At 37.8% G+C, this 243,793-nt stretch overlaps 6 protein-coding genes across 7 annotated transcripts; 2 read left to right on the forward strand and 4 right to left on the reverse strand.

The window, feature by feature from the left end:
* Positions 1–36,486: 36,486 nt before the first annotated feature.
* Positions 36,487–49,373, reverse strand: LOC140146865 (glycine cleavage system H protein-like). Its single transcript, XM_072168754.1, has 5 exons — positions 49,071–49,373; positions 45,633–45,712; positions 42,524–42,587; positions 38,905–39,036; positions 36,487–36,896 (listed from the first exon to the last, which is right to left on the reverse strand). Exons 1-5 carry the CDS (start codon positions 49,270–49,272, stop codon positions 36,802–36,804), a joined length of 573 nt encoding a protein of 190 aa, XP_072024855.1. The 5' UTR covers positions 49,273–49,373; the 3' UTR covers positions 36,487–36,801.
* Positions 49,374–53,811: 4,438 nt separating this feature from the next.
* Positions 53,812–76,925, forward strand: LOC140146866 (TBC1 domain family member 20-like). The gene is made up of 10 exons (XM_072168755.1): positions 53,812–53,854; positions 61,087–61,312; positions 62,029–62,214; positions 63,191–63,268; positions 63,699–63,793; positions 65,570–65,661; positions 67,775–67,876; positions 71,301–71,442; positions 71,791–71,975; positions 73,103–76,925. The coding sequence occupies exons 2-10, from the start codon at positions 61,186–61,188 to the stop codon at positions 73,320–73,322; spliced, it is 1,227 nt and encodes a 408-aa protein (XP_072024856.1). The 5' UTR covers positions 53,812–53,854; positions 61,087–61,185; the 3' UTR covers positions 73,323–76,925.
* Positions 76,926–85,114: 8,189 nt separating this feature from the next.
* LOC140146874 (uncharacterized) lies at positions 85,115–110,811 on the reverse strand. Its single transcript, XM_072168765.1, has 11 exons — positions 110,611–110,811; positions 106,348–106,463; positions 104,505–104,649; positions 102,339–102,511; positions 101,065–101,166; positions 98,370–98,488; positions 97,296–97,607; positions 96,823–96,959; positions 96,312–96,370; positions 89,231–89,715; positions 85,115–87,081 (listed from the first exon to the last, which is right to left on the reverse strand). Exons 2-11 carry the CDS (start codon positions 106,461–106,463, stop codon positions 86,738–86,740), a joined length of 1,992 nt encoding a protein of 663 aa, XP_072024866.1. The 5' UTR covers positions 110,611–110,811; the 3' UTR covers positions 85,115–86,737.
* Positions 110,812–128,347: 17,536 nt separating this feature from the next.
* LOC140146871 (2-oxoglutarate and iron-dependent oxygenase domain-containing protein 2-like) lies at positions 128,348–172,894 on the reverse strand. 2 transcript variants are annotated; one of them, XM_072168760.1, is made up of 8 exons: positions 172,703–172,894; positions 162,395–162,582; positions 157,924–157,980; positions 156,500–156,610; positions 144,724–144,823; positions 137,246–137,370; positions 135,529–135,786; positions 128,348–132,764 (listed from the first exon to the last, which is right to left on the reverse strand). In XM_072168760.1, the coding sequence occupies exons 2-8, from the start codon at positions 162,533–162,535 to the stop codon at positions 132,507–132,509; spliced, it is 1,050 nt and encodes a 349-aa protein (XP_072024861.1). In that variant the 5' UTR covers positions 162,536–162,582; positions 172,703–172,894; the 3' UTR covers positions 128,348–132,506. The 2 variants fall into 2 exon arrangements, with proteins under 2 accessions (XP_072024861.1, XP_072024863.1); XM_072168762.1 differs by lacking the exon at positions 157,924–157,980.
* A 1-nt stretch (position 172,895) lies between these two features.
* Positions 172,896–209,744, forward strand: LOC140146869 (transcriptional adapter 2-alpha-like). The gene is made up of 16 exons (XM_072168758.1): positions 172,896–172,983; positions 182,648–182,766; positions 183,629–183,688; positions 184,718–184,809; positions 187,392–187,489; positions 190,716–190,766; positions 191,477–191,565; positions 197,801–197,873; positions 198,866–198,929; positions 199,735–199,778; positions 200,208–200,318; positions 201,887–201,958; positions 204,446–204,581; positions 205,721–205,770; positions 207,193–207,266; positions 209,250–209,744. The coding sequence occupies exons 1-16, from the start codon at positions 172,980–172,982 to the stop codon at positions 209,442–209,444; spliced, it is 1,332 nt and encodes a 443-aa protein (XP_072024859.1). The 5' UTR covers positions 172,896–172,979; the 3' UTR covers positions 209,445–209,744.
* Positions 209,745–218,437: 8,693 nt separating this feature from the next.
* On the reverse strand, positions 218,438–240,314 carry LOC140146867 (uncharacterized). The gene is given in 7 exon segments (XM_072168756.1): positions 218,438–223,761; positions 223,763–224,291; positions 225,935–226,151; positions 232,223–232,340; positions 233,311–233,352; positions 234,998–235,460; positions 239,171–240,314. Coding segments are annotated over 7 exon segments (3,063 nt in total). The 5' UTR covers positions 239,247–240,314; the 3' UTR covers positions 218,438–222,143.
* Positions 240,315–243,793: the final 3,479 nt, after the last annotated feature.

The following is a 243,793-nucleotide window of genomic DNA, read 5'->3' on the forward strand; positions in this document are numbered from 1 at the left end:
AATATTAACCTCATTAAAGTCTTTGAACTTGAATCGTAGCCCAGGCTACGATGGCCTTCCAGCTGAATTTTATGTTGTCTTTTTTAATGATATTTGTGATATGCTCCTGGACTGTTTCCATTTTTCTTTTGAAAAAGGTTTTATGTCTTCAACACAGCGTACTGGTATAATTACTCTGTTGCCTAAAAAAGATAAAGATCCTCATTTTGTTAAAAATCACCGTCCCATTTCACTTCTTAACACCGATTATAAAATAATTGCCAAGGTTATGGCTAGCCGCCTCAAGCTCTTTTTGCATGAAATTATCAATGATGATCAAACTGGATTTATGAAAGGGAGGAATATTGGATGTAACATCAGGACAATAATTGACCTTATTGATTATTGTGATGAAAATGATATTCCGGGTTCCATAGTCTTGCTGGATATTGAAAAAGCTTTTGACTCTGTTGAGCATGATTATTTGTTTGAGGTCTTGAAAGCATTTAATTTGGGTCCTAAATTCATTCAGTGGATTAAAACATTTTATTGTAATAGACGCAGCTTCATTAGTAATAATGGGTTCCTTTCAGAAGAAATTTGTATGGAACGTGGTATATTTCAAGGTTGTCCGATTTCTCCGCTTCTGTTTCTTTGTGCCATTGAGGTGCTTGCATTATCTATTAGAAACAATGAGAATATTTGTGGTATTAAGGTTGGCGAAGTGGAGAAAAAGGTAAGCCTTTTGGCTGATGACACAACTTGCTTTTTAAATGGTGACTTAGGTTCTTTTAGAAATTTATTTCATGTTCTCAAGGATTTTGCCTCATTGTCAGGATGTAAGATAAATATGTCAAAATCTGAAGCTATTCACATTGGTAGTTCTAAAGGTAGCGACTTTAAGCCTTATTGCAATGAAGGGCTTGTTTGGAAGGATAATACATTTAGCACCCTAGGTATTAATTTCTCTTTAAATGTGAAAGCCATGTATGAGCTGAATTTCATACCAAAATTAACCCATATTCAGCAAACTTTAAATTGTTGGCGCTCAAGAAGTTTATCTTTAATTGGCAAAATTACTGTGATAAAGAGTCTTCTTTTGCCACAACTTATTTATTTATTTTCTGTTTTATGTATCCCTATCCCTAAGCTGTTTTTCAAAAAATTGAATACTTTATTCTTTAAATTTATTTGGAATGGTGGCAATGACAGGGTTAAACGTAAATTTCTACTTAATAATTATAGTGATGGAGGATTGCGAATGGTTGATATTGAGGCATTTTCGCAAGCACAAAAGTTGGTTTGGGCAAAACACTTACTGGACCCTGAATATAACAGTTTTTGGAAACATTTGGAGTTGAAGATTCTTGGTTCATTTCAAAGGGATACCTTAATTTTATGGAAGGCTGATGCTCCAAATTGTGTTCTTACATTATTAAAAAACACCCAATTAGCTGAATCGCTTAGGGTATGGTATGTGTATAGAGATAAGATGAAAGATAATCTTGATTATCAAAACTGCCATCTCCAAGATTCCGTTTGGTGGAACAAAAATATTCGTCTCAAAACCAAGAAATTCTTTTTTACCAAGATTGGTTTGACTGAGGTATTTGTGTGGTCGATGACCTTTACAGAGGGTTTAACATTGTCAAAACCTTTGAGGATCTTGTTCTTGAGTTTGATATTTCCATTAAAGATCGAAGGAAATATAATTCACTCATGAATGGTCTCCCTGTTGATTGGTTTTACAATCCGAAGAAGGTGCAGGAAAGCATTTTTGATCAGGTTGTTGCAAGTTTGTTTGATAATGGTAAAATCACTCAATATTCTTACATGATCTTGTTCTGGATTGGTGCATAACTCATGATAATAACTTTTCTTGTAGTGTTGAAACCCAACTAAAGGCTTTTTACTTCAAAATCTTTCATAGGGCAGTCTGCACTAACAAATTTCTTCACAAGATTGGTAGACTTGATTCCCCACTTTGCTATTTTTGTGATAAATTTGATGAGACTCTTATCCACTTATTTTGTGAGTGTGATAAAATTATTCCTTTATGGGATAATTTGTGGGACTTAATTGAAAGCAAAACTGGTGAGAATTTGCAGTTTTCCAATTTTCAGAAGATGTTTGGTTTGGACATTGAAGATTCTGATCATAAAAATACTATTAATTTTCTTATCCTTTGTATGAAATTTTATATTTATAGATGTAAGTGTCAGAAAGTTGCTCCTAATTTTCAAGCCTATAAGAAGTTGGTTAAGATTAAATTTGATACAGAGAAAAAAATTGCTGAAAACAGAGGCAAATTGTCCAAACACTTTAAGAAATTTTCTTTTGATCCGAGTTCTTAAGAGGAATTTAATCTCCTGCTTTTCTTTGCATAAGTATTCAAATGTTTTTATTTTTTTATTTTGTGTTGTTTTTTTGCATCAGCCATAGATATTTCTACAGAATCTTTGTCTATTTTTTGAAAGGGAACAGTTACCATTCTTGTTTGTCTCTCTGTTTTGTTCTGTTTTGGTGTGAATGTGGTGTGGTGTGGGGATTGTGGGAGGGTTCTTGTCTGGGGATGGGTCTGTTGTTGTTTTTTGTTAAAAAACCCTGGGTATGTAGATTTGATCGAGTGTTTGTTCAACCATATGATTATGATGCCTTGAATTTGATTCTCTCTTGAATGTGATGTCTCATTTATATTTCAATTGACACTCACCGCTTATGACAGTGCTGGGATGGTCTTCGTTTTGTGCTTTTGTCAGGCCTGGTTCAGCTTCTGCTTTTTTACTATTCTTTTTCTTATGTCCTGGCCTCAGCTTGTGTGGTGTATACATCACAGCACTTGTGAGTGGTGGGTGTCAATAATTACAAGTGTAACTGCATATCAAACTTTAATTTGGGCTTAAAGGAATAATTGCATATTTGTTTATAATATTGTATGGCTGACATGAAGAAGGGGGCTGGTGGTTTTCTGTAACTTTTCTCCACCCACCAGTCCCAAGTACAGGGAATAAAAATGGAAAAACAAAAAAAAACGTTCACGCGGTACGTATGCATTGAACCATAAAATTCTCCTAAAATCCAAGTTTGCCGCCCCTTCCTCAACAGCCCGAAAAGGTTGACCCAATTTTTTTTTCGGTTTTTTGAAAAGTGAAGAGCAAAAAAAAAAAAAAGGGTTTATTTGCCGCCCCTTCTTTTTGCCGCCCTATTTCTTTTTGTCGCCCTTCTTCTTCCGCCCAAGATATGTATCCGTTTTTCACTCTGTCCACGGAGGAGGTTTGGCTACTTCAAAGATTGAAAAGTACATTATACCATGCATGAATATAAAACATTCCTTGATGATAACTTTATAAAATACAGAGGCTACAATATTATAATTAATACAGGTTAAATGGACTCTGCCTTTGAAGATAGACTATTTTGATCGGGTTGGTACAATCTGAGGATTGTTGAATTGTTTACATTGAATTCAGCTGCTATCGAAGTCTTTGGCAAGTTATTATGCTGCATTTTCACATCAATATTGGGTTATTCCAGTTGAAATCCATACACCACCTGCAGAAGACAGGATCTTAATCTTCCACACAGGGGGTATGAATTTCAAATGGGGTGACCCATTAAGGTTCGTCTGCTCCAAAATGGGCTATTCCAGTTGAAATCCATACACCCCAATTGGAGGACATTACCTAAATCTTCCATAGAGAGTGTGATTTTCAAATGGAGTTATACCTGAATGGGTGACTCCATTGTAAATCTACACTCCCCCCCCCATGTGTGGGAGATTAAGGTCATGTCTTCCATGTAGGTGTATGCATATCAACTGGAAGACCCCCATTACGTTAATGCATTTTTGCATGCTGATTCCAAATATGGCCATGCAAATACACCAATGTTTTGATTGGAATATGTCATCTGCATTTATTTACTCAAACGGACCAAAAATGCTGTACTACGCAGGTCAGCAGCCAATCACGTCGCGCCTTTACCCTGACGTCAGACACAAACTTTTTAATTTCTGTTTTCAATTATAATAGGTCTTTGTAGGCTTTGTGAAGCATCATGTTATACAGACAGAGTTTATTTGCACCCTGTATGTCCTACATAATTAGAATCAGTAGTCAATAGCAGCATCTCTTTTATAGCTCGGATTTAAAACCTCGTTCGTTGAAATCAGTCAAGAAATAAAGACACAGTGATCCAAAATACCAAGGAAGATGCAAATTCAAATTTTGAAAAAAAAAAAAAAATTTTGCAGATTGCTCTATTGGATGCCCGATTGACTTGCACACGAAACAACTATCTCGGGCCTCTACATTGTAAAGAACATTAAAATGAGCATTTTGATTTTGTTCCTTCCTGGGGTTTTCGATCACTTTAATTCTCAACCACTTTCAACAAATGAGGTCTTATATCAGATCTAAAAGATACATGTATTGGCTGCTGGTTTTGCCATATTTGCCTTTGTTTAGGATTATAACCCGAAATTGTTGACCCAATTTTTTTCGGTGGTTTGATAAAGTGAAGAGCAAAAAAAAAAAAAGGATTAGATTATAGGCGCTAGCGCCCTGAAAGCAACACATTTTGATGTGTAGGACTTTTTTTGATACTTTTTCAAAAAAATGTTCGGCCTTTTTTCTTTAGTAATTCTTTTTGCCGCCCTTCTTCTTCAGCCGCCCTTTCGATTTGGGCAACCCCTGCTTTTACCCCGGGGGGCTGCCGACTCAAAGCCCCTTCAAAATACGCGCATGGGCCGTACCGTAATTCTTTTGCTGTCTACATTATCGTATCAATATTACACCGTGACCTGTGAACTACAAATGGAAAGTTACATATCAAGCTAACCTGTTATATTTGTTGCATTATGCAAACAGAAAAGACCTGAAGAATTCTCCTCTAAATACGTTTTAAATTGGATGCATTTAATGGGGATTAAATGCCTGAATTGGATTTCTTTGGCTGACTATTTGGACGATGGTAAATGAACTGGACATTCCTTCTCCTAGCCTAGACTTGGTCAACTCGGCATAATTACATTTCAAAACGTAATCTTCCTTTAGGAATGGACTTTTCCAGATGAAATCCATACACCCACTATTAAAGGAGGACATGACTTTAATCCCTCATACAGGGGGTGTAAATTTTAACGCCACTGTGTGAAAAATAACTGGCCAATATTTAAAGTATTCTCTGAAATTCTAGAAAATATAGTTTTGTAACATGTCCTAAATTTTTAGCTAATTTAGGTGTTTGGAAATATTCGCACTTTTGTGTTTTATGAAGGATATGTAAACGACAGATAACACCAAAAAATATGAAGAAATTATTTCCAAACCGTGTTAAGTCTGCAAACCATTATGCTTCTCATTTTCAAGAACGTTGGTTAACAATAAGCACACTATTGTCTCATTTCGTAAACAAAAGCGCATACAATATTGTTACCTTGCATTCGCTTTATAATCGGTCACCCAACTGAAACTATAATACCAGCGCATTGCTCATTGCACAGGTAAAACAGAAACACGTGTCGTGTAGATTTAACCAGAGAAGATCTGATTTAATCAGTTGAGCTGTTTTCAATGATTGTTATCTTGGTTTAATAGCTTTTAATGGGGTTTAAATCCTGCAAAGGTCGTGGTGAATTCTACTGTAGACATGACTGCATCATGTACAGCATATTTTTTTTCTAAATTTCGTACAAAAGCGCCACAAACTTATTATGTATCACCCTGTACCTGCTGCAGTCTCACCCTGATTAGACAATGCGTCGACAAAAACAGGCGGTATATGTCACGCGACACGTGACGTACGAGGATGGCGAAAATACGACGACGTCAATAATGGCGACGTCAAAATGGCGATATCGCATCGGCCACCACCTGGACAAAAAGTAATATTCACTTTCGAGCCCCCTCGTGGTATTTTGCCCAAACTACAACGTAATTTGAATTTAAATGGTTTATTTTCACATGTTATTACCTGTTATCCAGGTAGATTTCGCGAATTGAGGATGAATACGGTGTCCACCCATGGGATACATATATAGGTCGACGATTGTTTCTGGTGAAATAAATCGTTCAAAATGGTTGTATTGTGTTAGTAAAGTAGGTATATGTGACCCGTTCCGACAAAACCAGGAACAAGTCGCATTTTTGCATTTCATGATTTGAATATAAATGTAAGCACGGGACAATAAGCTTGAAAATGATACCAAAATTATATACATAGCATTAATACTTTTCAAGATATGGATAATATTGTAAATGGTACCTTGATTTTTTTGTAAAATTGCTAGTCTGAGTAATGTGCTAATTAGTTTCCTGCTTTAAACGCGATTGAATAGGGATTATCATAGTTCAACTGTCAATTATTGATTAAATAAACCTCTTTTTAATAAGAACTTTCAAGGATTTGAAAGTCCATTCAGTCCCAAGGTCAAATATCATGAAATAAAGAATTCCAAAATTTGATTTTTTGAATGGGAATGTCATATATAAAGGCCTATAACTCAAAAATATGCATGGTGACTTGTTCCGAGTATTGTTGCAGCTGGTAACATATGGGCTACGCATCCTGCACAGGAGGAACAGCTTAAGGGTAGACGAGGTATTCGCTACTTGCACGGTTCCGCCATTATGCACTATGTGCGGGGAGAGCCTCGAACTGGCAGCATACATGAATGGGAATTGAACTAGTCATAACGTTCTGTGTAAGGTTACATAATTCTTCCTTTCATGTATGCTGCCAGTTCGAGGCTCTCCCGCACATAGTGCATAATGGCGGAACCGTGCAAGTAGCGAATTGTTGGTCGAAGCAACCTAAAAATCGATTGGCATTATCTAGATCAATATATTATTGAAAATTAACACCTTGATGTTTTGCAAAAGTTCATTCTACAAATCGTATACTTTGCAAACTTGCTTAATTTATTGTTGTTAATAAGTTATGTACGTTTTACAAAAGTGTTGTTGTTTCAGCCCTCTTTACAACGTAAACTCTTTACAACGTAAAACTCTGCTTTTCAAGCACGTAGTAACCTAGATGTTTAATAGTTTAGTTTTATAATTTACTTATTCTCTTTTATATTTTCTATATGTGTATCTTTTGTATAACTTGACTGTACCTATTTGTTTGGTGATGTCAATAAAATAACTTGAACTTGAACTTGTAACTCAAGAACCGCAGCACCTATAAAAGTATATCTGTGATATTTTAATTCTTCTACACGCTCGCTATCAAGGGCGTAAATCGGTGGGGACAGGGGACACGTCCCCTCACTTTTCAAAGTGGGGGGGGGACACAATATCAAATGTCCCCCCCACATTTTGGTCCCCACCCCCCAAAAAAAAGGGAAAGGAGAGAAGAGAAAGGGAGAAAAGGAGAAAAAGAGAAGAGAAAGGGAGAAAAAGAGAAGAGAAAAGGGAGAAAAAGAGAAGAAAAAATGTTAAATTGCACGTAATTGAGTAGGCCCATCACTGCCCATACCTAAAAATCCGCACAGCCGGGTCGATCGTAAGTATAATATATTATAGGCCTGTGATTATTTTGGGCAAATTGCTTGAAGGCGGGTCCTCGGCCCAAAAGCCTGTACTGCGGGCCCGTCGATATGCAGGGCCCGTCACATTTTATCACCATGCAAAGTCAGTTTTAAGACGGACTCAATGCTGACTTCAACATCAATCCATGCATGCTTTAGTAATAATTCCGAATCTCAAATCTTAAGTAAAATTTTGCAAATTGAGTTTGGTCCCTTTTTTGTTTGTTTTTATGATAACAGTGTAAAAATTATGCACAAAATGACTTCAATTGGACCTTCATTTTGCAAAATCCCCCCTCAGACACACCCCTGCATATAAATAAACAAGTGGTCGCTTTCGCTTCTGTTTTAGTCCAGAGATGTCACAGGCTGACCCAAAAAAATCCTGAACTTGCGAAGCTTAGCGAGCGCAGCGAGCGAAGCTCTCGCGCAACACGGCCGGGGGGTCCGGGGGCCCGCTTAAGGGCCCCCGGTGGGGTCCAGGGGCGAAGCCCCGGTAGGGGTCCGAAGCCAGATGGTTTCTGCACATTTAGCACCACAGTAAAGGCCATTTCAGAGGGTAAAAAGAACAGTTGAAAGCTCCTGGCTTGTTCTACACTTTTAATAAAAAGTGCTTCCTTCTTCCAGAAAACATCTGTTAAGCATTTAGCTCTTGGTCCAGGGCCACTCCAAAAGCAAAAAATAAATTAAAAATAAAAAAATTAAAAAAATATTTTTTTTTTTTTTTTTTTTTTTTTTTTTTTTTTTTTTTTTTTTTGAAAATCCGGAATTTTTTTTTAATCCCCAAAATCCGGAAATCCGGATAAATCCGGAAATGTGACATCTCTGTAAATTAGTGAAGACTTGGCCACAAGTTAGGCCGTCATTTCACAGTTTTTCAGCTGTTTCAAGCTAAAATTTTACACAATAATAGTGCCAAAATGGTCCACCAAATGGCTTCAATTAGGTCTTCATTTCGCAAAAGTTTCTTACTTCTGACGGGGAAGTTCCCCCCTCAGACACCCCCCTGCGTATACATAAACAAGTTGTCGCTTTCGTTTCTGTTTTAGTGAAGACTTGTCCACGAATCGCTTATTAGGCCGTCATTTCACAATTTTTCAGCTGTTTCAAGCTAATATTTTACACAATAATAGTGCCAAAATGGTCCACCAAATGGCTTCAATTAGGTCTTCATTTTGCAAAAGTTTTATTACTTGTGAGGGGGCACATCCCCCTCAGACACCCCCCTACGTCGCGGGGCGCGACGTGCGGCGCTGTCGCGCCGAAGTATCAATGACTAATAATTTTCATTGTGTCCCCCCCACTTTCAAAAATGGATTTACGCCCCTGCTCGCTATGAATTGAGCAATGCAGTTTTTGCCAAAGCTCACTACCATTCGTAAGATGCTGTGAACTACCAAATCACAACAGTTTAAAATAATTAATAACCTTAATACGATACCAGTCCAAAGTGTTACAATTAAATAAGACAAAAAAACCACAAATCCCGATCGGCACTTAACCCAGCTTGTGCCGGCATAGGATTTGAACCCGCGTTCGTTCTTTATTTCTTATTAATTATATTCAGTTAGACATTAGACCCAGTTTTAACCTACGTTTATCGGTAGCCTAATGGATAGAGCGTCACGGAAGGTCGTGGGTTCGATTCCCATGCCGGCTTTTTTTTTTTTTCAAATTGGGTTATGTGCATGCCGGTCTGGATTTGTGTTAATTTGTTGTCCTGTGGAATGGGTGAAATCTACACCCCTCTAAGGTCATGGTTTTTCATATTGTGTGCATGGATAGTCCATTCCTGTTTCTCCTTGAATTTCTACCCCGAAGATATATTCATATCCAGTTAATTGAAAGGTAAAATATCCCTAGGGGTCATCAAGTCTGTGAAATGCATTATGTAAAAGCACAGAATAACAAAAAATAACCATTTTGAAGAAAATCAGACACACAAAATACGGTTATTGGTTGCAATCATTTACGGGTGGGTAGAAGGCTTTTTTTAATTGTTCAGAAATGGATTTACATTGATGTATAACTCGGTGATTTCAACCTGATTGGAATGTGGCTGTATTCGTTCAACTACATTTAAACGTAAAGATGATATAGGGTCAAAATATGGTCGAAATGTTATTGACGATATGAGGTTGAATAAAAATTCCTTTAAAAAGGAACAGGGCGAACAAATGAGGAAGTGTCAAGATAAAGGTGTAGTTATTTTATTGTTTGAACTGTTTCTATAATTCGCATCGATCATAATGAGTATGTTTTTACGTACCTCAAATGACAAGGACTACGGTACTTAGCCTATGATCTTGCAATGAGACTGTACTCAGTGTATGGACAGTGTAGCCTATTTGTCTAATCATTTTGGCTATTTAATTCTGACCATTGTGATTAAAGCTGGCTTTCAGATTGGTGAGCTATTGTGTACCAAGTGATAAGACCGGGCACGTATAATAAAAAATACACTGGATAATTCATGACAGCCTATTTACTGGGAAAAGGTGGGCCAAATAAATATTAGTTGATTCTTGAACACAATTTAAGCAGGAACCTTGAGGCAAAATTTGAATACATATTATCCTGTAACGTTTATTTAGCCTAACAGTCAATGAACGTTCATTGTTAACATAATAAGTGTAGCTTCTCCTATGTTTATGAAATAAAGTGTTTACAAACAAATAACATCTGTTATACATATATACATCTACTTGCTAATACACTGAAAGTCTAATAGAAATGAAGGATAAGGAACAATTACAGAACATGTATTGTTTATTAATGTAGCTATGGGTATACAATGTTTACAAAATAAGAGCGTTAATGTTTTGTACATGAAGTTAACGTCTTTGCTACATAGCTAGTTGTTAATACATCGAAAATGTGACTAGAGATTTACAATTTGATGACATTCAAAATAATTTAGCATTGAAGAATTTCAACAAATTACAGAACTTTCATTTGTTGACATACTAGCAATATTGTTAACAATGTTGAAAATCATGTTCATAAGCGTAACATCCTCTATACATCTATTTATTAACGTTCATAAACGTATAACAATTTGTTACATCTATGTCTTAATGGGGTTGGTACAATTGGTGACCCTACTTCTCATATACCCGACTTTTCATACCCCACTTGACCCGACTTTTTGTGTTACATTAAATCTGTTTAAATATTTCAATGAATACTAAATAAAGTGTAAATGTAGTCTATACCGATTTGACATGGCTAAATCAGTATGATTTGTGAAAAATCATATTTTCAAAAATATTGTTTATAAACCTCGCTCTTCCTCGTTCGCTGCCATAATCTCCAAACCAGTCGTTTTTTAAAAGCTCTCGCATTAAGATGGATAAAATAATGAATATTATGGCTACACTCTTAAAAAGATCTAATTATTTTTGAATAGAAACTTTTGACATGAGGAGCTATTCGGGTGGGGATATAACAGATTTCCCTGCAAAATGAACATATATCTCTTCAAAATGAATCGGATATTCAAAATGACAAGAAAAGAATCAAATTTGATTTTAAAAATGAATAGGTTCTTGTCAATTATTAAAGTTTAAGCTAACATAATTTGCACTTGAATGAAAACATTCATTAGTTCATGCTGTTGAATGCCAATAGTGAGTCTCCCCCATATTTCTACTTTTCATGTTGCTCCGGTTATTCGTTAACGAAAGTATTTATACCTAAAAATAATTTCATGCTGACATCTACAAAATTTATTTATTAGTTGAACAAGTTCACACTCTGCATAAAATTCTTTTATTTTGAACATGTTGAATGCCAATAATGTACCTCCCCATGCATTGTATTTCTACTTTTTATGTCACTCTGGTTATTAAAACTAGTACTTTATTTTCCGTCTTTTAAGTTAGAGATGTGGCGATCATACTATTAACTCAAAATCAAAATGAAAATAAAATCTTCTGAAAGTAATAAAATATCTATATTATAAAGAGTATACTATTAATGAAAAATTTAGGCCTAAAACGAATTAGACATATAACAAATCAAACTCAAATAATTTATTTTCAAATTACATACCTTAAAATCTTCTGAAAGACAAACGGTTTTGTCTCAGCCATTTATTAATTTCTAGAATATGCCGCAAATACCACCTTAAGATCTATGCATGACGACATCTAACTTTTTTTTTATTGTCATTACAGGCAGTAGGCCTATTTAATTATTTTACTGCTAGCAACATTTGGCATTTATTGAACATTGACTTCAACGTATACAACTGTATACCACCATACCAGGTTCAACCAAGTTAGCAGATAAAGGGCAACCAGTTATTGACTTTTCTCCTGGTAATTGGTCAATAAGCAAACACTCATGGTCTGAGCAAATAAGTCCGGCGATTTGTATTGCACAGGGCTCAGTGCTAAAGTAAATATATTTTCTCTTTATCGCCTGCCTAAGTTTCCCCATTTAAGGGATGGGGTATGAACGTTTGGACAGTATTTATTGTGGGACATTAGAGCACATCAGACATGTTGAATTGCATTCTGAATACGAATCCTTTTGATATAAAATAATTTTGATTTTTTGAAATTCGCAAATGATGATTTTTACTTAAAGTGTATGTAGGTGGGATGAAAAAGCCGACGATCAATTGAAAATTTTGACCTTTCGTATTGAAGATATCGATCTTTTCCCAAAACACACAAAAATTAGGTCATTTTGGGGAAAAAATCCATATTTTCAATATGAAAGGTCAACATTTTTCAATTGATCGGCTTTTCCTCCCAGCTACATACACTTTAAGAATATGTCATTAGATTTATAAAATTTACTTCGAGGACTGTTATATATCAAAAATATGAAAAATATCAAATTTTAATAATTTGTCATAAAATTTGTAGGCCTATTACATCGTGATTTTCAAAAAATGAAAATTATTTGATATCAGAAAGACATTCTTCGTATTAGGAATGCAATTCCATATATCTGATGTGCTCTCATGTCCCACAAAAAAAATACTATCGAAACGCCCATTCCAGATCCCTTAAGTACTCTCTTTAATTTACTCAAGGTTGTGTTTGTATAAATGATTCAGTTATATAAACACAGCCTCGTGAAAACGTCATGTTGACATTAATTAATTGACTGTGTGGTATCATTAACTGATTCTATACGCTATAGCAGTACAACAAGCGCATACAGGCAAGTATTTTGCCAGTATCAATAAAACTATAATGAGGCTATTAATGTAGCCCAACTGTACGTACAATCTGGCAATACCGCTAAATCTTAAAGAAATGAAAAATATCTGTTGCAATTTTCGGATTTGCATAAAAGTAATTCTAGTTCATCCAAGTTGTAAAACAATTATTTCTTTTAATACAAACACATTCCTTGGTAAGACAACTTTATAGCACTGTTTGAATATCAACATGAAGTAGTAATGACAAATTTAAATGTACACTATCGCCTCTGTAGTTTCCTGATCACATAGACAGCACGATTATTTTATTTTTATTCTGCAACGCTGTGAGGAAATAAGTATGCCAAAACCCATCGCAATAAAGGACGAAAATGCGGAAGCACATCGACGTCACTACTATAGAGGTGACTTCAACACAAATTAACCTTTGACCTAGCCATTGGCTATTGGCCACCAGAAATGGGTTTTGGGATGCGTCACGTAAGGGGTGGTGCAATAATTTATGTGTACCCCCGGGGTGGTGAATTCTCAAAATGGTCTGCCAAAAATCGCTTGCCCCACTCTGGCCGTGCCAAAAAACCTTTGCCCCCCCCTTTGATGTGCCAAAAAATCGTTGCCCCCCCCCTTACACAGCAAGATTTTTTGGAACCTGAATTTTAAACCTTAAATTGTCTTATCATATTTAACGCGAGCGCAGCAGGAAATTTTGCATATTTTCCTACACCTTTTTAGGGTGTAATATAGAAACGGTGCCCAAAATATCTGTGCCAAAAATCGCTTGCCCACCTCCTTTCGACCTGCCAAAATCGCTTGACCCCCCTTTGACCTGCCAAAAATGCCCCCCCTTTTGGCCTGACAAAAATCTTTGCTTCCCCTATAATTCACCACCCCGGGGTACACATAATTATTGCACCAACCCTAAAAGGTCACTGAACAAGTTATAACCTGTTTGTGTTTATAGTTGTTTGTTAGTATAATTCTTTTGTTTTAAGAATTTTTTAGAAATTAATGTTATCAAAACATTTTTAAACCCTTTATATAACCTGAAATTTCAACTTTGCAAGTGTAAAAAAATTAAAATTGTTTAAAAGTGAAGGATAAGTCATTCAAATTGTCATTTGGTATTTTTGAAATGACAAATTTGGCAAAAAACAATGAAAACAGCAGTACTGACGAAGTTGAAGCCCCATTCAAATACATGTAGCTAATTTAGATACTGTCAGTATTTAAATTACAGATTCGTGTAAAATGTCTTATTTTGTCTTAAATACGTCACGGCCACGGCTTTCAGCTTGACCACTCGCAGGCTATGTTATCATAATACATCTATGACGATGACAAAGGTACCGAAATACTTGCCATTCCAAAATGGAACATAATTCCTGGCAAGAGAACTTTTCACTACAGATCATGTTATGCTTGGAATGAACTCCCTCAAGACATCCGCAGAAACTTTTCTTCCATGACCCTTAATACTTTTAAAACCTGTATTTCAGATTTGTGATTAGATTTTTTCAATTTCCACAAATTCAACTTTTGTCTTTTCTTTATATCTGATTTCCAAACATGTACATTGTTATAATATTATCAGTATTTAATCATGTAACCATTGGTGTTACCAGACCTAATGTAAAAATGAACCTGATGTACAATGTAACTAATGTATCATGTAACTTTTGATTCCATGCATTGCTTTTAATTTAATTTATATTAACCTCTGTTATGAAATGGTACAATGTATATGTATATTGTGAATTGTCACTCAGGGCCCCCTTGGAGATCAGTACTAGTAACTGGTTAAAGAAAGATTAAATAAATAAATAAATAAATCTGAGTTTTGATGATTTTTACGACCATCCGGATGAGCAAATCACTGAACCAATAACGAAGGATTCAGTTCATATAGCTGATCCGAGTATCTGTGTTAATAATTATGTATGCGCATCGTGCTATATTTGTTCATATTATTGTTTGGCTGTAAAGGTGAATAAGATTATGTTATTCTAGTTGAAATAATTATACGGTTGTAGATGTAGGGTTGATGTCAGATGAGTCACACATTTATATTCAGGTAACCCCAGTTCGAAATTCACACTCCCTGTGTGGGAGATTAAGGTCATGTATCCCATAGGGGGTGTATGGATTTCAACTGGAATACATCATACAAATGATACATAATAAACATCTCAAAAAAAGTACCTAACCCACCTTAAATAATGACCATTATTCAAAAACGGGATATTGTATTACAAATCCGTAAAATGCGTTGGAAGCAGAATTTATTTCTGCGCATCTTGACACCTCATTTGATACGATTGCCCAGAAAACAATAAAACACCGGTCAATTAATGTAGTGAAGTCCAGATTTGAAAGTTGCACTTACAAAAACACTCCAATAACATTACCATGAGTACGCAGATTTCCTTCCATTATACTGAACACAAATCAATAGAATTTACTGCAACTTTCAAATCTTGGGTTACATTGATTTAAATATACGCTGTGACGTCATTATTTAGAGAATTGCTACAAATGAGGTGTCAAAATGCGCAGAAATAAATTCTGCTTCCAACGCATTTTACAGATTTGTAATACAAGCGCCCGTTTTTGAATAATGGCCATTATTTCAGGGGGTTAGTTACCATGGTTACTTTCTTGAGATGTTTAGAATCGAGCCGTCAGATTTGTTGATACTTATCCGACAATAAAAACTTAAAAACAACGATGGAACAGATTCGTGGAATAACATGTGTTCCTTACGAATAAATTCAAATTACACGTTTTAATGGATCAATTTATTCTGTAAACGTTGTATCTGAGTTAAATATGAACATATAAATGTACATGAAGATAAAAAGATTGCATAATATTATGATTGCAGGTCACGATATTGAATAACGAAAGTATCAATCTTCTGCCTGCTAGGCTTCAACATAAAAAGTTTTTGAGATATTTTTTTTTTCAAAATATCTAGACCTCTCTGAAGAACCACTGAACCAATGCTAGGCTTGTTTGTACTCATTTTAATGCATTTTGCATGCTGGTTCCAAATATGGTCATGAAAATTTACAATTCTCAAATTTTTGAATTAAAAAAAAAGTAAAACTTGTCGTCTGCAGTCGACACCTGCATGGAGAGCAATAAACAACTGATAGAAATCATGTTTTGAACGGTTGTAGTTTAATTTATGCAAATTAAAACATCAACATTTGCTATCTGTGTATAGAATCACTGCTGGTTTTAGAAAATTATTTTATTGTTAAAAACATGGAATACACTGCGTCTGCTCTTCCAACCAAACACCCCCCCCCCAAACACACACACAGACAATCAATACCAATAGAGGTTATCCGTGTTCTATAAGCTGCATATCCTATCAACGACTGCTATACCTTGTTTACAACTTTCAAAAGAAGTACCTGCATGTGCAACCATGACTGTTTCAAAATAGCCCGCCAAGAGTCATGCAGGTAACTCCGAGGTCATGAATTGATTTGTTTTGAATAAGGAATACTACGGGAATCGGCGCCTTTTGTTAGAAGTCACACATGAGTAAAGTGGATAACCTCTATTTATTCTACTGTCTGTCCAATTAACTTAGAGACCCGGATTTTATGATTTAATTCGAAAAGTTTTCACTTTGGCAAAAAGTCATGAAAGAAAAGTTGCTAAACACTGTCAGACCTAACAGACATTTTTAGTAAAGCGATGAAAAAATATTTTCCTTGTCTACTTTTATTCAATTTTGACCGATTTACAGCAAAATATCTGGGTCCAGGCGAATATTCCTAATGACTTGAAACTTTTGATAGGATAATCTATTTACAGTAAGGGGTGTTTGAACATTGCAATCATGCATATTGATGAGTGATACCACCCTTCTTTCTTTGTTCCTTATCATCGATGCAATATAATAATAGATGATTACTAATTCACAATAGAGGTTATCCGTGTTCTATAAGTTGCATATCCTATCAGCGACTGCTATACCTTGTTTAGGACTTTCAAAAGAAGTACCAGTGCATGTGCAACCATGACTGCTTCAAAATAGCCCGCCAAAGTCTGAAAGCCATGCAGGTAACTCCGCGGTCGTGCATTGAATTGGTTTGAATGAGGAATACTAGGCCTACGGGAATCAGCGCCTTTTGTTAGAAGTCACGCATGAGTAAAGTGGATACCCTCTATAACTCAAAAGATGTCACAGTTGGTGCATTATAACAAATTATAGGGCAGGTTACTATGCGTCTTGAGTGTATTGTGGATTATACTCCTCACCAATAACATCAGAACATTTATAGGGCATTATAGAATTGGGCCAAGCCACAAGCATGCACAGAAGAAGATTCAATTACCGCGCCGAATTGTTGTAATTGGCTGACTAGCTGGGGTCACTGAGTTAATACACTAAGGATAAATATGCCAATAAGAAACACTGTTAGCATTTTATGAACTGAATTATATTGAACAATTGTTTTTGGTGAGGAATATAATTAATTATGCAAAATCACCATACCTACAAGTCCGTATAATGAGACCTTCCAAAATAATGGTACCCAACTTCTACCGGATTATTTTCAAAGTATTGAGAAAAACCTTCCAATTTCAATAGAATTTCTCTTACTCAATGCTTTGGAAACACAAAAATCCTGTTAGGTCTCAGCAAATGTTAACACTTTTCTTTCATGACTTTCTTTGAAAGTGGACATTTTTTCAAATAACTAAGAAAAACCGGGTTTCTAAGTTTTGTTTCCAAAAGTTATCAATGCAAAACACACCATTTACAACATATGGCAATGGTTATTTACTGGGTCAATACATCGATGCCTATAATAATCACTGTAATCACTGCATAATGACGGACAGCATTCAACTGCAAACATTCCGCGTCCGCATCTCTTTAGTATTAATCTGACTGGAGCGAGAGGGCGGCATTACCTATTGTTAGCCGAGCTAAGTCGTTTTCTCTTGGTCGCTACTCGCGCTCGGCGAGTCGCATACGGCATGTTAGATAGGTCGGTTTATAGTCAGCTGTTATGCGGAGAAGATCAGATGGTATTAACGATTTCTTAAGGTGTGAAAACAATGTTTCCATTTTGTTGTTTTTCCATCATGTGATGATATTTCAAGAATATTCGAATTGTTGCATAATTGTAGAAACAACAATGAATTTACCTCATTTTCCCTACAACTTTAAGATGCCTGGGTCAGTGCCATATTAATCTATTCAATGCGTCGCATCATCATGGAGGATGTCTTGACGGATTCATATGATTTCCATAATTATAATCATTATTTCCTATATAGTCATGTACTCCAGGTAGATATCTACCATTTAGGTTAACAATAATTATAATTATCGCGATTTAAGTAATACCACCAGGCACCTTGTTAAAGTAGAGCCATACTACCATCAGCCAGTAATCAACATCTTTATCGATGGTTGAGAAGGCTTTATTGTTATGATAAAAACTAGTTTAAGCGTCCCCAGCCGTCCCAGTGTATGACCTAACTGTAAGTCTGTGATAAGATGATGAGCTTCCAATTTTAAAAGACTGATATTTTGCATAATTGAGTGGCCCAGTATAAAAACGGCCCATGGCACATTTTTGAAAAATAGAGGGCGCTGTTGAAAAATGTCAAAGGTCACCAAAAAGGTCATCCCTACAAACATCACACATCATGAATGTAACTCGGGAATGTTGTCAATTTAATCTTAGCATCAAATTTCTTATGTATTTTATTGAACATTCGTAAATTTACAGTTAAGTGCCAATTTCCCCAATGACGAAAAATGTGCTATATGGGCCGTTTTTATACTGGGCCACTCAATTATGCTGTGTCACCCCCGGGGTGTCACCATTAACAGCTCCAAGTAGCACCTGTAACTCCCAGGATCCTGAGTTAGTCAGTTGATGCATGAGTTCAAGGCTCATCCAGAATCACCAACCAGACTCCAAAACCCATTCACGTACTCGTCCCATCCACGATAGAAGTCGACGGATCCATCCAACCGATGCTGGAATACAGTCCAGCCTCCATCAGCTGTGTCCATATCGCAATACACATCACGTGACAAGCCATCAGGAAGAGTGATTGTGTAGATGTCAGACGGGTAATAGTTGGGTGATCTAGAGCAATTCCGTGACCGTGGAGAGCGAAGGTTCGTTTTTCAGTGGATTTGTCTTCTATGAACGTTAATTAAAAATTGAGCGGGGTGCCCTCGCGAAAGTGTGGGCGAATCCGTGGGAGCCCAAAATCCAAAATGGCCGCCATCGGCCATTTTAAAAATTATTTTTTCAATGGTTTGGCCTACAATGCTGTTCAGTATATGTTTTCTGAGTTTTTTTGGGTCGAGGAATTCATATATGATGTCTATTTTATGATATTACCAATTTTTGACCTTCAAATCCAAGATGGCCGCCGATTTTCAGCTCAGAAAGGTCAAATTTTCACATTTGTCGTAGAGCCTTCATAATAGGCTCTAATTAAAGTCTCCTCATGCCGAGTTGAATAATTGACTCTAAAAACTACCAGTAATAATGATTTGACCTATTTTTGACCTTCAAATCCAAGATGGCCGCCGATTTTCAGCTCAGCGTCGAAAGGTCAAATTTTCACATTAAGTGTCGTAGAGCCTTCATAATAGGCTCTAATTGAAGCTCTCAACATGCCGAGTTGGGCGATGGACACTAAAAACTACAAGTAATATTGATTTGACCTATTTTGACCTTCAAATCCAAGACAAGATTTTCAGCTGAGAAAGGTAAAAATTTCATATTCGTCGTTTAGCCTTCATAATATACTCTAATTAGAGCTCTGAGTAGTAGAGTCTTCATAATAACCTCTAATGAATACCGTACCTCATTCTGGCATACACATACATTATATTCACATTATTCTTTGAATGAGTTTAGTCGTTATTGGTTTCAGATCTACGTGTGTTTTGCTCTGCACCCTATCAACAAAGAATGAATGCAGCATCAAAGACATATATATATATTTAGAAAGAAATACTATTCTATGAGACTAGTGCATAGATCACCTACAACACTGCTTGCTTGTTACCTACAGCAAAATCATCCCCTATCAATATCTACTGAAATGTAGCAATCCGTGTAGGGCCTAAGTCCTATCATACTATTGTCCAAGGTAAATATGGTAAATGGGAGAGTTTAAAAACGAAAAACTGGTCAGGACTTGACAAATATGGTGATTTTTACAACACCTCCTCATGGAAATATGGGTCTAGAATTCATTACATGCATCACATGTTACATTACATCTCAATCTCATCTTCAGACAGGATTGAAAAGGCTCAGTATTCAAGTAAACCACCAAGTTCTGAAAGTGACGATGAGACAGAGGGACCATTGGCACCCAAGCGCCCGCGTTCATCTGTGCGTGGACCTCTTCACGAAAAAAACTAAATGTGTATGGTGCATGCGTGGTGTGGATCTGAAGCACCCGGATAGACCACGGAGTTAGCTGTTCATAATCAACACACACTCAGCATGGCGCTCCTTTAAGCGCCACACAGTCCTCGTAAAACATGGGGAGCTGAGGGATCGTCTCCCACAGATTGTTGAGTCCATGTCAGCACTGCCGGATCCTTTCGCAAATTGATATTGAGTGTATCACCATGCCTTTTGGTTGAACCATGTCAACCACACACAAATCGATGTGTTTTCAGAATGTTAAGTCTCGCAGAGGTAAAGAATTTGGTCTTTCGACACAATGGATTCGATCATCTTCACTAAGCACAAGATCCGTTCACTGCAGCCGCAGCCCCTCTTTATAGCAGACTACAAACGCATGACTATGCTATGCATAGTGACTATGACTATGACTATGCAGTGGGTGCTGTAAAATCTCAAGGACCTGCTCAATTCGCATTAATGAGTATCAAGAGACAATTGGCTTCAAAGAGCGAAATGAGAAGATAACAAGGGTGAGTGGGTCTATGATATTGGGGGAAGAGGAGATGACACTGAGGCTGCCATTTCATCACTTGGTATCAGTAATGAACAGATCCTCCAGAAGAACCTGGCACAGCGGCTGTCCAAGAAGATCAAAGACACATCTACTGCCGCCTGCCCACCTCATATCGATCATCTTGAAGAACACAAAGAGTTCTGTGAGTTGATTAGTTAACGGTTAAAGCTGCCGACTTGGCTAAAACAGCCTCAGAGAAAACTGCCGATCTCAACCATTCCATACTCAGTCTGGCATCCATGATCACAGCACTGGACAGATCACCACCACTGTTATCAACCTGGGCATCAATGTTCCTTGTATAACGAGGAGTCAAGATCTGGTGGAACTCTACACAAGAGTCGTGTCTGCATCAGCTATGCTGATTTTAAGATCACTGGACTCTAATGGTCGTTGAAGCATAGGCAACCTGCCAGCAGGAGATTGCAGACAGCAAGCCAGCCATTGTTATCGTTAACACTGACGACTTCAAGATCGATACTATAACAGGCAATGCAACAGGAATAACTTTAATTGTGTGTGATTGACGTGCTGCAACCAACAGGCTTGTTGGTACATGATATCATTTGCGAAAGGACCTGACAGTGCTGACGTGGACTCAACAATCTGTGTGAGACGATCCCTCAGACTCCTCAGCTCCCCATGTTTTACCAGGACTGTCTGGCGCTTAAAGGAGCGTCATGCTGAGTGTGTGTTGATTATGGACCGCTAACCCTGTGGTCTATTCGGGTGCTTCAGATCCACACCCTACATGCACCATACACGTTTAGTTTGAAGATGCGATTGAGATATAATGTAACATGTGATGCATGTAATGACTTCTAGACCCATATTTCCATGAAGAAGTGTTGTAAAAATCACCATATTTTGTAGGTAACAAGCAGGGAGTGTTATAGGTGATCTATGCACTAGTCTCATAGAATAGTGTTTCTTTCTAAATATAAAATTATATAAATGTCTGCTGCATTCATTCTTTGTTGATAGGGTGCAGAGCAAAACACACGTAGACCTGAAACCAATAACGACTAAACTCATTCAAATAATATGAATATAATGTATATGTAGGTGTGCGGGGGTGTATGTGTATGCCAGAATGGGGTACGGTATTCATTAGAGGCTATTATGAAGACTCTACTACTCAGAGCTCTAATTAAAGTATTATGAAGGCTGTACGACGAATTTGAAATTTTTACCTTTCTCATCAGTTAAAAATCGGCGGCCATCTTGGATTTGAAGGTCAAAAATAGGTCAAATCATTATTACTTGTAGTTTTTAGTGTCCATCACCCAACTCGGCATGTTGAGAGCTTGAATTAGAGCCTATTATGAAGGCTCTACGACAAATGTGAAAATTTGACCTTTCTGAGCTGAAAATCGGCGGCCATCTTGGATTTGAAGGTCAATAATAGGTCAAATCATTATTACTGGTAGTTTTAGAGTCAATCACTCAACTCGGCATGAGGAGAACTTTAATTAGAGCCTATTATGAACGCTCTACGACAAATGTGAAAATTTGACCTTTCTGAGCTGAAAATCGGCGGCCATCTTGGATTTGAAGGTCAAAAATTGGTAATATCATAAAATAGACATCAGATATGAATTCCTCGACCCAATAAACCTCAGAAAACATATACTGAACAGCATTGTAGGCCAAACCATTGAATAAATAATTTTTAAAATGGCCGATGGCGGCCATTTTGGAGTTTGGGCTCCCACGGATTCCGCCCACACTTTCGCGAGGGGCACCTCCTCTAAATTTTTTAATTAACCTTCATAGAAGACAAATCCACTGAAAAACGAACCTTCGCTCTCCACGGTCACGGAATTGCTCTAGATCACCCAACTATAATCCCCGCGTGAAACATGATCGAAACAATCGCGGATTGAGAAAGTAGTGGTCATCTTAGCTGGTTCAGTGGTCACTTGGGCTCTTTCTGTGGTCATCTCAGCTACGAGAGTGGTCACGTCAGCTGCGACAGTAGTCAAGTCAGCTCCTGTACGCCTGTACCTGTAAATGTACGCTGTGACGTCAATATTTAGTCAATTGCTGCAAATGAGGTGTCAAAATGTGCAGAAATAAATTCTGCTTCCCACGCATTTTACAGATTTGTAATACAATCACCCGTTTTTGAATAATGGTCATTATTTAAGGGGGGTTAGTTACTTTTTTATGTTTATTTAACCCGAACTTCTTTTAGAAAATGAAACACCTATTGAAATTCTTCCCCATATGGTCAACTTGATCATCCCATTTGAGGTGAGTCTGCACCCAAATACCCAACACTGTGGCAGAAGGTACAAAGGAGAGATAGAGGTGTAGGACCAATTTTAGGTCCGGATGAGGAGGAGAATAATTCTTGAAGCAGATTTACACGGATTGGCACTTGACGGGATTAAGTTTGAGTTGATTATCAACCGATAACTTTAGGAAGGGATCAAGATCTGTCTTCAAATTGCTAGTCACACTACAATTGAATAGAGGAACGGTTTTCAGCGAAGGTAAGGTCGTCAACATAATTCCAATAGTGTGACCTGCAATCGCTACCTGCATTCATTGATAACTGCCTGAAAGGTTATTGGGCCAAGTTTTGTTCCCTGTGGAACACCATCACAATAAGGTAGGTAAGCAAAGTTTGATTGTAACACTACATATCCATGGAACAATAGTCTCCCGGATACCCAAGGCGATTAGCTTTTGAATTACAACCGTATGACCAACTAATTCAAAAGCCTTGGAAAAATCAGTGAGGACTTCTGTTCCAACATTATTTGCCTTATCAGAACCCTGGATCAAGAATGTGTAAAACTGGATAGATAATGTGCCGTCGAAACCTCGTCATATAAACTTCACTAATACCAGTATCAGCAGTAGATAGCTACTTCATCAATACCAATATCAACAGGAGTAGAGGTCATTCCAATATAAATATGCCCTTTGCCTTATCAGAACCCTGGATCAAGAATGTGTGAAACTGGATAGATAATGTGCCGTTGAAACCCCACCATATCACTTCACCAATACCAGTATCAGCAGTAGATAGCTACTTCATCAATACTGATATCAGCAGTAGCTAGCTACTTCACCAATACCAGTATCAGCAGTAGATAGCTACTTCATCAATACCGATATCAGCAGTAGATAGCTACTTCATCAATACCAATATCAGCAGTAGATAGCTACTTCATCAATACCAATATCAACAGTAGATAGCTACTTAATCGCCAATATCAGCAGTAGATAGCTACTTCACCAATACTAGTATCAGCAGTAGATAGCTACTTCATCAATACTGATATCAGCAGTAGATAGCTACTTCATTGATACTGATATCAGCAGTAGATAGCTACTTCATCAATACTGATATCAGCAGTAGATAGCTACTTCATTAAAACTGATATCAGCAGTAGATAGCTACTTCATCAATACTGATATCAGCAGTAGATAGCTACTTCATCAATACTGATATCAGCAGTAGATAGGTACTTCATTAATACCAATATCAACAGTAGATAGCTACTTCATCAATACCAATATCAACAGTAGATAGCTACTTCATCAATACCAATATCAAAAGTAGATAACTACTTCATCAATACTGATATCAGCAGTAGATCGCTACTTCATCAATAACAATATCAACAGTAGATAGCTACTTCATCAATACCAATATCAACAGTAGATAGCTACTTCATCAATACTGATATCAGCAGTAGATAGCTACTACGTCAATATAGCGTTATCAGCAGTAGATAGCTACTTCATAAATACTGATATCAGCAGTAGATAGCTACTTCATCAATACTGGTATCGGCAGTAGATAGCTACTTCTTCAATACCGATATCAGCAGTAGATACCTACTTCATCAATACTGATATCAACAGTAGATGGCTACTTCATTAATAACAATATCAACAGTAGATAGCTACTTAATCGCCAATATCAGCAGTAGATAGCTACTTCATCAATACTGATATCAGCAGTAGATAGCTACTTCATCAATACTGATATCAGCAGTAGATGGCTACTTCAATAATACTGATATCAGCAGTAGATAGCTACTTCATCAATACTGATATCAGCAGTAGATAGCTACTTCATCAATACTAATATCAGCAGTAGATAGGTACTTCATTAATACCAATATCAACAGTAGATAGCTACTTCATCAATACCAATATCAACAGTAGATAGCTACTTCATCAATACCAATATCAAAAGTAGATAACTACTTCATCAATACTGATATCAGCAGTAGATCGCTACTTCATCAATAACAATATCAACAGTAGATAGCTACTTCATCAATACCAATATCAACAGTAGATAGCTACTTCATCAATACTGATATCAGCAGTAGATAGCTACTTCGTCAATATAGCGTTATCAGCAGTAGATAGCTACTTCATAAATACTGATATCAGCAGTAGATAGCTACTTCATCAATACTGGTATCAACAGTAGATAGCTACTTCATCAATACCGATATCAGCAGTAGATACCTACTTCATCAATACTGATATCAACAGTAGATGGCTACTTCATTAATAACAATATCAACAGTAGATAGCTACTTAATCGCCAATATCAGCAGTAGATAGCTACTTCATCAATACTGATATCAGCAGTAGATGGCTACTTCAATAATACTGATATCAGCAGTAGATAGCTACTTCATCAATACTGGTATCAGCAGTAGATAGCTACTTCATCAATACCGATATCAGCAGTAGATAGCTAGTTAATCAATACTGATATCAGTAGTAGATAGGTATTTCATCAATACTGATATCAGCAGTAGATAATTACTTCATCAATACTCATATCAGCAGTAGATAGCTACTTCATCAATACTGATATCAGCAATAGATCGCTACTTCATCAATATTGATATCAGTAGTAGATAGCTACTTCATCAATACTGATATCAGCAGTAGACAACTACCTCAAAAATACCAATATCCGCAGTAGATAGCAACTTCATCAATACTGATATTAATAGCAGTGGATAGCTACCTTATCAATTCTGATATCAGCAGTACATAGTTACTTCATCAATACTGATATCAACAGTAGATAGGTACTTTATCAATATGGATATCAGCAGTACATAGCTACTTCATCAATATAGCGTTATCAGCAGTAGATAGGTACTTCATCAATACTGGTATCAGCAGTAGATAGGTACTTCATCAATACCAATAGCAGTAGATAGCTACTTCATCAATACTAATATCAGCAGTAGATAGCTACTTCATATAGCATATTACGGTATATTTCATGTACTTCATATAGCTTCATAATATAGCTATACTTCATCAATACTGATATCAGCAGCAGATCGCTACCACATCAATACTGATATCAGCAGTAGATAGCTACCACATGAATACTCATATCATCATTATTGTTCCTTCAGCTGGTGTCATAGATATCGAGAGTAGAAATAAGTACTTTCCATTCTTAATACAATCCAAATAAGAAACATATAATATTTTTAATTGGCCTAATAGCCAATATTTAATAGCAAACACAGCACAAAATCATCTCACAAAATTCTACTGAACTGGGCTAATCCAGCTGAAATCCATACACCCCCTGTGGAAGACATGACCTTAATCTCCTACACAGGGGTGTAGATTTCTAATATTAGATTAAATCATTCAGGTAGCCCCATTAGAAATTCACACTCCCCTGTGTGAAAGATTAAGGTCGTGTCTTCCATAAGGGGTGTATGGATTTCAACTGGAATAGCCCATTTCTTAACTAAGTGTATTTGATACTTATTAGTTGGTACGATTTACAATTTCTGGTCATTGATTATCTTATTTCTTTACAGATTTATAAAATAGAATAGATATAATTTTATTACATTTCTGGTCAAAATATTCCTCCTTCCCTACTCAGTGCAGTGTGCATACAGTTGCAGGATAATCTAATTAACCCATGGATGAATGAGATAACAGACCGCGTACAAGCAGTCAAAGTCTCAGCATCACCCGATAATGAGGGCCAATTGTTCCATGAAATGCGACAGAAAAAACTGCTACGCAACTAACACATATTCTTACGGTCTTTCGCGTAAACACGAAGACACGCAAAGCTCTACTGCTTATATACGAAAGCACGCAACACTGGCGTGATTGTTAGACATGGCTTGATCGAACAATCGGCACTCATGAATATGCGAGAACTCACAGCATACGATGCACATGGACTTTGACTGGTTGTACGCCGTCTGTTATTCTTTCGTCCATGATTAACCACTCAACTTTGGTGTAGACTAATTCCAATCAGCCGTCTACACTTCGCATGTACTGTGTATGCTTCGTAGTGACGACTGATTATCTTACAGCCAATATCATGACGGACTTCTGAAAACTATTCAATGCGACTTCAGTTGTGCGCCAGAAGCGACTGACTAGCGGCGCCAGCGTATCAGCGTCGCTGTACCAGCGCCGCTGTGACAAGATCGCGCTCTGAACTTCTAAAAACAACAAACTCGGTCAAAAGGTCAATTTGGACACAACTGCGCATGCTCTATGCCACAGGGATCCTTTTGCAAAATCCGTCACTTTTTTTCCACATAGTTTTCTCAGTCGTCAATCCAGACGGTTGACGACTGAGGGCAGCAGTCTAACTTTGGTGAATGATACAAAAAACGCCCACATATCACATGATCACAGGATGGAAAATAACAAGAAATCACTCCTCATTGTTAATTCATTGGTATACCTATAGGCTATTCTAAATGATATCCATACTCCCCCTGTAGAAGATTTAGCTTAAGTCTCCCACAGGGGGAGTATGGGTTTCAAATAGAATAAATAATTGGTAACTTCCATTTGAAATACTCACTCCAGTTGTGGAAGATATAGATAAAGCCACATGCAGGGGGAGTATGGGTTTCAAATTAATAACCTTAGCCAATTCCATTTGAAAAACATACTCCCTCTGTGGAAGTCTATTTTTAAATCTTCCACAGGGGTGTGGCATATTCAAGTGAAATAGCCCATTTACTGTCTCATCATTTTATGTCAACTTTTCACACAAATCATTAACGGTCCAGATATATAGTTCCACGTCTTACAGCATATTCCCCGTTGCGACAATGTTTTTACTAGAATAGTCCATTTTGTTATTTCTATGAAATTCTTTTGATCATCCATGCCCCTATCAACCCTGTCTCTTACAGCCATAATGCACTATATTTTAAATTAATTTTTTTTTCAAACCCGATGGATTTGTTTTTGGCATATTGGCAATGTTATACATGTCCCAACATAAAACTAATTGGATTCAGCCAATTTCATTGTGCTTGTAGGATAACAGTAATGTTGAATTATTGTAGTCTTATTAAAAACATTCAGTTCCCCATAGAACACTTAAACAACATCAGCAACCCAAAAACCAAGTGATTTTTTTCTTTTCATTTTCCCTCATTATTTTGGCTTAAAATGACCAGAAAACCTTCCCGACACTTACAAAGATTATTTCATAATTTTTAGCAAAGAATAACAAAATTAGAATTTGACAGATATTGTAAGCCTTTATTTACACATGAGATTGTCACTACAAGAGTATTAATAATAGGGCTCAACTGATTATCGGATCGTATATCGTATTGGCCCGATATTTGCAATATCGGTATCCGATCAGATATCGATAAGGAAAAAAAATTAAAAACAAATTTCAATTTTTCAACAAAAAAATTCAAAGTTTTCGCAACTTTAGAGAACAGCTGGACCTACTAGGAGAAGTACTAGGATCATTCACAGGTAATTTAAAAAAACAATTACGAAAAAATTGCATTTACAATATGTGATAGATGAAAAGGAAAACATTAGTTTGTGTTTTGCATATAAGGATAACAAACAGTAATTTTTTTGTAACTTTTTTCCATGTTTTTTTTTCAAATTAACTGTGAATGATACTAATGATCCTAGCACTTCAGAATAGGTCCAGTGGTTCTCCAAAGTTGCCGAAAAATTTGAAAAAATAAAAAAAATAAAATTGATATCGGATCAGTAGACAAATGCCATATCGGTTGCACCCTAATCAATAACAACTTCATAAGCTTCACTTACTGTGTTGTTACATTTAATTCTCGGACACGACATGCATCTGAAAGCACAGAGTGCATCCCACAAGCGTATGTTGCAAACTATGCATGACTTAAATAATATTAAACCAATCACACCATGCAATGTTGTTACAATTGCTGAGGATGCCCTCAATATTTTTCAAAATCTGCTTTTTACATTATTGCAGTGTATACTTTATTAAACTAACATACCAATGCAAAAGTTTTGTCAAAATCCAACATTTTGAATAAAGCGCAGAAATCATCGTTAAATTATTATGATGGAAGTATTAGTATAATGCATACGCAATGCTCATAACACAGTACGTACGTGGCGTGTGGGATGGTCATAGACACATGAAAGGACTGTGCCATAGCATGACCGATGGAGTGATATGTACTGGCGACATGGGTGCTGGTAGTGAATTCCAATTTTCTTAATTACCTTAGTTCTTTGGCTCAAAATTAAAAGGGGACATATCTGACAGTAAAAGCTACCATTTTATGGCAAAGAAATACTTATCTATATTTTTATGGAAATGTCACAATATAGCTTTAAAACAGCCAGTCAAAGTACGCAGTCACTACGCACACGCAACAACGCACATACACATTTGTCCGAGAATTAAAAATAACAATAGTAAATCAAATTGTTGCATTTGATGCATAAATCAATCCCGCCAGTCTTTGGTAACACCACCTCAGATTTCCTTTTTATTTAAAACAAATAAAAAAAAAAGAACAAAAGAATGCTTTGCATATTGGTATAATTAGGATAGGATATAAAAAAAAACCTGTTTTGTGGGCAAGACGGACCCAGGCTTTTCGTTTTGGGAGAATTGGTTCTTTTCTTACATTTTGCTAAAATCATGTTAACTTAAGTTTATTGATTTTCACTGGAATTGTTTTGAAAAAAATGCAAAACATTTCCCAATATATTTGCAAAAAATCATTTAATTGTTTTCAGATTATTTTTTCAAGCTTTTGGTGAAATTTAAGGGTCATTTTAGTCTCCAGAAAAGAAAAAAAATTCTGACCGACCGAACCTACTGGAAAAGTCTGTCTGCCCATAAAACAAGGTTTTTTTGGTCGCGTAAGCGTAAACTTTATGGCCCGATATGTACAAATCAAATTAGACCAGGTCTAAATTTACATCTGGTCTAAACAATGAGGTACAATTAAGAGTACCAACTTACCATGCTCGCATGTTACCCATGGAATGAAAATAGTGTACCAAATAATCTGGAGGTGCTCTAATTTGCACTCCATGAATGACACAAACATCGTGAAGTTGATACTCTATGCTATACCTTTTTTCATAATGGTTTTATTTTTCTAAATGTAGCTTTTCGTTATTTCATGTACTTTCAAGTTAAACTATTTATTCATGTGCAGGATGAGTGGGCACTTCTGTGTTTGGGATTTTGTCCATTCACTCATCCTGAATTATTTGCTTTTGTCATGTATAAGAAGTGTATGTGAATGTAGGCTACTATTATTTTGTTACTTTTGTATTTTGCAAGTTATTATTATTATTATTATTATTGTTATTACTGTTTAGATCTAGCTTGCTTTGTACATATGGGCCTATGTGGGAATGGAGAAGGTTATACTACATATACAGGTACAGACTGTATAAAAATGATTGGTACCCATCAGTTTCAAGTGATTATAGACAAGACTACAACATCAAAATATAACATAATGCAACTTACTTTTAGATGAATGTTATTACCGTATTCATTCCATTAACCACCCAGGGCGCTTAACAAAGCCATTTTGGGTTGGCGCTTATTTTTAACATTGTTTACATAATTGAACACATAAAAAATGGCCCTAAATATTCAACTATCATCATCAGTGTGCCATGTTTCAGGCCATGATCCAGATTTGCATGGGCAGTTTAAAGTTATTGGGTGGGTGCTTATGGGGGCATGAGCGGTTTATGGAATGAATATGATACGTTCATAAAAATATCAATCCTGGGCATTCCAAGAGGAATCTAATGTTGCATTGAAGGAGCAGGCTTGTCAATAAACACTGATGACTACTTATCATATGATACATCCTGTATAAGGATCAAAAACATTCTTTTCGCAATTTTCAAGTGCCGGCAACTGAATATTATATCTTTTTTTTTTATTCTCAACTGCTCTTTAAAAGTAAAAATTTTTGCGCAATTAATTATTCAGGCTTTGCCCATTTTGAACTGTTCTCCTTTTTTTAAATTCACAATTCTAAAAGGAATATATTTGGCATTGTTATTTTCGCAGTAGCATCTTGTAATGCAAAATGAGCAAAAATAAAAGATGCACGAAAGTTTTGACTTTTACAGTTTTGAGTTGTGACATTTTTTTCAATTTTTAATTTTTTTTGGCTATGTGCAGATCAATAATTTCAATGCTGGTTAAACCGTACATTATGGACCACAATGGCCTCATCCTATAATGGCATTGTTGATTAACCTCAATTAAACTCAAATTGTCAAAGGTCATTCAATGACTGTGCAAATGTATTGGGGTTAAAGAACTGTGCCCTGATAGATGAGCATGTTGTGACTCCTAGTGAAATTAATTTTGAGACAGGTTATACTAGTCTGTCTATTCACATTAAAAGAAGATATATTACCCTTCCCACAATCCTTTGCAACATGATATATCGCATCATTCCCTCAAATGACACTCCCATTACTTTGTACAGGTTCCCTTTGTTTTCATTTTGAGAATAGGCTGGTTAAACATGGGATGATAATCAAGAAATAAACGCATTTTGCAGGATCTGGACGCACTGTATATTGCGATACATTTCGTCACTATATTGTCCCATATTGCACTGGATAGCAAATCAGTCACAGGAAATTAAAATGTGAGAAATGCATTATGGGATAGCAAATCAGTCAGCGGAAATTAAAATGGGAGAAATGCATTATGGGATAGCAAATCAGTCACAGGAAATTAAAATGGGAGAAATGCATTATGGGATAGCAAATCAGTCACAGGAAATTAAAATGGGAGAAATGCATTATGGGATAGCAAATCAGTCACAGGAAATTAAAATGGGAGAAATGCATTATGGGATAGCAAATCAGTCACAGGAAATTAAAATGGGAGAAATGCATTATGGGATAGCAAATCAGTCACAGGAAATTAAAATGGGAGAAATGCATTATGGGATAGCAAATCAGTCACAGGAAATTAAAATGGGAGAAATGCATTATGGGATAGCAAATCAGTCACAGGAAATTAAAATGGGAGAAATGCATTATGGGATAGCAAATCAGTCACAGGAAATTAAAATGGGAGAAATGCATTATGGGATAGCAAATCAGTCACAGGAAATTAAAATGGGAGAAATGCATTATGGGATAGCAAATCAGTCACAGGAAATTAAAATGGGAGAAATGCATTATGGGATAGCAAATCAGTCACAGGAAATTAAAATGGGAGAAATGCATTATGGGAAGGGTAAGATATCTTCACTGACAAATTACACATTTATTATTTATTTGTACTATTATAAAAAGATAATTTATACATAATATGATCACAGCGGGGATTTATAATGTACCAACATGGCCTGTGGCCTGTGTCACCTATTAGATATTCCATTTGAAATAAATACTCCCTATGGAAGACACGACCCCTCGGAGGGAGTGGGGCAAGACCCCTCGGGAGGGAGGGGGGCACTTGAGAGTTTCACAGTGTACACATTGCGTGACCAGAGATTTTAAAAACATACTACAAACTGGATTTGCCCTTTTGAACAAAAAATAGGAATTTAGTGCAGTTTTGCAACAAATTGTACCCCCTAAACAGGATTGGACCTGAAATATATTCCTACAGGATTTCATCTGAAAGGTACCACCCTTACAGGTTTTTGATAAAATAAACTCTTGTTTTTGTTTATAATTTTATAATATTTATGTTTGGGCGATGTTTATGATGCAAATTTTGTGAAATAGCCATACTTCACCCCTAAACACACAACTAGAAGTTTCAAAACAAAACAGGTTTTTTTTATCCCCCTAAACGGGATTTGTGCGATTCACACTCATTCACTGAAAAGGACCCTGAATTCCGTGTTTTTCTAGTCATGCATGTGTACACTGTGAAACTTAAGTGGCACCTGGGACATAACCAATATCTTCCACACAAAAACTATGAATTTCAAATGGGTACTTGAATGGGTGACTCCAGGCAGCTAAATGTCATGTCTTCCATAGGGTGTGTTTGGATTTCAAATTGGGCAGTGGAGTAGTACACTGGTATCCTGCAACCTTGGTGCCTTTCTCTCTCATCCAAATGTATTAGAAATACACCCAAATGTTTAAGGAACACACCCAAATGTTTATGAAATACATCCAAATGTATAAGTAATACACCAAAATGTATGAAGAATACACCCAATGTATTAGGAATACACCCAAATTTAAATTCTCACATATTTGTTTTATGTTTCTGTGTACATGATTGTTAGGAAACATTACAAAAGGCTCCAGGGAATTTAATATCATGATATCACTGTTACAAGTTGCCTGTTGAGAAATTGGGACTCCTTGATCATTACCGTTCAATATTTACGCTAGTATTTTGAGGAGGGAATACAATTTTTTTGGTATAGAGGGGTGGAACGCGGAATCTGAATTTTTTATATGAACTATGATGGGGAATGTTAAGTTTCAAATGGAGAAAATTGGGAAAACAAGGGGCGAAATGCAAAATTTTGTTTGTTTATATATTTTCTCCGAAAGTATTCCCCTCTGGCATAAATATTGAGCGTCCTTTATCAGAAGTGAGATTATATGATAATATTACAAATAGTGCTAGTTTTAGAGTTGAGTTAAAAGCCATTGTTTGACAAGGTGAATTTCACTACACTCCCCTTATCACATTTGCCTGAATATATATATATTTACATTTATCCCAACTTTGGACGACTAAATCTGACCATAAACAATGAGGTAGAACCAAAGAGTACGGACTAATGGTGCACCTGCGGATTATCATACACCCAAATGTGCTAGGAATACACCCAAATGTATTAGGAATGCACCCAAATGTGCTAGGAATACACCCAAATGTATTAGGAATGCACCCAAATGTATTAGGAGTACACCCAAATGTGCTAGGAATACACCCAAATGTGCTAGGAATACACCTAAATGTTTTAGGAATAACCCAAATGTATTAGGAATACATCCCAATGTATTAGGAATACACCCAAATGTATTAGGAATACACCCAAATGTATTAGGAATACACCTAAATGTATCAGTAATACATCCAAATGTATCAGGAATACACCCAAATGTATTAGGAATACACCCAAATGTATTAGGAATACACCTAAATGTATTAAAAAATACACCCTAATGTATTAGGAATACACCCAAATGTTTTAGGAATACATTAAAATGTATTAGGAATACACTCAAATGTATTAGGAATACACCCAATTTCCTGTAATACGGTTTACCATAGCATGATACACAGGGCGATGTTGAGTCTGTACTCCTTGGTCCTTGCCATCATACCAATCTACCATTGAATGCAGTGACAGAAAACCAGAGAAGAAATTACACCCTTCCCATAATGCAATAGGATGAATCGGTGACTCCATTTGAAATTCACACTCCCTGTGCGGAAGATTAAAGTTATGTCTTCCATAGGGGGTGGATGGATTTCAAGTGGAATAGCCTATTTTGGAGCAGACAACCCTAATGGGTCACCCCATTTAAAATTCACACTCCCTGTCTTCCATTGGGGGTGTATGGATTTCAACTGGAATAACCCATTTTGGAACAGACGACCCTAATGGGTCACCCCATTTAAAATTCACACTCCCTGTCTTCCATTGGGGGTGTATGGATTTCAACTGGAATAACCCATTTTGGAACAGACGACCCTAATGGGTCACCCCATTTAAAATTCACACGCCCTGTCTTCCATTGGGGGTGTATGGATTACAACTGGAATAGCCTATTTTGGAGCAGACGACCCTGAATGGGCAACTCCATTTGAAATTCACACTCCCTGTGTAGAAGATTAAGGTTATGTCTTCCATAGGGGTGGATGGATTTCAACTGGAATAGCCCAATATAAGAAACTGTAAACTGCCGAAATTCCAAAAAAATAATCATCAATACTGCCACAATATCCCGATATACTATGTTTAACCTATACATGGTAAAAAAAACCCTGATGAAGTCCCAACTTATGTTCATGTAAATTTGTATTACAAGCGCTCGCCACTCGTGCATTACACCATTGTAATGCACTTCAATAAACTAACATACCCTGCAAAAATTGAGGTTTTAATAAAAATGATGTGTCCCGTTTTAGCTATGATCGAAGTATTTGTCGCAAACAGTGCTCATAACACTGTATAGTCTTTTTTAACTAGAAAGGTGTGGTTGACCACTACACTGGGTTTCAGAGAAGAATGGCAGTCCCTTGCTTAGATTAAAGCGAATGCCCTGTTAATGAGCAATATACGTGGAGCTTTGCGTGTCCTTGAAGAGCACCCACCTGCGTCAACCAACGTTTGGACGCATAATCGGCCAATCATATTATCTGTCTGTTGCTATGATTGTCAGACAATTAATTCAGTCAATCGGAACTGTGTTTACGCTCTGTACACTCTCAAAATGCAAACAACTGCCGTTCTTCTCTGACAAAAACTGTAATCTCTAATCCCTTATCAGTACTCATGGAATGAATGAGCAATTGGCTGATATCAATATGTCAATTTATGACATGAAGTATAACATCAATTAGTGGTTTAATTTTGAGATACAAAAATCAGACTATACGTACATGGCACACGGGATGGTCATAACACATCAAAAAGGACCAACCTCAGTCACAATTGACAGTCACATGTATTGCATACTCGGCAGTGGGGTTTGACTCCCACCCTTTTTATTTTACCCCCACCCTTTTTATTGAGGCACCCTTTATACTGAAAATTCCTGACCCCCACGCTTTTTACTGAGGCACCCTTTATACTGAAAATTCTTGACCCCCACCACTTTTTGCTTTTTCCGCTATTTGTAAACTGACAAAGTCGCACGCAATTTGGTTCGAAGTATCAAGTACGCCGAATTCTGCACCTATTTCACATGTGCTAGTCCGATGTTTTTCTCTCCAATAAGTTAATTGATACATTACGTGAACAATGCAAATTATATGTGAAAACTACTACTGCACTGTAAAATAAGCATTTTAATGAATAACTGTACTTTTATGGTGTTCAAATGTTGTTCTTGTCATGAAACTTGGACGCGCTGTGTTCAGCGACTATATCCTACTTCTTCCGTGCTGCTTCGCTCAATCAATTATGCATGTTAATGACGTCCACTCATATACGATCAATGTAAAGAAAAATAACACGTCATGGAAAATCGGACATTTGCATATGACGTAGGTGTTTTGGCAGCGCTTCCGGGGAGGATTATTGTGTACATTGCACTGGATTCACGTAAACAAGCGCGAGCCTGCATCAAATGGAATTTTATCTTGCGACATAGTGTGCAAGTTTTGGTGATTTTTCTTGGAACTATGATTATTTTATCATTCAATAAAAATATACTGTAAGTTGGAAGAAGCCCCACGCTTTTATTTCAATCCCACGCTTTATATTAGTCCACGCTTTTTTGCCAAAAAGTTTAAACCCCCACGCTTTCACCAATTTTCAGAATTTCGAACCGGCACGCATTATAAAGCGTGGACTGCCGAGTGTGTATTGGTGACATATAGGCGCTGGAATTAAATTGTAATTTTATTTGTTTAAACTCAATTATTGAGCTCAAAATTAAAAGGGACTGTGAAAACCATTTGTGGAAAAGAAATCTATTTCTTAGGGAAATGTTGATATCACATTAACCAATTTCTGAACCCTAATGCATTATGGGAAGTTATAGAGCCCTCCTCTGCCAAATACCAGCCTTGTATACAAGCAAACAAACAGTATTTGTTTTCATAGTCACTGCTAGAAGTCACAGGCAAGCCGATGGTACCACCCATACTACGTTGCCATGGTTACGCCATAGTTTTGACAAAATCTTCATATTGCTTTTCGGTCATTAGCGCCTCTACCTTTTTCGGGTCCTTCACTTTGAGTTTGATCAGCCAACCTGCAAATAGGTGAATAATAAATGAACACTATTATTAGCCTCTAAAAATGATTATGAATTATGAAACTCCCTCATTTTAACACCTTTCCACAGATTCCAATATCAATCAATGATCTGCATTTGGAGTACTTATCACTGTGCATCACCAGCGCATGAGGTGTGTATAATGTCTATTGGTTGTCATTCATAGATATTTTTGACTCCATGGAACGGAATGAAAATGAAGTAGTTTTGTAAAAGTCTATTATTTCAAAAACGGAGCGGTCAATTGTCAAAATTCAAAAAGTATATGATAGCTAATATGTTTCTCAACCTCACCAGTTATTCATTTATGTTTAGTTGTGGTGTTAAAATACCCAAACAATTAAACTTCTGACAATACAGTTCTTTCAGGGACACCCTGTGTACGGAAAACATCAAAGGTCTAACATACTCGGTTCTAAAGTTATGAAGTTTTGTGATGTCTACTTTCTTATGCATTTTATTGTTTTTTTACTCCATATTTTTGCCTTTATCTCAATTTCAAATTTGCCCCATTTGGCCTCCATGGACCAGATCATGTCACATATATAAGGGCGTGTTCACACTATGCCTGTTTTGCCCTGGGTCCCGGGTACAACCCGGGTTAGACCCGGGTTGATTATAAGTGTGAACAGGAAGAAACCTCAAAAAAATCGACCCGGGTCAATTTTTTTCAACCTAGGAAAGAGTAGGTTACAACCCGGGTCAAACCTGGGTCAATTGTACATGTAGTGTGAACAGAAATTCACTGTTTCACCTGCATTATTAGAAGAAAACACAACCATTATCACTCACTTTCTATTGTTTCTGTCTGCACTGGGAAAAGAATGATTCAGTTCTTTGGTAATAAAATCAATAAACCTCTATTCCTGAGATAAAAAAAGTTATTTTCATGCAAATAAATTATCGAATCAAGAAATAACAATTATATTTCTGAGTTTTTAACCCAAAACAGCTACACGAAGCATCTAGATAAGATTACATATTAAGGTGGAATTAGAAAATAAAATGAAAAATGAGCATAATTAGGCCGATAGCCTGTTAATAAACGTTTTAAAACTATTAAAATAGTCAATGACAGAATATGTACACGCCTGCATTTTCCAGTAGGCTTAGCCAAAATAATCAACCCGGGTCAATTTTCTTCATGAGAGTGGCTATAGTGTGAACAGAAATTTTTTCAACCCGGGACCCGGGTACAACCCGGGTTAACTCGGGTCCCGGGTAAATAATTTATACGTGAACGCGACCTAATTCACCACACCACAGAAGTAGTGGTGTAACAAGAGTAATTACCATAGCAATGAGTCCACACTATTTTTGAATGTATTATCCTTTTACAGAGCACTCATCACCTGTGTATGTGTGCAATCACAGATTGAATACAATTACCGCTCTTCTCAAAGACGCTTATCTTACAGGTACAAGTGATCATCAGCATGATGTGAAATTCCTATAGAATTCCGATCCAGGTTTTTATCACATTTATTCCTGTTCTTTGATGATCCATGGTGCCATGCAGATGGATAGATAAACACCCAGTACAGGTGATGCATTCAAAAATCATGTGGACCAGTCGCTATGGTATAACCCTGTCGCATTACTTCTACGGCAAAATATGTGCTTTCAAACGTTGTATTGTATAAGCCCTTACCACAGAATTAGAGAAGGAGAACTGGGACTCCCTATACCGCCATCGCACAATCGCTACCGTCAGCTATGGGGAGAAAATTGGGGTATTCGGGTCCTTGCCGACGGTGTCGGAGACGAACGAAAACAATTATGCGTCTCATCTGAAGTGTCTTGGTACTCAAGTGCAGGTCGCATCAAGTCGTCTCTCAAATGCGCCCATCATCCATGTCGCGCTTGCATGACAACAAATGCCTCGAGCGCATACCGAGGGAAACCGAATACCCCCAATTTTGGCTCCATGATTATATCAAGATGGCGGTCGAGTCCTGGTTTTAATTCTGTGGCCCTTACATACCTTTCTCATAGCATGACTCGTTAACAAGTTCAGGATGGTCATGTAATTCTTCATTCACTTCTGTGATATCTCCTGACACAGGACAGAATAATTCATTAGCTGCTTTTACACTCTCTATGGTGCCAAATTCATCTACAAATGCAAACAGAATAACAGGTGTAAGCAACTTACAGGTGGTTGTCTGAATCCGTACTCAATTGAAATACCAATGATGTTTTATTTGTGTGTATTCAATTTAACCTAGCAATTGAGGATGTTATATTTAATATAACGCAGGTGGTTGTCTGAATCAGTACTCAATTGAAATACGGATGATGTTTTATCTGTGTGTATTGAATTTAACCTAGCAATTGAGGATGTTATATGTAATATAACGATAAAGAAAGTATTTTGCAAAATACATTGTACATGTACATGCATTTGCAGTCATTTGCAGACCTCCAGAAACCGAGGATGGTCCCCTATTGCAGAGTGGTCCACAAATTGAATGTAAAGTGTGTGTGTGTGTGTGTCATTGTTTGCTGGTAAACACACATCCCTACTTGTAAAACGTGTGCATCGTGCGTACATGTTTGTCTGCAAACGAGGACACACACACAAGATTTTTCACCCTAAACTGCGGAATTACCTCCAACCGAGGACAGTCCTCAGTCTAAAACTGCTGCAAAAGACCTCAAATGCATGCTAAATGCATTACAGTGATATTTGCTCAAACGGCGGTCCACACATGTAAATACTACAGTCAGCAGTTGATGGATAAAATTCCGTTTTGTATCATACACACAAAAAATCCACCATTTGTCCATTTTAGTTCACGGTTTGGTGATGAAAACATGATACACATGTCCACGGCTAGATAGCAATACACACTGTCCTTGGTTAGCGGCAAACACACACAGGTGGGGGTGCGCTTGTTTTACAAACGTGGACTTTGAGTCCACACTTATGTAGTGAAAAACCATAAACTGCGAAACGTGGACGTCCACGGTCGTAGGACAGCGGCAGAGGGTGCTATACAGCATAACTTTGCAAATGGAGTAGGGTCCTCTATGGTAGGTGTAATACCAGGACCACGGTTAGCGATGAAATATCAAAGAAGTCCACGTTTGGATTATGATATGTCTGTGTGTGTGGGTCCACGGTTTCACTGTTAACAACCACACACACAATAAGGGTCCACGGTTGTCGGTGAAGGCGAGTAGGGGTGCGTGCATGTGTGGGACTATGAAACTGTCATTATACAAGCAGGCATGGAAATGTCCCCACTTTGGCGGGAAAAATCATGTGTGTATCCCAGTTAGATAGTATATGGAATCTGATATGTGTATTCGTCTGATTCTGTACTATGCAATAGGGGATTTCACTCCCATATGTCTAACTAATTAATGCATTAATGCCCTCTAGGGGGGTTATATAGCCCCATCTGTTAGGTAATCGGGGATATCCCTGTTTGCAACTGTATCCCCAGTTTAAAACTTGAATTTGTATATATTTAAAATCGGTGATGCCCAATAATTACACACAAAAATTACTACTTTTACAGTTTGTCCAAGTAAAAATATTTGTCAATGGTATATCCTATGGCAGATTTAACAAAGTCTTCAACAGAGGGAGTACCTTTTTCAAATGGAATTATCTAGGGTTAATCAATTTGAAATCTATAATTCTTCAATCGATAAGGCGTTCAACTATGGTGCGAGAGGTTGCGGGTTCGAACCCTGGTGGTGCCTAGTATGCTCTCATGGAAAATTGAGTTAGCTTGAAATTCTCCTGGACAAGGAACTCACTGCTAATTTGTCTCGTTGTAACCCGTACGAAACTCGAGCTAATCCTGGTTGCGATGGTTATTTGTGGTATGTCTAGGGTGTGCGCTCTTGAAGCAGCAAAGTCCCTGAATTGTTGTTTAATTGTTGTTTAATGGTTTAATGGTTTATGGAATTTCTACTACATTTGAGTGTATTCCTACTATTGTCTGTCCAAATAACTTAGACACCCGGTTTTTAGGATATATTTCGAAAAGTGTTTACTTTGGCAAAAAGTCATGAAAGACCTAACAGAAATTATTAGTAAAGCGATGAAAAAATATTCTTCCTTGTCTACTTTTATTCAATTTTGACCGATTTACAGCAAGATATCTGGGTCCAGCCGAATATTCCTAATGACTTGAAACTTTTGATGGGATAATCTATTTACAGTAAGGGGTGTTTGAACATTGTAATCATGCATATTGATCAGTGATGCCACACTTTTTTCTTTGATCCTTTTACTAATTCACAATAATGGCGGTCTACTCAAATGCATTCAACAAAAGCATGTTTGCAATCTACCGCGAGAGGTCGTCTCACACGCATAACAAATACACTACGATAAAATAGGTTGATGACAATATTTGATTGAATGGACTGCACTGTGCCATGATTGCGGTGAAGGACACCGGTTCAAATCCTTTGTTTGGAGCCAATCAATAATTTCAGTTGGTGCATTATAACAAATGATAGGGCAAGTTACTATGCGTCTGGAGTGTATTGTGAATTATACTCCTTACCAATAACATCAGAACATTCATAGGGCATACAATTTGTATTTTCTTGGAATTGGGCCAAGCCAAAAGCATGCACAGAACAAGATTCAAATACCGCGCCGAATTGTTGTACTTGGTTGAGGGACAGCTGGGATCACTGAGTTAATACACTGAGAATAAATATGCCAATTAGAAACACTGTCTGCATTTTATGAACTGAATTATATTTTTCATTTTTATAAAATGTTTTTGGTGAGGAGTATAATTAATTTACTATTCATCCATTCACTATCCAAAATCACAATACCTACAAATCTGTATAATGAGACCTTCCAAAATAGTGGTACCCAACTTCTACCGGATTATTGTTTAAAGTGTTGAGAAAAACCTTCCAATTTCAATAGAATTTCTGGTAAACTCTCACTCAATGCTTTGGAAACACAAAAATCCTGTTAGGTCTCAGCGAATGTTAACACTTTTCTTTCATGACTTTCTTTTAAAGTTGATATTTTTTCAAATATGTAACAATGGGTGTCTAAGTTAATTGGACAGACAATACATTATGAGCAAATACATTTGGGTGTATTCCTAATACATTTGAGTGTATTCCTGATACATTTGGGTGTATTCCCAATATATTTGGGTGTATTCCTAATACATTTTGGGTGTATACCTAATAAAAAAAAATCAACATTGAAAATGTTTGCATCGGTGACTCTGCAATTGCCTTATCTTCCAAAGCACGCAATTTAGGTGCATTCCATAAACCATTGGGGCCATAGTTTATGTGGGGCCATAGTTTATGGAATGATGTGGGGCCATAGTGGTCAGCGATACCCTGTAAAGTGTGAGAGGCTTGTGGATCAACGTCTAGGCGTTGTGCCTGTGCGTAGCGCACTATAAATCACTGCGCTTTTTTTTTTTTTTAATCCCCCAGTATAATGGCTTTACCTTAATCTTGCACAAATGGAGTGAGTATTTCAAATGGAAGTTACTATTATATTTCCATTTGAAGTTTATATTCCCCTGTGGAAGACTTTAGCTGAACCTTTTACAAGGGGTGTGTGAATATCAAATGGAATAGCTCTTTGCTCCTACCTCCTTCAAAGAATTTCTTTCCTATTTCTGGCAAGCTTACATACACCACATCACCCAGGCTGTCCTGAAAGATACAATCAAAGCACATTGGATTATAAATGTGTCAACAACCCATGCGTTTTTTAACAATTAACAATTGAATAAACCGGGCACTTGGGATAGTACATACATACATACATACACAATTCTTTTATAAAGCGCCGTTTCATCTAGATCACAGCGCATAAACAAATTCAAAGCATAAACACAATATAACAAACAAAGTGAGCAATAAAACAGTCAACTTTTTGGGAAAAGATATGACTTCAGTAATTTCTTGAAGACTGGCAATGAGTTTGCAGTACGGATGGTGATGGGTAAATTGTTCCACAGTCCAGGAGCAGCCAGAGAAAAAGCTTTATTTGCGGCAGAGTGGAGAGACTTGGCATTTAATTTATGTACAGTAAGCCGAGTTGTATCTGAAGCAGAGCGAAGTCCGGTACGTGATTGATGGTAAGGTGTGAAACAAGAAGCTAAATAATCTGGAGCATGTCCATTTAAGCATTTAAACACATATAGCAGTACTTTGAAATGAATGCGTTCTTTCACAGGGAGCCAGTGGAGTTGCTTTAAAAATGGAGTCGCATGATCGCGTTTTGATGCAGAAAAATGAGTTTTGCACCCCAATTTTGAAGGCGCTGAAGTCTGTCAATATGGGTTGTGTTTACTCCCAGCAGAAGAGCATTTCCGTAATCCAGTCGGGATAAAATAAGCGATCTTACAATACTGCTGCAGGTGTCTAAATCCAAGAAATGTCTGATGCGAGTGATGTTACGCAAGTGGTATGAAACAGAACTGGAAAGAGATGTTATTTGCGGAGCCATAGACATAACATCATCAAAGATGATGCCCAGATTTCGCACAGTTCCTGATGGTTTGATGATGTCATTTCCAACTTGCAACTGAATGTCAGGTAAAGAACGTTTAAAATGAGGCGAGGTGGCAACAAAAAATTCAGTCTTATCACTGTTCAGCTTCAGCATATTTTCAGTCATCCAGAGTTGTATTTCATCAATGCAGTTTTGAAGTGCAGAAAGAGTCGACTGAATAGATGCTAAATCCGAAGGTATGAAAGAACTATATATTTGAATATCGTCTGCATAGATATGATAGCACAAATTGTTCTTATTGATGATCCTTCCAATAGGTATGGTATAAATCGTGAAACATTTTGGTCCGACGATCGACCCCTGTGGAAGTCCATAGCGCATATCACGAGGAACGGAGTGAACATTGTCAACCAAAACACAAGTTGTCCTGTCTGACAGACAGGGGCTCGTCGCTGATAAGTGACCTTGGTCATGCATAGAATTCAAACTGTGTGATCAATCATTTTGATTTGCACCAAATTTCATATACTGGTATCAATTTTTGTCAATTTAGAGCTTTGGGTAGCAAATGTGACTGATATCACATTAGAACTAACAAGCTGCTGTTAGTCCTAATATATTTGGGTGTATCCCTAATACATTTGGGTGTATCCCTTATACATGTGGGTGTATTTCTACTACATTTGGGTGTATTCCTAATACATTTGGGTGTATTCCTAATACATTTGGGTGTATTCCTAATATATTTGGGTGTATTCCTACTACATTTGGGCATATTCCTAATGGGCAATTCCATGGTAACTCGTGCTACACTTTATCGCGTCCTTTGACAAACTTTATGCTCCAACCTTTAAACTCATTTGAGTGGAATCTTAATTTTTTGTATTTTAATACCCAACATTCAAGGCTAAATGCAGATATTAACTTTTATACGTATCTGTGAAAAACGGTAACTCGTGCTACGAGCCGTGACATGCCAAAAAAATCAATCACTTTAATTTGGATGGTGTCCGAAAACAAAAAACACTATAAAGCCTAATTGATTATGATAAGTAACTACTATGTTAAGCTTGATCTTGATATATACATTAAAAAGATTTGTCCTTCATAGTTTTACTTTGGCTTGCAAAAAACATGGTAACTCGTGTTTGTCCGCCCAAAAAGATGGAAACAAATTACGTAATAAATACATTTTAAAAAACAAGATAAAAAAACCATGAAAAACATCATAGAATACCGGTATGTAAATTTCAATATTCCTTGAGCAATTTAAAACAAAAAACATGAAATAAAACCTTAATGAAGATGTTCAAATGAGATCCCAAATATAGGTCTTTTTTCACTTAAAAAAGTAACAAATTTGGCCAAAAACAGGTTTTTCAAAGAAAATTCATGATAAACATGCAATAATGTAACTGCAAGTCGACTTAATTTAAAGAGTATGATAATCTCTTTCATTTGATACCAAATTTGCCATTGCAGCACTTGTAGTTTTGAATTTCTGAGCATTTTTCATGTTTTGGGTCATGTCCACTTTTGCTTGGAATTGCCTAATTCTGTAATTCTTAAGTTTTAGTTTTAGTGCCTTGAGCGCTCTTAATTGAGTGGATATATACATGTATGTGCCTTGTCGCTATTATTATTATTATTATTATTATATTATTATTATTCCTACTACATTTGGGCATATTCCTAATACATTTGGGTGTATTCCTAATACATTTGGGTGTATTTCTAATATATTTGGGTGTATTCCTAATACATTTTGGGTGTATCCCTAACATATTTGGGTGTATTCCTACTACATTTGGGCATATTCCTTAGACTAATTCCAATCAGCCGTCTACACTTCGCATGTACTGTGTATGCTTCGTAGTGACGACTGATTATCTTACAGCCAATATCATGACGGACTTCTGAAAAATATTCAATGCGACTTCAGTTGTGCGCCGTAAGCGACTGACTATCGGCGCCAGCGTGCATCGTGCAGCTGTACCGCGCCGCTGTGACAAGATCGCGCTCTGAACTTCTAAAAACAACAAACTCGGTCAAAAGGTCAATTTGGACACAACTGCGATGCTCTATGCCACAGGAATCCTGTTGCAAAATCCGTCACTTTTTTTCCACGTAGTTTTCTCAGTCGTCAATCCAGACGGTTGACGACTGAGGGCAGCAGTCTACATATTCCTAATACATTTGGGTGTATTTCTAATACATTTGGGTGCAATAATGTCACCTACCTGTGCATAATTTGTGATACCCACTGTTCCAATTTTATCATCCATAGATATCCACTCATGCTCTTTGGTAAATTTACGGTCTGGAAGAAAAAACAAAACAATCTGTAACTAGAAACGTCATGGTTTTCAACGCAAGGCTGTCCTTAATTTTGCCTCCACCATGGGGCAATTTAAAATTGGAAACATTATAACAGCTAATGTCAAACTGTATGAGTGGTAAACAATCAAATATATTACCTCAAATGGCCTATGACCTGGAGCGACCTTGGATACTACCAATATCACTTCATTTATGTTTTTAAAACAGTTTAGAAGTGTGAAGAAACTGTTTTAAAATTACACCCCTTGATAAATTTGTGACTATTTTTGCATTTTTCTCAAAAAATAATAACACACTGGTAACAAAAGTTATGTACATTATAGGGGCAAGGAATCCAGTTACTACACTGGAATTTCACAGATTCAAGACAAGCGGTACGTTATTTATGATAAGAAAAGAGGTACCACTAGAATACCTAATTTCTTAACATATAATGAACCACTTGTCTTGAATCACTGAAATTTCAGTGAAGTAATTGGATTCCTACCCGAGACCAAACAATAGCGATGGTTTGATAGCTTTGACACTCTGAAAACAGAACACAGAGGCTCTCACTCTGAGATGGTCTTAAGATTTGAAAGTGTCCGTCATTTTTATTAAAACTGCCTGTCCAAAATATGACCCTGAATCCAGTTCTCTGCCCCTTTTGTGGGCTTCTGTAAAATAGAAATTTTGAGCAACAATTATTTTTGCGCTTTTCACACATTCCAAGCTACTACCGCGAAAAATAACAACATACGCTATTGACTGATCTCGACCCTAACAAAGTGACAGGACCCGACGGCGTGCCTGCACGTACATTTGTATAAAAGATGGGGCAAAGAAGGTTGCGCCAGCCCTGGCGACCATCTTTCTGATACACCGGTATCACTTAATACCTCTGTATGTTGCAAGGTGATGGAGCATTTCAATCCATTCGAGTGTTATGAACCATCTAGACAAATATGATTTATTGAACGACCACCAACATGGTCTTTCGCCATAATCGATCATGCAAATTATCTCAACTGATTTTGAACATTGCCAAATCCCTCGACAAGGGGTGACAGACAGACGCTATCATAATGGATTTCAGCAAGGCATTTGATGTGGTAGCACATCAAAGGCTTGAAACTTGCCCATTACGGTATACTGTACAGGGACCGACTCATGCATAAAAAGCAAAATTAAAAGGTTGTTCTTGGAGGTGACACTTGAGAGGACCCCCTTCAACTCAAAAGTTGCGACCACAGCAGCTCACAGTAAGTAGCTTAACCAGTGTCCGATTTACAATTTTTTTCCTACCTGCACTGGTGCATGTAGCCCAAAATTTCTACATGCACAGCAAAAAGTGTGCATGCACCAAAATTAAAGCAAACATAAAATCACATTGAATCACGATCATTGTCAGTTAAGCTTGTAATAATATTTCCGGCTCCCCTGTCAGTGTCATTTTTATGCTGATCACTCGCCCCTTCACTCGCCGATTTCTCAGCCAAAACACTGGATGCTGTGGCTTCATCTGTTCTAGAACTAGTCGCCGACGAGGTGCACGATTTCCAGAATGATGCAAGTGTTTTTTGAGCTATTTCCTTTTTTGCTGGACATTATTATGATTATTTTCCGTACGTAGACAAATATTTCCCACGGTTTAAATTCCGGTTCTTTTTTTTCAATGAAATGAAAATGACACTCTTCTACATGTGCGAGAGTATCGGGAATTGGTGGCATATGATGTCACATTACGCTAGCCCCTCTAAGGGAAGTCTTAGTCTTGGACCAGACTGCATGTCATGCATGTGGCTATCGCGAATGTTCGTTAGGATGGACGAGTATCAGACCGATGCAAACTGGCTGTGTAGAAGACTAGGGAAGTCAATGAAAAAAGTGACAGTTCTCACGTGATAGGGGTATCGGGAATTGTCAATTGTGCGATTTGTGCCAGCCCTTCTAATGAAGTCAGAAGATGTAGCGCTAAAAAATAGATTGGGTTTTTCCCAATCGGACTGACTGCTTGCTTACTTTTGTATATTGGCCTTGTTATATCGCTAGCGCTAAAATCGTACATGCACGTGTGCAGGCAGGTAGTGAAAAGCTGCATGCACAGAGGGAATGTTACATGCACTGGTGCAGGTATGCAGGTGGTAAATCGAACACTGAGCTTAACTGTTTAGGGAAATACAAAAATTTGAAATTTGGATACCAGAAACTTGAGGATGGAGGCAAAAAAGTTCTGGTACGGTACGGTACTTTAACATTGATAATATAGAAGTCATATTATATATCAATATCATGCAGTGATACCATAGTTAGATTTCATCAAATAAAATCGCTTTTGTGTAAAACAGTGCATTACGGTACTCTTTTGCTTTTTGTACTGTACGTGATTGCAAGGCATTGTCAACAGGGTTCGCAGGTTTTTGGCGCATGAGGAAAAAAACGCAGTTTTAACTGCGGTTCTCACCACGGTTTGGCAAAAACAGTTTTTGCCAGCAAAAATGGCAAAAACTAAAAAAGTGATTTATAGTTCAGTTTTTTCATCTCAAAACAAATTTTTAAGTTCCGGTTACAAAAATAATTTCCTGAGTGTAACAAGGCCAGATTTTGTAATTATTTATAACATAAGAAATTAAAGTCATGCATTTTCAATGCTCAAGTGCATTTTTAATTTATCCATATAAATGTGTTTATAAAATGTGTTTTTAATTTAACCAAAATGTGTTTTTTCATTTTGGGGACTTTTATGAGACAAAAAATATGTTGAATGAGTCATTAAAAGTTTTGTGTTGCTGTTTATGAGCTTTCTGTGTTAATTTTTAATATTTGAGTGACTACTGTATGTGAGTTTTTGCCATTTTTTTCAACCTCCCAGTCCAGGCATTGCCTGTTTTTGCCAGCAGAAACAGGTTTATGCCTGCAAAAACAGAACCCTGATTGTCAACAATGTTGATGGTCGCAGAAAAGTGCAGAATTTGAAAACAGACATTATTCCATAACTTCGCCAATTTTTTAGTTCAATCAAGACCAACATTTCAGACGAACAGACACAATTAAAGTCTTATTCAGATTTCATTTTTTGACAGCTTAAGTTAACCATCGCGTATAGTATACGCACGCGACGTCAAGCATGTGCATTGGACCTTGTGCAAATAATACGCGCTGGACGGCTAGCAGTACGCTAAATTTGTAAAAGGGAATCTGAATAAGACTTTAATAAGGCTTGTCACGACATTGGTTGAAACGCCCTGCCGCTTACTTGCCGCATGCGCAGCAGCAGCAACGTCTGACGGGGGCATTAAACGTTCACAATTATTATACATTACAAAAAGAAAAAAAAAAGCTTTTAAAACTACACTTACCTTTCAGGAATGCAGCACTGATACTAAATTGGCGAATCTGCTGTAGCCTCTGCGTACACAGCTGGGGGCTGCCGATTCTTCCTGGGCCCAACAATTTCTGAAAATTAGGCTGCACATTTGCGCTGTTTTTCACGCCTATCAGGGCTGAACGGTACCTCCCCAGTGCACGTACTGCTAGTCTAGAGCCTGACAAACTAGCCATAATGTCGTAGAATAGTTATTTTAATGGAAAAATGGTAAATTTTGATGCTCTGTTTTTGTACACAAATCACACGTTCTCCTCGCAAATACAGGATCAATGACCTTCTGACGACCTTTAGTAATTGTTTCTATAAAGAAGTTACTTTCTATCTCTAAATTCTACACATTTTCCTTGTTTCAACATAATTTACAGAGATAGAATTATTTTGTAAAAGGTAATTATATATTTAATACTTATGATTTGATTAAAATCTGTTTTAATACATTATTTTTGACTTTAGGGGATACAATTTTAGAATTTGTAGTAAGAACACTTACTACAAATTCTGGCTATTTTTAGGGTCACCTTGACCCTGCTTGACCCTTGACCGAAATGTGAGCCGAGCAACAACACTGTCACTTGCTGTCACCGGGTAAGCGTTGGATTCGTGCGCTTAGAAGGAGGTCATGAATATTTATATTATGACGTTTTCAATAGCTTCGGAAAACTAATAAGAGCTACTTAGCCAGTGTACTTAGCAAGCGCGTTTACGACCGCCCGCCCCCTGCTCACCCAGGCCGGGCACAAGTTGACATGTCAACGTTGAATCAACGTTGATATATCAACGTTGATTCAACGTTGATTTCACGTTGATGTGCCCACTGGGCACTATCTATTTCCCCATACATTTTTATTGACACTTATAGGGGGAAGGTGGGGCATAACGGAACACTTAACTTTGAGGATGCTCTGTGACGTCACCATAAGTAATATGACTGTAAAAATTATATGTTCAGTTGAAGTTTGTATTTACCTTTAATATACCATTAACCAATATAACTTGAATCTTACAATTTTTTATAAAAATGAAGAAATATTTTCAACAAAAAAAACCGTTTTGCCCCACTATCGGGGCAAAACGGAACCCCCCTATGGGGTAAAACGGCACCCTGGGTGTAAACTTATATCAGTTGTTCCATCGGTAGGTCCTAGGCCTAGTTATATGTAGGCCTATATTCAGTTACAATATTAAGTGGGCCTACCATCTCTGTGGAGTGAGTGGTTAACTTCTTATAGGCCCTAGGCCTAGTAGGCCTATAATATGTATGACCAATATTTGATCAGAAAGAAATATTCAGTAGGCCTACCATCTCTGTGGAGTAAGTGGTTAACTTTGAATCATTAATTCTATCTGTAGGTCTAGTTATATGTCTATGTTTCAGCGAAGTGTTTACCATGTTCGAGTAGGCCCCTAGAACACGCCTACATTTCCTTGAGTGAAGACAAGTTATGTCCAATTGGGGCAAAACGGAACCCATCTGTGGGACAAAACGCCCGGGGCAAAACGGAACCCTGTTCCGTTATGCCCCACACCTAGGGTTCCGTTTTGCCCCATACCCGATTTTTTAGAAATAGGTTGCATGCATAATACATCGTAGCATATAGGCCATGCACTTAATACAGCTCATGGCTAGTACCTTCGTGTTTACAATATACACAATTATTTGGGAATCCGATATTAATGAAGTAAAATTTCAGCACATTAAACATCTACATATCTTACACCAGACGGGAAGTAATTTTTGACTCGATCTTGCTCGAATGTCAGTGGATTGTTTCAGATAAAATTTTGTTGTAAATCCTCGTAGCCATACTTGTGTTCCTCAATATAATTTGCATAGACGGCAGTATTGCGAAGGCCTATTTTTCCAGGTGGTTCCGTTTTGCCCCGGGGGTCCGTTATGCCCCACCTTCCCCTAGGTATATCGGCATCCTCTTTTTATGACAATTTTCACTAGATATCCACGCAAAAAGCTTAGCCTATTCCCAAAATTTCAGTTGATTTCCGATTTTGCGTTTGCGAGTTAGGCTATGCATAAATACCCGGTATGTTTTTCGTTCTGGTATACCAGAACGAAATTCAAATTTTACGATATCTTTGCTAAACGAATTAATCTGCAAGAATTTTTTGTAGGCCTACATCAGTGACATTATGTAGCCAGAGGTTTTCAGTGATAGGCTATAGGCCTAAAAATCTCAACTTATTTGGAGAAAAGTAGGGGATGATGCTGTGGATCACGAAATGCCCTTTTAATATTGAGGGTAAAACGCGGAAAGGTAGCACCAAATTTTGAGCTGTGATCACTCATTTCGAAACAAAGAAAATAACAAGTAGGCCTAATTAACAATAAAAAGTTACTTATTCACACACGGGCACCGACGACGGCCAAATGATAATTAGGCCTATAATTATATAAATGTTTTTGTCACGTCTTCGTGTGTTTTATTCAACTTTTCACAACAAGCCTCATGGGTGACATTTAGGCCTAACAAATATTTTTTTGTTGAAAATTATCCGGAGATAATTATGTTATCTTGGGATAATTATCCCGATATAGTTATGTTATCCCGGGATAATTATGTTATCTCGGATAATTATCCCGATAGACCTATTATCATGTACGGGATAATAAAAATGTAATATCAGGATAATTATCCCGAGAGAATCAGGTTATCTCGGGAGAATCAGGTTATCCCGGGATAATTATTCCGAGACAATCATGTTATCCCGGGAAAATCAGATTATATCCCGGGATAACTGCCCCGATATAATAATCATATGTTATCTCGGGAGAATTATCCCGAGATAATCATGTTATCCCGGAATAATCATGTCATCTCGGGATAATTATCCCGAGATAATCATGTTATCCCGGATAATCATGTTATCTCGGATAATTATCCCGAGAGAATCAGGTTATCCCGGGATAATCAGGTTATCAGGTTATCCCGGGATAATTAATTATCCCGAGACAATCATGTTATCCCAGGAAAATCAGATTATCCCGGGATAACCTGATTATCCCGGGATAACCTGATTAAACATGTATTTGGATATTATTATGGCTAATTTGGATATTTGGATATTATTATGGCTAATTAGGATAATTTGGATATTTTGGTTATTGAATGCCTCATTCGGGTAATTTGGATATTTCAGATTTGGATATTTTAGATAATTTGGATATTATTAGGGCGAATTAGGATAATTTTGATATTTTGGATATTATTATGCCTCATTAGGATATTAGGATAATTTGGATATTACAGATATTTTGATATTTTAGATAATTTGGATATTATTCGGGCTAATTAGGATAATTTAGATATTTGGATATTATTATGGCTAATTAGGATCCATCCTCCAACACAGTCATTCAGTTTCATGATTTACAACACTAAAATAACACATTTGACCAAGCATTTCTGCACTTTTTGCTTCAATGTAACACCTTTAATAAGGCATTTTTGCACTTCTTGCTGAATCCTAAACTTGTCAAAACTTGATGCATATGTAGCTTTAGACAAAAATTATATTACAAATTTTCTATTTCCAAAATATCCAAATATCTGATATATCTGATATTTCAGATAATATCTAAATTATCCGATATTTTGGCTAATTTAGATAATAGCTAAATATCTGCTAATATCTTAATATCCATCACTTACCAGGCCAAAAAAAGGCCAAAAAATGACAATATCTAAAATATAGATAATAACTAAATATCTTAATATCCATCACTTACTAAGTAAAAAATTTCCAATAGAAATTTATTTTATAAGTTCCTAATATCTAAATATCTGATATAGCGGATATTTTAGATAATATCTAAATTACGGTTACATATTTTGGATAATTTAGATAATAGCTAAATATCAGATATTTTTGCTAATTTAGATAATAGCTAAATATCTGATAATATCGTAATAGCCAACACTTACCAGGCCAAAAAATATTTAATAATTTTTCAAGTCCCAAATATCCAAATATCAGATATATCGGATATTTCAGATAATATCTAAATTATCAGATATTTTGGATAATTTAGATAATAGCTAAATATCTGATAATATCTTAATATCCATCACTTACCAGGCAAAAAAAATAAAAATTCTAAGTCCCAAATATCCAAATATCTGATAGGCCTATATCGGATATTTCTGATAATATCTAAATTATCTGATATTTTGGATAATTTAGATAATAGCTAAATATCTGATAATATCTTAATATCCATCACTTACTAGGTTAAAAATCCAAAAATATTCTAAGTTCGTAATATCCAAATATCTGATATATTGGATAATTTAGATAATATCTAAATATAATCACATACCGGTACTTTGGATAATATCTCAAATATACCACTTTGGTATGCGAGTGATCCCCCCGGGTTTTACAAATCCAAATAGATCAATTAAAATACATACAAGATAGGCTACTACCGTTTCAATTCTACGACATCAAAATATACGACAATGCATAATAATAGGTTACTCAAATTTTTGTATAATGTATTTGCAAAATTAAGCCAGATTGACCAGTTCACTGTCTTTTTGAGAATTCAGAACAGGGATATAACTCCATATAGACCACCAGAATTAATTCTGTGTATGAGACGTACGTGGACATGATGGACAGTGACGTAGCGTATCAATATTCATGACCTCCTTCTAAGCGCACGAATCCAACGCTTACCCTGTCACCGCCTGTTCGAGTTAATTTTAGACTGTAAATCACTCGCACTGTGACATTTACGTGAGTAGCTTAGATAAAAACAAACACGGATTGACTTTCTGTGGTTACCTCTCAAGTTAAAACACGCTGTACTGTAACTTGTGTGTAAGAGGCTTCTGCATGCACATGACAGTAACTTAAAAGGGGCATTTCTAGACTCGCTGAGTCTCATGGACGCCGTTCCTATGTCCATCAGACTCGTATTTCCCATTTTGGATGTCAATGGGAAATACACACTTAACGATTTGCGCCGGTTAGAAACTTGAAAAAAATCTTTAAAATTTCATCAATGTATATAAAAGTGGTACCAACCGTATTGTGCTTGCTAATTTAAGACTCGGTTGAAACAAAATTAAGGATCGAAAGCATTTTAGTGTCCAAAAAGGCAAAATTATCGTCAAAGTTCTGCCGAAATCGGCACCCTTGCGAAGGGTTCAGAATTCGAATCGGGAACGAAAATATCCGATCTTTGCGATCAAAAACACAAAATTATAACTTTAAACATACTATTGGCAAAAGACATTATTACCAAACAATACAGAATAGAAAATTTGACATCATTTTCTCAAAGTATTGAAAAAATTCGCTCACTAGACATCGAAAAAGTACGCAATCCAATTCCCGTTCAAACGCGTGGGAAACTGAAAGTGCGATAATCGTGACTAGGCATTTCGTGATCCACAGCCTCATCCCCCCACTTTTCTCAAAAAAAGTTCTCTGGCTACATAATGTTTATGTACAAAATATTTCTTGCAGATTAATTCGTCATGTTCGTTTAGCAAAGATATCGTGTAATTTGAAATTTCGTTCTGGTGCACCAGAACGAAATTACAACGTATTGTCTATGGAGCAGTGTAATACACATAATCATGCATATTCCCAAACGCAATATCGGAATCAACTGAAATTTTGGGAATATGCTTTTTTCGTGGATATGTACTGAAAAATATCATAAAAAGAGGATGCTAGGATCACGAAATACTCCTTTAAGCTTATTAATTTTTAAGTTATAAATTTTTTCATGTAAAAAAGGGCTGTGCAATATTTATAGTTCACCACGTAAACTTGTATGGCTCAAAATTTGGACCGCTCGCCATTAAGTTTACTGCTTTCTGTGTTTTGAAATTTGTTGATGTTTTAACGATCCCCGATTCCCGGTCGATTATTTTAGCTGTGTCACGTGACACATCACATGCATGACGCTGGTGGGTACCAACCAAACTTCAGAAGAAAAAAAACCTCGATCGCCGATAACGGTGTGATATGGGACTTACATAGGATTACACAGAGATATTTCTTGCTAAAATTTGACCATTTCTAGGCAAGTGGCCCTACTTTGCTTGTCTGCGTTATGTGAAAAAGGACAGTAAGTATAAGTGCAACACTTTTGATGTTTCGGGAGACTGGGAGGATCATAATAAAAAAAATGATGGAGCCTAGGGGAAATTGGGGTTAGTTGAAACATTTTTCACAAAATCGTCTTTTTAACGCAAACCGATTACTTTCAAGAAACACTATATAAACCATATCAGTATAAACATATACATACATGCTACAAATACATACAGCCTTAAATAAACTTTATTGGTCCTGCTTATGATTATTCATATAATCCAATTTGAAAATTTGAAAAAAAGTGTTTCAACTAACCCCACCCCTGGGGTAAGTTGAAACATAGGGTGGGGTTATATTAGTTGAAACACAGCTTGTAAAAATTTCAAAATAATTATTATTGTGTTGTTAGGGTTATACTTCCCTTGAAGGCACCCTTTAACATACAATCAGTGTGAAAAATGAATAAATAAATATGTGGAGTTCGGTCAATACTTTGGACACAAGGTGACGAGAGTCACCATGAACGAAAATATGAGAAGCCTAAAATATTATAAAATGTACTTTCTGTGTGCACTTTTTGCTTGTATTATTGCTTTTAACCATATTAAAGCAATATTGAAGAAATGGTAAACATGTTACAAATTTTTTAAAAGTCAAATTTTTAACCATATTTTTCTATGCGATTTTCACGTGTCAACTAACCCCACCTCAAAAGTTTCAACTAACCCCGATGCCTATTTTTACATTTCAAAGTTCATTACACAAAAGAAGAAATACAATAAAACTTTTATTTAACATTATTCTGGGACTATACTACTAGTGCTTATGATACTCAAAAAATAATCCCCTGAATCTTCAAACAACATGGAGATAACGCATCTTTTCTGAGGGGTATAAAAATTAGTCAGTAAGTCAAAAAACAGATATTCCTTTCCCAAGCCAACACTGGTTGGGCATCAGTGCTGTTGCTAATTTGGTGGATGACCCTTACTAATACCTACATGTATTACTAGGTGCCAGTATTTTACCAAATTAATTTTTTGTGTCAGAAAAAAATACAATGTTTCAACTTACCCCGCGTTCCAACTAACCCCAATCTCCCCTATTCTTGACTGTGTAATATTCCTTCACCACATTGCCGTACGGTAACAGTCTTATACGATAGACAGATAGTATCAGTTTGTGAATGAGGACATCGTATAAGTTCCTTGTACTAATTACATGGTAGTCCGAATAATCAGACCCAGAACAAAATATTAATTTCTGACATGATCCTGTTCTGGGTCTGAACTGTTTCCATATGAAATCTTGATGGCAAATTGGACTATAGAAGCACATGGTTCTACGTGACAGCTTTTTAATCCCTATTCATGTTACGTGAATCACGCTATTGTAGACAATCCTTCTGATACTTGAGTGTTTGGACAAGCGGAACGGTCTTTTGTCTACCTCTCTGTTTGTAAACAAACCAGGAGGTCGAAATCGTCCTCCTCGTCCGCGTAATAGTACGGCACTAATTACATGGATGTAAATATCATGATATAGGAAAGGCAAACCTCAGTTAACACATTTGCTAGTCAGCCAAATTGGCCCAATCCGGGGCCCGAACACAATACATATTTACATCTTGGATCTTGGATTTGAAAACCTCTACTCCTGTGGAGTTTAAACTGGAGGTGTGGTGAGAGCGGAGGCTGCAGGAGCTCCGGAGCTAATTTTTGAGGCGTCGTCAAGCACAGTCATTTGTCAGGGCATTCTTGAATGTAACAATGGATGGTTTGTCGATTGTTGTTGATGGGAGAGAGTTCCATTCCTTGACGTAGGTATGAGAGGGAAACCTCAGTTTTAAAACACATTTGCTAGTCAGCTAAAATGGCCTAAACCGGCAATACATTACATAGAAATTTAAAAGAACTGCTACTAGCTCAAGGAAACCTACATATGTTGTCTATACTTCACTTGACCCAAATATATGATTTTTTTTGGTGATGAGACACTCGCACATGGAATTTTAGAGGGATTTTGATAGCAGTTCCAAAAAAAGCTGCTATCGTCATGAGACTAAGATCTAGAAACACCCCCGAAATGCTGTTTTGGGGAATTTTGCTAGCAGAATAAAAGTCAATCTTTGACAAGATGTAACTTTGCTACGGAAAGTGCTATGACAAAAAGTTTTTCAGTTTAAAATACCACTTTTTAGTACAATGTGAGTGAAAATCAAATACTTAACCTCACTTATTACTTATTACAGAGGGTTTCTACAAATTGCAAAAAGGGTGGAGGGATTACACTTTTCTGAAAATTGCGATACCAATTTGATTGGCTTTCCGTAACCCCATATCTTACGGCAGTGGTTGATACCTCATTTTAAGCCTAATTTTATGATACTCTTTCAGTCTACTGAAGCATAAAATTATACATTATTCAGTAAAAAAATCACATCAGTTGAAATAACAAATGCCAGGGTTGGAGGACCAGGCGGATGTGGAGCAGGCAGATGCGGGAGTGTGCAATAGGGCCTATGTAAAAATTTGCATGTCAAAACTACTGGTTACTTTCTCAAATCTAGTGAGGGTATGATGTATTGACAGCTTTGAATGATGAATTTGTACATAAAAAACAATTGCTCACTACTTAAGGTGGTACTACACCCCCTGATAAATTTTGTGACTAATTTTGCATTTTTCTCAAAAAGTAACTATACACCGGTAACAAAAGTTATGTTATTATTATTATTAGATCTTATTTTGCCTGGGGAAACCCAATCAGTGTGAACACTGTTTTTTATAGGTGCCCAGGGGTCAAACAAAATACATCAAAATGGTTAACAATTTACAAAAATGATAAATATTATATATTAAAATACATTCAAAGTTACAAACTCTGGAAATAAAAGACACTTAGGTACAGATAGCAAATATATATTAAAAATATAAAAATAGCATTTAGATACAATTCTTTTAAAAGTTCCAAGCTTGGCAGGAAGTGGTGCTTTAGCAGCAGTTGGAAGGTTGTTGAATGTATATTATAGGGGCAAAGAATCCAATTACTTCACTGAAATTTCAATGATTCAAGACAAGGGTTCATTATATACAGGGGTAGCATTAAGGCCAGAAAGTCAGGGGTTGTTTTTCTGTGTTTTTCACTCCCGAGCATGCAGAAAATCCAAATACATGGGGTGAAAATTAAATCTATTTAAAAAATATTTTGCAGTGTAGTCAGGGGTAGGAGTAAGGTCCAAAAGTAGAGGGTCAAAGTTCACCCCCGAGCTTGCACATTCCCAATTATGGAGGGTGAAAAAGTAATATTTTTTAAATTTAGGGGGTCATTCACCCCCGATCTGGGGTTAACGCTACCCCTGATTATATATGTTGAAAGAAATGAGGTACATTCTAGCGGTACCGGTACCTCTTTTCTTATCATAAATAACGTACCGCTTGTCTTGAGTCACTGAAATTCCAGTGTAGTAACCCGGGGTAGTAACTGGATTCCTTACCCCTATAATATATATAACTTTTGTTACCAGTGTGTTATTATTTTTTGAGAAAAATGTAAAAATAGTCACAAATTTATCAAGGGTGTAGTACCACCTTCAAAGGGCATTTCGTGATCCACAGCCTCATCCCCCCACAATTTTTATACCACTGGAAACCTCTGGCTACATAATGTTTATGTACAAAATATTTCTTGCAGATTAATTCGTTTAGCAAAGATATCATGAAATTTGAATTTTGTTCTGGTGCACCAGAACGAAATTACAACGCATTGTCTATGGAGCAGTGTAATACACATAATCATGCATAACTCGGAAACGCAATATCGGAATCAACTGAAATTTTGGAAATAAGCTTTTTCGTGGATATGTACTGAAAAATGTCATAAAAAGAGGATGCTAGGATCACGAAATACTCCTTTAAAGGGTTATATGTTCCATTTTTTTTTTCATTTTTAATGAAATCCTAGTTGAATTTCAGTATTTTTAGCAACATGCTAATGTACATTTCTCTTCTTGAAATTCATTTCCTCAATAATAAAAATAACCATCTCGCTAATTACTCGTAAAAATGTCATTGACCTTCACAATGTAATTAACACACATACAATTATTTTAAATAGTTCAGTTGAAGCATTAATGTATTGAGAACATATATCCTCCAAATCTGATGACATTCTTGCATAAAATTTTACAGTCATTTTTGTAATTGAGGTCCGATTTGAGAAAAACGCATTTGAAAATTGAGATTTACATAGACGCTTGTGTATTAATTAATTAGTAATTAAGCATTATCTCAAAAATTAAGTATGTGTCAAGGTTAAAAATAGTGTTAATTATTAGAGGTTGACAATACAACATATCAAAAAATACATTTTTTGTCATTTTTGACCATGTGTGTGGAAATTGTACCCAACTTATGACATGTGACCAGATGTAACTTTGCCACGGAAAGTGCTATGACAAAACGGTTTTCAGTTTTGGCTTTCTTTACTCAACATGCTCTGATGCTCAAGGGCTTTAATTTGATATGATGTGGTTTGATGGCAAATTTGAATTCACCTTTCATAGCTACAATATACCCCAGTTGGTACTCGAGAACTCTAGCTTCGAATTTGCACATGATAGTTATGCATTCGATGCCAGGCCTAGAGCAGGGTCTTCGCTAGAAATTGAGGGTTGCCCGTCATTTGAATAAAATTGCCTGTCCTAATTTGACCTTTAAAACATTTACCACTGGGACGTCTATAGCCCATTGGGGGTTCAAAGAGTTCAAATATGTGCTGATATGGCCTTGTTCTACAAATCTGTTCTACTAAAAAGGTCAATGAGCTTCTCAAACCATAAAATTTATAATATACATGTAGCATCTGTTAAAGGCATTAATTTTGCCCGTCCTAGGAGCAAACTCCCTGTCTAAAATGACGGCCAGACGGGTGGCTAGCTAAGACCCTGGCCTAGAGTGCTTTGCTATCATTTTTCGGTCGGACAGCGGTGCAGTTTTGTGCACCAGAGGTTATTTAGTCTGTTAATGTTGAAATTTGGATGAAAGTTATTTTGATGAGTCAACTGTACCTTTTGAGCAAGATTTGCCTATTTTGGACAGTCTAAAATTTTGCTGAAGTGTAATTTTAGCAACATTTTTACTGTGTTTACTTCTGAACTTCCATTGCTTTACACTGTGTCATGCTTCAGCGAATCCGACTAGATTTTGAATGCAATGGTCTCTAGCCTAGAATGTGAAGCTATCGGTGAGCAAATTCTTGGCTACACTTCTTGAGCAACCCAGTTGGTGTACATGACACATTTTGAATAGTGAATGCGAAGTTACCAAATTGGCTGTGTGTTGGATCTTACTCAGAATACCTTTGTATATGTATAAAGATTTTGAGGAATTTAAAACCTTAAATTTGCTTAAATTAATAGAGTATGACATGAACACAAAATAAATCATAACTTTGCAAAAACACTAGGGCCTATTTTTCTTTCCCTTTTTCCCCTCCTTAAATGTCAACCATGAATGATCCTACTAGCATGAGGTCCAGGGATACTCCAACCCACCCCCACCCCCACCCCAAAAAAAAAAACACTGATTCATGCAAATTATGTGTTTTCAAACATGTACAAACATGGATCTGATGAAATTATATTATATATTATATGATGAAATTATATATTATATGATGAAATTATATGTTATATGATGAAATTATATATTATATGATGAAATTAAATTCTTGCATGAGAATTTTCATGTTTAAACCTGAATTCAGGCTTTTTTTACCCAAATTTCCACACTTTCTTTTAATTTCAGTCCATTTTTGACTTTTTCAGGCTTTTCCAAACATTTCATATTTTTTTCATGGATGATCATACTCATGTCTGTGTTCTGTTTTTGTTTTGTTTTTATTTACAAAAAATGCAGAATTACAGCTTACATTGTATCTCCAAACAACTTCAGTCGATGACGTCATTATTGCGTGACACTAGTCCTGCATGAGTACAGCATATTATTGAGTGACACATGAGTACACGTAAGAAAACTCGGCAATATGGGGCACGCACTAGGCCCAACAGTCTCAGCCCATCGTGGTCTAAAACTCCACCATCATCACCTGCTAACTCACCAACAGCTAACTCGCCAAACCAAGGTAAGACCAAATGTCTCAGAAATGCACCCAAATGTCTCAGAAATACACCCTATTGTCTCATAAATACACCCAAATGGCTCATAAATACACCCAAATGTCTAGAAATGCACCTAAATGTATCAAAAATGCACCCAAATTTCTCAGAAATGCACCTAAATGTCTCAGAAATGCACCCAAATGTCTCAGAAATACACCTTAATGTCTCATAAATACACCCAAATGTCTCATAAATACACCCAAATGTCTCATAAATACACCCAAATGTCTCAGAAATGCACCCATATGTATCAGGAATACTCCCAAATGTATAATAAACCCAATTGTCACAGAGATGCACCCAAATATATCAGGAATACTCCCAAATGATTACTGTCAATACATTTTATAAGCCTAATCAATTTATTGCATTTTGACAGATTTCGAGTCATCTCGTAACTTCATAAGGTGAAGTTATAGCTGCAATCTGCCAAGCTCTGCAGATCCAGTGGATGTAGCAGGTCTATGTAATACACCCAAATATCACAAAAATACACCCATATGTCAGAATAAACACCCAAATTATGTCTTAGAAATGCATCCTAATATGCAGGAATACTCCCAAATGTATAATACACCCAATTGTCACAGAGATGCACCCAAATATATCAGGAATACACCCAATTGATTACTGTTTTGAGGTCAATTTTAAGCCTAATCAATTTATTATAATTTGACAGATTTTGAGTCGTCTCGTAAGGTGAAGTTAGCCGCAATCCACCAAGCCCTGCAGGCAGACCCAGTAGATGTAGCAGGTCTACGAAAACTAGCTATCAGCAAAGGAGGACTGCTAACGGATGAATTAAGGAGGCGAGCATGGCCAAAGTTATTAAATGTTAATATATACCACATTCCATCTAAATCAAGTAAGTAGAATACACCCAATTGTCTTAGAAATACACCCAAATGTCAGAATAAACACCTACGCAAATGTATATACACCCAAATGTCACAGAAATACTCCCAAATATCTTTGCAATACACACTGAAAATTTCACTGAAATACACTAGAATATATACCGTATTATTTGTAATAAACGCTCCCCTCTAATAAACGCCCCCGCCATTAGTATAGCCGTAAACCCTCTTTTCTACAGGGGCACCATCGGGAAATTTAAACCGATTTTTAAAGTTTTTTTTCCTGACAATTCACCTTCAATAAACGCCCTCCTTTTGGAAAAATGCAACGCCCCCGGCGTTTATTACAAACAATACGGTACACCAAAATGTGAAAAAAATTTAGTGATTATTTGACAGGCAGGATTGATACCAGATAAGCTATTCACACATTCACTCACACAATATGGCATGGAACTTTTTGCATATCCTGTAATATTTTCATTGAAAAATCGCAGGCAGGGCTTGTTTATTAGAAAGGAAGCATTTATTAGAGACGATATGGTGATTGGGGAGGAATCATGACCTGAGCTTTAAATTGGCCCCAAAGACATTGAATTAATTTCTTTGTGAATTTCTTTGTAAACTTTACATGTAGTAACACAATTTAAACTGCTTTATTTGCCTTCACAGCCGTTTACTGCTTATGTGTGACAACCAATCTTGTGTGCCCTCAATTTAAGGCTTAGTGATTTAATGTTTGCTGTATCTATTGATTTATCCCCACAATTTATCAGAGCTTCTTTTTATGAATGAACTCTTAGTGCCATGAGTGCGTAGTAAATTTATGTAAAATCTATGAATGTAGGTTTACATGTTATTGTATATGGATTGCCTTGTAGGTACAGCTTAGGTAAAATCAGGAAGCCTTAAATTGAGGGCGCCCACAGGCATAGATATAAGTCGTCATAATAAACGGCTGTGCCTTGTTTATTATCATTTCAGGAGGTGATATAGAAGACCACAGGGATCATATGCAAGTAGTACTGGATGTCAACAGATCACTTAAACGGTTTCCTAAAGGTAAAGCACACCACCATTGAAGTATTGGTAAAAGATTTCCCTAAAATAGTGTAAAGATCACAGGGATCATATAAAGAAAAAATAGCTTTATAAGGCCTGAAACGTGCAGAAATGCTATTTTTAGAGGTACCTCATAAGGGGGGGTAAGGTAGATCTGTGTGAGAAAACGTTCCCCACAAACTATTGGTGATATGTTTTTGGTACCCCACAAGAATTGTTTGATAAGAAATATACCCCAGAAAGAACCACTGGCCTATTTTATACTCACATAATGCTGGACCCCATCAAAATCCTGGTGTGTGTGTCAATGAGCACATAACTCGCCCACTAATTCATGGGCCTGGCAATGAAAATTGCATGGCGTTGGCTTTAAGTATAAGAATTTCATCAAATTGCAGTTATTGCCTTATTTCTTGGTACTCTCTTATAGGTATGAGTGATCAACAGCGGGAGGTGTTACAAACTCAGTTAGTTGATGTCATAGTTAGAGTATTAATGAGGCATCCACAGCTTCATTATTATCAAGTAAGTTATAGGTATGAGTCATCAACAGCGGGAGGTGTTACAAACTCAGCTAGTTGACGTCATAGTTAGAGTATTAATGAGGCATCCACAGCTTCATTATTATCAAGTAAGTTATAGGTATGAGCAGAGTTATAGCTAGCCCAAGTTGAGTGCTGGCTAATTTTACTATCCAATTAGAGCACTGGCTCGGGGCACCGCGAACATGAGTGATCGGGGAATAAGGCTAGGGGTGTATCCCCTAATTTTTTTGGGTTTTTTACTCTTTTTATGATGAATAAATCATTTGTGGGGAAAAAAAAAATTTAGTGCTGGTGACCACGGACCGGCGTAGCTATAACACTGGGTATGAGTCATTAACAGTTGGTAGTGAATTTTTTTTGAAAAAGACCATTTTCTTTTTTCAGAATCTGGAGTTTATTTAACATGGGTCGTTTCAACTAATTAGCGCACAGGAGTTCTGAGACAAGCAATTAATTTAGTTTGGCCTAGGATGTGCTCAGTAGCTGCAAGTCTCTGAGATGCTGGTAAATTGTTTACTGAATACAGTGAGAACACAGTGGTCAGTGACAAATTGTTAAGTGTGCCAAGACCTGGGGTTGGCATTGTGCTTTATAAATCGCTAAAGGTGGGTTTGTTTTTAACATTGTGTTTCCTGGTTGCCAGTTACCATTACGGAAGTTGTGAAAATTGAAGCCAAATTCCTCTGCAAGCCATGCAATTACAAAATTCATCACTATATATCAGCAGTATCATGATATCATTGTGTTTCTGTCTGAAAAACTGTAAAATGTGTAGAGGTTTTTTTCAGTATCTCTTAGTTTGTAATGCCATTGGGTGATTCGACTTGAAAATCCATACACCTCCTGTGGAAAAAAATCCATACACCTCCTATGGAAGACATGGCATTAATCTTCCACACAGGGAGTATGAATTTCAAATAGTGTTGCCTGAATGGGTGAATCCATTTCAATTTCTTATGCCCTGTGTGGGAGATTAAGGTCATGTCTTCCATAGGGGTGTATGAATTCAGTTGCAGTACAATGTATATTCTCGTATCGCACTCAAAGCTATCCAATATTTATAAGTTAATAAATGCGTATCACTGGTTGGGAGTGAATTGTACAAAACAATGCACACGCCCCACATTCTCAAGCAACAAGTGATACACATTTAGAACCTAAAGTCTGCACAAAAAGAAACTCAGCTGTTATAAATACGCCTATAGCTTCAGAACTAATAATTGTTTTCACAATATTTCAACATAAAAGGAGGAGGATTTATTCTGCATTTTGATACCCCATTTGTTCAATTTGGTTCAATATTAACAACACAGCAGTGTTTAGAAAGAAAAGTACCCAAATTTAAAAGTTGCAGCTATTTGTATTGATTTGAAGTCAGCGCGAAGATAATGGCGGCTTTTATGTGCCACAATGCTTGTTTAATAACCATTGATGGCTGTAAACTGCAACTTTTAAATTCGGGTATTTTTCTTTAAAAGCTCTGCTGTGTTGTCAATATTGAACGGCATTGGACATGGGGTATCAAAATGCGCGTAAATAACCCATCATTCTCTCTATGTTGAAATATTGTGAAAACAATTATTAGTTCTGAAGCTATAGGCGTATTTATAACAGCTGAGTTTCTTTTTGTGCAGACTTTATTTCATAGTCATATACAAGAAAACAATCCAGTGATTTTTGCTATTTTACTAACAAAATTTAAAAAATTGTTGAAAAACACCTTGCATGATTTTATTTTTTGTTTTCTATGTTTCAGGGATATCATGACATAGTAGTGACCTTTCTATTAGTAGTAGGCAAAGATTTATCATACGCCTTGGTAGACCAGTTATCTACTCATCATTTAAGGTAAGAAATGTAGACTTTTATATGGTGGGCAATAATTTGGGTGTACAGTCCAACCTCTCTTATCCGGCCATGATGGGACCAAGCACTGTCCGGATAAGTGAAAAATCCGGATAAGTGAATTACATGTAACCAAGTACTGAAATTGTGACAACAAATATTGTTTTAACATGGGGTAATAACACTAAAAGATGGCTTTAGAGTGCTTTATGCAACACAGATATGCCATGCTAAGCATTCAGAGCATGAAATTAAGGTGTTAAATCATCAAAAACGTGTTTTGCTGTGAAGATTTCACAGCCGGATAACAAAGAGATCCATATAAAAGAGGTCCGGATAAGAGAGGTTGGACTGTATTTGGGAAACATTTGTGTGTATTTGTGAGCCATTTGAGTCTATTTGGGAGCCATTTGAGTATTTGAGAGCCATTAAAGATAAGCATAGGGAAAATGCGCTATTTTTAGAGTAAAATGCACACACCAGTTTTTGAAAATGCACAAAAATGTGCAATTTGTACATTTTTTTTACCAAAAACATTTTTCTCCACAAAAAGTTCAAATATATGCAATATTAAATCTTTTTACTGTTTTCCTTCTATATTTTCTGCGTTGCAGATCATTATGGATTCTTTGATTTTAAATGAATACTTCAAAAATGGTTATTTGGGGCAAATCTTAAGATTTGCGGTCGGATGTAAAATGCGCAATTGTACCCAAAATGCACAATTTTCTGCATTTTTTTTGTACATCGAACATTTTCCCTGGCCTTACCTTTATATGACTATTTCCATGAGGTAGTTCTTGATTGAAACCTCAATTCAGGTAAGCAAATCTTTATGGAGTACAGCAGTTTTCCTATTCATTTGGCCTAGCATCTGCAATGCTCTGGAATTTTAAATTTCTGAGTTTGCTCACCACTACCTACAATAATGCAATTCACAACTTCACGATATAAACCATCTCTGCTGAGAACTCCGATCTGAAAATTTGAAGAACCTCAGTCCCCCATTCTTTTAACGTATGCTGCGCATTAAAATGTGCAAGGTTGATAAAAGTGCAAGCATGCGATCAGTCTTCTGTAGTAGTATCAGCCTAACAGGTCAAAGTTGGTTCGTAAACAGGAAAGTTATGCATATCTAAGCAAATTCACAATTACACAGTAAAGACAACAAAGGGCAGCCATTTATGTTTACATAAACTTGGCCTTTATATAGATAGCTCCCTTATTTTTTATTTTTTGAGTTGATTCAGTAATAGTAACTACATGAACAAAATGCAAGGCAGAACTCATTTCTAATGTTAACCATGCATAACGAAATAGCTGCCTAAAGCATATAGTATGGCCATTGACCAACAATTTCAACGTCACAGAGGCCCACTTAACGACTTCGGAATAATTAAAAATTTGGTATGGGATAATATTTTGACCAATGGCACATTTTGAGACCAGGGACAAGACATTTGCGTAACAAGAGGGGCACGAGATGCACCCTATTGGGTATGCTTCAGAATTCTCCTAAACAAATCCAAATTTGATGTTACATACCTCAATCAATGACAGTTTTGTGCTAACACTTAGCAATTTCTCAAAATGAACAACCAACTCCTGTACCTCAACGGCTGCTTCCTGGCAGAGCTGATATTGATGTGCTGTTTGATTTATAATGATAGACAAAGATAAAAAGACTAGTTTGCGTCTGACGTCATCTGTCAATCAAACTCCGAGCACGGTTTGTTTACAAGTGTCGTGATGATATGAGTTGCTGAACACGGCGTTAAAACCGGGCGCCTTATTGTTAATTTTGCACCTTTTAACATACAAACCATCTCAAAAGGTCTTAATAGTAGGAAACTGTTTTTGGCGAAGGCACCATGTCCACAATGCCTAGAAAAGTTGCTTTTTGCCTTGTAAGAGTACGTAATTTTTCGCCATTCACTGCTATTCCTTTTCTCCGACCGGCACCAGACCGACCTTCCTTATACACACTATTAGGACTTGGTCATAAATATGCTGAAGAAAATCCCCTCGTTCCTGTTGAGTGTTTTGGTCGCCTTCATTCTTATCTTATATTAGATGGCTTCCTTGATTTTGATCTATGTTTGGTTTGTCATTACAGAGACTTCATGGATTCCACCATGGATCGTACTAAGCATATGCTCAACTACCTGTTTCCAATCATAAATAAAGCCAACCCACAACTACATGATTTTATGCAAAGGTAGGTTCCTTCAAAAATCTTATAGAAACTACACACAAAGAAGAGGTAACTTCTTAATTGACACTCAATTAGGAAATCGATGTTCTGTACATGTAGATAGAGAAATTTGTTTTCTACATTTTGAGACTTCAATATAATTTGAGACTGAATTAAAATGACAAGTTTGTCAACTCAGAAACAATTTGTTTATAATTTGTCATTATGATTGAAATTTACAAACCGTCTCAAAGTCTCAGTAATAAGAAACACTATGTCAACAATGCCAAGAAAAGTTGCCTTTTGCCGTTATTTTTTGCCATTCCTTTAATTTTTGTCTCGCCTGATAAGGCAGGAGACTATATAATCACTTTTCCGTATGTAGGGGTGTGCATGGGGTGTGTGTGGGGGTGTGTGCGTGTGTGACAAATTTGATTAAAGTTTTGGTTTTCGCCTATTTTCTTGGAGACTAGGAGTCGCATGTTTCTCAAACTTGGTGGGTGGGTGCATCTTGACCCGAGACAAAACCGGTTTGTATTGGTTAGTGGGTCAAGGTCACTGAGGACCTCTAGAGGTCATCTGAGGTCAAATTAGTAAAAACTGTCGTATGGGCATGAAACTTGGTAGGTACAGTCAACATTTCAAGCCAAATTTTTGAAGGTCATTTCAAGGTCACCAGGGGTCATCTGAGGTCAAATTAGTAAAACTGTCGGATGGGCATGAAACTTGGTGGGTACAGTCAACATTTAAAGCCAAATTTTTGGAAGGTCATTTCGGGGTCACCAGGGGTCATCTGAGGTCAAATTAGTAAAAACTATCGGATGTGCATGAAACTTGGTGGGTACAGTCAACATTTAAAGCCAAATTTTTGGAAGATCATTTCGAGGCCACCAGGGGTCATCTGAGGTCAAATTAGTAAAAACTGTCGTGTGGGTATGAAACTTAGTGGATACAGTCAACATTTAGAGCCAAAGTTTTGGAAGGTCATTTCATGGTCACCCGGGTCAAATTAGTAAAAACTGTTGCATGGGCATGAAACTTGGTGGGCACAGTCACCATCAGCCAGATAATCGTGCCTAGCCGATAACCGCCAAATTCATTTACCTCTACCAAAAGTAATCACAAAAGCAGGCGGTTGCGAAAGCAGGCGAGACTCGTGGTTCGAGAACCGCCTTGTCTCAAATACAAGGCACTAGATGAATCGTCCTTCCTTTTATGCGCTACTAACCAATCAGCTTTTTGTGCAGTTGATCATCAGATCGTCATTAAATCGGCAGTCTTTATAGTGCGAGGCCATATGCCATAATGGCTGCCAGGTTTATTTTCTAAATTTTATAAATCCAAAGGGAATGGGATTCTTGATTTTGGATTGGGATCGAAGGGATATGCAGCAGGGACAGTCTAATCACATGGTATAGACATGTGACTTCCATAGGGTCCCATGTGTGACAGGCCAATATAGCATGTTTAATCTCATTTGAATTTGATCTCTTTATTCAGATCTGAGGTTGGTACTGTATTTGCATTAGCCTGGTTAATCACATGGTATGGCCATGTACTCAATGACTTCATAGGGTCCCATGTGTGACAGTCCAATATAGCATGTTTAAACTCTTTTGAATTTGATCTCTTTATTCAGATCTGAGGTTGGTACTGTATTTGCATTAGCCTGGTTAATCACATGGTATGGCCATGTACTCAATGACTTCATAGGGTCCCATGTGTGACAGTCCAATATAGCATGTTTAAACTCTTTTGAATTTGATCTCTTTATTCAGATCTGAGGTTGGTACTGTATTTGCATTAGCCTGGTTAATCACATGGTATGGCCATGTACTCAATGACTTCATAGGGTCCCATGTGTGACAGTCCAATATAGCATGTTTAAACTCTTTTGAATTTGATCTCTTTATTCAGATCTGAGGTTGGTACTGTATTTGCATTAGCCTGGTTAATCACATGGTATGGCCATGTACTCAATGACTTCATAGGGTCCCATGTGTGACAGTCCAATATAGCATGTTTAATCTCTTATGAATTTAATCTCTTTATTCAGATCTGAGGTTGGTACTGTATTTGCATTAGCCTGGTTAATCACATGGTATGGCCATGTACTCAATGACTTCATAGGGTCCCATCTGTGACAGTCCAATATAGCATGTTTAATCTCTTTTGAATTTAATCTCTTTATTCAGATCTGAGGTTGGTACTGTATTTGCATTAGCCTGGTTAATCACATGGTATGGCCATGTACTCAATGACTTCATAGGGTCCCGTGTGTGACAGTCCAATATAGCATGTTTAATCTCTTTTGAATTTGATCTCTTTATTCAGATCTGAGGTTGGTACTGTATTTGCATTAGCCTGGTTAATCACATGGTATGGCCATGTACTCAATGACTTCATAGGGTCCCATGTGTGACAGTCCAATATAGCATGTTTAATCTCTTTTGAATTTGATCTCTTTATTCAGATCTGAGGTTGGTACTGTATTTGCATTAGTCTGGTTAATCACATGGTATGGCCATGTACTCAATGACTTCCATAGGGTCCCATGTGTGACAGTCCAATATAGCATGTTTAATCTCTTTTGAATTTAATCTCTTTATTCAGATCTGAGGTTGGTACTGTATTTGCATTAGTCTGGTTAATCACATGGTATGGCCATGTACTCAATGACTTCATAGGGTCCCATGTGTGACAGTCCAATATAGCATGTTTAATCTCTTTTGAATTTAATCTCTTTATTCAGATCTGAGGTTGGTACTGTATTTGCATTAGCCTGGTTAATCACATGGTATGGCCATGTACTCAATGACTTCATAGGGTCCCATGTGTGACAGTCCAATATAGCATGTTTAATCTCTTTTGAATTTGATCTCTTTATTCAGATCTGAGGTTGGTACTGTATTTGCATTAGTCTGGTTAATCACATGGTATGGCCATGTACTCAATGATTTCATAGGGTCCCATGTGTGACAGTCCAATATAGCATGTTTAATCTCTTTTGAATTTGATCTCTTTATTCAGATCTGAGGTTGGTACTGTATTTGCATTAGCCTGGTTAATCACATGGTATGGCCATGTACTCAATGACTTCATAGGGTCCCATGTGTGACAGTCCAATATAGCATGTTTAATCTCTTTTGAATTTGATCTCTTTATTCAGATCTGAGGTTGGTACTGTATTTGCATTAGCCTGGTTAATCACATGGTATGGCCATGTACTCAATGATTTCCATAGGGTCCCATGTGTGACAGTCCAATATAGCATGTTTAATCTCTTTTGAATTTGATCTCATTATTCAGATCTGAGGTTGGTACTGTATTTGCATTAGCCTGGTTAATCACATGGTATGGCCATGTACTCAATGACTTCATAGGGTCCCATGTGTGACAGTCCAATATAGCATGTTTAATCTCTTTTGAATTTGATCTCTTTATTCAGATCTGAGGTTGGTACTGTATTTGCATTAGCCTGGTTAATCACATGGTATGGCCATGTACTCAATGACTTCCGTAGCGTCGTCAGGCTTTATGATTTCTTCTTGGCGTGTCACCCGTTGATGCCCGTCTACTTAGCAGCTGCAGTAAGTATTGATTTTCTTATTTTGATGTAGATTATTTATTCAGTAGTTAAACCATTTTAAAATTAATATTAAACTGGATTTGAAATTTGCAACTCACTTTACAATGTTGTGTTAGATACCATCAGACTTCATCAGGCATGTGACGTCAGATAACAGGGACGGTCTTGCAAGTTCAAACAAAGCTCAAGTCTTTGCTATGTACAACCACTTCAACAAGAAGACTCAAAACTTACCTGTGAGCTCCCATGGAGCGGCAATGGACCTAATATTGATCCTTGAGGAACACCATAAACTCATCAAAACTAACCTGTGCCATCAAAATTTCTTCATTTATGCCTTGCTTTTCAGATAGTATTACATCGTGAGAAGGAGGTCTTAGCAGAGGAATGCGATATGCCATATATACATAGCTTATTATCTAAGATCCCCGAAGACTTACCCATGGAGCAGCTAGTCATCAAAGCAGGAGATCTATTTGTGCAATATCCACCATCAGTTATGGCCAAAGAAGCTAAATTACACTATGAAAAAATGTAAGCTGCTCTTGGGTGTATTTCTAATACAGTTGGGTATATTTTGGGTGTATTCCTAATACATTTGGGTGTGTTTCTGATATATGTAAGCTGCTCTTGGGTGTATTTCTAATACAGTTGGGTATATTTTGGGTGTATTCCTAATACATTTGGGTGTGTTTGTTCTCTCTTCATCTTGTTTTCTATGTTGAGGCAGGGGTGGCGCTATAATGTTTGGTCACTCTGGCATACTAACTGTAAATCGCTGCCCCTCTCCCCCAATTCAATGTTGTTGAAAGCAATTTTGATCTTCGACTCTCCAGTTTCCCCGACATTGGTTGAGGGGGAATGGGGGAGGGAAGGGGAAAGGGGAAGGTTTGTACTTCTCATCAAACATTTCACTGAACTTGTAGATCAGCAATGAAGAGTTCCAACATGATATTGTCAACAATTTTTTTCCTTGATTGTAGGTTTTAAAACAAGGGGTGACATTTTTGAAAGTATGGATCTAAAGCAATAGAAATAATGGGTTCAACTGACCCTTTAGCAACCTCTAAATGGTGCAGTCGATTCATTTTATCTAGACAAAAGTGAAAAAAACCCACTAATTGAGTAATTGCCCCATCACAGCTTGAGTAACCTCTGGCACAATTGTATGATAAATCAAATGTTCTGTACAGTTCAATAATGTCAAAGGGGAACTGTTAATTGGTCAGTGGATGCTTGGGGGGATTTGTGATTGGGCATTCACAACAGGATTCTTACCTCTAGATATTGGCAAAAGTCTGTTTAGGTAGCCTGGCCAGCCTATAATTATGTATGCTAAAAGCTAAAAGAATGTGCCTATGACCCTATGGTACAAGTTAGTGCTACCCATGTCACTGAGGTATGTTAAAAAAATAATAATAATAATAATAAATAGTGACATCATTGCTTTTAGTCTCTATTTCTAATACATTTGGTTGTATTTCTGGGACATTTGGGTGTATTTCCGGGACTTTTGGGTGTATTTCTGGGACATTTGGGTGTATTTCTGGGTCATTTGGGTGTATTCCTATTACATTTGGGTGCATTTCTGATATATTTGGGTGTATTCCTATTACATTTTGGTGTATTTCTAATACAATTGGGTGTATTTTTCTTCACAGTCATAGTATGTCGAATCACAACAAATTTGAACTTACCACCTACAACCAGCGACCAGACTCTGTATTGAAACAACTCAAACTAAACCACGGCACTCCTGAGGGCGCTCTTGGATCCAAAAAATCTAGCCGCATAGTCAAGGTTGCAGTTTGGGCGTTATCGGCTGGTATAGGTGCCGCTGCTTTAGCAGTGTTGAATACGGCTGGAGAATTTTGGCAGTAATAAACAGGGAACTTCACTGATGTGGTCTAGTACTGGCCAGTGCTGGGCAATGTATGGTGGCATGGAATGGACCAGTGTAGGGAACTTTGCTGCTGTTACTGGGCCAATGCTGGGCAACATATGGTGGAACTGTACTGTGGCAGTACTGGGTGTATTCCCAATACATTTGGATGTATTTCTAATACACTTGGGTGTATTTTTGATGCTTCTATACCACCTGATGAAGGCTTTTTCAAACCTTGCTCCAGGCGCAAAAAAAATGTTAACTTTGTTCTGATTACTTATAGTTGCTTGTCATTTAATTATGCTATACCAGTTGAAATATGTCGCTCACTATTATCAGCGTTTTTCTATTGGAGTAAAAAACCGGTTTTTATCCACTTTGGGGATTAAAAATTACCAGTAGAAAATGCCGTCCTCCGGTATTTGGCCACGAATGCCGGCTAAATTTTCTCCACTATTTCGCCGGCATTTATCCTTCTAAAACTAGGATTTTTTCCGGTGAGAAGAGCTGGCTTTCGTCAATAGAAAACCACAGCATCCGTATTCCGGTTCACCACAGTGGAGTACTAAATCTTTTAATCGCGATGTGGGGGATGACAACCGACAAATATGCAAATGACATCAGAGAGGCATCAGGTATTTACCCGATATTTAGCGCAGTAGAAAATCACGGTGAGCAGGAATATTCCGGTTTAATGTCTAACCGGAATAATTCTTTATTATACCGTACGTTCAATAGAAATATGCTGTATTGAAGACATGATCTTAATCTCCCACATACGGAGTGTGAATTTTAAATGGAATTATATGAATGGATGACTCCATTTTAAATGTACACCCCCTGTGGGGAAGATTAAGGTTGTGTATTCTGTAGGGGTGTATGGATTTCAATAATAGGAATAGCATATTCCGTAGGGGGTGTATGGATTTCAACTGGAATAGCGCATTGAGAGAAAGGGGGATAGAAAGGAACCACAGAATTCAAGAAGGAGAACCAGGACTCAACCACCATCTTGATACAGGCATGGAGCAAAAATTGGGCGTATTCGGTATCCTTCGGAATGTGCCCGAGGCATTCATTGTCATGAAAGCGTGGATGATGGGCACATTTGAGAGACGCACTTGATGCGACCTGCACACGAGTTTGTCTCCGCGCACCGTCGGCAAGGACCCGAATACCCTAATATTCTCCCCATAGCTGATGGTGCGATTGTACTTGGCGGTATAGGGAGTCCCGGTTCTCCTTCTCTAATTCTGTGGTACGAACTGTCAAAGGTAAAACAAAACCAGGTTTTGAATCATTCCATGTGCACAGAGAACTTAAGCTTGTTAGTACAAAATGTAGATTTTTAAATATTTTATAAACTTTATATAAATGTTTAACAATATTTGATAGTGTTTGAATACATGTGTGATCTTATCAAGCAAAATCAAATCAAACCCATTACATTTATGTAATTTTATGAGAATATTATTTGAGTATAACCAAACTGCCACGCCCTTCTCTTACTCCAAAATAGTGTGGTTTCAGTTGCAGAGAAAATGTTGCATTTCTTAGAATCAAGACCAATTGTGCATTGCATTTGAAAATCTTTGCAAGCTAAGACACTATTTCTTGTGGCCCTTGAACATGTTTAAAACAAAACTGTCAGGAGGTTACATAGAAGGTTTTGATTTAAACATGTTCTAGGGCCACAACTACATACACGTGGATGATGTCTTGTATACTTGTAGCCCTTGAACATGTTTAAAACAAAACTGTCAGGAGGTTACATAGAAGGTTTTGATTTAAACTTGATCAAGGGCTACAAGGACATACATCTGGGAGGTTTTTCCTGTCCAATGATGATTTCCAAAATTCCATTTGAATCGGACATTGAATTTGTAATTTACAAGTAATTACATGTATTATCAGAGCCATAACAAGGAGTGGTGCGGGGTTGCAACGTACACCCCCCTCCCCACCAAATTTGCAAAATTATACCAAAAAAATCATATTTTTAAAGCTTTTTTGGTCAAAAAAGGTCCAAATTTGGGGAAGAGAGTCAACTTTTCACAAAATTGCTTCCCCACCAGAAAAAGTCCACTTTTTTCAAAATAAGCAACCCCCACAAAAATGCTGGCTACGGGCCTATGTATTATAGTGCCCCATAGGTCCATGGAGGATATATTATTGTCAAACGACCGTATCTGCAGTCCTGCACTTAAAGCCATAATGTACGATCTTATAATATGAAATTGGTTAATTTTTGTCAAATCTGATTTTTTGCATATTTGTAATGTTTACACATGTCCCAACTTGCATCTAAATGGAATCGGCCAAATTTGTTGCCTTTGTAGGTCAACAGAGCAAAGTTTGACATATTATCATAATTTAAAAATTATGATAATATGTCCTCCCATAGAACTGCATGTCAAATGGCCAAAATAACCAGTGTGGTTTCTTTCACTTTACCTTGTTATTTCAACTTAAAATGGACAGCAACCCTTCGAATTCCCGGCAGTTATTACTGATATTATTTCAACATTTTGAATGAAGAATAAAAAATTAAAATTTGATGGAAATCGTACATTAAGGCTTTAATTTTGTACACACAAACATCATGTAGTCCTAGATTTATGATTGTATAAATATCTCAACTTGTTTGGAGTAAGATGGGGGGATGAGGCCTGGGGGATGAGGCTGTGGGATGAGGCTGTGGATCACAATGTGCCCATTTAAATGTGAACAAGTTTGTACTATATTTGTTGAAAGAATGAAAAATGATTTACAAATATGTGCATTTGTACAATGTTACAACATATACTTGTGATCCATCCATCCATCCAATGAGGTAGACTAGGCCCTTTAATCCTTGAATACTCAGGCAACGTAAATAATTGTGGGTGAAAAAAGCACCACCATTTGAGGCCTGAAGGATTCAGGCTACCAATAAGGTAAATTTGTGAAAATTCTCAATCATTCAGGTGGATAAATTAAATCTGTTCATCTGGACTTACTATTTTTGATAGTGACAGTATTCCATCAAGTGTTTCACAGGTGAATAGTTCATCACCTGATCAGTCAGCCTGATGATGTGTCTTGGATGAGACGCGATACTGACGCTATCAAAAATAGAAAGTCCAGATGAACAGATTTAAAGGCCCATTCAGTGATTTGCTCATCCGGACGATCGTAAAAATCATCAAAATTCAGATTTTGGTACCTTTGTAATTGGCATAGATGTGCTAACATAGCCTGCTAGTGGTTCGGTCGAAAGCCGTGTATTTTAGACAAAATAAAGCATTTACATGAATCTGGACTTTTGATACTGACAGTACAAAAAGTCCGACTCGAGATCGAAAGAAGCTCACTCTCCACCGTACCAACACGCGTTATGTATTGTTTCTACTACTTATTACATCAGTAGCTACTATTTTAAACAAAATACACAATTTTAACTGTTTTTCATATTTGAATTGACCGTTAGTTTGCCTCGGTGACCTTTAATTGCTTATTTTGTTTTCTACTACAAAAATTAAGCGTCTGTTTTTAGTGTTTTAAATCAATTTAGACTCTACTTCCCCGTGTTAGAAACACTGGACTAGGAAGTTTTTCCAGTCGATTAATTGGCGCACTGTACGAAAATCTCGATTTTCTCGAGTCGATCTGAGTTGAAGTAGAAAACCTTTCTAAAACTTCTGTTTTTGACTAATTTGTCGATGTATTCAGGGAAAAGTGGTTTAATGAAATTCTGTAGACTTATTCTTTATTTCTAAGCAACTCTGACAAATTTCCATTTTTTTTAATGTTCCTGTGAAATCACTGAAAGGGCCTTTAATATTCAGTTTATTACCAATAAGGTAGAATCAAAGAACATGTACCACAACTCCACTGTTTGTGTGTTGTTTATGGAGACAACTTATAATGTACCTCAGGATTAGTTTGCTATAGGCCTGGTAAACTTTGAATCAAAATATGTGCTCTGCATATAACTGGTGGTGTCAAAAATATGTCTGGGGACTGTGCACTCTCGGAAATGCATTACTAAAAAGTGCTGTAATATACATTTTTGGAAAGAAAATAAGTCAAGGAATCTAAATTTAAACACAGATTTGGTTTAAAAACACACATTTTGGAGAAAATTGCAGGAAAACAAACACACTAGACAAGCCATGAGTATGGCAGATTTACCATAGCAGTACGTATGGTGTAATGTTGAGTCTGGAACTTTTGGGCATAACATCATTGGATCCATCACATCAAAACTCAATAGTTTTCTTCAAAACATTTTGATTTTTTAAAGAACTCTTTTTTTTCCTTAAAAATCATCTCCCACGGTACATTGGGTACATGTCAGATGTAGAGTATTGATCCGGCAATTCAAGTTGAAATCCATACACCCCCTATGGAAGACATTACCTTAATCTCCAACACAGGGAGTGTGAATTTCAAAAGGAGTTACCTGAATGAGTGACTCCATTTAAAATCTACACTCCCTGTGTGAGAGATAAATGTCATGTCTTCCATAGGGGGTGTATGTCAACTGGAATAACCAATATATCACAGATTTGTTCATTTTCTGTTTTCTTGTTACCTTTTGGGTTTTTCCAACTACTGTTGAATTTCGATGGCACAAATATGTAACTTGGATATGTAAGTGATTTTGAATAACTTCTTTCATTGTATGTGCAATCAAAGCAAACCGGATTAAAACAGTAAACTGTTTTATACAATAATTTCTTTGTTGTGAGTTTAATTTGACATCTCTATAGTCTCATCCATGTCGCAGTTTTCCTTGAAAAATCTTCATCCCTATTTAATCCTAATGTTAGTCATTTTAAATGACACTTTATTCTTTTCTGTCCCCATTTTATCCCTGAAAATTTGTTGTGGGAGCAATTTTCCCGAATACGACCCGGATTGGGTTTCCCAGCAATTGTTATAGCAATTTCAGTCTCATTTACAGTTGTTTACTATCCAGTCTGAGCTAGCAAGGGGACATGTAATAAATATCTACCGGTATAAAAAAAAACCCAATTACCCCCCTCCCCCACTTAAATAATGGCCAATATTCAAAATGGGCTATTGTATTACAAATCTGTGAAATGTGTTGGAAGCAGAATTTATTTCTGCACATTTTGACACCCCATTTGTAGCAACTGTCTAAATATTGATGCCGCAGCGTACAATTAAATCAATGTAACCCAAGATTTGAAAGTTGCAGTAAATTCTATTGATTTGTATTCGGTATAATAGAAGGAAATCTGTAATTATATCGGAGTGTTTTTGTATTGTTGTAAGAGCAACTTTGAATTCTGGACCAGGTGGTGAGCGCAATGCATTCTCTAAGCATAGCTAGTGGTCAGGGTTTTAAGCCAAAACTTCAGCATAATTAGTCTTATATACCTCATATAAGGAGTGAGGAGTGTAGGTGTGCCAATGCCTATACGAAACAGTGCTGTATCGAATGATGGTTTAAATTCACTACATTTAAATATATTTCTGCTCCTTTTTAGTTGAGCACTTTATCTGTAGTGATGGTTTCATCTAAGTTTACTCTTGTTATACCTCATATTTAGATTCTCGTCATCTCATTTGTTGAAAGTGCAGTCATTGAATTAACTATGCCCTCAAAATGAACTATGGACCGGTCATGGAAATGAACTATGAACTGGTCATGTGCGTCCCAATCAAACTGCGCAATCGCAACATCCACATATCAATTCGGTATATAAAACAAATATTGACTGCTTATTATTCGGGACAGATCACCTTGGGCCTATAATCTTAACCATGCCCCTCATAGCAGTCAATATTTGTATACTATACCATTTTCCACCCCGATGTGGCTGTGATGTCAAAGCGTTGAGGCAGTCGTTTCGCTTGCGAATCTATGCGGCGTCTTTAATCGTGTTCGTGTGTACGCCAGCACTTTAGCCTTTGAGCTAACGCTAGCGATTTGTAGCTGTGCCCAATGTGTGCACTGACATCACTGCCACATCAGGGTGGAAAATTGTATATATACATGTCCAGTGTTTTCAATTTCACATTGTTCATCACCTAAAATGATAAACAATAAAACATCCACATTGGTAGGGCTTGCCTGCCGGCTTTAGAACCCCGACTACTAGCCAAGCTTCAAGAAATCGGACCTTATGGTCTAATCTCTCCGAGCCAAATAGAGAAAATTTCTTTGTTTTTTAAAAGAAACAGATAGACAATAAAAACACAGTAACACCAAGTTCTAAAAATGTCAAATAATTTCATTTGAATTTATTTATAATTTCACTTCATTATAATAATTCTTCATTAAGTCCAATTCATAACAATAATACCATTTCTGTTCATATTTACAACTGATGCAATTTATTTATATATCAATATATTGCACACAAACACTATTCCACTTAAAATCAACACACCCCCTGTGGAAGCTTTCACTGCCTTCTCAATACCAGTTACCCCACATGTTCAAGCTGGAATTTTTTGCTCGTTTTATGGTAAATTCCAGTTGAACATTGTTGAAATTTATAATATCTACTTTAAATCTTGTACTTTGGCCTAAAGAGACAAATTTTGTTTGGAAATCATCCACACCTTTTTTTTCCACTGGTTGGAATTTTAAAATCTTCCCACAAGGGGAGTATGGTTTTCAAATGGAATGGCCCAAATAATGGATCCAGCCATTACTTCTCATTGTCTAAGACCCCATTTACACTAAAAAAAGTTGCAATTCTATTTTGACTTTGAATTGAATAGAACAGGATTTATTACCACTAATCAAAATTGCATGCATTACAAATTTGAAGTTGACTTTAATTTTGAAAATTATGAAAATGACAAAATTTAATTTGCCTGACTGCAGAAAAGTCACATTTTGATATAATTTGGTTCGCCTCAAGTTCAGTAGTGACTTTGTGGGATAGGCTTTTACGACGGGAATTCATAACAATTAGTGGGTTTTTAGCGGGTTCGCCGTCAGACAAGTTTAGACTAAAAACCCACTAATTGTTCAGTAGTGACGTAGGTGCGTATTTTGCTCGCTGTAGTATCGAATTGTGCACATAAAGGAAAATGCGCAGAATTGTACACGCATGCGTAATGGGGCGGCTTGTCGGCACGCTTGCGGCGCAACCGCGAAAAAGCATTGATGTCACTACTTAACTTGAGGTGAACCAAGTTATAGTGACCATGTCAAATTTATGATGCAACATTGGGCTATTCCAGCTGACATCAATACACCCCCTGTGGAAGACAAGGCCTTAAATCGTCCACACAGGGAGTGTGAATTTCAATAGGATTACCTGAATAGGTGACTCCATTTGAAATCTACACCCCTGTGTGGGAGATTATGGTCATGTCTTCCACATAGCACATAGGTAACGCGATCAAGCAAAATGAGTCTGATGTCGATCAAAATCAAAATTCAGTTTTTAATCTCATTATATGAGCCATTATCAAAGCTTTATTTTGCTGAAAACCCCATCATAATTAGACTTATGGTTCAGAGATATGGCCATTTTTAAGTGTTGCTCAGAACAATTAAATACAAAGGAAGTTGAATACTATTATTGATTATAAATCAAAATCAATATTCCCGACATCCGACTCATTTTGCTTGATCGCATCACAATTATGTTTACGCTAGATTTGACACTGTCAATAGCGAATTTATGAGTCTAAATCAAATTACAACTTTTCTCTTGTGTAAACAGGGTCTAATTGTAAACCTTAATACAAGATAAGAATTAGCAAAAGCACCAATTGCTGTATTTGGGTGTATTCCTTATATATTTGGGTGTATTCCTAATACATATGGGTGTATTCATACTACATTTGGGTGTATTTCTAATACATCTGGGTGTATTCCTAATATATTTGGGTGTATTCCTTATACATTTGGGTGTATTCCTAATACATTTCCTGCAATAAATGCATACATTGCTTGCACACTGGGGTATAAATGCATGCATTTTATAAATGCAGACCAATTAATAATGCAATCTTTTATTGTCATGCAATCTTTTGGAAAATATTTGGAAAAAAAAGGTTTGTTCTTTACTAATAATAACTTGTTTTCAAAAATGTGTTTTAAATGGAACAAGTAAATATTTTGAAGACAAAAAAATGTAGATTTTGGGTCGATCCTTCATGTAATTATTTTTGCAAACTAATCTTAATCCTAACCCTAATCCTAATCCTAAATGTAGTCCTAACATCCTGTAAAATCACATGAAGGAGTAATTTGGGTGTCATTTAGCCTATCAAAAAAAAAAAAAAAAAAATCGGCCCTACTTGGCAAGTCGTCCATTCACCCTGTACAACAGGGTGGGTTTTTCCTGTCATCTTATCACCGATAAAGAGAAAGGGAATGTTCTAAATCTGAGATGACATAAGGGGCTATTCCAATTGAAATCCACAGTCCACACACCCCCTATGGAAGACATGACCTAAATCTCTCACACAGGAGGTGTAGATTTCAAATGGAGTCACTCACAGAGAATAATGGGCTATTCCAGTTGAAATCCATACACCCCCTATGGAAGACATGACCTCAGTCTCCCACACAGGGGGGTGTAGATTTCAAATCCATTCATGTAATACAAATTTTGAAATTCACTCTCTCTGTGTGGAAGATTAAGGTCATGTCTTCCATGGGGGTGTATGGATTTCAACTGGAATAGCCCATTTTGGAGCAGACAACACTGAATGGGTGACTTCATAGGGGGTGTATGGATTTCAGCTGGAACAGCACAATGTGTCAATATGCAGACCCGCTGCATGTATTGACAACAATAATACATTGACAATGATTTTAATAAAACGCTAAAGTTGCTATAATTTACCATGTTATACTGTAAAAGTTTAAATTTTTGTGCCACATTTATTTTCACAATTTTCATATTTCAAGCTGCTACCATGGAAATAACAACACACAAATATATTCCTCTTGGATAACGAGGGACACATTTCAAAATTGGCAAAATGCGAAAAATTAATCGCCCAAAAATTTCCACTTTTACAGTACTAACCATATAGGACTTCCCAGTCCTGGGACTGTGGTTTACAAGCATTTCTGCAGGGGGTTGCAGACCTTGAGTGAACAGGGTTGCCAAACCCGCGATTTGGTAGCCCAATTGGGCGACTTGTGAAGATTTTCCCTGCATACTTTTGACAATTTCCTGTCCCATAGAAACCAATGGTTAAGAAAAAATTTGGGCGACTTTTCAACTTTGGCTCCCGCGACTTCCGATAGTTTCCTGCCCCATAGAAACCAATGGTAAAGAGAAAAATTGGGCGACTTTTCGATTTTTTGACCCGCGATTCGGGCTGAAATCTTTTGGCAACCCTGTGAGTGAAAGCAAAGAAAGTCATGTAAAGAACTGTGCGTAAACACTGAAATTGGCTTTTCCATTTCACATCTACTATCATATCGATGCAAACCAGTTTCAGCACTCTGGTAGCTAGCAAGTCATGTTATCCTTAACCCCATGAGGACTACCTGCCAATTGGCCAAAAAGAAGTTTTCATTATCAATTTGACCAATAAGCAACATTGTTAGAATAATTTCACTACACAAAAAATTGGGGTGAATTATTTGCAAAGCTCCATTCTGATTGGTGATTAAAGTGAAGATATCATGTAATTGACCAATCAGTGGCAATGTTAGATCGGCAGGTAGTGCTTAGGGGGTTAAACACTGACAGTCAGATCAGACCACAATACTATTAAAATTTTAACAGACTCTGTGTAATTAAGCAGGCATACACATCACATTAGTTTCAGTAGGCTCACAGAATTAAAACTAGGGACCCCGGCCTCGACCGCCATTTTGATACACGCAAAAATTCGCTCGTAATGCGCTTGAGGCAATCGTTGTCATGTGAGCGCGTAATTGCATGCTAGCCGTATTTGAGAGACGCGCTTGATGCGACAAACGACACCTAAATGCTTTAGATGAGACGCAGAATTGTGTTCGTTTGGCAAGGACCCATATACCTCCAATTTTCCCCACATAACTGACGGTACTATTGTACGTGGTGGTATGTGGAGTCTGGGTTCTTTGGTTTTAATTCTGTGGGTAGGTCCCCTATACAGCAACATTTTGTATTATGTAATTTGGGTCATGGGAAAACAATTTTGGGAACCCCTGATTTACGAGGAAAGACACAACAATAACAAAGATTCTTTTAAGTTGTCGATGTGTTTAGTACAGTATTCCCTCAAGGACTTTCAGGGTTGCCATAAAAAATTTTAGCCCGAATCACCAGTCAAATAATCAAAAACTCGCCCAATTTTTCTCTGACAATAAATTATTATTTTCTATGGGAACTGTGTATACTAGAAATTGTATACTTACATCGACATCCTATCAGTTTCAACATAAAGAAGACTTTTTTAATACTTCTATGGTCTGAGCTGTGCGTCCAGCTTACACGAACGTAAACTCAGAAGTGATAAACAATCATGCCGATTGGCTGATCAACGGTTTTGACAAAGGAAGGAGACCGTACCTTGCCAATGCGTACCCGGACCACTGAAGTAATAACAAATTTACTTTAGCTCTATAAATTTTTTAAAAATAACAATTTATTTAAATCTAGCACCATGAGCTACCATAAAGCATGAAATTTTCACACGCACAAAAAATTCACTAATTCACAAGTGACATAGATTCGCAAAATTCATGCTTGGAAAATTTCCTTTCCTATACGCCTTAAAAAATTGCATCAATTTAGCAAAAATTACATGCTTACGTTTAAAAATGATGATACATGTGATACAAGTTAGATCACATTCACACCACTAGCAACATATTAGCTATTCCAGTTGAAATCCATACACCTACTATGGAAGACATGACCTTAATCTTCCACACAGGGAGTGTGAATTTTAAATGGGTTACCTAAATGGGCGACTCCATTTGAATTCGACACCCCACGTGTGGGAGATTAACATACCGCGGAATCATGGCATGTTGCCTATGGGAATCGACGCTAAGTCAGGTACCGCGTGAGCAAAGTAAAAAATAGTGCGAGTGTACACAAAAGAAACTTCGCGTGTAAGATGAGCGATGTTGCTAGGTCTGAACGCTGCACCAGACGGTCAGCTGAATTCGAGTACGCTTAGAAGGCACAGGCATGGAAAATTCCAATCTGTGTGTTTATTAAGGGCTGGGGTATGAACGTTTGGACAGTATTTATTTTAGGACATTAGAGCACATCAGACATATCGAATTGCATTCTGAATACGAAGAATGTCATTCTGATATCAAATAATTTTGTTTTTTGAAATTAGCAATTTAATACACATTTTATGGCAAATCATTAAAATTGATATTTTTGATATTTAACAGTACTCGAAGTAAACTTTATAAATCTGATGATTTATACTTAACGTGTATGTAGGTGCGATGAAATGCCGACGATCAATTGAAAATTTTGACCTTTCGTATTAAAGATATGGATTTTTTCCCAAAACACAAAAAAAAATTAGGTCTTTTTGGGAAAAAAATCTATATCTTCAATATGAAAGGTCAAAATTTTCAATTGACCGTCGGCTTTTCCTCCCCGCTACATACACTTTAAGAATATATCATTAGATTTATATAATTTACTTCGAGGACTGTTATATATCAAAAATTTGAAAAATATCAAATTTTATAATTTGTCATAAAATTTGTATTATATTGTGATTTTCAAAAATGAAAATTATTTGATATCAGAAAGACATGCTTCAGATTCAGAATGCAATTCGATAGGTCTGAGGTGCTCTCATGTCCCAAAAAAATACTGTCGAAAAACGCAATAAACGCTCATTTTAGATCCCTTAATCTAAGGAGATTAAGGTCATGTATGGCTTCGATATAGGCATATGGATTTTTGACTGGAATAGCCCATTCATAATTCAGCCATTGTGCTATTCCAGTTGAAATCCACACTACCCCTGTGGAAGATTTTGGAAATATCTTCCACAAAGGGAGTATGTTTTTTCAAATGTAATTGATCAGGGTATATCATTTTGAAGCACATACTCCCCCTGTATTATGGCTTATCTTCCAAAACTGGTGTATTTCAAATAGAAGTTACCCAACTCTCTATTTTATTTGAAACTCATACTCCCTCTGTGGAAGACTTTAGTTAAATCTTTCACAGGGGTAGTGTGGATATTAAATGGAATAGCCCATATTTCACTGACAAGCTTCTTCAGCAGACGGACACAGTTTAACTTTAATACAATACTGTTTATTATAACACTCTGGAATGTATATTTTGTTTATATCCCAATGTGGGATACTATGAAAGAACTGCAGTTTGTTTGACTGCCTAAAAGTCAATTTATATATGGCACATGGTTGGAACATATATATCACATGTACGACACATGTTTGGAACATATATATCACATGTACGACACATGTGTTATACGCCAGCCACTCTATCGTAAACGACATAAATATAAGAACCGTATTTGTTTGACTGCGCAAAATCATCTATATGGCACAAATTTGGAACATGTATGACACATGTAAAGTACATGTTAAACACAATGTTTAAAACAGTAAATTGACATTGCATTACATGGGAGCAAATTTTTAGTATTAGCAGATCTGCATGCTGGTATATGCTTCAACATAACAAGTCCCAAATTTTGTAAAATTTTCTATATCAAGAGCTATCTCAAGAACCACTGAACCAAAACTAGGCTTGTCTGTACTCATTTCAATGCATTTTTCATGCTGATTCCAAATATGGTCATGAAAATGAAAAATTCTGCCATTTCTGATGTGTTGTAGAAAATATGGAACTTATCTTCTGCAGTCGATACCCGTATATGAAGAGGGGGTTAACACCATGGACACTACTGCATTTCTATCAGGGCCCCTGATTGGCTAAATATATGATATAGTCCTCTTTGTAACCAATCAAAATAGTTCTTAGAGGCTGGTAGTGCCCACAGGTTTAAGGATGCTAGACTACTACCTGTTGTTACCTCATACTCATTGCTAGTCGTCTCCTTGACATCCTCCGTTTCTCCTCCTCCTCATCATCATCACCACGACTCTCAACTTCCCCATCGACTACTACAGCCTGATGTGTGAATGTATTTTCTACATGATCATTACGTCCACCAGTTTGATTGTTGTTAGACGGTGGAGATTCAGGAGAATCCGTCTCAGTTTCAACAATTCTTTCCATTTCTAACTTAGATGACGGATCTGATTTTGTCTTTCTGTCAAATCTGGACTCATCTGTCCTAACGTTTATTTCATTCTCTTTGTGATTTGCGACATTATCTAATTCCTCTATGTGAGATGTTGCATGGTTACCATCCTGCACAGGGTTAACATCCTTAACCACCACAGGGCTAACATCCTTAATCACCTTCTTTTTAGATGTTGTTTCTTTGTTCTGTTCCTGTAATGGCCTCAACACGGGCGTCGCCATCGGACGTGGTGCGTACCGATAGTATTGCGGCACCATAGGATACTGGCTGTTAAATTAACATTAGCACCAGGATACGTATCAGGTGGCTGTCTATAGGTGGCGCTCTCTATTGGTACTTCGTCCAGGCTCTCCGCATCAGATGAGTTATACTCTGCGGCAGGACCAGACGCTTGTATCGGTGGTATGAGAGCGGGTAAGCTGTTATAGTGACCATATTGGTTACCATGGTTACGGTGTTGTTGGTAGGATGCTGATGGTGTAACACCATTGCTGATGATTGGTGGGTTATATTCCTGAGCCATATACACCTGTCTGGATGTATCACCTATTATAGACAAAGACCAAAAGAAATATATTAGGTGACAAAATTTTAAAAAAATTATAATTATAGTGAGAAAGAGAACAAAGAGAAATATATTAGATGACAAAAATAAAAAACAAACCCTGCTATATGGCCCAACCAACCCAGATTTTGGGAGCATTTTTTTTTTTTAATTTTGACAGATTTTGGCGAATTTTAGAGTAACTAACGGGATACCTGTGCTTTGCATGGGCTCCTTGCTGTGTAAACAGGAGCGATCACTAAGGGAGCAATCATTATTTATGGTGGGGGTGGTAAAATTAAGTGGGGAACACAAAATTTTTGGGGAGTTTTGAGGGGAGAACCTGACATTTTTAGTTGAACTAGGAGGGGGGTGATGTTAAGTTTTAAATGGAGAAGACTGGGAAAACAAGGGGGCAACGCGGCATTTTTGTCGACATATTTTTTCCAAAATGCCCATTTCCCCCTGCCATAAATAACGATTGGTCCCTAAAACAGGCAGAATCACTGAACAGATGACATACAGACTATGCCAAATTGTATTGAATCATCTTACCCCCCCCCCCTCCACACACACACCCCACACTCAACAACATTATCTTGACCATCAACCACACCAAACTTGCGATTTTTGTTGTCTTTGTACCCCCTCAATTCCATCTTGTACCCTTGCGATTTTTGTTATCTCATAATCCCTTAAGGGATCTAAAATGAGCGTTTATTGCGTTTCGACAGTATTTTTTGTGGGACATGAGAGCACCTCTGACCTATCGAATTGCATTCTGAATACTGAAGCATGTCTTTCTGATATCAAATAATTTTCATTTTTGAAAATCACAATATAATACAAATTTTATGACAAATTATAAAAATTTGATATTTTTCACATTTTTGATATATAACAGTCCTCGAAGTAAATTATATAAATCTAATGATATATTCTTAAAGTATATGTAGCAGGGAGGAAAAGTCGACGGTCAATTGAAAATTTTGACCTTTCATATTGAAGATATGGATTTTTTCCCAAAAGACCTAATTTTTTTGGTGTTTTGGGAAAAAAATCCATATCTTCAATAATGAAAGGTCAAAATTTTCAATTGATCGTCGGCTTTTCATCCCACCTACATACACTTTAAGTATAAATCATCAGATTTATAAAGTTTACTTCAAGTACTGTTAAATATCAAAAATATCAATTTTAATGATTTGCCATAAAATGTGTATTAAATTGCGAATTTCAAAAATCAAAATTATTTGATATCAGAATGACATTCTTCGTATTCAGAATGCAATTGATATGTCTGGTGTGCTCTGATGTCCCAAAATAAATACTGTCCAAACGTTCATACCCCAGCCCTTAACCATCTATTTTGGGTTATTATTGTGTTATTGTGCTTTGTTTCACAAATGTTTGGAAACTTTGCGCCATAAATCACAAGGAAAACCCAATGTCTTTGCATTAGGCCAAAAAGTTGTTGTGTTGGTTGATTATCTAACAAGTATCCAGTAGTCAAAATTGACAAATGTCTACAATGGAAGAAGCATTATTTAATTTTTTTTTTTAATTTTTTTTTTTTTTATGTCTGAACTATGCAAGGCATTAACAGCTGCTATCGGTATGATAGCGCTGATGGGTTACGCCAAGATAGTTGTTAACCTCCCGTTTGAAGCTCAGCCGATTCTGGTTAGAGGTAATTGGACCAGGTAGAGCATTCCAAAGGTGAGCTAAGGATGGAAGGAATGACCTCTGGCGGCTGACCAGGTTGGATCTTGAGATTTTGACAGCTTGGTCGTGGGATCTGTATAATTTTTTGTATATTTGTAGGGATTTTTAAAAACTGAAGGTTTAAAAAAAAAAAAAGAAGAAAATGACCAACCGACCCAACTTTCCCACTTCAGGGCAACACAACAATTTATTTTTTTGGCCTTATAATATCTTGGGACTTTTCATGTTTAGGCCTATGGATTGCATGCAAAGCACCCTAGAATTGAAGACCGAAATAAAAAGACAGTTGCCTATGACATCCTGCCAACCAGACCAAAAATGCTGTACTGCGCAGGTCAGGAACCAATCACGTCACACCTTTGCCTTGACATCTACGCAAACTAGTCTTTTTAATTAGGTCTTCAATTACAGGGTCATCAATTATACCTGTCCTATGTGAAGCATACATCCCTGGCATCTGCTCCGTTGGTAGGCTATATCTTCTGACTAGATGCTGCTCTAAGAATGTCTCTGGCTGACTATGAGACAAATTCACAGGCGGGGTACCAAATGAAGCCTGCCCCCATGGAGCCTGCTGAGATAAGGTACCTAATGGTCTACTATAATGATGCTGATAATACTGAGGGCCTCCTTCATTTGCATATTTGGCTGGTTTCCTTTTCTTCTTTTTCTTTCCTTTTGATTTCAATGCTACTTTTAGTGCTTTTGATCGTACTGATTTAGGTTTCACTGTGACTGCTGCAGAGTCAGATTTTGTTTCGGGTTCAACGGTAACATGGTTCTGTTGTTGTTGTTGTCGCTGTGGTCGTGGCTTTGATTCTTGCGCGTTTGTTCTGTTGTTGTTTTGAGTTGTTTGTTCGATGGTAGCTGATGTGGACGGAATAAAACTTGTTGATTCTGGGGCGTTGTCTCTGTAAAGTCAATGGAAATAATGAAGAAAATATAAAGATTTGGATGAGTAAAGAATATATAAATTGGTACCTACAGCCAAGGTTGTATCCATTTTAGGTTTCGGATTCGGGTTAAAGGTTAGAGTTAAGGTTAAGGGTTAGGGTGGGTTTGCACACTATCGCAACTGCATTCCTATAATACTTGTACATTGGAATAACCATGGCCAATGAATCAATTTGGTGCCCATAATATAACTGGAGTAGTAATAGTATGGTGTTGAAATTAGGAATACACCCAAAATAAGACACCTAGCTAGTCAGAGGCATGCAACGTTGCATTACAGTTGTGAATAGTAATGGTGGACACAATAAGATTTGAAGGATACATTGAAGTAAACGGCATCTGACATGACTGAGAATGAATCCATGAAAACAACACGAGATTGAAATGAACAGATTCAACAAAAGTTATCACCGAGTAAAGGAAATGTTTCTTTTATGAATTTATGGTGTGTTTATTGGCTTTGCACTTTTGAATAGGAGGTACTTGGTCATTTTTTAAATGTCACAATTTGGTTTATAAAATTCAATGTTTTATTTCGGTTAAACTGCAGTATAAATGCATAAAATCGTAAATTACTCACAAATTCTGACCCAATTTCTGCATTTGTTTCATTAATTTTGGCAGCGTAAACATTATAGACCCAGGCAGTTGTGTATGTGTATGTTGCGTGCCCAGCACTGTTGGAAACCAGTGAGTGCTAGCGATAGTTGGAAACCAGTGAGTGCTAGCGATAGTCGGTAACCAGTGAGTGCTAGCGATAGTCGGAAACCAGTGAGTGCTAGCGATAGTCGGTGTTTAATGGTTATTCATAGCGCAGGGATGTAAACATGGCATCCTGGGACAGCCACAGAACACTGAAACTTTAACAGGGAAATGTGGTATGGAAATTGTGTTCAATCGCATTTCCTGCTTTGATTTGAATCACATATTCTGTAGTATTTTCAATAAATACGACTGAAGATGTTGAGCTCCAGAAAGATCAAGCATCGACAAATACAAATGGTGCATGGCATGCATGTGTGTACATTAAACATTTGTAAAGCGCATAAACATTAAAAATTCTAAGTACTAAACGTCATGTTGTATTTTACAGAAATGTAGACCGAACGACCCAGGTATTGGCACCTTAAGGACAAGTCAACTATTTTTTTAGCCTAATACAGTGTATTCGCCCTTTGCACGGATCCGCTATCTTGCTACCAAAACAAGGTTCTCCCTTGCGCAAAAAGCGCATTTTTATTTCTTGCGCTTTCTAGCAATGCGCCAAAAGGCTTTTTCAAAGTGTACATGGTAACTAAACCATGCGTTTGACAGACGATACACACCCACGCACCTTGCGGGTAGAGCCTCGCTTTGAGATGGCCCCTTCGGGGTAGAGCCTCGCTTTGAGATGACCATGCAAAGGGTCAATAGCAATGCAACTACGGTAAAAGCGGTAATTTTCGCACATGTAATATTTCGCGCTTTGCTAATTTTGAACTACATTGCTTGTTTTTAATTTTGCGATTTTGAGTCTTCTTACATAGACCTATACCTTAAAATAACATTTCGTGTGTTTTTATTTTCGCGGTAGATGTGTTGTCGGCAAAAAGCGAGAAAATTAATGTAACACGAAAATTTCCACTTTTACAGAATTACAAACACAAGCTAGATACCTAAACAAAAAAGATGCTGTAGCACGGTATATTTACAAATGGAAACTAGAAACACTAGTGGCTTTGGCTGGCTCTCCCGTCTTCTGATCTCCTCGGAGACGACGGTGATGATTGCGTATTGCGTGTACACATAACGGCAAGACGGGCTGGCCTATATAGAAAGGAATGCAACAAGAGTATGCACATACTAAGACGCTATGGCACATATACACCAAACATACATGCTGGATGACTTATAACAAATTTTACCATGTGAACATTTGTAAAGACTTTGCAGAATGTTGCTTAATATCCTGGCCCCCCCAACTCAACACAAAAGTTGGCAACCATGAGAGTTACCAAATTTTTCAAACACCCCCTTTTGCAATGATTTTCATCAAATTTATCCCCCTTTTTCATACAAAATTTGGCCAAAAACAACCCCTTTATGTGGTTTTCAATGACTAGAATTTCCAACACCCATTTTAAATGACTAGAATTTCAAACACCCCTTTTTCAATGACACTAAATATTGCCAAAAATTACTAGATTTTCTCAAGTACCCCTTTTATCCAAATTTCGCGGACAGTGCAAATTAAATACCCCCTATTTTGCCGATTTCAGAGTCAAATTTTGCGGACAGTCCAACTTAAATATCCCCTATTTTGCCAATTTTATGGTCCTTGCTACTGGTAAAAAATTACCCCTTTCCGCGCTTTTGGTAACTCTCATGGTTGCCAATTTTGGGTTGAGTTGGGGGGCCGGGCTTAATGAAGAGGTTGCTTCCAAACACATATGAAGAGCTTACTTCCAAATCATGCTTACTCCACAAACGCATGTTTCTGATTTACCTGTGCGATATAGCAAACAGTGTGGATGGATGCACAGTAACACATTGTTGCTAATGTCAAACTTGTCAAAGTAATTGTGATTGTATCACACAAGTAAATGAGAAACATGTGGTTGTGGACTTAACATGGTTTGGAAACAAGCGCTTGATATATTGCGGGGGATAGCGTGTCTTTAAGTATTATGGAATTTTTGTCATTTTTTTCCGATTATTAAAATAATTTTTGATAGTCTTTTCATGTCTTCCATTAGTGGTGCATAGATTTCAACTGGAATATCCCATTGGGAGATGCAAAAGTTACAGGGAACCACCAGAGGTAAAGCATCGAAAATACTGCAAATTTATTCCATGTGTGGAGAGGGCTCAAACAGATCCAGTCAAAATAGATTTAAATTTCTTCAGCAAAGTAAAGACATAAGGCATCAAAGTTTGCCCAATACCCCCCTTGAAAGTTACCTTGCCCCCACAACCAAAAAAAAAAAGAGTCCTGTCTACACCAATGTGGTGTAATCTAGATTTGACATCAGAAAAAATGGTTTTTATTTTTAATTTGTGACTACACTTCACACACAGCACAAATCGCGACCAATTTTGGTCGAGAAAAATCACAAAATACCATACTGTTTAAAGACACATACGCTAGCTACCCCTCCCATTTAATATAATTTACTCCTTCACTGGGACCTTGCTGGCAATGAAGGGGCTATTCTGTTTGAAATCCATACACCCCAGGCCCATGGAAGACAATTATAGCAATTATAGAGTTGAAAATTGTGCTTTTCAAGATCAGATTTCTAACAATAACAAAGACACCATTATCTCGCTTGGCAATAATCATGTTTGCATCTTGAATGTACTTGTGTCCCCTGGAACATGTTTAAAACAAAACTGCCAGGAGGTTACATAGAAAGTGTTGCTTTAAACATGTTCAGGGGCCAATGACAGATGATTTATTTTTTACCTTATGGTGATTTTGCTGGGCAGGAAAAAAAACCATGTACTTGTGGCCCTTGAACATGTTTAAAACAAAACTGCCAAGAGGTTATAGAAGGTTTTGCTTTAAACATGTTCAGGGGCCAATGACACATAGGAGGTTTCTCCTGCCCAACGATGGTTCAATTGCAGACCAATTTTACCAACACTTCTAACAACATGCTAAGCAGTACAGTTATGTAGATGAATGGTAGTCATGCAGTTGTGCATTGTAAGAGGAAAATAATGACATGCAAACATAAACTATCATAAAATCAGATGGTATGTGGCTGAAACTTGCCAGGGTGCAGAGATGCGGAATTCTAGCAGTCAAATTAGCTCAATCAATACACCCCCTATAGAAGACATGGCCTTTATCTTCCACACAGGGAGTGTGAATTTCAAATGGGTTTTACCTGAATGGATGACGCACACCATCGACGTCCTATACGATAAATATAAATTTAATACTCCGTTGGTGAGCGACGGGCGAGTGGTAGTGAGCGACAGGCGAGTGGTATTTCACTGAACGCAAGAAAAGGAGTTCTATCTGATTGGCTAGCAATCGATCGCTTAGGTCGCTCAGTAGTCAACTACAAACTCATGCATTCAATTCGATTGAAATCGATTATTCTATTATTGACGAAGATAAAGAGCGTGATAGTGTGTCAATAATGTACATTGTATTGCACCTGGTTTTACCAGCATTCCTTTATAAAATAATTTTCTCAAAGAGTTGAATATTATCAAAATTTTTACAGCGGATTTCAAATGTTTTACATCAAAATTGCAGTTAAACATATCCACAGCAAAATACCGGTCCTCACTAATTAGTACATTTAATTTCCAGTTAGTACATTTAAACGAAACCTGTGATTTACGTGACAACAAATAAAATTTTCTTACAATAGAAATATCATATGGGATACTGATATGGTAGGCCGCAACCGCCACAACGTGGAGCTGCTACGCGTAGCTGACTTTTTGTTCCGTGGAGCCAAATTGACCAATCATGTTAGAGTTTTTCATTACTCGGAGGTAAAACTGACCAATCAAGTACGACTTACTCATTACGTGAAGCGAATTTATTCATTAAGAATTTGCCAGACAAGCTTCACGTAGTTGCAAGATATCCTCGGTCACGATAGTTATGATTCAAAAAGTAATTTATGAAAAGTACGAACCGACTTATTATTAAGATGGACATGCACTCACAAGAAACTCATACAGTATTGTACACAACTATATAGCTAGGCAGAGTGGTGGTAAACCATGCACACAATTCTGCGATCTGCAGTGTATCGCCGGGAGCTGATTTGTAGGCCTACATCTTATGCCATGGCGTGGCTCATGGAATTCGACCTTCAGCAAACCAGTTCGGATTTACTTTATATACTAGTAGTAGGCCATACATACTGTAGTTACGGTACTGCCCGCTTTCCTATACACAATACTCAGTGCGCCACCATTGACGCGATGACCTAGTGTATGTTAGAAGTATTATGCCATTGCCTATATGACGTCACTGTGTAAAAAATAACCAGTCAATATTTAAAGTATTCTCTGAAATTCTAGAAAATATAATTTTGTAACATTTCCTAAATTTTTAGCTAATTTAGGTGTTTGGAAATATTGGTACTTTTGTGTTTTAGGAAGGATATGTAAACGACAGATAACACCAAAAAATATGAACAAATTATTTCTAAACCGTGTTAAGTCTGCAAACCATTATGCTTCTCATTTTCAAGAACGCTGGTTAACAATAAGCAGACTATTGTCTCATTTCGTAAACAAAAGCCCAGCCAGTATTGTTACCTTGCGTTAAGCTTTATAATCATTCACCCAACTGAAACTATAATACCAGCTCATTGTTCATTGCACAGGTAAAACAGACACAAGTGCAGTGTGTATTTAACCAGAGAAGATCTGATGTAACATAGTTGAGCTGTTTTCATTGAGTGTTATCTTGGTTTAATAGCTTTTAATGGGGTTTAAGTCCTTCAAAGGTCGTGGTGAATTCTACTGTAGACATGACTGCATCATGATTATTTTAAAGTCAACAACATTCAACAATATGATCACCGTGATAGTATGACAGTATCAGTACCGTGGGTGTCAGTGATCCTGGCCTGACACAGACAAACAAACAAACACGCCACACACATGGCACATGCATGCAAGGTAACATTGACTATACACTAATCAAACTATGGTATTGATCCTGTACAACTGTTTGTGGTTTATTTACATTCGATTCATTTAAAATCCACATATAGTAAACATTAATTTTGGCAAGAGTTTTCTCTCTCTGGAACGATGATGCATCAACTGGCTCCGCGTAATAAAAAGATCTAACATGATTGGTCAATTTAGCTCCATGGCGAAAAGTAAGCTACGGCGTAGCAGCTCCATCGCCAGGCGGTTACGGCCAGCCATATACTGATCATGCGAAAATCGTAAAACATAGAATAGAAACAGTGTGGCCGGTTCTCAAAATCTCAAATTGTATGCATAGCCTGAGTCGCACGGCCTATCTCGAACAAAATAGCTCAAAATCACCATGCGTAGTTGTTGAAAAACGTGAGGATTTATCGTACTACCACGGCAATTTTTAACACGAAGATATAGGGATGATGATGGTGTGTGACGGTAACTACATTTTTGCTCAATAATATAGTTTTTAGGTATTAACCCCCTGAGCACTACCTACCAATCTAACATTGCCTCTGATTGGTCAATTACATGATATTTTCACTTTAATCACCAATCAGAATTGAGCTTTGTAAATAATTCACCCCAATTTTTTTGCATGGTGAAATTTTTCTAACAATATTGCTGATTGGTCAAATTGATAATGAAAACTTCTTTTTTACCAATTGGCAGGTAGTTCTCATAGGGTTAAAATAATATTCAACTAAGAATGTGCACCGCTGCTCGAAAGGACCTATGACATGATAGAGGTTAGTAAAACAAACATTCCTATTGTTTTTTATCTGATTTTATAATCTAATCGAGTGGTGACAACTGCACCCTGGTAAGTGTAACAGAAAAGACGTTTTATGAAATATATAGTCGAGTTCTCTGTGATGTGACTTACTTGTTCTCATTTTGTATAGACATTTCTATGTCCTCTGTGCTTGGCATGACACGATTGCACTGAAATTAATAATACACATCAACATATTCATGAATATCAATGAGGTCATTTGCATATTATGTCACTCCGAATAGAAAGGTATAAATAACATATGAATGAATTCATTTGTTTTATGTATAATATATTTCATTTCATTCTGAAAAGACATCGGCATTTCACAGCTGCACTGAAACATGTGTATACAGATCTGCATATTCATGAATATCAATGAGCTCATTTGCATATTACATTCTCATTCTAAATGCAGATTTCTATGTCATCATATGTGGGCATAAACACTATAGCACTGAAAGAGAGAACATTTACATATTTCCATATTAATGAATTATATGAAAGCTCCATTTGCATTTCCAAACATTGGTAGTCAGCAAAGGTGCTGTTGTTTTTTATCAATTTGCATAATCATGAATATTAATGAGCTCATTTGCATAATCACATTTGTTACACTTACTTTACACAAGTTATATTTGCAGCATGGTGCATGTTCCGCCTCCTTGACGGCGTCTGCCTGTGACTCTACATCTGATTTTCTCTTGCCGTGATCACGCTTCAAGATAATGTATTCATACGTACTCAAATTCCTAAGCACTATAAAGGAAACATTGAAAATACAAAATCATGAATTTTTGATGAAAATTGTGTATTATATTTTGTTAAGTGAAGAGATGAAAGTGACGGCTATGAATGAGGTTAATAACTTTGCATCGGTAATATGTCAGGCATTGTGAAAAATCTAAACATTTTGCTTTGGACCTTGGAATATCCCTCGGTCGGTATATTCCTCGGTTCCAAAGGCAAACTGTTTAGATTTTTCACAATGCCCTCCAAAAACCGATGCACAGTTGTTAACCTCTAACCGATCCCCTCCCCCCACCCACCACCACCCATCACTGAAACTTTGAGAAAAAGCTTAAAAATACTCACTTAAATAGCAATGAAATCCCAATAGATGTCCGAGTAGACCTAGTGTTATCAACAATAAGATGGTAAATAAGACAGACACACAGAAGAAGGCAATGCCTGACACAGGTTGTAGCATTATCTGTAATCCATTGTGGTAATAATCAATGGAGCTACCAACACTGGGCACCATGGAGGATGATAGAAGCACCTCTGTGATTGGTTGAGTTGGAGTGGCTATGGATGAAGCAAGCATCTTGATTGGCTCCACTGTGCCAAGCAATGTAGATGAGATGTCGGTGGTACTCACTAGCTCTTTTGGGCCGAGCATTGCAGCTGGGGGAAATAAAATATTTGAATAATATTGCTGATGTTACATTACAAAGACCTACTCCTAAGGTTAAAAACATAATTAAAAAACACAGACTACTACTGTAACAGCCCATGTATCAACAGTCAAAGTCCCTGTGTGTAGTATGCTGTGTATTCTCGCATATTCTTCAGTCACGCCAGCGTTGCATGCCGTCGCGTATACAAGATAAAGTGTTGTGTGCCTTCGCATTTAGACTGTAAAAATATGAAGTATGTGCGTAGCAGTTTTGCCTGTTAAATTTCATGGAACAATCGGCCCTCATTATCGGGTGATGCTGAGACTTTGACTGCTTGGACGTGGTCTGTTTTTTTTTCGTCTATGTTAAAAACAAATATAGTAGGTCGCAACTTCATTTTTTTCCCCACTAAAATAATACTTAATCTAACCTGTTTAACACAGTGATACATGCATAAGATAAAATGCATATTTTTATTTAATTCTAATTTGAAAAGTCACAAATTACTTTGTTCCATTTTATTTATCCATAAAAAGTAAAATTGGAAGACCCTTGTTTCCTTTTACTCCCTCAAAATAAATCAAAATATCCAGGGCTGGCAGTATAGTAGGTCGGATTTCAACAATCCAAAAAACATTTTTGTTGGGGCCTAATGCTCTAAAAGTAGTTCAGAGGTGCCCTATGCGTAGCCTATCCCACTGAGGGGAAGAACCCAACTTACCAAAAATATCTGGGTGTGATGGTTATGTAAGTTGATTAGGGTACTTACCAACTACATCAGGATGTAGTAGTTTAGGATTGCACCAATATACAATATCTATGTACAGGAAGACTATGAAGACCAGTAAACAGCACATAAATGCTGATGCCAAACACATGATGAAATACCTGCAGAGCAGAACACAAATCAGAAAATTGAAAATTGAACTAATAATTTTGTTAACATGTTTGTTGATCAGCCAATAGAGGCCAACGCCGCCATCTTGTGGGTAAGGAGTACCTTGTTGCTAAGATCACCGCGTTGACGCTTGACTGGAGAGGTGCGTCACATGCTGCGACTTCCGCGTAATCGGGGGCGTAATGTCTAACGCATGACATGCAGAACGGCAGTACCCACAAGATGGCGGATCCCGCGGAAAAGGCTGACGGACTCTATCAGTGTGATTGTGTTCTGTGATCATTTCTGTGTTCAAGCATGTATACTCTTGAACTTCTTGAACGCCTTGAAAAAACAATTTTATGCATGATCACCATCAACTGGTCATCTAGCTTGTTGCCATGGTTATTGATCAGTAAATGATTATTTATCATTTCTGTATTCATGCTCGTATACGCTCGAATTTCGCTACTGTTCCGGGTACTCATAGAGATGAAGTCACCGCCTCTTTTACATGTTCGATGATCACCATCAACCAATGGTCAACCATCTTATTGCCATGATTATAGATCAACCAATCAGTGTGATTGTTTATTATTTCTGCGTTCATGCTCGTATAAACTTAACTTTGTGATTGTCCAGAGTTCAGGGTACGTGTAGAAGAAGTGAAGCTTTCATCCCTTCTAGTACGCTCAATGGTCACCATCAGACGGTCTAGCATCTTGACCACTCAATGATCACCATCAGATGGTCAAGCATCTTGTGTTGTGATGATGTTTGATCAGCCAAACAGTGAGGTAGAAAAGTTGTTAATATCACCCTTGATGAAGTGGGGTGAGTACATGTATACAGTGTGTATCAAAATTAAGTATACAGTTTGAAAAATGCCACTAGATTAAAAAGTATGAGGTTTGTGGTCAATATTTTCTAGTTTATAACTTAATCAACATCTTGTCCTCCAATAGCTGAAAAATCACTGACGTGTGACCAATAATAAGGATTTGGTGGCTACTTTTGTGAACCGAGAACAAAAAGCAGTTGCGCGAAGTCAATTAAATTCAAAACAACATACAAATCACAAAAAAATCTCACCACTTTCTTTACTGTTTACAGTTATTGACAGTTTTAGTCTTAGTCTTCCACATGCCCACAATTCTTCTGTATTTAGGCTCTTCTCGACATGGCGTTCACACCACGTCTAATGAGAGGTCTGTCTTGCCTCAGAATGTCAACATGTGCAATTATGCGTCTCTGAAGTTCATCAAGGTCTGCAGAAGGACTTGTGGAAACATTTAATGCAAACTCTGCTTCATCGCCAATGATGAACTCTTCCAGGAAACGTAGAGGACGGGCAAGAAGTCACTGATAGAGCACAGTGCGACGTTGGTGGTCTGCTTGCTGAAGTTGGTGTCTCCTTATCGTCTGATGGGGATGAAATCGCAAGTCATAAACGAGTTATTCTGTCAAGGGTTGCAGATGGTATTTCAAATCCATTTCGATGGCAGCTAATTTGACCTCCTGCTTGCCCCGCCTGCAGAGTGTTACTGCTAGGATATTAGCAGCAGATCTTCCAGTTCGGGGGCAACCACAATTCCAGTTATCTGATACTTCGCAACATTTTTATAAATATATAGGGCCACGTGGAGGGGGACGTGCATTTGGGTACTGCTGACGGAATCTCCGAAGCACTTCTGCTGGACTCTGGGTGCGGTGGTACACTGCAACAAGGAAGGCCCTTTGCTCTTGCGTGTACTGTGGAGTATCCATTTTAATGGCAGTTGATATTCTCCTTGTCAAGTAAAACCTAGCATAATTATGTAAGGAGATAGTTGCCTAGATTTAGCAAAAGTCACGTGTTGTGTAACTCATACATACACAGGATTGGAACCCTAACAATGAAGACAAATGATCTGTACACCTGCATGTATATCTTGGCTGCACAACAATAACAAGCACCGGGCATTTAAACCCAATTGACTTCGCGCAACTGCTTTTTGTACTCGGCTCACAAAAGTAGCCACCAAATCCTTATTAATGGTCACACGCCTGTGATTTTTCAGCTGTAGGAGGACAAGATGTTGATTAAGTTATCAAGTAGAGAATTTTGACCAAAGACCTCACACTTTTTAATCTAGCGGCATTTTTCAAACTGTATACTTAATTATGATACACCCTGTATACTGTAACCTGTAATTTTTGAGCAACACAATTGCCATTTGCAATGATGATCAAAATCTTCTACACATTTGTTGCATGCACTGCAAAGTTTTGATATCACACCCTTATATGGTGAGGATAGGGTGGGGAGTAGGGCAGTAGCAGATAAGGGGAGGGGGTGGGGAGTAGGGCAGTAGGGTGGCTACATACCTGTAGTTTTTGGAGCCAACACAGTTGTTAAGCCATTTGCAATGATAGTCAAAACCTTCTACACACTAATTGCATGCACTGCAATGTTTTGATATCACACCCCTATATGGTGAGGATAAGGGGAGGGGTGGACAGTAGCAGATAAGGGGAGGGGTGGGCAGTAGGGCAGTAGCAGATAAGGGGAGGGGGTGGGGAGTAGGGCAGTAGGGTGGCAACATACCTGTAGTTTTTGGAGCCAACACAGTTGTTAAGCCATTTGCAATGATGGTCAAAACCTTCCACACATTTGTTACATGAACTGCAATGCTTCGACTTCACACCTCTATAGAAGAGACAAGCATAAGTATAAAAATATAAATATGATCTATAATAAATTTCACAATAAAAACTCGAAGGGTGATGCAAAATACTAAATAGTTACTTTGCTATATGTGTACATCCATATCAAAACGATGCACTTGTCGGCTGCTACATAAGTCTCATTTCACATAATAGCTAAGAACAAATACCAGACTCTTCTCAAGTGGAGGTCACTTCAAATCATCCCCAAGTCACATGGTTAAGGAATATAGTTTACAAGTATTATTGAGTATGTGAATAAAGCACCAAGAATTGATTGGTTATGAAGTTCTTATGTGAAATGAGATACATGTAGCATCCGACAAGTGCATCATTTTGATATGGATGTACACATATCGCCTTTATCTAAGCATCACTGTGTGTGTGTATTTACGCAATGACTGCAGGTTGCATTGATTTGTGTGCGTACTTGGTTGCATGTGAGCGTACTTACGCAATGTGTGTATAACTCTCATTGCCCAAATTGTTGTTTGTTTCCTTGCCTGTTTGTTTGTTTGTATCTATTCTTTGTTTGTTTGTTTGTCCAGGCGGAAGCAAATTTATTAATCCACTCTGCAGCTCCAACGCAATGGCCGATCAACTTTGACAAAACTGCAGCCCTAAAGCCTTGATTTTTGCAGGATATGTTTTAAATTTACTAATTTAAAAGTACATTACAATTTTGTAAAAAACAGGATTTTGAACAATATTTAGGGTGTCCTCCTCAGCAAATGTTACAATATGTGACAAAACCAGGAACAAGTCGCATTTTTGACATTTCATGATTTGAATAAAAATGTAAGCACTAGACAATAAGCTAGAATCAATACAAAAGTAGAATCAATACTTTTCAAGATATGGATAATTTTGTAATGATACCTTGATATTTTTGCCAAATTGCTATTCTGAGTTATCATAGTTCAACTGTTATTTTGTTGATTAAATGAACCTCTTTATAATAAGCACTTTCAATGATTTTTAAGTCCACTTAGTCCCACAGTCAAACACCATAAGATGAATTCCAAAATTTGATTTTTTTTTTATGGGAATGCCATCTTTTAAGGCCTATAACTCAAAAACATGTCTGGCGACTTGTTGCGGGTTTTGCTGGAGCTGGTCACATATGGCTTGAATAAAATTAAAACCACTGCTTACATATCACATTCACATAGGTAGCAATGGCTGTTCTCAATCACATGTGCGTGCAGATTTCTGTCAAATGACGGCATAACCCGACGCTTCTTCTTCAGTGAATTACTATCAGCTGGGTTGATTGTCACAGCTAGTAGGTGGGTGATCACATGGAATGCTATAATTATGCCAGGGATCTGTGGATGAGGTTAAGGTTTATAACACAACTGGCTTGCCATACTTCATGAGCAAGGTTTATAACACAATTGGCTTGCCATACTTCATGAGCAAGGTTTATAACACAACTGGCTTGCCATACTTCATGAGCAAGGTTTATAACACAATTGGCTTGCCATACTTCATGAGCAAGGTTTATAACACACTTGGCTTGCCATACTTCATGAGCAAGGGTGAAAATAAGCAGGCAGGCTACAGGCCTTGTTTCTGGCCCATGAGTTGCCTACTGTAGCCCATTGAGATTAAAAATCACAACACCAGGCTACACTTTTTGTCCTGAACCATAGCCCATCACCATACAGTCTATAAGATAAATAAGAAATAGGAAACAGTGAACCAAAATGGGGTTTCTCTGCAATGTGAGGTTAGAATTCAAGCTTTTATTGTTGAAAGTAGACTACTGAACTGTGCCATTGGATATTAGACCATTTTGGCTTTACTTCTGAATGTTACTAAAACAAAAGTGAGTCCTGTTTACACTAAAGTGAGTCCTGATCCTGACAGGATTCAGGTGTTCCAGACTGCGTCCTGTTAGAAAAAACATCTTATTTATCACCCTTGTTCATGGGAATATTAAATGACCATCCACCACAAATAAATGTGTACATCCATATCAAAACGATGCACTTGTCGGCTGCTACATGTGTCTCATTTCACAAAATAGCTAGGAACAAATACCAGACTCATCGCGAGTGGAGGTCACTTCAAATCATCCCCAAGTCACATGGCTTAGGAATATACAGAGAAAATTCCTTAACCATGTGACTTGGGGATGATTGGAAGTGACCTCCACTTGAGATGAGTCTGGTATTTGTTCTTAGCTATTAGGTGAAATGAGACACATGTAGCAGCCGACAAGTGCATCGTTTTGATATGGATGCACACAAATGTGGGTGTATTTCTGAGACATTTGGGTGTATTCCCAAAATATTTGGGTGTATTCCTTAGACATTTAGGTGTATTCCTAATACATTTGGGTGTATTTCTGAGACATTTGGACACAGACTACTACAGACCATGTATCAATGATCAGTCAAAGTCCCAGATATTGTATGCTGTGAATTCTCAAAATTCATGAGGGCCGATTGTTCCACAGTACCATGTCTAACAATGTTGCGTGCCTTCGTGTATACGCGATAGAGAGTTACGTGCCTTTGCGATTACACGATAGACCGTAAAAATATACGGTAAGTGCATAGCAGTTTCATCTGTTGCACTTCATGGAACAATCGGCCTTCATATTCCTAAGATATTTGGGTGTATTTCTGAGACATTTAGGTGTATTCCTAATACATTTGGGTGTATTTCTGAGACATTTGGGCGTATTCCTAAAATATTTGGGTGTATTCCTTAGACAATTAGGTGTATTCCTAATACATTTGGGTGTATTTCTGAGACATTTGGGTGTATTCCTTGAAAATATATATTTCTTACACAGGACAACCTCAAAATAAGAAAAAAATGGAGGTTGTCTTGAGGACAACCAAAGCAAATATTCTGCTTGTCCTGAAACCGTTTTAGTTTTCCCAAAAATGTGTCAAATTTTTTAGTTCAATAAATCAAATTTGTTTTGAAATTTGCCATTCTGAAATCAAGCGGATCTCAATCACTGGCACCACATGAAACCCAGTGAAATAGTTTTAAATAAAATATATTCAGGACTGAACATGCTGAACAAGTGGACAAAGCGGTAGCCGGTAGATCTTTCTTGATGATACAATTTCTTTATATTTTTTAACATGCCAAGTCAAAACTGAATGTCAAGATTTATCATAAATCATGATTTTGGAGGCAAAATATAGTGGTTGTCCGCTGCACAAGTGCATTAGTTCATTGTGATTGTCCTAGTGATTTTTGGGCAACCGGGCAAGAGGATAAGTGCTTATTTCGAACACTGCCATTATGGGCCTTACATAATAATATACAGAATTTGATAATCAAGATAAAGGATACGATATATCCGGCAGGTTGCCAGTGATAGGGTAACACAGGTACTGCCATACCATGGTATATCACATTGAATAGTAGTAGAAAGAACCACGCTATGAATTGTAATGGGTGAGGAGGCCAACTCCAACCAGTAGACCGAGACAAATGCCTGTAGCAAAGAACAAACAAACATAACATTAAGGGCTCATATTGAAATACCCTACCACGTTTTCACACAGAAAGAAGGCAGGATTCCCCTCACTAAGCGCGCGCCTTAGGAAAGCTCGGTCAGGAAAGCGCGCTCCTAATTAAAGTCAGTGAAGTGGCCAATTGCAGTGTTATAATCACACAGAATTTTAACAAAAGAAGGCTAGCACAGGAAAGCTGCAGGATGGCACACACCTTCCTGTGTAAGGGAATTTCAAAAAGAGCCCTAAGCACCAAAGGAAAATGCGAAAGAGGTATTCGCGGCCCCAATTGATTTTTTGGATGTAATTGCGTTTTTTCAACAAAAAAGTTGTAGACATTCCTTTGAAATTGACCACTTCATTGCAGTTGGCGGCGTTTTGTTCTGCTAACTCCAATTTGGCCGAGCAGAAAACTGAAAGCGAGGCCAAAAATTAAATTACATACATATTATGCAAATCTAATTTGCCAAGTAACTGCAAGGACTAGCTGAGACTTGGTACATATGTATTACAAGTTAATAGAAGTATATTACATTTAGCATTTTGCTCATTTTAATCTGCATAATTAATTAGAGTTCATTTTACTTTTTCAAGAAATTAACCCCAATTAATTATGCAGACTACAATTACCAAAATGCTAAACACAATATACTTTTGTTGTGCTTGGACTACCTATATATCTCAGCTAGATAGTCCTTACAGTTACTTGGCAAATTAACTTTGCATAATTAGGTGTATGTAATTTAATTTTTGGCCTTGCTTTCAGTTTTCTGCTCGGCCTAATTGGAGTTAGCAGAGCCAAACACTGCCAACGGCAACAAAGTGGTCAATTGCGGAAAAATTCTATAGACCATTTCTAAAACATTTGGTTGTATTCGTAACACTTTTGACTTGATTAGGGTAAAATTCAGCCCTGGAGAATCCTCAGCTGAAGAGTTCAGATGCAAAAAGCGAGTGATTTATAGTGCGCTACGCACAGGCACAACGTCTAGACGTTGATCCACAAGCCTCAGCACACTGTACAGGTTGTCGCTGACCACTACGGCCCACATCATTCTACAAACCATTTAACAGCATTTCAGGGACTTTGCTGCTTCAAGAGCGCACACCCTAGACATTCCACAAATAACCTTCGCAACCAGGATCAGCTCCCCGAGTTTCGTACGGGTTACAACGAGACAAATTAGCAGCGAGTTCCTTGCCGAGGCGAATCTCAAGCTAACCCAATTTTTCCACGAGAGCGTACTAGGCACCGCCAGGGTTCGAACCCGCAACCTCTCGCACCATAGTCGAACGCCTTATCGATTGAGCTAACTTGACTGCAAATTGATATTTGCTTTTCAATTTGAGATATAGGATTCATTGATTCATTTTCCAATAATTATGACTGTGAGAGTTTTGTACAGCAGTTTTTTCACACCACCAACACATCAAAGTCATACATGATAATACAAAGTTTTGAGTGGAGCATTGGGCATTACATGCACTATTGGACCGGACCAAAACTGGGTCGGGATCCACCATTCCACCCTTACGTAAGTCTCTGACACAGATACCACATTATGCTCACTGTGTGGGGTTGACGGGTAAGTGCGTGATTGGGGTAAAAAAAAACTTTCAATGCATGGCTCTAAAATGCACAACCGTTGAAAAAACAATGTCTAATTTACAACATGTACCTGAAAGCTGGGTCTGCACTACCACTATTATGACGGTTGGGTGTCGACTTGGTTTTGGATGCTGCCTTATTCCCATTACTGCCACGCTTCTCCCGACTCTGGGACTGAGACTTCATCTGAAAAATATATCATATCAACATCAATCAATCAATCAATCAATCAAATACGATGGTTGGTTGCTGACTTGGTTTTGGATACTGCCTTATTTCCATTATTGCCACGCTTCTCCCGACTCTGGGACTGAGACTTCATCTGAAAAATATATCATATCAACATCAATCAATCAATCAATCAATCAAATACGATGGTTGGTTGCTGACTTGGTTTTGGATGCTGCCTTACTCCCATTACTGCCACGCTTCTCCTGACTCTGGGACTGAGACTTCATCTGAAAAATATATCATATCAACATCAATCAATCAATTTTGGAGCTGGTATCACTGGTTTTGCATCAAGTTCTTTTATGTCAAAAATAGCCATTAAAAACATGAATTTTGGAGAAAAAAAAAAAGACTGCCCGACGGAATAAATGGTATGTTTAAGTACAGTTAAAAACAAGTTTAGCCATGTTGAGAAAGTTCAATTTGATAAATTAGCAACCTTATATAGCTTGGGTGGTCTAAAAGTCAGGATTGCCAAATTAATGATAAACCCATCCACTTTTATTGTGACTTTTCTCATTTTTCTGGCTACCGTACTTCATTTTCAATTCAACTTTTACGTCTTATTTGTCAGTACAAATGTTTGATATCTTATCTGTAGTTGCAATTTCTGCACCCATACAAGTATAATGAATGCAAGTCTGTTTCCTTGAGGATAACTTACTCCATCTATACCATGATCAGCTCGTAATAGACAAGAATTATTTGGGTTTTTTTGATGTACTACTACCGGTCACCGTCACCCGTCTTTCGCGGTTCGTAAATATATGCAATTTTATAAATGCATCACCACCCTCCGAGTTTTTATTGCGAACAATTTTACCAACTCCCTAATTTATTACCGATTGATCAGTTGTTTTAATCAACTTCTTCTTTGTTACCCCCCCGTGCGTTGTCCTAACCTTCCGCTCATTCCACTGTTCCCCTTTAGCTCACATCCTCTTCTCCGCTCTGCCTCTTGTACAATTTTTAAGTCAAAAAATTAACGGCTATTAATTTGTATTTTTGTCATGTTAGTTTGATGGTCACCCGTGCATCGCAGATTAATTATATCGCCAACCCACATGACCCATGGCACCCATGCACTCTCCTCACTCATTTTGATTTCCCGTGATTATTGCCTTAGAGGCAGCGTGTTGATACGCGACGCGAGATGACGCGAATTAAGTGATACACATTTTTTTGCTTGACGCGGCGTGTTGATACGCGGAGACGCAAGATTTTTTTGTTTGACGCGATGTAGTTGTTAGGCGGACATAGTAACTGATGCTCACTATTTTGAGGTCCCTGGATATTTTTTAAAGGTATTTTTGCTCATTTTTAGACTTTAATCACTAAGATTGGAAAAAATGAGGTGAATATGCAGCGTAACTCGGTGAATGATTAGGTTTGCAAAAGTGAAATTTGCAGTTGCATCACCACCGTTAGAGTTTTTATCAAGAAAAGTTTTGCAACTCGGTAATTATAGATGCTTGATGTACGCTCGTTTTGACGGTAATTTACGCTAGCGTATCATGCATTTTTAAGCGTGTTTGACATCGTATTACTGCGTGACGCAATTCTGCATTTATTCAAGATGGCGAATTAAAACGTGATGTATTTTACCCCGTAATTTCCCTCATTACTCAAAGCCCTGCCCTCTTTCACAATATTTTAGCTTCTTGGATACCATCGGAAACAGAGATTAGTAATATTAGGTAGGTCACTGTATTTTTAAATATTTTTTAGATGATTTTTACGATGAAAAAATTGACGTTTTAAGCTTCTTTTCAAAAAAATGGGTTTAGCTTGTTAAAAAACGGGTAAAAATCGTTTTTAGCTTGTTGGATATTTTTGCTTAATAGTTTAAAGCTTGACTCCTTAGATAAAAGTTTTAGTTTAAGCTTGTTAAACCTTGATGAAAGAGTAATATTTGGGCCCTATATACGTATAGCGCGGGTGGTCTAAAAAGCCTCCAGCATACTCCAGCATCCAGCGGCAAGCGGCAAGCGGCAGGGCGTTTCAACCAATGACAAGCCTTGATTGTGTCCGTTTGTCTGCAATACGTGTGCGCCACGCCGCTCAGCGGCAAGCGGCAGGGTAGTATGAAACCAGCATAAAAGTCAGGATCGCCGCTATTTCAGTATTTGTTGATTAATACATGAATACCAGTTCCAATAATTGAAACACCCGGCTCCGACCGGGAGTTCCATCAGGTGCTGTGTATGTGTTTGTATGTGTTTAATGTTCATTCACATACACACTTAGCCGTCGGTACGAAGAAATCGTTGCTCCAAAAATGATTGCAAATAACACATTTGTAATCATTTTTCACCACATAATATGATAATTGATATGAAAACACAGGTGAGCAATGATATGGAGAGGTGAAACAGCTAACAGGTTGTTTTAAATTTATTGTCAATATTAATATTTTGCGACATTTATAATGAAAATAATTAACACTGAAGACACCCTATGGCACCTTCTACAACTTGAGAACAAGTCCTCAAACGTTCGAAATTTACTTTACTACAACTGCATGAATCATCAACCATTCTTAGTCAGTGGGAGTGGTCTATTACGTAGACACATAATCTGATTGGACAATCGCATGATTTTGGGTGTCGCTATCAGGCCGTGAGACGACCCCACGTCATCATGAGCGTAACACGCTCATAGAGGTGCGCGTATGTATCGCGTTGTATGCGTAGACCAGGGTTCCCGTTAAGGTTTTAAAAATGTGCGTCCGTAATGACGCAAGTTTGCTGACGAGGTTGCAAAAACTTGCGTCCAGACAGATTTTTAAAGCGCCCATCTGAAATTCACGATTATGACGATACACACGCATTCCGGTCTACACCTCATCAAATGTTGATTGTTAAAAAAAATAAAAGTGCATTTTCGCCGTGATATTCCATCTCCATTCGCTATGATAATTTTTCTCATTTCTGTGTCAGTTTTGGTCCAAACGTGGTCAAAAACAGGTGCAAAAACATGAGCAAAGTCTGTCAATCTTGAGCAATTTTCGTTCGTACTTTCACTTCCGCATTTCTATTTTTAAATTAACGTGCTGTTGATGCTACAAAAACTAAAACACACGCTGCCACAAATAATACTGAAAAAGGGTTATCATTTGGATTTTGTCTTTAAAATTGCTTTTATTCATCGTAACAATAATACTAATAAAGGAAACCTAGATTATTTATGAGAAAATAAACTTAAAATATTAATAATTGAATATTGTCAGGTTGTGATAAATAATTAAATAAACACCGCACATTAGCGGCATGTGCTTGCTTGTAAACAAATCAATCGGGACTTTCCCAGGCAAGAGTGATCAAACAGCTGTACAGCGATCGCTCGAAAGCATGCAAAAAGTGCACGATTTCCTGACGTTGCATTTACAAATATTGCAGAATTTACTTCAATTCTCAGCAGGTGGGTCAAAATTTTGGGGCTTTTATTATCTTAAAAATATAAAAGAATACAAATTTCTTATTTTTATCATCAATTAATGATAAAATTTCGAAGTTTTGTCTGCGTCCAAATGCATGTGACATGGACGCAAAATACTTGATTAGCCATGTGAATTTGCGTCCAAATTTGTAAAATACGCGTCTGGACGCAATGACGCACACTAACGGGAAGCCTGGCGTAGACGCAGTGCGGAATACTCGCACGCGCTAGCAGTACGCGCAACAAAAGATGTGAAGTTGTAAACAAGTTTCGTTCATTTTAGAAAAAGGGGAGTTTTTATGACGGTAACTAAATTTTTGCTTTAAAAAACAGTTTACAGTTATTAAAATAATATTTAACTGACTAAGAATGAGAATAAACGATAGGAATTTTTATTTTGCCTATCCTCTACCTATGATAGACGACAGGCAGGTCCAATATGTTTATCGTAGTGGATACCGCTGCGCCGCATCCACTACTCAAAATATTGGACCTGCCTGTCGTCTATCACACGGTAGAGGATAGGCAAAATAAAATTCCTATCGTTTATTCTCTAATTTGACAACATGACATGCATGATGAATACTGCTGGTAATAAAAGCTTAAATAAAAATTCACACAATTTGTTGATTAATGATTACCTTACTAACTATGACAAACTTACATTTTTTCTACCAAATCATTTCACACGTTTGATTATAACGAAATCCAAGGCAAATAACACGGAAAGAACATGTTTCCTGTCGCAAGAAAAATTTTGTTTGCGGCCACCGTCGCCATGTTTGCTATTCATAACAACAGAGTTTCTAGAAGATGTTTACCCCTTAATATCCTAAAACATTAAAAACAAAACACCACCAACAATGACGAACCGACTCATTTAGGGGCTGTGCAATAATTATGAGCCCCCCGGGGGAGAGGGGTAAAATTTCCGAACGGCCCACCAAAAAAAAACCCTCTCGGCCGAGTGCCAAAATCGCTTGAACCCCCCCTCGGACCGCCAAAACCCCCCCCCTTTACACATGCCAAATTTTTATCCCAATCAAATTAATTCAGTTGCAAACATTTTGGCCTCAATGGCTACATGTAATGGTACCGCGGGGTATAGGCCTATTATGTTGCGAACGCAGCGAGCACTTGAGGAAAATTTGCATATTAAAGCATTTCCGTAGGCAGTTTTTTAAGCCTTTTTAGAGCGTTTTATTTAAATCGGGCCATGAATGTGCCAAAATCGCTCCTCCCCCAAGTTGGCTGAGTGGCCACAAAGAAAGAAAGAAAGAAAGAAAGAAAGAAAGAAAGAAAGAAAGAAAGAAAGAAAGAAAGAAAGAAAGAAAGAAAGAAAGAAAGAAAGAAAGAAAGAAAGAAAGAAAGAAAGAAAGAAAGAAAGAAAGAAAGAAAGAAAGAAAGAAAGAAAGAAAGAAAGAAAGAAAAAGGAGAGGAGAAGACAGGAGAAGAGAAGAGAAGACAGGAGAAGAGAAGAGGAGAGGAGAGGAGAGGAGAGGTGAGGAGAGGAGAGGAGAGGAAAGGAGAGGAGAGGAGAGGAGAGGAGCGGGAGAGGAGAGGAGAGGAGCGGGAGAGGAGAGGAGAGGAGACTCAGGAGAGGAGCCTGAGGAGAGGAGGAGAGGAGAGGAGAAGACAGGAGAAGAGAAGAGGAGAGGAGAGGAGCGGGAGAGCTCGGAGAGGAGAGGAGAGAGAGGAGCGGGAGAGGAGAGGAGAGGAGGAGAGGAGAGGAGAGGAGCGGGAGAGGAGAGGAGCGAAAGAAAGAAAGAGCGAAAGAAAGAAAGAGCGAAAGAAAGAAAGAAAGAGCGAAAGAAAGAAAGAGCGAAAGAAAGAGCGAAAGAAAGAAAGAAAGAGCGAAAGAAAGAAAGAGCGAAAGAGCGAAAAGAAAGAAAGAAAGAAAGAAAGAAAGAAAGAAAGAAAGAAAGAAAGAAAGAAAGAAAGAAAGAAAGAAAGAAAGAAAGAAAGAAAGAAAGAAAGAAAGAAAGAAAGAAAGAAAGAAAGAAAGAAAGAAAGAAAGAAAGAAAGAAAGAAAGAAAGAAAGAAAGAAAGAAAGAAAGAAAGAAAGAAAGAAAAAATGATTTTCATAGGCCTACTCACCACAGGTTGAGGACCAACACGTCGTTCCTTTCTTCCACAGCGCATTATGAGATATAAATGGCGCAGATACAGTGAGAAGTTTCAATACAATAATGAACTTAAAAGCTGTAGAGTATGAGAAAACTCTGATAAAAAACTGTTCAAATAACACTAAATCAAATAAGCAACTTGACGAATAAACCGCAAGACTCAAAATGACGACGTAATTGTTTGCAACATGATGCGTGGTTGCCATTGATGGTTGCGATGGTTGCATTGAACGCGTACGGACGCGTACAAAAAGCAATGGGCGCATGACCATTACGCAGGCGCTAGGCGCAGCATCGCGCCCCGGGCATCGCGCAAGCTGAGAGGGGGAGCCCGGCCTCCAACTCAACACAAAGGTTGGTAACACAGCGAGGACCACGAAATTGGCAAACGGGGGGAGGCCTATTTAGGGGCCTATTTGCACTGTCCGCGAAATTTGACCGTGAAATCAGCAAACGGGTATTTAATTTGCACTGTCCGCCAAGGGGTATTATTATGCCTAGGGCTACTTGAGAAAATCCGGTAATTTTTATGTCAATATTCTAGTCATTGAAAACCACAAAAAAGTTGTAGTTTTTGGTCGATTTTTGTCCTCGAAAAAAAAAAAAAAAGGGAGGTAAATTTGATGATAAGGGGTATTTGAAAGATTTGATAACTCTCATGGTTATTTGCCAACTTTGCCAAGGCTACTATGTTCGTTTGACTACAATACGCCCTTCCCCCCCCCCCCCTGAAAAAAGCAAAATCGAGTCATGATATTGTAGGTAGGCCTATTCTTTCTTTTTTTTAATTTTATTTAAGCAGAACAAATATTTTAGGCCTAATGCCCGTGTCAGACTTTCCTGCCGGCTGCCGCTTGCCGCGCTTCGACTAGAAGAGACGAGTCAACTATGTCAACTGAGTTAAACAGTCTTGTTGCTATCTACCGTGAGATAGCATAGCTAGTAATGTGGTTGAGACAAGAAGAGACGAGTCGACTATGTCAACTGAGTTAAGGGTGGTCTTAACCATGGAATTATGGAAACTTTCGGGCTTCATAACTTGCTGACTTGCTGAATTCATCTGTGAGGTCCAATTTGGGCCAAAATGCTCATTTTTTGAGAAAATCCTAAAAAACTGTTTTTTATTAATTTTTAAAAACTAGATCAAAATATCTAGGGACCGTTTTTTTATTTTTTTGAATTTTGACCAACTTTGAGAAATTTGCACCAAAAATGGTCAAAAAATGCAAAATTTTCAAAAAAATCATAAAAAAGCCTGATTTTTGCCCAAATTTCAAATATTTTTGGTGAAGTTGGTCAAAATTCAAAAAAATGAAAAACGGTCCCTAGATATTTGTATCTAGTTTTTAAAAATTAGTAAAAAAAAAATTTTGGCCAAACAATTTTTTTGTTAGGTTGCAAAAAAAATTTGGGCCAAAAAACCCGTTTTGGGGGATTTTCTCCAAAAATGAGCATTTTGGCCCAAGTTGAACCTCACAGATGAATTCATCAAGTCATTTCCATTCTAAAAATGTATAGGCCTACTTTTATATTCTTTAGACTAATAATTTAGCAGTTATGAGGCCCGAAAGTTTTCATAATTCCAGGGTTCAGACCAACCTTAAACAGTCTTGTTGCTATCTACTGAAGATAGCATAGCTAGTAGGCCTAATGTTGTTGAGACTAGAAGAGACGAGTCGACTATGTCAACTGAGTTAAACAGTCTTGTTGCCATCTACTGAAGATAGCATAGCTATAGTAGGCCTAATGTTGTTGAGACAAGAAGAGACGAGTCGACTATGTCAACTGAGTTAAACAGTCTTGTTGCTATCTACTGAAGATAGCATACCCAGCAAACACATGTAGGGCCTAGGCCTACGTTTTTAAAACGTTTAAAATAAGTTATATTTTGGGTTTTGGTTTAGGTAAAAACATGTTAATAACATTAAAATGTCGGGTTATATAAAGGTCATGAAATCGTAACGTTTTGTATGAAAACACACTACAACAATATTTTTAAAATGTTTTTGCAAACATTTTTGGCCAAATATTTTGTCAACACTTAAATAACATTATGTTAAAATATTTGCACCCAGCAAACACAGAAATGTTCTTAAAATGTTCTTTACAAAACGTTTTAATAACATTTAAATGTCGGGTTATATAAGTAGTGAAAACATTTTAAAAACGTTATCTAGGCCTATCTATATAAATAAAAGGAAGTCGCTAAATCTTGTCCAGAAGCAGTCTCCGAGATGCTTTCACTTTCAGCCCTGATTTATTCGTACATTGATCGGGTACATATTGCCATTAAACCATCTGACGTTCATTTTTGCAAAACTATTCAGTCACTATGGAAATAACAAAAAAAATGTTCGGTTGCTAGGCCGTTGAGGTCAATAACCTTATGGGTCAGGTCATGACAGCCAACGCGTCAAATGTAAGCGGTGTCCAACACGCGCGGTAAGTGGCGGGTCACGCACCTGCGCGTACACGACATCATGGTTTCACGCGCATTGCGGCGCGTGGTATGGACGCATTTAATGTTGGCTTACCGCGCGTAGGCCTACGTATGTTTGTCTGGGTGTGTACGTGACTGACTGCTTCTCTGATACAGTGGCGGATCCAGGAATTTGGGAAGGGGGGGGCACACTCGGAAGTTGTTTGCCGCCACCTTTTTGAATGGCCACGGAGCACCATTCCTCAGAATTGGAAACAGGGTCAAAGCAAAGGCCTTGAAGCCATTTCGGGGATCATTGAGTGTAAGCTGATGAAAAGGTGCGGGGGGGGTTATTGGGTGACAGATTTGCACAAAATGTCCACTTTTCAGATGGAATGTTAAAATATGGCCAACAGAGTCGTTCAACTGTTCAGTATAGCCCGAAAAGATTAAATGATATGGGGGTGGGTGAGCCCACTTTAGTGGAACTTGAAATTCCACATTTTGGAAATTCTGCGGCCCCCGCAAATAAATCCTGGCTATAATGTAGGCCTAGCTATTAACACGGGGCTCGCTTAAAATGTTTTGCTGCAACTTTTAAACATGTTGCTTACATGTTTTATACCATTATAACCCGACATTGAAACGTTTTCTAGCAATCTCTTCTAACATTAATGTAATATGTTTGTTGGGATAAAGTTAAAATCAACCATTTTGTCACGAGCTGTTTCAAAAGAAATCTGAGGGATTGAGTGAGTAACAACACAGGTCTGAATATTCACTTAAAGTTATTTAGCTTCTTTAATATGACACGAGCTAACATATGATTATCAAGCTAACATGGTCATTTAATACTATACGGTAGGCCTACTGGATGAATAATCTACACCAAGACACCATGATTATCATCATCACCGTTTACCATGTTTACTAACCACTCCCGAGTACTAACCGCTCCCGTTTACTCAACTAGCGGGGACCCGCGCGAAGCGCGGGTCTCCCGCTAGTAGGCCCTATATAAATAAAAGGAAGTCGCTAAATCTTGTGCGCGAATAGACTCAGAGATGCTTTCACTTTCAGCTCTGATTTATTCGTACATTGATCGGGTACATATTGCCATTAAACCATCTGAGGTTCATTTGTGCAAAAATTGATGGTAACTAAGAGAATAACATAAAAAACTGTCGTGTTGCTATGCAAAATCGCATGCAGTGGCATTGTGGGTAATAAGGACAACGTGAACCGCGTAATAATATTTCCATTACAAAACCATACGCAGAGCAATATTGCCCTGTTTTCTGCCAACTGCGAGGTGGCCAAGAAATGATTCAGGCTATCTAAATGCACAACATCGCGTACTTTAAGAATGATCTTACGAGCTTTTCGCCCCTACGCAGAGCTACGCACCCCATTTTCCGCCACTGCACCGAAGTTGGCAGCCAAGAGATTAAGGCTACGTCGCGTGAATTTTTATTATTTATTCTAGGCCTATGAATCTTCGTTTAGTTTTACAGCCAAATTCATACGGGAGAATATACGGGGAAAGCATTGCACTTTATTTGGTTCAAAACGGTCAAGACCAAGAATTGGCCTCAAAATCAGTGAAAATATGGTTAAAACCGGGTTTTTTCCCGGGATTTTTTGTTGTCAAAACTCAGTGGTAGCGCGTAACTAACTGTCAGCAGCGTTCTCGTTTGTCTGGGGGCGTACTGAGAAATGTGACTCGCACATACGGGGTGCATAATATGCACAGACCAACTTTCCGTGCCAGAGAAATTGAAAAGAAAAGAAAGGAAGACAAAACTGAAAAGGTAGGCCTATATGGATGGGTCGGGTTGTGGATTATATGCATGGTACTGGATTCGGTTAAGAGATTACCCGCCAAGATGATAAAAAATCGTGAGGATACGAGAGGAAGGAAGGAAGCTAAAATGAAAGAATAAATAAATAAATAAATAAATAAATAAATAAATAAATAAATAAATAAATAAATAAATAAATAAATAAATAAATAAATAAATAAATAAATAAATAAATAAATAAATAAATAAATAAATAAATAAATAAATAAATAAATAAATAAATAAATAAATAAATAAATCTATAAATAAATAAATAAATAAATAAATAAAAAAAACTAAAATAATGAGAACAGAATTAAATAGATAAAATTCAAATGGGAAATCAGAAACTAAGCAGGAAATATGACAAATGGGAATAACATGTAGAAAAAAGCCAAAACTAAAAGGAGAAATGTAAGAAATGGTAGATTTGTAAAATAATGCATGGGAACGGGGCTCAATAAATGAATAACGTGGAAACGGAAATTACAAGCTAAGCAGCATGGGAACAAAATAGACCTATGCAAAAGAAACTGAAGAGAAAGAAAGGAGCTAAATGAATAAAAAGAAAAAAAGAAAAAGAAGAAGACAAAAAAAGGTACGGGTAGGCCTATACGGGTTATGGTTGCAGTAACTAAATGAAACGGGAGCAAACTAAAGAGGGAAAGAAAGAAAGAAACTAATCAGGAAAATTAAGGGAAAAAGAAGTTAAAATTAGAAACTAATCAGGAAAAATAAGAAAAATAAATAACAACTGAAGGAAACGGGAAATCACAAGCTAAGCAGCTAATAAAAAATGAAGCTATAAAGGAAAGGATAGATTTAGAAAATAATGGGAATGGGGTTAGGCCTAGATAGATAAATAACATGGACACGGAAAATAACAAGCTAAATAGCATTTTGTTTTAATGGAAACAACCTAGGCCCGTGCAGAAGAAACTGAAAAGAAAATGGAAATGCAAGAAGGGACAGGTTTAGAAAAATAAAATTTACCTTTCAATGATTCTACCTTTTCAGTAATTCCTCCTGTTTTAGTGATCGCTCCCATTTACTCATCTAGCGGGGACCCGCGCGAAGCGCGGGTATCCCGCTAGTTGTAAATATTTTGGGCAAACATTTTTTGCAAAATATTTTTTCAACCCCAACATAACATTCTGTTTAGAATGATTTGTACCAAGTTTTCAAAAATGTTTTTGGAATGTTATTAAAACGTTTTTATACCCTTTATATAAGGGGGCTGGCATTTTCTTCGGAAGGGGGGGGGGGTCACAAATATGTCGGTGACCGGAGTCAATTTTTTATGACCCCCCTATCGCGGGCAAAATTTGTTTACGACCCCCCCTATCGCGGGTCAAAAAATTGTATGCCCCCCCCCTTCCAACTACACAGACTCAAGAAAAATTATTCATTGCCGGAACTAAGGCGGGAGCGCGTCAAAACTTAAAAGTGAAGAAAGTGTGTGGAGCGCGTTAAAAATTTTATTGTAAGTGTAAAGAAGGCGCACGGAGCGTGTACAAATTTTGCATAGATTCTATACACATTTCGATTGGGAAGTTAAAGAATGCGTGCGCAGCGCGCGAAAATTTTGAGTCACCAGCCCTTAATAATTCTATAACCCCCCCTATTTTGGGTGTTAACAAATTATAACCCCCTATTTTTGGTCTGAAAATTCTATGACCCCCCAGTATTTTTGTGACCCCCACTTCCGAAGAAAATGCCAGCCCCTAACCCGACATTTAAACGTTTTCTGTAAAACATTTGTGTTTGCTGTGCAGTAAATTACCAACAAATGTTATTTAATGTTATGTAAACGTTTTATACCATTAATGTACCCTTTATCATCATCATCATCAGTCGGCTGCGGAGCAATCGACTACAAGCTTTCTCCAACTAATGCGATCTTGGGCAAGCGAAACAATTTTGTGTGGCTGCAGCATCCCTTCAGTATCTCCCAGGAGGTGCTGGACATACTGTAAGTACAGTGTGCGTGGCCGTCCCGGTTTCCTCTTCCCATGTGGTGGAATATAAAGCGCATATTCTTTCACAGGCTCGCCATCTTCAAGACGCAGTATATGGCCGAGAAATTTGAGTTGATGAATCTTGACTCTGGAAACCAGTGGAGTGGTGTTGGTCAGGTTGTAGATGGTTTCATTTGGAATCCGATCCACACGCTTGATGTTTAACATGACTCTGTAGCAAGATGTTGCAATTGCATTGATCTTGTTTTCTATGTCCTTGGTAATTACCCATGACTCGCACCCGTACAGAAAGACAGTAACACACGTTGTCTGAAACAGCTTGATTTTTGTTTCGATTGGCAAGGACGGACTTCTCTAAAGGCGTTCCAGTTTCCAGAAAGCTGCCCAGGCTAGTGTTTTTCTTCTATTTAGGTCTCCAACACTAGAGCCCATCTTGGAACCCAAATACTTGAAGTCTGTGACATGGTTGATGGTACTACCATAGACTTCAAGTGCTGGTTGGGCGTTACAGATTGCAGTCATATATTCTGTCTTAGGTGCGCTGATGACAAGGCCTAGATCTGCTGCTGCAGTTGCAGTCCTAGTAAGCTGTGACTGGGCCCGGGCTATGGAAGATTCCAGCAGGGCAATATCATCAGCAAAATCCAGGTCATTCAGCATCTTGGCAGGATACCTGCTTGACCGACGTGGGTAGGTAACAATTCCAGCGTCAATTCCAGAAGTTGATTTCATCAGAAGGTAGTCTACCAGGATAATGAACAGGAATGGTGCCAACACATCACCCTGAAGCACTCCAGTTGATACTTGGAAAGGCTCTGAGATACTGCCATCTACTATAACGGCACTATTGGAGTCTTTGTAGAGCACCTGGATGGCATTGACCACAACCTTTGGTATTCCATAATGCCGCAGCACTGATGATGGAGTTGATGGAGTCGAAGGCTTTTTTGAAGTCCACAAAAGTGACTGTTAAGGGAAGTTGGTACTCCTTGAAGCCTTCCATGATCCTCCTCAAAATGTGTATTTGCTGAGCACAGCTGCGACCCGATCTAAAGCCAGCCTAGTTGTTTCTCAGTAAAGGATCAATGTGGGGTCGGATCCTGTTCAGAAGGATCTTGTTGTACACTTTTGCGGCAATGGACATAAGCGAAATACCACGGTAGTTTGTCATGAGAGAGAGGTCACCTTTCTTTGGTAGAGGAATGATTACATTCGTAACCCATTGACGTGGCGGTGTCAGCGTTGAGAGTACTTCCATACAGAATTCGAGAATCATATCAATCATGCTATCCCCTCCTCCCTGAAGTGCTTCTGCAGTTATAGCACAGTCCAATCCTGCTGCCTTGTTGGTCTTCATGGCTGCTATTGCTTTGACTACTTCTTCACGAGTTGGGGGCTCAGTGATAATAGGAAGATCTTCAACAGCTGGTGCAGGAAGTTCTGAAGCTGCTGTGCCACTATCGTTGTTAAGGAGTGAGCTAAAATATTCCTTCCAATCCTCAAGCAGTTCATGGTCACTGGTTGGAGCTGATCCATCTCTCTTTTTGACTTTCACCCCTTTCCTTGAGTTATTCCCAGAAAGCGAGTGTATAATTTTCCAGGTGGTGGTATAATTCCCCATCTCGTCGGCCAGCTTCAGGTCTTCCATTTGCTTATTGAGGGTAGCAAGCTCATCAGATTTATACGAGTTGTTAAGGCTGGAGTTCAAGTTCCTCCATCTTTTTCTAGATTGACGAGACTTTGAAATGGAGTACCGCTTTTTGGCCTCATCCCTTTCAAGTTTAAGTCTGATGGTTGCATCTGATATATAACTTGGTAGTCCGCATGGCTCTTGTTTTCCAATAACTTTCTCAGCAACTTCACGGACCGCTGTTTCGAAGGTCTCAGAGATGGGTGTGGTGTCATCCATGCTCAAGACCTGGAATCTGTTTGATAGCTCCAGCTGAAATTCCTCCTTTGTATCAGGATCTTGCAACTTCTTCCAGTTGAATTTTGGTCTCTTGCAAGGTTTTCCTTTGCTAGTTCGCAGACTGGCAGCTAGACGGATGCTCACAATACGATGATCGGAGTCCACTTCTACTGAGTTGTATGCTCGACAGTTGCGGAGAGAATTTACCCACTTGCTGTTGATTAGTATGTGATCTAACTGTGCATGGGTTGATCCAGCTGGATGGGTCCAAGTCCAGAGACGGTTCCTGGGTTGCGGGAATCTCATCTGGGCCGGTCTGAGATTGTACTCCTGGCAGGTGTTGACCAGACGCTCACCATTGTCATTTGTTGAATCATGGTAGCAATGTGGACCAATGACCCAAGGATGGGAAAGATGACTGTCTGTTCCTATTCTGGCATTAAAATCGCCGAGGATGAGATGGATGTTGTGCCTTTTCATACCATCCAGGTGGTCAGATAGAGATGAATAGAATTCCTCCTTGTCAGAAGATGTTGCGCACTCAGTGGGTGCATATACAACAGTGATACTGAGCTGAGGGTTGCCATGGAATGTTACAAATAGTATCCTCTCGGAAACAGCTTCAACACTCTTAAGACATCTGTGAATGTGCTAGGACATGACTAAACTAGCCCTACCAGAAAAACAGCACCCGATCTTACCGCACTGTTTTCCAGCAGTTTAAGGACAAAGTCCGGCCGGAACATAACTCACAAGTGCTCTTGAAAGACCTGGTATTAAACCTAACCTAACAAATGCCATGAACACCAGTATGAGTAACAAGAAGGAGAAAGAACGGAGCAATATCTCATCATGATTTTGTCGCTGGCTGTACTGTCTACATCGTTACAGTAGCAAAAACAAATGGCCAAGACATTTGAACATACGGGCCGTTGAACCTGATGGGTTCCTCCGCCCTAAAGCTGGCATGTTCAGCAACTGAGCTAGGGAGGCAGAGGGCGCTCATTCCCTCACTCTGGTAAAATACCAGCCCGCACCTACCTGGGAGCACCCAATGGGAAATCCAACACCAGAAACAGCATGTTAAATACTGATTCTTTGCAACGGGGTTGCAGGTGTTGGCAAAGGTAATTTTCAGCTCCCCGACACTGCAGCAGCGTCTCCCTTTAGTATAACCCGACATTTTAACGTTTTCTGATAACCTTTTACAACCTTTTACGAATGATGTCGAAAACGTTTTGTGTTTGCTGGGTAGCTAGTAATGTTGAGACTAGAAGAGACGAGTCGACTATGTCAACTATGTTAAACAGTCTTGTTGGTATCTACTGAAGACAGCATCGCTAGTAATGCTGTTGAGACTAGAAAAGACAAGCCGACTATGTCAACTGAGTTAAACAGTCTTGTTGTTATCTACTGAAGATAGCATAGCTAGTAATGTTGTTGAGACTAGCAGAGACAAGTCGACTATGTCAACTGAGTTAAACAGTCTTGTTGTTATCTACTGAAGATAGCACAGCTAGTAATGTTGTTGAGACAAGAAGAGACGGGTCGACTATGTCAACTGAGTTAAACAGTCTTGTTGCTATCTACTGACGATAGCATAGCTAGTAATGTTGTTGAGACTAGAAGAGACAAGTCGACTATGTCAACTGAGTTAAACAGTCTTGTTGCTATCTACTGAAGATAGCATAGCTAGTAATGTTGTTGAGACTAGAAGAGACGAGTCAACTATGTCAACTGAGTTAAACAGTCTTGTTGTTATCTACTGAAGATAGCATAGCTAGTAATGTTGTTGAGACAAGAAGAGACGGGTCGACTATGTCAACTGAGTTAAACAGTCTTGTTGCCATCTACAGAAGATAGCATAGCTAGTAATGTTGTTGAGACTAGAAGAGACGAGTCAACTATGTCAACTGAGTTAAACAGTCTTGTTGTTATCTACTGAAGATAGCATAGCTAGTAATGTTGTTGAGACAAGAAGAGACGGGTCGACTATGTCAACTGAGTTAAACAGTCTTGTTGCCATCTACAGAAGATAGCATAGCTAGTAATGTTGTTGAGACTAGAAGAGACGAGTCAACTATGTCAACTGAATTAAACAGTCTTGTTGTTATCTACTGAAGATAGCATAGCTAGTAATGTTGTTGAGACAAGAAAAGACAAGTCAACTATGTCAACTGAGTTAAACAGTCTTGTTGCCATCTACAGAAGATAGCATAGCTAGTAATGTTGTTGAGACTAGAAGAGACGAGTCAACTATGTCAACTGAGTTAAACAGTCTTGTTGCTATCTACTGAAGATAGCATAGCTAATGTTGTTGAGACTAGAAGAGACAAGTCGATTATGTCAACTGAGTTAAACAGTCTTGTTGCTATCTACAGAAGATAGCATAGCTAGTAATGTTGTTGAGACTAGAAGAGACAAGTCGATTATGTCAACTGAGTTAAACAGTCTTGTTGCTATCTACTGAAGATAGCATAGCTAGTAATGTTGTTGAGACTAGAAGAGACAAGTCAACTATGTCAACTGAGTTAAACAGTCTTGTTGTTATCTACTGAAGATAGCATAGCTAGTAATGTTGTTGAGACAAGAAGAGACGAGTCAACTATGTCAACTGAGTTAAACAGTCTTGTTGCTATCTACTGAAGATAGCATAACTAGTGATGTTGTTGAGACAAGAAGAGACAAGTCGACTATGTCAATTGAGTTAAACAGTCTTGTTGCTATCTACTGAAGATAGCATAGCTAGTAATGTTGTTGAGACTAGAAGAGATAAGCCGACTATGTCAACTGAGTTAAACAGTCTTGTTGCTATCTATTGAAGATAGCATAGCTAGTAATGTTGTTGAGACAAGAAGAGACGAGTCGACTATGTCAACTGAGTTAAACAGTCTTGTTGCTATCTACTGAAGATAGCATAGCTAGTAATGTTGTTGAGACTAGAAGAGATAAGCCGACTATGTCAACTGAGTTAAACAGTCTTGTTGCCATCTACTGAAGATAGCATAACTAGTGATGTTGTTGAGATTTAGAGACGAGTCGACTATGTCAACTGAGTTAAACAGTTTTGTTGCTATCTACTGAAGATAGCATAGCTAGTAATGTTGTTGAGACTAGAAGAGACGAGTCGACTATGTCAACTGAGTTAAACAGTCTTGTTGCTATCTACTGAAGATAGCATAACTAGTGATGTTGTTGAGACTAGAAGAGACGAGTCGACTATGTCAACTGAGATAAACAGTCTTGTTGCTATCTACTGAAGATAGCATGGCTAGTAATGTTGTTGAGACAAGAGACGAGTCGACTATGTCAACTGAGTTAAACAGTCTTGTTGCTATCTATTGAAGATAGCATAGCTAGTAATGTTGTTGAGCCAAGAAGAGACGAGTCGACTATGTCAACTGAGTTAAACAGTCTTGTTGCTATCTACTGAAGATAGCATAGCTAGTAATGTTGTTGAGACTAGAAGAGATAAGCCGACTATGTCAACTGAGTTAAACAGTCTTGTTGCCATCTACTGAAGATAGCATAACTAGTGATGTTGTTGAGACTTAAAGACGAGTCGACTATGTCAACTGAGTTAAACAGTTTTGTTGCTATCTACTGAAGATAGCATAGCTAGTAATGTTGTTGAGACTAGAAGAGACGAGTCAACTATGTCAACTGAGTTAAACAGTCTTGTTGCTATCTACTGAAGATAGCATAACTAGTGATGTTGTTGAGACTAGAAGAGACAAGTCGACTATGTCAACTGAGTTAAACAGTCTTGTTGCTATCTATTGAAGCTAGCATAGCTAGTAATGTTGTTGAGACAAGAAGAGACGAGTCGACTATGTCAACTGGGTTAAACAGTCTTGTTGCTATCTACTGAAGATAGCATAGCTAGTAATGTTGTTGATACTAGAAAAGACGAGTCGACTATGTCAACTGAGTTTAAACAGTCTTGTTGCTATCTACTAAAGATAGCATAACTAGTAATGTTGTTGAGACTAGAAGAGACGAGTCAACTATGTCAACTGAGTTAAACAGTCGTGTTGCTATCTACTGAAGATAGCATAACTAGTGATGTTGAGACTAGAAGAGACGAGTCAACTATGTCAACTGACTTAAACAGTCTTGTTGCTATCTACTGAAGATAGCATAACTAGTGATGTTGTTGAGACTAGAAGAGACGAGTCGACTATGTCAACTGAGTTAAACAGTCTTGTTGCTATCTACTGAAGATAGCATAGCTAGTAATATTGTTGAGACTAGAAGAGACGAGTCGACTATGTCAACTGAGTTAAACAGTCTTGTTGCTATCTACTGAAGATAGCATAACTAGTGATGTTGTTGAGACTAGAAGAGACGAGTCAACTATGTCAACTGAGTTAAACAGTCTTGTTGCTATCTACTGAAGATAGCATAACTAGTAATGTTGTTGAGACTAGAAGAGACGAGTCAACTATGTCAACTGAGTTAAACAGTTTTGTTGCTATCTACTGAAGATAGCATAGCTAGTAATGTTGTTGAGACTAGAAGAGACAAGCCGACTATGTCAACTGAGTTAGACAGTCTTGTTGCTATCTACTGAAGATAGCATAGCTAGTAATGTTGTTGAGAGTTCCTAATACATTTGGGTGTATTCCTAATACATTTGGGTGTATTCCTAATAAGGGTTAATACATTTTGGTGTATTCCTAAGATATTTGATGTATTCCTAAGACATTTGGGTGTATTCCTAAGACATGCATTAAACTCTCTTGAACACCAACAAAAATCTATTTGAGAAAAATTGTCTTATTTTCTTTACTTTATTTGATATATCACTATATTATAATGTAAAATATAAAATATAGATTTCATACAATTACAATGAATAATTGAGTGCGACCCAACTGGGTTATTACTGTTCAAAATATCCATACACCCCTATGGAAGACATGACCTTAATCTTCCACACAGGGAGTGTGAATATTAAATGGGGTTAGGCTACCTGAATGGGTGACTCGATTTGAGTCTACACCCCCTATGTGGAAGATTAAGGTCATGTGTTCCATAGGGGCATATGGATTTCAACTGTAATAGCCCATTAAGATCAAACCATGGTACTAGACTGGATGAGTGTGTATTATAGCACTACTCCCTATTCCAGACAAATACAGCATTTTCTGGAATTAAAAAATACTATCCTGTTTTGCCAAATGAAACATAGCTAAATCCTAATCCTTAAGTTAGCCCTAACTGGCAATAAAAGTCAAATTTTAATAATTTTGTAATTTGAGGTAAAATTGTCCAAAAACATGCAATTTTGCATATTTTCTTAAATTGTAGTGATAAAATTGTAAGACTTGGCACACGTCTAAGCATTCAAAATCTTGAGTATAGGCTAAGAGTTAGCTCATAATTTTAATATTATTATGTTATTTTAAATTAAATGTGTTTTCCAAAAATAAGAATGTATATGATAACTTGAAATTAGTTTTTGTTCAAGTCTATGGACCTGATTGTCACATAATACGAAAAAGGTCGAAAAACACCCCAAAAATGCATGTTTTTGGCCCTATTTCCAAAAATTGACCAAATATTAAAGTTTAACTTTTATTGCCAGTTAGGACTAACTAAAGGATTAGGATTAAGCTATGTTTCATTTGGCAAAACAGGATAATATTTTTTAAATCCAAAAAAAAAAAAAATAGTGCTGTACTTTTCTGGAATGGGGAGTAGAACATTTTGTATCTCCAACATTTTATTATGATAAACTGTACATGTATGTCTTAAAGTAATAAACATTACATAGCTTAGTGTGCATATTCATTATCAGCATAACATTATGCATACATATAACATCATTGCCAGTGACATGTCAAAGTTGGGGGGGGTGGCTATATGACCATACGTGCATGTACCCTCCTTTTTAGATTTCACAGCTTCAAAAGACCCCTTAAATTTGACCAAATAGAGCTCCAAAAGACCCTTGATTTTGATAATTTCAGCTATAAAAGACCCCTAAATTGCTCATTCCTCACATTTCAGTTTTTGTTCAGGCAATTCTACCAGAAAGCCAAGAAAGACCCTTAATTTTGACTGTTCGCATCTCCAAAATACCCCCTATTACCGGTACGCCGTCAGCTCCAAAGACCGACCACCAACTATTTATGATGTGCCCCACCCCTCCCAGGATCAGAGTCTGTACTCTCCTTGTCTTTTATATCTTTGGTTAGTAAATGTTAACATAATGCTTGCTATATACATACAGGGTGTATCAAAATGATTGGTACCGGGCTATGTGACATTTTCAAAAATATATAAAAAATATAAAATTGCTAATTAATATAGTTTTTGTACTATAAATAGAAAGGGGCATATGTTAACTTATTGCTCTATTAATCTGAAGTTGATAGGTTGATGCATCTGGGAGCTATTGTCATTTAAACAAAGATCGACGTAATCATGGTTTGACACAAGATGAATAATGTTCACTGTTTGAACCATCTATTGCATACATACTCTTCAATATCTCACCTCAGTATACATAACATAAAATTGCTTTACACATGCATTTAGAAAGATAGTTCCTGAAGTCCATGCCTTACGACTCTGGCAGTGTGAGAGTGTGAGGTGAAGCTCTATCTTGAAAGAACTTAACAACTGGGATGGTTCCATTCTGTAACTGCCCATATCACATTTTGAAGCATTGCAAGTTGTAGCATATTGTATGCATTGGATACGCTTTGCTCTTAGAAACTGTCTCCTAAATCTTCTCTGCACTTCTCCATATCTTTGTGCGATTCTTAACTATGAATGCACACTGAAGTGTGGAATACTGTGGAGCCATTCCAGTAACTTTTACCAGGTCTAAACTAACCTATACTGTCTACAGTATATAGCCATTCTGCCACACCATCTACTTAGTAATCTCAAAAAAAAAAATAATTTACCGCCCTTGATTGTGTTGATACACAAACTTCTTTCACCCCACCTAAATTATTCAAGTCAATAATATGACTCTCAAGCAATAAATATTGATTATTACATTAATATATATTATGAATGAGGAAATAGGCAGGGAAAATATTAAACATTTCCATGATTTTCAACATATCATCTTCACAAGGTATTTGCAGTAAAATAGAGCTTTGAAAATGGTGCACTACTGTTCCAGCGTTACGATGAAAAGTGTAAAAACACATACTTTCCTTTAGAATCATGTAACTTCTGAATAGAATGTGATATCTTTATGATCTAAAATTCTTAGAGAAGATAACACTACTATAATTGCAAATATTTAAACAATTAACCCCAAACTGGCACAAAAAATAGTAAAAAAAATCGGCAAAAAATGAGAAGTCTTCGGTACCAATCATTTTGATACACCCTGTAGAATGCACAGTGATAATATGTAATCTCTTTGTATTGGCTATATTGGCTGTATTTTTTATGAAAATAAATAAATTCATACAAAAGTCCACAGTTGCAGGTGAAAATAGACCCCAAACACAAGATTGAGTTAGAAAATGAAGTATACTGTAAAAGGGGATATTTTTGCAAGCAGTTATTTTCGCGATTTAGAGTAAGAGAGACATTTTTGCAAATGTTGTTTTTGCAATTGCTATGTCCTGCCCTATTAATACTTGCAATACATTGTTGCATGATATTCGCAAGGTGTTATCTTTGTTGTTAATAAAAAAAAAAAAAAAAATTTCCCCTTTTACAGTAGTTTGAGACTCAGCTATGTCTCTATCGCCTGATATAACATGGGATATAGCATTGTCTAAAGTTATTCCATGCAATATATTAATGCTATCTCCTGTGTTATATCATGCGATAGAGACACAGCTGGGTCTCAAAATAATACTTTTATTCTCATTCTGAAACATATCACCTGTAAAATCATGTGATACATTTGGGTGTATTCCTAATACATTTGGGTGTATTCCTAATACATTTGGGTGTATTCATAAGACATTTGGGTGTATTCATAAGACATTTGGGTGTATTCGTAAGACATTTGGGTGTATTCCTACAGTTCATGATCTGACCATCCTCCTTTAAAGCACAGGTAATTTTAATAACAATATCATCAATGCTAAACTCTCTTGACCACCAGCAAAAATGTATCGAGAACAATTGTTTTATTTTCTTTACTTTATTTGATAGATCACTATATTATAATGTTAAATATAAAATATAGATTTCATACATAATTACAATGAATTGTGTGATCCAATTGGGCTATTCCAGTTGAAATCCATACTCCCCCAATGGAACACATGACCTTAATCTTCTACACAGGGAGTGTGAATTTCAAATGGAGTCACCCATTCAGTGTCGTCTGCTCCTAAATGGGCTATACCAGTTGAAATTCAAACACCCCTATGGAAGACATGCCCTTAATCTTCCACACATGGAGTGTGAATTTCAAATGGGGTTATCTGAATGGTTGACACCCCCTGTGTGGAATAATAATAATAATAATAATAATACTTTATATTATATAGCGCATTTACATCAAACAAGATCCCAAAGCGCTGAACAATATTAAAAACAAAATATAATAGTACAGATAAAATATAAAAGTACAGATAACATTATCATAAACAAATTAAAATGAAAAACAAGATAATCACGAGATCATTATAAGATAAATGAAAAATACAACATCACCAAGATGGGTAATGCAATGAAGGAATGATTCATGTCTTCCATATGGGGTGTATGGATTTCAACTGGAATAACCCATTTTGGAGCAGACGACACTGAATCGATAACTCCATTTGAAATCTACACTCCCTGTGTAGAAGATTAAAGCCATATTATAACATTTGCTGAGGAGAACGCCCTCAATTTTTTTTTTAAATTCAGGTTTTTACACGATTGTAATGAACTTTAGTAAACAAAGATTCTCTGCAAAAATCAAGACTTTAGGTGCTGTAGTTTTGTCAAAATCCGAGATTTTGAATAAACCGCCTGAATCAGCGTTTTATTATTACGATAGAAATATTAGTCAAACGCGTATGCGATGTCAACACAGTACTACGTACACGGTGTGCGGGACACACACACACACGCCAGAGGGTCGTACCATATTACAACTGCCGGCGTGACATGCATTGGCGCTAGTTGTAAATTCCGATTTTCTTTGCTTTACCTCACTTGTTCGGCTCAAGATTAAAAGGGGACATATCTGACAGTAAATGCTAATGTTTTATTGAAAATTAATACTAATCTATTTTTAAAGAAATGTTATAATATGGCTTTAAGGTCATGTATTCCATAGGGGGTGTAGGGATTTCAACTGACTAGCCCATTGAGATCAAACCATGATATTAGACTGGATGAGTGCATGTGTATTGCCCATACATAGCATTAGAACATTTTGTATCTCCGACATTTTATCATGATAAACTGTATGTCTTCAAGTAATAAACATTACGTTGCTTGGTGTGCATGCATTACCAGCATAACATCATGCATACACATAACATCATTGCCAGTGTCAAAGTTGGGGGGGGGGATATATGACCATTATGTGTATGAACCCCGCTTTTTGGATTTCACAGCTCCAAAAGATTCCTTAAATTTGACCAAAATAGAGCTCCAAAAGACCCTTGATTTTGATAATTTCAGCTATAAAAGACCCCTAAATTGCTCATTCCTCACATTTCAGTTTTTGTTCACGCGATGTATATAGTATATAGTATATTTTATTCACACACAAATCGTGGCCCTCAGGCCAAATTACAAGTGGTTTACAATATTAAAACACAATTAAACATTTAAAAAATACAGTATCAATATTAACAAGGAAAAATACAGCAACTGCTGTTGATAGAAAATAAAATATTGCACTTATTCAAGACATCATTCAAAAACATTATAAATACACACCATTAAAAGGCTAAAATTGGCTCAATATAGATTAAAAAAAATTCAGATTATGCAAAACAGTTCAGGGCACTTCTATCTTAAGGGTCTTTCTTGGCGATTCTACCAGAAAGCCAAGAAAGACCCTTAATTTTGACTGTTTGCATCTCCAAAATATCCCCTATTACCGTTACGCCATCAGCTCCCAAAGACCCACCACCAAATATTTATGATGTGCCCCACTGGGGTCAGAGTCTGTACTCCCCTTGTCTAATATCTTTGGTTAGTACATGTTAACATAATGCTAGCTATAAATTGACTAAAATATAAATAGAATGCATAGTGATAATATGTTGTATTGGCGTTATTGGCAGGGTCTTAGCTAGCCACCCGTCTGGCCGTCATTTTAGACGGCCAGTTTGCTCCTGGGACGGGCAAAATTAATGCCTTTGACAGATGCTATATTATAATTTGGATGTTTTGAGAAGCTAATTGCCCTTTTTAGTAGACCCACTTTGTAGAACAAGGCCATATCAGCACATATTTGAACTCTTTGGGCTATAGATGTCTGGTAAATGTTTTAAAGGTCAAATTAGGACAGGCAATTTTATTAAAATGACGGGCAACCCTCAATTTCTAGCTAAGACCCTGGTTATTGGCTGTATTTTTCGAGCGTTTTGTACATAAATGTCTCAGCAACATCGTAACAAAATATTTATCATAAGGTGTGTAACTCCCTCTGGACTGTGGATGGCCATGCTGTATGGGTCCACGTTTTATGAAAATAAATAAATTCATACAAAAGTCCACAGTTGCAGGTGAAAATAGACCCCAAACACAAGATTGGGTTAGAAAATGAAGTATACTGTAAAAGGGGATATTTTTGCAAGCAGTTATTTTCGCGATTTAGAGTAAGAGAGACATTTTTGCAAATGTTATTTTTGCAATTGCTATGTCCTGCCCTTACTTGCAATACATTGTTGCATAATATTCGCAAGGTGTTATTTTTGCGGTTAATTAAACCCACACAAAAAATTTCCCCTTTTACAGTAGTTTGAGACTCAGCTATGTCTCTATCGCCTGATATAACATGGGATATAGCATTGTCTAAAGTTATTCCATGCAATATATTAATGCTATCTCCTGTGTTATATCATGCGATAGAGACACAGCTGGGTCTCAAAATAATACTTTTATTCTCATTCTAAAACATATCACCTAAAATCATGTGATACATTTGGGTGTATTCCTGATACATTTGGGTGTATTTCTGATACATTTAGGTGTATTCCTAATACATTTGGGTGTACTCCTAATACATTTGGTTGTGTTCCTAATACATTTGGGTGTATTCCTAATACATTTGGGTGTATTCCTAATACATTTGGGTGTATTCCTAATACATCTGGGTGTATTCCTAATACATCTGGGTGTATTCCTAATACATCTGGGTGTATTCCTAATAGTAATACATTTGGGTGTATTCATGATACATTTGGATGTATTCCTACTTTGATCAGCTCGTAATTGGTGGGCCTTATAACATTGCAAATTAATATCAAAATAATTTATTTTGGGAATTTTCTTGTGACATCTCGCCAGAAGCATCGCAAAACGTTTATTCAAGTCCAATACTTTGTCTACTTTCTTTAACACAAAAAATATAGACCAAGCAGGTCAACAAATAGCACTCTTAACATGGGTCTACTTTTTGGCGTAGTGGTTTAAAGCCTACCATTTGCTGCCTATTATGAGCTTATTAAACTATAATGTATTCAGGCCCGTAACTACACGCAGGAATGTTTTTTGGGGGTGCTGATTTTGAAAAAGTGGACCTTTTTTCCAAAGGGGGGGGGGCAATTTTGTGAAAAGTGGACTTTCTTACCAAAATGTTGACCTTTTTTGACCAAAAAGCGTTAAAAACCCTGCTACGCTCGCAAATTGTGATTTTTGGGGGACTTTTTTATACTTTTGCTAATTTGGGGAGGGGCGGCCGCACCCCCCTGCATACAGGCCTGAATGTATTCCTAATACATTTGGGTGTATTCCTAATACATACTCTTTATGTCATCAAGCTCAACCAATCACTCCCATGCATGATATTGGCGAACCATTGAGTACTTCACATGCGGGTGTACAATCTCGCACCGTGCCGACGCACAAGATCACTGTGTACATACCATGTTATGGGCAACGTAAAGGATATACGCAAATGTGCACTTCAAGACAACTGTTTAATGCTTCAACATAAATAGTCCAAGTTTTGCGATATTTTCTCATAATCAGCTATATCTCAAAAACCACCAAACCAACTACTGGGTTGTTTGTACTCATTTTAATGCATTTTTCAGGCTGATTCCAAATATAGTCATTCAAATGTACAATTCAGAAATTTTTGAACTTTTAAGGAAAATTTGAAACTTGTCGTCAAGAATGCCTGCTATAAAGTTGTACAGACATCCACAAGGCTTCCTTCAGTAAACCCATCCCCATAGCCAACCATCTTAACTAACACTGGTTTATTATTGCACATAGGACACAACTGATTACGTATCCTTGACGACCGCATCCATACTATCAGATTATATCTCTCCCCTGACGTGATTGGTAACGCTCCATGTTTATGTTGACCTCTGTGTAAGAGACCAATGGTTGGTTTGTGAGAGTATTCAGTGCACTCTGTCTCTTTAATAGGTACCTAAAGTTGAATAAAATAAGAAAGAAAATAAGGGAAATTAAATTCAGGAGGATTTCGTGATATTCTAAGCATTTGTTGGGGCTTATTTTGAACATTTGCTAGGAGGCAGAACCCGAAAGCTGATTACTTTCTGCTAACAAAATAAAATTAAAATTTACATCATTCAAATTCAGGATTTTTTTCATGAACAATGAAATCTACAGTAAGATAAGGCATATATAATTATACTATACCAACTGGTAAAGGTTTCAGATGACATCTTGGCAAGCATGGAATGAGGGGGGGGGCACAAAATGCACCTTGAAATAATTTGATTCAGATATTTAAATACTTCTTGTTAACCTTTGCTGAAATAAACAGGGTCATATCGAAAGCAAGCTATAATTTTTGTTTTCAAGAACTTTTAAGGACAGGCCTCATAACTGAATACCTGAGTGGAAGAATGGCCCAACTCCAATTGTTTACAAAATGAGTTAAACCCATCATTTTATTGCCAGCAGACTGTTCTTCCTTGTGTGTGAAAGATGAGCCAAAATCCACTTTCTAAATAGTCTTCCATGTACCCTTAATCATGGTTTTCATGGAAGAAAGGCCCAATTGGCCCTTCTTCCACAAATATTGGGTTAAAGAGGAATTTTGTTCATCCATGAAATCTGCTTTTACTACAATAAACTTTCTTGCTAGCATCTTGCATGCTTCTACTTGTGCAATTAATGGATTTCTGAAGCTATTTATAACACATCTGCTTACGGAACTGGTACTTGCAGTATATTAGTGGAAGAAGGGCCCAACTCCAGCTCGTATTAAGACCTGTACCATTGCCATGAAAACATCATATTTAATTTTGAATGTATGTAATATTATATGTTCATGTATTGAAGGTCCCCTGAAGATGAAAACATTCAGTCTGTCTATAAAACTTTTCAAAATATTAAGTTTTTTCTTAAGGGATCTAAAATGAGCGTTTATTAACGTTTTGACAGTATTTTTTGTGGGACATGAGAGCACCTCAGACCTATCGAATTGCATTCTGAATACTGAAGCATGTCTTTCTGATATCAAATAATTTTCATTTTTGAAAATCACAATATAATACAAATTTTATGACAAATTATAAAAATTTGATATTTTTCAAATTGTTGATAACAGTCCTCGAAAGTAAATTATATAAATCTAATGATATATTCTTAAAGTGTATGTAGCAGGAGGAAAAGCTGACGGTCAATTGAAAATTTTGACCTTTCATATTGAAGATATGGATTTTTTTCCCAAAAAGACCTAATTTTTTTTTTTGTGTTTTGGGAAAATCCATATCTTCAATACGAAAGGTCAAAATTTTCAATTGATCGTCGGCTTTTCATCCCACCTACATACACTTTAAGTTTAAATCATCAGATTTATAAAGTTTACTTTAAGTACTGTTAAATATCAAAATATCAATTTTTAATGATTTGCCATAAAATGTGTATTAAATTGCAATTTCAAAAATCAAAATTATTGATATCAGAAGGACATTCGTCGTATTCAGAATGCAATTCGATATGTCTGATGTGCTCTAATGTCCCAAAATAAATACTGTCCAAACGTTCATACCCCAGCCCTTAATATCTCAAAAACAGTTTTGATGGAGTACGTTGGGCCCTTCTTCCACTCAGGTATTGTGTTGCTAAATTGAATGATACTTCTGATATTGAGGTGCAATGGGCTATTCCAGTTGAAATCCATACACACGTACCCCTATGGAAAACATGACTTTAATCTTCCACACAGGGAGTGTGAATTTCAAATGGGATCACCTGAATGGGTGGCTCTTTTTGTCCATTTGAAATCTACCCCCCCCCCTGTGCGTAGATTAAGGTCATATTTGCCATAGAGGGTGTGTAGATTTCAACTGGAATAGTATAGCCCATTGCTATTTGAAAATGAGTATAAGTTGCAACAGAATGCAAATTGCTTTAAAAGTTACATGCACATCTTAATTTTGCACTCCAATTTTGAAATTTGGCAAATTTTGGGAGTGTAAATTGAAGTATATCATACATGTTAAATTGAGTTGCTGTTTAATGGTTTATGGAATTATATAGGGCCATAGTGGACATTAGTGGTTATCATAAAAAGAGCAGTAACAAATATAATTTTTAAGGGGTGATACCCTCATAGCCTATTCCTTGATCTCTCTAACATTCACTAAAAAGATTTTGTTCAGATCAAGTGCTTGGCTTGCGTGCTTTGCTTGCACCTTTTCAGGTGTTTTTTTTTCAACAGCTACTTATATCCATTCACTAACATGAAATTGTAGAGAAATAGTCCGAGGATAAGAATTGGCCAATGAATAAAGTTGAATCTGAATATTAATGAGGTGTAATAATATCAAATGTGACACGATATGGTCCATGGGGGCCAAAAGCGGCAAATTTGAAATTGAGATAAAATATATGTCTCTACAGTAAAAAACAATAAAATACATAAGAAAATACACATCACAAAGCTTCATAACTTTAGAACCAAGTATGCTAGACCTTTGGTGTTTTCAGTATATGATAGCCTATTGTTTGTATGAGGTAATAATTATAGTAACTCAATTTTCAAAAATGCCTCCTTTGGCCCCCATGGAGCAGATCATGTCACAAATACAAACATGTCTCATGTCCCCATTTGGGTGTATTTCTGAGACATTTGGGTGTATTTCTGAGATATTTGTGTGTATTTCTGAGACATTTGGGTGTATTTCTGAGACATTTGGGTGTATTTGCATAATACGCACCTGTCTCATGTCCCCAAAGTACAGCGTTCCTTCCATAAACTCTCTTCCAAGGGATACATTAATAGTGACCTCTGCGTTGTCATAGTGATAGGCCAAATCCAAATCTTCTCCAAGTTTATACTTAACCACGAAAGCTTTATGGGAATCCAAATAGTCTCCACCCCAGTCTGGGAACAGCAATGATGTGAGTGGAGTGAGGTACTTAAGGCGAAGAGGAGTTATGAAGTCTGTGTCGAAGCCTAACTCATTAAGAAGGATCTGAAAATGAGAGTTGGGTTGGTATAACTATCATGCCCAATGGCAGGGCTATTCCAGTTGAAATCCATACCCCCTATGGCAGACATGACCTTAATCTCCTACACAGGGTGTGTAGATTTCAAATAGAATCACCATACATGACCTTAATCTTACACATAGGGTGTGAATGAATGAAAAAACACTTTTATAAAGTGCAAACTACAATTGAAGGGCATGGTCCAATTTTTTCATGTTCTGTTTTCTAACTTAAATTGAGGCTAACCATTAAAACAATATGTTTCTAAATATTGAGTTATATTGCCCCAGCGGTGTTTATATGAGAAGCAAACGTGTGTAAAACAACTTGCCCCATAGAAGAGTACATACACTTCTGGTATGGTAACCACCAATTACAGGCTACATTTTTGTTAACACCGTCTAAATAAAACACATCTCGGGACTCAGGCATTAAATTTATTGGGGTAATGAGAAAAATATGGGCCTTCATCTGATACCAAAATCTCAATTTTAATGAAGAAAAATGAGGAATGAGGTTGTCCAAGACCTGACGAAAAGAAGAAAAGACAAAATACAACAATACAATATGAATTTCAAATGGGGTTACTGAATAAGCTTGAAGAGATGACTCTATTTGAAATCTAAACATCCCCAGTGTAAGCGATTATGGTCATGTCTTTAATAGGGGTGTATGGATTTCAACTGAATAGCCCAACTGAATAGCCCCTGCTTAGCCCCTACCTTCATAAATAAGACATGTGAAATGCCAAAAATACCAAAGAGCAGGTTTCTTGCCTAAAAATCAGTGTGGTCTTTGTGGGGGGTTAGGGAGGTGCTTGACTCCCCCCCCCCCATGAGTTGGTTGTTAACTAAACCCTCAAAACAGAATGTCTACCCCCTAAAACCAACCCCCAAGAAAATTTCTCTAGTATAACATTTAAAATTGGCTCAGTTAACACAAAAGTTTATCTTTATTTGGGGCAAATAAAGTGTAAATTGAAAACTTATTTTTGGCTAAAATAGTGTACATTTAAAAAAAAGTCTAGCTTCGCGCACAATTATCACAGTAACACAGAACTAAAATGATGCCCACCAGAAATGTTTTTGTCTTTGCCCCCTCAGACAACTAACCTGAAATGCCACTGAACATGTAAAATACTTGCACCCCAAAAAGGATTTTTACAAAGACTACACTGCTGAAAATCACTCACCCCAAAAAAACAAATTCGTCTCTATGGGCAGGAAAAACCTCCTACGTGTTTTTAGCCCCTGAACATGTTTAAAGCAAAACTTCTTATAGGTTACAAAGGAAATTTATTAATAAGATCATCTGCCAATGCAAGTTTGACCATAAATAGTTTAAAGCCTAGTCATAATTGGCAATTGAAATGAGCATTTTAAGTTATCAACCAATCAGAAATGCTGTTAGATGACCAGTAGTGTATTTAATTGACAGACTTACTCCATAATTATTCATAGTGTTTGGTCTTCCTTTTGGTAAATCTGAGTTTTCAAAATGGCTGATTTCTGCCATAAATTCATCACAAAACGTCTTGGTAAATACTGGGAATGAAAAGACTCTGGAAGCTGAAAATGGAAAGAAAAGAAATGATTACAACAAGCCTAAAAATAAGTTCAACTGCCCTTTCAGCACCAAAATATTTGACTTTTAAAACTACCATATTCATTCCATTAACCGCCCATGCCCATTTTAGAGTGCACACCAGTAAATAGGAATCTCCTATATCCTTTTTGTTAATGTCACAGTGTTTCAAACGAGGAAACGTGCAAGAAGACTGAATACAATAGATTAGGAAAGGCTTAAAAACAAACCATTAGGTCCTGATTCATATTTAATCCTAATTTAGGCCTGGAAAATATATTGTCTGTGAAAAATGAGCAGAATCCGACCTTTTATGAAGATTTGGCTAACCTTTCAAAGTGTGTTACATTTCAGAAACACCAAGCTATTTGCTCAGCCGTAAGCTGTATTTTATATAGGGTGATCTAGTGGGCAATTTCCTGAAAAAAAAACCGCTGGACTCTGTATGATTTCTATGGACTAGATGTCTTCAGCTGACCTTCAACTTGCAGAAAGAGTAAGTTTTGAAGAGCTAAGTCGCTCAGAAGTCAAAAAAATGACGTTTTCCCAGACCCTGTTTGTACAGAAAGTCAATGTAGGCTATTTACTGGTGTGCACCCATAAGCACCCATCCAGTCCCTTTACAACAAGCAAACAGTGATATTATTAATGCCCATGCAAATCTGGATCATAGTCTGAAACATGTGCTACGCTGATGATTATGAATGAATATTTTGGGCCATTTTTATGTAAACAATGTAAAAATGAGCACCCACCAAAAATGACTTTGTTAAGCGCCCTGGGCGGTTAATGGAATGAATACGGTACTTAAACTAATGTTCTGAGCAGTTAAAAGAAATGCCAATTTCAGCATAATAATGTTGCATTTTGGTATGAATATATTAGAAAAAAAATCTTTAAAAAAATGAAACAAAATGTATTAATGAAAAACAAAATTAGATCAAGCAACTTGAAATACAACAATAAAAACAACAACAACAACAACAACAACAACAACAACAACAACAACAACAACAACAACAAGAAAAGTTATGTGATAAAAATGAACATTGATTAAAAATACTATAAGAATAAACGTTTTTTACACAGGATCGATCTTGGTAAAGTTTTGAATTGATTTAGTCTATTGAAATTTTCTTGAAGTCTGCTCTAACTACCGGAGATAAATTATTATTAGAAGTCTGAAATATGCCAGTAAACACAAGCCCACAATCAAAGAAAAATTCCATTGAATATTGCTGCAAAATGGCAGGTCATTATGCTATTCCAGAGTACCCCACCCACCCCCACCCCCACTCCACCCCTATTTTCTGAATGTTATGCTATTCCAGAGTACCCTACCCAACCCCACCTCCACTCCACCCCTATTGTCTGAATGTTATGCTATTCCAGAGTACCCCACCCACCCCACTCCACCCCTATTGTCTGAATGTTATGCTATTCCAGAGTACCCCACCCACCCCCACCCCCACTCCACCCCTATTGTCTGAATGTTATGCTATTCCAGAGTACCCCACCCACCCCCCCTCCACCCCTATTTTCTGAATGTTATGCTATTCCAGAGTACCCCACCCACCCCCACTCCACCCCTATTTTCTGAATGTTATGCTATTCCAGAGTACCCCACCCAACCCCACCCCCACTCCACCCCTATTGTCTGAATGTTATGCTATTCCAGAGTACCCCACCCACCCCCACTCCACCCCTATTTTCTGAATGTTATGCTATTCCAGAGTACCCCACCCACCCCCACTCCACCCCTATTTTCTGAATGTTATGCTATTCCAGAGTACCCCACCCAACCCCACTCCATCCCTATTGTCTGAATGTTATGCTATTCCAGAGTACCCCACCCACCCCCACTCCACCCCTATTGTCTGAATGTTATGCTATTCCAGAGTACCCCACCCACCCCCACTCCACCCCTATTTTCTGAATGTTATGCTATTCCAGAGTACCCCACCCACCCCCACCCCCACTCCACCCCTATTTTCTGAATGTTATGCTATTCCAGAGTACCCCACCCACCCCCACCCCCACTCCACCCCTATTTTCTGAATGTTATGCTATTCCAGAGTACCCCACCCCACTCCACCCCTATTGTCTGAATGTTATGCTATTCCAGAGTACCCCACCCAACCCCACCCCCACTCCACCCCTATTGTCTGAATGTTATGCTATTCCAGAGTACCCCACCCACCCCCACCCCCACTCCACCCCTATTGTCTGAATGTTATGCTATTCCAGAGTACCCCACCCACCCCCACTCCATCCCTATTGTCTGAATGTTATGCTATTCCAGAGTACCCCACCCACCTCCACTCCACCCCTATTGTCTGAATGTTATGCTATTCCAGAGTACCCCACCCACCCCCACTCCACCCCTATTGTCTGAATGTTATGCTATTCCAGAGTACCCCACCCACCCCCCCTCCACCCCTATTGTCTGAATGTTATGCTATTCCAGAGTACCCCACCCACCCCCACTCCATCCCTATTGTCTGAATGTTATGCTATTCCAGAGTACCCCACCCAACCCCACCCCCACTCCACCCCTATTGTCTGAATGTTATGCTATTCCAGAGTACCCCACCCACCCCCACTCCACCCCTATTGTCTGAATGTTATGCTATTCCAGAGTACCCCACCCACCCCCCCTCCATCCCTATTGTCTGAATGTTATGCTATTCCAGAGTACCCCACCCAACCCCACCCCCACTCCACCCCTATTGTCTGAATGTTATGCTATTCCAGAGTACCCCACCCACCCCCACTCCACCCCTATTGTCTGAATGTTATGCTATTCCAGAGTACCCCACCCACCCCCACTCCACCCCTATTGTCTGAATGTTATGCTATTCCAGAGTACCCCACCCACCCCCACTCCACCCCTATTGTCTGAATGTTATGCTATTCCAGAGTACCCCACCCACCCCCCCCACTCCACCCCTATTGTCTGAATGTTATGCTATTCCAGAGTACCCCACCCACCCCCACCCCCCCCCCCCTATTGTCTGAATGTTATGCTATTCCAGAGTACCCCACCCCACCCCACCCCCACTCCACCCCTATTGTCTGAATGTTATGCTATTCCAGAGTACCCCACCCACCCCCACTCCACCCCTATTGTCTGAATGTTATGCTATTCCAGAGTACCCCACCCACCCCCACCCCCACTCCACCCCTATTGTCTGAATGTTATGCTATTCCAGAGTACCCCACCCAACCCCACCCCCACTCCACCCCTATTGTCTGAATGTTATGCTATTCCAGAGTACCCCACCCACCCCCACTCCACCCCTATTGTCTGAATGTTATGCTATTCCAGAGTACCCCACCCACCCCCACTCCATCCCTATTGTCTGAATGTTATGCTATTCCAGAGTACCCCACCCAACCCCACCCCCACTCCACCCCTATTGTCTGAATGTTATGCTATTCCAGAGTACCCCACCCACCCCCACTCCACCCCTATTGTCTGAATGTTATGCTATTCCAGAGTACCCCACCCACCCCCACTCCACCCCTATTGTCTGAATGTTATGCTATTCCAGAGTACCCCACCCACCCCCACTCCATCCCTATTGTCTGAATGTTATGCTATTCCAGAGTACCCCACCCAACCCCACCCCCACTCCACCCCTATTGTCTGAATGTTATGCTATTCCAGAGTACCCCACCCACCCCCACTCCACCCCTATTGTCTGAATGTTATGCTATTCCAGAGTACCCCACCCACCCCCACTCCATCCCTATTGTCTGAATGTTATGCTATTCCAGAGTACCCCACCCAACCCCACCCCCACTCCACCCCTATTGTCTGAATGTTATGCTATTCCAGAGTACCCCACCCACCCCCACTCCACCCCTATTGTCTGAATGTTATGCTATTCCAGAGTACCCCACCCACCCCCACTCCACCCCTATTGTCTGAATGTTATGCTATTCCAGAGTACCCCACCCACCCCCACTCCACCCCTATTGTCTGAATGTTATGCTATTCCAGAGTACCCCACCCACCCCCACCCCCACTCCACCCCTATTGTCTGAATGTTATGCTATTCCAGAGTACCCCACCCCACCCCACCCCCACTCCACCCCTATTGTCTGAATGTTATGCTATTCCAGAGTACCCCACCCACCCCCACTCCACCCCTATTGTCTGAATGTTATGCTATTCCAGAGTACCCCACCCACCCCCACCCCCACTCCACCCCTATTGTCTGAATGTTATGCTATTCCAGAGTACCCCACCCAACCCCACCCCCACTCCACCCCTATTGTCTGAATGTTATGCTATTCCAGAGTACCCCACCCACCCCCACTCCACCCCTATTGTCTGAATGTTATGCTATTCCAGAGTACCCCACCCACCCCCACTCCATCCCTATTGTCTGAATGTTATGCTATTCCAGAGTACCCCACCCAACCCCACCCCCCACTCCACCCCTATTGTCTGAATGTTATGCTATTCCAGAGTACCCCACCCACCCCCACTCCACCCCTATTGTCTGAATGTTATGCTATTCCCCCACCCACCCCCACTCCACCCCTATTGTCTGAATGTTATGCTATTCCAGAGTACCCCACCCACCCCCACTCCACCCCTATTGTCTGAATGTTATGCTATTCCAGAGTACCCCACCCACCCCCACTCCACCCCTATTGTCTGAATGTTATGCTATTCCAGAGTACCCCACCCACCCCCACCCCCACTCCACCCCTATTGTCTGAATGTTATGCTATTCCAGAGTACCCCACCCACCCCCACTCCACCCCTATTGTCTGAATGTTATGCTATTCCAGAGTACCCCACCCACCCCACCCCCACTCCACCCCTATTGTCTGAATGTTATGCTATTCCAGAGTACCCCACCCCACCCCCACTCCACCCCTATTGTCTGAATGTTATGCTATTCCAGAGTACCCCACCCACCCCACCCCCCACTCCACCCCTATTGTCTGAATGTTATGCTATTCCAGAGTACCCCACCCACCCCCACTCCCACTCCACCCCTATTGTCTGAATGTTTAGTATTTGAAGAGTTTGTTTCCAAAAGGCGCTAAATCCAACGGCTGCTTTATGTAAAATTCAATTGCAGATATTCCTATGAGTAGCAGTAACCTTGCCAATCTAATAACATTGGACCACTTGAATAGTTCTAACAATTCTTTGGATATCTTTAAAAAAATAATTGCAACTCTCTTTAATCTCCCTCTTGCGAAGACAAAAACAATAAATATAAAAGAAAATAATATTTTTTGTTCCAAAGGCGCTAAATCCAATGGCAGCTATTTTAAAACGTTGCATTGGAGAATTTTTAGGGGACAAAATGATTTTGTAAATAGTTAGAAAATAAGATAGAGTTACTAACATATCCATTCCAATTGTTAAATGTCATTTAAACTTTAAAAATGTTAAAATATACCATAAAAATGTGACACAAGGCAGCTATTGGATTTAGCGCCTTTTGGAAACAAACTCTTCATTTGTGGATATAGCTTCATTGGAAATGATTCATATTATGACATAATCTGATCCACTCTGGCCAAAGTCAGAAACTTAAAACAAGGCGGTTCTCGAACCACGAGTCTCGCCTGCTTTTGCGACCGCCTGCTTTTTCAATTGCTTTTGGTAGCGGTAAATGAATTTGGCGGTTATCGGCTGGGCACGATTATCTGGCTGATGGTGACTGTACCCACCAAGTGTCAGGCCCATGCAACAGTTTTTACTAATTTGACCTCAGATGACCCCTGGTGACCCTGAAATGACCTTCCAAAAATTTGGCTCTAAATGTTGACTGGACCCACCAAGTTTCATGCCTATCTGACAGTTTTTACTAAGTTAACCGCAGATGACCCCTGGTGACCCTGAAATGACCTTCCAAAAATTTGGCTTCAAATGTTGACTGTACCCACCAAGTTTCATGCCCATACGACAGTTGTTACTAATTTGACCTCAGATGACCCCTGGTGACCCCGAAATGAACTTCCAAAAATTTGGCTTCAAATGTTGACTGCACCCACCAAGTTTCATGCCCATCCGACAGTTTTTACTAATTTGACCTCAGATGACCTCGAAATGACCTTCCAAAAATTTGGCTTTAAATGTTGACGGTACCCACCAAGTTTCATGCCCATACAACTGTTTGTACTAATTCGACCTCAAATGACCCCTGGTGACCTCGAAATGACCTTCCAAAAATTTGGCTTTAAATGTTGACTGGACCCACCAAGTTTCATGCCCATCCGACAGTTTGTACTAATTTGACCTCAGATGACCCCTGGTGACCTCGAAATGACCTTCCAAAAATTTGGCTTCAAATGTTGACTGTACCCACCAAGTTTCATGGCCATCCGACACTTTTTACTAATTTGACCTCAGATGACCCCTGGTGACCTCGAAATGACCTTCCAAAAATTTGGCTTTAAATGTTGACTGTACCCACCAAGTAGCATGCCCATACGACAGTTTTTACTAATTTGACCTCAGATGACCTCTGGTGACCTTGAAATTACCTTCCAAAAATGTGGCTTTAAATGTTGACTGTACCCACCAAGTTTCATGGCCATATGACAGTTTTTACTAATTTGACCTCAGATGACCTCTGGTGACCTTGAAATGACCTTCCAAAAATTTGGCTTTAAATGTTGACTGGACTCACCAAGTTTCATGGCCATACGACAGTTTTTACTAATTTGACCTCAGATGACCCCTAGATGACCTCAGTGACCTTGACCCACTAACCAATACGAACCGGTTCTGTCTCGGTCAAGATGCACCCACCCACCAAGTTTGAGGAACGTATGCGACTCATAGTCTCCGAGAAAATAGGCGGAAAGCAAACTTTAACCAAAACTTTAACCAAATTTGTCACATACACACATACACACATACACACATACATACATACGGAAAAGTGATTATATAGTCTCCTGCCTTATCAGGCGAGACAAAAATTGATGAGCTGCTACACATGAGATTTTCCTTTTTTGAAAGGAATTTCTTCTTTTTTTTTTTTGCCCAAATTTCTGCATTTTCATATCTTTTTAGCCCGTTTTGAGCATTTTTGCCATAATTTACGTATTTGTTCTTTTTTTCCCAAAAATGTTTTCATTGAAATGTATTCTCATACATCTTGGTGAGTAATACCCCAGCTTACTGATGCTGAAGTCGATCCCTGGTGTACTTGGTTGAAAAGTTATGAGCTTTATGTAAGTCAATTTTCTATTTTTTTAAATATTTTCTTGCTTGTTATTATATCTCAATTTCATTATCTTTTTTTGCCTGATTGGATTAGATCATGTTACCATAGTTACCCACCAAAAATACTCACCATTTTCTTGTGATAGTTTGGTTATCAATCCTTCTGCTGTAGCAGATGACATTTGTGCATATTTCACCAAATCAAGAAATTCAGCTGCTAAATAAGATTCCTGTTTAGGAATGATACAAATGAAGGTCAATTGGGTGATCACATTTAAGTCCATCTTTTAGAGTTGGGCGACTAAGTCGCCAATAGTCGTTAGTCGTGACTATTACTGGTAGTCCCGACTATAGCTATTGAAAACCAAAAGTCATCAAAGGCAACTATATTTAAATGTTACAAAGTCACGCCAGATATCCGCACCAAAACCAACCAAATACTTACATTATAAACTGTGAAAATGTGATAAAAATGTTAGTCATTGTCTTACCAATAGTAACACTATACAAACAAGTAATCATAAAGTCCATAAATCATCATTAAATTGGTCTTGTTGACTTGTTATTGTAAATTTGCACCAAACTTTCACTCAATTTTTTTGTCCAATATTGACCACAGATAGTCGCGACTATAGTCGTAGTCGTGACTATTTGCTGCCAACTAGTTGATTAGGAAAAAAGTGATAGTCGCCCAACTCTAATCTTTACATGTATATAATTGATGAGAAGATGTACACATTCTAAAACAATCAATTATGCATCATATATTGCACTACCACTAGAGATGATAATGTTAAATGATTCAAGGTATGTCTATGACCTACCTGTAGTTTGTATACATGACTATGTAGTGGTATATATCTATCTGATATTCTTAGGCATCTGTCAAGGCAGTCAGATTCAAGGTATGCCTATGACCTACCTGTAGTTTGTATACATGACTATGTAGTGGTATATATCCATCTGATATTCTAAGGCATCTATCAAGTCAGTCAGATTCAAGGTATGCCTATGACCTACCTGTAGTTTGTATACATGACTATGTAGTGGTATATATCTATCTGATATTCTTAGGCATCTGTCAAGGCAGTCAGATTCAAGGTATGCCTATGACCTACCTGTAGTTTGTATACATGACTATGTAGTGGTATATATCCATCTGATATTCTAAGGCATCTATCAAGGCAGTCTGATTCAAGGTATGCCTATGACCTACCTGTAGTTTGTATACATGACTATGTAGTGGTATATATCCATCTGATATTCTAAGGCATCTATCAAGGCAGTCAGATCCAAGGTATGCCTATGACCTACCTGTAGTTTGTATACATGACTATGTAGTGGTATATATCTATCTGATATTCTAAGGCATCTATCAAGGCAGTCAGATTCAAGGTATGCCTATGACCTACCTGTAGTTTGTATACATGACTATGTAGTGGTATATATCCATCTGATATTCTAAGGCATCTGTCAAGGCAGTCTGATTCAAGGTATGCCTATGACCTACCTGTAGTTTGTATACATGACTATGTAGTGGTATATATCCATCTGATATTCTTAGGCATCTATCAAGGCAGTCTGATTCAAGGTATGCCTATGACCTACCTGTAGTTTGTATACATGACTATGTAGTGGTATATATCCATCTGATATTCTAAGGCATCTATCAAGGCAGTCAGATTCAAGGTATGTCTATGACCTACCTGTAGTTTGTATACATGACTATGTAGTGGTATATATCCATCTGATATTCTAAGGCATCTATCAAGGCAGTCAGATTCAAGGTATGCCTATGACCTACCTGTAGTTTGTATACATGACTATGTAGTGGTATATATCCATCTGATATTCTAAGGCATCTATCAAGTCAGTCAGATTCAAGGTATGTCTATGACCTACCTGTAGTTTGTATACATGACTATGTAGTGGTATATATATCCATCTGATATTCTAAGGCATCTATCAAGGCAGTCAGATTCAAGATATGCCTATGACCTACCTGTAGTTTGTATACATGACTATGTAGTGGTATATATCCATCTGATATTCTAAGGCATCTATCAAGGCAGTCTGATTCAAGGTATGCCTATGACCTACCTGTAGTTTGTATACATGACTATGTAGTGGTATATATCCATCTGATATTCTAAGGCATCTATCAAGTCAGTCAGATTCAAGGTATGTCTATGACCTACCTGTAGTTTGTATACATGACTATGTAGTGGTATATATCCATCTGATATTCTAAGGCATCTATCAAGGCAGTCAGATTCAAGATATGCCTATGACCTACCTGTAGTTTGTATACATGACTATGTAGTGGTATATATCCATCTGATATTCTTAGGCATCTGTCAAGGCAGTCAGATTCAAGGTATGCCTATGACCTACCTGTAGTTTGTATACATGACTATGTAGTGGTATATATCCATCTGATATTCTAAGGCATCTATCAAGGCAGTCTGATTCAAGGTATGCCTATGACCTACCTGTAGTTTGTATACATGACTATGTAGTGGTATATATCCATCTGATATTCTAAGGCATCTGTCAAGGCAGTCAGATTCAAGGTATGCCTATGACCTACCTGTAGTTTGTATACATGACTATGTAGTGGTATATTCATTCATTCATTCATTCATTCAATTTATTCACACATGATTTCACATATATATAGATAACAATATTTCCAAAATCATATATATATATATAATATGTATTATATACAAAATTTAAGCATCAATAACAAAAACAAATTTAATTAAGTTGGTAACATAATGAAATGTATCTGAAGGATAATACAGAATTAAATGGTTATATTACAAATCACAATCGCAATTTCCTAAATTATATATAGTAGGACAAATTTATATAAAAATATTTACACATAAAGATTATGATTAAAAGTAATTCAATTAATGATACAAATTTAATTTGTACAAAAAGTTAATTAAAGTACCAGTAACTCAGTAGATTTTGAAAACAAAAGAGAATAATATGAAAGGGTGAAAAAAAAACATGTGAAGGAGAGGCCAAATAAGCCCAAAGGGCTTTAAGGCTGGTCCCACCTTAGCAAATTTGAAAGTGAAATATTAGAATAGGGAGGGGGTGAACATGACAAGACAGAACAGTACAAGACAGGACAAGACGAGACAGGGCAGGGCGGGAAGGATCAATCAGGACAGGGATAATACAATGCAGTACCAGTCAAAACCAAAAAGTTGACAATGTAGTGGATCGATTTCAAATAGGCCTATTTAAAATAAGCGCTTGCGTGCACGGTACCGAGGCCTATAGCCAAAACCAACATCGGGATTTGACGGCAGTATTTGTTTAAAACATATTGAACTATTTATAAGATGAAAGAAAATGATATCTGATACTTGAAAATTATATAATAGGTTTATTTTATTTAGATAAGTACTTTTTAATCAGGCGGTCCTTCAAGCTAGTTTTGAAGCTTAATATATTCTTTGAGTTTATTATATCTTTGTTTAATCCATTCCAGGTTTTAGGTCCAGATACTTTAATCGAGTATTTGATTAAATTAGATGTGTGTTTAACTGTAGTAAAATGCTCAGCATGTCTAGTGTTGTAGTTGTGAATGTCACTGTGTTTTAAAAGAAAGTTGGAGAATGATTTTGGAAGGGTTTTGTTCTCATAGCGGTACATAAAGAGACCTGTTTGTAATTTATTTATGTCAAAGATATTTAGTGTTTTAAAATTATGGAAAATTTGCTTTGTGTGGGATAGGTAACCAGAGTTGTTAATGATACGGATTGCTCTTTTTTGGAGTTTAAAAAGTTTGTCCAATTTTGTAGAATTAGGAGAAGTCCATGGACAGTGGTTAAGGTCAAGGGTGTTGTCAGATATCGCCCATGCTATGTTGCTGTAGGATATGTAAGGCAGGATTAAGGTGTTGTAGAGTGAGAATAGTATATGTGTGGGTAAAATGTGACGAAGTTTTCTAAGAATCCCGATGTTCCTAGAAATTTGATTTGTAATTTTGTGGATGTGGTCTTTCCAGGAAAGATTTTTGTCAATTATTACACCTAGAAATTTTGTGTTATCTACAGGATGAATTACAACGTTGTCTATCATAATGTGTGTTGGTGGAGTGGCGTGCTTTTTGCTTTTCGTTTTTGTTTGGTGAAATGGATGTAGTTAGTTTTGCTGACATTTAGGGATAGTTTGTTGGATTTGAACCAGTTTGAGACATTGACTAATTCTACGTTGAATGTGTTTATGAGAGTGTTAAGGTTTGGGTGAGATAAGAAGATGTTCAGTATCATCGGCGAAAAGGACAAAGAGAGGATTTTGGATGAAGTGGGGATATCATTAACATAAAGAAGGAAGAGCAAGGGACCCAGGATAGAGCCTTGAGGAATACCACAAGAGACTGGAAGAAGATCAGAGAAATGTGAGTCAAAGGATTTGAATTGATATCTGTTACACAGATAGCTAGAGAGAAGATTAAGGGCTGTTCCACGAATACCATAGTGTTGGAGTTTGGTAAGAAGAATGTTGTGATTGATGGTATCAAAGGCTTTGGAGAGGTCGAGGAATATGCCAATAGTGTGATGATTAAGAGCAAGAGAGGAGGAAATATTGTTGTTGATATCTAGAAGAGCAAGATCAGTGGAATGCTGTTTGCGAAAGCCATATTGATTGTTGTGAAGAATATGAAAGTGAGAGAGAAATTTATCAATCCTATTGTAAATGATGCGTTCAAGGATCTTGGAAAAGCATGGTAGAAGAGAAATGGGACGATAATTAGAGAAGGTGTGGGGGTCGTCTTTTTTGAAGACAGGGATGACTTTCGCAATCTTGAGGGCTGAAGGGAAGACACCTGTAGAAAGGGATTGGTTGAAAATGTGGGCTAGGGGTTTGGAGATAAGGGAATGATATGTTTAACAATGGTTGGGCTGATGTCATCGTAGCGGAACTCTTGCCATTCTTAAACTTCTTGACAATGTCTAGGATTTCCCTTTAGTGGGTGGGATTGAGGAAGATGGAGTTAGTGTGTGGGTCCTTAAGGAAATCAGAGAAGGAAGAGGGAGAATGAATGTTTGAAGCAAGTTTAGGACCTATATCAGCAAAAAAAGAATTAAACTTTGTGGAAATGTTACGAGTCGGAGATTTTTGAGGTACCATCAAAAAAAAATAGGAGGGTTTTTCAATTTAGTTGTTTTACCAAGAACGTTATTTATTGTTTGCCATGTGTTTTGATATTATATTTATAAGTGTTAAATTTATTTGAATAATAATTCTTACAGGAAATCTTAATCAGATGAGTTAGTTTGTTTCTATATTTGACTTATTTAGTTTTATTTATTTCATTAGGGTATTTAATGAGCGACTTGTAGAGTTTATTCCTAGTTTTAATGGATTTGATAATTCCAAGAGTGATCCAGGGTTTACATTGCTGGCGCTTTTTGATTTTTGATTTTTTCTTAACTTTGGGGAAGTGTTTATCATATATATTAGTAAATTTATCTATGAAGGCGTTATAGGATTGATCAGTAGATTGGTTATTTAGGACTTCGTCCCAATTGGTTTGATTTAGTTCAGACGTGAAAGATGTTATTGTGGTCTTAGTTATATTTCTTTTAGTATAGTGGCGATTGACTTTAGAATTAGGTACATTATTTTTATCGTTATTTATTATTTGGAATACAGGAAAGTGATCAGTGACGTCGCTAAATAGGATACCAGGAGTTATTTTATGATTCAAAATATTACAAAAGATATTATCGATATATCCATCTGATATTCTAAGGCATCTATCAAGTCAGTCAGATTCAAGTTATGCCTATGACCTACCTGTAGTTTGTATACATGACTATGTAGTGGTATATATCCATCTGATATTCTAAGGCATCTATCAAGGCAGTCAGATCCAAGGTATGCCTATGACCTACCTGTAGTTTGTATACATGACTATGTAGTGGTATATATCTATCTGATATTCTAAGGCATCTATCAAGTCAGTCAGATTCAAGGTATGTCTATGACCTACCTGTAGTTTGTATACATGACTATGTAGTGGTATATATCCATCTGATATTCTAAGGCATCTATCAAGTCAGTCAGATTCAAGGTATGCCTATGACCTACCTGTAGTTTGTATACATGACTATGTAGTGGTATATATCCATCTGATATTCTAAGGCATCTATCAAGGCAGTCAGATTCAAGGTATGCCTATGACCTACCTGTAGTTTGTATACATGACTATGTAGTGGTATATATCCATCTGATATTCTAAGGCATCTATCAAGTCAGTCAGATTCAAGGTATGCCTATGACCTACCTGTAGTTTGTATACATGACTATGTAGTGGTATATATCCATCTGATATTCTAAGGCATCTATCAAGTCAGTCAGATTCAAGGTATGCCTATGACCTACCTGTAGTTTGTATACATGACTATGTAGTGGTATATATCTATCTGATATTCTTAGGCATCTGTCAAGGCAGTCAGATTCAAGGTATGCCTATGACCTACCTGTAGTTTGTATACATGACTATGTAGTGGTATATATCTATCTGATATTCTTAGGCATCTATCAAGGCAGTCTGATTCAAGGTATGCCTATGACCTACCTGTAGTATGTATACATGACTATGTAGTGGTATATATCCATCTGATATTCTAAGGCATCTATCAAGTCAGTCAGATTCAAGGTATGCCTATGACCTACCTGTAGTTTGTATACATGACTATGTAGTGGTATATATCTATCTGATATTCTTAGGCATCTGTCAAGGCAGTCAGATTCAAGGTATGCCTATGACCTACCTGTAGTTTGTATACATGACTATGTAGTGGTATATATCCATCTGATATTCTAAGGCATCTATCAAGGCAGTCAGATTCAAGGTATGCCTATGACCTACCTGTAGTTTGTATACATGACTATGTAGTGGTATATATCCATCTGATATTCTAAGGCATCTATCAAGGCAGTCAGATTCAAGGTATGCCTATGACCTACCTGTAGTTTGTATACATGACTATGTAGTGGTATATATCCATCTGATATTCTAAGGCATCTATCAAGGCAGTCTGATTCAAGGTATGCCTATGACCTACCTGTAGTTTGTATACATGACTATGTAGTGGTATATATCCATCTGATATTCTAAGGCATCTATCAAGGCAGTCAGATTCAAGGTATGCCTATGACCTACCTGTAGTTTGTATACATGACTATGTAGTGGTATATATCCATCTGATATTCTAAGGCATCTATCAAGTCAGTCAGATTCAAGGTATGTCTATGACCTACCTGTAGTTTGTATACATGACTATGTAGTGGTATATATCCATCTGATATTCTAAGGCATCTATCAAGTCAGTCAGATTCAAGGTATGCCTATGACCTACCTGTAGTTTGTATACATGACTATGTAGTGGTATATATCCATCTGATATTCTAAGGCATCTATCAAGTCAGTCAGATTCAAGGTATGTCTATGACCTACCTGTAGTTTGTATACATGACTATGTAGTGGTATATATCCATCTGATATTCTAAGGCATCTATCAAGTCAGTCAGATTCAAGGTATGCCTATGACCTACCTGTAGTTTGTATACATGACTATGTAGTGGTATATATCCATCTGATATTCTAAGGCATCTATCAAGGCAGTCAGATTCAAGTTATGCCTATGACCTACCTGTAGTTTGTATACATGACTATGTAGTGGTATATATCCATCTGATATTCTAAGGCATCTATCAAGGCAGTCAGATTCAAGGTATGTCTATGACCTACCTGTAGTTTGTATACATGACTATGTAGTGGTATATATCCATCTGATATTCTAAGGCATCTATCAAGGCAGTCAGATTCAAGTTATGCCTATGACCTACCTGTAGTTTGTATACATGACTATGTAGTGGTATATATCCATCTGATATTCTAAGGCATCTATCAAGGCAGTCAGATTCAAGGTATGCCTATGACCTACCTGTAGTTTGTATACATGACTATGTAGTGGTATATATCCATCTGATATTCTAAGGCATCTGTTAAGGCAGTCAGATTCAAGGTATGCCTATGACTTACCTGTAGTTTGTATACATGACTATGTAGTGGTATATATTCATCTGATATTCTAAGGCATCTGTCTAGGCAGTCAGATCCAAGGTATGCCTATGACCTACCTGTAGTTTGTATACATGACTATGTAGTGGTATATATCCATCTGATATTCTAAGGCATCTGTCTAGGCAGTCAGATTCAAGGTATGCCCATGACCTACATGTAGTTTGTATACATGACTATGTAGTGGTATATATCCATCTGATATTCTAAGGCATCTGTCAAGGCAGTCAGATTCAAGGTATGCCTATGACCTACCTGTAGTTTGTATACATGACTATGTAGTGGTATATATCCATCTGATATTCTAAGGCATCTATCAAGGCAGTCAGATTCAAGGTATGCCTATGACCTACCTGTAGTTTGTATACATGACTATGTAGTGGTATATATCCATCTGATATTCTAAGGCATCTGTCAAGGCAGTCAGATTCAAGGTATGCCTATGACCTACCTGTAGTTTGTATACATGACTATGTAGTGGTATATATCCATCTGATATTCTAAGGCATCTGTCAAGGCAGTCAGATTCAAGGTATGCCTATGACCTACCTGTAGTTTGTATAAATGACTATGTAGTGGTATATATCCATCTGATATTCTAAGGCATCTATCAAGGCAGTCAGATTCAAGGTATGCCTATGACCTACCTGTAGTTTGTATACATGACTATGTAGTGGTATATATCCATCTGATATTCTAAGGCATCTATCAAGTCAGTCAGATTCAAGGTATATGTCTATGACCTACCTGTAGTTTGTATACATGACTATGTAGTGGTATATATCTATCTGATATTCTAAGGCATCTGTCAAGGCAGTCAGATTCAAGGTATGCCTATGACCTACCTGTAGTTTGTATACATGACTATGTAGTGGTATATATCCATCTGATATTCTTAGGCATCTATCAAGGCAGTCAGATTCAAGGTATGCCTATGACCTACCTGTAGTTTGTATACATGACTATGTAGTGGTATATATCCATCTGATATTCTAAGGCATCTGTCTAGGCAGTCAGATTCAAGGTATGCCTATGACCTACCTGTAGTTTGTATACATGACTATGTAGTGGTATATATCCATCTGATATTCTAAGGCATCTATCAAGTCAGCCAGATTCAAGGTATATGTCTATGACCTACCTGTAGTTTGTATACATGACTATGTAGTGGTATATATCTATCTGATATTCTAAGGCATCTGTCAAGGCAGTCAGATTCAAGGTATGCCTATGACCTACCTGTAGTTTGTATACATGACTATGTAGTGGTATATATCCATCTGATATTCTTAGGCATCTATCAAGGCAGTCAGATTCAAGGTATGCCTATGACCTACCTGTAGTTTGTATACATGACTATGTAGTGGTATATATCCATCTGATATTCTAAGGCATCTGTCAAGGCAGTCAGATTCAAGGTATGCCTATGACCTACCTGTAGTTTGTATACATGACTATGTAGTGGTATATATCCATCTGATATTCTAAGGCATCTATCAAGTCAGTCAGATTCAAGGTATGCCTATGACCTACCTGTAGTTTGTATACATGACTATGTAGTGGTATATATCCATCTGATATTCTAAGGCATCTGTCAAGGCAGTCAGATCCAAGGTATGCCTATGACCTACCTGTAGTTTGTATACATGACTATGTAGTGGTATATATCCATCTGATATTCTAAGGCATCTGTCTAGGCAGTCAGATTCAAGGTATGCCTATGACCTACCTGTAGTTTGTATACATGACTATGTAGTGGTATATATCCATCTGATATTCTAAGGCATCTGTCAAGGCAGTCAGATCCAAGGTATGCCTACGACCTACCTGTAGTTTGTATACATGACTATGTAGTGGTATATATCCATCTGATATTCTAAGGCATCTGTCAAGGCAGTCAGATTCAAGGTATGTCTATGACCTACCTGTAGTTTGTATACATGACTATGTAGTGGTATATATCTATCTGATATTCTAAGGCATCTGTCAAGGCAGTCAGATTCAAGGTATGCCTATGACCTACCTGTAGTTTGTATACATGACTATGTAGTGGTATATATCCATCTGATATTCTTAGGCATCTATCAAGGCAGTCAGATTCAAGGTATGCCCATGACCTACCTGTAGTTTGTATACATGACTATGTAGTGGTATATATCCATCTGATATTCTAAGGCATCTATCAAGGCAGTCAGATCCAAGGTATGCCTATGACCTACCTGTAGTTTGTATACATGACTATGTAGTGGTATATATCCATCTGATATTCTAAGGCATCTGTCTAGGCAGTCAGATCCAAGGTATGCCTATGACCTACCTGTAGTTTGTATACATGACTATGTAGTGGTATATATCCATCTGATATTCTAAGGCATCTATCAAGGCAGTCAGATTCAAGGTATGCCTATGACCTACCTGTAGTTTGTATACATGACTATGTAGTGGTATATATTCATCTGATATTCTAAGGCATCTGTTAAGGCAGTCAGATTCAAGGTATGCCTATGACCTACCTGTAGTTTGTATACATGACTATGTAGTGGTATATATCCATCTGATATTCTAAGGCATCTGTCTAGGCAGTCAGATCCAAGGTATGCCTATGACCTACCTGTAGTTTGTATACATGACTATGTAGTGGTATATATCCATCTGATATTCTAAGGCATCTATCAAGGCAGTCAGATTCAAGGTATGCCTATGACCTACCTGTAGTTTGTATACATGACTATGTAGTGGTATATATTCATCTGATATTCTAAGGCATCTGTTAAGGCAGTCAGATTCAAGGTATGCCTATGACCTACCTGTAGTTTGTATACATGACTATGTAGTGGTATATATCCATCTGATATTCTTAGGCATCTATCAAGGCAGTCAGATTCAAGGTATGCCTATGACCTACCTGTAGTTTGTATAAATGACTATGTAGTGGTATATATCCATCTGATATTCTAAGGCATCTATCAAGGCAGTCAGATTCAAGGTATGCCTATGACCTACCTGTAGTTTGTATACATGACTATGTAGTGGTATATATTCATCTGATATTCTAAGGCATCTGTTAAGGCAGTCAGATTCAAGGTATGCCTATGACCTACCTGTAGTTTGTATACATGACTATGTAGTGGTATATATCCATCTGATATTCTTAGGCATCTATCAAGGCAGTCAGATTCAAGGTATGCCTATGACCTACCTGTAGTTTGTATACATGACTATGTAGTGGTATATATCCATCTGATATTCTAAGGCATCTGTCAAGGCAGTCAGATTCAAGGTATGCCTATGACCTACCTGTAGTTTGTATACATGACTATGTAGTGGTATATATCCATCTGATATTCTTAGGCATCTATCAAGGCAGTCAGATTCAAGGTATGCCTATGACCTACCTGTAGTTTGTATACATGACTATGTAGTGGTATATATCCATCTGATATTCTAAGGCATCTATCAAGGCAGTCAGATTCAAGATATGCCTATGACCTACCTGTAGTTTGTATACATGACTATGTAGTGGTATATATTCATCTGATATTCTAAGGCATCTGTTAAGGCAGTCAGATTCAAGGTATGCCTATGACCTACCTGTAGTTTGTATACATGACTATGTAGTGGTATATATCCATCTGATATTCTAAGGCATCTATCAAGGCAGTCAGATTCAAGGTATGCCTATGACCTACCTGTAGTTTGTATACATGACTATGTAGTGGTATATATTCATCTGATATTCTAAGGCATCTGTTAAGGCAGTCAGATTCAAGGTATGCCTATGACCTACCTGTAGTTTGTATACATGACTATGTAGTGGTATATACCCTTCTGATATTCTAAGGCATCTGTCAAGGCAGTCAGATCCAAGGTTTCTCCTTCTTGACAGCTCTGTTTTAATCTGCAAAAAAATGAGTTTTGTACAAAGAGATTATAACCAAAGGATACCAATTCCACCATATTGGGTAAAAGGGTGTCCTAATATGGTAAAAGGGTGCCCTATATGGTAATATGGTAAAAGGCTGCCCTAATACGGTAAAAGGCTGCCCTATATGATAAAATTGACATGACTATTTCAGGTGAGACCATAGAGATTAGACCCAAAGAGAGCCAACTCTGTCATGTTTACGTATCACTCACGGAGCGCAAAATAGTGTGCCTCCGGATTATTTCACCATACGTCTAATTTAAAGTGTTTGTTTGCATCCTAAGCCTAATGTCTTATGCCAATAAGGCCAAAAAAAAAAATTGTTGTGTTGCCCTCAACCGTCCGACCCTAAATCCTGAAAAATCAGGGTCGCAATTTTTTTTTTTTTTTTTTTTTTTTGAATGATTTTTACAGATTTGTTCAAAAACTCAATGTTTTTCACTTAAAATTAATATTTTATTGTAAGACTAGTCTTTAATTGTTGTCTAACAGGTATCCAGAAGTCAAAATTGACAAATATCCCTAATTGAACAAGCATTATTTAATATTTGAGGGATTTTTAAAAACTGAAGGTTTAAAAAAAAAAAATAAATAAAAAAAAATAATAATCCGACCGTCCTACCCAAATTTCCCATTTTTCCACTTGAGGGCAACACAACAATATATTTTTTTTGGCCTAATGGGCTAAGTGCCAGTGGCGTAGTGTGAGTAATCTTATTGGGGGTACCATCCATCATTTTTCGGCAATTTTCCCTAATCTTATTAGTGCCACACATTGCCTGCTGCTCTTGATAGAATTCAGATATTATTACTTGGACCATGTAGAGCAGGCATTAATATAGCTACCCAAGCTGGCTGGGGTCAGAACTTGGTCCCTCCCTGGACCAAGAAAGTTGCCAATGAAAGGGGATGTTTGGAGTTTTTAGCTGTATAATTTAATATAAATGGTATGTCATGAGGGTTTAACCCCTCATAATCTTAAATTTAAAAAAGGGCCTCATCATTTTCCTGGCAGATGCTGAACACTGCTAGCAATGTCAAATTTATTTGAAAACTGCTGTATTATGCAAACAAAAACACTTGTATAAGATGACTTAACAAAAACACACACAGAAAAAAACACCACCCTCCCTCCTCACTTTCCAAATGGTGGGGATGTAAAACAAATTTTTAATTTCATGTGGCCTTATTTGCAAATTGCTACTTTCATGAGTTGCTTGGAATGTGAAAAGTGCAAAACAATGTGTAGCACGGAAATGTGCATTTTTTACAGAATAACCCCTCACCTGCTGCAATACTTGCTGTAGTTGATCCTCACTTCTACATCCTCTGCTGTATAAAATCTATAAAATACATATTAATTAGTGGGATAGTGGGGAGCATATTTTTCCAATTTTAGCCATTTAAGTTACTAAAAAACTGTGTGCATTTCTTATTGATCTTATAAATAGGAAATGAGTCAAGGAAGTCATTTTCACATTTATATTTCCATGTCTTGCAGTTGTTGAGTTGAGTTCAATAATATATAAAAACAAAAGTTTTTTGGCATTTTCCGTCCCAAGAACAATCCGGCCCGTACGCAGGATTTATTTGGGGGGTGCTGATTTTGAAAAAGTGGACTACTTTGCCAAGGGGGGGGGGGGGCAATTTTGTGAAAAGTGGACTTTCTTCTCCAAATTTTCTACAAAAGCGTAAAAAACCTGATTTTTTTGTTCGCTACGCTCGCAAATTCTGAAATTTTGGGACTTTTTGTATACTTTTGAAAATTTGGGGAGGGGCGGTCGCACCCCCACACCCCCCCCCCTGCGTACGGGCCTGATCCTGCACATGGGGCAGAATTGACATTCCTTATATCAAGCATTGGGATCGCCTTTTACTGTGGTATTTCATGCTATGGCTTACATGTATTCTTGATCTGAATTTGATTTTTATTTAGTATTCATGTGCAGGATGAGTGGGCAATTCTGTGCTTATGCTCATGTGACCATAGACATACCACCTAGACCTATGACTGCCCATCCCTTACCACAGCGGGAGGTGAAGCCCTGTATCCAAGGTGATATTGACAGATTGACGGGGTTACTAGGCGCGGAGATATATGGCGTACATTCTGACGCGCTCGTTTGCGTGGTTACTGTGCCGTTATCGCCCGCGTCAAATGCAACATGTTCCGTAGACGCGAACATATTCTGCTTACTTGCGCCTGGGTATGCGTCCTTGTCAAAGTCGTTGCTAAGCAGTGTCAGCTTCACTACGCGAACCAAAGTCACTGGTCTAGGTACTTGTTTGTCTGGGCCTGTGACCCCACCTTAAGGTGACTAAAAACAGACATCTTTGATTCATACTCAATAATTAAACAAGATGACATCACTTAAAAATGAGCACTGTCAAAACTTAGGATCCACACTGAGAACTCTGGGCTCTGACTATATGTGACCATCCACCACAAAGTGGTAGTAAAGTCGGCTCCAGACCATTTTCTGTTTATTGCAGATTTTGAAAGAAAGTACTTTCAGCTTTATAATGACACCTCAACCAGCTTCATCGGACATCTGGAAGTGAAGTTATGGTTCATCAAAGGTCAAATTCCTAATATATTTAAAGAGAAATCCATACACTGTTTTTGATTGTATCTCAAAATGAAAAATGCCGACTTTACGACCAGTTTGTGGTGGATGGGCACATAATTATACAAGTGTTTTAATTTTATGACTGGACTACACCACATTTCGCCAAAATACATTCTAGAAACGCTTGCTGTTAGAATAAGAAAAATTTTAATGCTAATTTATTGCACATTCTAGGGAAGCGTGGTTACCTTTTTAAAATAACCGAGTGAGAGGGTTTTCAAGAAAATATTTTTCCTGTCAAAACTGAAGCATCCTCTGTATAAAAGAAAATATGAATATTAACTGCACATCATATATAACGATTCGTGATACCCAATTGTGGCACATTTGATGTCGTTTAAGAAGCAGAGAATTTTATTTCAATTTTATATACGCCAAAATATTTTTTTAATTGAGCAAGAATAAGGATAGAAAAACGTTGAAAATCCTATGTGAATATTACATTAGACCCGCAAAAGATTACTGTTTCGTTTTTATGGTAATCTAATCTTTTATTTCCTGAAAAAACATTTGGGGTCTAAAATGGAATTTTTATGTAATTGATAAAAACATCGAACGTGTATACAAGAAAATGGTAGGTTTTCCTCTATAGTATTTTACTGACCATGGAAATGTACTGAGACACAAGCACGTGTCAAAATCGATATAATGTATTGTCCATACAGACGCCCAGTTATCATGTTCATTATTGGATTTTTTTTGTATAAACACGCAGTTAACAATAATTGAGCGCTAATAATACACATAAATGTTTTTAGGCAAATAAAATTCCAAAATATGGTACGTTTTCTGCCTTTGCTTGTCACGTGGTAGGCCTATGTTGAAGTTGCGATTATATCTTCCAATAAGTTTCAAATGAATTCCAAGAAGACAGGTAGCCGAGTGGTCTAAGGCGCTGGGTTCATAGTGTATCCAAAGCTGTCCGCTGCCGTGAGTTCGAACCCCGCCTCCGCCAAACTTTAATGAAGTAAAATTAAAATTAAAATTAAAATTTTACTTTAAAAAAATTTCATATTGGGGAAATGTGACTGGCAGAATTTATGTATGGCGTGGAGTGGTGTGTGACTGGACCAGAGCTGGGGGAAGGGGAACAATCACTGAAAATGGGTGATGGGAATGTGTGGTCATGTTAACCCCCTTTTCTTAAACTCCTAGCTGACCCCTTTAAAACTAATAGTTGCACTGATCGAATTCTAAATAAGTTCTTGCCAAATGCCAGAGCTAAACGATCCTGTTTTTCACTCTAAAATGACCAGAATTTTGTTATTTTTCCTTAGTACAATATTTTTTAAACTTCACTCATTTTAAACTTTTTTTCCCCTTTGCTTATTTTGCACATTATTTGACTCATTATAGGCTTCAATTTGTACAAATCTTACTGAATGACTCCCATTTTTAAGGGCTTCTCATCCAATAACCCTTTTTTTGCTGTCACTGAAAGACCCTGGTTTTGAATCACTATCCGCACATCCCCATCACTTTGATAGTCGATTCTATACACAGAGGTCCATTATAAACTAGAGGCGATCCAATGTACATGTTCACGTAACAATTGAACTCATAAATTTGTATAATTTTGGATACCAGGATCGTATTCTGATTCGTTGATCCTTCTAATTAGCATACTTTTGGATACCTCCATTATTTGGTATTACAGCTCAACTGATCATACTTTTCCTACATTCGACCTTGCATGATTTTTGAGTTGACACAGTCATGAAAATAACTATAGATACTTGACAGACCATTAGTAGCCCAGTTCTGAACCTTTTCATTGATCATTATTAACAATAGGTATCTGATGGATCAGTGAAGATAAGAAGGGATTATAATATATCCGTAACCTTGATATTATAGTACATCTCGAGGAAAAAGTGCAATGGACATGTTTTCATTTTATGTTTCAAATATCCCGCATGAAAATTGAGTATTTAACGCATAAAATGGAAAATGGAACAATTTATTGGAAATCTGTTTTAACAGATTTTTTGACATCTTTTTCTGCACTGTATTATACCTAAATTAAGAAATTTGATAAATATTCAAAGAAAATATAGGTCATCCAAAAATGTTGATTTTTACACATTTTGGGGCAAAAAAGGAAAAATAAGCAAAAATATCAAAATCTGTTTTGACAACTTCATTCATCAAGTCATAACAAACGGCCTACATGCTTAATTTCTAATAAAATATTGAAATTGTGAAAAAATATAGGTATTTATTGATTTTCATGTTTTTTCTTGCAAATATATGCTAATAATATGCAAATTATGAAATTGCAAAATAAAGTTTCTACATAGCATACATCTTTCAAGTGTGATGTTCAAAATGACAGACATCAAAAAGAGATTCGATGAAATGTAAAGGTGTAGTAACAATTTTGGCATGGACTGTCTGGTTAGGCAAAGTACGGTAAGTTGAGCTGTACAATTATTAATACCTGTACATTAGGGTGCATCTTGTGCGACTCATATCAAGCAAATTTCTAGTCCCTAGTCTCAAAACATGCCATTGGTCAATACATTACCCCCATACCAAATTTAAAATTATTCCGAAGTCGTTTAGGGGGGCCTCCGTGACGTTGCAATTGTTGGTCAATGACCATACCATACGCATTTAAAGCAACAGGTCACTTCTTCAGTAAAATCACCACATTTAGCTTTACTGAAAGATCTTTGGGTGTATTTCTAATACATTTGGGTGTATCCCTAATACATTTGGGTGTATCCCTAATACATTTGGGTGTATTCCTAATACATTTGGGTGTATCCTAATACATTTGGGTGTATTCTTAATATATTTGGGTGTATTCTTAATACATTTGGGTGTATTCTTAATACATTTGGGTATATTCTTAATACATTTGGGTGTATTCTTAATACATTTGGGTGTATTCCTAATACATTTGGGTGGGTCTAGGACAGGTGTTTTCAGTCATAATTGGGCTATTACACTTGAAATCCATACACCCCCTATGGAAGACATATGATCGTTATCTTAAACACAAGGAGTGTGGATTTCAGTGGGGTTACCCGAGTGGATTCATTCACTTTCCCTGTGTGGGAGATAAAGGTCATGTGTTCCAGGGGGTGTATAGATTTCAACTGGAATACCGCATTATACTCACCCCTTTCCAATCCTTCATAAATTGTTTCTCATCATGGAATATCACATGGAGGTTGTATTGCTGAAGGAATATGTTATGTGTATAGAAACACTGACATACGTAGAAATTTTGGTTTGGGCACTGGTGGTGTGGCTGGGTCATGATGTTTACAGATCTCTCTCTCTCTCTCTCCCAATGTGACCGAGTATCTGAAAGCAATCAAAGGTTAATACATTGCTTAAAGTCATAATGTACGATCTTTTTTTCAGAATTTACCTTTATTTTTTTCAAAACCGATTTTTTGGCATATTTGTAATACTTACACATGTTCTAATTTAAATCTATGAGCAAACTGTCAAATTCGTCCTATTTGTAGTAAAATGGGACGATTTTCTGTTGGTCCGACATAAAGTCATAATTTTAGATTATGACTTTATGTCGGCCACGATCGCAAACCGTAGTCTCCTACAAAACTAGCTTGGTTACGCTCCCTCCACATGTGAAGGGAACGTAACCAAACTGGCCGCGTATATAGGAGACTAACTCTGAGGCCGCACTCACTGTCCTAATCAAAATCGTGCGAGATGTTTCGAGTGATAGAGGTGAAGTTTATGATGTTCTTTCTTTGCAAATTCCCAATGTTTTTCGCGTCCAAATGTATTGGGAACTTTCATAATGATTACATATTATCATTTTAGAAGAAAAAAAGAAAAATCTAAAAATTTAAAAAGATCGTACATTAAGGCTTTAAAAGTGAAGGATAAGTCATTAAAATTGTCATTAAGAATTTTCAATTTTTAATTTAAAATGAAAACTTTGGCAAAAAACAAGGAAAACTTGAAGCCCCATTCAAATACATGCAGTTAATTTTTCTACAGATAAATTACAAATTCATCTAAAATGTCTCATTTTGATTTTTAATTTACAGCTTTCAGCTTATAACCACTAGCATTTAATAGGCTATGTTAGGCCTATTCAGGGATTTGTTCAGTCGGAGAAAAAAGTCATCAAAATGTAGATTTTGGCTGTGAATTTGGCACCTTTGTTAGATGTGCTTTGTGTTCCCGCGCCGTTCTGCACCGACCAACGCTTTGACGCGTAATCAGCCAACCAGATTATCTGATTGGCAGATGATTGAATCAGTCAATCAGAGAACCCCACTTCCGTGTTTACGCTGTACTCGCCCTCAAAATTTAAACAAGTGCCGTTCTTCTCTGCCAGAGACTGTAATCTCACATTACTGATGTCTGGGTACCATTCAGAGGAACTTTAAATAAAATTCTCTAAAAAGGAAAACAGTAGTTTATCTTACTTTACTTGTAATGTACATGTATGTGTAGAGGATCTAGTCAATAATGAAAAATTTAGTATTCCGAAATTGCAAATTTCATTTCATTTTCATAAAAACAAATTTCATGATTTTTGATGTCCCTGAAATTCATTTCTCACCCAATAGCAATGGCCCTTCAAATTTCTGCTTTTGGTTCACTGTGATGCCTGTGTTAAAGACTACATTCCCATTTCTCCACTTTTTTTCCCGAATGCTGTAATGAAAATGTCACTTTTTTTCCAATTTGGCAATTGAGGATCGTTAATCTAGACTTGATTCGAGGGGTCAGGTTCTGGGTTAGTTTTTTGTCTTCTTGTTTTTGTCTTCCTTTTTTTTGGGGGGGGGGGCTTCTCGATTTATTTTTATTCATATCTTAATGTCCTGTCCTTGTACCCACCTCTGCTCTGAGTATGATAATGGTTTTGAGAATATGTTTGTTCATCCACACTATATGACTTGATTGGATTTGTGTTCATTAAAAGGCCATCAATGAGGAATGACTAAGTTTTTTAGAGAACTTTATAGTTTATTTCAACCAGTGATATAGGAACACAAAGCAAGGTGAGTGAATTTGTGGAGAGGTTTCCTTATTGGAGCGATAGAAGGATAGGAGACATTTATAAGCTATTTAAAATGGTAATATGAACTCTGAATTGATGTGGACTGGCTTTGCTAGACTGTGTCTCCCGGGGGCCACTTATATGAAAGTTGTAAGTTGTGTGGGTCTCAAAACACTCATTTTTACTAAAAGAAGGGGTGTTTTTTTTTAAGGGGGTACTACACCCCTGGCCAATTTTGTGCCTATTTTTGCATTTTGCTCAAAAATTATAGCGCATTGGTGACAAGTAAATGTATATTATAGGGGCAAGGACTACAACTACTGCACTGAAAATTCAGCAATTCAAGGCAAGAAGTTATTGATTTATTGATCAAATATTGGTTTTCCCTCATTTTTGACTGTAACTGCACAACTGTTGTCTGTGCTGAAATAAAATTTCCAGTGCAATAGTTGTAGTCCTTGCCCCTATAATATACATATCTTACTTGTCATCAATGCTTTATATTTTTTGAGAAAAATGCAAAAATAGGCACAAAATTGGGTGGTATTTTATACCAGCATTTTCAGGAACATCTTGGAAGACTGGTGAGATTTGATAAAGTTCAGAATCGTTCAAAAACATTCGTTTTAATTGCAAATATTTAATTTTTTGTGTATGAATGTCAATGACCCTGTTCACATTAGAAAATTTCTTCATTCGACGAAGATAAGTTAATCTTGATTAACTAATTAAGCATGCGTACACATTACGCTGAACGAAGACCAAACGAAGACATTGCACTGTACACATTTCATGAAAATTAACGAAGCTCGAACGAAGCTAATAACGCCTGGCTATTATTAAAGCCGGCGAAGGTCACTTGTCACATGATCACTTTCCTTCGTTGAACTAAGCGAGCGTACACATTACAAAATTAGCTTCGTCGAACGAAGTATTCCTTCGTCGAAACAACCTTTTTAGCTTCGTTGAACGAAGCAATTTTAATCTTCGTCGAAGGAAGAAAAGTGCGCATACATTAGGGAAAAACGATTTTTAATCTTCGTTCGAGGTTCGTCGAAAGAAGAAAATTTCCTAATGTGAACAGGGTCAATGTCTATCGCAGTATATATCATTGACATATCGTAGCGTTAAATGCGCTGAAGGTTGTGAAGCGGGTCCGTTGCAAATTTGGCGGTTCTGTTGTTTTTTATGACATTAAAAATCCATCTTTCGCATGGCCGCTGTGTGTGTGTGTACGTACGTGAATGGGGGTCGGCTATGCACGCATGGATTCTGTTGATATGACCTGCATGTAGGGACACTATACTGCTGGCTGAGTGTACCAGTCATAGCAGTGTGTAAAATATACAACAAAGTCAATGTTTATTCTCAAATACATTATGGTGTAAATATAAGCATTTGAATAATTTAACAATAATTTAAACCTGAAAAAAAAAGAACATGAAAGTTCATGAGTGATTTTTCAACATATCTGACTGTTGGATAAATATGGGTGCTGCAGCTTTGGAGCTAAGGCAACATGGCGCATTACTTTGAAGTTGGTAATGGGTAAATTACACTGTGCTTCATAAAGTTTTTAGGTACAAGATATATTGTATTGAATCTGTTGATATAATTCAGGCTGAAAAGTTTGTGAACAGCCTCCATTGAATTTGTGTGAAACGCACTCGCTATCGGGGACATGTACGTAAGCATTCCCCACCGTAGCAGCTAGGATAGACAACCATATGATAAAGGATGGGATCAAGTACTCCAATATAAGGCTAATGAAAGTCGATTCCTTGTTTCCCGTTACCCTACTCCGCTATATACTGCACCAACCGCCGCCGCTGGGCTATAAACGTGCAGTCCTCATGCATGCAGTTGCTAAATTAAATTTGTTGGTTGAAGCAGCGACTTGAAGGCTTTTGGATCAGCGGCAGATTTAATGTGTGGCGGCATGTGAAAAAGGGCAGTCTTAAGGGGACTCGATCTTTTGTGCGTAATTATAGAGGGCCAGGGGATTCACTCTATCATTAAAAAAAATCATTTGAAGAAGTTAAAGAGCCCTAAGAATAAAAACTGTAGTGTAATTCACGCCAGACACAATTTCTTTATATGACAAAAATTAATTGTTGTAATCGATAAAAAAACAAACGTTTTATATCAATTTTAAATTTAGCCTGAATCCGTAAACATGGCACCACTCGCCCCTTTTTTAGGTCAAGGCTGTTTTTACCATTATGCAGCGAACCATTGTTGAAGCTATTTCACATACATGTATAAAACATTCTAGAGAAAGAATGATGCCATATACTGTTGAAATATCTTTTGTTGATTTTGAATGATAATGTCATGAAGTCGTAAATTTTAAGGTCAAATTCCTAAAACCAAAACAAAACATTGCGACGCAGATATTTCCCGACTTACGCAATTTCATCATCACATCAGTGTCTTTATTATTTGTTTGAAACCTTTCCCAAACGTTCGTGCTCTTTATGCATAAAAACGGCTAATCTATCTTTACAAAACGCGTCTTTTTTTAGTAAACAAAAGGCTAAAGATGGCATTATGAGATTTATCATTTATCATTACACTCCTCCACTCAACTGCCACCGTGGACGAGCGGTAAAGCGATAGACGCGTAATCAAAGGAAGTTCCGAATCGCTGGTTCGAATCCCAACGAAGCCTGTGGAAACTTTTTTTTTCTTCAAAATTCATGATCGCATTCCAAAATGAGTCACTTGTCGGTAAATAATGTATCGTATCCTTAAGTAAGTATACGTGCAACCAGGCTTCCCGTTAGTGTGCGTCATTGCGTGCAACACTTTTGTTTTGATGTTTCAGGAGACTGCAACAAACGGAAGACGGAGCCTATAGTATTCTTGACTGTGTAATATTCCTTCAACACGCTGCCATATGGAAACAGTCTTATACGATGGACAGATAGTATCAGTTTGTGAATGAGGACATCGTATAAGTTCCTTGTAAAGTCTTATTCAGATTCCTTAAAATTACAAATTAAGCGCATTGCTAGCCGTCCAGCCAGCGTATTATTTGCACAAGGTCCAATGCACACGCGTGACGTCGCGCACGTATACGCGATGGTTAAGCTGTCAAATGAAATCTGAATAAGACTCTACTATTGCCATGAGTATTAAACACACTGATTACTGAACAGCCTAGTCTAGATTATTGGTTTTCCCTATAGCCGTGTACTCGCTGCGGAGTCCCTAGCGTCCTAGTGAGTAGATTTTCTTGCAATATTTGGCCTATTTACCTTCAAATTTGATCCTTACATGTACTTTGATTCCAGAACAATATCCAGCGTAGTAAAAAAAATTTTTTGGCGTTTCTGATCGTCACGATGAAGCATTTTTCAGGACAAAAATGGTTGCTCAGTTCTTCGTCTCATTTGTTTTTGTCGTAGGCAGGTGGCAGGTTAGTCTCGGCACACACTGTATGTGTCTATAGGAACGACAAGCGTTAGGACCGACGCAAATGGCTATGCAGAGATTGATGCTGATCAATGACGTATTTTCACGTAACTTAATCAACCAGTCCTTCAACTGCTTACGCACGGTCATCGGGTTGTGCTTGTTCCGCCATGTTTATTGTTTCGAGATCGAGGCCTTGGGATTTAGGCTATTTTATTGGAACCAAAACAACAGCGGGAATCGTGTGTTAAATCGACATAGAAAAGAACAGGAGGAATCAGCGAAATTTACTGTCAGCCCTCTGGTCAAACCTTTAGCGCACGCGCAGTGAAATTTGTCATTTTCATTTGTGATCATTTTTGTTGGACACGGGGAGAGAGGCGGCTTCTTAAATCATCTTTATTCGCCGAAATTCCAAATGATATTGCATTTCAAGAATTTGGTAAGAATCCTAGTTAAGTTTCTGATTCTTATGAGTACAGTTTTATATGCATCGTCCAAATTTCAAAGAAATTTGTTAAAATGAAAGAGCGGCGCAAAGTCTTAAGCGTGTAAATCACATTCACACAGTTAGTGCGCATGCGTCGGACTGTAAGGATCTCTCCCCAGTTTGCTCTCCACGAAAGTGACCAATTTTTGAGTTTTGACCACCAAAACTCCACCAATTTCCACCAATTTCTTGGATGGTAGCAGAGAAAGGGATTATTTTCAAGATTGAACTGGTTTTGTCATATGTGGGACTGGATTTGCTAAGTATTTTCGTACTTAGTTTTCTTGACTGGAAGCACATTTCCAAGATGGCGTTCAACAAAACAGTAATGGCGTGCTAGCACGGTAGGGGCGTAAATCGGTATGTAGTGTACAAGTAGCTCTGGTTTGGTGTGCCTGACCATAGTGTGACGGCTTCCTTGTTCTACCATCAAGTAAGTCAGCAGTCATCATGAAGTTCACTATATTTTCCAGCAAGGGGCTTCAGTTTTTGAGATTCATCCTCCTTGGAACTTCAATACTTGTGAATATCAATATCAACCCGCTTGAAAGAGTAAGGTCTGACTATCCAAACACTGCAAATGAAATTGTAAACGAACGCATACAGGGGGGAGTCAGTACTAGTGCCGTACTATTACGCTGACTTTCGTATTCGGCGAGGAGGACGATTTCGACCTCCTGGTTTGTTTCCAAACAGAGAGGTAGACACAAAACCGTTCCGCTGGTCCAAACACCCAAGTATCAGAAGGATGGTCCACAATAGCGTGATTCACGTAACCTGAATAGGGATTAAAAAGCTGTCACGTAGAACCATGTGCTTCTATTGTCCAATTTGCCATCAAGATTTCATATGGAAACAGTTCAGACCCAGTACAGGATCATGTCAGAAATTAATATTTTGTTCTGGGTCTGATTATTCGGACTAAGTCAGTACTACTACTGAACTCTTACCTTTAAAATTACCCATATCATTCAACATTCACCATATCCAAATAAACTCATGGTCGGCTATACATATTAAAGTTACATTTATTCCATTTGTAAATGTGGTTAAGTTGTATACCAGTGTACATGTATGTATTTGTATGAAAGACGAGCAATACGAGTTCAATAACCGCTATCATGGTAACAAAAACTGTTGTTATCACCATCATACTTGTGTATTCTCCTCATTGTAAATGCTCATGATGTTGAGACCAACCCGGGGCCACGGAACGTCAAGTTCCCTTGTTTCCTGTGCACCATGGCCGTTAAATGGGGCCAAAAGGGAATTAGATGTGACAGTTGCCTAGGGTGGTATCACACAGATTGCATCAACATGGGCTCACAAACTTATGAGTACTTGGGTAATAGTAATGTCATGTGGACATGCCCTTCATGTGGGCTACCAAATTACTCTACTGGATCTGTTTATTCAGACGGCTCAATCGAGCTGACAAATAGCTTCAGTAGTGTTGCCTCAGAGGGGGATCTCCCCCGTTCTCCGCTGGCCACTTCCTCACCCAAAAAGAAAATTCAGCCTAGTAAAATCAATAGAGCTGAAAATTTACGCATTCTGGTTGTTAATTGTCAAGGTTTAAGAGGGAAAAAGCTGCTTTTGCAGCTTGTTTGGAAAATCACTGCCCGATGTTGTTCTTGGCTGTGAAAGCTGGCTGGAAAATTCAGTCCTCAGCACTGAAGTCTTCCCACAGAATTTCACGGTTTTCCGGAAAGATAGGGAAACCCAGAAAGGTGGGGGTGTCTTTATTGCCATCCGAAATGACATGATAAGTACCCAGGTAACTGAGTTAGACTGTGACTGTGAAATCATCTGGGCTCGAGTCCAAATTGTTGGCAGTAAGTCAATTTTATTTGGTGCTTTTTATCGCACGCCTGACACGAACGATATAAATTATCTTGAACAATTGAATCAATCACTTGGTAAAATCAAGCATGACAGTGGCACCATCGTCTGTCTTGCCGGGGACTTCAATCTTTCAGAGATTGATTGGCCCTCCCTCTCCTTACAACCCGGTTGCAAAAAGCCAACCATTTCCCGTCAACTTCTGGAGATAGTCAATGATTATTCCCTTGAGCAAATGGTCACTGAACCAACCAGGCAGGGGAACATTCTTGAGCTTTTCATGACCACTCAACCATCCTTGGTCACACAGAGTTTCGTTGCCCCAGGTATCAGTGACCATGATGGGATTCCCATTATTGATATGAAAACCAAACCAGCCACAGAGAAAGAGAAAAAGAGAAAAATATACCTTTACAAAAAAGCAAACATCTCAGGACTCAAACAGGAGTTAAAAACACTTAGTGACAAAATAATAGCTCAAGCCAATGAGCAGTCCTCAACTACAAATGAGCTATGGGATTCCTTTAAACATGGAATTAACCAGGCTATGACCACTAATATACCAAGCAAAATGTCATCCAAAAAACACCAAACCCCTTGGATCAATCAAAGAATCAAAAGACTTTTAAGAAGAAAACAGAGAGCCTATAACAAAGCTCGTAAGTCAAACCTCCCCGAGGATTGGAATAACTTTAAGCAGCAGCGGAAATTTGTCCAAAAGGAAACCAAGAAGGCCTATTGGAATTATGTCAAATTAACATGCTTGGATTCCTCCAAACAGTTTTGGTGTTTCATTAACAGAATGAAAAAGGAGGATGTTGGTATTGCAGCATTGAGGAGTGAGGGGAAGTTGGTCTCAGAAAACAAAATGAAAGCGGAAATTTTAAATAACCAATTTCAGTCCGTTTTACTCACGAGCAACCCTTAGATGCTACTCACTCGCTCCACATGCAGTATCCCAGCATCTCCGACATTACTGTCACCGCACCTGGTGTTCTAAAACTCCTTCAGGAGCTTAAGGAAAACAAAGCTCCAGGTCCTGACGAGATCACAGGCAAAGTTCTTAAGTTAGCGGCCGTCGAGATTACTCCGCGCTTGTCACCATATTCCAATCCTCCCTAGATCAAGGTACACCACCAGATGACTGGCTGTTAGCCAATGTGTCTCCAATATATAAAAAGGGGACAAAACTTGTCCGCGAATTACCGTCCGGTGTCCTTAACTTGCATAGTGTGCAAAATGTTTGAACATATAGGCCTACTGCACACTCATATCATGTCTCATCTTGACAACTTAAAACTGATAAACAACACGGGTTCAGAGCACGCCACTCGTGCGAAACCCAGTTGGTACAAACGGTCCATGACCTTGCACATTCGCTGGAAAATAAACAACAAACTGACCTCATTGTGATGGATTTCTCAAAAGCCTTTGACACGGTTCCGCATCAAAGACTTTTGAGAAAACTATCACAATGTGGTATCACAGGAAACATACACGCATGGCTCGATAAATTTCTAACCCAAAGAAAGCAAAGAGTAGTAGTGAAAGGTGAGAACTCAAACTGGGTGAATGTGCTCTCTGGAGTTCCGCAAGGGACGGTTTTAGGACCGCTTTTATTTCTGATTTATTTGAACGATCTGCCAAATAATCTAACGTCCTCTATTCGTCTCTTTGCGGACGACTGTGTTGTATACAGAAACATTACTTGTAAGGCTGATGCTCAAAAGCTGCAAAATGATATGCTAATGCTGGACAGGTGGCAACATACCTGGCAGATGGCATTCAATGCCGACAAGTGTTTCTTGCTACGCATTACACATTCTCGTAACCCAATACTTACTGATTACACAATTGGTAACAGCAAATTACAACAAGCTCAGAGTCACAACTATCTGGGTGTAGAATTAACGCATGATTTAAAATGGAACACACACATAAATAACATAACCGCCAAAGCCAACAGGCAGCTTGGCTTCATAAAAAGAAATCTACTATCATGTCCGCAAGAGCTTAAAGCCCTTAAAACGTTAGTCAGACCACTTTTGAGTACTCCTCCTCAGTTTGGGACACAAACAATGGGGAACTTATCAAAAAAGTTGAATCAACCCAAAGAAGAGCGGCAAGATTTGTGAAACGAGATTATAGCCGATACAGTAGTCCCACCGACATGTTGACATCCCTTGGATGGGATAAGCTGCAACTCAGAAGGAGAGTTAACAGAGTTTCACTAATGCACAAGATCGCATATCGTCAGGCAGCCATTCCAGAGCAACCGTACCTGCAGCCGGTTAAACGCCTTACCCGCAACACAAACAACAAAGCATACCAAAGACCGTCAGGGAGGAAGGATTGCTGGGTCTATTCTTTCTTCCCAAACACAATAAGAGACTGGAATTTAATACCACAGAACATTGTCAACATTGAAGAAAATAAGCAATTCAAACAAGAGATCCTGAAACACTATCAACAGCAAAGTTAAACAGCTACGCATCGCATCGCGCACTAATCCCTCCTCGCCTGGTTACGATTGTAGCGTTGGGGAGTAATTAAGCAGAAGCAGAAGCACACAAAATGGGAAAAACGAGTCTCAGTGGACATAGGAACGGCGTCCATGAGACTCGGCGAGTCTAGAACAGCCGGCAGCCCGACCAAGAGAATTTAACTTCAACTTTTTTAAGCTTACCTACCGATTCATCAAAATGGATTCAGTTTTCCAACACAGCCACACATGCACAAAACAGCTAAACTGGTTATTTGAACTTCGCCGATTCGTTTTCAACTTCTTCGTCGCCTGCAAGAGCAAAACATGAAATTATGTCCACTCAATCGTGTGAACACATCGCATGTTTTTTGTTTACTTTTCATGCGTGACCTATTTCAGGAAGTGGGGTCAAAAGTCACAAAACTTGAAAGCGAGGCAGGTCAACGATAGCAGAAAAAAATACCCGAAATTGATCGGTGAAAATGGGTGAGTTTACTGAAAATTAAGTACTTTTGCTATAATTATTGGTGTGGAAAAGAAAACTATGAGAAAGCGTCACACAAATGATATGTGGTTATTTATTGGAAGCCACAAAAAGGTTACAAAAAGACCCGTATATGATGGTCCGTACATTAGTATGAGGAATTCGACACCCCTGCTTCGATCGACTTACCTCTACCTCTACCTCTACGTAAATACTTGACAAGGTCCATAAGTTTGGATGTAGTGCCAAGGAAACTTAAGCATGTTATTAAGCTTATCTATGTATAACCATGCATGGATGTCAGATGTAACCATTAAGCTGAATTTATACTCGATCGCTTTTGCAGAAAAGAGATTCTCACGCATGCTTCGTGTTTACTTACATGCATTTCTTCTTCTTCTTCTTCTTAAGTACGTCGACAGGGCGGCTTTATTTATATGCCACATTTCGTCAACTTAATGTATGGGGTACTTTCATGCATAAAAAGAAATAAAAAAGGGGGGAATGGCAAAAGGATAAGGCTGGATATCAGTCTAAGTGCTGTGCATGTGCTGTGCTGAAATGGATTGGTATCTAACGTGCTGCTCTGGTATGGGTTGGTAGTGCTTGAAGCTGCTGCTTGAAGGCGTCGATTGAGGGCGCTCCAGCTACTTCTTTGGGCAACTCATTCCATTCTCTCAATGTCCGGGGGAAAAAGGAGAGCCGGTGGACATCCTTTTGATGAAATCATTTCTCAAACTGTGTTTGTGCTTCCCTCTAGTACTGATAGTCTGTTCTGCTGCTTCCAGGTAGTTGGTCTTGTCTATACCTACAAGGCCATTGAGGATCTTATACAGCATAGTCAATCTGCTGTTTTTCCTACTGATCTTCCAATGTGCTCCATTCCAAGTGTTCAAGCATGGAAGTTACACTAGCGGCTCTCGTGAAATTATGGACACAGAATCTGGCTGCCCGTCTCTGGATCCTTTCCAAGCTGTTGATGTCTTTCTTCACATGCGGATCCCATACGCAACTAGCATATTCCAGAACTGGTCTCACTAGTGTCTTATAAGCAGCTGTTTTCACTTTCTTGGAGCAAAACCAGATGTTTCTTTGCAGGAATCCCAGTACTCTACTGGCTTTTGTGGTCACCTTTTTTATGTGTTCTTTCCACTTCATGCTGCTTTCTAGTTCAGCTCCCAGGTATGGATGTGATTTAACTTGGTCAAGTTCCTTGCCACAGAAGATGATTGGTTTCGATGGAGGATCACGCTTAGTTGAGACTTGAAGGATGGAGCATTTAGATGGATTAAATGACATCTGCCACTTGTTCTGCCATTCTTCAAGTTCTAGAAGATCTTTCTGAAGAGAGTCAATGTGGGCGGATGTTTTCCCTGAAGAATAAACTAAGCAATCATCTGCAAAGAGTCTGGTTTTATTTTGGAGTTGGTTTGGAAGATCGTTTATGTATAGCAAAAACAGTAGTGGTCCGAGTACTGTGCCTTGGGGTACTCCAGACACCACACGTGTAGAGGAAGCGGATGTGCCATCACACACGACTTGTTGTTTACGGTCTGTGAGGAAGACCCTAATCCAATGGTTGATGGTTCCTCGGATTCCATAGTAATCCAATTTCCCTAAAAGACGCTCATGAGGTACTACTTTGTCGAACGCTTTAGAGAAATCTAAAACGCCGACATGGGTGGTCTCTCGTCATCTTCAATAGACGATGTGAAGTCATGAGCTGTCAGAAGTAGTTGGGTTTCAGTGGACCTCTTGGATCGGAACCCATGCTGGCTATCAGTGAGAATATCAAATGCTTCCAGATGGTCCATGATATGGGAGTGAAGGATATGCTCCATCATTTTGCATATGACACTTGTAAGAGATACTGGTCTATAGTTCTCAGGCTTGGTCTTATCCCCTTTTTTTTTTACCCCACATATGTTTGCATTCCTCCACTGCCATGGTAGGGCTTCTTTGTCTAATGATAGCTGGAAAAAGTGAGTCAACACAGGAGCTAATTCATCTGCTGCCATCTTGAGCACCCATGGTGGAAGGTTATCAGGGCCAGATGCTTTATTGGCATTCAGGTCACAGAGTAGTTTATGGACTCCTTTTTCTTGGATATCAAGTCTTGGGATTTCCATGAAATTACTATCACCAAGAGTTGGGATACTTGAGAGATCTTCTTCAGTGAAGACACTTGCAAATTGGGCATTAAGAGCTTCTGCCTTCCCTTTCCATCACTGATGATTTCATCATTGATCCTTAAGTCAGCAACTCCAACCTCATCTTGCTTGATCTTCTTGATGAATGACCAGAATGACTTTGGGTTATTGCACAGTGCCTCATCCAAATTGTCAGAGATATATTCTCTTCTAGCCTTATTTAGGCTCTGCTTTAGTTTTTTCTGCAGGAATTTGAAATAAGTCCAGTCTTCCTCTTTCCCAGTCTGTTTAGCTCTGTTGTAAGCTTTCTGTTTCTTCCTAACCATACATTTATGAGTTCTGTCAAACCAAGGCAAGTTCTTTCTGTTGGATGACTGCCTTTGGGGGATGTTCTTTTCCATAGCATCCTTTATGGCACCCTCAATTTTATCCCATCGATCTTGCACTGAGGAATGAGTAGTATCAGCAAAATACTTGACTTTGAAGTCAGATAAATCTTTCCTCAGCCCAGCTTCATCTGCTTTGCTTCTGATGTAGATCTTTCTTGGTGGTAATTTCCTCCTCCTAGTGTTCAACTGAACTTCAGCAATCACAATGTTGTGGTCACTTACACCTGGCTCGGTTGTTATATTGTTAACAAGAGAACTGTTACTGGTGAACAAAAGATCCAGGAAGTTTTCTTCTCGCGTAGGTAGATTGACGAGTTGCTCAAGCCCGTTGTTCTCCATTAATTCAAGAAGCTTGGTAGCAGTCCCAACATTTGCCCAATGATTAAGTTTGAGCTCATAATTAGGTGCTGTAGTCCAGTCTATGTTAGGTTGGTTGAAGTCTCCAGAGATAATTTTCTCGCAGTTTGGAAATTTTTGGTTTACATATGCCAAGGATTCTTGTAGGTCATATAATGTATCGTCATCATTATGGGCTGGTTTATAAGCAGTGCCAAATATGACTTTCTTTCCTCCCTTGATTTCAAGCTGGGTCCACAAGGTTTCCTTCCTGGTTTTAAAGCTATCTCTGTGACTACGAGGTCCTTCTTGCTCGCCAAGAGTACTCCACCATGGCTGCTGGAGCTTCTGTCTTTGCGGAACACATTGTATGTGTCAAGAGGCAATTCTGTATTCTTGATATCAGGATTTAGCCAGGTTTCAGTGGCCTGGATGATGTCTGGTTTGATAGTGTCAATAAGTACTTCAAGGTCAGCAGATTTGTTTCTGATGCTCTGGCAGTTGATAATCATTATGCTCAATTTCCCTCTGGTTCCTGGTGTTTTACGGATAGGGACTTGATCACCATCATCAATTTCTGCCGAGGAGTTATCGAAGGATTTCTCTGTGTTGGATGAGTTGAAAGATTTCTCACTGCTACTAGTAAAGAAGGAGTCTGAAAACACCACTACTTCACAAGCTGGACACATCCAGAGGAATGTCTGGTCATGCAGAGTGTTATATGTGATGTCATCCATGCCGCCACATTGGATGTGATGCCACTGCTCGCAGTTGTCACACTGAACTGCTTTATGACAGTGATTTATAGGGCCTTTACACATGCCACAAGGTGCTTCACAAGAACTGCATCTCCATGTGCAGTTTGGATCTCTTCGATATTTGTTAAAGTCTGACATTTTGAGTTGAGTACATTTCTGATGAATCCATTCCTTGCATTCAAAGCATTGGATTTGTCTTCCACCTCTGCGGATAATGCCACTGCAGATGGAACAGGTATTTTGTTGAGTTGCTCCTTGGTGCATGTTGATAACGGTAGCTTCAGTGTGGATACACTTCGCTGGGTTCACAAAATTACACCTGGTACTCTTCACAAAGTTCACTGACTGTGCTGTAAAGATGATTACAGACTGCTGCTTATACTTCACGCTGCCAGATGCTGCTGCTGTACACAAAACACACTTCTCAATATCACTGATGGAGATGGTAGTGTTGGCTACAAGGAAGTAAATTTCTTCCCTTCTGACGCTGCTGGAGAAATTACACACGGTACACTTCACAAAGTTCACTAACTGTGCTGTAAAGATGATTACAGAATGCTGCTTTACACTTCTCGCTGTAAGATGCTGCTGCTGTACACAATACACTTCACAATATCACTGATGGAGATGGTGACTACACAATATCACTGCTGGAGATGATAATAGTGGCTACAAAGAAGTAGATAAAAGATTCTTCTCTTCTGATGCTGCTGGAGGAATTACACACGGTACACTTCACAAAGTTCACTAACTGTGCTGTAAAGATGATTACAGAAAGCTGCTTTACACTTCACGCTGTAAGATGCTACTGCTGTACACAATACACTTCACAATATCACTGATGGAGATGGTGATGGTGGCTACCCAATATCACTGATGGAGATGGTAGTGGTGGCTGCAAGGAAGTAAATAAAGTTTCTTCCCTTCTGGTGCTGCTGGAGAAAAGACACTCGGTACACTTCACAAAGTTCACTGACTGTGCTGTAGAGATGATTACAGAATGCTGCTTTACACTTCACGCTGTCAGGTGCTGCTGTTGTACACAATACACTACAATGTCACTGATGGAGGTGCTAATGGTGGCTACAAATTTCCAGAGCAGTCGGGGCCACTCGCTCAATGGAGCGGTACACTCGATTGAGCGATACGCTCGATCAAGCGGTCGAGTGTACTGCTTGATGGAGCGTGCACGCTCGATCAAGCAATATTATGTATACCCAACTCTGTGTAATCCTGCTGAAGCAGGAGTACACAATATAAAACCCCTGTTGTTCAAGTTTATATAATACAGGTATATGATTGGTACAAACTTGGTGAATTACCTCAAGCTGTAAAACACCAATTTTCACCATCCATGTCTACATGTGGATATTTCAGAGTGAATTTCACTATTTTGCAGCTCCATGTAGCGTGAACGCTCAATCGAGCGTGGTGCTTTCCAATAGCATAGTGTCAGGACTGCTCTACAGTCTTTCCCACAGTCTTTCCTGTCGGTAAAATTTTTTTATCTTCCGGTCAGAATTTAGACTCCGTCACAGCACCTGTAATGAGCGTTTGAACATCTGTGAACTATGCATTGATATAGTGATCTAAGAATTTATTCCCAACCACATTTGAATCACGCTGCATTCAGCGGTCATTGCCGCTGCATGTAGCATGATCGCTTCATCGAGCGGTGCCTCTTGATCGAGCGTGTGGCCCCGACTGAGAGCGTCGAGCCGATCAATCGATTCAAATCGGGTTAATCGCTGAGCCGAGGGCAGCTGAGGCAAACTGAGCTGAGGTCGAGGAGTAAGCATTCTTGTGAAAGCCAACTCATCCTTACCGTTCATGATTTAGCTCAAGGTTTAAATAAGAAATCCCAAATTGATATGGCAATTATGGACTTTTCAAAAGCTTTCGATAGCGTACCCCACAACCGGCTTTTATTTAAACTTGAAAGATATGGTATCCTTAACAACACACACAGATGGATCAGCAACTTCCGTGTCCAGAGGGTCGTCGTCGGTGGCGAACACTCGACCTGGGCTGACGTTGTTTCGGGCGTCCCTCAGGGCACGGTGCTTGGCCCCGTTGCTGTTCCTCATTTACATAAATGATTTGCCTAACAACTTGCATTCATCTGTTCGTCTATTTGCAGATGATTGCGTCTTGTATCATGAAATTCAAAACGATCTTGACGCTGAGGAGCTCCAAGAAGACTTAGACACGTCCCTGGTTAAATGGGAAAAAGATTGGCAGTTGTGTTTTAACCCCTCAGAATGTTTCATTATGCGTCTAACTCATGTTAGATCCCCCAAACACTTTGATTACAAACTTGGTGACACAACACTGAGTGAAGCTGATGGCCACCCCCTATCTGGGCGTATACATCACCAACAAACTAGCCTGGAATAGTCATGTAAATCAAATAACATCCAAAGCCAACCATACTCTTGGGTTCATAAAAAGGAATTTATATTCCTGCCCACAATCCACCAAGGAAGCGGCGTATAAAAGCCTTGTGAGACCATTAATTGAATACTCATCCACTGTATGGGACCCATACACCAAAGATCTTTCCAACAAGATCGAAATGATCCAGAGAAGGTCAGCTCACTTTGTTTTTAACGACTACAAGTCACAGTCACCAGGAGTCGTCACCAACATGTTGAAATCCCTAAACTGGACACTGAGCGACAGGCGCAAGGTACACAGACTCACCATCCTACAACAAGCACGCCAAGGTCACTTATCCCTGCCAACTGGAAAGCTCCTACAGCCGGTCCAGCGTCAATCACGTCATCTCCATTCAAACGCCTACACTATAATATCAACGAACAAAGACTGCATGAAATATTCCTACTTTCCACGCACAGTAATAGACTGGAACTCTCTACCTGAGCATATTACCAATATTTCATCCATACCTCAATTCAAAGAAGCCGTAACCAACCACATCCAAGAATCAGCCAAGCAACTACAAGATTAATAGCAGAATACATGCGCACACACTTCCTGACCGTCTGACTCCACCTGGAGTGTTGGCTAGTATTCGAACAAAGACAAAGACAAAGACAAAAATGATATCGCTTTTTGCGAGTTGAAGTCATGAAGAAATCTCAACTTCCCAGCGATATCACTTGACACGTGAATGCGTCAACCAATCATAAACAACCAACTGGATCTATTATTTTGCTATAGCCAAAATAACAAATTCTCGATCATGAGAGGATGTACCTTCTGCATCAGCGTACTTTTCATAGAATTAGAATAACACGATCGCGCGACCTGCGAGAATTTAATATTTTGGCTATAATTAATTTACCTTTCTCGATTATTAACTTTTGGTGATGAATTAATTCAAAGGAATCATTATTGACAGCAACTGATGTTTTACAAATGTATTTTGTGGCATTTAGAATATTTAATTGTCGTCTGCAATCGCTATCGTATAAATGCATAAGCGACGGGCGATGCATCGCAAAATTCGACAATTGCCCATCGCTTTCCAAAAGCGTTTAATCGCAATCGCTCGGCGATTGAGTATAAATTCAGCTTTATAATTTACCAGGGGGGTTCAAATTCGCAATCAATTGCGGAAACCTGTTTTGGTTCTCGCAAAGCCGAGTCGTTTTTAAATGTTAACTTAAGTTTGTCCGTCCATTTGACAGACAAATTTGGACCTTAGGCTTTGATTCCATAAAATTGATAAAACACTTCAAAATAATTCAAATTTATTTCTGATACTAGTATATAAGGCTATATTAAATAAATCCTTTGTCTCTAAGCTCCCACGCACGTTAGTAAAACTGTGCGCATAAGGTAAATATAAAGTCAAATAAAATTATTTTGTTTTTTTCAACAAAACCCGAAAAATAAGCTCAAAGTTTGTGTTTTTGATTACGAGATTGCAAGTTTTACGCAAAATAAAAATGAGTCGACATGATAATCTCTAAGCGCAGAAGTCAAGCTGTCGCTCTGTGATAAAGATACACATAGGCATATACATCACACCTTTTGCGTAAGCGATGGAATAGACTACATCTTTGCTGCCCTGCACTGTGTAGCATCATAGCAGTATGTATAGCGATAGGGCGTACTGCTGTACAGATCACTGTTGGCAGAGGAGTCAGACCCCACCCTTTTTATTTTTGTGGCACCCTTTTAAGTACAAAGTCAGGACCCCCACCACTTAATGCTTTATCTGCCATTTGTACAAACTGAATGCAGTCCCTCAAAAAGCTGTAGTCAACGTCATGCCGCTGTTTAATTCCCTGTAATTTGTTAACATTAAGGGGGTATATGAAGCAAAGAGAGAACCATGTGTGGCGCTTGCGACTATGGTTATTTATAATAATTATGTCAGCCTAGTGGATGTAAACATGCATCAAATGGAATTTTATCTTGCGATATGGCTTGCAGGTTTGGCAATTATTCTTGGAAACTAGGATTGAAACAACCCCACCCTTTTTATTTTACTCCCACCCTTTATATCAATCCACCCTTTTTACCAACAAAGTTTAAACCCCCACCCTTTTAATGATTTTCCAAATTTCAAAGTGGCACCCTTTAAAAAGGGTGCCCTGCCAACAGTGAGATGTATAATTGAGTTGAGTTATTCAACATGGAAGCCACCATAGAGGGTTGTATTCTGAAAGTGAAGATATTCGGGTTTGAAAAGACCAGTACCGGATGGTTGTTACATCAAACCAAAAGCCAGCCATTAGGAGACATTGTTGTGGAAATATTTTCTGGTACATGTATTTTGAAAGACAAAGATAAAGAGAATTTATCACGTCTGACGTCATCTGTCAATCAAACTCGAGCACGGTTTGTTTACAAGTGTCGTGATGATGGCTTGCTGAACGCGGATTTATAACCGGGCGCCTTATTGTTAATTTTGCACCTTTCGACATGCAAACCATCTCAATAGTTAGGTCTTTATATTAGGAAACTTTCTTAACCGAATGCACCATGTCCACAATGCCTAGAAAAGCTGCTTTTTGCCTTGTAAAAGTACGTAATTTTTTCGCCATTTGCTGCTATTCCTTTTCTCCGATCAGCACCAGATAGATCGGCCTTCCTTTTACGCGCTGATTAACCTGTGTTAACCAATCAAGGATTGTAATTGACAGTGACATCAGACGCGATAAATTAACTAACGCCAAAAATGCAGAAATAGATGGCAAAGTACAGAATCGGGTGCAGAATTCGACAGCTATGAGAGCATTGATGTGGATATCACAGTATCATATCGGTTATCGGTCACCTTGATATGCATTTCAAAATTCTATTTAAAAAATTTAAAAAACGCATTCCGCATTAGGTTTTCAGAAGCTGAAGAATTTTGAGACAAATGATTTTTTTTTAAATATAGCCTAATTATACATTATATGTGTAAAATAAACAATACTAGGCTATTTCAGTCACTGAGAAATATTTGGACTGCACTTGGCCATATTGCTATGGTGAGCCGTTTATTGTGTTTTCTCTCTTAATACATTTGGGTGTATTAAAAAAAAAATGTAGATATTTATATAGCGCTTTATGCCGTAAACAGCCTCAAAGCGCTTTACATTTATTCCGCCGTTATTTGAATATGTCGGAACCATGTTTGCTGCCCACAAATGGCGCACGGTTCATCAGTACAACGACTGTGACTACCCCTAACAGCTTCCCATTGCACCTGGGTGGGGTGAGGCAAGCGTGACAAAGCGCCTTGCCCAAGGGCGCAACACGGTGGGGGGACGGGGACTCGAACCCACGCACGTCAAGCAAACTCTCAGATTATGAGTCCAAGGCCAGTAACCACTGAGCCACCGTGCCCTCACTGAGCCACCGTGCCCTCACTGAGCCACCGTGCCCTAGGTGTATACATTCTTAATACATTTTGCTGTATTCTTTATACATTTGGATATAAGTATTCTTTATATACATTTGGGTGTAAATACATAATAACCTCAAGTTTTATTATTCACAGAGCTACGTATCAATCTTACTAATAAATTATTTAAATATTTTTTGCAATTTTTTTCTCCAAATGTTATACAGCTTTGGTGTTCCTAACAGATGATCAGAGACCACCGTGTCCAGGATGTTCAACCTATTTAATGGAACCATACATCCGCTGTGCTAAATGTGGTCCACCACATCTACAAATATGTCTGCAGGTACATGTATGCCAGTACACAGTGTCGACAGCGTTTAAATAAATACTTTTCCCCTGAAATGAATCACGTCCTAATACTTCGTTGGTGAGCGATTGGTATTTCACTAATAAGAGACCTCGCCTTTCCGAACGCAAGATTTTTCCCCAAAAACACCCAAAAAAATTAGGTATTTTTGGGAAAAAAATCCATATCTTCAATATGAAAGGTCAAAATTTTCTATTGATTGTCGGCTTTTCCTCCCAGCTACATACAAAAGAATATATCATTAGATTTATAAAATTTACTTCGAGGACTGTTAATCTGTTATTATATCAAAATGTGAAAAATATCAAATTTTAATAATTTGTCATAAAATTTGTATTATATCGTAAATTTCAAAAAATGAAAATTATTTGATATCTGAAAGACATTCTTTGTATTCAGAATGCAATTCGATATGTCTGCTTTGCTCTCATGTCCCACAAAAAATACTGTTGAAATGCTCAAAATGCTCATTCCAGATCCCTTAATAGTGGTGTGATGCTTTTATTTTGTTTTCAGTGTTTTTCATGTGGCTGGGAGGAGAGTAAACATCAGAGTGACCATGACTAAAGTTTGTTTGGCTTATATAAGTCGGAAAAAATAAGACTCATAACACCGTATATTGATATAGAATGGCATGCACTCTGTTGGGCGCAGTGTTTACGCAAGTTGTGCGTTGCGTAATGCGTGACTGGCGTGAGTTGGGACTTTTTCCACCTTACATAAGCCAAAAATTTTATGAGATCATTATAATATCTAGAATGTCTCATAAACACTGCTTGCATTAAAGTATGGATCCTCCCTTAATAGTGATGTGATACTTTTATTTCTTTGTTTACAGTGTTTTTCTCGTGGCTGGGAGGACAGTAAGCACCAGAGTGACCATGACTATGAGATCATTGTAAGTATCATAAATTCTAATCATAATCGAGCTATTGCAGTTGATATCCATACATGTATGGAAGACCTTAATTTCCCATGGAAGACATGACCTTAATCTCCCATGAAAGACATAATGTTAAAACCAGCCTGAATGGGCAACTTCATTTGAATCAACAACCCTGTGTGGGAGATTAAGATCATGTCTTCTATATGGGTGCATGGATTTCAACTGGAATATCACATTTTCATCTTCATCTTCATCTGATACAGTGCATCCCTCAGAAATGAGTATTGCTGCACCTTGAATATTAACATGGCGAGGCGAACAAAAGTGCTAGTGATGAACGTGAAGAAAGTTTATTATATACAGTGCTTCGTGCGAGTAAATATAGCATCAGCAATTATGGAAGCTGGATGCTAGCAAGTCCGTGCCGAAATGCTTCTACGGACGGTGCTGCAACGAGGATGGAGGAAGATCATTCCATAGCTTGATGGTATATGGAAAGAACGAGTACTGGAAAGCTAAAACTCTTGCACGCGGTTGGATGAACTTGTGACTGTGGCCTCTCAGTGAGTCAATGTTCCTGCCACTTCTGATGGTGAGGTAGTCAGCAGCTGGAATATCCACAATGGATGCTACAATTTTGTAACACATCGCCACCTGCGATCTCATCCTCCGTTGGTGTAGTGTATCCCACTGCAGTGACTGAAGCATGTCAGTGACGCTACTGGTGCGGCGATAATCACTAGTTACAAATCGTGCTGCCCGCCTCTGTACAGCTTCTAGACTCTGGATATTACGTTGCGTGTGGGGTGCCCAGGCAGATTTCAATGATAGGGCACAACATTGTCTCAAGCATTTTGTGCACAACAATCTATCACCGGGGTGGGGGGGGGGACATGCCGCAAGCATGGGTAGCATTTTTGCCCTTTTGGTATATCAATCTAGACCAATTTTGGTATATGGATGGGTCCTGTTTTCAAACAAATTTCATTTTTTTAAAGAAAATAGCCCAAGTTTGTCTAATGATATTGATATTACTTTCAGGCTAATGAATTCTGTATCCTGGAGTCGGGTTGGACTGCCAAAGATGAACTCAAGTTGATGGAGGCTGTAGGGGATTGTGGATTTGGCAATTGGTAAGTGCAAAACATTGGCAATTTGGGTGTATTTGGGAGATATTTGGGTGTATTTGGGAGACATTTGGATATATTTGGGAGACATTTGGATGTATTTGGGGTATTTGTTGGGAGACATTTGGGTGTATTTTGGAGACATTTGTGTGTATTTGGGGGACATTTGGGTGTATTCGGGAGATATTAGTGTGTATTTGGGAGACATTAGGGTGTATTTTTGAGCTTATGTCGACTTGTCTTACTTACTTGCTTATGTCGACTTGTCTAGTCGGACTCCGCTGATGGCTCTCCACACAACTCTGTTCTGCATGCAGTTCCCAATGTCTTGTTTCTCTAGCCCAGTATCCTCGATTAGTTGCTTGATGTAGTCCTTCCGTGGTTGTCCTCTTGATCTTTTACCATGCATAGGCTGCCACATTGGGTGTATTTTGAGACATTTGGGTTGGGTGTAATTCTGACACATTTGGGAGACATTTGGTTGATTTCTGAGACATTTGGGTGTATTTTTGAGACTTTCAGGTGTATTTGGGAGACTGTCTTGGCAATTTCTTGGCATATAGCTGAGTAGAATGTTATTGTATACTTTACACTCAGAATGCCGCTGGTGTTTCAATATTTGGGAGACATGTGGGTGTATTTGGGAGACATTGGGTGTATTTTGAGACATTTGGGTTGGGTATATTTCTGACATATGGATGTATTTGGAAGACATTTGGTTGGTTTCTGAGACATTTGGGTGCATTTCTGAGACTTTCAGGTGTATTTGAGAGACTGTCTTGGCAATTTGACCACCATATAGCTGAGTAGAATGTTATTGTATACTTTACACTCAGAAAGCCGCTGGTGTTTCAATAAGGCCAAAAAAAAAGGTTTGTCTCAAAGCTCGCGCGCCCATTTGTTAATTTGTGAGATTTGGAAAAAAAGAAATGCAGAATATTTTTTTATTTCCGAAAAAAATTTTTTAAAGTTTTTCCAGAAAAATTCGGCGAAAATCACGATTTTTTTCTTCAAATACCATGAAAAAAGTAGGGAAAAAAAAAAAAAATCGCATTTTGCATTTGTTTTCAAACCACTTGTGAGCTTTGAGACAAACCATTATTTTTTTTTTGCCTAATACAGCAATGTCAGTGGCAGACCACAATAAAATCTTTTGAAAACTAAACTTGCAAACTCTTATAATTCTGTGATATTATATGCACCTTGTGGCACTTGTAAGGATAAATCTGCATCTGCTTTAAAATGCAGTTTTTGGGTGTAAAATGTCACCTCATCTATGTAAGGACTAAATATTACTTTTGGTCATTTGCATCAAGGTTTACTTTTGCATTAACCCCCTGAGCACTACCTGTCGATCTAACATTGCCTCTGATTGGTTAATTACATGATATCTTTACTTTAATCACCAATCAGAATGGAGCTTTGCAAATAATTCACCCTAATTTTTTTGTGTGGTGAAATTATTCTAACAATGTTGCCGATTGGTCCAGTTGATAACGAAAACTTCTTTTTGGCAAATCGGCAGGTAGTTCTCATGGGGTTAAGTTTAAACAGTTCCCAAACACCTTGGAGTCAATGAAAAATGTACTGGCAGTAGGGCAGGGCTTCGATAAATAGCAAAATTATGGGGTAAAACAAGGTTAAAAGAACTATTTGAAAACATAAAAACAGATCACTGTTCGTCAACAAAATTGTAGTTTCAAGAAGCAATTCAAATTTTGAAAAAACATGAAATGTACCTTCATAAAAACCTGTTAATTTATCTTTTTATATAAGTACCCTGAAAATGGGTTATTCAAGTTGACAGCCATACACTCCTTTTGGGAAAGTTTACCTTTTAAATCACCACACAGGGAGTGATTTTAAATGGGGTTACCTGAATGGGTGACACCATTTGAAATCTACACCCTCTGTGTTGGGGATTAAGGTCATGTCTTCCATAGGGGGTGTATGTTCCATTTGTAGTGAAATTTATATAATGTATCCCTCATTGCTACTGCTGAACTAATTTGTGATGTTTTGCTCAATTATTGACTTTTTGGGTTTTCAGCATCAAATTCCAGGCAAGACCGATCAGCAGCAGGGCATGAATTTCAAGGAGGCCACCAAGGCCATTGCCTGCCCTTTTTCAGTTTTGGCCTTGGTGCCCCAGATCTTTGTCAACTTCAAGGCAATTCTTCATCATTCTTCGTCTTTGCCCAGTGGCCTTGAAAATGGGCTATTCCAGTGGAAATCCACACTACCCCTGTGGAAGATTTTGGAAATATCTTCCACAGGGGGAGTAAGTTTTTCAAATGTGATGGGTCAGAGTTAATCATTTTGAAACCCACACTCCCCCTGTATTATGGCTTTATCTATATCTTCCACAACTGGAGTGAGTATTTCAAATAGAAGTTACCCAATTGTCTATTCTATTTGAAACTTGTACACCCTCTGTGGAAGGCTTTAATAGTTAAATCTCCAGGGGGGGAGTGTGAATTTTAAATGGAATAGCCCAATGGGTACCTCAAAAATTCAAATTGTAGGCGTGGTGAGCAGTATTATCACACCCCATTCACATCTCCCATAATGTACTTTCTTTAATACAGGCATGACATCGCCAACCAAATTCCAGGCAAGACAAAGCAGGAATGTGAGCAGCATTACATCAGGATCTTTGTAGAAAATGCAAAGCCACCATTTCCAGGTAAATATTTGTTACAGTGCCTTTAATTGGTTAATTACAATCAACTGAGTAACCAATCAAAAAGAGTAGATCTCTGCTTTCTTACAGCGTCTCTGATTGGTTAATTACATGATACAATCAACTGAGTAACCAATCAAAATAGAGCTTATAGAACACTTAGCAATTTCAAGCTTAATCCATTTCCTTCCTACCACTGTGCTTCCTACTGACTATTCTTACCATATCTCTGATTGGCTCAATACTCTATTCTACCCTCTTTGTAACCAATCAAAATAGTTGTTAGAGGTTCATTAGATAATTTTTGGCAGTGGGTAAAGGCACATTCACTGGTTTCGTGGGGATGGTCAAATGAAACCTTTTGAATGATATAAATAAATAAATCAATTTCGGATTTTATACGGCGTCTTTTTACCAGATCTCGGAGGATTCATTGCACTGGAATTTTGCTGCAATGGTAAATCATCACAATCAGATCGCATCAACTAAGCAATGTGCACAAGCCTTGAAATAAGCACACACAGGGAGCAAATTTGCCCTGGTAAGGCCACCAGTTGCTACTGTTCCGTGCAAAATTCACACGAACCAAGAGCAAGTTTCTAAAACAGATTGCTCCTGATTCCACTTTTGCACTTGGTGCAGTAGTGCTGGTTGGTAAACTGTATTACGTAGAAAAGGATTTTCATTTTTGCACTATTTGAAATTTGCTCCTGTTTCTTCAGAAATTGTGCCTGGTTCCAGTAAAATCCCAATATACCAGGAGCAATGTTCTAAAACAAATTGCTCCTGGTTTGAGTCCGCTTATTTCAAGGCTTGATTGTGTAGCTGAACCTGGTGCAAACCTTTCAGCAGTCAGATTGTAACATCCACCAACTATAAGTGTAGCTCCACAAATTCCATTGGGTGAAGGAAGCAGGAGGAAACTGGAGTTCCCAACTGCGAGAATGAGTATGGACCGGGATAAATCAAGTTCACATACAGTCCTTGGGCATGGCTGGAGCTTGGACCAAGGACCTCAGTGGTGCAAGGTGAGGGAAGAACCGCTGCGCCAACTCGCTTAACCAAGGACCTCAGTGGTGCAAGGTGAGAGAAGAACCGCTGCGCCAACTCGATTTCCATTTGTTTCCTTTCTGTGGTGTGACAAACTTATAAAGCGTGCGCAGAACATCATGCAAATTTGTGCTTGGGCTCCAGTGATTGAATTCTACACCCAATATTGATTGATTGGTATTGGTTATAGGTCGCTAATCCATATAATGATAATGATCAACCTGTGTAAGTACCTTGTGATAAGATGCATCCATCAGCTTCTAAGAACTATTTTGATTTGTTAAAAAGAGGGGTATATCATGTATTGAGCCAATCAGAGATATGGTAGGAATAGTCAGTAGGGATAAAGCTGATTGCTAAGCAATCTAAAAGCTCACCGAATGCACTTACGACATGTTATTATCTTTATATCTCATTTTATTTTATTTTTTATCAACAATATTTTATTTCGAACAGAGTAGCCAGTGCACATAAATGTTGAAAAAACCCAGTGCATCTGGCCTGCTTCCAACCAGCGACCTCTGTAATACTAGCACAATGCTCTAGCCAATTGAGGCACAGAGGCACACTGTAGAAGAGAGGAAGATATAAATCTTTAGGTAATGGGTATTAGGTTCTTCTACAGCGTGCCTCTGTGCCTCAATTGGCTAGAGCGTCGTGCTAGTATTACAGAGGTCGCTGGTTCGAATCCGGCCAGGTGCACTGTGTGTTTTTTGTTTTTTTTATTTATTTTTTCCAACGTTTATGTGAACTGGCTACTCTGGGGAAAGATTTAAATTTGTTCATCCTATTAACCCAGAGAACTAAGTGTAATAACTTTCAATATTATATTTCATACATTTTAAAGTAACTAAGTGAGTCACATTTTATGTCAAATTTTTATAGATAAAAACATTTACCAACTAATGAAACACAAAAATGCTTCTCCTGTAAAATGGAGAAAAGTGCACTTATGTTAGTGTTGCATTCTGTCAACGATTTGAGTGTATTTTTGGGAGCCATTTTGGTGTATTTAGAAGACATTAGGGTGTATATAAAGTAATAATCTTGTACTGTCCTGTCTGTCCATACACATTGATTTATTTGGCACAATATATTTGAAACCGACATTGTCAAAATGATCTGTTAGTGATGGAATCATTCGCTACTCATTTCATCATTTACATTAATACAGGCATTTATGGCGCCATTCACCAAGATACCATGGCACTTACAAAAAATATACACACAAAGTCAAATAACAAGAGAACAGTTCAAGAAAACAAATGAGTCTTTAGCATAGACTTGAACGCGGATGTGGTCGCAGCAGATTTTATGTCCAGCTTTGTGTCAAAATATGTTTTCTTTTCATTCTTATTTCGGCCACAAGATATCATCATTGTACACATTAATATTGTAGTGTAAGTAACATTTCCATCTTGTTCAGATTGGGTGCCACAAGCGTCACACTTTGCATCCATAACTCCTCACTCCTCTTATGGTTATCTTACTCCCCATTCCAGAAAAATACAGCACTAATTTTTCGGGATTAAAAAAATATTTTCCTGTTTTGCCAAATGAAACATAGCTAAATCCTAATCCTTTAGTTAGTCCTAACTGGCAATAAAAGTCAAATTTTAATATTTGGTCAATTTTTGAAATAAGGCCAAAAACATGCGTTTTAGGGTGTTTTTCAGTATGCTGTGACAATCAAGCCCAAAGACTTGTACCAAGACTAATTTCAGTTTATGCAGTTTAATTTTTAAAAAAGACAAGTTTCATTCTGATAACCAATCATTTAATTAATGTAACACAAAAAAGTGAATATTATAGCAAAATTTCGGCATATACTCAAGATTTTGAATGCTTAGACTTGTTCCAAGTCTTTGATTTTTGTGACTCAATTGTCAGAAAATATGCCGAAAATGCATGTTTTTGGCTCTTTTTTAAGAAATTAGTAAAATAGTGAAATTTTTCTTTTATTGTCAGTTAGGACTAACTAAAGGATTAGGATTGAGCTATGTTTCATTTGGCAGAACTTGATAATATTTTTGTAATCCAAAAAAATTAGTGCTGTATTTTTCTGGAATGGGGAGTAGTAATATCATGATGTGTTCTTTATCTTCCATTGTCCATTTTTTATAACATTGATGTGAATTGAGATGAAAACAAATAAACTTGAACTTGATTTGTTTTTCAGTTTTTGGGATAGAATCCAAAAGTGACAAGGCAGACGTCATGATTTGTAGATGTAAGTAGGATTTGGGTGTATTTATGAGACATTTGGGTGTATTCCCAAGACATTTTGGGTGTATTTCTGAGACAATTGAGTGCATTTCTCAATTTTTAGCTTAAGGGCCCACCGATTTGTGTGGAAACAACGTAGCAAATGGGGTGTATTTCTAAGATATTTGGGTGTATTCACAAGACATTTTGGGTGTATTGTTGAGACAATTGAGTGCATTTTTCAAGTTTAAGCTTCATAACCATCATTGGGTGTATTTCTGATGTATTTGGGTGGGTGTATTCCCAAGACAAGTTGGTGTATTTTTGAGACAATTGGGTGCATTTCTCAATTTTAGCTTCATAACCACGGCCCAACAATTTGTGTGGAAAAAAAGTAGCAAATTAATTAATTTTGGTATATTTCTGAGACATTTGGGTGTATTCCCAAGACGTTTTGGGTGTATTTGTGAGATAATTGGGTGCATTTCTCAAGATTCAGCTTCATAACCAGGGCCCAGTGATTTGTGTGGAAAAAGGTAGCAAATTTGGTGTATTTCTTATAGAAGACATTTGGGTGTATTCCCAAGACATTTTGGGTGTATTTCTGAGATAATTGGGTGCATTTTGGAGACATTAATTGGGTGTATTTTATGATAGGGGTGACACCCAGGCTGAAACATACATGTGGCAGACTAATTTTGAGAGTATTACTTCTTTAATTTAATCCAATTGTAGTAAGTGATGATCCACCCAGACCAATAAGAGACACACAGAAAGCTGGTGAAATGGCTGGATATATGCCAGCTAGGGGAGACTTTGTCATGGTAAGAATCACCTGTAGACTACTACAGACAAGCCATCAACAGCCAAAGTCCCTGTGCTATGTATGCTATGATTCTCGCATATTCATGAGAGCAGATTCTTCGATCATGTGTGTCGAACAATCACGCCAGCGTTGCATACCTTTGTGTGTCTTCGCAAACATATGCGGTATGTACGTAGCAGTGTCGTCTGTCCCACTTCATGGAACAATCGACCCTCATTATCAGGTGATGTTGAGACTTTGACTGTTTGGAGTTAGTCTGTACTGTAGCAGTCCGTGGTAAGAATACTGCAGAATTCCATCTATAAGCATATAGAGTGTTCTTATAATTGGCCCCTTCCAGCCATTGATGGCATTTTGGTTCAGCTAACTCCAATCAGGCAGGAATTAGCATAGCCAGGCTACACAATCATCCTTGCTTTCAGTTTTTAGCTACACAATCGTCTATGCTTTCAGTGTCCGCTTTGCTAATTCCGGCCTGATTGAATTTAGCTGAGCCAAAAACGCCATCAACGGCTAAGAAGGGGACAATTATAAGAAAACTCTAAATGAGGGTTTTTTTCACGAAAGAGATAAAAGGCAGGCAGTAGGCACCCTATACAAAACCATTACAGGGTGGGCCATTAAAATGTTCACACTTTTTTGATGGCTTATTTCTCAAAAGTGCAAACACATATTGAAATAAGTTGAACATATTTGTAAACCTTTATGTCTGGACTGTCATTGCTGAAAAGGGCATTAACATCCATGGTCTAATTACAAAATGGCGGCCATTTGAAGCAAGGGGGTCAAAAACCACTTCGCACACACGTAAGTCAAATGGAGCGGATGATCACGCGATATATGGTGGTCTCTGGTTCACACCACAATGGATTAGGAACAAAGGAAGAAAAATAACAGTACGCATGAAAGTTCTGTCAATATTTCTCTTGTAAATTAACCATATTTAAATAAATATTTCTTTTTCAAACAGAATATGTAGCCTTCCAGTTGAACAGAATATGTAACAGTAGCTTTAAATAATCTGCGCAGTTAACGTTTGTTTGCAGTCGCATTCTAGATATAATGTGCATAATTTTATACCCGAGTCTTCATGATGGTTATTGCACTATAACATAAATCTTATATAGAGATATAACAAGATAAATTTATAAATAGGTGTCAGGAATGTCTCTCCTTCTCTTCGGAAATTATTTCTTCATATAGACACATGTAAACCGTAGCAGTGCTTCAATGGAAACGAAGTTATTTGTCTCAAATTGTCATGAAATTAAAAATATTGCACTAGAAAAGTAAGAATACAAGTAAAATCATATTTGACTCTGATAAAAATAGTTCTGTTCTTCATTACTGCTTATCATGGTTCCATAAAGTCACGTATTTATGCATGCCACAGTGAAAATGCTTCTGTCTTTAAAGTGTTCTTATCGTCCTTCAACGTGGGCCTCCTTGCTCGCGAATACAAATCATCGCATCGATCGTACATATGGTGAACTGCTCTTGAAGTAACCCTGGTGCGCCGGATCCTTGTGAACGCATCTGTAATCGTCTCCTCAGCTCCCGCGAAATTCCTTGGCGGACCTTCGCATACACAGACGCCTTGACATCACCCCAAAGCCAGAAGTCCAAAGGTGTCAGATCAGGACTCCTCGTAGGCCACTCCACATGATGTCCAAGGCTGACAACACGATGCGGAAACAACTCCTGCAATCTGTCTCTAACAGCGATAAGACGGTGGGCTGGCGCGCCGCCTTGAAAGAACCACGCCCTGCGGATGGCCCCGTTCGCTTGCTGTCCAAATATTTGGCCCAGTTGAGGCTCTAGTTGATCATTGATTATGTCGAGGTAAACGTTTCCCTTTATGTTCCGGTCAACGAATATCGGTCATATCAACCGACTTCTTCCTGTGACGGCTGCGAGAACACTAACTTTGCGCTTTGTCATGTGGAACGTTAAAAGCAAAGTCTCTCGGAGGATTGCCTTTGGTGCATACATCCGTGCGTTTTGAGAAGAGACAGACCCGTCCATTTGAAAGTTTGCTTCGTCAACAACAACAGCGGTATCAAGAAAGCGACGTGCTCTGTTAACTAACCAGTTACAAAACTGAAGTCGCCGATTTGGATCTCCTGGTTGCAGTCCATGACGCTTAAGGATCTTGTAAGGGTGCCATTCGATATCATGAGTGATGATTCGTCTGAACGTTGTCCTTGGAATATGGGGACAATTGTTCCGTCGAGTACTCAATCTTGGGTTAGCTTGCAAATCCTTCTAACATCGGCAATGTGATTGGCTGATCTTCCTGTTCGTGGTCTCCCACTGTTAGATTTGTTCCGATTGAGAACAGTTCCATGTAAGTGAAACTTTTGTTTAATATTATAGATGTGTCGGCGACTAGGAAGTCTGGTATTCGGAAACTGGTTCGCCATGCATTCAGGACAGAGCGCACCTTTCCGGTTCTTGAACTTTCCTCCTCGATGAAAATTCGTTCCTCCTTTGTAAACTGCCGCATTTTGAACAGCAAGAATCACCTCAAAGTACTTACACGGGTATCTCTAACATGAATGACAAGAACGCACGCAAGGCATTTTAAATTTGAAGTTCCCTCCAAAACTAGTGTATTTGTTATGTAAATGAGCATGTCCAATCAGCCTTTTGTGTCAATTTCACAGGTGAATGATTTTCAAACAGTAAACAACTCATACACGCATGAGTCCGATGACCCGGCAATGACACTCAAGTAAATGCATATAGAGTCATCAAACTTTTTAAAACTTGCTTAAGCCTAAAAACTTAATATGCATGATCATTGTCTATAGTCTTACGTGTGTGCAAAGTGGTTTTTGACTTCTCTGCTTTAAATGGTCGCCATTTTGTAATTAGACCATGGATGTTAATGCCCTTTTCAGGGCATGACAGTCCAGACATAGAGGTTTACAAATATGTTCAACTTATTTCAATAATGTGTTTTCATTTCTGAGAAATAAGCCATCGAAAAAGTGTGAACTTTTTAATGGCCCACCCTGTATTTGGAGTTACAAACATGTATATATATATATATAAAGATATGGGGATAGCCCCATTCCATTCATGTGCAGGCTTCTAAATAATAAGGATTAATAAGTTAAAATTTTGCTGTAAACAGCAAATTTGGTGCAGAGTTGTGAGCGCCTGCTGGATAGTCTTTGGAGTCTGATGTTTTGGCTGAGTTCACATGGGATTGTGCTGTGTGCTGCGTACGATGTTTGCTGCGCGATGTGTGCCCGTTCGATCTGGCTGAGTTCACATAGTATCCGAGACTATTATACTCCTATGTGAGCTCGGCCTGATCGGGTGGGTGTGTGTCGTGTGGCGGGTGACGTGTGCCGTATGCAGTATACTCCTGTGTGAGCTCAGCCTTATGTACCCCGCATGTGTTGCAGGGGGGAATTGAGCTTTATTGACTTTGTCAGCATCTCAGTATTATATTTATGTTGCTTCACTGCTCGAGGATGAAATCAATGTGCAATATTTTCATTTTATTCTGAGTTAAGCTCAAAAATCTGTTTTAATTCTTATTCATAACCTCATTAATAAACGCGATGTGTGCGATCCAATTACATTTAGTTATTTGTGACAACGCGAACGCAAATCGAGGACATTAATATCTCACAATTGACCGCAAAATGCATATTTGTTCCAATGTCGCACACAATTGACCGGCGTTTGCGTGTTGTTGTCGTCGAACAAACTGCTTGCGCGAGCTGGCTGCCAGATTTGGATTACGCGCTACCATATTTGAACATATTGTGATACGCACTTTTGTTATTGGTCGTCATGTTTTAGCCTGATCGATTTTTGGAAAGGGAAGATGTAAAAATCATCTATTTTTATAAACTTTTGAGCAAATTTTTGTGTTATTTTGTAATTAAAGTGACGGTTATGAATGAGGTTAATAACTTTGCATCGGTAATATGTAGGGCATTGTGAAAAATCTAAACATTTTGCTTTGGACCTCGGAATATCCCTCGGGCTACGCCCTCGGGATATTCCTCGGTTCCAAAGGCAAAATGTTTAGATTTTTCACAATGCCTCCAAATAACCGATCGCAGTTATTAACCTCTAAATATATAATGCTCCATTTGATTATCTGGCCCATTCCATGTCAACTCCAGGGATGTGCACATAGCACCTCTTCAATTTTTTCTTTTTTTTACTGTGTGGTGGTAGATATTGATGAGAAAGTAAAATCCTGAAAATTTGAGCTTCATACCCCATTTCGTTTTCCATGCATCAATTTGAAATTTAGGAGTAGTCAAACGTAAAAATGTGTTGAAGCTATCAAGAACGATGTTTATCTCCATAAATGTATAAAGAACCCTTTCAAATACTGTGAAAATATGTCTGACTTGGGTACTTTTTGGTGTAAATTCAAATCTGCTTTCAGAAAATCTCAGCTAACTCCTTTATTTAAAATGATATATTGGCCTAAGAGCAACCGTCCAACCAGGACCAACTTTGGGGGGGTTGGACGAAGTTGCATTTTGAGGGCCCTATATCTTTTAAAGTAAAGGAGTTACAAGTTTTCTGATAGCAGATTTGAATTCTACACCAAAAAGTACCCCAGGATACATACTTTTCAAAGTTGTAAAGGGTTTATCCCTTTATACCCCACCATCAACTTCAGGTATGTTGAAGATATGTTTTGGACGCTGACCCCTAAATATTCAAATTTAGTTCTTGATGGCTAAACATTAAATGTAGTTGCCTTCTCAAATTTTCATGGATTTTACTTTCATCAATATCTACCACCACACAGAAAAAATTACCAAAAAAAAAAAAAATTGAAGAGGTGCTGCGGTGCACATCCCTGGAGTTGACATGGAATGGGCCATCTATGTAGTTTTGATGTTTTATGATGTATGTGCAATATTCCATGTTGATTATAAATGTTTCTTAATGTTTTAAAAATGTAAACCACATGTAATTTGGCCTTTGGCCACGATTTTGTGAGTGAAATAAAATACAATACAATACAATACAATACAATATATTATTGTAAGACCAATGTATTGGTTTTTGTGTGCGCACGTGTTTGCGGGCAAACTAAACTGCGGACTTACTTCCAACCGAGGACAGTCCGCAATCTCAAACTGCTGCAAAAGACCTCAAATGCATGCTAAATGCTTTATAATGCTATTTGCCTGAAACCGAGGACCACACGTGTAAAAACTACCGTCCGCAGGTGATGGCTAAAATTCTGTTTCGTATTATACACACAAAAATCCGCCATTTTAGTCCATGGTTAGGCGATGAAAACATCATACACACGTCCTCGGTTAGATAGCAAAACACAATGTCCTCAGTTGGCGACAAACACACACAGGGGGGTGTGGGGGTGTGTGTGTGGAGGGTGTGTGCTCTTCTGCAATAAAAAACATAGGATTTTGTTTTCAAGAGCAAAATTGGATTTATGAGCACCTATTTGGAGATTTATGTACCTATGTATTTTGAGACAAGGAAAGAGGCCTACGCATCATACACTGGAACATGGAAACATTCAAACATTACAAACTAGCGCACGAGATCAAATTAATGATGCTTAATCGTATTCTTAATATATCAATATACAAGGGAAAGAAGAATTACGCATCGCACACTAGCACAATTAAAGGAGTATTTCGTGATCCTAGCATCTTCTTTTTATGACATATTTCAGTAGATATCCACGAAAAAAGCTTATTCCCAAAATTTCAGTTGCTTCCGATCGTGCGTTTGCGAGTTATACATGATTATGTATATTGCACTGCTCCATAGACAATGTGTTGTAATTTCGTTCTGGTGCACCAGAGCGAAATTCAAATTTCACGATATCTTTGCTAAACGAATTAATCTGCAAGAAATATTTTGTACATAAACATTATGTAGCAAGAGGTTTCCAGTGATATAAAAATCTCAACTTTTTTTTTTTTTTTTGGGGGGATGATGCTGTGGATCACGAAATGCCCTTTTAAACATGAATTTACAAATGGAAACATGTTTCCATTTGTAAATTCATGTAAATGTAAATTCATGTTTAAATGTGCTAGTGTGCGATGCGTAATTCTTCTTTCCCTTGTATTTTGAGACATTTAAGTTTAAATTGAGTGCAATTGGGCTATTCCATTTAAAATCCACACTACCCTTGGTAAGATTTGAGAAATATCTTCCACAGAGGGAGTACAAATTTCAAAATCTTTGTTTTCTTGTTTTCTTCATAGGAACATGACAACTATGCCGAGTGGGACTTGAAGGATATCTATTTCCACACACAAGATGATAAATTATTAAATGGTATGTAAGGGTGTATTTCTAAGTTGGGTGTATTTCAGAGGCATATGGGTGCATTTCTGAGACAGTTGGGTGCATTTCTGAGACAGTTGGGTGTATTTCAGAAATCTGGGTGTATTTCTGAGACATTTGGGTGTATTTCTGAGACATTTGGGTGTATTTCAGAGACATTTGTGTGTATTTCAGAGACATTTGGGTGTATTTCAGAGACATTTGGGTGTATTTCAGAGACATTTGGGTGTATTTCAGAGACATTTGTGTGTATTTCAGAGACATTTGTGTGTATTTCAGAGACATTTGTGTGTATTGCAGAGACATTTGGGTGTATTTCTGAGACATTGGGGTGTACTGAAGAGACAGTTGGGTGTATTTCTGAGACATTTGGGTGTATTTCAGAGACATTTGGGTGTATTTCAGAGACATTTGGGTATATTTCAGAGACATTTGGGTGTATTTCTGAGACATTGGGGTGTACTGAAGAGACAGTTGGGTGTATTTCTGAGACACTTGGGTGTATTTCAGAGACATTTGGGTATATTTCAGAGACATTTGTGTGTATTTCAGAGACATTTGGGTGTATTTCAGAGACATTTGTGTACATCCATAACAAAACGATACACTTGTCGGCTACTACATGTGTCTCATTTCACATAATAACTAGGAATAAATACCAGACTCGGCTCCGAAATGGAGGTCACTTCCAATCATCCCCAAGTCACATGGTTAATGAATGTTCTCTGTATTCCTAAATCATATGACTTGGGGGTGATTTTGAAGTGACCTCCACTTTGGAAACGAGTCTGGTATTTATTCCTAGTTATAATGTGAAATAAGACACATGTAGCAGCTGACAAGTGCATCTATTTCCACACTTGGATGTATTCCCAATACATTCTGGGTGTATTCCTTATACATTTGGGTGTATTCCTAATACATTTGGGTGTATTCCAAAAACATTTGGGTGTATTCCTGATATTGTTTCATTTATTTTACAGAACTCAAGTATGCTGCAGTTGATATCTATCAATCAAGATTAAAAGAAAGGCTGAGAAGGAAAAAGTAAGTTATACTGTTTATCAGATAGAGTTCCAATACATTGGCAAAAAAGCATAATGAAAATATTGAATATGTTGGCTAAAATGACAAATGGGTGGGAAACAGAAATCAATGAATCATTCACTGATTCCTTCTTCATAAGCCTTCACAAATAGTAACACAGCCGTTATAAATACACCTATAGCTTCAGAACCATTAAACGTATTCACAATATTTTAACATAGAAATGGGAGCAGCGTGGCACACTGGTTAGGTCTTTGCCTTTAGTGCGAGAGGTCCTGGGTTCAATTCCTCGCAGGACAAAAAAATCTCTGCTCTCCCGTGGTTCATCTGGTAATGGCGGGGCAGATGATCCATGATAAAAGACTTTGTTACAGTCGGTTCCGATCAGGGTAACGCCCGATTGTCGGCTACACTTGCCTGTCCTATAAAAATACCCCGACCAACTATCTACGACGACCCACTTCACCAGGTCACTTGTGCCTGGCCGAAGTTTCGTCAGCGTTATCTCCTAGTTTTCAGCTGCGAATACCTAGATATGCTCAACATTAAAAAATTTGTTTTAAAATGTTGGTTTATTTACGCATATCTTGATATCCAATACACTCAGATGATTATATCATGTAATTAACCAATCAGGGGCACTGTAAGAAAGACAGTAGTGCCCATAGGATTAAAAGATCTATTTTGATTGGTTACTCAGATGATTACGTCATGTCACTTACCAATCAGGGGCACTGTAAGAAAGACAGTTAGTGCACATGGGGTTAATATAACTGATATGTTTGTCCATTTGTTGTTTTTACAGAATCATAAGAAATTTGGGATTAATAAATCTATCAAGGCAAAAAAGTAAGTACACAAGTTTGAAGATACAAATTATCGATTAATTTTCAACTTTTACTAATAAATTCTGGTGGTTTAATGTTTCGGTGTCCAGGCGTGATGATCCAATATTTCTAATTTACCAGCACTGAGCATTTGGAGTCTGGACTGTTTTTGCCGGGTTTAATATTGTGCTCATAGCAAATCCCGCGAAAATAGTTTTGACATGTACTTATTTCTGTGGTTTTATATTTTTACTGGTGCAGTGATAGTGTGCACTTCCATGATTTGCATACTGCATTAATTAGTTTTTATCTTTGTCTTTGCCTATTTCCCCACATCAAGTTGGTAAACCTGGCTCAAATCTTTCTGTTCATAGCAGTTAAAATTGCGAAACATGAACCCTGTGAAAATAACTCATTAATATAGAGTATATATTTTCCACTTTATCTGCAGTGCAAGAGAGAGCTCACAGCCAACCAATCAGAGAACTGTTTGACAAGTTACGCAAGTTTTCAAGATTACACACACCAGTGGAACAGGATAAATTAATAGAAGGATTAATTTGTAAGTATGTCATATCAGGGTTCAGGGCAAGAAAGCCCTATCTGCAATAGCTGCCAGGTGTCATATTTCAAGACTGTGTAACAATATAGAATACAGAAATTAACAAAGGTCTTTAGGGCAGCTATTGCAAATAGGGCCTTCAAGATTACACACGCCAGTGGAGCAGGATAAAATAATAGAGGGATTTGTAAGTATCTCATATAAGGGTTTAAGGTTGGTCTGAACCCTGGAATTATGGAAACTTTCGGGCCTCATAACTTCTAAATTGTTGGTCTAAAGTATATAAAAGTATACATTTTTAGAATGGCAAAGACTTGATAAGTTCATCTGTGAGGTCAAATTTGGGCCAAATTGGCACTTTTGGCCTAAAATTTCAAAAATAACGGTTTTGGCCCACTTCTTTTTGTGCACCTTAACAAAAAATTCTTGGGCCAAATTTTTTAATTAATTTTTAAAAACTAGATCAAAATATCTAGGACCCGTTTTTTCATTTTTTTTTTTTTTTTTAACTTTGAGAAATTTGCACAAAAAAAAAAATGCTGATTTTTCTAAAAAAAAGCCCGATTTTGGCACAAATTTCAAATATTTTTGGTGAAATTGGTCAAAATTCAAAAAAATGAAAAAACGGGTCCTAGATATTTTGATCTAGTTTTTAAAATTAAGAAAAAAATTGGCCCAAGAATTTTTTTGTTACGGTGCACAAAAAGAAGTGGGCCAAAAACCGTTATTTTTGGGATTTTGGGCCAAAAGTGCCATTTTGGCCCAAATTTGACCTCACAGATGAACTTATCAAGTCTTTGCCATTCTAAATATGTATACTTTTACTTTAGACCAACAATTTAGAAGTTATGAGGCCCGAAAGTTTCCATAATTCCAGGGTTCAGACCAACCTTAAGGCAAGAATCTGCAATAGCTGCCAGGTGTCATATGTGTACAATATAGAATGCAGAAATTGTCAAATTATCTATAGGGCAGCTATTACAGATAGGGCCTTCAGGTTTCTAGATTACATACACCAGTGGAGCAGGATAAATTAAAAGAGGGACTGATTTGTAAGTATCTCATATTGGGGGTTTAGGCCAAGAATCTGTAATTTAGCTGCCTATTGTCGTATTTTAAGATTGATTCAGGTCAGTAGCGTACATTATTTCTTACATTACATACATACACTAAATTGTGGAATAGCCTTCCAAATGATAGTAGATGTAATAATATTTTAAGTCAATGAGTATTGCTCAATTTAAGCAGTTGTTTTTGATAAAACCAGTGTAATATGTCTTTTCATGTACCATTTATAATTACTTTGTTTTTTCTGATTTATTACTGTATGGTTCTTGTTCACAATGAAAATGCAACGCCTCCGTGGAAGTTTGACATTGAAGGAGCTACCCTGGGTAAAAAAAGTTTAAATAAAAATAAATAAATAATTGGGGATTTTGAATGCATTTTCCAACCAGACCAAATATTATCTCTGGCCCAGAATAGCAAAAGTCAGAAGAAGCTTATAGTCGCCTGCTCCTCAGCCAACTGATGATGTCATAATATTTAGTTTTCTTTTCTTTTTCCAGATGAAATTGATCTTAGGAGAGAGATAGTACGCTTACAAGAATACAGAGAATGTGGCATTAAAACATTTATAGGTAGGTAAATGAAAACACCTCAGAAATAAATTCCTTCCAAGCCAGGTTCTTTTTAGTATCATACCATCACATCAGGGTGTTAGTCAGGATTCAGAAACTGCCCGTCCAAAATTTTTGGGGTCCAATTTCGATCATGTGTCAAGATCAATCTCACATGCAATTTGATTCAAAGTAAAGTATACCGAATTCGGCAAGGCAGGTCTGCATTTAAACTCCAATATTTTTTTATCTCCATTTGATGCATAAAGTAATACATGAATGATACACCACTATTGCTTTGAAAAGGGAAAAAATTAATTTATCTTACAAGTTACTAAAATCTCTTGCAAGCTGCTATAGCACATAATTAATGATCTGGAAAACCAATTGCCTTGCATTGACCCCTTGACATTGTTGACTATATATTCCCAAATGAACCAGGGGTTCGTTGAACAAGTCATTGCACTACGAATGCAATTTTATCTGGGTCAAGCAGTCACAGACCCTAGAAAGACTACAAGGTATTTTAAATGTTAGAGTATTTTCATAGACATAATATAATATTATCGTTATCAAAATGATATGAATAAAGGTGAAAATAATTCAAACTAAATTTTCCTGCCCGTCTTCTGGACAGGTAGATGATTTTCCACCTGTTTGCTTTTGACCTTGCCCGTGCAAAAGACGGGTGGACGGCTCTCTGGCTAACACCATGCATCACATAGTTTAATTACAACTGGAATAGCCCATTGCACAACTGTTAAGGGAAGTTTCATGACAGACTGGTATCATAGTGTCCTAATGTTCCCTCATGAAATTTCCTTGAAAGTAGGTCTCCTAAAATCTGAATTTTGAGTCTTCTTTTTCTAATTTTGCAGGTTTGTAAGGGACTGGTTGCTTTTGGCGTTCTATTATTCCCCTTTGAAATTCTCTTAAAAATATGCCCCTTAAAATAACATTTTGAGAACTTTTCAGATGTGACTTTTTTCACATTTTGCAGGTTCCTGACGCTTTTGTGCGATTTATGGCCCGATAATATGGTCCAGGACAGTATGGTTCTGGACCATATGGTCCTGCACCATTATGGTCCTGCACCATATTGTCCTGCACCATATGGTACAGAAGCATGTTTGACTTATAAATATTTTCAATTTTAAGTACATTTAAGTTAATTTCTAATTCAAACATGCTCCTGGACCATATTATTGGGCCAAAATCACACTAAAGCATTCCAGACAGACTGGTAGCTTGGTGTTCATTTGTTCCCTGATAAAATTCCCTACATAGGTCAGTCCCTAGGCTGAATATTGTGTCTTTTGCAACTAATTCTTTTTTCATATTTCTCCAGTTTCAGAAGGATTGGTAGTTTGGCGTCCTTTTGTTCCCTGATAAAATCAGGCCGTTGCAACTCATATATCAGCGCAATGCAAAAAGGTGTGGACACCGTCGGCTTCCCCTGTGTATTACTCGCCAGCGCCATTGATAAGTCGGGGCGCTGCCATTAATGTTGACAATTCATTTGTTTATATTTCTTATATTCTTTCTTTTATAACTATGACCATTTATACATGTACCTTAAATATTAACTATCAGGAATGTATCCGTTTGTTTGGTAAATTTTCATGAAATATTGATTAATTGAAGAATTTGTAATTTAACCCTGGGCGCTGCCATTTTAGAAAAGTGAAGAAAAATGCTGCTGCCACCGGAAGGCTATGGGAAAATTTGCTGTAATACCATGGCAGGCTCCGTAGTACTGATCAAACTTACTCTTATGTCGTCTTTTCAAAATCGTAGCTTCAAATTGTACAATTTCATGATAATTAGTACTTTTTATGTTAACACTATTATCTTTTATATGGACTCTCATTTCGACAGTAATCGCACATTTGATCCGTATTTAATTGTAAAATCATCACAGATGATGCGCGAGCTGACTCCAGGTCTGCCATTTTGTAATGAATATATGAATATATAATTGCAGAAAAATGCTGCTGCCACCAGCGATATAGGCTACGTAAACAGCGTATTTATATAAAGACTTATTTTTTATCACTGTCCTCACGTCGATGAACAGAGTCACAAGTACATTGCACTTCGTGCTCTATATTTCGTCCATGATGAATCCCTACATAAGTCAGTCCCTATGCTGAATATTGTGTATTTTGCTTTTTTTTCACATTTTTCCAATTTCATCAGGATTGGTAGTTTGGTGTCCTTTTGTTCCCTGATAAAATTCCCATGAAAACTGATATAGTCCACTCAAATTTGAATGCACCCAAATACCTTAGGAATACCAGGCATGAGAATTTTTTTTGCCCAAATTTCCGCGTTTTTATATCTTTCTGGCCCGTTTTGAGCATTTTTGCCAGATTTTACACACTTTTTCCTCTTTTTTTTTTCCAAAAATGTCCTGGTTTTTTTAAAATGTATTCTCATGCCTTGAATACACCAAAAAGTCTTGGGAGAACACACATGAGTCCATTTCAATGTTTTCCTATTTTGCAGGTGCTAGATTATTTGACAGACTGAAGGCTCGGAGGCAACAAATGAAAACCAGCAAGAACCACTTGGATGAGGTTCTAGGAGCAGTTATGAGGGACCCATACTCATGCAGGCAATGGTTACAAAGGCAGGCTTTAGTGTAAGTTTACTTTGGTTCTAAATGCACTTAGGGGGGACCCATACTCATGCAGGCAATGGTTACAAAAATGGGGTTTGGTGTAAATTTACTTCAGTTCTAGGACCAGTTATGAGGGACCCATTCTTAAGTAGGCAATGGTTAATATTGGTAGGGCGTGTGGTCCGGCGCGCCGAACTTTGGGAACTGAGCACTGAGTTTTGAAATCACAGATTTTTATGGTCGAATGCTCCAGATTTGAGCTAATGAGCTAAAGAGCTAAAGAACTGTTGCATGCTCCTCAAATGCCCCCTCCAGGTATAAAGACTTGGAAGTTTTTGTGTAAGTGTACTTTGGTTCTAAGAGCGGTATAGAGACCCATACTCATGTAGGCAATGGTTACAAAGGCAGGTTTGAGTGCAAGTTGTAGGTTCATGAGACTTAGGATTAGGGTAAGTTTTGAGGGTAAGTTTTGGGAGTAGCACAATATAAATCACTGCGCTTTAAAAAAAACCTATTTATATACATGGGGTCTATAAAGGAGATCCCAAGGTGATGGCCAGCTCATGAGTTTAAAGGGGGAAGCATGCCTGGGACACTAGACTACCCCTGCAGTGCACACTATGCCTAGGGGTACTAAATATGATAAAAGAGTCCATTATCTGGTCTGGCAAGTGAAATGTTTTAAAAGATTTTTAAAATGTCAAAGTTATGATGGTAAATAATTATTTTGAAAAAAAAAATAACTTCAAAATTTTGACAAGAAACAGGAATTTTTTAAAGATGCGCCAAAGCTTCCATGTAGTTTTCATTCACCCAAGGATTTGAACTGAAACAAGTCTAATATAAGAGGTGTCATTTCTGCTCCATGTTTGTGATATTTCTCGGGAGGGGAAACAAGCCCAAAACTTTTGTTTTTTATATATTATTGGCATTAACACAATAATTGCAAGACCTGTAGAAAGATAAGTGCAATTACTGGCTTTTGTGACTCATTTCCTGTACGATACATGTATTAATATTAAGAAGAACCCTGCAGTTTTTTTTAGTTAAATGGCTCCACCAATCCCACTTGTCTTTAATGCATGTCACAAAGTTTTAATTTTTGAGTATAAATTTTGATCACTGTTTCCCATACATATTTGCTTTGTTATTGATTTCAGTGAGGCAGGTCATAGTTGTCGAGAATTACCACCTATAGCTGCTCCAGTGTGTGAGTATTATAGATTCGCCATCTAAATTAAATCCTGAGTCTCAAAACTGGTGTGTGTAAAATCCTCTTTGAAAAATTAAGAAATTCATTTCTTTCTGTCATTTTTTAACCAAAAAGACGAAAATAAAACTCAAAATTCCTATTTGATTTCAAGTTTTCAACAACACAAGATTAAAATTTGTTCAAGTTTTTAACAAGTTTTTAAGTTTTCAACACAGAAGAAATATTTTGTAACAGTGACTTATTTGTCTTCTATTCCAACATTTGCAACATACATTGGATACTTTCTGTACAAAATGCTTGTCCCAAGGCCTGTACTGACACATACCAAAAAAATAAAAAAATGCATTCAGCACTAGGTTTTCAATTTCTCACAAGCTTTGAAACTCAGGATTTAATTAAGGTGGCCTTTGATCTTGATGGTCTGTGTATCGGTCTGTGTGTCTGACTGTTTGTTTGTTTACCTTCCTAATAAGGCCACAAAAAAAGAAGATTGTTTGCTTGTCCTCCACCGACCAACCCTAATCTGGAAAAAAAGGGTTTTATTTTTGTTTTACTGTACAAATGAATACCGACCCTGATTTTGGAAATTCTAGAAAAAGGTTTTTTTTTCAACATTTTTGACATTCTGGAAAGTTTTTTTACAGTTTCTACACACTTCTAAACTGTTTTAAAAACAGTAGAGAAATACAGTAGAGAAATATCCCAATTCACAACTATTTGGGCTATTTATTAAGCTAATTAAAGGCATATAGTCATATCGACCAACCCAATTCTGAAAAAGTTGTGGAGGACAAACAAACAATCTTTTTTTTGGCCTAAACATCACACCCTAATGCTCTTGTCATACTTCCATGTCACTTAGCCAATGACAAACCTGGATTGTGTCCATTTATCTGCAATGCAGGTGCGTCATGCCACTCAACGGCAAGTGGCACAAAAGTATTAAACAGCATAATAAACGCCCCCATAATTGTTTCAATGAAAAAGTAACCGAAATGCAGCAATTTCAATGCTATGTCATGTGAGTAAAACCTACACATGGACAACACCAATTCTAACTTAACGTAAAGTAAAGTGAAGGGGGAATGTGCATTTGCTTGGGGCATGGAGAATAATCTGGAGGTACGTACACTATTTGGCACTCCATGAGCGGCACACAAACATGGCGGAGTGGGTCCTCTTTGATTCTTATCTCAATTGTATATATTGAAACATAATGTAAACATTTGTGTTATAGTAAACATTTGTGTTTTGTTTATTTATTGCCCCACAAAGCTTGTAAGAGTGCCACTCCTTTAGATTTAGCTTCCTTTGCTGGTTATGAGAAACTCACAGAGAAACAGGGAGAGTATGTGTGTGATATCTGTGGTTATTGTTGTAGTAAACATTTTTGTTTTATTTATTTATTGCCCCACACAGCTCGTAAGAGTGCTACTCCTTTGGACCTTGCTTCCTTTGCTGGTTATGAAAAACTCACAGAGAAAGAGAGAGAGGTAAGTAGGAGAATTCAGCTTACAGTGCCCCTGATTGGTTAATGACATGATGTAATCATCTGAGTAACCAATCAAAATACAGCTTTTATATCTCTTAGCAATTTTCAGCTAAATCTCCTTCACACAGTATCATCGCCCCGATATCTTCATGGCAGAAATCCCCATGGTAGGTTGAATCCACCGCCACGCATGGCCATTTTGTTCCGACCTGTTTAATGGTTTTGAGACGCATAATGGGCCGAAGGACATCTGACTAAGACTACTGACAATAGCCTGGTGACTGACCTCGCTGTGTGTGAGTGACCATGGTACGCCATATGTCATCTCAGGGGTGTGATTTTTCCGGATTTCCGGATTTTTGGGATTAAGAAAAAAAAAAAAAAAAAAAAAAAAAAATATTTCAAAAAAAAAAAAAAAAAATTTTTTTTTTTTTCTTTTTTTTTCCGCTTTTGGAGTGGCCCTGGACCAAGAGCTAAATGCTGAACAGAGATGTCACATTTCCAGAATTTTCTGTTCCGGATATGAGAAAATCTCCAATTTTAAAATGAAAATTCCTTAGAACCCTGACTGGATGATTTATAGACACACTGTACTGTGCAAAAATGGTGATGCAATTTTTCATGTGTATGTGAATGATGTGATACTGGAAGTATGTATTCACAGATAATAAATGTTTTTATACTATAAAGTGAAGTATTTTAACAGTTTCTCATTTTTGCATTTTACCCCATGAAATTGCATCTCCAGTGGTGCTCAAGTGTGTAAACCCTCTGGCTTCGCCTCGACCATTCCCACCAGGGGCCCTTAAGCGGCCCCTGACCCCCGCCATAAACAGGCGAGAGCTCCGCTCAAGACGCTCCGCTTCAGCAATTTCATTGCCTTGGGTTTTTTTTCAAAAAGCACCAATCACACCCCTGGTCATCTGCTTTTAGACTACCTCCACGATTGGCATATACACTGCGTTATAGAGTTCGGCACATATAAAATCAGAATTATTGTCAGTTTTTGAGTTCAAGACGCAAGCTTCTTTCTCAAGACGCTAGCTAACGACTATCACATCTATTCAAAACATATATTCAAGTGCAAGGAACCACATCTGGCTTCTTTAGAAGAAATCATTTACGGAGATATTTATCATTTTTACCCGGTATCCACAGATTTTCGCCTCATATCAAACTCGTGCATAGCACATTCACGTGTATCGATCCCGGGTATTGATTTTAGTATCTCTGATGTACCAAGTAATTATTAGCCAGGCGATGTCGGTGTGCTTCAGTCCTACTGACTATATACCATATCTCTGATTGGTTTAATACATGATATAATCCTCTTTGTAACCAATCAAAATAGTTTTTTGAGGTTGATAATTCGATTGGTAGTGCCCAATGGTTTAAAGCCATAATGTACAATTTCCGTCAAATGTATCAGAAATACACCCAAATGTATTAGGAATACACCCAAATGTATCAGGAATACACCCAAATGTATTAGGAATACACCCAAATGTATCTGAATACACCCAAATGTATTAGGAATACACTCAAATGTATTAGGGAATACACCCAAATGTATCAGGAATACACCCAAATGTATTAACAATACACCCAAATTTTGTTATTCTTTACTCTTAATATTGATAAGTCAGTAACTTCCCAATTGGGTGATTTATGTTCAAAATTCGGGTAAAACCGCCCAAATAACCATTATTGGGTGCTTTTGGAGTCATTCACCATGGCCTGTTGAGCCAATTTGCTGTGCCTTGGCACTGAAAAGTTAAGGTAACGGTGTAGGAAACCAATGGCGTAAGCAGGTTTTTGAAATGGGGGGTGGGGGCACAGGTCTCTATCCCTCCGACTGCTCATAATCAGACTATGATCAAATGGTTATCTGTTGACCTCAATTTTTTCACCCGGATGTGTGCATCAATGCAAGTCATTCAAATACTCAAACTAAATCTCTCTCTCTTTCTCTCCTTTATCACAGATGTGTGCATCAGTACGAGTCATCCCAGAAGCCTACTTTGAGTATAAGACTATCTTCCAGAATGAATGCGACAAAGTCGGTTACCTCAAACTAAAGCATGCCAGGACACTAATACGTATCGATGTAAATAAGATACTAAAAATGTTTGATTTTATGGTGAAAGAGGGTATTATAAATGCCACTTCACCATCGTGAGGAAATTAATACACCCACATGGCTCACAAATACACCCAGACTGGCTTACAAATACACCCAAATATCTCACAAGTACTTGCCAATTGATGTCTCACAAATACAACCAAATGTCTCATAAATACACCCAAATGTCTCACAAATACACCTAAATGTCTCACAAATACACCCAAATGCCCCTTCACCATCATGAGGAAACAAATACACCCAAATATCTCACAAGTACACACAAATGTCTCAGCCTCATAAATACACCCAACTGTCTCATAAATACCCCAAATGTCTCACAAATACACCCAAATGTGTGATTTTATAGTGAAAGAAGGGATTATAAATGCCACTTCACCATCGTGAGGAAACAAATACCCAAATGGCTCCCAAATACACCAAATGTGTCACATATACACCCAAATGACTCCCGAACACACCCCAGTGGCTCACAAATACACCCAGATGTCTCCCAAATACACCCAAATGGGTTTTTTAAATTATAAATGCCAATTCACCATCGTGAGGAAATTAATCAAAGAATTGAATGAACACTCATTTCCAAGAAAAATTTGGGTTTTTTTTTAGAAAACAAATGTTTCTTTCTTAAAACAAATAAATCATGGAAGTGTTTCCAAAAGGGATTAAAATCCATATTTTGTCATTATTATGTTTTGATGAATCCAAGTGTGTGAAAATATTGGATCCAACACATAATATTGATAAAATTGGATGCTTTACGCCCAATATTTATTGGTCTCGCTATGAGTTTTAAAATATTGGACTCGACTACGTCTCGTCCAATATTTTAAAACTCATAGCTCGACCAATAAATATAGGCTCAATCGATCCATGCATTTTTATCAAAATTGAGTTATGTGCAGAACATAATTTATAAAACTGACAATTTCACACAATAATTTTTGAAACCACACATTTTAACCTTTATTCAGCATTTGTACAGCTTGCCCGGGTTATGGCCCTTGGTATTTTCTGTAAATTTTCGTAAATTTGAATAATGGTGGAAAAAAAATTCATGATAAAACATTGATAGAAATGGTCTTTGTCAAATGAAATCAAGAATATGTGAAATCAACAGGATTATTTTTTTTAATTGCACCCAAATGAAATTGGCATGGTTTCAAAAATTAATGTGTGAAATTGACAGTTTTCTCATGCCAGTCTTTATTTTTTTGCCAATTATAAGCTGAACAAACTTCAGTGACAACCCTGTGCATTGATTCTATGGGCAAAGATTGTGGATGATTCTCTTATAATATTATAATGTGAACTTTTTTCCTGTAAAATATTTATTTGATATTTATTCTAAAGTCGTACTAATGGATGTTTATGTATGTATGGATACTCTAGTTGTTAACCCCTGAGCACTACCTGCTGATCTAACATTGCCTCTGATTGGCTGAATTACATGATATCTTCATTTTACTCACCAATCAGAATGGAGCTTTGCAAATAATTCACCCCCATTTGTTTTGTGTGGTGAAATTATTCTAACAATGTTGCTGATTGGTCCAATTGATAATGAAAACTTCTCTTTGACCAATAGGTAGGTAGTTCTCATGGAGTTAAGGGGGTACTACACCCCTGGCCAATTTTGTGCCTATTTTTGCATTTTTCTCAGAAATTATAGCGCATTGGTGACAAGTAAGATATGTATATTATAGGGGCAAGGACTACAACTACTGCACTGGAAATTTTATTTCAGCACAGATAACAGTTGTGGTGTTACACTCAGAAATGAGGGAAAACCTATATTTGATCAATAAATCAATAACTACTTGCCTTGGGTTGCTGAATTTTCAGTGCAGTAGCTGTAGTCCTTGCCCCTATAATATACATATCTTACTTGTCACCAATGCGCTTATAATTTCTGAGAAAATGCAAAAATAGGCACAAAAAATTGGCCAGGGTGTAGTACCCTTAAGTCAAGAAAGGTAAAAGGTTTGTCTGTGAAGCTAAGCTATTTGAAATCAGTTAGTCTTTGGGGGAGTTTATAGCTTGTAGACTCTTAAATTATTTCTTTTTATATTTGGCTTTATTGGATCCAATAAATAGGCTATTCCAGTTGAAATCCGTGTGGAAGACGGGTCTTCCACATGAGGTATATGGATTTCAACTGGAATATAGCCAGATGACTACAACATGAAATCATTTATGCTTTTAATGAGTCATTATTTTGTGCGAATTCTCGCATTTCACAATACGATGCGCCACCAGCGGTTGCTTTTGGCAGTCAAATTTTCGACTCCAGAGTCAACATCGCCGTTCTAGCTGCTATTGAATTTTCACGCGAGTGTGATAATAAATATGTTGAAAACAGCTCCACGAAGGATTGCCTGTGATCAATAGATGTCGACTCATTTTCCCATGATGCACTGCGTATTTTGGCCTCGACCCAGCGACCGCTGGAGGCGCATCGTATTGTGAAACGCGAGAATTGGAAGAGTCCTAACAACAGGAAAATGCCTGTGTGGGGAGGTGGTTGTTTTCGGTAAATCCCATAATTCTTTGTAGTTAGACCTGTGATGTCGTCACGCCAATGCGCATATCATTACTACGTAATTAACAGCTTTGAAATGCACAGTAATGATGTTCGCTAAACGATGTGCACATCGTTGTGACGTCAAATGACGTGTCGGGTCTAAATGCAAATAATTATGGATTTACCAAAAAGGTCAATTAGAATTACTGAATTACCCAAAAAAAAAAAATTTTTACTGTAATATCAGTTCGGGGCACTCGTAATAACCGGACGCCTCTGATTTCAAAGACGGTCAGTGATTTCACATACGGGGTCTGTGATATCACATACGCCGAGCTTTGTTGACAGTTCGGCGCCGATGCAGCACATCGGAACGAAGCTGAGTGTGTTACAATAAGCTTTCCTATGTTTAGCAAATATCTACCTGTGCAAAAATTATATCTATCTGTGCAAATTCTGACAAATGGTCCCAGAACATACTTAGATTGCAATGGCTAAAATCAAATGTTTTGAAGTAAAAAAAATCCAAATTTTACTACCCAATTCATGAATTGGATAGTAAAATTAGCAGGCACTCAACATGCTCAACTTGGGCTAGCTACAACCCTGATAAGGCCTATACACAAAATTATTCCCATTGCGCTGGCACGTTCGTCAAAATTACTTATATCGCTTATGCGACTGGGTTTTGAAACTAGGGAGTATGTGATTTATGAGACGTCTCTGAAATATGATACTGTTATGTGACATGACGCTTCAAGAGTATTTGATATCAGAGACGTCTTTGAATTAGCAGTGCCCCCGAACTGATATGAGTTGATATCAAAGCCATAATGTACAATCATATAATACAAAAATGGTGTCATGTCTCCAGGGCATGTGATTGGTGTCGAAAAGTGTTTTTATATGACAATTCTGAGAAATCATGAATGTCTAATCTTTACTTTACCTCGTTATTTCAGCTTAAAGTGGCATATCGTGATCCAGAGCCTAATGCCCACTTTTATAAAATTACACCAGTGGCCTATGGAGTGTAATACATAATATACATGTATATATAATTATGCACATGAATTTAAGAATTCCAAAATTTGATTTTTTTTTTTTGTGAATGTCATCTTTAAAGGCCTACATGTATAACTCAAAAACATGTCTGGGGACTTGTTCTGGGTTTTGCTGGAGTTGGTCTAATATTAGGCATGTCCACTAAAAATTGAAGTACTTTTAAATTGATTCAGACCTAACTTATTGGATGGGAATTGATGAAAGAAACATTTTGGCGTTTAAATAATCTTAATCGGACGTTTCATTCCAGAGATATGGCCTTTCGAAAGTGTCACGGTTTTATATAGGGCTGCTAGAACATGTTAAAAAGTTAAAGTCCAAAAGGAATACTAACAGAAAGTGCAACTTTAAGGTACTTTTTCTTAATGTATTTATTAACTATCTTATCTGGAACATTATATTTGCTTATAACAACATGAAAATAAGATCATCCTGAAAATTTAATCGATTTTGTTGACATACAACAAAAACTATAAGACCTCAAAACCCATGGTTTGTTTGTTGAAACCTCAAGCATGATCATAGATGGCCGCCATGGAAAATATCTCCATAGAGGAGATGAACAATAAGTGCATTATTTCAAATGAAAAGCGGTAGTCTTAAACATTGTTCAATCTTTTAAGGTCAGCACATTTTATCTTCAAAAATTATTATATTTCATCATGGCATAAGTTTGGTAACATTAATCACTACCAATTTTGAGAAATGTGCTCCAAATCAAAGGTTATCTTTACTACATTGAGCAATACACTGTGTGCATGGAAGCCATGATGGTCCCCGGTTTTTATACTCCCTATGAAATGGACATGGTAGTGAGAAGTGCACGGGAAGTGCATGATTTGAGATGGGCCATGTAGGCTTAAACATTCTTAAATTTCTTAACATCCTACACATTTTGTCTTCATAAATAGTTAAATTTTATGAGTATGTAAGTTTGCTTGTCTGATTCACTCCAAATTCGGAGATAATTGCGTTTGAACACCTGATGCACGGAATGGTGTCACTTCAACCTGTTGTAGTTCTCATCTCATTAAATTTTTCATTAAAAAGTTGATCTCTTCATGCAGGAAGGTCCTCTCTATTTACTGACCAAACAGGAAAAAGTTTGGTGAATGTTTTCTGGTGGAATCAGGAATTTCTTGAAACACCCTGATATAGGCCTACATTTGGATCAAAACAAGTATGTACGCCCATTTAACATGCCTGGGATTTCTTGTATCGATCAGTTTCTCCATAGACAATACGTGTGTGAGTGCACGCACACAGTAAATGAGAAATCGTTCTAGTGGAAACTGTATTGAGAGTGGGCATCCCTACTAATATATACTTTCAAACTCACTGTAAAAATCTTTATTATGACAGTAAAAAAGGTACCAAAACATTAATTTTCTTGCATTTCCATCTAGCCACCCATTATTTTGGACAGGCAGTTTGCTCCTGGGACAGGCAAAATTGATGCCTCGACATATGTGATGCGATCAAGCAAAATCAGTCGAACTCGGAAACATTAAATTTTCAGTTTCTTGTAGGATAGTAATACACATTGACAAAGCTACATTTTGCAGAAAACCCTATTGAAATTGAACAACCAGTTTCAAAGATATATATCAGCAACTAAAGAGTTTCCAAATACTTCCTTTATTTGGCTATATCTCAAAATCAATATTTCCGAATTCCCACTGATTTTACTTGATCGCATCACATATGCTGAATTCTAAACAATGTTGAACAAGTTCTGTGAAATCAAGGTTTGAACATCCATCCTGTGTTCACACCTTGAGTTCACAGAACTTATTCAAGCAATATGTTTAGAAATTAGCATTATGTCATAGGCAGGCCTGAAACTGACCATTAATGAAAAAAGAGGAAAATGCTTTTAAAAAAAGAGGAAAATAGTGCAAAATCATGCTAATTGGGCTGAAAATAACAAATGTGTACATTTCAGGAATAAAAAAGAGGAAATCGGCTAAAAAGAGGAAAAGTTTCAGGTCTGCATAGGCATTAGTTTTACAACAACTGATTAAAATATACAAGTGTGCTGTCGTCGGATACACATTGCACCAGTAATGTGATATCCGACGGCGCACTCATATATATTTAAATCAGTTGTTATGGAATCCCATCGTGAAAGCAGGCATGAGAATTTCCAGTCAAAAAGCTGGAACCAGTTTTTTGTGATGTCGAAATTCCCGCAATTTTATTTATTTTCAGCCCATTTTCAGGCGCTTTTATTTTCAATTTTACAAGCTTTTCCATATTTTTTTTATGAATGTGTATTCTCATGTGAAAGCATATCTACAGTGGCAGCTAGGGAAAGGTCAGTTGCATGATCAGGAATTTGAGTCCAAATTTCAATTTTTGTTTTCTTTTGAGTTTTTAAACAGTAAGGCTTTTTACTCAGGTAAAACAAAGTTTAAAGGATGATTTTGTGATCCTAGCATCCTCTTTTTATGACATTTTTCAGTAGACATCCAATAAAAAAGCTTATTCCCAAAATTTCAGTTGATTCCGATTATGTGTTGGCGAGTTATGCATGATTATGTGTATTACACTGCTCCATATAGGCCACTGTTGTACCAGAACGAAATTCAAATTTGACAATATTTTTGCTAAACGAATGAATCTGCAAGATATTTTTGGTCTACATTGTGTAGCCAGTGGTATAAAAATCTCAACTTTGTTTCAGAAAAGTGGGGTGATGAGGCTGTGGATCACGAAATGCCCTTTAAGTCAGAAAACAATCATTACAGACACAATTTCATTTGATGGAATATTTTATTTCATTCTAGATTTATGCTTATCATGAAATAATTTAAGTATAAAGTTCCTTTTATTACACGATCTAGCTTGCTGTTGCAGTTGAAATCCATACAACCCGTAAAAAGACATGACCTTAATCTTCCACACAAGGAGTGTGAATTTCAAATGGGATTACCTGAATGGATGACTCTATTTGAAATTCACACTCCCTGTGTGGGACATTAACATTATGTCTTCCATAGGGGGTGTATGGATTTCAACTGAAATGGCCCATTGTCCTAGGCTGTGTGACAAACCAAGTCGTATACATGTCAATCAAATTTGACAATACTTGGCCACCATCTTGGATTAAAACTATAATCCCATCAGAAAAATTGGCACCATTGTTGAACCAATGCGATGGTACCAAAGAGCACTAACTCAGCCTTGTTTGCATTTCCATCATGGAGGACAAATTAGTGTACCTCCATCTGATTTCGCTATGCGCCTGGCAAATTCCCTGCCTCTCTCAGAAGACCAATGTAATCAGAATTTTAAAAAAAAAAAAAAAAAAAAAAGGATTTTCATTCATAGGACATAATCAAATGTAGGAATGCACCTAAATGTATTAGGAATGCACCCAAATGTATAATTGGGAATACACCCAAATGTATTAGGAATATACACCCAAACGTATTAGGAATACACCCAAACGTATTAAGAATACACCCAAATGTATTAGGGATACACCCAAACGTATTTAGGAATACACCCAAACGTGTTAGGAATACACCCAAATGTATCAGGAATACACCCAAATGTATTAAAGTCAGAAACCAGTTTTGTCAACTGGACCTCTTAAGGGGTGGGGTATGAACGTTTGGACAGTATTTTATTGTAGGGCATTGGAGCACATCAGACATCGAATTGCTTTCTGAATACGGAGAATGTCCTCCTGATATCAAATAATTTTAATTTTTTGAAATTCGCAATGTAATACACATTTTATGGCAAATGATTAAAAATTGATATTTTTGATATTTAACAGTACTCGAAGTAAATTTTATAAATTTGATGATTTATACTTAAAGTGTATGTAGGTGGGATGAAAAGCAGACGATCAATTGAAAATTTTGACCTTTCGTATTGAAGATATGGATTTTTTCCCCAAAACACCAAAAAAAATTAGGTCTTTTTGGGAAAAAAATCCATATCTTCAATATGAAAGGTCAAAATTTTCAATTGATCGTCGGCTTTTCCTCCAGCTACATACACTTTAAGAATATGTCATTAGATTTATAAAATTTACATCGAGGACTGTTATATATCAAAAATGTGAAAAATATCAATTTTAATAATTTGTCATAAAAGTTGAATTATATCGTGAATTTCTAAAAATGAAAATTATTTGATATCAGAAAGACATTCTTCGTATTCAGAATGCAATTCGATGTCTGATGTGCTCTCATGTCTCACAAGAAAATACTGTCGAAACGCTCATTCCAGTTCCCTTAATGGGCTATTCCAGTTCAAATCCACACACCCCCTATGGAAGATATGACCTTAATCTCCCCTGAACTTGCAGGAAATTTAAAAACAGGGGGTCCAAACTCTATTTTGGTGGGTCCGGGACCCCAAAAAGCAACCTAGCGCTACCCTGATCACTATCGCTCAGCGATGTAGTATAAATTCAGCTTACAGGTGTCATGTATGTGGGATTTGAGATGCTTCCAGGAGCAACTGTAATGAATTCTGTCGGTCCGTGCCACGTCACTTCCGGTTGATGATCGACTCACGGTCGAGTGAAAACAAGGCCTTGATTCGATTGTTGTTGAGGGTTTCTGTGATTGGTGTTATGTTTTTCGATCGCAAATAGTCAGTGGAATCAAACACCCGCTTCTAAGTCTTCAGAGTGGAAGAAACTTACTTGATTTACCGCTTATATACTGACAAACTTAAAATTAAATTCCATGGTCGAAAGTGTCGTTTTTCCGAAATTGAATGTCACTCCAACAACATCGCTATGAAGCCTCCTTCACAGCCGGTTTCTGTTGTTCATAACAAACCGTGAGCCACATGCAGTTTAAGCCCGAGACTAGAGAAAGCCCGGATGTTGGACCGACAGAATAACCACAAAACCCAATGCCTTGGGAGATGAACATTTATCAAGTTGTTGGGTTCCTGCAAATGTAATCTCAAAATCTGACATGCAGCAGTCATTGTTCATGCGACTTGGTTGCACTCACACAACGGTCACCCCACACTCCCAATATTGTGTCTGTATACCTTCCTTGAGTCAGTAATTTAGGCTAAAAAAAAATTATGTCTCAAAGCCCACGCGCGCGTTCGTTTTTCTTAGCGCGTCCATGTCAGCTGAAACGCCAAATTCATTTTTTATTTTTACAAAAAGGTTTTTTTATTTTTTTTTGCCGTAAAATCATGAAATTCTGAGACAAATTAGGAAGAAAAGTTACTTGATTCGATCCTCGCATTGTTTAGGTATAAAACAATTGATGTTTGTACCTACTTAAATTGTATAAATCAACCACAATTTCATACTGTGTACTTTTGAACACTCGAAAATGACATCTTAAGTTCATAAAAAAATCTTTAAAAAAAAAACTAATTCCGCATTCGTTTTTGAAATTGCCATGGGCTTTGAGACATAGCGTTATTTTTTTTAGCCTTAGATGTTGTTTTTTATTGTATCTCATAATGTAGTGATGAGAAGTATATAAAAGTATACATTTTCAGAAAGGAAATGATGTAAGGAGTCTAACCGGCATAACAGATTCCTGCAAAACTTAGTTTTTGAGAAAATCTTAAAATTAGATTTTACTTTACTGACTCGAGGAAGGTATGTACAGACTATAGACCGGCTGCACCGTCATCCACCACTCAACATTGGACCTGCCTATCTTCTGTGCTATTCCAGTTGAAATCCATACACCCCGTATGGAAGACATGACCTTAATCTTCCACACAGGGAGTGTGAATTTCAAATGAGCTGCCCATTCAAAGTTGTCTGCATCAAAGTGGGCTATTCTATTAGAATTCCATACACCACCCTAGAAAAGAAGACATGACCTTAATTTCCCACACAGGGGCTGTTGATTTCAAATGGAGTCACCCATTTAGGTAACCCCATTTGAAATCCACACTCTTCAATCTAGCGCTATTGCAGACATACTACTTATGCTGCATTTGTGCAACTCAGACTCGCCAAACTCTACTCCGGACCCCCTACTTTTTAATTTTCTAAATGTTAGGGGGTCCCTGCGGACACTGGAGTGTTTAGTTCTAGCGCTACCCGTTATTAAGCCATTAAGGTAAAGCGCTTTTTGTTGCGTTGGGAAAAGCGCGCACTACCTAATTGGTCAATTTTCAATAGCTTGTATGAATTCAGCTTTGTAGTGCAAGTTTGAGGGGGATTATGTATGTCGGCAGTACACCCAATGCCATCCTCAGTGCCGTACTAATGCTTTTACTTTCCTATTCGACAATTTTGACATCTTTGAATGTTTACAAACAAAGATGTATACAAAAGACCTGTTAAAACTGTTCTGGTAAATCCAAACACTGAAGTATCAGACGGGTGGTCCACAATAGAGTGATTCACGCAACATGAATAGGGATTAAAAAGCTCATGAAATGGTACCATGTGCTTCTATTGTCCAGTTTGCCATCAAGATTTTGAATGTTAACAGTTCAGACCCAGAACATGATCATATCAGTAAATGAATATTTTGTTCTGGGACTGATTATTTGGAATATGCCACCCTAAGCTTTGACTCCTCCTGGGGAGGATCCCCCACCTCAGAACACACACAAAAATCACTGAAAATTATACTCAAATGGTAAAAAAAAAGCAAAATTTCAGAATTCAGATCACGATTAAGTTTTCGGGTATGAAGAGAAACATAAAATTTTAAAAAGTGAAAAAATTTAGATTTTACTTTTTTCACCTGGAATATGAGTCTAAAATATACATAATTTTTCCTTTTCAAAAATATTTATGATCTAATATCTATTAATATAGCATATCCGATATATAACAAAATATGTCTGGATAATTCTTTGTATTTGCAGATTTTATACAATTGATAAATACATTAACTATAGTATTTACATGATTTACAAAATACACTCTGGACCACAATGGCCTCATCCCAAAGGCATAATTCAATAACCTCAATTAAACAATCATAGTGCAAAATTTGACCTCAAGTTGCAGAGGATAAGTTTTTGTACTCAAAATTTATTGGGGTTAAAGAACTGTGTCCCTAATAGATGAGCATGTTGTGGATCCTAGTGATAAGAAAGCCCTATCTGCAATAGCTGCCAGGTGTCATATGTATATAATATAGAATGCAGAAACTGGCAAAAGTTTATATGGCAGCTATTGCAAATAAGGTTTTGGCCATTCTTGAACTATACCCTCGATATGCATACCGTACTTGGCAAGTTGACTACATGTAGAGCAGGGTTTTGTCATTTAATGGTATTCGCCATAGAAGTGATGATGTAACAGGATAACTACCATAGCAATCAGGGTTCGCAGGTTTTTGCCGCAGGTGGAAAAAACAGTTTTTGCCGGCAAAAACTAAAAAGTGATTTATAGTTCAGTTTTTTCATCTCATTAAGTTACAAAAATAAGTTCCCGAGTGTAACAAGGCCAGATTTTGTAATTATAAGCAATATATTAAGATATTAAAGGCATGCGTTTTCATTGCTCAAGTGCATTTAATCGAAATGTGGCATGTATCAAATTCAAAACTTTTTCATTTTAAGGACTTGATGAGACAAAAATATGTTGAATGATTCATTCAAAGTTGTGTGTTACTGTTTATGAGCTTTCTGTGTCACTTTTTAATATTTGAGTGACTATAAGTGAGTTTTTGCCAGATTTGACCATTTTTGCCGGTTTAAACCAGGCAAAAACTGGCAAAAACAGTTTTTGCCACTTCGCCTGCAAAAACAGGTTTTTGCCGGCAAAAACCGAACCCTGATAGCAATAGGTGAATACAATTTTTGAATATATTGCCCTGCACTACACACAGGTTGCACTCATCACCAGTGTATGTCTGCAATCATAGATTGAATACAATACCGATCTGTTCAAAGATACTAATATCTTACAGGTGCGAGTGATCAGCCTGATATGAATATTGTGGAAACAGTGCAATAGTATCTCATTAACCAAAGTTCTTTATATCTGATCCAGAAATTGCACTTACTTTGTGTATGTTTCAGCAACACTGTTGCCTTTGTCAACACTTCATGATGAGTGTGCCTTTGTCAACACTTGATGATGAGTGCAATAGTATATATCTTATATGTAATTGCCCCAATAGGTTGAAGGAGTCACACCTCTTGGTGATAGTCAGAGATGCCAACATTAACATCCGGATAATGGGGAGGATTCAAACAAAAAATAGGGAGGTTTTCAAAATCACAACTTCAATGGCACATAACTTGGCTGAATGAAATAGGGAGGTTGCCAAATTTGGGTGTCAAAATGGACAAAAATGTTTACAAAAATAGGGGGCCTCCCTATCAAATAGGGAGGGTTGGCATCTCTGGGCAGTGTCTTGATGCTTCTGCTTCTTCGGTCGGCATGCACAGAAGAGTTAGACCGAGTCTACAGTTAGACCTGGTCTAAGCAGAATTTAGTTCCACCAGGAATGGACCTTAACTCTTATTTCCTTCCTAAAGTAGCTAGCAAATTTTAAAGATTTAAATGCAAAGTTCAAAAATAATACAAAATAACTTAAGCAAATGTAAAGGAAAATGTCCTTTCTTCGGGTATTAAATTCCACTTAGACCAGGTCTAACTTTAGACCCAGTCTAACTCTTTTGTGCATACGGACCTTCAAGTCTAGCCCATTGGGTCTATTTTAATATCTTTGTTTCCTTTTGTATGTATTGTGTAATTTTCCTTTGCTTTTTGATGTATTGTAGCCAAATTTGTAAAAAAAAAAATATAAAAAAAACGCTACAGAATTACGATATCCCTGTTCAATGCATAGGTACCGTGTGAATGTTGCAGTGCAAGGCAATATATTCAAAAATTGTATTCATCTATTGCTATGGTAGTTAATCCTATTACATAATCACTTCTACACCGAATAGTTTTACAAGAATGATGAAAATTAGACGATTTTTATTCCCACATGTTGGGCCAAGAATGGGCAAGTAAAAACTGTCTCGGAAGTATGTCTTACAAATACGCCGGAATGCTCATTTTGAAACCCATACTCCCTCTGTACCTATGGCTTACATATCTTCCACAACTTAAGTGGGTACAGTACCCAATTGTCTATTCTATTAAAAACCCATACTCCCTCTGTGGAAGACTTATGCCAAATCTTGTAAAAGGTAAGTGTGAATTTCAAATAGAATAGCCACTATTGATTCACTGCAACCTGTTTGGATGAATTTGACGGCGCCGGTTTTGATCCGTGTGGAAGCTGCGATTTTGTGTTCGTTACGACATTTTTACTTGAGGCGGCTATAATCTGTTCCATCTGTGAAGTCGTCACCCCCTGCTGCGGTTTATCCTTATTGGCTACTGATATCCTCACACCACTAGGCATGGCAACTTTCACACCACTAGGTGCAGCAACTTTCACACCACTAGGTGCAGCAACTTTCACACCACTAGGCGAAGCAACTTTCACACCACTGTTTGGTACAAGTTTCACACCGCTATTTATCACCGGCTGCCCGATGGGCCTGACAGCGGCAGTCGTAGTAACAGCACTAACTGGCCTTAATGTGGCTGTATCCACGGCTACTCTTGGCCTAATCGCTTGCGCGTTCATTACATGCGTTGTCATGGCAACTGGTGTAGTGACCCTGATAGGCAATGTCACAGCAACGGGTGTAGGCGTTGTTATGGGCACAGACGGCACTTTACCTACTGCGGGTGGCGCTACTCCTAACCCAGCCATAGGTGAGAGGATTGTTGCTTGTGTCGTTCCTGCCGTGATCGGTATTGTAGGGTTATGAAACGGTAACGATGACATTGTCAGTTTCTGTAGTGCCGCAGAGCCTAACGGTAACGTGGTATAAGCAGGAGTTGTAGTCACTTTATTCAGGGCTACTGGGTAAGGCATAGGATATGGTAGACCAAGCGCTGCTAATGAATGATACGGCGACACACCAGGTACCATCGATGCTAAGGCTGGTGTCGTTATTGCTTGCGTCGTCATTGCCTTCCCTGTTGTCATCGGCTGCGTCGTTATAATCTGTGTGATCACTGATTGCCCCATTGTTGTCATAGTCACAGCAGGAGGTCGTATAACAGTTTGCGGTAATGCGGAGGGTAGTAAAGGGTTTGCAAGTCGCGTCTGCGCTAAGCTGTATGCCGCTACAGGTGGCTGGGTAAACAGTACTTGGGTAAGAGCGGACGGCTGCATGGCAAGCGGCGATAAAAATGGCTGTGTTACAGTTCTAGTTGGGGGCGCTACATTAGCTAGCGTCATTTGCTGAGGCTGAGTCTGTGCAGCAGGTATAGCTGTAGAGATGGGTCTCAAAGTTGTTTGTCCTGTTGTTGATGCAACAATATTGGGTTGAATCAAAGAAGGCGTCGTCATCGGCGACGTGGAGTGAACCAATCCAGATGTCACTGCAGGACGCGCACCGGCAGTCACATGTTTACTTGCAAGCGTTACCATTGTAGCTGTCGAGGGCGCTGCAGGTACAGTTACTAATGGATAAGCTGCCCCCTGAGTTACGGGAAACCTTATTGGCGCTTGTATCACCGGTGTGTGATTGCTGGGTATTGGTAACCGTACAGGGGCACGTACACCAGGTGTGTGGTTGCTGGGTATTGGTAACCGTACAGGGGCACGTACACCAGGTGTTTGTTTACCTAACAGTTGGCTGACAGTCTGTCTATGTCCTGATGGGCTATTCAACTGTTGCATTACAATGGGTAACGTTGCCTCTGATTGGCTACTGGACTGTTTAGTAGTGACATTTGTGAGACCAAAATGACCCGGATAGAGACTTTTACCAATGGGGCATGGCGTTCTTCAAACGCCCGATGATGGGTTTTCCAGCTTGTTTCCGCGCCAATTGACTTATGATTGGCAGCGTCTCTGTTCGTGGTGGCCTACTGGCTGTAGGTGCTGTCTGCTGCTGTGCCATGTGTGTGATTATGTGACGACTGATAACATAAGGTCCAGAATGTACCTCCTTGGTAACGGAATGCATCATCTTAGGGGATAACCCAGGGGTGGGATTCCTGGGCGGCTGCTGTAATTGGCCCTGCACCAGGGATTGTTGTTGTTTTGATTGGCCCTGCACCATGGATTGTTGTTGTTTTGATTGGCCCTGTACTATGAATTGATGCTGTTTTGATTGGCCCTGCACTATGGATTGGTGCTGTTTTGACTGGCTCTGGACCGTGGTATGTTTTGTACGTCGTTTTCGTTTTTTAGCTGGTGGTTGGCCTAGTTGTGGTTGCACTGGTAGTGCTTGACCTGGTTGCGGTTGAAATGATAGTTCTGGTGATTGTGCTCGGGACTTCCTCTCCTCTTCTTCGGCTTCTGTTAAATCACAAGAATAAAAAGAAGAACAAAATCAGTCATATGATAAACTTTACTAGAAAAAATTAATTGTTTAATTCTTCTGTGGTGTGTGCTGTGGCATCGAGCGTATACGAACGTGAATTTAGAACTGATACACAATCATGTTGATTGGCTAACCAACGATCACGACAACAACACGGTTTACCCATTGGTCATATGCGTGTAGAAGAGGAAAATACCTTGCCACTTCTACGCAATCGCCGATCACCAGCGCATACCATCCACATCATGGAAAAATTACAAAATTTACTTTATAATTATAGTGCACAAGGGAATGGAAATTTAAATAGGGTGTATGGATTTCAACTAGAATAGCCATTTGACTCCCAGTCTAAAATGGTGTGCTGGTTTTAAAAATTTGTCTAGTGTTCTTTTTTGTGCGCTATGAATATATAATAGTGCGCTACGCACAGGCACAACACCTAGACGTTGATCCACAAGCCTCAACACACTCTACAGGTTGTTGCTGACCACTGTGGTCTCACATCATTCCATAAACCATTTAACAACCACTCAGGGCCTTTGCAGCTTCAAGAGTGCACACCCTAGACATTCCACAAAATACCTTTGCAACCATGATCAGTTCTGTTTTGTATGGGTTACAACGAGACAATTAGCAGTAAGTTCCTTGTCGAGGGGAATTTCTAGCTAACTCAATTGTTCCACACGAGCATACTAGGCACCGCCAGGGTTCGAATCCGCAACCTCTCGCACCATAGTCGAACATCTTATCGACTGAGCTAACTTGACTTGAATAGCGTAGATGGATGATTGATCATGCAGCTGGCCATGCAGAAGTAATCAACTCTTCTGCCTAAATGGTGATGAGGGTGCTAGAGTATTGGGCTATTCCTGTTAAAATCCATACACCCCCTATGGAAGACATGACCTTAATCTTCATACAACCCTATGGAAAACACACAACCTTAATCTCCCACACAGGCAGTGTAGATTTCAAATGGAGCCACCCATTCAGGTAATCCCATTTGCAATTCACGCCCCTATGCGAGATATTAAGGTCACATCTTCCACAGAAGGTACCATATTCGTTCCAATAACCGCCCATGCTTCAATAAGCGCCCACCCAGCGACTTTGCAACAAACACAATATGAAATTATTAACCGCCCATCCTATGTTGTCAAAATTCTTCCAGTAAGCTTACCTGTCGTGTGAATTTACATGCATCGAAAGTATCCAAAATGAGCACCAAAATTAAATTATGACGCTATTTCATAGTGGGCAGACGTATAGATATTAAAAATACTTCACAATAACCACCTGCAAATGCCTTTAAAAGGCCAAGTTTGAGGATTTTCTAACTCAAAATCGTATTTTCCGGCGGCGGCCATCTTTGTTAGTGCCCTCAAAAACATTGTCAATATAATATTAATAATTATATACACACTTTGTGAGGGCGCACTAACCGTGAGTAACTAAATACTTTCAGACGGTTTTTGACGACTAAAAACAATGTAAAAAATAAGCGCCCACCCAAAATGACTTTGTTAAGCGCCCTGGGCGCTTATTGGAATGAATACGGTATATGGATTTCAACTGAAATAACCCAATTGTATAAAGAACAAAGATGTATTGTAATAACCTGATGCAGTAGACGTTGACGCCTGGTCATCGTCGTCTGCCACCGCTTTCTCCTCCTCCACCTCTTCCTCACTCTCCTCCTTCCGATTCCATGGCAACTGGTCCTCAGTCAGTCTCTTCTCCATCTTGAGTTTAGCCATGCGTTGCTGGTAGGTGATTTTCTGACGTGCTAGCTTGTCTAGTTGATGCTCAAGCTCACGCTCTTTGCGTTTTAAGGCCTGTGAATAAAGAATAATAAATTTGATAACCTCAGCAAGTGTGATCCAATCAAAAGAGATTGCACACTTATTGCACGGTCATTGATAACTCCAGTGCTGTACGGTGCGACCATTTTAGGCGCATTGGCGACTAGATTTTTGCTGATGGCGACTAAATATTCAATCCCTGGCGCCAATGGCGACCAACTGTAGAAGCTTTTAATCGCCAAAAACAAAACATGTATGTAATGTAGCATTCAAGAGTACGAATGTATGCTATGAATATGCATTTATCATAATGTCTCAATGGGGACTTCCTGGAAAACATATAGGCCTACACAGTACATGCTGCGTATGAACTATGTAGCGTTCAATGGAAATATGTAGATTGAGTACAGCAGCTATGAACATTCAACGCACATGGCATTTCAGTTGGCACCTCAGATTTTTTACCTGGGAGCAAAATTTGGGCGCCTAAATTGATAAAGTTAGGAGCCATTGGCTCCTCAATCAGTTTTTGCACCGTACAGCACTGGATATCTCACAATGACTCCTTGAACAGGGTAGGTGTTCGTCACAGATACACGCTACGATGACTTCTGCGCGTCCATGCAGTGTATATGCTAAGCGTTACGGCAACACACACATGATGCGGTTGCGCTTCTGGGATTGGTAGCTCTTGTTCATCGGCGCTACATTTTCGCCTGGTCGATTTTTTATTGTAGGGTAGGTTATAATAATGATTAAAACAGTTATATATTTAACAGCATTTTATGGCATAAAATAACATAAAATGATGACCGTACAACCTGAATGAGCAGTAAATGTCCTCAATTGTATTCTGAGTTACAGTGTAAAATGGGCATGAAGGTCGTATTCATAGGTACCTCAATTTGGTGCTACGTGTACCTCATTTAATGAGATACACGTAGCACCAAATTGAAATACCTATGAATATGACCTTCATGCCCATTTTACACTGTAACTCAGAATACAATTGAGGACATTTACGCTCATTCGTCTGTACGGTCACAAATGCCATTTTGATTTGTTCAAAATATCAGACACGACGGTAATGAATGACAATAACTTTGCACCATCTATACTTTGAGTTCATTGTGTGAAATTGTCGGTTTTGTTTTGGGCCTCTGTATTTTTTTCAGAAAAATACCTTGGTCCGAAACAAAACCCTCCAATTTCCCACAATGACCTCAAAATAAATGGCGCACAGTTATTATTGTCTAATTAGTGCACTCTACATTAATGCCTAATGGTCTAGTGTTAACTGGACCTCGGTCATTTGGTCCTTCACCACCTTTGTCCTTAAGTCATTTAGTCCTTTACAATTTTAGACCTTTGCTATTTTGTCCAGTTGCCACATGTGTCAGTTGACAAAAATCCTGAAAAAAAGTTGTGCGCATCAAAACCCCTTTGCTTCATTAAAAGGCAAATTTCATGCGCAAAATTTAGGTCTTTGGGGAAAAAATGTGTATCTTCTAAATGATCGGCAGCTTTTCCTCCCATCTACATACACTTTAAGTACGGTACATATCAGTAGGTTTATAAATTTTACTTTGAGGACTATTGAATATGAAAAATTAGAAAAATATCAATTTTTAACAGCCATTGTCAGTAAGATTGGGACCGAATTGGGACTTTGTGATTCAAGTGCGTCATGGATTTTCTATCAAAAAAATAGGATGATGCAACCTCAATCGTAGAAACTGACACATGTGGCAACTGGACAAAATAGCAAAGGTCTAAATGTGTATCTTCTACATGTAAATAGGAAAGGTCAAAATTTTCAAATGATCGTCAGCTTTTCCTCCCATCTACATCTAACTTTAAGTACGGTACATATCAGTAGGTTTATAAATTTTACTTTGAGGACTATTAAATATGAAAAATAAGAAAAATATCAATTTTTTTAAATTTGCCATAAAATGTGTCTTAGGCCAAAAAAAAAAAAAAAAAAGTTTGTTTCCTGTAAGCGCGTGCATTTCGTTTTTGACTTACAAAGAAAAAAAAAAAAAAACCTGGAAAAATCGCAAAAAATAATATAAAACACTACTGGAGTAACCATTTACACATTCACAACAAACGAGCATAGTGAAAAACTACTGCAGGTTGAAAGGGGGTCATAAATATTCTTGAATATGAAGAAATATGATTTTTGTGTGTGTGTTGGAGAGACCCACTGTAACTTCCCATTCCAATATGCAGCAAAAAAGGGTTTGTTTTTTTTTATTTGAAGACATAGATGATAAAAAAAAATATAAAAATAAAAACCGCATTTCGCATTTGACTTTTTTGATCTGCTACAGGAAACAAACATGTTTCTTTTGGGCCTTATATCGCCAATTTCAAAAAATCAAAATTATTTGATATCAGAAGGACATTCTTTGTATTCAGAATGCAATTCGATGTCTGATCTGCTCTCATGCCCCCCAAAAAATACTGTGCAAATGTTACTATCCGATCCCTTAAGTTAAGTATCTCTTGCTATCGTTTACATTTATTCATCCAATTTGCATGTTATTTTGGTCTCACTTTGAGCTTAATTTAGAGTATTTTTTTTTATGTCGACCAAACCTAATTCCCCATTCAAGAAGAATAAATTTGCAATTTCTCCAAATTAAAACAAGAAATTAAAATTGATTTTCCAGCGTTGCACATAAATTAAAGTGTTTTGTATAATTTTTTCATGATGAAGGTTGTGATTCTGGTTTGACAAATGGCATCATGATCATCACACCGGTACGCATAATTTATTAAAATGACGTCAATGCTCTGACAAAGTCCAAGATTTAGATAATAACAAATAAGATGTTGATATTACAGTTGAATTGCGTTATTCCATTGAAATCCATACATCTTGCACACAGGGAGTGTGAATTTCAAATGGAGTTACCTGAATTCTACCATTTGATATCTAAATCAAGATTTTAAGGTTGTCTTCCATAGCGGGTGTATATGGATTGAAACTAGAATAGCCCCCTTTTTTCTTTTAAATAAGTCGAATCGTCAGCCAGCTAGGCTAATTGCCTAAGTAATTTTTACATGTTTCTCATTTGCAATTTTGATTTTCTGAGTAATTAACCCATAATTAATCAAATTTCCAGTCGCATTTTTCATTAACTTGTACAAGTTAATGAAGAATGCGGCTGTAACATGTAAGAATGACTTAGGCAATTAGCGTAGCAGGCTGAAGTAATGTTGCTAATATTGATTTTGACAAAGAAGGTGTTCCTAATCATATTCAAACTATTTGTGACCTGCTCGGACAAAACCAGGAACAAGTCGCATTTTTATCCAATTCATGATTTGAATTAAATGATGGCACTTAGACAATAAGTCAAAAAACATAGCATCAATACTTTTCAAGATATGGATAATTTTGTAAATGATACCAGTACCGTACCTTTATATTTTGCCCAATTACTATTCTGAGAAATGTGCCAATTAGTTTTCTGCTTTACACAAGATTGAATAGGGATTATTGTAGTTCAACTGTTAATTATTGATTAAATTAACCTCTTTTTAATAAGTATTTCAAGGATTTGAAAGTCCACTTAGTCCCAAAGTCAAAAACCACAAAATTAAGAATTTCATATTTTATTTTTCTAAATGGGAATATCTCTTATTCTATTTTTTGCACACACTTTTACAGACTATCAAATTAAAATAACTGCACGTGTCTATTTCCAATGAGTTCAAAGAACAACTGTCTATTTTTCCTGTTTTTATTGACTAGCACTTAGCAGAAAAAATAACTGCGGCTGCATGTCTATTATTTCCCAATGAGTTCAAAGAATAATGCCAGCATGACAGGATGTACTGTAGGTGATGTCTGACATGTGAGTGTTGGCACACGAGGTAGGTGATCATGGATGCATACATGGTTGGCTCAATGGCACAGCATGTGTAGGGATGATATTGAGAGTAAGGTGGTGTGGGTGTTCATGTGGTGTGGCGTGGTGTGGCGTACATGTATGTATTCCCTATTCCAGAAAAATACAGAACTAATTTTTTGGGATTAAAAAAATATTATCCTGTTTTGTCAAATGAAACATAGCTAAATCCTAATCCTTTAGTTAGTCTTAACTAGCAATAAAAGTCAACTTTTGATATTTGGCCAATTTTTGGAAATAAGGGCCAAAAACATGCATTTTTAAGGTGTTTTTCGTATGCTGTGACAATCAAGCCCAAAGACTTGTACTAAGACTAATTTCAGTTTATGCATTCTACTTTTTAGGAAAGACATGTTTCATTCTTGTAACCAACCATCAAACTTTCGGCATATACTAACGATTTTGAATACTTAGACTTGTTTCAAGTCTGTGCTTTTTGTGACTCGTTTGTCAGAAAACATGCTGAAAATGTTTTTGGGCTCTTTTTGCAAAATAGTGAACTTTTTCTTTTATCTCCAGTTAGAACTAAATGCATATACTAACGATTTTGAATACTTAGACTTGTTTCAAGTCTGTGCTTTTTGTGACTCGTTTGTCAGAAAACATGCTGAAAATGTTTTTGGGCTCTTTTTGCAAAATAGTGAACTTTTTCTTTTATCTCCAGTTAGAACTAAATTTAAAATAATAATTAGGATTGAGCTATGTTTCATTTAGCAGAACTTGATAATATTCTTTTAATCCCAAAAAATTAGTGCTGTATTTTTCTGGAATGGGGAGTAATTACCTGCAATCATGGCCCTTCACACAGTAAGACCTTGAACACACAGGCTGCAACCGTGGACGTCCATGGTTGCTGGCTATAACCAGGACAACACAGATAATGTAAAAATGCATAAAGTAGTCCACCTTTGGGGGTTCAGGAATGGGGATGGGTCACCATTGGATAGGATGGTGTGTAGATTGGGGGTTGGGGTGTGTGCGTACGTGTTTGCCGACAAACGAGGACACACGCAAGATTTTTCACCCTAAACTGTGGACCTACTTCCAACCGAGGACTGTCCTCGGTCTCAAACTGTTGCGAAAGACCTCAAATGCATGCTAGATGCTTTAAACACTATTTGCCTGAAACCGAGGACCACACGTGTAAAAACTACCGTCCGCAGGGTGATGGCTAAAATTCTGTTTCGTATTATACACAAAAAAAATCCGCCATTTTAGTCCACGGTTAGGCGATGAAAACATCATACACACATCCTCGGTTTGATAGCAAAACACAATGTCCACGTTTGGAGGCAAACACAGACAGGGGTGTGTGTCCACGTTAGATAGGATTAAATCATATGGAATGAGGTCCACGTTTACAGGTATTTACAAACATGTGCGTGTACGACACGTGTGTGTGAAAAACTCCACATAAGAAAGTGTGCGTGTGAAACTCCATGGTTGGAAACTCCACACTTAGGGAGTATACAAGGGGTGGGGTGTCTGTTCATGTGGTGTAGGTAGAGGTCTATAATAGTGAAGGGGTGTGGTATATTGTAGTGTAGTGAGTGTGATATAGACACACAAATAGACATGCTCCCCACAGTCATTTTATGGAGTATACAAGGAGTGGTGGGGTGTCTGTTCATGTGATGTAGGTAGAGATCTATAATAGTCAAGGGGTGTGGTATATTGTAGTGTAGTGAGTGTGATGTAGACACAAAAATAGACATGCTCCCCACAGTCATTTTATGGAGTATACAAGGAGTGGTGGGGTGTCTGTTCATGTGATGTAGGTGGAGATCTATAATAGTCAAGGGGTGTGGTGTATTGTAGTGTAGTGAGTGTGATATAGACACACAAAAATAGACATGCTCCCCACACAGTCATTTTATGATTGCATACTTTTGTTTTTCAACAAATAATATTATTCAATTTCGTTAAAAATTAAGGAATTTAGATTTTGTGAATTTTACGAGTGGACATGCAGGCACAAGAATAACAATGTTCACACGAAAATACAGTTTTTATATATAAAGTTACTTTACATTGTACACTTTAAACTCTGTAAAATAAATAACTTGCACAAAATTGTTCCAAAAATCGCAAAATAGCAAAACATTATTTACGCATAAATAACAGCGTACAATATTATGTGCGTGTGTGATTTGAGACAAAAGGATTATTTGAAGATCTCACCTGCAGATAGCGCAGCGCCCCCTGGAGTATACTGAGATTGGACGTTTTGATCTTCTTATCCTCCATATTCGGCACCTGTGCCTTGAGATTGTCAAAACAGTCCTTAAGATGGGCACGTCTACAGAAAAACAGAAACAAATATGAATTAGTATAAGCTAGGCCTGCTATAAAATACCCTATCACATTCACATTATTTGTGGTTTTAAGATTTTCCAATATGTTTGGGAGAAATTGTAAAAACTGCCAATTTGTGTTAAATTTGTTCGAATGTATCCATGGGTCTTTTTTTTTAAAGAATTGGTATAGTGTTTCACTTTCAGATTCTCAGTGGAATCTCCCTACCCAAACCAAATTTGAGTACCCCCACACACCGACATCGCCTGGCTAATAATTACTTGGTACAGCAGAGATACTAAAATAAATACCCGGGATCAATACATGTGAATGTGCTATGCACGATTTGATATTCAGACGTTAAATATTTGGATACCGGGGTAGAAAATGATGAATATCTCCCGTAATTTTTTTGTTTTTAAAGAAGCCATATTTAGATCCTTGCACTTGAACATATGTGTTGAAAGGATATGATAGTCATTAGCTTGAGTATTGAGAAAGAAGCTTGCGTCTTGAACTCAAAAACTGACCAAAATTCTGATTTTATATTGCGTTGGTCCTGTATGGACTACAGCGCGTAGGCTAGCTGCACTCACTCCCGTGCCTTGTGAAGGCAGTATAAAAGTCAATGACCATAATTGACCTCAATGGCGTATACAAGCTTACTCACACACAGAGCAATTACCAGGCTATTGTCAGTAGCCTTAGTCAGGTCCCTCGGCTCATTATGCGTCTCAAAGGTCGGAACAAAATGGCCATGCGTGGCTGTGGATTCAACCTACCATGGCGATTTCTGGCATGAAGATATCGGGGCGATGACACTGTGCCCCATACCAACTTGCAAAGTGGTGGCGCTCTAACATAAAATAACAACAGCCAGGGGGTGATGGATGACTACATTCAAGAATACTCAATTGACATTGTTTTAATTTCTGAAGAAAAAAAAAATCAAAATTAAGGCACAAGTTGCTTACCTGTTTTTCTCCAGTTTATTGTGCACTTCCCTTGTGTCTGTCCTGCATCAAAGAAACAAATAATAAAATGACTAAGTCACTGGCAATTTCTTTTCATTTAAAAAAAAAACTCATAAGTTTTTCTCAATTTGTTGCAAAATGTCTGCAAAGATGATCTAAACATTAATCCCTGTTTTGACACAAGTTTACATTGACAATAATGAAATACAATCTTATAAATAATGAATAATGAAAGAGTGTCACCTCCTCACTAGACAATTTATGTGACAGGAAATTTGATATCAACTTTCATTTGTCTTATCATCATCAATTCATCATTGTCATCATCGCCATCAACACAATATGTGATATGATCAAGCAAAATCAGTCTCAAGTCAGATACAAATTTCTTAAAGTAGGAAATTGTTGTTAGCTTGATTTCACTGAAAATCCCATATAAATCTACACCTTTTTTTTCTTGCCTTTGCATATGATATATCCACATTTAGTCATCACAAAAACAAAGGAATCCTTTCCCCACATATAGATCTGCAAACTATTATTTCCAACTAATTTTGCTTGTATCACATCCACAGAGGAGAGAGAAAACAGACAACCAGTCCAGTCTCCGCATCATCCGATAATTAGTGCTGTAATCGATTGTCGTAAGTATCGATAGTCGGAAAATACATAGACTTCCGACATGTCGAAACACTCAATGTCAGTATCGATACACAAACGACATGGCACACATGCTTAGATTATCTCAAATCAGGTCTCAAATTACCGTCAAATACTCAAATTACCGTCTCCCAATTTAGTTTTAGCTGTTAGGCTTCAATACACTTGTTGTTAACTTGTTTCTGGAACTTACTGATAATAAAATTGGTAAACTCAAATCCGTGTTTCAAACTGTGTGAGTATCGATAATAGTATTGACATGTCGGATGTTTGCCTCCCGACATATCGATACCCAGAAAGCTTATCGATTACAGCACTACCGATAATGAGGGCCGATTGTTCCATGAAATGCGACAGGCGAGACTGCTACGCAATTTCCGCGTATTTTCACGGTCTATCGCGTAATCGCGAAAGCACGCAACGCTCTATCGCGTATATGCAAAGGCACGTAGCGCTGGCGTGATTGTTAGACACGGCACAATCGAACAATCGGCCCTCATGAATATGCGAGAAATCGTACTATACAATACACAGGGACTTTGACTGTTGATACATGGTCTGTAGTAGTCTGTGATCACATTACATACAGTATGTCGCCTGTGCTGACAAAACCAGGAACAAGTCACATTTTTGACATTTCATGATTTGGATAAAAATGTAAGCACTAGACAATAATTATAAAATAGCATCAATACTTTTCAAGATATGGATAATTCTGTAAATGATACTATGTAAATTGCTGTTCTGAGTAATGGGCCAATTAGTTTCCTGCTTTACAGGATTGAATAGGGATTATCATAGTTCAACTATCATTATCAATTATTGAAAAATAAACCCCTTTTTAATATACTTTCAAGCATTTGAAAGTCCACTTCTAAGTCCCACAGTCAAATGAAGAATTCCAAAATTTTACGGGAATGTCATCTTTAAAAGCATTTTACTCAAATTCATGTCTGGCAACTTGTTCCTGGTTTTGCTGGTCACATAATGGGCATGATAAATGGACTACAGTATACAGCAATCTTACTTTTTATCATCGATGTCTTTGCTTTTATTGGATTCGTTTGAATTTGAATCGGCGGAATCAAATCGGCTGCTGTAGCTAACATATGACTGGGTACTGCCATCTGGAGATTGTGATGAGGGCAAAGGTGCCAATGGTCTGTATTGAACTCCTAAATAACTGGCACTAGACGCAGGTGGTGTAAGCGCCCTCGGTGGTGTCCGATGAGGCGGTATGACTTGATGGATTAACGGTCTATTTGATGTCTCCCTTGGACTGGTGTTGCCAGTTGGTTTCCATGGTGCTTCCTGCGGTAGCGGTGATGTAATTGGCTTGGTGCTGGTAGTCTTAGGTGAGACAGCAATTGGTTGAGGAGGGGGTGATGTAGTGGGCGTGATGTGGTGAGTGGTTTTAGGGGGAGTAACTGGTGTGGCCTGCACCACCGATGCTTTGTTTTTCCCTGTCTGCACTTGATGGACCTCATCATCTGTGGAAATAATTGAAACAAAACTAAATTTTTAAACATTTCATTCAAGACCAGATTATTAGGGAATTTAATGTGAAGTGGATGTGGAATCAAGGGTAGCACACACTAGCACTAGCCTCTAAAACTGTCACCCAATTACACCTAGTTGTTCCCAAATACACCCAAATATCTCTCAAATGTCTTTAAAGTCCTCCCAAATGTATCCTGCAAAGTACACCCAAATGTCTCACAAATACACCCAAATGTCTCACAAATACACCCAAATGTCTCACAAATACATCCAAATGTCTCTGAAGTACACCCAAATTTCTCACAAATACACCCAATTGTTCCCAAATACACCAAAATACAAGCCTTGAAAAGGAGCAATTTTCAAAAAGTAGGCCTAATAGTTTTCTGCAGCACTACTGCATCAAGTGCAAAACTGGAACCAGGAGCAATTTGTTTTAGAAAATTGCTCCTGGTTCATGTGAATTTTACAAGGACCAGGAGCAATTTGGTGGCTTTACGAGCAAATTTGCTCCCAGCGCCCGCTTATTTCAAGGCCTGCCAAAATATCTCTCCAATGTCTTTGAAGTACACCCAAATCACAAAATAGTTAGTTTCATCATTTCAATTTTATTCATAATACACATATATTGAAAAGGAATACATTTAAGGCCAGACAAGAGGGTTGAGAAGGTACATTCAGGCTCAAACATCCGCAGGCATATTAAACAACAGCACAATACAACATATAAATGCAGGTTATAAAGGAATACATCAATAATATTATAAATTAGAAGTAATATTGCATAAAAAAAGTTGACAGGGACCCACCCCGAAACAATATTGCACTAAAACGATAAAATATGGTCTAAAAGACGACATTTTGATTTAAATCGACCAGTCATGGTCATATTTTGAGTACAATATTGAGCTGAAATTTATATGCAATGATCCTTATGACATTCTAAACATGTTTTAAATATTTTAATATTCATTTAAGGTCATTAAGGGGTCATAAAGGTCAAAGGTCAAGTTTTCAAAAATGCACCAATTGAACTGATATATTTATGCAATGATCCTTATGACATTCTAAACATGTTTAAAATTCATTTAAGGTCATTAAGGGGTCATAAAGGGGTGATATACATACATGTAGCACAATATACTGCCAAATACCCATGGTTCAGCTATGGTGCGGTACGCCGGTAACCGCTCTAGTTTTTATTTAAAAGTGGAATAAATTCATGCAAAGCAAAAAAATTGGCACTTTTGGGGCTAGTAAAATGGTCAATATGACTGAGGTTAATTTTGTCAGAAACCTACATACAGGCTTCAACATTGTCATTGGGGATGATTCTATGGAACATCCCCTATCAAAATATTGGGTCTACACATGTCAGCATGTAATTTACATCGCTTGCAGTTTTCCACTTCGCTAACTCACTCCGGCCTAAATTGGATTTGGAGTTAGCTGAGCCAAACGAATTGAAACAGTTTGGGGTACTACACCCTGGCCAATTTTGTGCCTATTTTGCATTTTCTCAAAAATTATAGCGCATGCTATAATTTTTGAGAAAAATGCAAAAATAGGCACAAAATTGGCCGGGGGCGTAGTACCCCCTTAAAACAAAAAAGATGGATGTAACCAGTGTCCGAAATAAGGAAAATATGGAGGTTGTCCCGAGGACAATTAAAGCATGAATTCTGATTGTCCTCAAAACATTTTGGTTGTCCCCAAAATATATTTGTGTGCAAAGAATCCAATTAGTGGTTGTCCTGGGTATAAGTACAGGGGTGGAATTTCGGCGGGAGTCCGAGAGTCGACTCTCGCAGAGACTCCGTAAAAATCTTATTGCGAGAGTCCATGTGGACTCTCGCTGGAAATGATCGGCTCAGCGAACTTACGTTTAAGTTCAACATGCCTTAAAACTCAAAGCATGCAAAATATAAAGGAAAAGTCGCCAAAGATGCAATGGCATATATATGGAAGTGAGAGTATGATGACACGTATGTACATATTAAAAACATAACTTTGTTAGTTTAAGTTGTTAGTTGTTTGTTTGAATGCATTTTATGTACGCCTACATATAATACCTTTTGGGCTCCCACAAGATTGTACAACGAGAATCCATTTATGGGAATCCATGGACTCTCGCAAAACTCTCTTGAGAGAATCCACTTGGACTCCTGTGGCACTATACGAAATTCCACCCCTGTAAGTACATATCTCAATTTTTTGGACAAGATGTAACCATTGAACCACCTTAAAGGGGCATTTCGTGATCCACAGCCTCATCCCCCCACTTTTCTAAAAAAAAGTTGAGATTTTTATATCACTGGAAACCTCTGGCTACATAATGTTAGTGTACAAAATATTTCTTGCAGATTAATTCGTTTTGCAAAGATATCGTGAAATTTGAATTTCGTTCTGGTGCACCAGAACGAAATTACAACGCATTGTCTATGGAGCAGTGTAATACACATAACATGGCCTAATCATGCATAACTCGCAAACGCAAAATCAGTATCAACTGAAATTTTGGGAATAGGCTTTTTTCGTGGATATGTACTGAAAAATGTCATAAAAAGAGGATGCTAGGATCACGAAACACTCCTTTAATATTATGTCCGGGTATAAATGAACATTTTTAGGGTTGATACATGTAGATAACCGCCTAAACTTATACTTCAATGTAGTATGCCAGTGGCGTACCGTGGCCGCCCCAACCCCGGGGGGCTGAAGAAGAAACAATTTTGCCGCCCCTTCCTTAACAGCCCGAAAAGGTTGACCCAATTTTTTTCACGGTCGTTTGAAAAAGTGAAGAGCAAAAAAAAAAAAAAAAAAAAAAAGCAGTTTATACGCTAGCGTCCCAAAAGCAACCTTTTTTCCAAATTATTTATGCTTCTTCAATTTTTGGCGCCCTTTTTTCTTTGCTAATTCGTTTTGCCGCACTCTTCGTTTTTGCCGCCCCTTCTTCTTCCGCCGCCCCTTCCTTCTTGCCGCCCCTACTTTGACCCCAGGGCGCCCACAAAATACGCGCATGTATGCCATGGTAATTGTTTACTTAATTTTCATGAAGACATCAGTGATCATGTTGTTCAGAGGACAGAGCCCAATTCAAAACAAACAAAAAACAAAAACATGCCGGTATCGAGATCTAGTTTTATCACTTTATTTATTTCATTTAATATTTTATAGAGTGTTTTCCCACCAAAAACAACCGACAAACAGGACCGGACGTTAATCACTGAATCACATGATTTTGAGAGCTTCGAAACTTCATATGAACTCCATGCCACACGACTGTCATTGCACTGATCATACCCAAAATATTTTGGCATGTTTGTTGGCGACCTTGCACCATGTCCGCCCCGGGGCTTGTCTAGTATGTCAGCTCATGCATTGTACATGCACGACAACAGGTATTCGCCCGGTCGGCGATGAATGACTTTTTGATAACACTGCCATGACTGCGCAGTTGATATTTTGCCCTACTTTAAACATGAAATCGGGATACTTAACAGACATAAAAAATTACAAAGGTAAATCAGTCGATATCACAGTCCAACATGGAGTCGACATATCCACCCGGCTGTGTCATATAAAATCAGTACACGTTGAAAATAAGGCAAAACATTATCCCTAGCAGATCGTATAAAAGATTATACAATATAGTGTACATGCACAGTATTCAATGTACACACACATGTGTTTTACATACCACGTGCACTATGTTGTAGTTGTGCCGTCGACCACTCCACGAATTTCGCCGCTTCTAGTAGAGTCTCAATGCTCATCGTTTTGCGAGGAATTAACACCAGGAAACAGAGAACACATTAGCGACGGTGATCATGTAATTATTTTGGTGATCAAAACTGGAAATATCGGTGAAATTAGAAGACAAATTGACGTAAATTTCCGCAAAATGGCGCGTGCAAGGACAGGTTGACTCAATCGCTTCCAAACGCCGTCAAAATTACAATACTGGATCTGTGCATAACTAATGAGGTGAATACGGAAGTTAAAATTAGTAAAACAGATAAATAGCCGAATATATTACATCAAACAAATTATTTGTTTGATCAAACGTTACACTATTACCCTGTAAATATTTAAATAAATTGTTTCAAACGTTTATAAGTTACAAAAAGTGTTGCATTTGTCAAATTCTTAAATTGTGCACCCCTTTAAAATAATAGTAACGACCAACTAATAATAAAGCGTGACAGGTGTCTAGCCAATCAGCTTTCGAGGAGTTGTTGTTTACTACATGCGCCTTCACGTGGCACAATTTCCATGCAAATGTCGCTTTGTCATTATTTGTAAAACTACGCATTAAAATACTAACATAAAACGAATAAAAATCGGATAGTTTGTTTTAATTAAGGACTACTATCCCATATCATTAGCACTCTATTTATTTTCTAAAAACAGATTTAAGTTGAAATAAGACGGAATGAACTATAAAAAAAAGAAAAATCTGGTAAAAACATAACTATTAGTAGGGTGTAAATGCCATTAAAGTAATAGCCACAAACTCCGCCCACAAACAAAATCACGTGGATCGCAAAGCACGTGGACGTTACCAGGGCAGGATAATAATAATAACGTCACTGGTTTTATAAATCATGCAAATTAGACAAGGTCACCAGTAATGGATTGGGAATGATCATGCAAAAATGCACGAGTTCGGGGGCGAGAAAAGCAAAAATAGCCGTGATATAAAATAACTAACCGAAAATTATGACAGAATTAGGCCAAGTAAAAAATAAAACATGTTTCACGTCCGGGTTTTCGAAAAAAAGGAGGAAGAGGGGGCTTTTTATTTTCTATTTTTATCGCAAAATTGGTGTAAATACCCATACTTAGAGTGTTTTAGCGTACAATCCGTACATACAATAATGCCTGGAAAAAGGAGGAGGCCCTTTTTATTTGTTGTTCTGAGAGTTACACCCCTCTAATGATCACAAAACCTTCCTAAAATGTTTCTTGTATCTTAACAAGGCTATAGAAAGCATCCCAACTTCCTAAACATATTTTTTGAAAAGTTATAACTGAATTTCAAAAAATAAAAATTTATTTGAGAAAACCTCAAAAAAGGAAGCGGGAGGGGACGTGAAACATGTTTATTTTTTTATTTGGCCTTAAATGAAATGAAATGAAAAAATGATGAAAATAAAAAAGTAAAAACAAGAGAAGATGACTTTAGATGAGCCATCTTCTCGATCTCCAATCTGTGGTAAAACCCGGTGAAATAAAAGCTGGTATATTGCCTAGGAATAAATTACAATATAGGGCCTACTATTTAGGCCTATTACATAAAAATAGGCCTAGGGGCATAGTAGGCCTAGGGGCATAGTAGGCCTAGGGGCATAGTAGGCCTATATTATTAAGGCATAATAAGGCCACATAAAATTAAAAATTCGTTTCAAGTGCCACCTTTTTGGAAAAGTGAAGAGGCTGGGAGCAGGACTGAAGTTGCCACTGATATAGGCCCTACTTTTTTTCAATATCACCCCCTGTCCAAAAGAAATCTTTTACAGCACCCTAAGCAATGTACTTTTTAAAGTACTTTATTAAACTTTTCAAAGTTCTTTATAGAACAAAAGTTCTATAAAGAACTTTGAAAAGTTTTTTAAAGAACCTTAGAGATTTAAATAGGCTAAGGAACTTTCTAATTCATTATCAGGGACTCATCGCAAAGTTAATAAAAAGTGAACAGTAAGTAGTAGGCCCTATTAACCCTTTTTGGTTCTAAAAAATAAACAATATAAAATATTTTTGTATCAATTTTGCGGACATTTCATGATTTTGACTCCCCTAAAATTCATTTCCCCCCAAACACCCCTGAAAAATGCTGGTGCCGCGCCGCCACTGTCCATTCTATTACTTGGGTGTCAAAAAAGTCTAAAATAGGTCCACTTTTTCAAAATCAGCCCCCCCCCCCCCTAAGTAAAATAAATCCTGGCTACACCCCTGCGAGATGTTGCAATCACGGACACACAAATAACATTCGGGTACACATTGTTTGTCCGCCCACTGGGGGGGGGGGGTCTCTGAAAAATGTAAAGGGATGTGTCACACATAGTAGGCCTAGGCAATAGGCCTACATACCTACTTTTTGCTGTGTTTGCATCCAATCAGTTTTGTATTTGGTGAAAAAACATCATATTTCATCATTATATTATGTTTTTAGAATCTTTTCTTGGTCAAAAATGTGACTTTTGGTCAAACTATGATTTTTGGACAAAATTGTTTTAAAAAGTCCAAGTGTTGATTCTATACAAGGGGGGTGGTGATGTCCCTAGTTGTTACTGGTTACTTGCACACAAACAGTTCACAGAATTGGGTCAAATGTAAACCTGCCCCCTGCCCTCCCCCCAAAAAAAAACCCAACCCCGGGACCCAACCACCACAAACTGGGTAATGAATCACTCCTGATAAGTGCTATTATTATTATTATTATTATTCATTTTAATAATTTATTAACAATACCGTGGTTACTTTACAGCAGAAAAGCACAACGACACCCAAACAAACTGTCAGGCTCCCAAAAACACCCAACTGTGTCACAAAAATACACCCAAATGTCTCCAAAATACACCCAAATACTTGGAAATCACCCAATTGTCACAGTACCCAAATTTTATATCCAAAAACCAAAATACACCCAAATGTCTTCGAAATACACCCAAACAAATATAATACCCAAATGTCTCCAAAATACACCAAAATGTTTTGGAAATACACCCAATGTGTCACAAATATAGTACCCAAATGTCTCCAAAATGGGTATACCAAATGTTTGGAAATACATCCATCTGTAAAGTGTGCTGAGGCTTATGGATCAACGTCTACATTGTAGGTGTTGTGCCTGTGCGTAGCACACTATAAATCACTGCGCGTGCACGCTGTGTCACTAATATAGTACCCAAATGTCTCCACAATACACCCAAATTTCTTGGAAATACACCCAATTGTGTCACAAATATATACTCAAATGTCTCCATAATACACCCAAATGTCTTGGAATTTGGAAATACACCCAAGACCAATTGTGTCACAAATATGTTACCCAAATATTTCCAATATCATGTACCCAAATGTCTTGGAAATACACACAAATGTCTTGGAAATATGCCCAAATTTTTCTACAATACACAAATGGCTCAAAAATACCCAAGTGTCTCCAAAATGAAAGATTGAAAAGTCAATCAAAGAATTATAACATAAAAAGTTTAGGGCTGCATAGCTCAGCAGTGGCATAACTAGTGTTGGTAGCACCCGAAGCGAGAAACAAAATTGGCGCCCCCCCACCCCCACCCAAGAATATCTTAGAATCGGGCAGTGGCATAGTTAGTTTATAGTCCAAAAACTGGCTTTACTGGGACAAAACGCGTGCAAAAATTGTATATTTCGCCCATGATGGGATGAAAAGGCCTTTATTGTGACAATGTGCGCACATAGTGTGCAAAAATTTTGTATTTTACACTATTTTGGCCATGATCAGGTTGAATTTATATGGAAAAGGGGCTCCTTGCTCCTTTTCTTTGCCCTCAGATTTTCTCTTTCATTTTTTTTATCAGAGGGCACTTTTCTCTTTCATTTTTTGTCAGGGCCCTTCCGCCCCTGTCTACACTACTGCCGAAATTTTCCCCTATTTGGGCCCAAAACATGGTGCATAGTTAGGGGTTGTGGCGCCCAGTGCTAAGGATACATAATGGCGCCCCCCATTTCTTGAAACAATTGTGCACAAAATTGTTGACAAATAAGGCCTACCACTAATTACTTTTGGTTACTAAAAGTTGAATATCAGTCTTAAAAATGTTCTTTCAATTGATTTTGTGCTGAAATGCACGCAAAGCGCACCAAAATTTTGACTTTCATCGCTTGGAGGGGTGTAAAATTGATGCTGAATTGGTCAATTTGGCGCCCCCTAAGGGTGGCACCCCCCACTGTAGCTCAAATGGTAGAGCGCTGGTTTCGCAACTTCTTATTAAAGTCTTCTCTTATTCATATTAGTGACCTGTTCACACAAAATGAGTGTAAAGTCACAAGTTAGGAGTTTTGAGGCGTTCCAATAATTGTTGTGTTGCTGTTCTTTGTTTGTATTGTCAGTGGTACGGTATGTTATGTATCCTTTGTGAATGGAGACATAATAATTATGCTGTACTCTGTATTCAATTCTGTCCCCATTTACATTAGGGGCTGTGCAATAATTATGAGCCCCCTGGGGTAAAATTTCCAAACTAGCTCGCCAAAAATTGCTTCCCCCCCTCTCGGCCTACCAAAAATCGCTTGCCCCCCCCCCTCAGCCTGCCAAAATTCTTTGCCCCCCCCCTTG

The sequence above is a fragment of the Amphiura filiformis genome, chromosome 2 (assembly GCF_039555335.1).
Source record: "Amphiura filiformis chromosome 2, Afil_fr2py, whole genome shotgun sequence".
NCBI classification, from domain to species: Eukaryota; Metazoa; Echinodermata; class Ophiuroidea; order Amphilepidida; family Amphiuridae; genus Amphiura; species Amphiura filiformis.

What these genes read in the sequence shown, in the direction of transcription:
- LOC140146865 (XM_072168754.1), bottom strand. Translation starts at nt 49,272, where the DNA reads ATGGCTAGTTTGTCAGGCTCTAGACTAGCAGTACGTGCACTGGGGAGG. An exon ending in CAGTGCTGCATTCCTGAAAG is followed by an intron (nt 45,713 to 49,070) that starts GTAAGTGTAGTT and finishes TTTTTCTTCCAG; the next exon opens with ACCGTAAATTTACCAAAGAG. An exon ending in GTATCACAAATTATGCACAG is followed by an intron (nt 42,588 to 45,632) that starts GTAGGTGACATT and finishes TGTATCTTTCAG; the next exon opens with GACAGCCTGGGTGATGTGGT.
- LOC140146866 (XM_072168755.1), top strand. Translation starts at nt 61,186, where the DNA reads ATGAGTACACGTAAGAAAACTCGGCAATATGGGGCACGCACTAGGCCC. An exon ending in ACTTAAACGGTTTCCTAAAG is followed by an intron (nt 63,269 to 63,698) that starts GTAAAGCACACC and finishes ACTCTCTTATAG; the next exon opens with GTATGAGTGATCAACAGCGG. An exon ending in AAATTACACTATGAAAAAAT is followed by an intron (nt 71,976 to 73,102) that starts GTAAGCTGCTCT and finishes TTTTCTTCACAG; the next exon opens with TCATAGTATGTCGAATCACA.
- LOC140146874 (XM_072168765.1), bottom strand. Translation starts at nt 106,463, where the DNA reads ATGAAGTCTCAGTCCCAGAGTCGGGAGAAGCGTGGCAGTAATGGGAAT. An exon ending in TACCTATGTGAATGTGATAT is followed by an intron (nt 101,167 to 102,338) that starts GTAAGCAGTGGT and finishes TCTCTTCTATAG; the next exon opens with AGGTGTGAAGTCGAAGCATT. An exon ending in GTATGCTTCACATAGGACAG is followed by an intron (nt 87,082 to 89,230) that starts GTATAATTGATG and finishes TGTCTATAATAG; the next exon opens with GTGATACATCCAGACAGGTG.
- LOC140146871 (XM_072168760.1), bottom strand. Translation starts at nt 162,535, where the DNA reads ATGACCCAGCCACACCACCAGTGCCCAAACCAAAATTTCTACGTATGT. An exon ending in GTCATGTATACAAACTACAG is followed by an intron (nt 144,824 to 156,499) that starts GTAGGTCATAGG and finishes ATTCCTAAACAG; the next exon opens with GAATCTTATTTAGCAGCTGA. An exon ending in ACTTTGGGGACATGAGACAG is followed by an intron (nt 132,765 to 135,528) that starts GTGCGTATTATG and finishes ATTCAACTTTAG; the next exon opens with GTACCTATTAAAGAGACAGA.
- LOC140146869 (XM_072168758.1), top strand. An exon ending in TGGCATTAAAACATTTATAG is followed by an intron (nt 201,959 to 204,445) that starts GTAGGTAAATGA and finishes CCTATTTTGCAG; the next exon opens with GTGCTAGATTATTTGACAGA. An exon ending in TCACAGAGAAAGAGAGAGAG is followed by an intron (nt 207,267 to 209,249) that starts GTAAGTAGGAGA and finishes CCTTTATCACAG; the next exon opens with ATGTGTGCATCAGTACGAGT.